Source organism: Apodemus sylvaticus, chromosome 17 (genome assembly GCF_947179515.1).
Source record: "Apodemus sylvaticus chromosome 17, mApoSyl1.1, whole genome shotgun sequence".
Classification (NCBI taxonomy): domain Eukaryota; kingdom Metazoa; phylum Chordata; class Mammalia; order Rodentia; family Muridae; genus Apodemus; species Apodemus sylvaticus.
Genome location: NC_067488.1, coordinates 68979803 through 69267108, shown reverse-complemented (window position 1 = coordinate 69267108; position 287306 = coordinate 68979803). Strand labels below are relative to the sequence as shown.

General features: G+C 48.8%; 4 protein-coding genes, 1 long non-coding RNA gene and 1 pseudogene across 9 annotated transcripts; 3 read left to right on the top strand and 3 right to left on the bottom strand.

Annotated features, from left to right (window-relative positions):
* The first annotated feature begins 96743 nt into the window (after positions 1–96743).
* On the top strand, positions 96744–197996 carry Scn8a (sodium voltage-gated channel alpha subunit 8). The gene is made up of 26 exons (XM_052161249.1): positions 96744–97066; positions 114927–115045; positions 116612–116701; positions 117146–117274; positions 119079–119170; positions 128569–128790; positions 129667–129730; positions 130712–130853; positions 131892–132098; positions 133340–133633; positions 141776–142132; positions 155999–156131; positions 161836–162074; positions 164836–165009; positions 166972–167328; positions 169549–170019; positions 170382–170499; positions 170990–171144; positions 174351–174524; positions 180099–180221; positions 185335–185619; positions 187583–187636; positions 188019–188156; positions 189039–189143; positions 189894–190164; positions 193927–197996. The coding sequence occupies exons 1-26, from the start codon at positions 96791–96793 to the stop codon at positions 195072–195074; spliced, it is 5937 nt and encodes a 1978-aa protein (XP_052017209.1). The 5' UTR covers positions 96744–96790; the 3' UTR covers positions 195075–197996.
* A 2830-nt stretch (positions 197997–200826) lies between these two features.
* Tmdd1 (transmembrane and death domain 1) lies at positions 200827–201894 on the bottom strand. Its single transcript, XM_052161248.1, has one exon. The coding sequence runs from the start codon at positions 201892–201894 to the stop codon at positions 200827–200829; it is 1068 nt and encodes a 355-aa protein (XP_052017208.1).
* A 2849-nt stretch (positions 201895–204743) lies between these two features.
* On the bottom strand, positions 204744–233663 carry Fignl2 (fidgetin like 2). 2 transcript variants are annotated; one of them, XM_052161239.1, is made up of 2 exons: positions 233466–233663; positions 204744–208962 (listed from the first exon to the last, which is right to left on the bottom strand). In XM_052161239.1, exon 2 carries the CDS (start codon positions 208949–208951, stop codon positions 207011–207013), a length of 1941 nt encoding a protein of 646 aa, XP_052017199.1. In that variant the 5' UTR covers positions 208952–208962; positions 233466–233663; the 3' UTR covers positions 204744–207010. The 2 variants fall into 2 exon arrangements, with proteins under 2 accessions (XP_052017199.1, XP_052017198.1); XM_052161238.1 differs by lacking the exon at positions 233466–233663 and adding an exon at positions 211375–211663.
* Positions 233027–237956, top strand: LOC127667869 (uncharacterized). Of its 4 annotated transcripts, none has more exons than XR_007973952.1 (3): positions 233027–233489; positions 234648–234861; positions 235216–237956. It is a non-coding gene; the product is annotated as an uncharacterized LOC127667869 (long non-coding RNA). The 4 variants fall into 4 exon arrangements; XR_007973954.1 differs by lacking the exon at positions 233027–233489 and having other exon boundaries at positions 234129–234861; positions 235216–236951; positions 237162–237956; XR_007973953.1 differs by lacking the exon at positions 233027–233489 and having other exon boundaries at positions 234129–234861; positions 235216–237203; positions 237412–237956.
* A 33895-nt stretch (positions 237957–271851) lies between these two features.
* Positions 271852–272413, bottom strand: LOC127667699 (60S ribosomal protein L17-like; annotated as a pseudogene).
* A 1560-nt stretch (positions 272414–273973) lies between these two features.
* On the top strand, positions 273974–278517 carry Ankrd33 (ankyrin repeat domain 33). Its single transcript, XM_052160376.1, is given in 5 exon segments — positions 273974–274138; positions 274318–274447; positions 274610–274750; positions 277605–278275; positions 278278–278517. Coding segments are annotated over 5 exon segments (1347 nt in total).
* The last annotated feature ends 8789 nt before the right edge of the window (positions 278518–287306 follow it).

Below are 287306 nucleotides of genomic sequence, written 5' to 3'. Positions count from 1 at the left end.
CAAGGAGTTAGGTTAGAGAGACAGCCCAAAGGGTCTGGGAAGACTGAAGTCTGGAACCCAGCAGCTGAGAGCATGCAGTAATGGAACAAGGCGCGCGCGCGCGTGTGTGTTTGTGTGTGTGTGTGTGTGTGTGTGTGTTAGAGGTGATGTTCTTCAGGTCCCGAGTCCTTCAGAACCTCTAAAAGAGGCCATTTAGTGCCTGTGTCTCTCCTAGCACTGACATACTGGTGTTGAGAAGAACAAAATAAAGGGTGTGTGACCTTTAACCTCTTGTCTGGAGAACACAGCTTCATATTATCACAGGACTATAGACTCAGGCTTTAAGCTAGTAGAAAACTATGACCAGAGGGAAACCTACATTATGGCACTGTGGAAAGAGACCCACCCCACAGTCACTGCACCGACCCTGCTGATGAAATACATCCCTGGAATAAGAGTCTATCCCACCAGCAAAGCCCTGGCCAAGAAGGGCGAGGATGAACACCATGAAGGAACTAAAAATTGGTCTCCCTGACTCCTGACCCACTGTGCGCACTGTGCCTGTCTCGGCAGCTGCCCTGACCCCTGACCCACTGTGCGCACCATGCTTCCCTCAGCAGCTGCTCTCTGGGTAAGGGAAGGTGGCGTCCACCTGCCCTCTGTCCTGCACACTCTTCGGCTGCCCCTGTAAGACAGCCCCTCCTTCCTTCAGCTCGGCTCCTAGTCTCACCCGCCTCTCCCCTTGCGCAGGACAAACACACCAGACACATCACATGTAGGGAGAAGTGTGGCCTCATTCTCTTTGAGCCCAGCTCCGGTCTCTCCTGGCTGCTGCTCAAGCCGACGCTACCGTCCCTGCCTGTAGGACCTCCAGTGCCTCCTCCTCTCCATACTCCTCCCAGGACTGACAAGGCACAGGGATGCTTTTGGCTAGATGTGGCTTCAAATAAAACCATTTGAGGAGTTCTGTGTAGGAGGCATAATTATTCCTATTTTATGGATGAAAGCATTGAGGGTCCAGATGCTGAGTAATTTCCCTGAAATTGCACATCTTCAGAGTGGGCTGATCTGTCTTCAAGGCCCTTCTATCCTGAACCAGAGAAGTGGTTCAACAGTTAGGAGCACTTGCTGCTCTTGCAGAGGACCTGGGGTTGGGTCCCAGCACCCACGTGGCTCCTGTCAGTCCAGTTCCCGGGATCCGCCTGTCTTCTGTCTCTCACAGATGCCAGGCTCACACACAGTGCAGAGACATACATACATGTAAAATAAATCTTTTAAATGAAGGTCCTTTGACCTCTGGAGCCTCCAGGGGCTTTCCTTGTTTCTAACCCTGTCTCCCCCACACAGGATTTCTTCTTGCTTTAATTCCCGCAGTACTAGGAAAACAGCTATTTTTTCATTATCCAAATATACAATTATTTCATGGTATTAAATATACTTTTCCTCACTCTGCATCCTGCTCCCTCCCTCCTGCCCCTGCCAAGGAGTCTGCCAGGCATTCCCAGAAGACTTTCTCACCACCTCCATCGCAGCTCAGCTCCAGAGGGCGGGGGCTGCATCAGCGCCTCGGGGCAGGAAGCACTGGAGCCTCTGAGCTGGAATCGACCTGCTCAGCCCCAGGAGTGGATGCAGGTCCCAGCTTCCCTGTCTTTGTTCCTCTCTGCCTTAGAGAGCACCCGCAGTCCCCGGAGAGAAGATCCCCGTTCATTCTGAGAAGGCAGCCTCCCATTTGGTCCCTTCTGGAGGGCAGCCGCGAGCTCTCTTCAGCAGCCCTTCTCTACGCAGAAGGCTCTGGAAACCAAGAGTTCTCTTTCCTTCTTAAAGATAAGAACACTTGGGGACAGTGGGCCAGTTGGTGCTGTTCCTCCTGTCCTTTGAAGCTTCTTGTCAGGTTTGTGGGTTCTCAGAACACAGACATTTAACCTGCCCAACTGTGAGGCCCCATCTGCTGCCTGCTAGTAGTACATAGCTCTACATGCTTACTACATAAGATTTTTAGCTCAAAGATACTGGGCTTAGCAGTTCATAAAGGGGGATTACAAGTCTGAGGCTAATCTGGGTGACATGATTTCAGGCTGATCAGAGTGAGACCCTTCAAAAGGGAAGAGAGAGGCTGGGGATGTAGTTGAGTTGCTAGAGCGCCTGCCTGGCCTGTACGGAACCCTAGGCTGAATGCCAGCACCACATAACCTGATGGTTAGTGCCATGGGAGACTCCACTTTCCACAAATTCCAAAAGGTGGTCCTGCACTATAGGGAAATTATTGTCAGATAAAAGCCAGCGTTCTTGAGGAACTTTCCAAGCCAACTCCCCTCTACACAAGGAGCCATTTCCGCTCACCACTGCGGGAAGGGACAAACCGTCACCTGTGGCACCTCTTAGCATACTGAAGCCCGTGGACCTCCAGGCCCCCTCAGTGTTGCACATGTCAGAGACCACAGCAGCCTCCCCGCCTTCTCTCCCTAAACTCCCTAGGGTTCAGGGCCTTCCAGCCCCTCAGCTAACTCATTCTTCCTCACAACCCTGCTGTTTTATTCTTCCTCCCTCTCCCTCTCCCCTCTCCCTCTCTCCTTCTCTCCCACCCTCTCTCCCCTGCTTCTCCCCACCCTCTGGCCAGGTCCAGTCTACTTCTTTTTTTAAGATTTATTTATTTTATGTATGTGAGTACACTATAGCTGTCTCCAGACACACCAGAAGAGGGCATCAGATCCCATTACAGATGGTTGTGAGCCACCATGTGGTGCTGGGAATCTAACTCAGGACCTCTGGAAGAGCAGTCAGTGCTCTTAACCGCTGAGCCATCTCTCCAGCCCCCTCCAGTCTACTACTTTATCGGTTCTTTCTTTCACATCTACAATAAAAACCTTCCACATCAGGTGTGGTGGCCCACACCTTCAATCTCAGCACTTGAGAGACAGAAGCAGGCAGATCTCTGTAAATTCAAGGCCAGCCTGGTCTACGTAGTGAGTTCCAGGCCATCCAAGGCTACACAGAGAAACCCTGTCTCCAAACAAACAAACAAACAAACAAAAAAAACCAACAACAAAAACCAAAAGACAAACAAACAAACAAAAACCAAAACCAAAAAGCCTTTCCCTGTGTTAAGTTTTGTGAAACAGGCTCTAATGCAGGGGGAGGGAGCACCTCAGTGGGAGCACCTCAGTGGGCCAGCCAAGGCATTCCCCCTGAGGAATCACCACCATGTGACAGACTTAGTACAAAAGGAAGTTTTTTTTGGGGGGGGGGGAGAAGGGACCTGAGAGGGAGGGATGGAGAGGGAGGGAGGGAGAGAGAGAGGAGGGGAGGGGGGGGGAGAGAGAGAGAGAGAGAGAGAGAGAGAGAGAGAGAGAGAGAAGCAGTCCTTCTTATACTGCCAGGTTGGTTCACCTGGCAGGCACTACCAGAGTTGTTGCTAGGTAGCTATTGGGCGGAGCCTAGAGGAACTACCAACACCCTGAACCATACCTTGAAACTGTCACATCATCTGTTTATATGTGTCCAAAGTAAGATCTCTCTCCCAAAGTAAGACAGAGCCACAGTCACCTGGGAAGACTGTACCACAGTAACATGCCAGTGTAGGAGAAGGTTCTACACATGGCCCTGCTGAAGGGAATCATTAGCCTTTGTTGTGTCTCCTCCAAGCTATTTCCAGACCATTTCTGCCCCCCCACGGCAGTCACGTTATTAAAATCACTCAATATGTGCTGTTTGAGGCTCCATTGTCTTTTTAAGCCTTATGATTTGTAACTGACAAAAGTCAAACATGTAAGATATACAACTGACTGTGTTTTCATTGTTTATTTAGAGACATTGTCTCCCTATGTAGCTCTGGCTGTCTGGGAACTCACTGTGCGGTCCCAGCTGGCCTTGAACTCATAGAGATCCACCTGCTTCTGCCTTCTGAGTTCTGGGATTAAAGGTGGGTGCCACCACCCCTGGCCCAACTTAATATCTTTATATTTATATGCATTGCAAGATAGCAACCATATCAGGCTAACTATCATATATGACACCTTGCATAATTATTATCTTTTATAGTTAGGAGGTTGCTGGAGACTTGGCTTAGTGGTTAACAGCACTGTATCGAGTGTTCTTTGAGAGGACCTGGGTTTGATTCCCAGAACCCATGTAGATTCCAGGGAATCTATGCCCATCTCTGGCCTTTGAGGGCACCAGGCATGCATGCAATCCACAGACATAAACATGCATGTGAAACAACTGTACATATGAAATTTTAAAAATGTGGTAACAGCTGGGGTTGCTTTTTAGTTGTTACGTCATTTAAAGTCATTACAGGTCTGGGAATGGAGATCTGTGGAAGATGCTGTGGTCAGCATGTGTGAGCCTTGGGGTTGACCCTCAGCACTGAAAAAAGAAAAGTTCTTACAAACCTCCTGATTAATGACTGCACAGTTAGGTCTCAGGCTGTCCGTATGTCTAGACATGAGCTCAGGCTGGACCGTAGGAGAATGTCTGCTGGTTAGATGAAAGCCAGCATTCCTCAGGGGCTTGTGAACCCCCAAAAGGAGCCCTCTCCCTGGCCACTGGCAGAAGGGACACGTGGCTCCACCCACATGCACCTGTGGCTGCAGTCAGTCTGTGCCTCTCCTCAGGCCCTGCTCACAAATACTGGTGCTGGTCCAAAGTCCCCGCAGGCCTCCTGGCCGCCCTCCCTCAGGTGCCTACTTGAAGCCTTGTAGGTTTTGGTTGGGTGGAGGTGGTCGGGTGACCCAGGAGCAGGATCTCCGGGACCCCACCAGACCCAGCTCTCACCCCACCCTGGCAGGGGTCCTAGGCTCCCATCATCCGCCAAAGGTGAACAGCTTCTTTACCCGTATCCCAGGCCAGGGAAAGCAGGCTGGGCTAGGACCTACTCTAGGCATCCCAACATTCGAGAAAATGTGGGGGTTCTCTGTCTCTAGGGGTACACATGCTGCCTGTGTAGCTGTCAGTGAAGTATACTTCAAGAAAACCAAGAACTTCAAGGAAGTTGTGTCTGGCGGGATTCTGGGGTGGACCCTCCCACATAGACCATCATTTTATCTGAGAGCAAAGTTCTCTCTCTCTCTCTCTCTCTCTCTCTCTCTCTCTCTCTCTCTCTCTCTCTCTCTCTCTCTCTCGGCAAAGACGCAAGACCCACAAGCATCACACAGCTAAAAGCAAACTGTGCTCACCCTGTTACTGTCCGTCCAGTCCTGTTTATACCCTGCAAACATCCCGGGTCCTCCACAGCCTCAGCAGTGAGTCTGTCTCAGCTGACATCATCCGCCAATCATCCGGAGTCTGCGAAAGCAGCTAGAAACTGCAGCACAGTTTTTGGTGTGTTTCTATGGAGTTCCGACAAATGCAGCTCGACTATGCAATGTAAAGCAGACTAATACATGCGTGTCGTTAGCGTTAATGGAGAAGAACCCTTCATCACATGTCCTTTCATGTGTTTACTTTAGCAGAACATCCTCCCTCCTGTGTCTGCTTCAGTGAAACCTTCCTTCACGAGTCTGCCTTAGTCTTTCACCTTTACTTCAGGAAAACACTCCTTCACGTGTCTGCCCCAGGAAAACACCACCCAACACAACCAACTTTGCAAAGAACCCTTATGTTTCCACTTCACCTGAGTGCTGGAATTAAAGGCGAGAGCTACCACTGCCCGGCCAAACCTCTACCCCTTTCGTGCTCTGGTTCTGCCTCTCTTTACGGTTTTCCTGAGGTTATTTCCCGAGTCACTCACTGCCTCATTTCTCCTGATTTTTTTTTTTTAAATGTAGGCAAGGATGGCCTTGAACTCTGGTTTAGTTGGTTTGCTTTAAGGTTTATCTTAAAATTTTTAATTATGTGCCTGTGTGTGAGTGCAGTTGCCCAGGGAGTCCAGTAAAGGGTATCAGATCCCCCTAGAGCTGGGGTTACAGGTGTTTGTGTGACATCGTCTAAAGTTGGGTCCTCAGCAAGAACGAAGCAGGCACTCTTAGCCATGAGCCTCCTCTCTAGCCACGACCTTGGTCTCCAGGTGCCCTTGCCTCCACATCCCTACTGCTGAGAGAGCAGACCTGTGCCCTCACACCTGGCCCACCAGGAAATAATTCAAACACCAAACAGACTAGACTCCTGCTCATGATTCCCTAAGAAGGAGGGCTGAACGCGTTCCCATGACAACCCACAGAGGCCTTCTACTCCCTTCTCCAGCCTAAACAGCTCAGACTTGCAGGATTGGCTTGTCTCGGAAGGGTATGTTAATACTGGGGGCGGGGTGGGTGGGGTAGAATCTGGACAGATGGTACCAGGCTGCCCTGAAAGTACTCGGAATTGATGGAAAATGCAAATTCATTGCCAGTGCCAGGCAAACACAAGGTGGAGCCCTGGAGTCCAAATTGGGAGCAAGCAGCTTTAGGTATCACTGAGCGACCGCTAGTCTGTCATAGTAAGCCTGGCGGTGTGCGGTCCACACAGAGCCATGCAGAGACCCACAGGAGACTTGACTAAAGAAGCCGGTCTTTGTGCGGACGCCCTCTGCTGGAGAAATTTATGAACAGCAGCTGGTCAGGAGGGAAGGAACCAGGAGGGCTCTGCAGCCCCTCCTGACCTTTAGGACCCCCACCCCCTTTAAAAGTCACCACCTCCAGGAAGCCTGCTCCATCTCTGCAGTTGCAAGAAGGCCTGGCTATGGGCACAGCCTTTCTTTTGCTTTCTTCTGGTAATGGTGCCTACCCTTGCTTCAGGGAGGCCCTGCCTACATCCCCTCCTCCACTAATTTATGAGTTCCCAGGGGGAAAGGATATTTTTAAAAAAATTTACTCCCAAGGGAATTTGCACCTGCCTAGAAATGTCTGATATAACTAAGCGCAGAATTCACATCGTTGAAGGGAGTCCTTTGAGTTCAAATGTCACATCTCCCAAGAGGCCCACTTAAAACACATCTATTACAAGAGGTAAACAAGTTGTCTGGACACTGAGTCATTAGCCACTCCAGGTTAGCCCAGAGCTCAGAACCATGATATTATGGAAAATGTTGTTAAGTAGCAAAGAAAGATTTTTACAAAAGGGGAGCAAAAAGAAGAAAGAATAGAGGAGGGGGGCGGTTGATGAATAGGAACTCCTGAAGCCAGCAGTGTCACTGGGGACCGCTGGAGGGGTGCTGAGGAGCCCCTCACCATGGAAACCATCAAGATAACTGGGTCCAAATGCAAAAAAGGCCTGGTAAATGTGATCAATAGTGCTTAATTAAACGTCAGTAAAACATAACATTATGCCAACTTTATTGAATGTTAATATTCATTCATTTTTAAAGAGTTTGTGGGCTAGATTTTCTCACTTCCAAAGAATTCCCAGGTAGAGATGGGGCCTCCTCTCATAGCCAATTGTAACAAAATATTACTCATTGCCACACAATTTCCGAACAAAAATCATAATCCCCCTCGCTCAAATTTCCAGAGCAAATTGGATTTAGGATATGAGAGCATTTCAGTGTAATTAATGTAAAACAAGCTGAGAGTCTCTGGGATTTACCAAGTCCAACAAATGACCCTGCAAATCAAAGGCCAATTCCCTTTGTTATTTTACAATTTCACCCCCAATGCTACCACAGTTCTGTACGTTCCCAAATGTCATGCACACCAAACACACAACACACACACACACACACACACACAGAGAGAGAGTAATAAACCTTGGGGGGATAATTTTGGATTTACAGAAAGGTTATAAAGATGATAGAGTCCTCCCACTTCCCCTAGTATTTTGCATAACAGTTCTGTTGAAACCGAGAAAGCATGGGTGGTACCAACGAGTACCTCTAGAATTTATTTGGATCCCAGCAGTTTTTGTAGTTTGTGGATCCAACCTAAATTAGCATTTAATTATTTAATTAGTGTAGGCAATGCAGCCCGGTGACTCCCAGGAGCAGTGGTTAGCACGGGAGGCACCAAAGGCCCCATCTCTGACTTCTTTCCCAGTGAAAGCAGATCAGGTGCAGGATTTTTGCAGAACGTCCTCCATATAGGCCTGCTGGATGTTTTTCGCATGCTTAGGCGAGGACTGCGGGTTCAAGGAAGAGCATGGAAGTTAGGTGCCCCGTTTATTGTATCCTACTGGGGAGATGGCACCGCACGGCACTGCTGGTGACGCTGACTTCTGTCCCATGCAGTTTGCCAAGTGTCCCCCTGGTACAGACATTACCTACTCCTTCCTTGATGTATTTGGATGTGAGTCAGTCCCACACGTAAATGGAGGGACACAAATTCTGCCGCCAAGAAGAGGTAGTATATTGTTTGCAATTTGGCTTTAAGAAAAGTTTCTTTTTTGCTCTTATCTATATGTTAAATCAATCATTTTTACCAGGTATGGATTCATCTATGCACTATGTTCTGGTCTCTTAAAAACTCACCCCACCATGTGTTGCCTGAGATATTTTAGCTTCAGTCACTGGGAGGTTTTCCAAGTCTGCCTCCCTGTCTCTTTGACATCATTAGTCCACTTTCGGTTGATAGAATGAAACGCTCGAGGGAGGCTCACCTTATAAAGGAAGGAGGTCTGCAAGCATGCGGAGGTGGAGGCTGACCGAGTTGCTTTTCCTATTGCTGTGATCAAATATCTTGACAGAAGCAATTTAGGAAGGAAGGGCTTACTTTGGCTCACAGTTCAAAGTTGTTGCATCTGGCTATGGTGGTGGGGAAGCCTCAGCAGCTGGAGCCAATCACAGTGAAGAATTACCGAGGCCCACGAGTGAAAGGTGAGCATAGTCCCGCCTCTCCTTTACAGAGTCTGAGATGCCGGCAGTAGAGCCGGTGCTGTCTCAGGGGACGTGTCTTGCCTCCTGGTTAAAGCAATCAAGACACTCTCCCACAAACAGGCCCAGAAGCCATGCCCCAGGGGATTCTAGGTCAGACCGACAATGACCATTGGGTTCCCTGGAGTAACAGAACTTATAGAGTTGATATACTAAAATATATTAAAAGAGAATATATTAGAATATATACTAATATATTAAAAGAGAATTATTAGATAGGCTAACATAGTGTGGTCTGGGCAGTCCAACAGCAACTGTCTCAACAGAGAGCCCATAGCTGGTCAGTCCCTGAGGCTGGGTACCTCGACAACCCCAATCTGGCTTAAAGGATTCCTGGAATGCTGCTGGCAGCTTAAAGAAGCTTGGGTTGTGACAGCGATGGACTCCAGCGATCGCCAGTGGTAACAAGGCATCAGCAGCAGCAGTAGCCGCAGGATGAGCTATCTCACCAGCAAAGACCAGGGAAAATTAGTAGGAGCCAAGCTTTCCGTGTCAGACCTCATTGGGTCTGGCTGTCAGCAGAATGTTGGTGTGGCTCCTCTCATGTTAAATAACCATGGCAGGAAAATCCCCACCGGCTTGCTTTGAGTTGACCTCAGATCCAGTTAAGCTGGCAACTAACATTCCATCAGAGGCTAGAAAGCCTAACAGCATGCCCCAGGCTCCAAAGAGGGCTCCCCGTTGGCTGTCACCAAATGACAGACAGACGATGGCGACGGGACATAGCTGGGACCATGTCACCAGGAAGTCGGGGATCCGTGCAGACCAGGTTCAGCCCTTTCATAACAACCTTCTTGTAGGCACCGCCAGCCACACTGGAAATGTGTTCATCCTTTCTGAGGTCTGCACCGTCAGCCAACCTAAGGTCTAATATTCCCACCTGCACATAGAAACCCTAATCCCTGACACACAAGTCCTCGTGGGACAACGACATCTAAGTCACGGCACTTTTTTTTTTCTTTTAGTGATAAGGATTGAACCCAGAGCTGCACACAAGCTGAGCATTTGTCCTCTTACTGCATCGTGTTCTCATCCCACCTTTGGGTCTCAGGAGCCCTCCTTACTCTCTGCTACAGATCGATGACCTTATTTATTTACCTGTGTGTGTTTGTGTGTGTGTATTTGTGTGTATTCGTATTTATGTGTATTTGTGTATGTGTATTTGTGTATGTGTATTTGTGTGTATGTGTATTTGTATATGTCTGTGTGTATATATATACATATATACGTATATATACATATATACGTATATATGTACATATATATATACATATATATATATGCGTGGTATTTGTGTGTGTGTGTGTTTAGTTGTTTTTTGGAGCAGGGTGTCTCATTGGCCCGAGGCTCACAACACAGATTATGCTGGCTGGCCAGAGAGCCCCTGGGATCCTGTTTTCCCCTCCCCAGCACTGTGGTGATGTCTCAGTCACTGTTCTATTGCTAATGAGGAGACACCATGACCAAGACAACTTTTATAAAAGAAGGCTTTTAATTGGAGGTTTGTTTGTAGTTTCAGACGGTTAGTCCGTTATCATGGTGGGGAGCGTGCTGGGATGCAGGTAGGCATGGAGCTGGAGAAATAGCTGAGAGCTACATCCTGATCGGCGGCAGCAGCAGGTGAGGGGGGGGGGGAGACAGAGAGACAGAGAGAAAGACACAGAGACAGACAGAGACAGACAGAGAGAGACAGAGACAGACACACAGAGAGAGGCTGGACCTGGTGTGGTCTCATGAAGTCTCCAAGTCTGCTCCCAGTATCATACCTCTTCCAACAAGGCCACATCTCTGATCCTTCCCAGTTTACCAACTGCTGACTGAGGGTTCAAGGCTATCAGCCCGTGGCGCCATTCTCATTCACAGCACCCGGTGGGAACCATCCAGCATGTCTGCGGGGTTTGGATCTCCCGCTTGTGTGGCGAGCACCTTGCTGAGGCACCTCCGGCTCTGGCAGGCTTTTTGAGTCTTTACTTCCCATCCTCCCGGAAGTACAGCGTGTAGCTGTGGGTGAGGTCATAGGTAACCGTCTTCTCCCAGCCAATCACCAGCAAGGGTTGCCTGCCAAGTTCTTGAGGACGCTTTGGGCTTCTGTTCTCATCTACTTTGGACTTTTGGGACATGCTACGTAGGCCCTAGGCTGACTTTGAACTCATGACCCTTCTGCTTCCCAGGTACTGGGATTACAGATCCCCACAGCCCCTACACACACAGATATGCACACAGTTCCATCTTGGCTTCGATCCTCCTCCCGGCCTGCGGACTGGTGTGGAAGCCATAGCAGTCATTTTCTATCGGCTGCAGCAGCGGAGACTGAAGACCCTGTTGAATGCAGGCTGCTGATAGCAGAGCCAGGACTGATTCTGGGGACAGGTCTCCATAGCATCCCGCGGGCAGTAGGATGGGCAAACAAGACCCTTGGAGAGGAGGAGACAGTTGGCGTCCTGACCGCGCACAGTGCGTGGGCGGCGGCCAGTCGCGGGTCCAGGCGGAGCAGACCTAGCGAGAGGCGCGGCTGAGCAGCAGCTGTGAGCTGACGTCAGCTCACCACAGGCTTTGACTCCACTTACCCAGAGGGTATTTTTCGTTCTTGCTGCCCTGACCTTCTGGCCCCAGCCTCAGACCCTGCCTGGGAAAAGAAAGCCCGGCTTGTGTATCTCGACACCCAGCAGCTCTGCCCCACCCCCGATGGACACCCCGGTCAGATTCATACACAGCTTGGGAATCAGCTGGGAAACTAGACCCCTGCCTGCTTTAGTGACAGTTGTCACGGAGAAACAGGATGCCTGAAACAACACCAAAGAATAGCGTGTTCTTCGGTGGCTGGCGTCTCCCGCCTGACACTGAGAGAGGAAGTGTGAGCTCGCCAAGGGAGCACAATGGCAGATGGGAGAGGCCAAGTGCCTGCTGCGGAATGGAGGCGCAGCGGCAGCGCAGGACGCCTTGTCTCCCAGGCTCACCCCCGACCCCCACCCAGTCTTTGAGTTCCCAGAGAGTGAATGTGGACAAAGTTAGTCTCAGTCCCTTCCAGCAGTGAGTCCTGAGCATCCGCCAAGATCTTACACAGCCTGTGCTGGCACCGCACACCCACAGCTCAGGGTCTGTCTTGACTCGCAGGTCACAGGAGGCAACAATACAGACGTGTTACAGTATCTGCTGCCGCAACCGTGGTGTGATATGGCGGGGATCGGTGGGACTTTGTGGGGGAGACTCGGGACTGCTAATTCTACAGGGTTTATTGGCTGCCTTCATAATTATACATAATGCCGACTTTGCATCAGTAACCAGGATTTGTTTCTTTCACGTTGAGGTTGATAGTTTCCCCCAGTTCTACCCACAGATGGTTGGTTCAGACCTCCATGTGTAGTTCAACAAAGAAGACAAAACACAACAGCTATCCCAGACAGATGCTTTCCAGCATAGCTCCACAGAGTGACTGAGGACACCAGGGGCTTTGGACACTCGGTGCATATCCAGATCATGATGTGTCCCATGGTAGGGACACACTAAGAGTCCTGTCCACCCCTGGCTTTCAGCTTGTGTTCACGATTGACTCTGCCCCCAGCTGACTATAATTCTTTACCTTTTGAATATTTTTTCACACTTTTTTTAAAGCACGTGTGTGTGTGTGTGTGTGTGTGTGTAGAGGTCAAAGGTCCCGCTGCAGAGGCTGGGTCTCTCCTTCTACCCCATGGGCTCACGTGTCACCCGGCGGTCATCAGGCTTGGGGAGAAGGGCCTTGAGTCTCTCTACTGTCTCAGTGGCCACCTTTTAAGGTTTTTGGAAAATTCTGAAATAGTTCCAAACTCACAGAGAAATTGCAAAATAGTTGAGAGAATTCAGCATGCATGTGACACAAATTTACCAAGTTTGAACATTTCTCTGCGTTTACCTGTCACTCTCTCTGGTCTCTTTTGTATGCTGATGTTCCTGTGTATACTTTGTAGAGACTACTAATATGCCAATGTAAATTTTTGTGGGTTTTTTTTTTGTTGTTGTTGTTGTTTTTGAGACAGGGTTTCTCTGTGTAGCCCTGGCTGTCCTGGAACTCACTCTGTAGACCAGGCTGGTCTCTGCTTCCCAAGTGCTGGGATTAAAGGCGTGCGCTACCACTGCCCGGCCAATGTAAATTTCTTAACTGGGGATATATCCTTCCTTCCACACCTTATGCTAATCAAATTCAGTGTGTGTGTGTGTGGTTTTTCCGACTGGCTCTACCTCTTAAGTGCAGGGATTAAGATGGAGGAAATTTAATAGCAACACATAACTGACTTTATGATTGCAAAACAGTTGCTTTAAAATACTCATTCCTAAAAAATATTAATTTCTTCCATATTTATTTTGCCAGTAATTACCTAATTATTTATCTGCTTGCTTTTATTATCACAGACTTTGGATTCTTGGTTTGGTCAATGGGCTACACAATTCTCCTTAGTCATTAATTTAAACTTAATAAATAATTAATTTAGATATTTAAGTTTCCCATGACCCCAATTAATTAATTAAGGCTAGGGGAAGGCCTAGTTCCTGAGTCTTGAGAACATCCCTTGTCATATTTTTGTTTGTTTTTCGAGACAGGGTTTCTCTGTGTAGCCCTGGATGTTCTGGAGCTCACTCTGTAGACCAGGCTGGCCTCGAACTCAGAAATCTGCCTGCCTCTGCCTCCCAAGTGCTGGCATTAAAGGCATGTGCCACCACTGCCCAGCCCCTTGTCTTATTTTAAAGCACTTCTTCACTCTCTGGCTTCAGCAATTTCTTCAAGAGCCTTGATTTGCTAAAGAAACCACTCTCTGGCTAGGTGTGGTGATGCACACCTTTCATCTGAGCACTCTTGAGGCAGTGGCAGGGGGATCTCTGAGTTTGAGGACAGCCTGGTCAGCCTGTATGTGCAGTGCCTAGAGAGGCCAGCAGATGTCGCTGGATCCCCTGGAATCGGGTTACTGGCAGTTGTGCCAGCCCTGTGGGTGCTGGGACCTGAACTGGGATTCTTTGCAGCATCCGGAAGCACTCGTACCTGCTGAGCCCTCTCTCCAGACCAACCGTCAGGCTTCTTTCCGTCACTTCCCCTTTCCTTTTTCTTTTCCCCGTAATTACCCTGGGACAAACAGACCATTTCTTCTCTCAGGGCCTGGCTGGCTGCGTGCCTGTGCGTGTATATTCCTATCTCTTGCATGTCATCAGTATTTGGCTTGGTTGAAGAAAGTGTCTCCTTTGGCAGCATCAGTGATTCCATCCCATGTATTCCTAGTTCTTTAGGAGATAATGCTAACATCCCTTCCTCATTAACTGGAATAGTTCCATAAACAAAACTTCTCATTAGCTGGTTGGTTAGCCGTGTTTATAGATCCCATAAGAAAAGGAGGATAAATCCTTGAATCTTTCTTCACTGTTAACATTTCTAAAAAAAGAGAAATTTGAAATAATGGTTGTGTACATCTGTGATCTCAGCACTCGGGGGAGGTGGGCAGGACAACCTCTGTGAGTTCAAGGCTAGCCTGATCTACGAGGTGTCTCAAAACAAAACAAAGCAGAACAAAATTACAATGAAAACAAAAAGTGAGAAACACATTAGAAGTCTCCATCTCGTAGGGGATAAAGGCATGGAGGGTGGGCATCCCCGTAGGGGACGGGAGAGGTGGAGCAGAGGGTGGAGCAGGCAGCAGGCATGGAGGGTGGGCACAGCCAGTAGGCAGAGCCAGTGGGCACAGCCAGTGGGCACAGCCAGTGGGTACAGCCAGTGGGGGGGCAGTCAAGGGCAGTGTGGCCTTGGTGGGTGTGGCTACTTTGGGGTGAGTTTCCCTGTCACGAGCTCCTGCTGTGATGTATTGTGCTGCCTTCCCCAAAGATCCTGGAGGTGATTTTCACCACAAACCTTTTTTCTGAGAACCACTTTAATATAGGATTATTGTACTTATTATTATAAGCATAATATTTAATTAGTATATATTAGTATATAGTATACATTTAATATAATATAATGATGTAATTATACTTAATATATTAAGTGTAATATATACTATATTATGCATACTAACAACATATTATTAGCATAGTATAAGTAATTATACTTATTATACTCACATTCACTGATATAAAGCATGTGAGAACCAGAAAGATGGCTCAGTCTAAGGCACCTGCTATCATGCTCCAGGACCTGAATTGCATTTCCAGAGTCTATACAGTGGAAGGAGAGAAGCAGCTCCCACAAGCTGTTGTCAGACTTCCACACACATGTAATGACAGGCAACACACACACACACACACACACACACACACGCACGCACAATCCATAAGTGTAAAAAAATGTAAAGATATGTGCATGGGGTGATGGAGCTGTCTTTGGATCATCTCTGCTCCTATAAGCAGCTCCTTGCTTATTAATCCATGTCTGGGGTGAGCAGATGTTCATGCATATCTTTTAAGGAAGAGCTATAGAACATCTGTGCTGCAGAAGATGTTCACAGAACATATGAGCAAGAGGATGTACACAGAACATATGTGTAGCAGACAATGTACACAGAACATATGTGTAGCAGACAATGTACACAGAACATATGTGTAGCAGACAATGTACACAGAACATATGAGCAACAGATGATGTACACAGAACATATGAGCAACAGATGATGTACACAGAACACATGTACAACAGATGATATACACAGAACATATGAAAAACAGATGATGTACACAGAACATATGAACAGATGATGTACACAGAACACATGTGCAACAGATTATGCATACAGAACATATGTGTAGCAGATGATGTACACAGAACATATGTGTAGCAGACGATGTACACAGAACACATGAGCAACAAATGATGCACACAGAATACATGTGCAACAGATGATGTACACAGAACATATGTGTAGCAGACAATGTACACAGAACATATGAGCAACAGATGATGTACACAGAACATATGTGTAGCAGATGATGTACACAGAACATATGTGTAGCAGATGATATACACAGAACACATGAGCAACAAATGATGCACACAGAACACATGTGCAACAGATGATGTACACAGAACATATGTGTAGCAGACAATGTACAGAGAACATATGAGCAAGAGATGATGTACACAGAACACATGTGCAACAGATGATGTACACAGAACATATGAACAACATGATGTACACAGAACACATGTGCAACAGATGATATACACAGAACATATGAAAAACAGATGATGTACACAGAACAGATGAACAGATAATGTACACAGAACATATGTGCAACAGACGATGTGCATAGAACACATGTACAACAGATGATGTACATAGAAAATACGAGCAATGGATTGATGTACACAGAACACATATGCAACAGAGGATGTACACATGCTCAACAGATGATGTACATAATATATGCGCAATAGAGGATGTACAGAGGACATGTGCAGCAGATGATTTACACAAACTGTGTAATAATCTGAGTTAAGTGAGTTGTTGGTTGATTCTTAACAACATTTTAAAGATTCTATCCTGAGCTTTATGCCCTGTGCCAATCCACGGTTGCAAATGACATGTCAGCACCCTTCTGACGTGAACAGGCTGATATTTTTCTACTTTCATGAGGAAGAGCAGCATGGACACAGAGATAGCGAGGATATTTCCATGGTGCTTCTGCGGTATGCAAATGTAACAGCCGCAGAGACGGGGCTCGGACACATCTGCATTATTAATATTTCCCATTGCCTTCTTCGTACTGTGAGACAGCTGACAGGGGGCAGGTAGAGCCTGTTTTGTAGCAAGTGTTGAAGGCCTGAGGGGCTTGCTCAATCTCAGTCTCTCGGTATGAACTTACTGAAGGTGGAAGTTGGGAGAGATGAACAGTAATGTCGCTGTACAGTATTCCTCACACACACAGACACACACGCACATGCCTGCACACAAACACACACATATGCTCACACAGACACAGACACACACACACAGACACACAACAGAGATACACACACACATACACACACACATGCACATGCCTGCACACACACATATGCTCACACAGACACAGACACACACACACAGACACACAACAGAGATACACACACACAGACACACACAAGCACATGCCTGCACACACACACATATGCTCACACAGACACAGACACACATACACAGACATACACACACACAGACACACAACAGAGATACACATACATAGACACACACACATGCCTGCACACACACATATGCTCACACACACACACAGACACACACACAGACACACAACAGAGATACACATACACAGACACACACACATGTCTGCACACACACACATATGCTCACACAGACACACAACAGAGATACAAACATTATGTAATATATATCTTAGACAGTCTCACTGTGTAACCCTGGCTGGCCTGGAACTTTCTGTGTACACCAGGCTGGCCTCACACCCATAGTCACCTTCTGCTCCTGCCTCCTGAGTGCCGGGGTCAAAGGCGTGTGCCACTCCACTATGCCCAGCTTAGGTTTATATTTAACTTTTCTAGTTCATTGCTTTCTAGCCGCGGACGACATACTTAACCTCTTCAAGCCTGTTATTTCTGCAGAAGGGCTCTTGACACCTATGCCGTAAAGAGTAAAGGCAAGACCAGACCAAGCTTATAAAGTATCCAAGTCAACATAAAAAGTCAGAACAGAGAGTTGTTTCTCTCTGCTCTTTTGTACAGGTCCATTTTAAACTGTCCTTGTTAAAATTATCTCCCTGGACTACTGTGCCATCTTCTTGACTGACACACTTCTGTGCTATCTCCCAGTACACAAACACTGCTATGCCATCTCCCCCACCCCCGACAGAGACACACTGCCAAGCCATCCCTGAGTCTGCAGTGGTATTAAGAGTTTGTTATCCGGCTGGAGAGATGGCTCAGTGGTTAAGAGCACTGACTGCTCTTCCAAAGGTCCTGAGTTCAATTCCTAGCAACCACATGGTGGCTCACAACCATCTGTAACAAGATCGGATGTTCTCTTCTGGTATGTCTGAAGCTACAGTGTACTCATATAAATAAAATAAATCTTTAAAAAAAAAAAAGAGTTTGTTATCACTGGAACCACCAAACAGGCAGCCTATGCCAGCTGATGTGAGGCCCCCAGCACATACACAGCAGAGGACTGCTGGGTTTGTTTTCAATCAGAAATGATACACCTAACCCTCAAGAGACTTGAGGCCTCAGGGAGTTTAGGGGTCAGGCGGGGTGGGGGCTGGGGAAGAGGTATGGGATGTGGAACAGTTGAGGGTAGATGGGGGGATAAAAATAAAATCTGGAGTGATTAATAATAATAATAATTAATAATAATAAAAAATAAAGGAATGTGTTATCAAAATCTGCATCTATCCCTGCAGAGGCCAAGGCAGGAAGATTTAAATTTGTGACCAGCCTGGGACCCACAGTAAGATCCTGCCTCAAAACCAAAAGTCATCTGAGTCCACTTCTCCGAGTCCACTGATACTGCTCTTCAGGAGACCGTGTACACTCAACCACACATGTGGTGGTGTCTGGAATCCAGGCCTATGGGTTTTGTCTCTGCACTTCTGCTCACGAAACTCCTTCCCTTTCAGATCCTGCTGCCATTGATGTCTCTTCCCCTTCAGTGCCTCAGTACCTATGCTGGATCCTGGGGATACACCAGGACCTGCCTTATATGAATTGCCTCAATTCCTTACTGCCACTTGATGATGACCCAAAGCCAAAATGTTCCCAGGGGGGTTTGAGTGCATCGCACCCTGCTGGTGGCGCTGTTTGGGGAAGCCGTGGGACCTCGGGTCCTGGGGTTGAGCCGGCAGACACAGGTCACTGTGCTATAGGCCTTCATGAGTTTCAGCCTTGATCTACTTCAGCTCTCAAACTCTGCTTCCGGATCTACCCAGATGTCAACAAGCAAATCACAAGCTCTTGTGGCCACTGTCAGACTACAGGCCTCCCGGTCAGCAGGGACCAGCAAGTCCTTCTTCCTTGAGTGACTCCTGGAAGGTGGTTTGTCCTAGACACAAGAAAAACAATGGTTCTATATTTGAAGACAGAGACTCAGAGGTGCAGGGGGACCGTCCACCTGAGGGCACCCTGCAGCCTGCCTGCTTCCAGATTTGGGCTCTTAGTCATGTGACTCACTCACTGCTTGGATAATCATCCTTTAAAACCTTACCTATGGGGCTGGAGAGATGGCTTAGCAGTTAAGAGCACAGGCTGCTCTTCCAGAGGTCCCGAGTTCAAGTCCCAGCAACCACATGGTGGCTCATCTGTAATGGGACTCGATGCCTTCTTCTGGGGTGTCTGAAGACAGCTACAGTGTACTCATATAAATAAATCTTTTTTTAAAAACACCTTAACTCTGGTTAGTGTTAATACATTACAGTTGGGGTTTCCCCATGCCTATGTTGAAAAATGCTTTGCCTCCCAAGGGCATTATAAAGTAATTTCTTATGTATCAAATACTACACTGAACAGAGGGGATTGTGGGATATTCCTTTGCTAGATACACTACAAAACACCTATGCAGTGGACTATCATACAGCTAAAACAAAGAGCAGGGAAGCTTGCTACGTGTGAACGCAAAAAGATTTCCCAGATAACGTCATTAAGACTAAGACACAAAGGCCTCTGTAGAAACCTTTTGGATAAAACATGAGAATTACATTTTTTTGCATATGTTTTTATTTGTTTAAAAGACCTAGTCCTTATCATTATGAAGTTTTTGATATGAGCACTGAACAATAAAAAATGCTAAGGCTGGGGATATGAAGTGCTTGTTTAGAATGTGTCAAACCTTGGATTTAGTCCTCAGTAACACACACACACACAAACATATACACACAGACTCATACATACACACATATATATATACATACATACACACATATATACATACATAAAACACATACATATACATATACAAGCATACACAGACACACAAATACACATATACACATGCACATATATATACATACACATATACACATAAACGCATACATACATAGAAGTATGCACATACATGCATGCTCATATAATGCACATATATACAAACAGAAGAATATACACATATACCCAAACATATACATAATATACATATGCACACATATACACACATACACTACGTACATATAAACATGCTCATATACATGCATACACATAGTCATATACACATATAAACAGAAAAAAACACCTATACAGTAATACATACATTGCATACACATATACACACACAGACACACATACATATAAGCATATACACACATACACACATGTACATATTCATACACACATATAGACAAGAATATACACAAATACCCATACATATACCCACAGATAGTGCTGTAATCAACATGCAGTGGAACCTTGGCTTTGAAAATCTTATGCATGGAACCACTGTGGTAGCTGATGAAGGAACCCTATGCCCTCCTCAGTCTGTCCTCACAGCTCTGGCAATGGAATGCAGGCATCAGTGATATCCTCCTTTGTGTTAAACCACTCTGAGGACTCTGGCACTGTTAACTCCCACCTGCTGGCTATGTGCTCATCAGTGTCCGCCCCACCCCTGAGTGGCTGTGTGGAGCAAAGCTATTTTGCACCCTTCCTCTGGGCACCATGGGTTTAAAATGGGGTCTTGGTTCGATTTCTGTTTCTGTGGTTAAACACTGACCAAAAGCAACTTGGGGAGGAAAGGATTTGTTTGGCCCACACATCCTAATTATAGTGAGGGGAAGTCAGAGCAGGAATTCAAGGCAGGACCCAAAGCAGAGGCCTGGAGGGCCTGGCTTGCTCCCCGTGGCTTGATCAGTTTGCTTTAGTACAACCTAGGACCAGGCTGGGCTCTTCACATCAACCATTAATCCAAAAAAACAAAACAAACCAAAACAACAACAACAAAACAACTCCAGACTTGCCTATAGGTCATATGATGGAGGCATTCTCTCAGTTGAGGCTTCTTCCTTTTCAGGGATGAGTCTGGTTTGTGTCAAGAAGCGTTTATGCGGATGAGAGTCTCCTGTGCTCAGCCACAGCCACAGGGTTACAGTGTTTCTCTCGCATTTCACTCGGCATTGTCTTTATCATTCACCGTTCTTGCCTATGCTTTTCCTCTTAGTGTAAAATTTCAGGTGACTCTTTTAGACTCTTAATAATTTATCTCACTCGATAAGTGTGTTTTTAAAACTGGCTAGACTTCTTGCCAAAACAGTTTTTACAAATTCCTTTTTCACATTTGTACCTAGCCGGTATTCTCATCCTACACACAGCTCTGCAGCAAGCAGCTGTAACATTCTCTCTCTCTCTCTCTCTCTCTCTCTCTCTCTCTCTCTCTCTGCCCAGACTTCCATTTTATCACAGGAATTGTATTTCCTTAGATGTTTTAGCTTCTCTCAGTAGTGTCAGCATCTGCTGTCTTTCCTCTTCTTTGTAAAATTTTGTTTTATCATGGTATGTACATCCGGGGCACAAGCAGACAATGCAGCTTGGCAGGGGAAGGCTTCACTGAAGAGAGGTGCTAATGTAAAACCTGACAAAGCTGTGGGAGCACCCTGTGGAAGATGCTCTGGGAAAAAGTATCCTGAGGTGCAAAAGGCTTTGTGAGGACCGCCAGTGGGCATGCGCAGTTAGAGGCTTGCTTGTATTGGCCATAAGAGGACCAGTGGGCATGCGCAGTGAGAAAATTATACTTAACCAATATATCTGTCAACCTCTCTCAGGACAACCTTTGACTTTTTATGCTTTTGTTTTAGTTTTTTTGTTGTTGTTTTGGCTTTTTGTTTTTAAAGTAGAATAGCTTGGTCTATTATTTTAGAGGATCCCTGTGCATGTGGAGTAGAAAGAAAAACTGAAGAAGACCCGGGCTAACACATCAACCAAGAAACCTTCAAGACAAATTAGGTGAAAAATGCCGGTCCTTTGTGGGGAGGGGACCTGGGGAGAAATTAAAGTCTGGGTTTGCTGGCAGATCCATTGACGGGTCTGAGAGAAATACATCAGTCAACAGGGCTCCAGGGTTTTTTCTTGGAGACATTTTCCACAAATGAGCAAAGCTTTTATTATTTGATGAGCTTCACTAGACCCAGACTGCTGGCAGAGTCGCTGGCATCCCTGGGAAGCAGGTGCTGGGCCAGGACGCTCGCATCCCTTCCACAGTACTAACCTGTGAAAGCCAGGTATCTTGAGGGAGCCTGAGTCTCAACTCATCCCTTTGAAGCACAAGCCTGAGTTTACCAGATGGTCCTGGGCACGCCAGGTGTGAACTTGTCCTGGGGAGAGATCTGGAAGGGCGACGAGCCATACAGCAGACCTTCCCGAACCTTCTCAGTTTCCTGAACCCTTAATGTCTTGGTGACTTTTGAATGGTATCTCTGGGGCTAATTAGGCCCTAACAAGTTAATAAGCAGCCACGACCGACAGCTAAGTTGCTTCCTTAACTTGACGCCAAGTGGCAACTTTACCCATAAATCACAGCGCGAGTTTGCTCAGAGCAGGGTGGACAATGCTGATCATCACGCAGGATCCCGTCCAGCAGGAGCTCCAGATCTGATCCCACTCGGCCACTTCCCTTCTCCATTGTCTTTTCTTTGTCGAAAATCCAGCTGATGTCATTTCAAAGAAAGTTTGTCACTTAAACGCTGAGACTGTCAACAACGTCAAGGTAAAGATGGCACGGTACACAACAGATGCTGAATGTTGGCATTTCCCTTGAAAGGCCAAGATGTCGTCCAAAGGCCCTGGCAGGTTCATGCCTTGATGCCCAGTAGGGGCCCAAAGACTTTGGAAATTTCAAAGAAATAATGGCGTTCAGGGGCTGGGAAATTACACTGAACAGTAACGAGAGGAAGAAAAGTTCAAATATCTGGCCGGGGGCAGAGGGGCCCTGGGGGGGTGGGGGGACCGGTGCATGATTGGTTAGTTACACTTTGTCTAGGTAGGTGGAATACCAGGAACACAGTCTTTGTTTCTGGGAATGCATGTGATAGCTAAGAAGAGATAGATGACAGACAGAAAGACAAACAGGCTCCAGTATTCATGCGCATACACAAATCGCTGCAACCCCTTGTGATGGCTAGATCCCCGGACCCTTCATGGTGGAAGGAGAGAAGTGTTTTCTGCTGATTTTCCTTTAACCACCACAGGCACACACAAAACAGATAAAGTGTTAAAAAAAAAAAAAGACAATATTATTGATTCTTTTGACTTGGGAGGAGGTCAGAGAAGGGTTAGCTTTAGAAAGCGTGGAGTAGAGGTTAGACTCTGAGGTGCAATGGACAGGCACTGATGCTGCATGTGTATAACCCTAGCAGCCAAGAGACCGAAGCATAATGATTGCAAGTTTGAGGCCAACAAAGCTACAGAGAAAAAACAAAATCAAGGGAAGGAAGGGTGAACTGTGTGAGCAAATGTGAAGACGTGACCCAGCACAGCACATCTGGAAAAACAGGATCGCACGACTGGGGCCCATGGATTGAAGCCGCAGGAGGTGAGGGGGGAAGGCTGTGGGTGGGGGGAAGACTGTGGAAGTGGCGGGGGGGGGGGGAAGGTTGTGGAGCTGAGGGGGGGGGAGGTTGTGGAAGTGGAGGGGAAGGTTGTGGAAGTGAGGGGAGAAGGTTGTGGAGGTGAGGGGGGAAGTTGTGGAGGTGAGGGGGGGAAGGTTGTGGAGGTGAGGGGGGGTTGTGGAGCTGAGGGGGGGGAGGTTGTGGAGGTGAGGGGAGAAGGTTGTGGAGGCAAGAGGGAGAAGGTCGTGGAGGTGAGGGGGGACGGCTGTGGAGGTGAGGAAGTTAGTCTCTGGCTGAGGAGATGCCTCAGTAGGTGTGTTACTTTCCTGTTGCAGTGATAATGTACCACAACCAAGGTCGTTTAAGAAGGAAGTATTTATTTCAGCTTACAGTTCCAGAGGGAGAGTCCATCATGGTGTGTGTGTGTGTGTGTGTGTGTGTGTGTGTGTGTGTGTGTAGGCATGGCGGCAGGTAGCCAGAGCGGGCTGCTGAGAGAGCAGAGAGCCTATCAGGAACTGCAAACAGAGCAGAGAAGGGGGGGGGGACCCTGAGAGTGGAGCAAGGCTGTAAACCCTCCAACCCTCGGCACCACACTACCTCCAGCAAGGCTCCATTTCCTGAATACTTCATAACCTCTCCAAACAGCGCCACCACTGAGGAACCAAGGATTCAAGTACATGAATTCACATACATGAGCCCATGGGGGACCCTTTATTCAAACTGCCAGTGCATAAAGCACTTGCCCTGCAAGCTGGGGACCAGAGGCTGGATCTCTAGAACCCACATTCAATGCCTGGTGGGTGTGGGAACCCACCTGTAATTCCAGCATGCGGGAGGCAGAGACAGGGAACCCCTGTAGCAGGCTTGGTAGCCAACAAGCCAGAATTGTATATGCTGGGTTCTTCAAGAGACCCTGGCTCAATATATAAGGTTCAGAATCATTTAGAAAGACACTCAACACACACACACACACACACACACACACACACACACGACATGCATGCCTACTTGCACTCACATATGCCCACACATGCAAGAGGGGGGGGTAGGTAACCAGGGCCTAACATGATTAAGATTTAAATGCTATACTGTGGAGTTTAATTTTCATTATGACAGCTATCAGGAGCTGTCAAAGATTTCTGTGGGTGACTGATTTGAATCACTTCAGACAAATATGGCAGTGTGGAAATGGGCAGGAACAGGGAGCAACAGGTGGTGGAGAGACCACCTGAAACGGTTGCTCCGTCAGTCAGCTACAGCTGTGTAACAGTGTGGCTTTCACTCCAGGTGTTTCCCCAGTCCTGAGCCTAGGTTGGCTGCAAGTTGGCTGAGGTTAGCCTCCTTGTGGGGCAGCTCGGAGGTGCTTCCATGATCTCCTCAGAGTTCTGTCAGGGACTAACCAGGGCACGATGTTCTCAGCATTGGCTTCTGTTCCAGAGACTAAGCCTGGCGTGTGAAGGCGCATATAAGGCTTCATACCACAGCTCAGTGAACTAAGTCACATGGCTAAACCCAGCCCTCTCTGGGAGCTTGCGGTGGAAGGAAGAAAGAATTAACAGTACTCTGTTAGAAATTCTCTTGTCACTATGGTAGTGGCAAGAGCTAATTAGGGAGCTGGCAGTGGAAAGTGGAGTGTTTAGGACTTAAGGACCTTTGATATTAAGGCTCTTGCAGGTCTTTTATAGATGAGCTCTCTCTGGCCATGGTGATAATATACTAACACCTGTTAGGTGCTTAGGAGGGATAAACAGCACACTAAGTGCTTATGTACGCAGACCAGCGTGGGATCCACCTATCAAGCCACCATGAGAACTAATGTTTTCAGAGACCAGGAAACCAGAGCTTGGTGGTTATACGACTGAGCAAGAAGAAAAGGCCACGGCAAGGTGTGGATTTTAATCCATCTTGCCTGTCTCTACAGCAAACACTGCCTCTCAACCGTGCCTACTGTAGACTAGCGCCTACAGAAAATGCTCCTCAGATCCATCAGTGGGCTTCCAGTGCTGGGCTTCAGAAATAGTCTCATAGATGCAAATTAGTTGGGAACTTAAAGAATTTTTAAAGTTATTTTTAATTTCTTAGGGTGTTTGTGAGTGCATGTGTGTATGCCTGTGTGGTTGTATGTGCATACATGTATGCACGTGTGTGTGCTTATGTTTGTGTGTGCATGTGTGCATGCATGTTTGCATGTGTGCATACATTCGTGTGTGTGTGTGTGTGTGTGTGTGTGCGCGCGCGCGCGCGCGCGCGCCATATCCACAGTGGGTAGAGGGCATCACAGGATAATTTGTGGGAGGTGATTCCTTCCTTCCACCATGTGATGCCGGAGGATTACCTCAAGTGGTCAGCCTTGGCAGCAGGCACCATTGCCTGGATGATCTGCCCTGACAGCCTGGGAAAGGTTTTCTGCAAAGCAACACCAAAAAGTAGGCTAAACCTTGAAAAGCCTTCCAGCTAACACAGGACCCACAGCAACATGGGGATTCATGGGGGTGGCAACGGAGAGAGTGCAGTATTTTCCCCTTGCCCTGCCTTTGCTGGAGGAGATTAGGAGTCATCTCAGAGATAACATCTTCAGACTGGAGCATCTGCTGGCCTCACAGAGAGCTGGGGTATTAAAACCTGTCTCCTTGGAAGAGAAAAGTAAATTTATAGGAAGCAATAATGTCTGGAAAGAGGATGGAAAGGTAACTAAATTATTATTGAGTAGACTGGGAAATAAGAGGAGTCCAAGAAGGAAAGAATCCTACTGCTGGATATTTAAGAAACCTTGGGGGACCTCTAAAGGAGGTTGTGAGGACAAGGACCGATCTGGAGACTCAGGGATGATCTGAGATGGAAGATGCCTAGCCCCACATCACACAGAAGGCATCTGGGTGCACCAGGAGTGGCTAACCTGGAGCACAAGGGTGTGGCCCACAAATCCATGCAAAATTGTATGTTTGTATGTATGCCCGTGCGCACACAGACAGCTATACATGCACAGACTAGGTCATTTTCTCTGGAAAGAGAAGTCTGTGCTTTTTATTAGATTTTTCAAAGGGATCTTCAAGTCTAAAAATTCTTCAGACAAGCTGTTCTTATGGCTTTTCCTTGGGGCAAACATTTGGGGTATCTTCCTGTGTGGGAGCTTTCTCTGAGCAGGCCAACCTCTGCCCCTGCTCACAGCCTCTGGAGTAGGGCTAGCTAAGTTTAACCCCGTCTTCATCCAGTTTTGCCCTCAGAGGAACTTAACTGTGAAGGAGATCCTTGACAGTACTGATGTTTTCAAGATTATCCACCGAGTCGGCAAATATTCCTGTATTTGAAAAGTCTGTATGCTTAGCCACCTGTTGCCTAAAGGTAACGCTTCTATTACCGGAACCCTTGTAGTCCCATAGGATGGATTTCTGTACATGCTAAAATATTGGATAAAGGATTTAGAGTGCTATCCTCACTCCCTGCCTGAGAGGAGCCTGCTTATCACTCCCAAGAGCTTTTTTTTTTTTTTTTTAAGAATGCAGATTTAATAAGGAGCAGATGTGTGTTTCAACTATTATAGTGCTTATTTAGCCAAAAGTTAAATGCAAAAATGGACATGGCTCAATTTCTAAGTCATAGTAGGAAAGCCCTTTTGAGGGGATAGTCGATGTCTCTATTCAATGCCATTACTTTAATTCAGTTCATCTTTTCTTACAGCACCACCTCTACAGTGTTGTGCTGCTGCCCACTGCTGCGTCTATAATGTGTCTGCCACCATTAACTTTTAATTTCAACTTGCTGTCCAAACTGTTACTTTGCAGTTTGGGATTGTGAGCTGTTCATGGTGTTTACTTGATGGGCTCACAACTGCTCTGAAATTGGATTATTTCTAAAGAGTTTATCATGGTATTTAAAGTTTGAAGCTGATTGCAATTCTTCCCCTAATTTTTGGACATCTTATAAATTATACCACATAAAAACTTTTGCAACTCTTTCACCATTCCTCCTCCTCTGCTTGTCCTGTTCAGTCACCATAATTTAGTTACTCTTTTGGAGTACCTTAAGCAGGTATCCAGTATTTGCTCATGCAAGAGAAGAAATCAACTGTCCATCCTTCTACCCATCCATGCATCCATGCATCCATGCATCCATGCATCCAGTGATTAAACACTAAATGCCAGCCGCACATGAAACACACCAAGTTCAAAGTCACTTTAATTTAGTGATGAAGTTACTGTAAACTGCTAAGTTTATAGCTAATAAGCCAACATAGGTGAAGAGAATGATGAAATCTATTCCAATGCAATGAAACAATGCAGATAAAGAGAAGAGAAAGGACATGTGGGGACAAATAGAAAATAGGTCAACTTTAGATTTAACCCCAATCATATTAATAATGAAATATAACTTGCTTCCCCAGCTACTTGAAAATGTTAGTAGCGAGATGCACTTGAAAACTAGAAATTGCTAGACTGTGGACTATGGAAGACTCCAGCAAATGTTGCCTACAAGAAACTTAATGTTCTTGGGAGCAGTGTTAAAAATTGGCAAAAATATACTTTATATTGCACATATTTTGTGTGTTTATGGTACATAATATTATATCTGAAATATGCATAGAAGGTGAAATTGTTAGATCTAGGTAATTAACCTGTATTCCTCATTTTCGTGGCAAGAATACTGAATATCTAACAGTCTCCAAGTGTGTAATGTGTTGTTATTAATTGCAGCTACCCTGACGTATTAGATCTCTTGAAGCATTCTGATACTTTGTGTCCTAAGACTAACAACCTCCCCTCCCCTTGCTCCTGTCTTTAATGCACACCATACTGCTCCCTGCTGCCTGAGCTCAGCTCTTCAGATGCCCCATGAACATGAAGTCCAGCAGTGTTTGTCTTTCTGGGTTTGGTTTACCTCACTTTATATTTCAGGTTCATCCCAGAACTGTAATAAAAAGATCTCCTTTGCAGCAGCATTCCTCCCTGTAGCTGCACATTTCCTTTATCCCGTCATCAGCTCTTGCACCTGGACTGCTTACTTAGCTTGGCAGCTGTGAACAATGATACTTGGAACAAGATTGCAGGTGGCTCTGTAAAATATCTGTTTTGTTTCCATCGGTTACATTTTATCCATCCATCCATTTATTCATTTATTGCAGGAGGGCAGCACACATGGACAAAGAGATGGGGGGGGGTGGCTTATAGGAGTCAGCCCTCTCCTTTCACTTGTGGATCCTAGAGATGGAGCTCTGATCACCAGGCTTGGCAACAAGCGCTTCCCTCCTCAGGAGTCTTACAGCTGCTTCACTGACCGCAGGCTCCCTGCTGCTGCCGCTGGGTCTTATGGTCGTTCTGTTTAGATTTTGTTTTTTTAAGAAACGTTCATGCCATTTTCCATCACCCCTGTGTAAATTTACATTTCTACCAACAGTATATCAGGGTCTGCTTTTCTCTGCATGCATGTCAAAACCTATTTTAAACTTTTCTTTTAAATAATAATCATCCTCACAGGTGTGAGATGACACGTCATCGTGGTTTAGTGTGTATTTCCCTGATCAGTGATGGTAAATATTTTTCTTGATCTCTTGTGGCCTTTATCTATATTTTTTTGTTAAAATGTTCATTAAGGACTGGGCCCACGTGGTGGCATGCGCCTTTGATCCCAGAACTCCAGAGGCAGTGGGAGGCAGAGGCAGGTGGATCTCTTACTCTGTTTTTTCTTTAAGCTTTTGATTAGTACAAAGTCATTTCAAATGCAGAGGCTTGAAAAGGCCAAGTTAAGAGAGTAATATAGAAATACCATGTCACAATCACTCAGCTATTTCAATATAAATTTCTCAGTAAAGAATAGAGCCAGGCACGAGAGTTGCTAAGGACATGCGTATTAGAGTGGACTCCCCATTGCTTCGACCTAATTCAGGTTTGTTGAACTGAAGACACGCCCTTCTCAAATACTTGTGGGACATTGGCTTAGATGGATTAACTTCTGAGCCATGGAATGAGTCTCGAGAAACATAAAGGCTTTGGAATCACTCCAATCACATTCACAGAGAACAGTGAAGTTAGGCACTGACAATGGACAGTTACCTGGGAATCCCAATCTGAAAACTAGATGACACACTTAAAATAGCACAGGATTGCAGTGGAATGATAAAGTCGCTAATGGAACTTAAATGAAAATCTAACACAGAGAGAAATCTATAACATTAGAAGCCCAGATTAGGCTTATAAGAAGGGGCTAAGACCAGTGACCTCAGAACTGAGGAACTGAGGGAAGTGTAGACTGAACAAACAAAATTCTAAATAAGCAGAAGAAAGGAAATAAAACCACAATGCAGATCAATGGCAGACTTTGAAAGTCTCTGAAGAAAAGTCAACAAGAGTGTTTACCAGAGAGAGAGAGAGAGAGAGAGAGAGAGAGAGAGAATGAGAATGACCAATAAATATCAGGACTGAGAGATGACACCACTAGAAATTTTAGTCAAATAGTCAGTCAAAGAACACTACAAAGTGGTGTGCATGATTTTACACTCACAAATCTAACAACATAGATGAAACGGGCAAACGCCTATGCCAGAGTTACTTTTCTGTATGGTGTAGAGACACCATAACCAAGGCAACTTACAGAAGGAAAGAGATTCCTGGGGCTCACCCCTTCATGGTTAGTTTAGTTCATAGCATCCGGGCAGCGAGCCTGACAGCAGACAGGAGGGCTGCTGGAGAAGGAGCGGAGACCTTCTGTGTTGAGTAAACAACCATGATGCTGAGAGAAAGGGGGAACTGATGGGAACGGGCGTGGAAAGAAATCTCTTAAAATGCCCAAGTCGACCCTAAGTCTAAGTGACACACTTCCTCCGACAGGGCCACACCTCATAATCCTTCCTGAAGAGTTCCATCAACTGGGGACCAAGCATTGAGACGTATAAGCATACAGGGTCCATTCTCATTTAGATCACCACACCTTGGAAAAAAATAACTACCTAACTTTACTCAAGAAAATAAAAATAAAAAATTAAACTATTAAATATACTAATTAAATCTCAAACATTTCTATATTTATTAACTAAATTGAATTCCTAATAATTTTTTTCTGTCAATGAAAACTCCAGAAAATTTTACTGAGTAATTCTACCATACATTTAGGGAAGAAATAATATAAATTCTATACAAAATTTCCCAGAAAAAAAGATGGCGGCATCCTTCCCACTCCAGTCTACCAGTGTGAAACCAGAAGTAGAGAATGTTACAAGGCCAAGGTACTTCACAAACACGACATTAAAAAGTAGAAGCCAATGAGACAGTCGGCAATGTTATGAGCAAAACCTGACATTAGGAATTAGTTTACATCGGAAAGTCTGTGTAATTCACTGTGTCAATTAAAACAAAAAAGCCCACGTTTGGGAGCCAACATTCATTTTTTAATGAAAACTCTTAGCACCACAGAAAATGGAAGACGCTGCCCTCAACATAACAAAGAGTGTTTAGGGGGAACCTATGGCTAGCACCGCTGCATGCAGATGTGCTTCCATTTTAAGATGGGGAACAAGCAACAACTTCTGCTCACATCATTTCTGCTTAACACGGCAGGAAAGGGGGCAGCTAGTGCAATAATAAACCGAGAAAAGGAACCGGGCCACACCCGGGTTAGAAAACACAAAACCTACTGGCTCACCAAATTGAGAAGAAACAGCTTTTTAAACCATTGTTACCCTCTCTGTCTAGGACGAATAATACTAGACTCCCCAGAAAAAGTCAAAACGTGTACGTTATTTACAAATAAACATAAGTCCCACCCCACCCCACACCTTTTATAGAGGAATGCTAATGGGTCCAGTCTTGTGCTGTTTCCTTTGGGTAATCTGATATTAAGTTAGCAACATTGCAAAACACAGAAAAATTACTTGTACTTTTATATAATTCCAGTGAATAACTGGAAATTGAAATGTACAAATTGTTAAGTGACCCATATCACACATAAAAACAAAATGTTTAGGAACACATCCCGGAAGGGAACTAAGACTTGTCTCATGAAAAACTGCAGCCACCGGACCCCTTGGGAGACCACAGAATGCTGAAACTGAGACCATGTAATGCTGAAACAGAGACCACATAATGCTGAAACAAATTTGTTGGGACTGTTATTGAGGAAGTTTCCCCAATGCTGAGTGTTTTAAGTCCATGCAGTTTTGATCAAAATCCCAGTGATTCCTTGTTGTTTCTGTTTGGTAGAACTTGACAGATTCTGAAGTTTGTTGGCAGATGTGGAAGACCTAGACTTGGAAAGCCAGCGTTGGAAAAGCCTCTGCTTCCAAGGGTGAGAAGTGAGAGGCTAGCCTCCGCTGTCATCCTGACCCTGTGTCCTGGCCTTCCCAGAGCCGGGATGGCAGGCCTGCGTCACGAAGCCCATGGCACTGTTTGTGCTTAAGAAATCCAGAGTCTCATCAAGCTATGTGTGTGCTCCCATGCTGCACACCACACACATGTGCTATGACACAGCCCTAAATCTTCAGCGTGTAAAAGGACTTCTACTGCTCTATTCCAAGGTTTATTTTAAAGCAAGAGTAAGCAAGTTCAGGTAAACATGTAAATGAAATAAGAGTCTTAAACATCTGGTCTACCAAAGAAGAAAAAGTAAATTGGACTTTGCAAAACTTAAGAGTGTTTACCTTTGGAATGACTTCATCAAGAGACAAAATAAATAAATAAATAAATAAATCCACACTAGGAAACCATATTTGTCAATCATGTGACTGATAGAAGATGTGTATCTGTAACATACAAATAGCCCTCAAGTTTCAATAAGCAAAGACCCTCTAAAGTATGAAAGACCCAAATAGACAACTTCAACCAGCAGGATTTACTGAGCCAAAACATTTAATACATTTAGTCATTAGTGAAACAGAAGCTAAAACTGCAGTGGAATAATTCATCACATTATTAGAACGGCTAAAATTAAAAAGCCTGGTCATGCCAGATGCTGACGAGGATGTGGGGCACTGATGCCCTACTGTGCTGCGGCCTGATGACCTACTGTGCTGTGGACTGGAATTGAAATGGCAGAAGTGCTTTGAACAGCAGCTCAGAACCTCCTCTCTTTTCTTCATTATTTCAGTTTTGAAACTTGGGGGCCTCATGTAGCCTCACACTTATGTTCCTGAGAATGACCTTCACTGGGTTATTTGGCTGGTGTTGGGGAGTCCGCCCAGGGCTTTGAGCATTTGGGCAAGCATCCTACCAATTGAGCACCCCAGCACCCCTTGAATTTTCTTAACATGTTAAGTGACCTAAGAGAATCCAGTCATTTCCTTCCTAGATATTTATACCCAGAGAAATGAGAGAATGCCTCCATACAGAAAAGATGCACACAGCGTTCATAGCAGCTTACTTTGTAATGAGCAAAACATAGCACTAGCTTAAGTGTCATTGGTAAGCGGTTTAAAATCTGGTATGTTCCTTCATTAGTGATTATTACCCGGTGGTAAGAAGAAATGAACACCTTGCAGGAAGCATCAAAAAAAAAAAAAAACCCTCAAAATAATCATGCTGAGTGAAGTGTCCTACAACCCCCCCCCCTCCAAAGTTCATACTGTATAATCCCATTAACTGTGGGAAATGCAAACCAATGTACAGTAATAGAAGATTAGTGGTTGTCTGGGGAAGACTGTGTGTGTATGGGCAATGCAGAGCTGGATTGCAAAGAGGCACCAGGAAACTTTGGGCATGCCTGCCACCTTAGTGGCAAGGAGCTCCAGCATGCACACACATGTCAAAATATATTCTAAACATGGAGCCTATAGTGAGCCAAGTATATCTCAATAAAACTACTGTAAAATGCATGTAATGGGCACATTATGCCTCATTCTGTGCTGGGCTGTGTTAGAAAACTGTAAATGCACTTTCCCTTTAGTCTCTACAATAAAGCTATCAGTTTGATGCTGTGATTGATTGCTCCCTTCTAGTGACAGAATACTGAGGTTTGGACAGGTTGTCACCAGCCACTGCTTAGTTAAAGACGGTGCTATTCAGTGTCAACTGAATTCGCGTTAGAGAGACAACACCAGGAGTCCTCCTCGCCTTCACCGTGAAGCTCCTTAGTCATGTGGAAGCAGTTCAAAGGCTCATTCCAACTTCACTGATCTACCCACTGAGTTTGGAGAAGGTAAGGTGACCTCTAAGCTTCCAAACCCGAGGAGGTCTTTGCCACTCACAGCAAGCCCCTAGCTTTCCTTTGCTGTGCGTTGGATCAGTTGAAGTCAGAAAACTCCGACTGCGGTCGCGGTCGCGGTCGCACGGTGACTGAGCGTGCCCGTGCCAGGGAGCAAGGAGACTCTTGTCATTGACCAGGGCCGCAGAGCATCTATCGGGTGTCGACGCTGGTGCTGGTGGGGCCGGCAGGGGCGTCGCGGAGGCGGGCCCGGGGACGCTCCCAGGCGCTCGGGCGCGGCGCCCCCTGCCGGTCGGGCTCCGGCGCGCATCCAGTCCGGAGCGCGGGGACGCAGGCCGGCGAGCTGGGAGCGAGAGGGCAGGCGAGCGGGCGAGCGAGCTGGCGGGCGCGCCCGGCAGGGTAGGTGCGGCGGGACGGGCGCGGGGCACGGGCGGACCGGAGGGAGGGATGGAGGGCGGGAGGGCGCGGGGCGCGGGCAGGGGGTGCGCGCGGAGGGTCGCGCGGGGGCCCGGCGGCGGGGGCGCGCGGCGGCGCGCGCGGCGCGAGTCATCAATTATGCAAGGGCTCGCGCAGCGCGGGGGGCGGGCGCGGGGAGCGCTCCAAGATGGCGCCCACCGCAGTCCCGCCCGCCGCAGCCTCGGCGCCTCTGCAGTCCGGCCGCGCCTCCCGGGCCCCGCGCTAGGGCCGCCGCCGCCTCGCCCGCCGCCACCGCCGCCGTAAGTCGCCCCGGAGCCCCTGGCCCGGTGTCGCCCCTCGGCCTGGGCTCCCCTCTCGCCCCGGGACCCTGGAGCGGGCTCGCCCCTCTCAGCCCGGGGCTTTGCCGCAGAGCGCGCGGCGCGGTTCGCGGGCCGCGGGGCTCACGGGGCTCGCGTGGCCGCTGTGGAGCGGGGTTTCTATCCTTAGTGCTTTGCACGGGTGTTTGGAAGTCTTGCTTCCTTCTACGGTGTTTGCCGGGGTTCCTGAGGAGGATGGGGGACCACCAGCTCCCACCCCTGGACACCCTGTCCTCCAGGTTGCCTGGTCGCCCTGGGACGCGGGCTTGCCCCGGCGTTCCCTCAGCGCTGCAGCCGGCACCCAGCCCCCAGTGCCAGCCGGCCGAGGCTCTCGGGCTGCTCTGCAGCCCCTCTTCTCTGCCCCCTCCCCCAGTCCTTACTGAATCCTCCCTCATCCGGCTCCACATTGCTAAGAACTGCAGAAGCCGGGGACTCCTGGGTTCGTGGGGCAGTCAGGACACCTCCTGTCCTTTACTTCTTTACTGGATCTATCAGTCCCCCTCTCGCCAGGGTGCTCAGGGGTTGTATTGGAGCCCCCGCGACCTTCCTTAGCAGGTTAGGATTCCTGCATCGGAGTACATCACTTTCAGAATATCCCCCTTCCCCCACCCCCACCCCTACGCCACCCTATGCAGAGCTTGTTCCTCTCCTCGCTCCCTTCCCTCCCCCACCTTACCACGGGTAGCAGCACCCTGGGCTGCTTCTTTCTTAACGTTGGGATGCAGAACTGTTTGCCCAGATCCACAGCCTGGACCCTTCCTCTCTGCTTCACCCTTGGTACCTTGGGGACCGCAAAACCTCTGCATTTCTCCGGGGAGCTCTGCCCCATCCTCTCCACGGCCCGCAGCAACCACCGGTGGAGACTTGGCAGCTAACTCTCCGGGCAGTAGTGGGGGCTGTCAGACCCCTTCAGCGTCCCTAGGTTCGAGTTAGGATGGAGTGGGAATCATTTTTCAGCCTAATAAATAGGAATTCTCCAAACTGTGCATTCCTTCCAACTACTCCACCCTGTGCCCTCTTCCCTCACTTACACTGCATTTTTTTGAAGCACAGGGGAATACATTTTATAGCTGGAGGTTCCAAGATTCTCATCAGTGTTCATAATCAATGTCATCTGTTGGGGCGGGGGTTGGGGGAAGCATAGAAGAAACTTTGCATTGCACCTGGCTAAACTCGGGCAGGGAGAACTAGCAGGCTGCAAGGTCTGCTGCACAGGGGGACCGGCGTTTAATGCATGGTGGGGTGGGCATCCGGGAAGGCAGGGATTGGAAGCAGGAAGTGTGGGTGAGGGCCTTTCGGGCAAAGGGGGGAATGCTTTTTATAACTGTTTTCTCGAGTTTAAACCTGGAGATCCTTTAGGGAGGTGTCTGTATGTTAGAATCCGGGGATGTCTTAGCTTTCCAAGGAGATTTCGGGTGTGGTAGGTTTTTAGACGTCTTACAGACTCTCTTCTCTTTTCTCCTTGTGCATTAGAAGATATGGGGGAGGGAGCCTTGTTCTTTCCTCAAAAATATGTTTTTGATGTGTAATGCAAATGGCTGGGGAACGTTAATACCCGGTGGCAGGATGGCAGGAACCAAGAGGTTCAAATGCTCAAAACGCTGAAAGCTTCTAGCATTTTGTCTGTAACCTGGCTCTTGAAATACTGCAGCATTTTCCTCTGGAACTCATGACCCATAAGGCCTCCAGTTCTCCCTGAAAGAGGATTTGATTGCCGTGTGTGGGGGTAGTGAGGGTTTGGTGTTCCGTGAGCATTCTGTCTGTCCTAGAAATTGAAGCTCTCCGGAGAGGGCTGCAAGCATGTTCTGTGTTCTCAGAACATCTGATGTGTGTGGATGTAATGTGTCTCTTACTGGGATGTGGTGGGTATTGTATAGCAATTCATGATGATTCAGGCTAGCTAGTCATTGCTTTCTTGGGGTCTGTTTGGGAGGCTGACTTTATATGCCTTCGGTTTTCGTTTGAGGTTTTGTCAATAAATATTCGGAACATTTTCTTTTAAATCGACTAAGGATAATGACTTTGGATATAATATATTTAAAAACAAATATCCATACGGTTGCTTGAAGGAGGACTCTAGTCAGTTCGCCCGGACGCTTGCTCTGGTCGGCCTGGCCTTGGCTTTCTGCTTGCTCGAGCGGTACCTGCTGCGGTGCTGAAGGACAGCTCCCTGGCTTGTGTGGCCGAAGTCACAGGCGGGAGGGACTGGGTTTGCTTTGCCGCGAATGAGCAGCAGGCTTTCCCCGTGATGTGGATCCGCATGTGCATGCGCAGCTGGGTCGTACTTGAGGTTGAAGGTCTGGTTATCACATTTTTCTTACTCCCACGTAACTCCTCATTTTGACTGTCCCTCACGGAGACTGTGCTTTTTCCACTTCAGCAGATCCGTATGTAAGGCATTCATTCAGCTGACCGCATGGTTTCAGGACTTTTTTTTTTTTTTTTTCATTTCAAATAGCAAGAAACGGTCAGTATTACGGTCATTTGGTCTTCGCCAGAAGTAATTAGATAGCTTACCAAGTTAAGCTGGATCTGAAGGGCATTTCTGCTAGGTTGACCTAAACAGTGAGCGGGGAATGAGACCCAGCAGGCCAGCTTGTGAACCATTATGTCACTGTGGTATGCTGGTCTAAAATAGTTTTAAAATTATAGATTAAGAAGGTGGAACCTAAAATTCAACTTGCTCAGCCTCCTGTCTCCCTTGGGAATCCTTCTCATAGGACACCTCTGCTTTGAATCCTTCATTGGTAGGGAACTCAGTGCTACCGGAAGTGGCTCACCCATGGTGGTTGAAATACTTTAACCTCTCTTAGAATGTAATATGTATAACATTGAAGAACATACTTCGGAACTACATAAGGGGCAAAAGTCTTTCACATGCTTGCTACTTGAAAGCTGAGACATTTTGTAGAGAACTGAAAGACACTTCACATTTGAAACAAATGCAAAGAAACATGGCTACCTAAAGAAAGAGAGGGTTCTATGAATGGAAAGAAAACTCTTTCATGTGCTGGGGTTATGTAACAAGTCTGGAAAGCACCTGCTTTACTTAATGAGTGTTTAACCCCTGTGAGTTATACTGAGGAGGGCCTTACACCCATACTGTAGAGAAAGTATTAAGCATAGCTTATCCAGAGTGAGGCCAGTTGCCACAGTTATAAAAAAATAACACACGCTGGTTGTAGCAACAGTATGGAGGAAAGTCCTGACTTTTGCTGCTCAGCAGAAGCCTTGGCCAAGTGTGAATGTGCGGTTTCAGTTTCAAGCCACGCTTGCAGAAGTTGTTCAAATGATACTTACTTTCAAGTTGTATCTTTCATGTTCTTAGACCCAAGGACTCAGACATATAAGTTGTTATATTTCCCTTTGCCTTTATCCTTAATCCTTTAAACAATTTTCAGAAAGCTATCTTTAATGTGAAAGAATTTTCTCACAGAATAATCCCTCCCCCCTTTTTAAGTCTCTTGGCTAAAATGTAGCACGTTAATTAGAGGGATAAAGACCCCCAATCAGGAACTTGATGGCCAGTGTCATCCAGTGCTTCCCAGATGTAAAACACTGTATCAGACATGGACATTTGCTAAATAGCACCAACTTAGAAACAACGACCTGCTCAGAACCATAGCTGTAAGAGCGCCTGAGGGAGAAACACAGTTTTGGTCCTGTGGGCGTATTGATTGGGGAGATGTTGTCTGACTGTCAGGTTGAGATCCAGCGATTTTTACCTAAAAATCATTTGCAAAAAGGTGGAAAATAAATGTAAGGAAAGAAAAAGAAGGCTGCTGAAGTTGTTTCTGTCCCTTTGTGAAGTTAGGACACACAGGTAGGACACACAGTCAAATACTGTGTCATGGATTAAGGAAAAGTAACCCAACCAATTGCCACTGTTGGAGGTCACTACGGGCCATGGAGTCAGACAAAGCTAGGTTCAAATCCAGACTTGGCTGCTTGCTTTTTAACCTTGGGCAAGTTATCTAATTTCTTTGGGTTTAAGTTGCTCTTGTGTGTAAATTTAGGAATAACAATGCCTTCATTGCTGTGTTTGTGAGGATTATATAAAATATGCTTCCCTTCTCTGGAGATTTAGCAGCTTAGTGGGTATTTTCATGTGTATCTATATAGTACATGTGTAAGTTTCAGTAGACTGGAGGCAGATAATTCCTGAATGCAAGTCTGCATAGGAGGTGGGGTCTGCAGGTCCCTTAACTTGAAGGGACATTGCTAGACTCAAATAAGAAAAATTATAGATGCTGCGCTGACCCCACAAGGCGCCACAGTTGCATTTGCCAAAGCAACTCTTCTCCCCCCACCCCCCAACGTTAGGGTGGTCCTTATCACAACGGAATCTTTAGCACTCACAGGCTGGAAGGCAACTGTTTTATCGACAGATCTAGAGCCTGAGCAGGCCCAAAAGGTGCAGGCCTACCGTTCTTCTCACACGAGCTGGGTTTTTATCAGTGCAGTAGTTTGGAGTGGCTTCTGTCCTCATTTTAATTTTCTTCTTGTGTGAACTTTGGATGGCTTTATCTGAATGGGCCTCATATTAGGATTCACAGGTGACCACCTGCCATGGGCTGTTATCACTCTGTTATGAAAGCTAGAAATATCCTCCTAGCTGGTGGATTTTAGAGCTAGGCAAGGCGAATGTTATTCTGTGTCTCAGCTTAGCGGATGGAATACCCAAAAGGTGGAGCTGTCCAGGGGTGAGGACGACTTGAGAGGTGGAACTGAGGCTGCCTGGTTGATTCACACTTAAAGATTTTTTCCCCCATGAAATGGTGTTACATTCTGATGTTCATATAACCAAGTAAAATGAACAGTTTTGGTTTATTTTAAGAAATTATCATTATCCTAGGTAGCTAAACATATCTTCGTGAGTGGGCATGGTGAAAGATTCTGAGATAGGCAGAAGCACCGCGTGAGAAGAGCTAGGAAGAGGGGGAGCGAGGGAAGATGACCTGAGATGTGTCAGGAAGGGCTTGAACTCGCATTCCTTCTCTGTGTGTCCTAACCCTCTGGCCCAATGGAAAATCAGAACATAGCTCTGTGTTTGTGAGTCTTTCTCCCCATGTCTTGCACATAAACACCCTTATGTGGCGACCTGTGAGTGCTCTCTTACTGCCGCCCTACATTAACGGGAACTGTAGGAAAGTTTGGCTGTTGACACCTGGATCAGCTTTGCTTATGCTTGAAGCTGGAGGAGCTGGAGGACAGAGCATGCTGGGAACGGTGCTGCTAGGTGAGATCTAGAGCCCCACGGTTGTGTTTCAGAAGGATGTAGGCTGGGAGAGCGCAGGGGAAAGGGGAAGTGGTCAAGGTTTTCCTCAGCCATAGACATGTGCCATAGCGAAGGGAACTGTCACAAAACTGGGAGCCTGAGGGCGTGTGTGCGCGCGCGCGCGCGCGCGTGTGTGTGTGTGTGTGTGTGTGTGTGTGTGTGTGTGTGTGTGTGTGTGTGTAGAGGTTTGCAGCATTTCTCTAGCCTTATAGTGTTAGGGAGAGGCTTTCAATGTCACTGGGACTTGTCCAGAGATCTGGAAATGGAGAACCCTGAATCCCTCAAAAGCTCTGTTAACTGACTCCTTCCCTGTTCTCTTGATTAGTGCAGCTTGTATGCTGTTAAAGGCTTTGTAGTCCCAGGCAGGTTAGGGATATGGAAAAGTTACTTCTTAGCATTCCCACCAGAGTGAACTTGGGGAGTCAGGGAAAGTCATTCAGGTTAGTTTTAATGTTTAGATAACTTAATAATGGAAGGGATCAAGACTACTTCCTCAGTGAAAAAGCAGTCCACTTTCCTGTGTTATTCCTTCCTGTCTTTATCCTAAAGACAGTTGAATACTGAGCCTCCGGAAGCCCAGGGCCTGTTGCAAACCATCTGAAGCAGCAGCAGCTTGTTTTGCAGAGCAGTGTCTGTGAGTGAGTGCGGTTGTTTGCTGTACGGTGAGCTCTGTATCCCGGGTCTTTAATTAAGGATGATGCCGTGAGCTTTGGTGCCATAGCCACTGCTGCCTTTTTGACTCAGCAATAAGCTGAATAAAACAGTTTCAAATGAAAACAAATTAGTGCATTATTATTAAACTGCAGAGGAATATTAAGCAGGTTGTAAATGAGCCCGGCAGAACTTTTTCAGAGGTCAGAATACCCAGAAACCTCGTTTGCTACAGAATTCTCAGTTGGCTTCCCTAGGATTTGGTGTAAAGAGATGTGATCCCTCATTTATAGGGAAAATGCCTTCAGTATAATAGGCGTGCTTTAAACATTAGCATTGTGCAGCTAGAGTCGGGGAATGTTCAGAGTATGAGGAGTTATCAGAGGGCGTGGGGGTGCAACAGACACAGGAGTTGGAGTGTGACTACGAGAAAGGCTCAAACCTTAAGACAGGTGTGCAGTCTTCTGAAGACTCCTGGGGGGTCCATGTCTGGCTCATTTCTGGATGACAGTGGTTCTGATCTCCCCAGCAGAGCTCAGACCCTTGGGAAGGTTGAGTCTCACCTGTTTGCTTCAGTCTTGTTTCATTCTCTTTGTCGCACTTCACAGCACGTTGTTTTCACCACCTGACTGCTGTGTAGGGAAAACTGGGGGGCGTTTTCTCACTGTATGGGAAAAGGGCTGACATGCTTAACCCTCACTGTTGGTCGCACTGTAAGAGCTCTCCACACCGGCAGTCTTAGGTGCTCCCTTCCATTCTGCCTTAGAGACACACTTTTGAATTTACCTGCTTAAGTGGTTGCTAGAGCCAGAGGGTTCAAAAGCAACGTGGTTGAATTGTCTCTTACTGTCTCCCAGCCTTCCAGAGTGCATTCCATACGCCCAGTTGTAAGCACTCGGACTTGGGCACATCACACGTGGTAGCCCCTCCTGCCTGGCTCACCTATTCCCATCCTTTAGAAAGACTTATCTTTAAAATGTTTATTTTATACACATGGGAGTTTTGTCTGCACCGCGTTTTTGTCTGGTGCCTGCACAGGACAGAAGGAGGCGCTGGATTCCTGTTCCTGGAATTACAGGTCACTGAGCAGCCATGTGGGTACTGGGAATGAACCTCTGGGTGAGCAGCCGTGCATTCAGTGGCTGGGCCTTCTCTCCAGCTCGCTCAGAAAGGTTAAATAATTTGGCGATTTGATCTCTCGTAGTAATCCTTCCTCTACATTGTCACATACATAATTCCTCTGTGTCATCTTCCTTTTATTGAAAGTTTTTACACTAATGTTTTGGGTTGTTTAATGTAAAAAGTTAGTTTGGGTAAAACATCCTTTCCTACCACTTGAATTGCTTTTTATGGTCTCCGAGTAGAGGACTCATGGCCTAAGTGATCCCCTGCTTTCTACGGGGAGCTGCGTTGTCCTTCCTGATCACAGCGGTCCACAGGTATTAAGTATACCTAAGAGTGGGGAGTGTAGCAGGTACTGAGAACTGTTTAAAAGATCTCTCTGTATTCTAGAAACTTACCTGGTCAAATAAGTGCCAAATATAAAATCCTGAGGAACAGGTTTTCATAATGGTTCAATGATCGAAAAGGCTTTGATTGCCAGCTGAGTGGGAGGGTTGGCAATTAGTTAATAAGTTGATTTCCCCGGAGACGCGTCTCATGCCGAAGCACACTGGACCACGACTCTCGTCTTCCAAGCTTACCTCAAACTCATGGCTACACTGCCTCAGCCTCACGAGGGCCGCCGTGCCTGGCTAGAAAGCTAACCTTTCAGAAAATCTTCAGACTAGTTTGATCAGAACCAGGTTGTTGGAAGATGTCTGCTCCCAGCTTGGCTTTATGTTGTAAGCCGGTAAGAACGTAGAGTGTTCTGGGGGAGTGGTGCGCAGTCTAGGTGGGCTGGGTACAGTTCCTCAGTCACAGATAAGCCTGCAAAAATAGCAATGGGTGGAGCAACATTAAAGGCTTTCAGCTGTGCTCTTGTCAGTTGAGAGCAGTACTAACCATGACGTCATGGTTTAGGAAAATTACGTAGCTGTGTTTAACAGAATGGTGTGGAGCAAGGCCTGTCGAGGGACAGGGCGTGGCCAGTCACGTAGCTGGCAGTTTGATTTGGCCTCTCTGAGTATGGGTGAAAGCTTGACTTGTGGTTGGAATGGATGGGAAAGAAGGCAAACAAAACTTTGAACATGTGTGCCACGTGGAGGTTTATGTGAGGGGGGACATTTTTCCCTAATTTTTAAATTATTTTTCTGCAGGGGTTTCTCTCCATGAGCTTCTGGGTTTTGTTACTGGTTTTTGTTTATTTGTTTCTTTCTTTTGGGAAAACCTGTTGTTTGAACTTGTTTAATTCTTTTTTTTTTTTAAAGATTTATTTATTTTTTATTTATACAAGTACACTGTAGCTGGCTTCAGACACACACCAGAAGAGGGCATTGGACCCATTACAGATGGTATTGAGCCACCATCTGGTTGCTGGGAATTGAACTCAGGACCTCCGAAAGAACAGTCAGTGCTTTCTCCAGCCGGAACTTGTTTCTTACACTCTCCCTGATAAAGGACTCTGCTTTTATGTTGGAGTCTCGCTCCATTTGTAAATCATTGCTTTAATTAAAAATGTTAAGTTACACTTTATTCAGTGAGTGTATATATGTATGCATGGGGGTGCACTTGTGGCTGCTCAAGGGCATCTTGAGAGAGGGTGTTCTTCCACCATGTGGGGTCTAGTTGGCAGACTTAGTGGGAAGCCTTTGTCGCTGAGCCATCCCAGCAGCTCATTTATACACCCTCCCCGTTCAGTCACTATCATTGCTTGTTGAGTCCCTCAGCGTTGCCCATATGTGTGTTGGGGGCTGACTGCTTGGTAGTCGATAACCAGTCTGGCTTGTCATTGGTGGTTATTGTCCTGGCAGTCATGAACTGCCTGGGGCTCTTCATCTAGGTGGGCTTTGTGAGAGTCCCCCATCCACACTGGCATGTCAACTGGTGTCACTGTTCAGATTTGTCTAGACAACTGTATTGTTGAGGTTTCGGCTTCCCAGTCTTATATACAAGTCACACTCTTGCAGCAGAAATCCTGGTCCTCTGGCCCAAATCATTTTTCTGCCCCTCTTCTGTTCCAGTAATTTTCACCTTAACCGCCCCCCCCCCCTTGATATTCTCAACTAACCTTCCATAAGGAGGATAAGGAGTAAGAGGCACCCGCACATATTTTTCTTAGGCTGTGACTGATGGAAGGCGTTCTCATTGCTGAAACAATGTAACTCTTTTCTTTTCCTTTGTATTGTTTCGGTGAACCAAGGCTCTGCGGGTAGTCACTAAAGGGTTTTAGGAGGTAAGAACAGAAGGAGGGAGGAGGGGAAGGTCTTATTCATGCTGTTACTTTCAGTTCAAGTGAGGAGTCTTGAGCTGTAGCTGTCAGGAGTGAGAGAGCTGGCTTGGGTGAGCCCTCTGTGGATCTAAAGTGCATGGCCTTGGTCACTGGCCCAGCAAAGGACTTGAGTGTAATTTGCAGCACAGGTACACCTTGGAAACATGGCCTTGTTCATCCTTCTTCTAGTTAGCAAAGATCTTCAAACAAGAAGAAAAAAAGTTTTTTCGACCATCAGAATTGATGTGCCAAAATATATTTAGAAAAAAAAAAAACACATCAGAAATTTCCTTCAATAAAAAATAATTTCATTTGTTAAAATTTCTTTTTTTTAAGCCACCAGAGTTGCTTGAATAAGTAGAGACCCTGTAAATTCCTTTTCACCTACCTGTTTGTGCTCAGACGGTGGCCCCGTGGCTTACTGTGGAGCCAGGAGAACAAGCTGGGATCACGAACATGATGTGAACAGTTTTAGCACTCCGTGTAGGGATGCACAGCATCCACGCAGCAATTCCACAAGGAGTGGAGTGTCGCTGTGCTCTGTGTGCTCACACCTGCCTCCCTCCTAGGTAGGATGCACAGGCTCAGGCATTTAAACAGCAGCGCCCTGTGGAATGCCCCGGAGCTTGCCTGGGTGAGGTGGGTCTACTTGGCCCCTGCAGGAAGGAGGGCAGTCTGCTGTGTTGATCTGTATGTTCTAGTGCAAGGAAGGAATAGAGCGCGTTTAAACCTTTTATTTGTGATGCTTCTCCTTTCCTGTCTCTAAAAGAGGGAGAAGAGGTAATTTAAGACCTAGTGAGACTTATAATGGTGTAAACAGGGGTCTTATAGCTTTCAAGTATGTCACCAGGAAACTTCCCCGTAAATGCTCAAAGAAGATGGATTAAAACATTTGGGGGGCATCTTAAGGTAGACCCTTGGCATTAGAAAGTCCTCAAAGCTTTACAGGGCAAAGAAGAGTCCTTTTCTGTTACGATGTGTTGAGTGACTACTGAAGATTCACTGCTGGTTATACCGAGTGGTCCCTGTACCCATTTAATTAGGGTATGCTTAGCCTGACTCCTGAGGAGTGGCCTTGTGCTTATTGGTAAGTCACAGGTTATCTTTGTCCTAGTAGCCTGTCCTTTGTGTGTGTGGTTTATCTTCTGTTGGTTGGCAGGCTGCCTCCTGGTGTCTGGTGTGTAGGGTGGAAAATCCCAGGGTCTTGCTGGGAGATCGCTGAGGGGCTCTGTAAGAGCAGCCAGTCCATCTATGTCCTGGTTATAATCTGTTGCAGAAACAGTCTCCTGAACAAAAGGAAACAAAGTATAGCTCCTGAGGAAGCAGGTGAGCGTGAGTCCAGTCCCAGGGGGACGCCAAGCCAGCAGCTCCTGTAGCAATGCTCTGCTGAGAAGTGTGGACTCACTAGCAGGGCCTTTCCTGATGTTTTTGTTCCAGTACTTCATCACAGAACACAGTAGGAACTCTTATTTGTGGTGGTAGACTTTGGGATGTATAATTATGAGAAACCAGTGATTGATCTGTGGAATCCAAGACATGGGTGGTAGTCCAAATTTTGGACAACCACATAAAAGTTATATTTTCATGACCAAAATGTAGAGACTAGAACCCTATTCTCTAGTTCTGTGTACAGGCCAACAGTGTGCCTGAAGCAACACGGAACTCATCCCTGTCCTGTTAGGGTTCTGTACCCAGGGATGAGTCAGCGTGACTAGTATTTGGAAGACTTCTGAATCCAGCTTAGAGATAGTGAATGTATATTTTTCACTTTAACATCTCAAATAACTTTGTTTTTTTATTATATTTAAACTTATAAATAGCAAAATTGAAAGAAAATTGTTTCTGAGTTACTAAACACATAGATTCATGTATGTATAACTGCCATCAGGACAAAGAGGAGTTAGTTATACTGTCCCTCAAATGTCCCTCTGGTTCTTTTGTACTGACTCTCGGCAAGCCCTGACTGGCTCCCCATCCAATGAGTCTGCCTTCCTCAAATGGCTTATAAATAAACAGAACCGCGTGTGAGCATGTGTGAACAGAACCGTGTGTGAGCATGTGTGAAGGCCAGGGGTGAACATCAAGTGTCCCCCACCACTCCTCACCATACCGTTGCGTCTAACTCCTTGATTGAGCCTGGCCTCTTGTGTTCAGTGTGATATTTTGGTGATTTATGTTGTACCGATTGGTCCTTTGTTATTTGTGAGTGGTATCCTACTGTATAGAATTGAATTGTTTGTTACATTGTGTCCAACACAGTGTTTAACAATTTGCTTATTCATCTGTGGAGGGACATTCGGAATGTGGGATGTTTCTGGCTATTGTGAATAACAGCTGCTGTACAGGTCTTTGTGTAAGCCTAAATTCATATTTCCCAGAGGTTGTTCCTAAGAGTGGGGCTGCTGAGTTGGGTGGTGGTGCACACCTTTAGTCCCAGGAGTTGGCGGGGGTGGGGGGGTGGGATGGGGAGGGGGCAGAGGCGAGCAGATCTATAGGAGTTCGAGGCCAGCCTTGTCTACAGAGTGAGTTCCAGGACAACTGGAGCTACACAGAGAAACCCTGTCTCGGAAAAAAAAGAACCAAAGAGTGTGACTTTGGCAAGTCTATGTGCATCTTTGGGGCTGTGTAGTGTGTGCATGTGTGTGCACACAACAGCTTGAGCATGTGTGAAGGCCAGGGGTGAACATCTAGTGTCCCCCACCACTCCTCACCTATGTTTCTGAGGCAGGTTCTCACTGACCCTGGAGCTCAGTTACTGACTAGACTCAGGTCAGTAAACCTTCTTGTCTTTACTGTGAGGGCTGGGATTATCGGTGCCTGCTGCTGGGCCTGATTTTTATGTGGAGACTCAGGTCTGACCTCAGGCTTGCATAGCAAGCACCTTAAGCCGCTGAAACGTTAAGCTTAAACTTGCCAGCAGTGGTGGCACACACCTTTAATCCCAGCACTTGGGAGGCAGAGGCAGGTGGATTTCTGAGTTTGAGGCCAGCCTGGTCTACAGAGTGAGTTCCAGGACAGCCAGGGCTACACAGAGAAACCCTGTCTTGGGAAAAAAGAAAAAAAAAAGGGTAAACTAGTAAACTAATTTCCATTGTGGCTACATCAGGGCATCGTCTCCAGGATCCAAGGGAGCCCAGGCTTGGGTGCTGTCTTCCCTCCATCTGAGTCACTGAGGGGTCCACGGATCCCACTGTGGTTTCCGTTTGTGGTCCTCTAGTGGCTAAAGATACTGAGTGTCTTTTCACATGCTTGTTTGCTGCCTGTACACTTGTGGTTTCGTGTGTGTGTGTGTGTGTGTGTGTGTGTGTGTGTGTGTGTGTGTAACTATGAACTCTGGATATGTCTTTCCTCAGATTAATCATTTGGACAGGCTTTCTCATGGAACTGGTATATCTTTTCCTTCTCATTTGTAAGACAAATTTAAAATTTTTGATTAACTATAATGGTCCCCTTTTTTCTCTTTTATGTATTGTCTTTTTAATGGCACACATATAAACCCTTTCTGTCTAACTCAGGATGGTCTCTGATGATGTCTTTAATAAAAGTTTCAGAGTGTTACACTTAGACTTATGATTCAAATGTGTTCCTTTTGTAGTGTGCCAGTTTTGTCCGGTGTATTGCTTTCACGGTCTCCCACCATTGTGGGGAGATTACCTTTCTCTATGCAGTTGGCTCTGCACCTTTTCCAAGGCAGCCGGCTCTGTCTGTGCGTTTTTCTGGACTCTGTTCTGTTCCAGTGCTTTGAATGTCGGTCCCTTCACTGTGCCTTGACAGCCGTAGCTCTACAGCAAGAGCTTAAGATGGTCAAAGGAATTTTCTTGCTTTGTTCTGGAAATCAGACAGAACTAGCTTGTATATATCTGCAAAAACTCCTACTGAAATTTTGGTCAGAACTCTGTTAAATCTATAGATCAGTTTAAGAATTTAGTAACTATATCCAGGCTTTTCATCAACGTGTGTGATCTATTTTCTTCATTTATTTGGGTACTACTTGACATATTTCATTAGCATTTTGTAGGTTTAAATGTTTTAGTTAATTTATGCGCGCGTGCGCGCGCGCGCGCACACACACACACACACACACATGCACAGTGGTGTACCTGTGAAAGTTAGAGGACAATTTGTGGGATTCAGTTCTCTCCCTGTATAATGTGAAGCTCAGGGATTGAACACTGGTCTTCCTGCTTGGCTGCAAGCACCTCGTTTGTTGAGCCATCTCACTGGCCCCATTTTGTAGTTTAAGCATATAGATTCTGCAGATTTTTAGAATTTTTTTTTAACTAAGTGCTTTTGTTTCAGGTTTCACTTTTAGTTCATTTCTTGAGTGTAGAAGCATAATGGATTTTTAAAATGAGAACTAGTGCCTTACAACTTACAGGCTTGCTTGTTGAGTCTACACGCTGTTTCCTGGGGCTTTCTGTAGATAATCGAATAGTCTATGAAAAGTGACAGTTTAATTTCTTCCATTTGGATTTATATGACTTTTCTTCTCCTCCTTTATTACAAACTTCTTGTAAGACATTGGATGTGGGCCTTCTTCCTGACGGTAGGAAAAGGTGCCAGTCTTTTATCATTAAGTTAACTTCTGCAGGCACTCTTACCAGTTTAAGGTCTGTCTCTTGATAGTTTGTCGCAAATGGATATTCAGTTCCGTCCGGTGTTTTCCTTTTTCTCCTCTATGAATTGATATGGCCATATATTTCTTTACTTTGCTAATACATGATTTGCGTTGCTTTTCAAATATTGAAGCCTTTGTATTCCTGGGGCGGGTGATACTTGGTTGCAGTGTATTGTTTTGATTTGTTGATACTTTGTAGAGCAGTGCGTGGTGACACATGCCTTTAATCCCAGCACTCCAGAGGCAGAGGCAGGCTGATCTCTGTGAGTTTGAGAGCACCCTGGTCTACATAGTGAGTTCCAGGATACCCTAGAGACTCCGTCTTAAAGAACAACACCAAAATATTGTTGTTGTTGTTGTTGTTGAGTTTTGTTTCGACTTAAGAAAACTAGTCTGTAGTTTTTATTTTTTTAAATAAAAAATATTGGATACCTTTGTCAGGTTTTGGTGTTGCTGATAGTAGCCATGGCAACCATTTCATCAAATTCCTTCATTAACTATTGGGTAGAGGGCTAGGATGATGGGTCAGTAGGTACAGTGCATTGCTGACTAAACATGAGGTTCCTCAGCGCTCACATAGAAGCCAGTACTGGGGCTGTGGCAGAGCAAGGCAGCTTGTCAGCTGGCCATCTTAGCTGAAATGGCGAGTTCTAGTTCCAGTCAGAAATAAGGTGGAAAGGCTGCAGAGGTGGCTCAGTAGGTACCAACGCTTGCTCTGTGAGTACTGAGTTTAAATCCCCAGTACCCACGTTCAATCTGGGCTATCAGATTGTGCTCAGCTGTAACTCCAGCCCTATGCTCAGCTGTAACTCCAGCCCTATGGAGGGTGTGGCCAGGTGGACAGCTGGGGCTTGCTCAACAATAGCCTAGCTCCAGATTCAGCAAGACACCCCACCTTTAGGGAACAGGGCAGCAAGTGATAAAGCAGGATTTCAGTTTTCCTCCTCAGGCTTCCATTGGACATGTCTGTGTACACATGTGTGGGTATGCCACACACACATTTATATACATGAAATGAAAAAAATTAAAAATACAAAACCTTGGCAGATTATTATAGAGGAAAGCAGCCAGTGTTGATTGCTGTCACAACCGAGGTGCATGTACCTGCACATACATGCATGCAGACATATATTATGTGTCCCTCACCTCACAGACTACAAATAAATTAGTGAAGAAAAACAGTCAGTAGACTTTTCCAGTGAAACCATCTGTCTTAGTCACTATTCTATTGCTATGAAGAGACACCGTGTCCATAGCAACTCTTATGAAAGAAATCAGGGCTTGTTTACAGTTTCAGAGGTTTATAGTCTATTATCATGGTGTCTTGGAGTATGGCAGTGTGCAGGCAGGGGCTAGAGCAGTAGCTGAGAGCTACATCCTGATCCTTAGGTGGCAGCGAGGGGGGGGGGGAGAAAGAGAGACAGAGACAGTCAGACACACAACACACACTGGCTCAGCACTGGCTTTTGAGACCTCAAAGCCCTCCTCCAGTGACACACCTCCTCTAACAAGGCCACACCTCCTAATCCTTCTAATCCTTTCAAATAGAGTCACTCTTGGTGACTAAGCATTCAGATATATGAGCCCTTGGGGGCCCATCTTTTTAGTCAAACCACCCTACTATCTGAACTCCCTTCAGGTTTTCTCTTACAGAGATTTTAAACCACAAATTAGATTTAAGCAACAAATTAGAATGCTTAAGTCTTTGGAGTGGATATTTTGTTGCTTTCAAGGAATTGGTCCCTTAATCCAAGTTGTCTAGTTTTCCTGTGTACATTAGTTTGCTGTTGATGGTTATGAGGTCTATAGTAATGTCTCCTGGTTCTAATATGTAATCTTGAGTAAATTTGTTCTTTTCTTTTTTCTTCTCAACTGGAAACTTATGTTGATTTGGGTATGTCTGTCCTCTCCTCGTTCCTCCTTCCTCCCTTCCTTCTTCTCCTCCCCCCCCTCTTTTTCTTCCCTCTTCTCCTTCTCCCTCTCCTTCTTCATTTTGGTTTTTTGAGGTAGAGTCTTACTATGCATCCCAGGCTGGCCTTGAATTCCCTGTCATTCCGCTTCAGTAGTGTAAGTTTTTAATAATAAGAATTGTTTTCCAAGTACAACTGTGGCTGAATTTGACAAATTTCAATACATTGAATTTTTATTTCCCTAGAATCTTCCTCTATGACCTTGAATTTGGGTGTGTGGTTTGGAATCTGGAATTTTTTTCCACTCTTCTTTGCTATCTAATTTTATTCCATCATGCATTTTATATGAGTTTCATGCTTTAAAATAAGTTCTGTCTTTTGACCCAAAATAAAGTCTATTTTATGGAATGTCCCATATGTACTTGAAGAGAATATGTGTTCTGTTGTTAGGGGGAATCATCTGTGGATATTACTTATATCCAACTGGTTGATGGTGTTTTTCAGTTTCTTTGTATCCTTGGTTATTTTTCTGTTTATTTTAATGATTGATAAGAAAGGAAAATCAAAGTATTTAACTGTAATCATGTAATCTGTATACTCCTTCCCTCAATTTTATCAGTTTTGAGTTCATGTATTTTAAGTCTCTTTTGATATATGCATGCATACATATTCATATAGACATACACATACATGCATACATACATACATTTTAGATTTCTTTGTCATTTTATGAGCTGATCCTTTGTTGTTATTTAATGTCTCTTTGTATCCCTAGTAATTTTCCTTGCTTTGAAGTTTATACTATCTGATTCTATTAATATAGCCATTCCAGATTTCTGATGATTCACAGTTTCGTGATATTTATTATACACTTTTTTATTTTTTTTAAGAAAATCATTTTACTTTGAAGTAATTTCAGACCCACAAAAAAGTTTCAAAAATAGTGCAGAGGGCTCCTTCATGCCGTCATTTATGTAACCGTGATACGGTTATAAAAACCAAGGTGTTTGCGTGGATGGAATGCTGCATTGCTAAAGTTGTAGACCAATGATCTTTTCTGTTCCAGGGTCCAATCACATAATAAGCATCCTTTTCAGTTTTAGCTTGCATGTCGTTGTGTTTATGTGGGTTTTCTCGTGGGCAGCACGTTGTATGTTCTTTACGTCCTTTTTTTCTCCTGTAATTCAGCCTGTCTGCCCATTTCTATTTCTCTCTTTTCAATATGGCGGGAGTGCTTCCTCCCATGTGCTGTGTCTTCCTCACAAAGTGTAGGTGCACGGTGCATGATGTGGCTGTTGGCCTCATGTTACACAGCACAGCTCTAGAACTTATTCATCTTATTTACCTGAAAGTGTGCACTCCGTGACTAATAAGCCCACATGATGATCTCTATTCTAGTCAGTGTGTTTTGATCATTTACATTTAAAGTAATTATGAACATTTAATTTTGGTATACTAGTCTGTTGTTTGTTTGGGTTTTTTTGTTTATTTTGTGTCTGATTCCCTTTTCTTCTTTTGGGACACACACATGCATACACACATGCACATGCATGCACACACAACCTACATACATGTACACACACAGATTTATATGCAATGTTTTAGATTTTAGTTTTTTGTTTGCTTGCTCTTTAGTTTTTTTGAGACAGTGTTTTTTGTCTTTTGCTGTGTGTGTGTGTGTGTGTGTGTGCAGCCTTCACTATCCTAGAACTTGCTCTGTAGATCAGGCTGACCTTGAACTCGTTCCATAGACCATGCTGGCTTTAAACTCACAACTCCGTCTGCCTTTGCCTCCCGAATTTTACTGTACCCTTTTTTATAATTTCCTTAGCTTTGCACTAGGAATTATCATACATACATTTAAATGTTTAGTCTGCCTAACATTAATATATGCTGCTCTGAAGGTAACATCAAAGTGCTAGTTCCCCAGACATGACTTTGCCGTCCCTCACATGGCTTACGCGTAGTTCTGTTGGAAAGCTCTGTTGGGCTTTGCACTTCCAGGCCTCATTCATATTTTTAAGAACTTAAGAGAAGTGGTTAGGCTCCTCTACTACCAGGATAGCTTTTCATTTCTAGTGTCCTTATTCTGAAGCTCTGCGTTTCCTTGTAATTTCACTTTTCTTCCATGTGAAGACAAATTTCTTTTTAAAGCAAAAAGATATCAGGTAGGAAAAACAAAACTGTGTGATTTGAAACTACTGATTAAAGCTCTTAGTTGTGTGATGCATGTGTAGGTCTTTTACAGATGTTTCAGTTTATGAGTGTAAGCCGGCCACCAGCACCCCTCCAGGGCCTCTCTGCCTCAGCTCCTGCCACCAGGTTCCTGCCTTGAGTTTTTGCACTTATTTTTAATGACTACAAGCTGTAAGATGAGATAAACTTTGTCTTCCCCAAGCTGCTTTTGATCGTGGTGTTTTATCACAGCAATGGAAACACTCACTAACATAGAAATTGGTAGCAGGTCATGGGGTTTTGCTGTAGCAGACCTGACCATGTGTTTTGGGGGAGGATTATGGTAGCATTTGAACTTTGGGCTGGAAAAGCCACTGAGTGTTCAGAGCGTGACAGGGTGTCCTGTCGGGGACGGAAGCTAGGAGTCCTGGGGACAGTGTAGACAGTGGGCTCCTGGCCGGGGGCTTTCAGACCGAAGCAGACACTAGCAAGCCCATGTAGATGATATTTTGAGGTAAAGATACTAAAATGAAAACTTTGGCTTCCTGGAACACTTGGTACTGGTCAGAAGAGCTGAAGAATCAGCTGTGACTAAGAAGGGACCAGCACCATCAAGGCAGTCTCCCTCAGAGTCGGTGCACAGAAGCTGCAATCCAGAGGGGCCTCCCAAGCCTGTACTTTGTGCTGGCAGCCATACTTGGTAATGTGTAAATGTCTCCCATGTGGGGTTTGAAGGCATGAAGGAGTCATGTCCTTGGCACTGCGAGAGGCCAGGCCAGGCCATTCGGTGAAGGTACAATTTCAATTGCAGTAGAGCCCCAGGGTTGACAGCATGGGGGAAAACAGGCTTGACATGGTATGGTGGGGTCAGGTTCCCTGAGGAGGGCCCTAGAGAGGCTACTGGGGCAGGTGCAGCCCAGTTGTGCTGCAGACCTGAACATCTTGGGGATCCAAGTACCATGGGACAGCCACCAAGGGCAGCAGCCAGCTTGGGCCTACGGGTCACTGTGGCAGGCCTGGCAGATCTCGAGTCCCGGAGTCTGACCCTTCACTGTATGGATGGAGTTTGGTTTTGCTTTGCTTTGAATGCAACCATATCCTGGTCCTTCCCTCTTGGAGTAAGAAAGTATGTACCTTGCTTGCTTATTTATTTATTTATTTATTTATTTATTTATTTATTTATTTATTTTATGGGAGCCCATACTTAAGAGAATTTGGAGTTTTTGAGAGAATTTTAACTTTGAAAGAGATGTGAATGTTTTAGAGAAACAGAAATTTCTTGTTTGTTTGTTTGTATTTATTTGTTAGATTTTGTTTTGTTTTGTTTTAAGACAGGGTTTCTCTATGTAGCCCTGGCTGTCCTTTAACTCACTATGTAGACCAGGCTGGCCTTGAACTCATAGATCTGTCTGCCTATTTCTGCCTCCAAGTGTACCACCACCCAGCTTAGCACCTGAATTTCTTTTAAAGTTGTGAACTTTGAAGATTGTGGGATTTTAAAAACTTGGAACATTTAGCGATATTAATATTAAATGGACTTGGGGATGAATAAGAGAGGAGGGGTTTAATAGCAATGTGTGTGTCAAGTTACAAGGGGTCGATTGTACCGGCTAGTTTTTTTTTTTTTTTAAGATTTTATTTTTATTTTATGTGTATGAGTGTCTTATTTGTATGTATGTCTGTGTACTGTGTTCAAGCAGTGCCTGCAGAGGCAAGAAGAAGGTGCCAGAGCTTCTGGAGTTGCTGTTACAGAGAGTTGTGAGCCACCTGTGGATAGTGGAATCAAACTCAGGTCCCTGGAAGAGCAGCCAATGCTCTTAACCACTGAGCCTTCTCTCCAGCCCCTTTGACAGACTGGAGTCATTCAGGAAAAGACATCCACAATTGAGAGACTGTCCCCAGCATACTGACCTGTAGGAAAGCCAGTGGTGCCTTCTTAGTGATTGGTGTGGAAGTCCAGCCCACTGTGGGCAGTGCCACGCCCAGGTCCTGGCGTTTATAAGGATTTAAGCTGAGCAAGCCAAGAAGAGCAAGCCCTTTAACGGCTCCTCCATGGCCTCTGCAGGAAGAGGGTCACACGGGGGAAGGTCCCACCTCCAGCCCTCTACCTTGAGCTTCAGCCCTGACTGCCCTGGACAACGGACTACAACATGTAAGCTGAAATGCACAACTTGCTTTTGGTCCTGGCGTTTTATCACAGCAATAGAGACCCTAACTAAGACAATCAGTGTGAGGCCTCTTGGCATCGTGCCCTTGCGGGACAGTGTGTGTGTGCTTCCATTAGGGGTTGAACCCAGGGCTTTGTGCTTACCAGACATGCACCCTGCTCTGTCCAGCCGTACCCGGTTCTCTCCTTTTCTTGGTTTGTTTTTTGAATCTCTCTCTGTAGTCCTGGATGGCCTCTAACTTGTGGTGATTCTCCTGTCTCTGTCTCCTAAGTCCTAGAATTACAGGCATGCAGCACCGGGCATGCCTCTGTTCCTCTTAAAACCCTTTCTCCCATTGTTCAGCCAGGATGATTTATTTTGTCTGTCTTCAAGCTCACTTACTCTTTCGTTGTCTCTGTTTTGCGTGCGCGTGCGCGTGCGCGTGCGTGTGCGTGTGCGTGTGTGTGTGTGTGTGTGTGTGTGTGTGTGTGTGTGTGTGATTTTAATTTTTCATGTTTATCTATGTACATGTGTGTGTTGGTGTGAGGGCCATGACTTACGTGTTGATCAGAAGACGTCTCGCAGGAGGAGTTGGTCCCTCCTTCCACCATGTGTGCTACAAGGATCTCTCAGAGCAGCAGGATTGGCAGCAAGTACCTTTAGCCATGAAGCCTTCTCACCCACTGCCCTTAGCCTTTTAAAGACGTTTTGAAAACTGCCCTTTATTCCTCTACAGTCTCACACGTGTATAGCATGTCTTTTGGTCATCCCCCACCCCCACCCCTGTTACCTCTCCGATTCCCCCTCGCTCCTCCTGAGGGTAATCGCTCCTCTTCAACAAGTCTCTGTCCTGTTTTGATGTCCCCTGCTGTTTTGTTTTATGTAACCCCATAGTTTAATTAGGGTTGCTTGTATGGGCGTGGGAAGGTTACCAGTGTCCTCACCATGGAGGAAAGTCACTGTCCCCTTCCTGGTGATCATCAGTTACCAGTGCATCCTCAGGGAGGGGACGTTGACGAGCCCACCCCTTTGTGCAGACGTCCATAGCTGCTGAGGCCATAACTGCAACGGCCTCGTGTTTCACAGCACACATCAAATACAGAATGGTTCTTCCTCTTCACGTCTCCGGGCAGCCAATCCAGTTACGCCTCAGCGTCCTTTGTTTCTATGGGCACTGCCCAGTTTCTGAAACCCTTACGTTATTGTTTCCGCCTGTCGGTGCCAGGTCTGGTAGCAGCGCACTCTGGGGTCAGCCTGTGCCAACCTCTGGCAGACTTGTTGGGGGCAGGTGCACCATATGGGGCTTGAGTTTGAGCACCAGAGTTTATGGCTTCGTTGGGTTCCCTCTTCCTGTCGTGTCTCAGCGTTCGGGGGTCCAGTGGTTTCCCTTGTAGCTACTTAGCCTGGACATCTTGTCCTCCCTTCCTGAGAGCAGCTGGGAACCTCAGGATGAGGAAGTGCTGGGGAGCCTCTTGTGTGCTGGGATGTAGAGCCCCTGTCAGAGCCTTCTCTCACCTGTGTCTGTGTTTGTGTTTGTGTTTGCCACTGCTGCCTGGCGAGGCACATAGTGGGACCTCCTTCTTCCACCGCCTTGTGAACCTGAACCAGAAGTGAAGGGCTGTGCATGGAATTTTTTCCTGTCTGTATCTGGTTTGCAGCTCTGTGTTTGGGTCGACGTTTGACTCCAGCCTGGGGAATACTAGGAATGAAAGACAAATGCACAGGAAACCGAAGAAGCAGAGAAGAGATCGCCTCCCTCAGAGAGCTTTGAGTTCTGCTCTCTCCTTCCAAGTCACTTGCTGTCGAGTGACTTTCCGGTCTCTGGTCATTCTCTGCCCTGGGTTAGTTGGATTCTCAGTGGCATCTGGAACCAGACAATGACTCTTTAGTAAGCATGCCCTCACAGAGGGACCAGGCCACCTGTGAGAAGTCAGAGGAGTGGTGCTTTGTAGTGGCGTATTAGTCCTGAGAGACTGAAGGGCTGGCCAGCTGGCCCTGCAGTCCTGGGGGAGGACCTCCCTATAATCCCTCCTTCCCCCTCTCCCTCACCCTCTCCTCTCCTCTCCTTCTCCCCCCACTCTGTGTGTGTGTTGCTTGTTTTTGAGACAGTGTCTCTGTGAAGTTCTGGCTTTTCCGGGTCTGGCTCGGTAGACCAGGCTGGCCTCTAACTTTCAGAGATCTTCCTGCCTCTGCCTCCCGAGTGTTGGGTGCAAAGGCGTGCGCCACCACACCTGTCTTTTTAACTTCTTGGTGTAGATTTAAAGTTCTTAGACTAGATTAACGTGTACTTGGTGCTGAACTAGAAGGACGGGAAGGGTGTCGGTGCTCCCCACCCAGTTTCTTTCCGGCATCCCTGGAGAGTCTACACATCACCTGAGGAGGTCGAGGGGCAAGTGTGAGGACAGCAAAGTGAGGGCTCTGACTCTGTGGTTGCTCTTCACCTCTAAGCCCTGGGAGTCTAGTGAATCATGGTGAAGACGCTTGCTCTCACTGTTGTAGCAGCTGGGCTCTGGCTTTCATTGTGTGGTGCATACATTCCACCAATATATATGCATTTGCTTCACAAATAAGCATTTATTCCAAATGTCACCTTGCATTATTATGGGACACTTTGTAGAATATCTTTGTATATACATACTGCATATGTGTACATACACGTTGCATATGTGTACACACATGTTGCATACATGATGCTCTATTTTCAGAATATGTAGGCATAAAATTACTGAACTAAAGATGTGTGTCCTTTTAAATTTGCTCTCCCTCTCTTCCCTTTCCCTCCCTCCCTCATATTTCATGTGATTTCAAAGAATCTATCATTTTTAAGTCTTGATAGGTAAGGACTTTTAGACTAGGTACTAGAAATCTTTTTATAATCTTCAGTCTTCCAACTCTGGTTGTGGCAAGTCTTTTACCAGAAGTATTTGGGAAAGAAACACGGGTTAATTATCTTCCCCCTCCCTTGTAGTAAGAGGCATGCCAGCAACTGTGGAGGACACGCAGCACAATCAAAGCCAGAGAGCAGCCAGGAAGGAGGGCTTTAGCGAGGAGGTTCAGGTGTCCAGCTGTTTGGACAGTTAGTTCCTGTTCCTCAAACCCTGGTTCCCATTCATCCACTTAAGGACTACCATCACAGACTCTCATTTCCATAGCAGTGTCTGTGTGAGGAGAGAGGCAGGTGAAAGCTACCATCTACATAAACTGATCACAGAAGTAGCTCCGAAAAACCAGAGACCACATTTCCTGATCCCTGGCTTACCTGATCTAACCGTTTTGTACAAGAAGCTGCCTCAAAGAAGTGTTTGCCTTCTAGTACATAGGGCTTATGGTGTGATTGGACCCTAGTCTTTGGGAAATCTGAAATACAGATTTCTCTGTGCATAAAGCATTTCCTGATAGAATCCTTTGACACTGTATGTGGGACACCCCCAGCCCCACCAAGCCAACGGTAAGTACTTAGCGCTTTCCGTGTTCAGAGTGAATGCCGTGTTCTGGCCAGGGGCCATCTTGGGTACACTTCTAAATAATAAAACTGGTTTATCACTTCTTAAGATTTTCATCTTGCTTCAATATTTTGTTTATACGTAACTTTATACTATTTGAAAATTTTGGATGACCATTTATTTTAAAAAACAAAAACAAAAACGCAGTCAAAGTACAAAAGAAAGAAAATCAGCTTCCTTGGAGGCCCGTGCACACAGTGATTGTACAAAATATACTTGGGCTTCCTTGCTTACATCTGGACCCCATTCCACGTCAGTCTGCAGGATCAGGCACCACTACAGGGCAGACGGAGAGGGGGAAACCTGGCGGTTCCTAAGCCATTGGTGCAGGCTTACTGGAGGGGTCTTCCCCGGGACAGTCAATGGCTGAGTAGAATAACCCTGTAGAGCAAACACTTAATGTTTTTACTGCTGAGTGCTATGTGAGCCCTTTGTCCATTTCTCTGTCTTTAATGAACTTAATGTAGGTGGTAATTTGTAAAAGGGTTTACTTTGCTTGCAATGCTGGTTTCCGCTTGGTCTGGTAAGGGCCGCACATGGCAAGCTCGTGGCAAGCTCGTGGCAAGCTGTGGCAAGCTCGTGGCAAGCTCGAGCTGCGGCAAGCTTGTGGCAAGCTGTGGCAAGCTGTGGCAAGCTCGTGGCAAGCACGTGGCAAGCTCGTGGCAAGCATGTGGCAAGCTCGAGCTGCGGCAAGCTGTGGCAAGCTCGTGGCAAGCTGTGGCAAGCTGTGGCAAGCACGTGTGGAAGAGCGCTTGGCACGGGAAGAAGCCAGGAGCCCGAGGGTCGGGCTTCCTCTCTTTATCTTGTTTTTTATTTTTATTTAGTCCTTTCTCACATAATAAGCCCCACTGCATCAATCCTCCCTTCAATCCTCCCACTTCCCTTCCCCCCCCCTCCCAGATGTACTCCTCTTCCACCTCAGTCTCCATCCAGAAAGGAGCAGGCCTCCCAGGGACACCAGTTAAACACAGCATAGCAAGATACAATAAGACAAGGCAATGAAGGCTGGGTGAGGCAATCCAGCAAGAGGGAAAAGGTCTCAGGAAAGGGTCTCAAGAGCAAGCAGAAGAGTCAGAGGCACCCCCACTCCCACTGTCAGGAGTTACCCCAAGGCACCAAGCAACAACCACAGTGTAACTGCAGAGGACCTAGTCAGGGTCTGCGATCGCCTCTCAAGTCTCCGAGTCCCATGAGCCCTGCTTATTTGATTTCGCCAGCCTCACTTTCCTGTGTCCTCCACCCCTTTTTTTGTGATAGTGTACTTTCCTAGGTACCCACTCACTCATGAGACCAGCAATAGATCCTCTCAGAGGAAGCACCCCTAATGATCTGACTGCCCTGCAGGAGCTAGCTCCACCTCTTAAAGGTGACACCGCAATCTCTCTCTCTCTCTCTCTCTCTCTCTCTCTCTCTCTCTCACACACACACACACACACACACACACACACATACACACACACATACACACACACACACGTGTGGAGCCACACTCAAACTGCACCTCAGCCATTACCCACACTCTTAGTTTCTACTGCTGAATCCCACAAAGCCTTCTCTTCCTGGCATAGAAAGAAGATGAGCGGTCAGTCTTTAAACGTATTCTCTTGTTTCAGTCTAGAAGTCTTCTTCTGAATGTTACTGCTTGAATTTGGGCTCAGCGGTCAGAAGTTTTGTGTCTAGTATACATCTTCTTCAGAGGATGGCCGGTGAATACCTACAGTTTTAAATCATCATTTGAACAAGTAATGTTGATTTTTATTTAGCGTACAAAGTGCCCTGTAGTGGTAACCGCTTTTAAATAATGCTACTATCAAATAACTTAATAGTAGGGGGCTTGGAGAGACGGCTCAGAGGTTAAGAGCACTCGCTGCTCCTGCAGAGGACCCAGGTTTATTTCCCAGCATCTACATGGCACCTCACAGTCTCCTGTAACTCCAGGGCATCTGATGCCCTCTATGGCATGTGCTCAGACAATCTCCCCTCCCCTCCTCTTTCCTGCTCTCTCCACTTCTCCTCTCCCCTCTTCTCCTCTCCTGTCTCCTCCCCTTTCCTCCCTTCCTATTCCCTGGCCTCTTTCTTCCCTTTAAAGCTTAATGACAGGGTTTAGTGCCCAATGCTACCCACTAGTTTATATGTCTCATAAGGCAGTTATTAGACTATAGACTGGAATGCTGCTGCTATATTATCTATATGTACAGTGGCGAGTTCAAGAAACATTTCATCTGGATGCCGGAGAAAGGCAAGAGGTCCAGGAGAAGCTAGAAGCTCTCTTATGCAGGTAGAATGGCCAGAGGACTCTGGAGGCCTCATGTGGAGATGTGGGAGGAAAGAAAGCCATCTCGTGAGAGTATATGGCTTGTTGGGGACTATGCATACATCTGGAAGAACAGCAGCTGACCTGGAGTATGCTCTGGAAATGAGTTTTCTTCTTTGGTAGAAGCACCATTACAATAGACCCAGAGAATGGACAGGAAGTCATCCATTCTTTTCCTCCATAGAAGAACGCTTTTGTAGATTCAGGTCACATGAGAGGAAGTCAGGTGCCAATTATATATTCTATAAAAGACTGATTTTGTAGATGCATGTCACATGGCAGGAAGTCAGGTGTCCCTTATGTGCTGTTTGTGAAAAGATGCGCCTGTTAAGATGCTTCTAAATTTTGTCACAAGGGAATGTTGAAAATAAAATTTAGCCAGGCGATGGTGGCACACGCCTGTAATCCCAGCACTCTGAGAGGCAGAGGCAGGCGGATTTCTGAGTTCAAGGCCAGCCTGGTCTACAGAGTGAGTTCCAGGACAGCAAGGGCTATACAGAGAAACCCTGTCTTGAAAAAACCAAAATCCAAAAAACAGAAAAAGAAAAAGAAAAAGAAAAGACAATTTAATTGAGTGACTTTCCCTTGCCAACTTTCCTCTTGATTAGCAGTAGCTTTTTCCAGTGTTGAGGATTAAACCCCAGGCTTTGTTCACGCTCAAGAGCTATGCCACTAGGATTCATACCATTGAATATTTAATGTCAACCTAAGAAATTATTTTATACTAGCTTTTTAATTTGGAGCAACCGTAGATTTACAGACAAGTTACAAAGATAATAAAGTTTGTTTTTAGTTTTTGTGAGACAAGGTTTTGCGTGTAGCCCTGGCTGTCCTCTGCCTCTGCCTCCCAGATGTTGGGATTAAAGGTGTGAGCCACCATCGCCAGGCTTGATAATAAAGATTTTTAAGAGAACAACATTCATATACCACCCCTATTGACCAAATTCTTATGTTTCTTGGATTTTACTGGTTTCATCCTGATATCCTGTCTCTCCAGGATTTCATCTAGCATAACACTTCATATGGTCCTCCACTGTTGTGGTCCTCCACTGTTGTGGTCCTCCACTATTGTGGTCCTCCACTGTTGTGGTCCTCTCTGTCCCATGGGTTCTCAGCAGGCCCTGGGATGTTCACTGGTCTAGTATGGTCTGTTTTTCTCATATTCAGACTGTGTTAGGGGCTTGGAGAACAGTGTACTACAGAGTGATGTACATATCAGGGTGCAATGCAGTGGTAACAATGCTTAGCTGGCGGTGCTAGCCCTGGTCATGGCTCACGGTGCTAACCCTGGTCATGGCTCATGGTGCTAACCCTGGTCATGGCTCACGGTGCTAACCCCGTGGCTCGGTTTCCAGTATCTCTACTGTAACATTACTGCTTTTCTTCCCAGGCTGTGTTCTATGGAAATGAGTCGCTAAATCAGCTTACATTTGGGATTGCTTTCTACCTTCAGGGGGAGGAGGTGGTATCCACTCATATTGAGTGGAATTGTTCTATAAAGAGAGACTTGTCTCTTATCCAGTCGCTGGCTTTGATGGGTGCAGAGTATGTATGTATATCACACTTTGGATCACAGCACTACACTGTTATTTTATTACCCACACTGCCCGGCTGGGGCCTCGTCAAGATATGTCCTGTTCTTTTGCTGCTTGAATACCTCCCTACTCTCTGGAGCTAGAGGACTTTCCAGACTCCCGTGTTTCCCTTGCCTCGCTCTAGATCAGTCCTTCCTAAAAGCCTGGTTCTTTTTTCTGGACAAGTCAAGGTCTGAATATTAGATTGAACATTGCTGGTGAGCGTCTCAGTGGGCAGAGCTAGGAAGACACAAGCCAGACTAATGTCCTTCATTAGTAGTGCCTGGGGCCAGAAGTGTTGTAGAGTTTGGATGTCTGGGCTTTGTCATATTTGCATATAATTAATGATACGTGTCTTAGTTACTTTTCTTTTTCTTTGTGGAGGCAGCATGGCCAAGGCAACTTAGAGAGGAAAGAGTCTATTGTAGTTTCAGAGGGTCAGGATCCATGGCCATCATGGCAGGCAGCAGGTGGGCACAGGCTTGAGAAGAGACACTAGGAATGAAACCTCAAAGCCCCTCCCCATGGCACACCTCCTCCAACAAGGCCACACCCCCTAATCCTTCTGTGGTGGATTGGATATGCTTGGTCCAGGGAGTGGCGCTATTAGTCAGTGTGGCCTTGTTGGAGGGAGTGTGTTGCTGTGTAGGTGGGCAATGAGACCCTCCTCTTAACTGTCTGGAAGCCAATCTTCTCCTATTGGCCTTCAGATGAAGATGTAGGACTCTCAGCTCCTCCTGCACCATGCCTGCCTACATGCTGCCATGCTCCTGCCTTGGTGATAATGGACTGAACCTCTGAACCTGTAAGCCAGTCCCAACTAAATGTTGTCCTTATAAGAGTTGCCTTGGTCATGGTGTCTCTTCACAGCAGTAAAACCCTAATATACTTCCCAAATGGTTTCAGCAACTGGGGACCAAGTATTCACATGTGAGCCTCTGGGGACCAGTCTCATTGAAACAGCCACTGTATGTCTTGAAGACGGGCCCTAAGTCTAAATGCAAATTACATGTGTTTTACATGCACATTTAGCATGTAGCCTGAAAGTTTTACAACAGGTTTTCAGTGCACTTTTAACTTGATTATGACAGGCCTTGTGTGGGATTTCCCACGTGTCGTATCATGTTTTAAAGTTTCAGATTTTGGAGACTTTAGGTTTTCAGATCAGAGACACTTAGCTTAATGTCAATCCTGGTATACATGATTTTTTAAGAATCATTTCTGCATCTTTTGCTTTCTCTTTATTGCTATGCATGGGTTTGTGCTATGAATCTACTCCACATTTTAACCTTTGCATTGTCCTTCCCTCTTTGCTTATTTGACTGTAAGAAACCTGCCCTTACCATCCACTATGGAAGATAGAGTTTTGCTTATATATTCGAATACATACACATACAAAACTGGTTCAAGATTGCTTTTAGACCCCTGTGAGCAACAAACTCACCAGCCGCAGTCCATCCTGTGTAAAGCCTCAGGCTGTCTAGTCGTTAGGCACAGCAGCATCCTCCAAGGTTGCTTAGGCATCTATCCCTAGTTCCTAAGGCATTCTATCCTCGTTACTAAGTTTATAATGCTACATTCTTTTTAAGACACAGCCTCACTATGTTACCCAGCTTGGTCTTGGGCTGCAGATATGTCCGTTGTACCTAGCTAATATGTTAGATTATTATTATTTTTTTTTACATTTTATTAAATCTTCTTCTTCCTCCTCCTCCTCCTCCTCCTTCTTCTTTTCCTCCTCCTCTTCCTCCTCCTTCTCCTTCTCCTTCTCCTCCTTTCTTCCTTCTTCCTTCTTCTTTCTCTTCCTCCTCTTCTTCTTGCTTTTCTTCTTTAAACACACACACACACACATACACACACACACACACACACACACACACACACACATCAAGTCTAATTTGTTCTGCCCATATCCACTGGGGTGTTTTGCTACTCCCTGGAACCTAATCCACCTACAAGGAGTCACATTCATAAAGAAAATTGACTGTCTCTCCCCCAGAGCCTATCAATTGTCAATAGCTCCCCAGCAAGGGGTAGGATTTCCTTGCCCGCCCCTCCTCCTCGGGATGCCGGCCTTACACATGCTGTCCCAGCCACCGAGTGTCTGTGTGCAGCTGCCCTGCTGTATTGGGAACCACTCTCTCCTTATACTCATCTCTCACTCCCAGCTCTTAAAATCTTTCCCCCTTCCTTTCACAATGCTCTCTGAGCCCCGAGAAGAGGTGGTGTGAAATAGATATTCCATTTAGAGCTAAGTGGTCCCTAATCTCTCCTTCTCTACTCCCAGACCAGTTGTGGATCTTGGTGTTAATCACCATGTACAGCAAGAGGAAGCTTCCCTGATGAAGGCGGAGAAAAGTAATGATCTGTGGGTAACATGAGTCATTAGCAATTGGTTTGATATTATGTCCATCTGACAGAGTGACAGTGGTACGTTCTCCTCTGTGGCCTATGGCCTATGTAGCCGTGGGTTCTTAAGAGAACTAGGTGTGGGTTTCATTTCATGGTCTGGGGCTTAAATCCCATCAGAGAGTGGATGGTTACTCCCAGAACAGTGGTGCCACAGTTGCACCAGAGGGCATGTCTTGCCTAAGTAGATCACTTTTATAGCTCATGAGGCACATAGTTGGGTTAGGCTGACCATGACTTTCCTCCCCTAGTTTCTTGCCTAGCGCCTTCCGCAACCGGCAAAAAAGGAAAGCCAACCGGTAGGGATGATGCTTTTTGGTCACCACATCTTAGTTTCTCTTGTTCCATAACTCATGTATGGGGTCTTCAGTAACAGGGTCTGACTGTCAACGTTCTAGAGAGCAACCAAGAGCATTGCCAATAGCCTAGAATGTTTGGGGGTCTATGGGTCCTTGCTGGTCAGGAACTCCAAGAGCAGTAACTTGTTCCTGGCACTGAAACTCTTCTTAGACTCTTGTCACTGTCTGCATTCTCTCTTTAGAGAATGACATCCTGGTGAACTTATATATGTAAGGTTCGCTCTTCATGAAGTACAACTTTATGGGTTTTGATATACTTCTCTAGTAACATATATTCTATCACCCCAAATTTTTTCTATGTATCCCTTTGTAGTCAACCACTCCCTACTGAGAACCTTGGTAACCACTTACCTGCTTCTGTTTATATCTTTTCCAGAATGTTACATGAATGGAATTACACAAGATGTGTATTTTTCCAGGTAGCAGAATATAGTTAATATTTATTTATGTAAGAAGGCCGCAGCAGCATGTAGCTGTAGTCACAGTGCTGGGGAGGTGGGGCTAGCCACTTTAGTCCAGTCGGTAAACACTGGGTTCAGTGGAAGACTCTGTTTTCAAAACACATGGTGATTGAGGAAGACACACAAATTGACTTCTTGCCTCCACACACACATTTACACTTACACACATGTGGATGCATGTTCCTGTATGTGCAGGTGTGTGTGCACTCACACAGACACACGATTCATTCATATTTTTGCATGAATCAATAGCTTCTCCTTTTACTTGTTAAATAATATTCATTTCTAGGAATAGATCAGAATTTGTTTATTCATTCACCCATTGAAAGACATTTTGCTTTCAGTTTTTGATGCTTACAAATTAAATCTGTTATAAGCATATGTGTACAGATTTCTGTGTGGACCTAATTTTCAGCTCGGTGGGGTTAATATATAGTGTAGTGTGTGACTGTTGGGTCGTTACAAGTTTTGATTTGATAAGAAACTGCCAAGCTGAGGAGCTGTAGAGTTTAATTGCCTTTGACGGTCTTGACAAGTTGAATCAATCTAGAATCACCTGGAAAGAATGTCTTAATGAAGCACCCATTATCTTGATTAGTGGGAAGACTTGCCCACCGGAAGGCCCGCCCATGGGGATAACCACCTACCGGAAGACCTGCCCACTGGGGTGGCACCATTTCTTAGGCAGGGATCCTGAGTTGTGTAAAAAGCCAGCTGAGCGCGGTCAGGTGTGCATTAGTCTGTTACTTTTGCTCTTGACTGTGGATGTCTTGTGACTTTTCTGCCAAGAGGGCCTGGAACCTGGAGCTATGACCCGAATAAGCTTTCTCCCTTAAGTTGCTTTGTCAGAGCCATAGCAACAGGAAAAGTTAATTGAAATGTCAATTTTCAAAAGTCAGTGGCTAATTAAATAGTTGATCAGAATATAAAATGTCAACCAGTTTTTTTCCTACCTATGTAAAATTTGGCTTTTGAAGTGATTGCTCTGTGCATGGCATTACGTTTCGCTAGTAGTGTGTACAAGAGAGAAAGAAGACCCTGGGTAAATCTTCAGAGGTGTTTGTGACCTCACAGCCAAGTTTCCCCAAGGGCGGCGAGAGGCATCACTTAGAGATAAGCTGGATCGTGTCCTGGTTCTTTGGTAGCAAACTGATCTGTTTTGGGGCCTAATTTATAAAGGCATCCGTCTGGCAATACAACCTGGTCAGACTGCATGGTTTCTCGGGGCCTCACAGGGTTACCCCACATTGGTCCGGAGGAAGGAGGCCTGGGAAACAGCATGGATTGGCTAGTTTGAATAATTTCAGTGGGCTCTGGGGCCCAGGGGTTGTCCTGACTGGCCCGGTTTGCTCAGTGCACACTGGATCTCAGTGAGACACACCATTAGCCATTACTTTAGCCTTGTGATCAGTGATGCCAAAAATCCAAGAAAGCAGAGAATGCCAGCATCGCCTCCCCCCTCGACCCACAGAGCTTTCCTCATCCACTAGCTGAGGAATTCAGTGGGTCATCGACGGCCTACTTGAAAACAAGGATTCAAACGTACGGAAGAGAGGACTGTGTCCTCGAGGGGCTCATGGTATTCAGGAAAAACAGATTCGTTCATCCATTGGGTGAACATTTATTAACCATCTACCATATTTTAGGCACTTGGCTAATTTCTGAAGGTACGTTTTAGTCACACAGATGAGATTGCTCATAACTGAACAGAGTTACTATATAAGCAAAACCGTGTTTTCTCTTTTTGCTCCAGTCTCCCCCCCCCTTCCCCTTCCTTGTGCAGCCCTCACTTTGGATTCAGGAGAGCCAGAGCCCAGGCTTTTTATACCATGAAGAAACCGAGCAGAGGAGTCTGTGCACAGAGCCTCTCTAAAGGCTCTCTGACAAATATTTTTTAAAACTCAGAAAGCCTTTCCTCAGTTGAGCTTTTCAAGGTTGCTTCTCACAGCATTGGCGGGCAGTGGCCAGGAAGTGGGGAGATTAGAGGCTCTTGGGCACACCGGAGGCTGTGAGGACAGCTCTATAGCTAGGTTTGCTCCTTTTTCTAAATCCTCAGTTTCCTCATTCAGAGAATTGAATTTGTGGTTGTGATTTGTTCTGTCTACCACTGTTGTTAAAAAGGAAGTAAGATACTAATCATACAACCTAGCGTGCATACAAATAAAAAATGCTTTTATATATAAAATGGGTGTATAACAAGGGGTGGAATAATTGTGTGTCTTTGTTTGTTTCTGACATTGACTCCAAGAAGTGATACCGGAGAAACCTCATCTTTGTTTCTGATGTATAGCTACAATGTAGCCAGTTGTTTCCCGATACTTGCTATTATTAATGAATTAAAGAATGAGTCTTGGAATTTCAAGGGCAGCAACTAAATATTTTTTAGTTTCCTTCAAGATCTAGGATGCCTAGTATATTCTAGGCACTTGTATACTATTTGTTAGTTTATTGATATTTGTTGAATGTATTCAAATAAGCTCTGAAAACTAATTCTAAAACAGGATGTATTCAAGTGAGTGAGAGGGCTGTGTATAAACTATGAGGAGTTGTGGAATGTGGTTAGTGAGGCTTGGTGGAAGCTGGGAGCAGGGTCCTGATGTGGGCATTGTGGGAAGCAGTGGGAAGCACTTTCCTGTGGGAAGCAGGATAACTAACCCGGGAGCTGCTGAGGTGATGAGCTGCAGAGGTGGGGCAGAAGTGAAGGTCTTATCTGAGGTTTAACGACTCATTTAAGGCTGAGTTTTCAAGTGATTTGTGCTATATAATGGGTCCTTTGCAGTTGAGGTTTCCTGTTTACAAAGCCCTTTCCCCCAAGCGAGACAATCTTTTAGGCCACTGATGTCTTCAATAGTATAATGTGCTCGGAGTGTTGCAGGTTTCTGTGTTGGTTTTTTTGGCGGTCCTGCAGTCCAGCTGAGCAGACACGGGAGAGATTGGCAGCCTTTTATGGAGTCCTGCTGAGATTTGGGTTATTTTTTCTTGAGAAAGGTAAAGAGGATTCTTATTGATGGGAGAGATGACTGTGATTCCATGATGGCCCCCTGTAGGTGAAGTAGAAGGTACCTCCCGGGGAAGGAGGAGTTGAGCATTGTAGTCAAAGGCCTGTCTGTGGTGAGTGATTTGGTGTTTCTCTCGTCTAAGAAATAGCAGCTTGGCAGGTCAGTCACGCCATTCAAATCCACAAAGCTGGGTAGCTTATGAAAAGAAGAGGTTTAATGTTGTATACCAGGAGGCAGAAGGTCCAGACATCACGGCACATGCCATGGTGAAGTCCCAACAGCTACTTCCCCAGTGGGAGTGCCGTGAAACTTGTCAGTCTGCAGCACAAGAAGCCAGACTGTGTTAATGCCCTCCAAGGGTTTATATAGCCCAGTGACTTGCTGGCTTACCTCTAGGCTCCATCTTACAAGAAGTCTCTTTACCTCTTAACAGCCTTTGGGGGACACACTCAGACATATCCAGGCTATAGCCGTGGACCTCCTTCCACCTCAGGTTAATTTAGTTGCACGCTAGTAACTGATACGCACACATTCAGTGTTGGTGAGTGGACAAGACAAGGTAGACATGTTTCTTCCTCTTGAATTTCAGGACTAAACCTAAGTGAACAGAGACAAGTGTGTAGTCACTTGTCTGAGGGAGCAGTTAGAACACAGAGCTACCATATCTGCCTTCTGTTGTTTAGCTCTGTGGCATGGAACAGGGATTTTGCAGGGGCAACTCTTTGACCTCAAGGTTATCATCAATAACGGTTGGTTCAAACTTACAGGGGCAAATTCTGAACGACACTGAGGAGCTTTGTCGAATTCACACTAGGGCCACTCAACTGTATACAGGTATCACGTGAGTGTCGGGCAGTGAGACGGTTTCATTCTTTGTACTGCTGACTTTCTGAACATGATGATTTGGTGATGGAGGGTAAGCTGTGCATTTTAAGATGTTTGATAGCATCTCTGGCCTCTGCCACTTGATACTAGTGATGCTCTCCTAAGCTGTGACACTCCAGTGTCTCTAGATGGCATTGGATAATGTTGAGAGACAAGACCCAGTGAATAGCCTTATAATTCTGGAAACGGGTGTTTGTTTTGGGGGCCCATTGTGTGGCATAGATTATTAGCATATGAGAAAAGATTACAAGACCTGTGCAACTGGGGTGATGGTTTTCTGTTACAGTCCAATTTAGGGAGGCTTTCAGGGTCGAGAATTTTCAGAATCTTCATGGTGTTGGTAAGCTTGAAAATGTTGGCAGTTCTTTGTGACCTTCTGGGAGAATCTCACCAGAGAGTGGGGAGCTTAGAGGAGGTCTGGGCAGAGGCATGCACCCTGCAGATGAGGAGTAGGTGACAGCCAGGCTGGGCTGCAGTCAGGGCAGACGCCGAAGTCCTGCTGCTCAGAGCTGCTCTGTCCTGCTCTAGCCCATGCAGCTGTGCTGGGGGAGATGACATGCTTGTGGGGGAATTTATTAATTCATCATGGCCTCAATTCTGGTTTCTTTGTTTCCAAGGTACAACTTGGCCAAGTTTCTTAACTTCACTATGCCTCATTTTATTGGTTTTAATTTTTAAAAGATTTCAGGCTGGAGATGGCTCAATTGGAAAAGTGTCCAAGGACCTGAGTCCACCCCCAGAATCCATTTTAAAAAACTGGGTGTAGGGGCATCTGCTTCTAATCCTGGTGCTGGGGAGGCAGATACAGGTGGACCCTGGAGCTTGTTGGTCAACAGGCCTGCTCCCTCCCCCTGTACACACCCCATACCCCCCAGATAAGGTTTCTCCGTGTATCCGTAGCTGTCAGAGAACTCACTCTGTAGACAAGCTGGTCTTGAACTCAGTGATCCACTTGCCTCTGCCTCCCAAGTGCTGGGATTAAGGGCCTGTGCCACCATGCCTAACCAGCCAGCCTACTTGAGGAGTTCCAGGCCAGTGAAAGATCCTGACTGAAAAATTAGAGTAGATGGCTCTGTGGAACAACGCCTGAGGTTATCCTCTGACCTCCACACTCAAACATATGTACCCCATACACTTGCACCTGCACACATACACAAAATTTTGTGGAATTGGCTGTTTTCATTTAAAGCATATTTGTTGTCACGTAGCCATCACCACAGTCCATCTCTTCTTCTTCTTTACCTTATGGCTCTGGCCACTCCCATTGTCTCCCCACTCCTCTCCACTGGCCACTCCCATTGTCTCCCCACCCCTCTCCACTGGCCACTCCCATTGTCTCCCCACCTTTCTCCATTGGCCACTCCCATTTTCTCCCCACTCCTTTCCACTGTCCACTCCCATTATCTCCCCACCTTTCTCCACTGTCCACTCCCATTATCTCCCCACCCTTCTTTACTGTCCACTCCCATTTTCTTTCCCCTTCTCTCCATTGGCCACTCCCATTTTCTCCCCACTCCTCTCCACTGGCCACTCCCATTTTCTCCCCACTCCTCTCCACTGGCCACTCCCATTTTCTCCCCTCCCCTCTCCACTGGCCACTCCCATTGTCTCCCCACCACTCTTCACCTATTTTGTGTCTTTACAAAATGGCTGTTCTAGGAAGCTCATAAAAGAGAAATCATAAGGCAGCATTCTTTAGAGTCCACCCATGTGATGTGAGGTGTCAGGCTGTTCTTTCTGTTGTAAACTGTTGCATGTTGTCTGTCCCTGAACGCTGGGACGCTTCCACTTTTATGTGACTATGTGTAATGTTGCTGTAGTGCTGGGCTTTGTTTAATGTTTTTTGGTTTTGAACAGTTGGGTTCTGTTTTCTGATGGTGATGGAAACTGAATCCAAATGCACTGAATTTGTGCACTTGTTTCATTTGTTGTGAAATGAAAAAAAAAAAAAACCCAAAAAAAAAAACCAAAAAACCCCAAAAATCTACAGTAGTGCTTTCAGCGTGCCGGGCACCGGCTTATGCTGAGTCCTGTTTGTTCTCTTTTGTTGGTGCTGGTTTGGTTTCTTTTACCTCTTTTACATCTCTCTGCCCTGATGGCAAATCAAAACCAAGCAATGACTAATGGATTTTTTCTTTTTTAATTTCTGCCACTTCACGTCCATCCCAGGACTGATATTTTTCCATTCAGTGTTCTCTGTGTGTCTCCAAGGCTGGACAATCTGGAAATTCCAGCTCATTCCCTCAGTAAAAGCTCTGACTTGTTCTAGTTCTCTGCAATGCCCTTCACTAAGGCTCACTGTCAACACTTCTTTGTAAGACTGTTTCTTCTAACTGTGTGCTTAAAGGCAGCTCGCTACACACAGACCTGCGAGGCCCACAGAGCAGGATTTTGACTCATCTGTCATTCAAAGACTACTGCTAGCCGGAGGGGGAGATTCAGATACACTTGGTGAATTTCGTTACTTTGTTCCCGACTCCTGCTTAAATACCCAATCTCCTTCGCTCTGTGGGAAGGCATATTTTTGGCTGGCCCTTTTCTCTTTGTGTGGTGCCTGCCATCTGTCACAAGGGTCATTGCTTAGAGCCTGGCTTCTTCCCTGCTGGAGCAGGTGGTCACAGCCAGTGGCTATTGTCAGGGTTGGCCCTTCAGAGCTTACCAGTGCGCCCCCTCCCCATGCTGTAAGTGTGGCTGCTATCCTTCAGAGGAAGAAGAGAAACCCTTCCTTGGGAAAAAAAAGAATGCAAAGCTTATCTTGAATTGTTGATTTATTCTGGTGTCCCAACTACTTGACCCTTCTTGTCTGTCTGTCTGTCTGTCAGCCTGTTCCGCCGGACCCTCAGAACACAAAGAAAGCGGTGTCTCTGGCAGTTGTGGCTAACATAATCGTTCAGAAGCCACTTGGCCTTTGCTGGAAGGACCCTGGTTTCAGAGTCTTATTTAAATCAAGAGTGTTTGCAGCTCCTCAAGGAGTCGGGCCGACTCCGCCCAGTGCTGAGTCACTGAGCGGCTTCATTCACTGGTCATGTGCTCCGCGCACAGCTTGGTGGCAGAGGGGAGAGAAGGACTATTTTCAAGTGTTCCTTCCTGAGGTAGCCTGGTCCAGAAGACAGCCGAGAGACAGGATGCGGGAGTTCTATTCTTGGCCCAGCTACGCACCTTCAGCAAGATACAGCCCCGCCTCTCGCCGTGTTAATACGAAAGGATGGGGGCCTAAGTTAAACCAGCAGGGCGGAGGAGAAGGGAAGAGGGTTTTTAAAGGTTTTCTCAGAGAGATCTTGAGGAACAGGGCTCCCAAATCCCAGTCTCCCCAGTTGGCGGTATGTTGTCGCCATATGATGCTCAGAAGACTTGGTGTGGGGAATAGTGCGACACTGTCCACGGACAGACTCGGCTTCCTCAGACTCTGTTCTTTTCACACCCTCATGGTATCCCATAGTGCCTGCACTGCGTGTGCACTGCGTGTGCACTGTGTGTGCATTTGTCTTCTAAAAAGCACGAATGGGAACTGAGCAACTAAGGATGCTTGCTGCCAAGCCCGATGACCTAAGCTGATCTCAGAATCCACGCGGTGGAAGGAGAGAACCAGTTCCCGTAAGTTGTTCTCTGACCTCCACATGTATACCATGGTTTGTGCCCGCGTGCGCACACGCACACAAATTCAAATACATTAATCTTTTTCAGCACAATGATTTGTAGGATAAATTAGTAGTGGGGATAGTAGCATTAGTATATTTATATATTGTATAATTTAGCCTCCTGAGGCCAGTCTGACCCAGACTCAAGTGTTACTGTTTCTTGGGCCCGCCTTAGCTCTGTGTGTTTGCACGCCCTGCCTTCCCTAGCTGAAAAGACTTGCAGGTCTGCACTCAGAGCTGGGTGCGGTCCTACCTCCCACCTCTCCAAACTCCCTGGAGACGTGAACTCTTTTCTACCTGGCTGTGTCGGCCTTCAGTTCAGGACACAACACTTCTTTTTTTTAGACTTGAACCTCAGTGCTGAGGTGTCTCTGAACTTTGCTTACAGAGTTCTCTCATTTTTATTATGAAATATTTTAAGCATGCAGATAAGCATAGAGAGTAATTTGTGTGCTTACTGTTTTGAGGAATAAATAATTATAGGTATAACCACCCTCCCAAGTCCCATGTCTAATGAAACTCCTGGCCACTTTGAACAAACTTTTTTTTTTTTTTGGCAAGGTCCCATTGCAGAAAATCTGATTCCCTGTAGTGAGTGCTGCACTGGCTGTCCATGTCTTACATATGCTGTCTGGTGACCTCGGGCAAATTGTTTCGCTTCCCTGAGTTTTATGTTTCTCATCTGTACAGTGAGATCAATAGCAGCACCTGCCTGTGTGGGTACTTTTGAAACCATGTGGCAATGTGGCAATGTATGCGCTCTGAAAAAAGCCTTGTCTTATGCATTGCATAGGTCATCTCTACAAACAGCTCACAGCGGGGACCCCAGGTTGTGGGGGAGGGTGCTGGAGACAGGCTGCTCAGGAAGTGATGGCTGAGTCTCGGGGCTTTCTTAGCCTGCTGCAAGTCCACCTGTACTGTGCACATGTGTGTATGTGTGTGTGGGTTTATGTGTGTGTGTGGTGTATATAGTATGTGTGTATGTGCATGGTGTGTGTGTATGTGTAGTATGTGTATGTGCATATATATATATATATATATATATATATGTATATCATGTGCATGGTGTGTGTATATATATATGCATGATATGTATGTGTATGTGTGTAGCGTGTATATGGTGTGGGGGTGTGTATGGTATGTGGGGTGTGTGTGTGTAGTGTGTACATGTGTGTATGTGTGTGGTGTGTGTATGTAGGAGTCCAGAGACATCTTACCACCACCCTGGGATGTTTTGTTTTGTTTTGAGACAGGGTCTCCTATTGGTCTGAAGCTTACTAAGGAGGTTAGGCTAGCAGGTAGTGAGAAGTGGAGATCTGCCCCTCTCTACTCCCCAGCCCAGGATCACCAGGCCACACCACCATCTTGTGCCTGGAGATTTGTCACTGCTGCTGCTATTGGTTTTGGGTCCAGAGGTTCTAGGGGCTCTCAGGCATGCATCTTCTGACACTGGCAAGGTGTCCTTTGTTAGCAGAGTTCCCAGCCCTTGCTGTTTCCTCCCTTGAGCTGAGGAAGACCACTGCAGCGGTGCCTTGTAGTTGGAGGAGGAGGTCGGGAGTCAACTATAAATACCATACGGGCAAATGGAGGTGTACAGGGAAGGAAGCGTGGCGACCAGCGGACAGAAAATTGTAAGGAGGTAGAGAGGAGCAGTGGAGAGTCTGGCTAAGCGGCCTGACAGGACCCTAGCTGAGAGCAGGGCACAGAGGCCTGGCAGATGGTGCAGGGGAGGAGCCTGGTCATATCGAGGGATGAGCAGAATGAGGACAGGGACCCCAGAGCTGGCCGAGCAGCTGCTTTTGCTGAAACTGGTTTTTAGGGAAGTGCAAAGATGAATTTTACAGGAAATTCAAAAGCCTAAAATTTGGTTGACCCAAGACTCTTTGTTAGCATGCTTGCACAGATCTAAGAGGAATGCTTTTCAAGTCAAAACCAGAGTTAAAGGTGATTGACAGCTGCTGTGATGACTCATACCTGTTATCCCTGCATTCAGAGACCCTAGCTAGGCTTGCAGAGGACAGGAGTTCAAGACCAGCCTGGGCCACATAAGGAGAAAACCAAAACCAAACCAAACAATAGCACATGACATGTACATAAAACCCCCAAAGATGCTAATTATACTTTAGGACCAAGAACACAAAAGAAACTTCCTGGAGCAGGCCCAGGACAATCTGGATGAGAGTATCTGCAGTCACATGGCTGGTGACAGTGCATAACTGAGGGAAACAGAAGTTTGCCAGGGGAGCGGATAAGTAACGGTAGAGTCAGCAAGTGAGCTGCCACCATGCCAGAGTGCACCGGTTTGATGGAGACATGTCATAAGAATTAAAGGTCAGTCAGGGTGGGGCAGAAAAGTGCAAACTTCAGGATACGATCGAATGAGCAGTACTGTGTATCCACACAGCTTCGGGGAGTGTGGTGAGCACTGCCTGTGCTTCCTGCTTCTCTGGAGGCTGAGGGGGGGACTAGCTGGGGACAGCACAGTAGGAGCCAAGACACACCGAACTGCCCTCATACTACAGTTGGCTTATGTTGCTATGGTGATAGCATGCAAGCAAGAGAAGAAGGGGGATTCAGGGTGGCTGTCTTAGGCAGGGTTTCTATTCCTGCACAAAACGTCAGGACCAAGAAGCAAGTTGGGGAGGAAAGGGTTTGTTCAACTTACACTTCCACACTGCTGCTCATCACCAAAGGAAGTCAGGACAGGAACTCAAGCAGGTCAGGAAGCAGGAGCTGATGCAGAGGCCATGGAGGGATGTTCCTTGCTGGCTTGCTTCCCCTGGCTTGCTCAGCTTGCTTTTTTATAGAACCCAAGAATACCAGCCCAGGGATGGCACCACCCACAAGGGGCCCTCCCCCCTTGATCACTAATTGAGAAAATGCCCCACAGCTGGATCTCATGGAGGCATTTCCTCAAGGGTGGCTGCTTTCTCTGTGATAACTCCAGCTGTGTCAAGGTGACACACAAACCAGCCAGCACAGAGGGGCTGCTGCTTAGGACTCAGAGGTGGGCTGCCCAGGAGAAGGCTCAAGATCTTCTGCCTCTGCCTGCTTTGTTGGTCCTCAAATGTTCCATAAAACAATTAACTAATAAAAATACTCAGAATAGGTGTGGAATGCAATTTAGGTTTTTACTGTGGTGTTTGTGGTACTGGGGAGAGATTTTAGGGCCTTGCAGTCTGTCAGGCATGGCCTTCAGTGAGTTATGCCTCCTAGGGTCATAGCTTTTAGAGCTGGTGACAAAGAGAGAGACTGAATAAATAGGGTAGCAGTTCTGTAAATGTTAGGCTCACAAATTATTTCTTTAATTTTTCTAATTTTCTGTAATGAAATACGTATTGTTCTTACTACCAGGAAACATGGCAGTGTCTCTGTACATGTTCAGAAAACGCCTAATTAAACAGCAAAGTAGCTCAGCTCCTCAGAGGTATCTCTCCAGCCTGGACCTAAGAAATAATTCCTCGACTAGCAATAATTTTCAAATTTTAACTTGGTGAGTGCTTTTTAGTCCTGTTGCATTAGTTTCCTTTAATTTATTTAAATTTAATTTTAAATGTGAGAAATTTTATTTTATTAAACAAATTTAAATTTAATAAAATAATTGTTAACTTAAATAAGAAAGGATGGGGGTTTTGGGGGAACTGGGAAAGGGGATATCATTTGAAATGTAAATAAAGAAAATAATCCAATTTTAAAAAAACCTGCCAGGCGGTGGTGGCACACGCCTGTAATCCCAGTACTCTGGGAGACAGAGGCAGGCAGATTTCTGGGTTCGAGGCCAGCCTGGTCTACAGAGTGAGTTCCAGGACAGCCAGGGCTATACAGAGAAACCCTGTCTCTAAAAAAACCAAATCCAAAAAATAAAAAATGAAAAATAAAAACAAAAGTTAAAACAAAACAAAACAAAACAAACAAAAAAAAACCCAAAAAAGTAATTAATAAAATTTTAATTTAAAAGTAGCTAGATCTAGAGGGAGAACTTCTAGGATTTTTAAACACAAAGAATACTATTTGGGATTCTGAAAAAAATGTGAAAACAAACAGTTTGGAAGACCAGCGCCAACTTCCCAGTTCGGGGACACATGGTGCTTAGAGGCACGCGGGCTCTCCTGTGCGCCTTCTTCCTCAGGCTTCGGGACCTCAGAACCTCGTGCTTGTGGAACAGACTTCCTCCTCTTCCTTCCTGTTCCCTTGTTATAAAACACCCCAGGCCCCGCCCCTAAATCTGGGCCGTGAGAACCTGCTGTCTAGTCCGGTGGTCGGTCCTCAACCCTCCTGAGCTGTGCCCTTTAACACAGTTCCTCATGCTATGCTGAGCCCCCGGCTATAAAGTTGTTTCGTTGCTGCTTCACGACTGATTTTGCCGTTATGAATCGTAATATAGATACCTGACATGCAGAACGTGTGATGTGTGACCCCTGTGGGGTCGTGACCCACAGGTTGACAACCGCCGTCCTTACCGCACTGTCTTGTGCTTGACTGGAAATTCACTGCCGCCCTGGAGTATGCCCCCCACGTGGGCAGGATGCAGACATTTTATACCATAGGAAGCAGCTCTGCTTAATTACCTATGTCTGTAGCATAGGTGGTGCTGGAAATGGCGGGTGGACGAAAATCCTGAATGAATGAAAAGTCACATCTGAAGGGGACGTTCAGGAAACTGAGTCATCTGATGGGAAATGTTAAAGCAGGTTTTCTACTCATTCACACAGTAATGGTGATTAGGGTCGGTGACAAGGTGTGAGTAATTCTCTTTGGAGTTCTTCTGGGAGGGACCAGGGCGCTGGGCTGCCTGTGCCTGGAGTTCGGCCATGAGGGACTGAGGTGCTAGGCTCTCACTGCTGTGCCTGCTGGAAATATAAAGGAGGAAATGAAGGATGCCCGCAGGTCTGAGGTGAAGAACGCTGTCTATACTATTTCTCTTTTCTTGGTCTTAAGTGTTATTTTAAAAATCTTACTTTAGGTGCTGGAGAGATGGCTCAGTGGTTAAGAGTACTAAATGCTCTTCCAGGAGTCCTGAGTTCAATTCCCAGCAACCACATGGTGGCTCACAACCATCTGTAATGGGATCCAATGCACTCTTCTGGTATATCTGAAGAGAGCAACAGTGTACTTATATAAATAAAATAAATAAATATTTTTTAAAAGTCTTACTTTAAATGGTGGGATCCATCTTTTCCTTTCCTTCCTTCCTTTCCTCCCTCCCTTCCCTTGTCCAATTTTTTCCCCTCTCCCTTCCTTCCTAATTCTGCCATCCCTTCCTCCCTTTCCCACTTCTATTCCTGTCTCCCCCATTGGGGGATTGAACCCAGAGCTTCTTGCTTGCTAAGCTTTGGCTGTGCCACAGAGCCACATTCCTAGCCTCAGGCAGTGTGTGTGAGTGTGCATGAATGTGTGTATAAGTGTGTGCGAGTATGTATGTGTGGGGGTATGAGGTACATCATGTGTGTGTCTGGGTGTGTAAGTGTGTGGGCATGTGAGTGTGCATACATGCATTGTGTAGTGTTTATGTGCATGTATATAGGAGTGTGAGTGTGTGTGTGTGTGTGTGTGTGTGTGTGTATGTATGCATGTGTGTGGGGGTATGCCCCAGTGTATGTGCATGTATGTGTGCTTGTGTGTATGCATGTGTATGTGTGTGTGTACATACACATATGTGTGGATACATGAATGTGTATGTAGGCCCAGGGTCAGTGTCAGGTGTCTCTACCTTATTTTTTGAAATAGAATCTCTCACTGAGCCTGAGCTTACGTTTGGACAGCAAGCCCACACTCCCTGCCATCCTCACCTCCCCACCTCTGGGACTACAAGTGCGTGGTATTGTTCTGGACTTTACATGGATGCTAGGGGTCAAAGTAGGTCACCTCCCTAGCACTGGCTTCAGTACTTTCTCACGGGTAAACGCCCTGGATACTGTTCTAACAATCCAGTTGTGTGGAATGGCTCACATCACACTCCTTCCTCTTCATGGTAGGGGTGAGTCAGCTTGCTGGATCAGCTGTCACCGTCTTCCGTCCAGCAGTCTCAGCGAAGGCGGCAGCTTCTGCCCAGGTGGGGCTGCTCCAGTTTGGTGTCAACAGATGGCACACTCCCAAATCACGGTTCGGTTCTGATCATAGAGCGCTGGCTCTCAGCCTTCCTAACACTGGTATCCTTTAATACAGTTCCTCATGCTGTGGGCACTCCCAACCATAAAGTTATTTTTGTCCTTACTTCATAATTAATTTGTAATTTGCTGTTGTTTTGAATCATAATATAGCTGTGTTTTTCAATGGTCTTAGGAAAGGGCTGAAGGACCCAAAGGGCTGGTGACCCACGGTTGAGAACAGCCGTGACGAAGACTAGGCTGTGGTGTGTGGAAAGGGGAAGGTCAGAGATGTGCGAGTCCTTTACTTACATCACAAACAGTTGGCTTCGACCCACTGGCATGTGTGTAAAAGTACTGTGCAAGGCAGGCATGGGTGCACAGACGGTTCCTCAGGGGCTGAGGTGGGATCTGCACATAAACAGAGAGTCACATTTTACAAGTCATGGGAAGTATTAAAGAGGGCTTGTTCTTAACTGGAGAGAATGGGAACAGCTACCTCAAGCAGTGATGGGCTGAGTATTATAGGGAAAAGGAGCACAGGGTGCAGGGGTGAGAGTATGCGGGGGTGAGAGTACACAGGGGTGAGAGTGTGTAGGGGAAGATTGCAGGTGAAAGAGTGTGCAGGGGTGAGAGAGGGCAGGAGTGAGTGTGCAGAGGTGGGAGAGTGCAGGGGTGAGTGCACAGGGGTTGGAAAGTGCAGGGGACAGTGTGCAGGGGTGAGAGAGTGCATGTGAAAGAGTGCAGGGGAGAGTGTGCATGTGAAAGAGTGCAGGGGAGAGTGCAGGGGTGAGAGGGCAGGGGTGAGTGCGCAGGGGTGGGAGAGTACAGGGGTGAGTGTGTAGGGGTGAGAGAGTACATGTGAAAGAGTGTGCAGGGGAGAGTGTGCAGGGGTGAGAGGGCAGGAGTGAGAGGGCAGGAGTGAGTGTGCAGGGGTGGGAGAGGGCAAGGGTGGGAGAGTGCAGGGCTGAGTGCGCAGGGGTGGGAGAGTGCATGTGAAAGAGTGTGCAGGGGAGAGTGTGCAGGGGTGAGAGGGCAGAGTGCGCGTGGGGGAGTGCAGGGGTGAGTGTGTAGGGGTGAGAGAGTACATGTGAAAGAGTGTGCATGGGAGAGAGAGTGCAGGGGTGAATGCGCAGGGTTGAGAGAGTGCATGTGAAAGAGTGCAGGGTTGAGAGAGTGCATGTGAAAGAGTGTGCAGGGGAGAGTGTGCAGGGGTGAGAGGGTACAGGGTAAGAGAGTGCAGGGGGATAGTGTAGGGGTGAGAGTCTACAGGAGTGAGTGTGCAGGGGTGAGAGGTGCAGGGGTGAAAATGTACAGGGTGAGAGTATAGCATTGAGAGAGTGAGGGGGTGGAGGGTGCAGGGGTGTGAGAGTAGAACAGAGAGTACAGGGGTGAGAGTGCAGGGGTGTGAAAATATAGTGGTGAGAGTGCAGGGGTGAAGGTGTGTAGGGGTGAGAGTGTGAAGGGGTGAGAGTGCAGGGGTGGAGGGTGCAGGGTGAGAGAGTACAGGAGTGAGTGTGCAGGGGTGAGAGTATGAAGGGGTGAGAGTAGGGGTGGAGGGTGCAGGAGTGTGAGAGTTCAGCAGTGGGAGAGTGCAGGGGTGGAGGGTGCAGGGGAGAAGCTTTGTGAAGCATAGGAACCAGTCAGAGAGTGCTGATCTGTAGGCCCTGAGTATTCATTCAGAACTGAGACTTCATTCAACAAGCGGTGCCAGTCTGGGGGCTTTGAGCAGAAGGGGCTGGCTGCCGTCAAGCCTGAGTTTGACCATTGTTTCCAGTTGATTAGTGTAGCCTGTGAAGGTTGCAGGCCGTGCCCACTCTGAGGGTTGGTCCCCCGTCAGGGTCAGGTGGCCAACAAGTTAAACTCCACGGCAATCACAGACTTTCCGCTTCCGTTTTCCCGTGATCACTGTCAGCCTCTCCTCGGGTTTCCAGTGTCAGCAGCACTGCACTCCACCTTCCTGGTCTCCACTGTCATCTAGTTTCTTCTCTTCCTGCCTGTCGGGACAGGGACAGGGGCAGAATTCTCTCTCCTTAGAAAAGAGGCGGATCCTGTGACTCTACCCCCCACTTTTGCCCACCATGTGACTCTCCCCCACTTTGTCACTGGCTGCTTGACACAAGGCAAGTCAGTTCACATCTGAAACCCCAGATGCCTTTCTGTGAAGTTTGGATCCAGCAGTATTTACTCCTTTAAACTTGCAAGTGAGGAAGAGACGGGATAACGGACGAGAAAGCACTTTGTAAATGTTAAAGCGCCGTGCAAATATGAGGTTGCATTAATTTGTAGCCCCAGCAGCTGTTTGCAGGGCTTGTCAGTCTGTCAGCTCAATTCTAAGATACTAAGGGGACCAGAATCTTATTTAGGAAAGACCTACCCTGGTTTTACTTTTAAATTTTATTGATGATGACGACGATGATGATGACGACGACGATGACGATGACGATGTGTACTCTATGGGGAGTTTAGGGACAACTCTGTGGATGGCGTCCATTCTCTTCTACCTTTATAGGAGTTGTGCGGATTGAACTCAGGCTTGTGCAGCAAGCGCCTTAACTTGCTGAGCCACCCTGACAGCCCTACCTTGATTTTAACTGTGACTGTCATATTGGCTTGTGTGCTGCTGTGGTTCCAGCAAGTATAGCCAGGCTCCTGTGCCACACACTTTGCTCCTGGCAAAAGCTCTGTCATCTGCTCGTCATGGCAACTGAGGGGGAGGAAGCTCCCCCCACCCTCGTCGACCCGTCCCTGGTCAAGGCCTCCTCATTTTTTAAATCTCTCATTGAGTCACCTTGTGTATCACAGCAACTACTTGGGTGGCCTGTGCCAGTGTCCCCTGTCCAACCTTAGAAGCATGGCCTGGCTTCAGAACCTGGGTGGAGGGGAATCTTTCAGTCCCCACCCATGGGTTCCCCTGAGAGCACATAGCTGGAGATGACAATCCTGGAGATTGGTGGAGCGAGAGCTAAACAAGCGACCTTTATGGGGTCTGACTCGGGGGCCCCTGGCCACACTGAAGGCTCGGTGGCCTGTAGACTTTGATGTGAAGTTAAGTGTTGCTGTAGTGCCCTGCGCTTTGGACCCAGGCTCATTTTATGGCAGTGAAACAATGTATGTGACTTGAGTAGCAAGGCCGCCTTTCTAGTCTCCTGTGGTTATTAAGTCTCAGTCAGTTTCTAGAGCCCCTTTCTGGTCTCCTGTGGTTATTAAGTCTCGGTCCTGTTTCTAGAGCCCCTTTCTGGTCTCCTGTGGTTATTAAGTCTCGGTCCTGTTTCTAGAGCCCCTTTCTAGTCTCCTGTGGTTATTAAGTCTCAGTCAGTTTCTAGAGCCCCTTTCTAGTCTCCTGTGGTTATTAAGTCTCGGTCAGTTTCTAGAGCCCCCCTGGAGTAGACAAGTTCTTGGTCTCAGTCTTTTCCAGATCCATCATGGTCTAGGAGTGGCTGTTTCTACTGGAACCATCGGGGAGGGGACCGTAGTGTTTCTTTTCTTTAAATACAGGGAAGCTGCCAGTGCCCACTGCATTATGTTGTTGTAAGGATTTCTGTAGTGTTTCTGAAGTGCCCGGTACATGCTTTGTCCGTACCAAACGGACTTTGCAGATAGTGCTGAAACTACCTGCCCTCGTGTGTGTGTATCCATCTCAAGAGAACCTTCACAGCCATCAGCCATGTAAGCAGTTCTCACTGGATTCTGGAGTGGAAAGGCCTAACTTTTGACCCATTTTGAGCATTAGCACATCCAGGTACTCTGTAAGAATGTCTTTGGAGCATTCCGAGAGACATGGCATAGATACCAGGCTCAGACCCTGGTTCAGCCAGAGAGAAATACCCTTGTCTTTTTGCTTTCAAGCAAAGAGGCCACTGAGAACCACAACTCAACTTTTTACCCAGAAGTCTCCACCGCATGAGTGACATGTAACAGGCCATGTGCCTGATGACTGACAGGTCATACAGTAGGAGCTGTGCCTGATGTCTGTTTCTGAATTCTCAAGTTACCAGTGTTGGCTATGATACACAGTAAGAACTGCTTGTGGAAGGGATGGATTCTTGGACCTGGCCATGGTAAGGGCCAGTTGAATAGTACTGGACCATTCCTGTGTCTTCCATGTGTGCCTGGCTGTGTCCTCCAGACATGCGTGCTTTGGCCTTTATTCAATTCATCATTCTTTTCCTGAGTCAAGTCATTGCTTTTTTTCCCTTAGCCTCTATGTTTTGGAATTGGAAATCCCTTCACAGAGGCCAGCTGTGTTAATATGCCAGAGATTAGACAGCTAGTTAGTTTAGTGTCCTAGACTCAGAGCTGGAATGGCAAGGAGTGCTAGGTCAGTAACGGGTTAACCAGATGGAAAGGTCTGAGTCTCATTGTGTGGTCTTGATGGCCCCTCCTTGGGATGACATTCTTTCTCATTGCCTATATGGGGTAATGGCACTAAGCACCTGAGAGGGTTGTTGGAGGATGAAAAGAGTTGTATATAATGGGACTAGTAACGGGCTCTCGGGTGTGCATGCTTGGGCCAGGGTTGGCATATGCCTTTAATTACAGCACGCAGAGGCAGAGGCAGAGGCAGAATCTCTCTGAGTTAGAGGCCAGCCTGATTTACATGGAGAGCTCTAGAATAGCCAGGGATATGTAGCGAGACCCTCCTCAGCAGAAACCAAAACAAGAGTGCTTGCTGCAAGGCTTGGATAGCCAAGTTCGGATCCCAGCATGTGCATAAAGAGCGAGGTGTGGTCGTGCCCAGCACCTGTAACCATCCCTTACTGTGTGGAGTGGTCAGACACAGGAGGTCCACTGGGGCTTCGCAGCCAACAGCCTAGCTCCAGGTCTCGTGAAAGACCCTGTCTCGGGGGTGGCGGTGGGGTAAAGCAGAAACAGAGCTAGCAATCTAAGTGGAAAGCCCTACTGTAGAAACAGCTGGCCTCTGGTTGGGGGGGAGGAAGAGCCGGCTTCGAGTCCTCCATCAGAGGCTGTTTCTTTCACCTTAGCATCACGGATTCCTTGCTTTGTAACACCAAGGCACTTCCCAATTAGGCCCTGCCCTCTCATTCTATTTAATGGCAGCGGAGGTGGTTTTTGTCTTGCACTAGGTTACTGACCAACTTTCCGTTGAACTATCTGTGGATTTCATAGCTGGGAAAGAACTGTCAGTTAACAGGTACCCATGCTCCTAAGTGGACCACCGTGTTTAGAAGTTGTAACTGTCCTGTCTAATGAGATGACTCTTGAGCCAGAATGAGTCCCGCTTGTGCCAAGTGTTCTGTGCTGGGCTGTGGTGCCAGGGAGGAAGTAGCTGTACACACTAACATGATAATCCTAGTTATAACAGAGGGGGAAGCCGTATACCTGGTAATTTCTATTCTGTTCCTCTGCAGTCAGCTTGAGTCCACGGAGTGTAATTGGATTAGGTTACTTTTCTGACTGAAATCCAAAGGTTCAAGTTTAGCTCCAGCTTAAAAGGATTTAAGTGATGAAGAGAACAGAGCTCAGCCTGTGTGTAGGATGCAGGAGTACGGAGCACAGATGTGCCACCAGCTTCAGGGCTGATATGTCATGTGCATGCGCACAGGAGTCCATGCCATGCACCAGTGCCCAAGTCTCACACATGCACATAGGTGTTTTGAGGCCAAAGTTCCGCATTGCTTTCTTCCCCAGTTTTTTCTACCTTTTTAATTTCAGTTTTTAAAAAAATTACCTGTTTTTTTCCGTGTGTATACATGTTCATGTGCTTCAGCATGTATGTGAAGGTCAGAGACATCTTGGAGGGAGTCCGTTCTAGCCTTCCATTGGGTCCCTGTTGTTGAACTGAGGTCATTAGGTTTGGTACCAAATGCCTTTGCTCACTGAGGCACGTATCTGGCCACACCTTACTTTTTGAGACAGGTTCTCTCACTAAAACTGTGCTCACCTGTTGGTTAGACTGGTTGGTGAATGAGTTCCAGTGATCCGCCTGTCTCTGCCTTCACAGTCCTGGGACCCTAGGCGTGGCTGCCGCACCCAGCTTTTATGAGGGTGCTGGGACCAAGCTAAAGTCCTTACACTTGTGTAGCAAGAGTTTTCATGATTGACACATATTCCCAGCCTTATAAATAGGATGACAAATTCCTACCAGGAATCTTAACATTTTTAGGTCAAAACATCCAAGTACTAAATGTACTTATATTGGATGCTTAAGTGCTTTCTAAGTGTCTCCTGACAGTTACAGGTCATGGGTGTGCATTTAGATCTGTATTAGGATTCTTTCAAAGAATTCCATAGACAGACGCTTCTTCAGGGAGGTGTGGATTTTTAGTTACCCTGGAGTAACTTGTCTTAAAAGAATCAGAACAAAAAGGGGGGAGCTTGAGGCTGAGGAAGAATGAGCTTTAGTAGGGGGCTCACTGGATGGGAAGGAAGCCAGGGCGTGCAGGGCCCCTGGTGAAGCTGGCTCTCCAGTGTGGTAAGAGAAGCCAGATTTTATGGAGAGGCTTAAGATTACATTTAAAAAAGAAAAAGTTTAAGATGATTAAAATTAATTCCTGACAAAATTGCTTCGTTTCAGTTCTAGAACTGTTAAATATCTCCAAAAATGAAATCTGTAAGACAGAAAGAAAATTGGCATGCTCACATCTAGTTGTCACTGGAAGGAGGAGGAGTCCGGGGAACGGGAACGGTGTAAACCGTCCATCTGGCCACATTTCTTTCTCCTACGCGAGGAGCCACCCACCTTCCTCCCATGCGGGACCGCTCCGCTGGCTGATTCCATGAGCTCACAGCAGATGCAGGAGCTGGCTCACACACAGGCCTGAGTACAGCTTTGTTCCGCAGCAACCATTTCTCTCCCTTTGGTTCTAGCTCTGCCTCATCTGAGCTTCAGAACCACGTGGTTGGCTGCCTGTCTGGCATCCCCATTAGGATGCACCAAGGTGCCTCAGACTAGGTCTGCTCAGAGTAAAGCCGTTTTTGCTCCAGAGCTGTGTATCACATCGTATTCCTGTGTCACCGAGTTTCTCTACCTTCTACCCATTTGCCCATGATAGAAAATGGGGTGTTTTTCCTAGTTTCCTGCCTTCTTCCCCTCAGTTGGCTGGCCTGCCCAACACATCATCCGACTGGTGCTACCTGGTCCAGGCTGTCACCATCTCTAGCTGACTTACACACAGGGTGGCCTGGCTCACCCTGGCCTTGTTCCTGCTCCCCTCATGTAGTCTGGGTATTACAGGGAACTCAGATGCTGTCTAAACAAAGCTCCTTAAACTGGGGGTTTAAGCCTCACTTGTGACTGAATGAGGAAGCTGTGAATTTGTCCTTACACCCACAGATAAGTACAGTCCTCACCCCTCATCAAAGAAACTTCTTTTTGCAACAGACGGAGACCATGACAGCAAACCATCCCAGTCATAAGGCAGAGTTGCAGAGCTGAGTCCTAACTGACATGTCTACAACACAGCTTCTGCACCGAAGGCTCAGGGAACACTGCAGGAGAGCGGGCAGAAAGATTGTCAGATCCAGAGGGTCCGGGAGTTGACTGAGAGATTGTGTCTCCTAGTAATGTCAGGAAGTACAAACATAACATCTCCCCAACACGGCTGCATAGGCACAAGCTGGACAAGGCCGGCATCAATCGGCGTGTAGAGGTGGCTGGGGAGAGACCATGAGGCCCCACCCCTGCACAAGCACCACAGGCAGCTAAGGAATGATGACAATGGGAGAGATAGTCTTTCCCTGGGAAAAGCATACCAATTGTCTGATACCAAAAGGTCAGACCTGAAAACACATGTAAATATAAATAAATAATCATACATAATATATAATATATATTTGCATATGTGCATGTAATGGCAGCTAATGAAAAAAGAGGCCATGATCTTGAAAGAGAGCAAGGAGGGATAAATGGGAGGGTTTGGACGGAAGAAAGGAAAGGGAAAACAAGGTAATTGTATTACAATATCAATTTTCAAAAATAGTCAACAGTGAAAAGTTTTCTGATCACACAAATCAAAATCTAGTTCAAAACAAACACCTAGTGAGTTCAAGCTGTCACTTGGCATGACGTCACTGCAGCCTTGGTTCTGAACAGAACACATGCACTGTGCGTGCTGTACCTGGGGGGCGCTAGTGGGGGACGCCTGCAGTGCTGTGGGTGAGGAGGGGTGTCCACAGTTTAGCACCAGCGGGGAGGGAGGGGGTGGTGCCTGCAGTGCAGCAGGGGGGCGGGAGCACCGGGTGGAGGTGGGGGGCCGGGGGTAGGGGCGGCACCTGCAGTGTGGGGGGGTTCTCTGCAGTGTAGCACCAGCTGGGGTGGGAAGTGGGGGCCCCTGCAGTGCCTAAGCTCATATTCAAGTAGTCTGTTTCTTGTTCTCTGCTCTCCTAGAACCAGAAGGCTTTTCACAGAAAGTAGCTTTAACAGTAGTTTTAACAGTTTCCTGTATTGTTCCTCAGCTTGTAGCAAAACAGGGCATCCTTAGTTTTTTGTACCGAGCAAGCACCTCCTTCTTAGTAATATTGGCCTTCATCACCAATAAACAGTAAATTATGTGCGTGTCAAAGAGTTGCTTCTTTACAATCTAATAATGAAAGCCTGACCTACCTACCTACACCTGGGATCCTATGAAAATTTCTTGAGAGGAAAAGAGAATTTCTTGAGTAGACCAGTTTGTGAAGCCTTGAAACTGCCCTCTTAAAGCCTTCAGTCTGCTTCTCACTTTCAGGATAAAATGAGATGGCCTCTCATGCCAGCCCGGCTCTGCCTTCCTGGGTTTCTGAGTCTACTCAGATTGTCACAGTACCTCTGAGGCTTGACCTCCCACCTCTGTCTCTGTTGAGTGCGAGAGTCCTCGCCCTGCAGAGCTCCGCCCATCCGCGGAGCTCCGCCCACCCTCCCCGCTGACTCCCAAACTAGCCTCTGTCCTTCAGCCTTAGTGGATGTTGCCTTTTCTAGGAAGCCCACCTTGATCCCGCTAAGCCAGCCTAGGTGTTCTGCTTCTGTGAGTGTGTAAAAGCGTGTTTTACTTTATTGGAGAGTTTAGCCTTCTGTGATTTGCCTATTTACCTATCCTTCAGCCCAGAAAACTGTCAGGTCCCATGTGGGCAGTGACAATCTTGTTCATCAGAACATAATGCTGGCATGTTAGAAGCTCCTATAACACATGTAACTATAACACATGTAAGTAACTCCTATAACACATGTGTAACTCCTATAGCATGTGTGTAACTCCTATAACACGTGGAAGTAACTCCTATAGCATGTGTGTAACTCCTATAACACGTGTGTAACTTCTATAGCACGTGGAAGTAACTCCTATAACATTTGTGTAACTCCTATAACACGTGGAAGTAGACTCCTATAACACATGTGTAACTCCTATAACACTTGTGTAACTCCTATAACACGTGGAAGTAGACTCCTATAACATGTGTGTAACTCCTATAACACGTGTGTAACTTCTATAACACGTGGAAGTAGACTCCTATAACATGTGTGTAACTCCTATAACACGTGTGTAACTCCTATAACACGTGGAAGTAGATTCCTATAACATGTGTGTAACTCCTATAACATGTGGAAGTAGACTCCTATAACACGTGTGTAACTCCTATAACACGTGGAAGTAACTCCTATAACACGTGTGTAACTCCTATAACATGTCTGTAACTCCTATAACACGTGGAAGTAGACTCCTATAACACATGTGTAACTCCTATAACACTTGTGTAACTCCTATAACACGTGGAAGTAGACTCCTATAACATGTGTGTAACTCCTATAACACGTGTGTAACTTCTATAACACGTGGAAGTAGACTCCTATAACATGTGTGTAACTCCTATAACACGTGTGTAACTCCTATAACACGTGGAAGTAGATTCCTATAACATGTGTGTAACTCCTATAACATGTGGAAGTAGACTCCTATAACACGTGTGTAACTCCTATAACACGTGGAAGTAACTCCTATAACACGTGTGTAACTCCTATAACATGTCTGTAACTCCTATAACACGTGGAAGTAGACTCCTAGACGCTTTCTGGTTTCTCCCACTTGCATGCTGTTGAGACTCATTCATGGTGCAGCACACCTTAACTTTTCTTTTACTTTTTTTTTTAAAGATTTATTTGTTTATTATATGTGAGTACACTGCAGCTGTCTTCAGACACTCTAGAAGAGGGCGTCAGTTCTCATTACGGATGGTTGTGAGCCACCGTGTGGTTGCTGGGATTTGAACTCAGGACCTGAGGAAGAACAGTCAATGCTCTTCACCACTGAGTCATCTCTCCAGCCCATCCTTTTACTTTTAAGGTTGCATAGTATTCATTTTATGTACATACACATCTTATATATCCAGTGCATGGTCATTTGGGCTGTTTGGTAACTGTAATAATGCTGCTGGGAATATCTTTTTGAGTTACTGCTTTCAGTTGGTAATATCTAATAATATATGGTAATAGAGGACTTCTGGTCCTGACTTGGGGAGACCTGCCATGCCCCTTTGTAAAGCCTCTGTTCCAATCAGGCTTGTGCAGGGTTCCAGTTAGTTAGTTAGTAGTTAGTCTGTTTGTTTTGTATGTGTTGAGGTAACAAATGTTGGAAGGATGGTATACATACATGTATATGTATGTAGCAAGCACACACATGTGCCAAGGCATGTATGTGGGTCTCAGATGACAGCTTTTGGAGCCAGTTAGCTTCTGCTAGCTCATGGGGTCAGGCGGTGCACAAGCCCCTCTACTCCCGAGCTGTCTCAGCAGCCCTTTTGGTTTCTTGACAGCCTCCGCAGGCTATCGGTCTCTAGCTCTCCGTTGCTGGCTGTGTTCCTGTGTTAGCCATCCGACTAGCAATCTCCTTCAAGCGTGTGCTTTGTAAACTTCTGGGACTTGCCTTCTCCATCTCTTGATACTTTCACATAAAGCACAAGATGGTTTGATTTAATTAGTTATGTTTTTTGCATGTGTCTCTGTGTGACACACATTTGTGTGTGTGTGTGTGTCCCCGTTCACATGTGTGTGGGCATATCTGTGTGCAGGTATACATACACATGTGTGCAGGCCCTAGACTGATGACAAGACTTTCTCCATTACTCCTCACCTCGTTCATGGTGACTGGGTCTCTTGCTGAGTCCAGAGTTCCTTTTGGCTAGTTCAGACACCCAGCTAATGCCAGGGATCCTGTGTCCTGACCCCCGCCCCCTAGGATTGGAATTGAAAGGCAGACTGTCATGCCCACCTGTTGTTTCTGTGAGTGTTGGGATCTGAACCTGGTCCTCTGGACCTCAAGGCTCACAAATAAGCCCCTGGCCATGTTTTCTGCTGAGTTTCATAGTTTTTATTCTTTTATTTCTTCACTGGTTCATTTTGAGTTCACGTTGCATGTACTGTAAAGCCAGTTTCCTTCTTTCACATGTGCATGTGTATGGCGGACATACATTCATGTGTCCTGCACTGTGTATAGGGCTGCCCTTGCTCTGTTGAGCGGTCTTGACTTCTGTCTTAGTTAGGGTTTTACTTCTGTGAACAGACACCATGACCAACGCAAGTCTTTATAAGGACAACATTTAATTGGGGCTGGCTTACAGGCTCAGAGGTTCAGTCCAGTTTCATCAAGGCAGGAACGGGGCAGGAGGAGATGAGAGTTCTACGTCTTCATCTGAGGGCTGCTAGCAGAATACTACTCCCAGGCAGCTAGGATGAGGGTCTTAAAGCACACACCCACAGTGACACACCTACTCCAGCAGGGCCACACCTTCTAACAGTGCCACTCCCTGGGCCAAGCATATATAAACCATCACAGAATCCTTGTTGAAAATCCCTTGACTACATATGGGAGGCTTTATGTCCAGACTCTGCCCCTTGGACTATATGGCTGTCTCTAAGTCAATACCAAAATTTTGATGACTCCACATTTGTAATTTTAATATTGGGTATATGAGTCATAAAACTTTGTGTTCCTCTTTCAAGTCTGAGACAAGTATGGTTTTATTTCTGTTTGTCAGGACCAGCGACTTAGCCAGGGGTCTCATATGTATGGGGGACAGTGTTGTGCTACAGAGCTACACCAAGGCAGATGTGTTTTGTGTTTCTCTACACAGAACAACCACCTCTGTTGCTATTTATTTGTCTGTTTATTTTGGAAACAGGATTTTGCTATGCAACCCAGATTAACCTCAAACTCACTGTATAGCTTACACTGGTCTCTCTCTCTCTCTCTCTCTCTCTCTCTCTCTCTCTCTCTCTCTCTCTCCTCTCTCTGTGTGTGTGTGTGTCTTTTTTGGTTTTTTGAGACAGGGTTACTCTGTATTGCCCTGGCTGTCTTGGAACTCACTCTGTAGACCAGGCTGGCCTCGAACTCAGAAATCCACCTGCCTCTGCCTCCCAAGTACTGGGATTAAAGGCCACCACTGCCCAGCTTCTTCTTTTTTTTTTCTAAAAAAATATTTTTATTAATTCTTCGAGGATTTCATGCATGTGTACAATGTATTTTGATCAGATTCATCCCCTCTCCACTCACACATCCCAGATTACCTCCGCCTCCCAATCCCTCCAACTTTGTGTTTAGGCTGCTCTTGAATCTTCCACCCTTCTGCCTCAGCTGTCTGAGCTTTCTGAGGTGGCTTTATGGCCCTGCAGCACTGCTCTGGCTCACTGGTAACTATTAGCTTAGCGCTGTTCTTCGTGCTCTTCTTACATGCCCTTGCCTAGAGTCCCTGCAATGGCTGCTCACTAGTCCGTCAGATTTCAGAGAGCACTAAGATCTTAATCCTCTTGGATGACCAAGAGAAGACAGCCCTAGCCATCTATTACCCCAAACTTTTTGAGTCTAGTTCAGTCTTTCTTGAAACTCTCAGGAAAACTCTGAGGACCAAGAGCCACTGTCACTGGTCCTTCATTATCCAGGGCAGGAATGAGCAGCTGAGACGGCAGCCCTGTGAACAGAGACATTGACACAATGTGCTCTGTGAACACAGCAGTCTGGCTCACCTCGGATCAGTGTGCCCGGACACAGTGAAGTCTGAGATAATGTTGACCCTTCCCAGGCTCTTTCTTTTTTATGGTACCAAGGATCAAAACCTGAGCCTCTGCATGCCAGGCAGGATGCCTGAACTCTCCCTCTGGCTCTGGCTCCCAGCAAACTCAATGACTGTCTTGCTGCAGACCAGGAGACTTGATGATAATAGCCGATACTTGTTTGTTACATTGTTGCATGTGATAGCAGTCTATGAACACTTAATTTGTTACATTGCTACATGTAATGTATGTGATGGTAAATGCACAGAGTGGAGAGATACACAATTTACTGTGGATAGAAAAAACCCTAACACAGAGGCAGATAGTAGTTCACCAGGGCATAACTAGCATGGCAATGGGAGTGACTGGCAAATTACAGTTGGGCAGAAAGTGCAACGGTTAATATGGTTAATTTTATACACTCATTTAATATGAGGCTGCAAGAGATAAACATGTATGCTCTGTGTTCACGGGCTTGACCCAAGTTCAATTCCCTGCACCCACCAGGCAGCTCATAACTGTCTGTAACTCCAGTTCCAGGGGACCTTACATGCTCACACAGACATACATGCAGGCAAAATGCAAATGCATCATCACACCCTCAAGTTCCTGTTCTAGGTCTGTTCTCCACTGAATTGAAAATGGAGCTGAACATGGTGGCTCACACCTGTAAGCCTAATGCTTGGGAGGGTGAGGCAGAAGGACTGTGAGGTTGAGGCCAGCCTGGGCTGGGTAGTGAGATCTTTTCCCATTACAAGAATTGGAAAGGTACAGAGCGTCATATGTGCATTGCTTATGGTGCTCACGACAGCTACAAGGTCACATGAGCGCAAATGTCCATCACTGGGTTAGTGAGCACGCGCTTGTGGTGCAGGTGTGTAGAGAGAAGACTGCCTTGCTGACCCATATTGCTGTGTGACTTTACCTCGAACTCTTACACTAAGTGAAAGGTCAGACACAAATGGTTGCACATTGTGTGCTAACCTTTTATGGGAAATACCTGGAAAAGATTCAGGGGTAGGAACGGAACACGCTCTTGGCGTCATGGAGCTGGACGGAGGGGTGGGGGTGTGCTGAGAGACTAGGCTGGGTGAGGGGTAGTGGGCACCCCTATACCCAGGGCACAGCAGGGAGGATGCAAATAACTGAGAGTGAGTTGTCTGCTTTAAAATGGTTCATTTCAAGTTACCTAGATTTTTGCCTCAATAAATGAATCTTAAAACCTCGAGGTGCCACTAATATGAGTGAAACTGAGAGCCTGTGTTCTGAGTGTTGGCAAGGGTGCGGGGCAGCTGGAGCCCCCACCCTGTGGCACTAACGCTTTATACATGGTATCCAATTCAGCAGTCCTCCCTGAGCCGAGTGCTACAAAGAATCTAGTGTATATTTGGCCACCAGAAGACAGGAGTAAGGCTGCTTAACTTCTTCTCATAGCAGCTTAAAGCAACCACAGTCTGTTAAAGTAAAGAGTGAACTGTGCTTCCGTCATACCCGGAATACTACACAGCAGTTAAAACGAACAACCGCAGTAAGGTGAGCTCTGCAGAATGATGGGTGGACTGAAGCCATAGCCCGTAGGTTGAATGTCTATCTGTACTCGGCTGAAATTTAAGAAGCAGCAAAACTAACCCATGGAAGTGATTGTTGGCCAGGGAATTCAAGAGAGCAGATTGGGGCTGCTACACAGGTGTGCACATCTGTAAAGGCTGAACCGGGCACCTTACCGTACTATGTTTACTTTTGAAAAGAAACTTTAACACACTAGGAAACAAACAGTAGTCACCAGCGCAGATGTCAACAAGGCAGGAGGGAGGATTGTATGAGAAACAGGAAGTGGCTGGAGGCCTGGAGCTGCAGTGAGATGCTACAAAATTGGGTCTGCTGTGTAACCACCGGGTTTGCGGGAGGGAAATGGCTATGAAAGTAGATTTTCACAGATCTTTGGAAATGTGCCTGAGTAAACTGAGGCTGATTGCTTTTGTGGGACCTGTGTGGTGGATGCTGCTGAGGAAGAACTAATGAAGCCTGAGGTGGCTAGGGACTGGAGCCCCGTGCTGGGTGACAGAGCCGGAGGAGCCGGAGGAAGAATCCTAAACACACTCTAACTAGGAGTCTGTCTCCTGATGCCCCTGATACAAGTGGGGGACTGTTCTGGGCCCAGAGAGTGTTGGGGTCAGCAGGCAGCAGTGGCAGCTCCAGAACGACCACACCAGGCCAAACAGTTCTACATGAGGTTTATTGAGAAGGGGAAGGGCAAAGGTGACGGTGGAAAGAGAAGAGGGGAAGGGGGGTGCTTCTCTTATATGTGATGGTGACATGGTCGCAAGTAAAGGTGAGCCCAATGGATTCTGGGAATATGGTGGCTGTTGCCTTGGCAACAGGTGTATAGGTCGCACTGTTGCCTATATGATGTCACAGGTTTCAGAGGTCCTGACACCCAACAGTGAGGACCAGTGATGGCAGCTGGAGTTGCTTGTGTCCAGATAGTTTGACATGATGAGCACCCCAAGGGAAAGAAGGTAGCCATAGAAGAGAGTTTATGGAATGGAGGTCACAGCTGTGGCTGTGACCAGGATGACGTAGTGTGTGTCACCAAGGCCTGGGGTAGGTAAAGCAAGTGAGGGATTCAGATACACAGGGGGATATTCAGATCCAGGAAGGTAAAGGGAAGGTTGAAAATGTGGTGGGAAACAGGGCTAATTTTGGGGGAGGGGAGGCTGGCCCTGGAGAAGGTGGGAAGACAGAATGAGGCAGCTCCCAGCCTGGATAGCCGAAGCTGTCTGAAGTCAGAGCACCGGAGGAGAATGACCTCAGATGGAGGTGATGTGGGAGGCAGAACCTGGAGTTCTGGTTCCTTGGCCTTGTGGGCTAAGGCTTTTACTTAGCATCTTGTAATTGTGTTTATATTGATACATAAATCTGATTGGTTAATTAAACCTTAAGAGTTTTGATTTACTTGGTTACTGGAATGTGGATCCGCCAGTGGAGGAGAGCTAGGGGCCCATGGGGTGTGTGGGATTTGAGTGGAAGTGAGAGGAACTTGGGGTCCCCCGCTGGAGAGATGGCTAACAGAGGGACGGCCAAGTGAAATGGCCCAGCGGAGGCCCTATTGGCCCCGCAGGGCCAGAGAGTTCATTGCCTAGAATCTAGCAGCTCTAGAGAGTCCGCGGCGGTCGGTCCGGAGCCGCCGTGGAGAATTGGTAGAGGTGTCTTTCTTATATCTTCTGCAACACAGGTGTAATCCTGTCTAGCTGTTGAGTGTCTGTCTACAGGTGCTTGGAGTCCTGACAGTCATACTCTGGCAATGTGGCTTTTCTCCAAGCCTCTCTTCCTATGTCTGCTAAATGTTGATAGCAATCGACCTCACACTCTGTCCTGGAGATGAAGCTAGAGCAAGCGAGGACTTGGAGCCCACCGAGGATGGAGCGCAGCCTCCAGCAGAGTCCACAGTGTGTGCAGTTGGAAGAGGTTTACTGGCTTTATCCAGGATATGGCAGGCATGAGGGAGAAGGAAGGCAAGGCTGGGGAGCTTTGTGAATGAAGCCTCGATCATGAAACCCTATCATTGCTGTGAGTTACTTAATGAGCCAGACTGTCTGCTGGAAACTAGTGGTGGAGGGAGAGGGGGAAGGGCAGGATGACCGACTATAAATAAATAAATAAAATAACAATTTAATAGTAAAGAAATAGGAGTTGGGATATGAGCATCTGGCCGAGGTCGTATGTTTTTGCATTTTATTCCTTTGCAACAGGCACCCCTACCTGATGAGCCATCTCAGCCTTTGGTTGTGGCCCTGTGACCCAGGCAAGTTTTCTATTCTCTTAGGGTCCTGGGGCAATTATGGTTTTTGCTCAGGAAGCCCCAGGCTGTAAGTGTCTGTTCCAAGACCCTCAGCTCCAAGCTGTGGTATCACGGTAGCCAGGAAAGCAGATCTGGGAAAGAAGCTCTGAGGGAAAGCACTCTCACAGCCTGGAGCATTGACAGTCCCTCTCTTGAGCAGGCTCACGTTACGTAGATTCAGGAAGTGGGCCCTGAGGACTAAGTAGGAGCAGAAACAGCAATCTCTAGTCTTCGAAAACTATGTACTGGGAGTGTGTGTGTGTGTGTGTATACACTAAGTCAGTCAATAAATACTCTTAAAGGATGTGTGGAGTGCGAGAGACAGAACATTCAGAAGTATATTTCCTGGGCCAACCTTAGGCTGCCCAGGCTGGAAGCAGGAAGCACCCCTGGTCTGTGTCCATTCAGACAAGATGGAGCGCTTCTGCCCATCCTGATCCCTCTGCTCCTTCTTGGATGGAAGTAGCCCAGGGTTCTGTCTACAGAAGGGCAAAAGCTCTTTATATGTGGGCTAAGCAATCCCTCATGTGTGGTTTCCGTGCTGTAGCTCGTTCTAGAGGGCATGGTTTCTGGTCCATCTTCCCTTCTGTCTGAGTCTCTATCAGGGAGCCAGTCTCCCAGGCCCGCAGTGTCACATGACTGGCACACGGGGTGGGGGTGGGGGGAATGGAGGGGTGGGGGGGTAGGGACCTGGAGGTTGCCTAGGTCTTTCTCATTGCTAAGCAGCAGTCTGTGGGAGTGATGGCAGCCCTTTCCACTGAAAAATGTCTCTGTGTTTACCCCTGGTGGGTGCTTGATCCTTAAAGATACCACTGGAATCTTACACTGGACAGATTTTTGACAGCTCGGTAAATTGAAACACCTTTGAAATGGAAGAATGAATTCAGACGGGAGCTATTTCACCAATATTTTGCTTTGGCAAAAGTTTTAAGGAGTTAGTTTTGTCTTCTGAAAGTGAAATTCTTGAAAGGAGGGACAATTTTCCCGTTCCTTGCCCTTAAAGGAGAACCCCTTTGGAGCGCAGATCCCGAGGGAGGAGGGTGAGCAGGCACAGGCAGGCCCTGGGGACCTCTAACCGCCTTGTTAGCGAGAACAGAGTGCCTGTGCCTGGTTCTGAACAGTGGGTTGGGTTTAGATAAATACAATACATGCCCACAGTGAGGGAGACCCCAGTCTTCCCCTCTCCCTGGCTGACCGCACCCCCCCCCCCCAGGACCATTACGGAGTTCACCCAAGCCGCCCAAGCGCTATCGCCATTGATTTTTTTAAGATGAAAAATAAGCATGCCACGGTGGAAGCCACGTGGGGGAGGCTGTGATCGGAGGTTGGGAACGAGCTGGCTTAATTCTGGCCTCCTTTAGAGCGGTGATTGATTACTGCTGCCTGTGTTGCTGTTCTTCCAGAGCCGACCTGTCCTGGACTCAGCTAACTAAGGAGGCTGCCACAGAATGAGAAGATGGCAGCGCGGCTGCTCGCACCGCCAGGCCCCGACAGTTTCAAGCCTTTCACCCCTGAGTCGCTGGCAAACATCGAGAGGCGCATCGCCGAGAGCAAGCTCAAGAAACCCCCCAAGGCGGACGGCAGCCACCGGGAGGACGATGAAGACAGCAAGCCCAAGCCAAACAGTGACCTGGAGGCCGGGAAGAGCTTGCCTTTCATCTACGGGGACATCCCGCAAGGCCTGGTCGCTGTGCCCCTGGAGGACTTTGACCCGTACTATTTGACGCAGAAAGTGAGTTGGAGGAGGCCCAGCCGCAGAGGCCCCTTCCCTTCAGGCTGGGGAGAGGGGAGAAGGAGCTGTGTCTGTCTGTCGGGGAAGACATAGCGAGCCCTCCCTTCCACCTGGGATCTTCTTTCCCCATTTTGTTGCTGCTGAGGGTCACTTTCTGGCCTTCCTACGGGCCAACCCCTGTTAGCAAGACTTCCAGTGTTGGCTCCAGGCAAGCTTTAAAACAAAACAAAACAACAACAAAACATGTGGGGGGACAGGGTGGTGAGGATGTAGCTCAGAGACATAACACATGAAGCCCCTGAGAATCTGAGGGGAAGACAGAAGGAGAGAGAGAGGAAGTGTGGGCATAGATGAAACACATCTACTTATTAGCATGCAGAAGGATACTACAGCTGTGTGGTAGTAGTTGGCCCACACTATTAAATCCCATCTTTGTATATAACGGTGATGTTGTCAGCGCAGCAGCAGGCTGGAGATGCAATGGAGACCACTGTGCACTATCTGTGCACTCCTCCGATATGACATGGGCACAAGGCCTTGTGGGGCAGACACAGTGGCGCACACCAGGCCAAGGGAAACTCATATCTTTGGTCTTGCCACCCATAGTTTGAATGGATCTTTGTAGCAAAGCCAGACCTGTCCCACTGCCTGACAGGGAACACAGGTAAAAGGCCAGGCTTCATTTGGCCAAGGGTTTAAACTTCCTGAACAGTATCTGTCCAAATCTTAGATTATTGTATGAAACACGACAGTAGAAGCCAAACCTCCAGGTTTGATTCTTTGGCCAAGTGATTAGCTGCTGGATCCTGAGGGCTGATGTCACCATGTAGGAGACTCACCTCATGCCACAGATGTCATTTAAATAACTGTCAGGGGTTTTCCAGATAATGAGGTGGCGTGATGGTTTTGTGTAATTGTGTATTTACAATAGAAAGCTCCAGGACTCTATCTTCATTAACACGCCTGCCCTTTTGACCTGATGTAGTGAGTACATTTTAAGAAAAGCTTTTAGCTTCTTTGTCTTGGAATAGAATTAAGAGACCTATCTAGGATCAGTGAGAAGGCTCAGCAGGTAAAAGTTCCAGGTCTAAAGGCCTGAGCGTGGTCTCTGATCCCATGTGATGGCGGGGAGAGAGTGGACCTGTAAGTTGTCTTCAGATTACCTGAGTGCCCTGGAATGCACACCCTCTCAACAGTGTGTGCATACACGCATACATGCATACATACGCACATGCGTACATACATACATACTTATGTACGTACACATTTATATACATACATATGTATCTACATACTTAATGCATAAATACATATATATGGCTAATAGCTACTATAAGGCAAACAAATTAAGTCAAGAAAGCATTGCCAGCAGTTCAGTCATGTTCATTGTACATTAATATTTACCTACAATCTGTCTACCTACCTATAATTTACCTATAAATCAATTTGTCTGTCTATTTACATGTAATCAATCTACTTGTCTACCTACCTACATATAATCTATCTATCTATAATCTATCTGCCTACCTATCTATAATCTATCCATCTACCTGTCTGTAATCGTCTGTCTGTCTATCTACTTGGGACAGGGTCTTAACCTAGTAGCCCACCTTGGCCCCAGACTCACTATGTAACCACATGAACCCCTAATCCTCCCGCCTCTACTGAGTTCTAGGGCTACAGACTGTCGCACCACACACCCTCCGAGGCGCTGAGGCTTGAAGGGAGGCTCCGAGCTTGGCAGGCATGCACCCCTCCTTCTAAATGAGTTTTCCATCTGATTAAAAAGAACACGCTTTCTCGACCTACCTCAGGTCCTCGCCGCATTCCTGTTACTGGTCCTTCTCACAAACCAAGGCCAGCACCGGCTAAATCAGCACGGCGTCTCCCACAGGGAGCACATCGGAATTAACCTGTCACAGATAGGAAGCTTGTAGGGAGGAAGTGACTTTAAGAGGACGTCCCCTTCTGTTTGTTGTTCAGGAGTTGTCTCACACGATTCCTGGGATATAAACTCTCACTGCCTGGTTAATGATTGTCTTTTCCTCAGTCTCGGTTTCTAACAGGCTGGCACTGAGGGGACCTCAGGGGACCTGTGTCTTGTTTCTCTTGTCTTTCTTTTATGGGCAACAGAAGACCTGTTGTCTTTTTAAAGTTCTGGCTTCATCCCGGTATGGATTTTCTGTCCCAGGAAAACTCAGGACCCTGAAAGCTGCGTTTCTCGCTGACCAGGCGCTGTTCCGAGGGCTGCGGGTTCGGCCATCCCAAGCTCTGATGGCGTCGTTGAGTTCCCGACTTTTCCAGCGGGTCCCTGCAAACACTGCAAGGTGCCAGCTGCACCTTTGTGTCCCTTGCTCTGGGCACAGGGTGCTAGCGCTTCCTTCCTTTGGCCTTCGATTTTTTTCAGTTATTGAGTACAAATAAGTACATTTAAGAAATAGATACATACTTGACTTATCTTGTTCTAAAACAAGGTCGTTGTATATTCACATGATAAAAATTTCAGAGGTATTTGGTAAAAAGCCTGCCTTTATTACCCCCCTTCCATCTCCCACTCCTGCCTCCCCGCAGAGGTAACCTAATGGCGGCATCCTCTGTGTTAGTGGCCATAGCAGATCCGCATCGGGAGCCTGACTACCTCAGACACCTTTTCTCAGCTTTCTTCCTGTTGTTTTTCTTAAACTAACCTTAGTTCTATTGTCTGTCTTCCATTATTGTTTATTCTCTTCGCTGCTTGCAGCATCTGTCCTCACTACAGAAAATGCCCTCTGCTGCTTCGAAGCATTTTGCTGACTTTTAAATGGCTGTGCGCATGCACGTGTCTCTAGTGGCCTCCCTGAGGAGTCAGGGGGCGGGGTCTGTGGGTTCCATCAAGTCCCATGCCTTTGCCTTTCCCGTTTCTCAGAATGAACGGCCTCTGTGTCCAACCGACTGCTGTATCAAAAGCCCTAGAAGTGAAGGTTCAAATCTCAGGACTGGCGTGTCTTAAATGACCTTGCTGTACTCCTGATTCACCGATCAGTCACATGCTTCTCAAAGTTCAGTTCACTCCACAATCTGTGGATTCGTTTTTCTACAAAGTGAGGTCCCCTGGGACTTACAGGAAGTTAAGATGTGGAGGCCTTTGACATCATTTAATTCAGCTTGCTTCCATTAATTATTTCGTGGTACTGATACTTTGTCAAAAGCCAGATCCAGGTTTGCAAGGTGGCTGAGTAAGATACTTACTAAATAACTGACTCCCATGGGTTGTTCTCTGCTCTCCACTCCTGACTATATGAAAGCACACACTTATGTGCACACACATGCATGTACACACCACACACAAACATACATGTGTACACACATATACCACACACAAGCACACATACACAAATGGGCACATATGCACACACCACACACAAACACACACACATGTATACACACACATGCACACACCACACACAAGCACATGTGCACACACATACATACACCACACACAAATACACTTACACATGCACACACCCACCACACACAAGCACACACACGTACTCACACATGCACACACACATACACACACACACACACCAAGTAATTTTTTTAGAACCAGAGCTACTGTTAGTGGTGGAACCTGCACTAGATATCACCCCTTTATTCATTACAGCATGTTTCCAGCCCTTGCCTTTGAAATGTCTATCTATCCTTAGCCTCAGTTGGCTCCGTTGTCCCAATGCTGGTAGACAGATGTGTGGAACGCCAAGCAAACTCCCCTCCAGTCCGTGGTTTACTCACCTGCGGGGGAGTAATGAAGAGCGCAGGGCTAAGAGCCATGTGGGCGTCTGACCCCCGACCCCTGGCCTCACTATCAGAGCCGCCATATTGCTCACCTGGACGTGGGCTCCTGAGCTGTTTAACCAGCCCCTCCACCTTCTCTTCCTTTTTGAAGGAAGAGAATCTCCCTCCCACCACAGCCCACGACTGCCTGCCAGAATGGCGTAGTGGAAAAAAGCAATGTCTGAGTTAAGGTTTCATGGCTGCAAAGAGACGCCATGACCACAGCAGCACTTACAAAGGACAACGTGTACTTGGCCGGCTTACCGTGTGAGAGGTTCAGTCCATCATCAGCATGGCAGGAAGCATGGCGGCAGCAGCCAGGCAGACATGGTGCTGGAGAAGGAGCTGAGAATTCTACATCTGAGATCTCAAAGCCTGTCCCTCGTGACACACTTCCTCCAACAAGGCCACACTTCCTAATAGTGCCACTCCATAGGAGCCTGTGGGGTCCATTTCCTTTCAGACCACCACAACTGGGAATCAAAACTCTGATTTTACTATTACATTTCATCTTTGATTTGCCCTTAGCCAAATAAAATGCCCTGGGCCTCGGTGTCCTCATCTGTACACAGGTGTGGCCGAGCGTGCGTGTCCATATCTCTGTGCTTGTGTATACACATCCTATTTCGGCTCCTCCCACCCATGTTTGGAGTGTGAAGAGCTGCTCCCGGTTCCCTCCACACTTCCCACTCTGGTCTGCCTCACTTCCTCTCGGAATGTTCTTCCTTTAACCTCAGCTTCTGGAATTCCTTCCCACTCACCCAGGCCCAGCCCAGAAGCTGTTCCATCCCATGACCTAAGTTGGTGCTTCCACACCAGAACAGAGTCCTCTCTATACTGAGTTCTGTAGGGGTTAGTCTAGCTACACCGCGTTGGTTCCCAGCTGGTCCCACATGTGTGCGTACCCAGGAGCTATCTGTATTCTTGAATGAAAGACATGTACGCATGCGCGCATACACACACACACACACACACACAGGCTGGACAGTTCCAGTCCTCCCCATAGCTCGCACACAGTCCCCTCCTGTAGCAACTCCCTAGTCTTTCTCCCCAAGACACCCCAGGCAGCCCTTTCAGGGGCCCACTTCCTTCTCACCTACATTTTGGATGATTTTCCTTCTGCAGCTCTAAATCTGTCCCCTCTGCCTCTGGATCATGGAGACTCTCCTTCCTCCCTTCCAGTTCCAAGTTCAAAAGTCCTTCCCAGCCATTGGCTGCTGGCTCTTTATCAATCGATCAAAACCCAAGTGAGGACAAGGACCTTCAGCCGTTGGACACACAGATTCCGGATTTTGGGGGCCATCTTAATTCAAAGCATTAGAATCCATCCCCAACAAGTTCCTATAATACAGTCTGTCTTCAGCCCACAGAGATGATGATTTCAGGTGCCTTTCAGTGTGGGTGTGATGGGTGCCTCTGTGCCCACAAGCTTCACAGTTTTCTCCTTACCAACATTATGATAGAGCCAGCAGCCCCTGAAAACCTACGTCTCTCTCTGTCCCCCTCTCTGTTCCTCTCCCCCTCACTCTTAAACACACACACGCACGCACGCACGCACGCACGCACGCACGCTCCCTGGGCTGCTGGCAGACATGCCTTTCCAAGTCTGTTTCGACTATATCAACAGGTGTGCAGAACCAGGCTGTTAGGGAAGGCTTGCATTGTGTCCATCAGGTGTGGATGCTATATTGCAGATGAGTTCCATGGCCGTCTTTACACAGCAAGCACAGACATTTAAAATTAAAACTAGGTATCTTATAACTTCAGCTTCTTATGTCATTAAAAGCCCCCCCCCCCCAGTAGTACAGGAAAGTAATGTTTCAGTTTTTTATTCACCAAATCAGCACAGGACGAATTCTGGTGAGGCAGCGAGAGGGGAGCCCTCGAGGCCCTGCCGAGTGGTGGGGTGGACACTGGCTTCATTTGATAACCAAGCGTACACTTAGGGAGAGCAGAAGGGATTTGAGTGTTTCTAAGCTAGATTTCTCTGGCCTTAGCAGTTGACTCGGAGCTGGGAAGTCTTGTTTCTGACCCCGTCTCCATCCAGCTCCGGGTAATCCTAGCTGTGTCAGCTAACCGTGCAGGGTCTGTGGTTTCTCCAGTCTAGAAAATGAAGGTGCACTGAGGACGGCCACGCCACCTGTGTTTGGTCACAGCTTGGCCTCCCCGCGTGCAGCAGTGCACGTCTCCATCCCTCTTAGCTCTGCCTCATTACAGAACTCCTGGCAAACAGGATGTTTATTGGCTCTCATTCATCTTCCGCCTTCATCGGCTAAAGCGGGGCCTGCTCTCTAGCGATTGTCTGTCAGTATTTGTTGAGTGAATGAGGATCCTAGGATATGGCGCACGTGAGAACGCCATGCGGTTTTTCTGATAGCAATGGGATCTTCAAATGAAGAATCTCTATACCTTCCAAACTCTTTGGGTAGGGAAATCTGGTTACCTTTCTATTTCATTCTGAGAGAGAAAGAGAGAGGGGGGGAGGGAGGGAGAAGAGGAGAGGAGAGGAGAGAAGAGGAGAGGAGAGAGAGAATTTTTTGTTTAGCAGCTCAGGAGTAGATCAAGAAATAGGTTTCTTGGTGGTTTAGAGATTTTGGTAGACGCTGGATCACTGTGGGGTGCCCACTGTGTTTTCCACGCTCCTCACAGAACCCTTCGATTAGGAAGGACTTTGTCTAAGGTCCTACTAATTTCCTCTATATAATACTTTAGTATTTGTCCATTTACTGGCAGGACAAACCTTTGGTCACGTCCACCGCACTAAGTACTTTTCTCTCCGTGTTATTAGCCTTCCTCTATTAAGTGACTCTGAGAAAAGAGACACACTGGTGTGGAAACATATGCCCGTGTGGACGGCCGCACATAAAACGTGATTGGTGTAACCCAGAAAATACTCTTCAGTAAGGCGCCCAGTTCTCTTGTGGGAAAGATGGAAGAAGGTCTGTTCTTTACCCTAAAGCAGTATTGTACAGTGCCCCTTTGGGCAAGGAGGAGGTGTCCCAAGGTAATTTTATAGCAAGAGAGTAGTACTTGAATTAAGCCTTGGACTTCAGAATCGAGGGATGGGTTAGAACTTTGAAAGGTGGAGAACACAGCGGGGACAAAGGCATGGGGACTAAAGCCACAGATGTAAGAAAATCCGATTTATCTGATGTAAGCAGGAAGCAGGGAGTGAGGGACAGAGGGAAAGAAGGCCGAACAGAGCTGGGGCCAGATTCGGAAGGCTGAGGCTATGGGGCCCACAAGTTTGGTCGTTGCTTGATAAGCCGTGGAGAGCTATCGAGGGTCTTGGATGGGGGTAGGGGTTTCTGTCGACCGCTGAGGTGAGGGAAGTGAGTGTGGTGAACCACACACAGGTTACACCAAGGGAAAGAGGCCGGTCAGGGCACCCTCCATGAAGTAAGGGGTCTGACTGACACGCTAGTGGAAAAGAAAGCCCAGGAGTGGATGGATTCAGGAGTTTATGCAGTTTGCAGTGGTCTGTTTCTACACACAGGACCCCACACATTTTAGCATCAGCCAGAGCTGTGATACCCCACAGCCTATCACTCCTCCAGAAAAGAGCCTCCGCTTCCCAATGCTTTTGCAAGCACTAAGCTGTATGCACTGGAGCCAGTGTCCATCTGAATTCTAGGATGGCCCACTTCACCTCAGCCATGATGTCCACTGGATCCTTCCCCAGGCTGAAAGCCGTAAAAAGTTTACTTTAATAGACGTTGGCCTGTTACTTTCTTTAATAATGATCATTTAGATGACAGGTGATGTCTTGGAGATCATAGAGATTGTTTTCTGAAATAGTCATCTTCCCTTTAACCCTTTCCTGGTCATGAGCACCGGGGCTGTCACCTCTGCAGGAGGCCTCACTTACTTACTATTTCTGAAGTCACATAGAGATTGTGAGCATACAGACATCTTCACATACAACCCAGCCGCTTCTGTTAACCGTGCTTCTACCAACAGGGTGTCTGATTCAGGCTCTGAAGATGGTCCATGTGCTCTGCTGGGGCTGCAAACTTTGGTCTGTGGAATCACATTGGAGCAAAAAGCTCTTCTGGTTCCATAGGATCAGGCTGTCCCTGTCCCTCTGCTGTTCACTACTACTGGGCTCTGTGCCTTTGCCCTGTTCCTTCTTGTCCCCTGTCCTCTGGACTGTCAAGCTCTTGGCCGCAATCTCATCTCCCTACTAATCCAATCATTTCCCATGCCATCAAGAACCACAGTGGAGCCCGGACTCCCTCCATCCCCACAGCCTCGCCTTGCTCATGCGAGCCTCGGGGTCTTCCACAGGTGTATGGTGTTTCTTAAGGTTCTATGTCACTGAACCCCTCAGCTGGGTTACCTCTCGTGATTACTTACAACTCTTTACTTCCTCCACGTGAGTTCTCTTACAGTTCAGACTCCTTTCCGTTTCCTTCTCTTTCCCTTCCTCACTTCCTTCCATCCATGCTGCCCTCTGGCCTTGGGCGGTGTTTTCTCTTGGCACTCACCCTGGGTGACTCTCCCAGTCTCAGCACCAGATCTCTGATTTTGTACCTTCTGCCTGGTTGCTTCTTTACAACTCAGCACATTCCCAGACACCCCTGTGGGTTCCCCACAGATGACCAGAGTGTTCAAAATGGGACTATTTCTCCCTCAGGCCTCTTACTTTTGTCTCTGATAGCACCACCAATATTCTAGATAGACAAGTTTCTGTGATATCTGAGGATTAGCAGTATTAAAGACATGTTGGTATTCTGGTGTATTTTTTTTCCTTTTTAATTGCTTATGTGAATGAGTAGTTTGCCTGCATATATGTCTGTGCACCATGTGTGTGCCTGGTGCCTGCAGAGGCCAGAAGAGGGCTTCAGATGTCTAAGAACCGGAGTTTCAGATAGTTGTGAGCTGCTATGTGGGAGCTGAGAACTGAACCCAGGCCCTCAGAACAGTGAGTACCAAGTACTCTGATCCATTGGCCATCTCTCTAGCTCCTGATGCATGGTTTGAAAAGTTAGAAAAGAAAATCCAGCTTAAAAAAAATCAACCTTCTTATCCCAAGTAAGTTATTTGTTCACTCAGATAGTATGTGGAAGAGCTGGGTTTGCATCACAGGATGGGAACTTGTCAGCTGGGTTTGCATCCTGTGGTCTGGGAACTTGTCAGTCATGGTAGAAAGTGCCCAGCTCTGCTCCCTGTCTGCTGTGTGCTGCACAAAGATGTGTTGTGTGGGGTTTCTGCGCTCGCTCTCTCTCTCTCTCTCTCTCTCTCTCTCTCTCTCTCTCTCTCTCCCTCTCTCCCTCTCTCTCTCTCTCCCTCCCCCGAGACATTTCCTCTTGTTTTGGTTTAGAAATTTAATGTATTGGCTCTCTTAGCCATTTTTTCAAGCCACATCTTTGCCATGGTATCTGAGGCTTTGAAAACATAAGACTTTTTTTTTTGAGACAGGGTTTCTCTGTGTAGCCCTGGCTGTCCTGGAACTCACTCTGTAGACCAGGCTGGCCTCGAACTCAGTAATCCACCTGCCTTTGCCTCCCAAGTGCTGGGATTACAGGCATGCACCACCACCGCCTGGCAAGAAGTCTTTTCAAAAGCTAAAATCAATGACTGTTTTAGAGGTGGGTGAGCCAAGGGTCAGAAAGCTGACTGTATCACTGAGCACCTGACAGAGGACTGCCCAGAGCTATGGGGTCTTTGGCTTTCACTGTACAATTTCTTCATGTCCGAAGAGACCCAGCCATACACGTAATAAGTGTGTATGACCTGTCTACTTTGCATTGCATGGGCCTTGTATCACATCCTCTGCTTGCTGAGCAAATCTTGGTAGGTAGAAGATAGGCCTGCCTATCTGGATTGGTCTTTACAGAATGTGCCTCAAGTTTGCTGTGTTCATGAACATCTATAATCCTCTAGCTTAAGAGGAAAAATTGCCATTGATGGGGGTTGGGAAGAGTGGCCCTGGGGGAGGGTTGGACCTGCTCTGCCCTGCCCTGCTCTGGGGAGCATCGATTTGCCAATTTAGCCTTGAAGCCGGCACTGGGTGCTGCTGTCAGGTGGTTCCTGTGACAAGACATAGATAGGTAAGATGGACAGTGTATAGCCACATCCTTGTGTCATTCACCTTGAGTTCCTCCAGGCCACTACCCGAGGAGACCTCCTGTGCTCTCAGGTACATGCAGCTTTTTTTGTTTTGTTTCTGAGTGTTAGAGGGATTAATTAGACATGATTCCCTCACTGATGAAAGGGTTAGACCTGGCGTGGCAGGAAGCGTCCTGCCCATGAGCCAGCAGATCTTGTCCTGAGAAACCTTCCCTTACTCTTACTGTGGCTCAGGTGAATACCTCTGGGATTGCTGTCCTCAGATTTGCTTTTGTTTTGTGAGACAGGGTCTCTCTATGAGCCCTGGCTGGTCTGGAGCTTCTTATATAGACCAAGCTGGCCTTGAATTTAAGAGATCCACCGGCCAGCCAGTGCTGGGATCAAAGGCGTGCACCACCCAAAGGTCTTATTGAGTTCTAAAGCTTTCTTTCACTGCAGTGCTGCTAGTAAGTTAGATCTAGGCCTTGGGGTTGGAGCATCCCCCTGCAGTCCTGTGTCTCCCGACCTACTGCTGCCATCTTGGGCAACTTCCTGTATCTACGCCATAGCCCATCTTCTGTCCACTGTGGCTGCCATGAGGTAACTACAGAGAACACAGTAGGATGCCTGCCTTGCAGTGAGTGATTAGTACACACCAGTGTGGTCGTTTCTCCAAGTAGACGACTCACAGGAAAAATTGTCAGGATTTTTTTTAAAGGTCATATTTACTTATTTAATGTGTATGGGTGTTTTGTCTACATATTTGTCTGTGCGCCACAGCGTGCAGTGCCTGTGGCGGGGCTGGAGGTACAGTTTGTGAGCACCACCTGGGTGCTGGAACAGTTAGTGGTCTTAAGAGCTCCATCATGTCTCCAGCCCCACTACTAGAATTTTTTAAGGTACAGGATTTAGAGGCCTCCCTCGCTCGGTCCCCAGGGCAATGGGATAGAGACTGAGCACACCAGAGCTCCGGCTGTTCACACAGAGCAAGCAAAAGAGTGTTGCCGAGTCCTTGTGTCTTGCTTTAGCTCAGTCTTTCTCAAGGTACCTGAGTTGTGTGAGTATCCAGGTATTTTGGAAATACGGCCTGGTTTGTTTTTGTTGGTGCCTCCCTTTCACTTCAGCCAACAACTCTGGTTCCTAGAAGTTTTCCCACCTAGCCAATGGGCATTGAGGTATCAGGTTAGTAATTCTGACTTGACAGGTATCTTGGTTAGGGTTTTACTGCTGTGAGCAGACACCATGACCAAGGCAAGTCTTATAAAGGACAACATTTCATTGGGGCTGGCTTACAGGTGCAGATGATCAGTCCATTGTCATCAAGGTGGGAACATGGCAGCATCCAGGCAGGCATGGTGCAGGAGGAGCTGAGAGTTCTACATCTTCATCTGAAGGCTGCTAGTGGAAGACTGGCCTCCAGGCAGCTAGGACTAGGGTGTTAAAGCCCACGCCCACAGGGACACACCTATTCCAACAAGGTCACAGCTCCTTTACAGTATTCTTCTTTTTTTAATTAATTTATTATTATATGTGAGTACACTGTAGCTGTCTTCAGACACACCAGAAGAGGGCATCAGATCTCATTACAGATGGTTGTGAACCACCATGTGGTTGCTGGGATTTGAACTCAGGACCTTTGGAAGAGCAGTCAGTGAGTGCTCTTAACCACTGAGCCATCTCTCCAGCCCAAGGTCACACTTCCTAATAGTACCACTCCCTAGCCCAATCATACAGAAACCATCACAACAGGTCACTTATTTCTTAATAGCTTCACAGCCTGTTTAGACTCTCTGACTTGTAGCCCCAGATATACTGGAAAATCAGGCTGGCCTTGGACTCAGAGACCTGCCTGCCTCTGCTTCCTGAGTGCCAGGACTATAGGCTTGCTCACTGCTGCCCGACAGCACAAACCCTTAGGACCCCTCACTTAACATCTCTCATGCCTAGAAACCCAGTAACACATGGACAGTGCCACCAAATCCTACTACAGCTCTATATATAGCCTTTTGGATTACCATTGCAGCAAACCTTTATACCTTCATGGCTGACTGTGGGGAAGTATTTTTCCGGGTAGCTGTTCTCAAACTGGGAAGCTCCTAGGTGACAGAGTCTTGGCTTCCAGCCTGTTCCTACCATTCTCGTTTAAGACAGGCCCCCTGCTTTTAGTTAAATCTTCCTGGAAAAGCCTCTATTGACGCACCCAGAGATGTGTTTTTATGGTGATTCTAACCCTGTCAAGTAGACAGCAAGGACTATCACAGCAAAGCTGAGGGAATGCAGAATGTATACCAGATTTAGGCAGGTAAGAGTGTTCGGCTGTAGAAATCAACCCAAAGCGAGAGGGGTGGGCAGTTCTAGAACACTTCCAATTTCAGGCTCTAGAGACTGTCAACGTTAGTGCCGTCACCCTTGTAGCCAGAGAGAGTAAAAGGATCTTTGTTCCACCACCCTCCTGTGGGTTAGGAGGGTCTGTAGAGCCAGGAGGTCACAAGCTGCTGGCTGCTCAGAAGGCGGAGAACTTACCAGTGAGGACACTCCCCTGAGCCATGTGTCATACCTCTGACCAGGGCAACTGGTCCCTTAAGATGCTTTCTGTTATGTATTGGTCTCTGGCCATGTGGTGAGGACGCATCTGCAGGGCATCTCTTCCTACTCAACTGTGCTTGTTTCTGTGTATACTTTTTAGATGGCCAGGAACCGTTCTAGTTTGGGGTGCGGGGCTGGGAACACGCTAATAAGCGGGCCACCCCACAGTACGGTAAAGCCGTACATCGTATTGCATCTGTTTGTCTGGTAGGCACTTGAATGCACTTGAACCTGGCCGCGCACAAAGACTCTTCCCCCAGCTGTGGGCCCCAAAGAAAACTGTATCCCACGTTAACCGAGGCCATACTCCAAAGTCTCGTGCTCCAGGCCCCACATAGCTAACTCCAGGCCAGAAGCCTATGTGGTGTAGGAGACTCACTTATGCCACCATGGCACAGTTATTAATACTCTGCCCCATAATTTGTTAAGAGCTGTCCCACTGCTCTTAATGGGCTTTGTGCTCAGAAACCTTCACTGCTGTTGTTATGAACGGATTTTTCCCCTTGGGCAGTAAACCACAGTCCAATTTCAATTTCCTTTTAACTCATTTACTTCACAGAGATCTAATTTAAAACATATTGGGTAAAACAGTCTTGGACTTTATGGGCACCAAGTGATTGTTGCTTAAGAAGTATTCTCATAAAAGTCTCAAGCTCCTTCCTTCCCTGGCCGTTGTTTGAAGGGCCTGTGGTTGGAGCCACATTGAACTAGGGATGAGTCTTCCTTTCTGGATGATAGAGGTCAAATCAAAGAGCCATGTAGACACTCTACATTTTAAATTATGTGCAGCGGCGAACACCTTTAATCCTAGCACTCAGAAACAGAGGCAGGTGGATCTGCAAATTCGAGGCCAGCCTGGTCTAGAGTGAGTCTGAAGACAGACAGGACTACATAATGACTCGAAAAACAGAAAATTCAATTGTATTTTTTATGTCAGTGGGTTTTAGTCATACCCGTTTATACTGTTCCATCACTGGGACAAATACTTGAGAACATCAACTTTAAGGAAGAAAGATGTATTTGGGCTCCTGATTTCAGTAGGTCCAGCCCCGTGGTCAGTGGGCTCTGCTTTTTTGGGCCTTTGGTGATACAGGGTCATGACAGAAAAGAGGACAGCTGCTTGCTTCTTGGCAGCCCCGGAACAGCAGCAGGAAGGAGCAAGAAAACATGCCTGTCCGTAGCATCCGTCCCTCGCCCGCTCACTCCGCCCTGCATCCCAGTCCCTCCCGAGCCTGCTCGCTCCAGTTCTGCCCTGCCTCCCAGTGTCCACCACCTTCCAATCATGCTGTCTGATTTTAACAGGGACAGTGGATTCACTCAGGCTCCACACGAGAACCTTATGACCCAGTGTAGGGGCGGGAAGGCAGCACAGCGCACGTGCACAGGGTGTGTCGTGCTCCCCACCAAGAAGCTGCCTCCTGCGGCTGGCTGCTGTGCTTCCCAGGCAGTATAACTCTGAGAGTTCTGCCAGATGTGAAGTGGAAGGATAACTAGTGGTAGGTCTCCTCCGACACGGCATGCTGCCTCTGGCGCTTCATCGTGCACGTCTTGTGAAATTTCTAAACCGTAAATAACAACGCTAGAAAGGACTTGCCATGCCCAACCAACAGGCTTCTCGCCCACTTTCTAAATGTGAAAAGTGAGAGCTAGGGAGAGGTAGTGGTTCATTTGACCACACAGCTGTGGAGGGGAGATGGAGATGGCCCACGTGTTTCAGGACATGAGCGGAGAGATGATCTGCTTGCTTCCTGGTGGGCCAGGTTCTCCCCAAGGCGGAGGAGAATCAATCTCTGTCTTAAAAACGTTCTCAGAGGGTTCCAGTGTAGCCAACCTGGTCTTCGTCGGAAACTGGTACTAGTGACGCCACAACCCAGATCAGTGCCATCTGTCCTGTTGTGGCCCATGGTGGCCCTCGAGCTAAGTGTGGGTTGTCTATTCCCACGAGACTGGATGTGTGAAAAGTTTGTGTGTCCACTGGGTTCTACGGAATTGCAGCCACTCCTGTCTGTTTACATGTTGTCAGTGGCTCCTGGGCACCTTGGTGGCAGAGTCAGCTATGGTGACAGAGACTGTGCCGCCCACAGTACTTACAGCCCACACACTCAACAGAGAGCCTGCTGTCACTGCCCGTCTCTAGCCTCTCAGGAGAGCTTCGAGGACCAGTGTTCTCTGGGAAATCCCCGAGCTGTGAGGACTGTGTTGGTCCAAACACCCTCTTGTTTTACAGAAGGCGTGTTTAAGAAACACTACATGCAAATTATCAGTAAATCTAGTTATTTTAATGATAAAGTAAATTATAGCTACTGATTATAGAGGTTGTTCATTTGTTTAAAGAGTCGGTTTACAAAAGATGTTTCTTATTTATAAGTAAAGGACTTTTCAAAAGTGGTGAAGATAAAGGAGTTTAGAAAGAGGTGATGTTAAATTGTCTTTATTTTGTATGCAACATTGTGTCTAAATTATGAAAGTAATACTTCATGCATGAATTGTAACTGATAAAACCTCTATTTGCAAACCAATCTTTTTTTAATTCTATAAAAGCACCGAATTTTCCTCAGGATCCTCAGTTTTCTGAATCATTACCAGAACCCTAGCTAGCTTTTTGACTAACATGTAGGGGGTCTCCTCTTCTCTTACCTCAGATAACAAACTATTCATTAACCAACAGACAATATCTATTGAGCACCTTCTGTGTGTGGGGAGTGATTTTGTAATAGGTAACAGCTCCCGTGTGACTAACCCAAAAGACAAGAAAATGAGGGGCAAAGAGAACAGGTTATTATTATTAATTTTAAAGTCTTGTTGCTTGTCAACACACAGGGGTATTTGTTCGTTTGTCCCCCCTCCCCCCCACACACACACTGTTCTTGGCTACTTTATATGATGTGCCCCAGGAACTCAAATTTCTCTTTTACCAGAGAATCCATCCCTTATGTCAATGCCATTCTGCCATGTAGTCCTGAATTACTACCCAGTCCAGCACAGTAAAAGGTGTAAAGAGACTCTGAGCTGGCGTAATCATGCCACTCTTTGCCATGTAATCTTCATGGGTGGCGCCCCGCCCCTCCCTCCCAGAGCTTTTGTAAGATGCACATGGGCTGGTAATTCCCTCTTTACCGGTACTTCATGAGAATACTATGCAGCTGAATGAGGAGGTTGTTTGAAAGGCCTGGCATTTCACAGAGAGAGTTGCTATAGAAACACAGAGGGGCACATGTACTTCAGAAAGAGGGAATGTTGTGGCCCATTTATTTCTTTGGAAAGCCAAGAAACAGACAAGCCAAATCTTTGCCCTTGACCTGTTTTAAGCTAACCCCAGATCTTCTAGTTCCATTTGCCTTTAGGGTTGGGCTTTTCCTGGAGATCACAACCGAATCTGTACACCCTAGTATCAGAAGACCAATTAGCACAGCACCATACCAAACATGGGAATGGCGGGGTAGGGGGCTCATTTCTAAATGAAGAGAGCTGAACAGAAAAGTTGCTCTTCTATTGGGAGAGACTGGTGACTCTGGCAGATGAAGAGAATATAAAATACTAGATAAGAGGGAAGGGACTTAAACAGAAACCTGCTAACCATTCTGGGGGGCTTGTGGACTGAGCACTATATTAGAAACTGAATAGGAAACATGAACTTGGCTCCTGCCTCCAAGAAATTCAGTTTCTGGGGGGGGGCGGGGGGGGGGGAGAGAGGGAGGGAGGGAGAGAGAGAGAGAGAGAGAGAGAGAGAGAGAGAGAGAGAGAGAGAGAGAGAGAGAAGTTAGTTATGGGTCCCAAGTAGGGCGTACTAGGTTAAACTCTTTTTCCTGCATCTCTGTGGTGAGATGTCAGATTTTGTTGGAGGCCCTTGATGCCTCTGTTGAGATCAGCATGGCGCCGGCTTTGTATCACCAGGCTGTGTCGCACTGCTCCATTTTCCTCGTTAAGTCTTTGCACTTCTGACTTGCACTCACGTGCTCGGTGCTTCCTGTGCTGTGAGATTTGGTTGCTAGTATTTTCGATGATGCCTTTTATGTCTGTATTAAGAAGATCTTATCAGTCAAGAGTTTTCCCTTCCCCTGATGTCATCGCCTGGTGCTGTATAAAGTCACCTTACAGAATGAGTTTGGGAATTGTCCCCTTCTATTCTAGTTTTTTTGGAAGAATTTGTGCTAATTCTTTAAACATTTGGTAGAATTCATTAGCGAAGCCATCTGGCCCCTGAGCGTTTCTTTGTGGGGGTTCGTTTTTTAATGCATGGTACAGCAGTGTATTTATAGTAGTCTCACTTGAGGGAAAGACTGTTTAAGGATGGATCTGTATGCTAAGATATATAAAGAAAAATTCTGGAAGGATATTTAAAAAAAAAAAGTCAGCAGCAAAAATTACCATTGGGTAATAGAATGGGACAATCTAGTGCTTTAAAATTCTAGGTGTACATCATTCTAAATAGAAACAGTTTTACTTAAAAGTGACTGGCACTTGGCTCTTTGCTTTCTGTGTTTGTGAGGGACTAACCTCCACTGGGACTCCCAGTTCATAGGCCCTGCGTGCATCTCTGGAGCCCACTGTCCTCTGTTCTCACAGAATTGATTGTCCTGGAGACAACTTCACCTGACTCCCTCTCCTTTTTCAGACAGCCTGGGGGGTGTGGTCCTCTGTCCTGCAACCTCTCAGATTTTTAGTATGTACTTACCCACTGTCGTGATTGCGAGTTTATTCACGTCTTACCATAAAGCATAGTTCTTTTCAATTGTGAATCCCACCACCTTCTCAACCCCATCTTAGCACAATGTTTGACACCAGGTAGGTGTGCAGTGTGAGCAGAGCCCCGAGCCAGGCATCTCTATAGCCCTGTCCAAGGACTTTTGACTTGATAGGAAGATTCATCCTGGGAAATACAATAGAACGGTTTTGGCTAGGTGGCTGTTGGAAGCTCTGAGAAAGCAGTGAGCACTCAGGGAGTGACTATTGAATGAATCCCCCCCCCCACACCTCCCCCCCTCCGCCCCTCCAGTCACCTTCTGGTCTTTGCTGGCTCTTTTCTCCCAGCAGGCTGACTCTGGTCACCTGACCAGGTCCTTCACAGTGCTCTCCTGTGCAGCGACCTGCCCTCTGCCCTAACATTCCTGTCTTCTATGTGTTGGGGTGAGCATAGTGACTAACCTGTTCTGGCATAGATGGTTCAGAAGTATCCAAATGTGAGCCTGCTAGTCCTGTGGCCACTATGCTGCAGCCTGAGCCTGGGCGCCGGCCCAGACGGAGGGAACAGAAGCTCTTTTGCTCACAGGTTTTGTTTGGTTTGTTGCCTCAAAAACCAGTCAGGAGCAAGGTTCTAAGTACCTTTAAGTGTGTTTATCTAACTTAAGAAAATGTTGTTTTGTGTGGTGACTAACACGTTTTAATGGTTTCTCTTTTTCTTTCTCCACAGACTTTTGTAGTATTAAACAGAGGGAAAACTCTCTTCAGATTTAGTGCCACTCCTGCCTTGTACATTTTAAGTCCTTTTAACCTGATAAGAAGAATAGCTATTAAAATTTTGATACATTCATATCCTTTTCTGCACTGGGAATGAGTGGTGCATGTTGGGGGTTTGATGACTGCACGGGGGTGTGTATGGCCCCACTGCGAGCAGGAGCAGAGCTGGCTGCTGCCCGCCTCAGCCTGAAGGTTAGGAATGAAGCCCCACTGGATAGCCAAGCTGAGCTTCTGCAGACGCAATTTTTGAAAGGACTGGAGTCAAGAGTTTTGTAGGTGTCTTTATGAGGGGCAAATTAAGACGTTTTAACCTGATACTGAGGCCTTGGCTTTTTGGTAATTTCATTCCGTGATAGTTCAGCTTGTTAACATATTACTATCTGATACAAGAATTTTTTTGAAAACCACATCTTGAATTACAAATAGTTGAATGAATGCTTTAGATTTTTTTTCTTTTTTTCTTGAGCAAAGAGCTTATGAGTTCCTGGTATTTCTCGGGATGAAATCAACTCCTTAGAGCAGAGGTTTGGATACAGACTGCAGATAAATAGGGATTTTTCTGGGATGTGCCTCCCCTCCCCACTTAGGTAGGAAAGTACCAACCTTTATATCCAGTTAATATAGATTATATGACACATGACAAATGATCTGATGTGTTTAACAACTTGAAACACTAGCTAAACTTGTTTGATGAGCACCTAAGATAACAGGGCTTAATCCCCTGACTGACTGTGGCGCCCTCCAGAGGGGGGCAAAGAAACTGCCAAGGTGCAGCTCAGTGGTTCAGTGGAGCGGCTGCCACGTAGAACTCATTGCTGGAGTCCGTGGTTCGCAAGTACTACAGTTGTGAAACTGGGAGGTTTACAAGGAGTAGATAACGTACAATAGACTTGTTTTCTAAACTCCACAGTGAGATAGATAGAGATGGGGAGTGAAGGAGGCGAACCCTGCGGCAGCTTCAGCGTGAGCGACCCTTGCTGACTTCAGAACTGTTCTATCTCTCTCAGTAGACAGGAACAGAAAGGGCCGGAAGAACCCCGAGCAGCAAGGGCACATCCGCAGTGATCAAACTGACATGCCCCATTACCTGCGTCTTGGGACTGTTGGGGTGCAGGCGCCGTGGACGCCAGGGCCTCACAGGTCTTCAGACGAGGCACATGCACATCGATGGATTATTGCTTGTGGAGCTATTCAGCCCCTTGGCATTTGCCGGAGGGACACGAACCACCACTTACATGTAGATGTTCAAATAACTAATTATGCAAGATAATTAACAGCACTCGTGACTGAAAAGAAAGGTAGATTCATTTTCCCGTCTGGTGGCCTTGGGGCCTTGGGGCCTTTGGTTGCTTCTGGCTGCTTTTCACGAAGATTTAAGTGTTTAGAGTCCCACCCTACTCTTGCCACACAAAGCGGCAAGTTTACTCAAAAGTAGTGGGGCGGTGGTGGCAGTTCTGTGGGCAGGGAAATGGCTGTCCAGCCCCACTACCAGTCAGATGGGATGCCCAGGGCTTTCCTTGTGGTGGGGCCAGTTCCCTCAGCCAGGCTGTGGATTTAGTCCCCTGAGACCTGGTGTGAGGCAGATTTGTTTTCTAAGCGTCCTGGTCAGACCTCATTCTCCCCTTAACCCCTCTCTACAGTTTTCAGCATGATCATCATGTGCACCATCCTGACCAACTGTGTATTCATGACTTTTAGTAACCCTCCCGAATGGTCCAAGAATGTGGAGTAAGTGACGACGCTTCCTTTGTTTCTTTCATGGATTCTGGTTCTGTTACTCTACAGTTTATCTGTGGGGGGGGGGAGGTATTATGTAGGGGTGGGGCACTGAGGGTAATGTGGGATCTAGGAAACAGCATTAGATGTGAGTTCTAGAAAGCCCATCTACTCTGGAAGGACGCCCTTCTCCTCAGTAGCAGAGGCTTTGCCATCCTGGGTCCCCATGGCTAAGTTAGCTCTGGGGCCTCCTGGCCTGTTCCAGAGTCATCCCATTATTTTCTTTAGAGCCCCGGGCAGGACTAGTGCAGCGTCCCCAGTTGCTGCGGGCATGTTACGCTCCCGTGCCCTTTCTGTCTTGTCTGTGGCTAAGGTGCAGGCCAGGCGAGGGTCACGTCAAAAGGCTCATCCAAAGTTTCCACCAGCAATAACCTCAGCTGTCCACATCCCTGACAGGTACACATTCACAGGGATTTACACATTTGAATCACTAGTGAAAATCATCGCAAGAGGTTTCTGCATAGACGGCTTCACCTTCTTACGAGACCCGTGGAACTGGTTAGACTTCAGTGTCATCATGATGGCGTGAGTTCCTCATTTATTTTATTGTTTTCTGGGTAGGTGTGTGTGTGTGTGTGTGTGTGTGTGTGTGTATGTGTGTCCTGAATAGGCTTGCAAGATGGTGCAAGTAAATGTGAGTTTGTGGGCTCAGCAGAATACAGAATTCTTTTTTGAGATAGGGTTTCATGTAGCCCAGGTTGCCCTGGAACTCACCATATAGCCCAGGCTGTCTTGAACTCTGATCTCTTTACCTCCACCTCCCTGTGCTGGGATTAGAAGCTTGTGCCTCAACACCTGGCTGCAGAATGGGGAATTCTTGGGTAATTTCTTATGACGCATGGGCATTTAACTATGGTTCTTGCTAGCAAGGCCTTCTCAGTTTTCAGACAGCAACAAGCTTATGTGGGGGGAAGGTAAAGAGATGATTTATAGCTGCCAGAAAAGTGGGCAGCAATTTTTCACCACCTTTCCCTTGTATTTTGCTGCTTCTTATGACACTGGCCAAGGTCCCTATTACTAGAGGGCCTTTACGAAGGCATGAAATATTTTGGGTGTAAACTTTTGGCTGAAAACACAGTGTTGGCTCAAAACATGAGCCAAGGTATCCAGACTGGCATGACCAGAAAATGTAGTAACCAGAGTTCCCACTGGAGTCTGTGTGGGTTCACACAGGTGTGCTGGCTGAGTCCGGCACTTCATTTAGTTCCAGTTATGAAAGGTGTCTATTTGAGAAATTTAGCTGATGGTGGCTGTAGTATTTTTATTTTTGTGTTAAGAAAGCACTTTATCAGACTGGAGAGATGGCTCAGTGGTTAAGAGCACCGACTCTCCTTCCTAAGGTCCTGAGTTCAATTCCCAGCAACCACATGGTAGCTCACAACCATCTGTAATGGGACCCGATGCCCTCTTCTGGTGTGTCTAAAGACAGCTACAGTATAGTCATTACTTTATCATTTAAGGGGAGACTCAGAGTGAGGTATGTATGTATAAAGATGTGTGAATAGAAGAAAACGTTTGGGTGTGCGTGGGCCTGAGTATCAAGAGGAAGACACTGTTCCACTGTGAGATGGAGAGAGCAGTGTGTGCTGTGTGTCTGCAAACAGAAGTGAAGTTCTGTCCTAGGAAGATGCTCTCTACTCTCTGGCGTTATAGAATCTACATTGATTGGTGTGCGTTGAAGAGCTGTGTCCTTGCTAGACACAGGGCTGCAGATACAATGGGCACCTAACTAGATTTTTGCTCTGATCTTATGATCTGGATTTGTTTTTCCCTCTGAGCCTTACTTTTATCTGTCACGGGATAAAACTTCACCTGCAGACATGACTGCAGAACATACACATACAGCTCCTGGAAAGTCACAGATACTGCCACAGGGGCATTCTGGCATTGTCAACCAGGATGTTACTTTAACATGTATTTGTTTTTTCATGAGGCTCTTGCTAAAAAAAAAAAAAAAAGCCTCTGTTTCTTAGGAAATTGTTCACAAAATTGGGAACATAAATCTTTGATACCCCTTGGCCTTCCCTCTTCCTAAAATAAGGTAAATGGGCTGACAGTCAAGTTACTCTGGTAAAATTAGCACACCACACACCAATTAAGAGAGTTAAACCCCAGAACGCCCTGGGCTATCAATTCTTTAGAATATACTCTGAATTCTTCTTGCCCATTTTTTTTAAATATGTGTTCCTTAAATGTTTATATTTGAAATTTTTCTTTTTCAGGGGAATAAAATGAAACCATAACTTATATATAAGACCCTTTCTTTCCCCTGTTCTCAAACCCTCACCCAGTGGCACCATTACAAGTTAACTTTGGTTTGATTCTGCAGGTATATAACAGAGTTTGTAAACCTAGGCAATGTTTCAGCTCTACGCACTTTCAGGGTACTGAGGGCTTTGAAAACTATTTCGGTAATCCCAGGTAAGACGGCCCCGGGCTTGGTGTCAGGTGTTGGGTTAGGGCCCTGATGTGACGTATTGTACTTTTTTGTTTTGTTGTGGTTTCGTGTGGTTTTTTTTTTTTCCTTTGGTGTTTGTGTCTGTACCTGTGTTTGTCATTTGTGTCTGTGTGTGACCTCCCTCACTACAGATATGTGACAGAGTTTGTGGACCTGGGCAATGTCTCAGCGCTGAGAACATTCAGGGTTCTCCGAGCTTTGAAAACTATCTCTGTAATTCCAGGTGAGCAAATGCGTGCACACGACTGGTCTTGCCGTGCTCCCGTCTGCCCCCATTCATTCTGTCTGCCACATTTGAATCTGGTACCGCACATCTGATGTGCCTTGTTGCACCCTGCATGCTTTCCCTAGGGCGTAGTCTCTGGAATGGCCCTGTGGTCCTCAGGCAGACATCTCTGACCATGCTTCGCAAGCATGCGGCGCTCATGCCACCCGTGCGTTTGAGAAAAGCACATGCTTACAACCCCTTAGGACCTACAGTGTCCATGCTTACAACCCCTGAGGACCTACAGCGTCCAAGGAGGGGTATTCTGGGACAAGCTGTGCCTTTGTCTGTGAACCATTTGAATCATGGCCTCGTGGAATTACAGTGACTTTACTATCCATCTCCATTCCCACTGCTTGTGATTTCAGACTTCCTGTAGCATGTTCTGCCAACAGCATGTTATTCAAAGACTTGTACTTTTACTGGTACATACTAATGTAATCATTTAGTCCAGAAACAGCTTACCCCAGTTAACTAGTCAGGTCAGACTGGTTAAAAGTGGGAAAGTCTTGGAGTCGGTTAGACAAATTTTAAGTTACCGTCTCCTATATTTTACAAGTGTCTGCTTGACACTTGAATGAGCCCTGGTAGGTATCTGCTGGGAGTGGACTCAGGGGTCACTCTTAATTGTAAACCCCAGTGAAAGCGTATACAGGTGCTGATTTAAAGTCAAAGGTAAGCTATAAACAAAAACCGGAGAAACTCAGAGGGACGGAAGGAAGACGAGTGGGCGGAAGACTAGGTCAGTAGCAATCTCTTTAAAATATTTGCCTTTTACTTTTACCTAGCCCAGCTAGCTCAGTGGTTCTAAACCTCTTGAAGGTTTTTGGTCCCCTTGAGACTCAGATGAAATATCTCAGACACCCCAACCTCCTGCCACCCATCCACAGTCAGGTTATGAATCTATAATTTAAGATCATTGCTCCTGGGAAATAACCTTTCTAAGAACCTGAAATCTAGAAGGAAAGGTATATTTAAGGTTAGCATTGACAGTGAGGAGGCAGAGACAAAGGCGTGTTAGTGCCGCTTGGGCTTTAGCTAGGGTTAGGGTTAGGGTTAAGGTTAGGGTCAGGGCTACTAAGAGAGACTCCCTAGAGTCCAGGGTTAGGGTTAGGGTTAGGGTTAGGGTCAGGGCTACTAAGGGAGACTCCCTAGAGTCCGGGCTTTCCCCTGTGTTCTACAGAAACAGGGTTATGAGCACCATCCCCTGACCTTGTGGTCTCTCCCCTCATGGCTGATTACAGAAACAGTTCTTTTATCCTCTGTTCAACATCATGCCAGTGTCCTAGGCGGGGCAAACACAAAGCTATGAGGTGTGAGGAGGGTGTGGTTTACCAGGAACCTCAAGGCTGGTGAACCCCAAGGCAGGCCTTGTTCTGCCACAGCTGGACCACCAGATCTCTCCTTTTTCCTTTTCCCCTTGGTCTCTTTCCTCCTCTGGCCCTTTTAACACGATTCCATGTTCCCGCTCATCTCCCTAGCACACACCCTGCGAGGCATCTGTCTCTTTATGTTCTTGTGATCTCAAAACTTCTCTTCCAGAATTAAATGGGAAAGCTGTGTTCTGTTCACTAACTGGGGCAGCAGATGCTCTCCCAAGCCTGGCTCATCGTGGCTGTTCTTGTCTCTGCTGTAGGGTTAACTTTCCAGCCGGGAATTTCTACAAAATAATTCTTGTCGGGTTACTTAATACTCTGTAATGTGCGAGCGTGCGTGCATGCGCATATGTAAATATGTAGTGTTCATAGCATAGTGCCTGGTCCACAGCAGCGCTGTATAAATAATTGTACTAGAAGCACTTACCATCAAAGAGCTCAGTAAAAGGTCTGTGGCAAGCTTCATGGTCTGACAGATTCACGGATTACTGTTCCCATAAGCGCCCTCTCCTCCCCTCCAGTCACGCCTTGGGGAGATAACTGTGACGGAAACTAGCTGTAGTGAAGCTCGCAGCCCTGTCAGTGACAAGGCTTTTTCTCACTGCTCAGCATTACTGAGAGAAACACAGTAGTTGACTTCCTATGTAGAGTTCTGAACTCGTCTGTCATTCCCTGGAGGACTGCTGTCCTGCTCCTGTAAGCTATCCATGTTTCCTTCCGAGGTGGGGTCACCACGTGTACATCATCGGATCAGCGCCTATCTCTTGCTTAAAAAAAAAAAACATCAAAGTTACTTTGGGTCCAGGTTACAGAGCTGGGGCACAGTAGCTCTCAGTAAACACTAAAGCCATGCACACAACCCCGTCGGAAGGGTTTCGCTCTCCCCCTTCTGTCCGCCGTTTGGCTGTTAGGCTCTTCCTGGAGCGGCTAGGGCAGCAGAAGGAAGCCTGGGTGTGTCAGTCACTTCAGTCACTCTTCAGGCTCCTGTGACAGAACGTCTGATGAAAGCCCCCGAAGGAGGGAGGGTTTGTGTTGCGTAGACAAGCACAGTCTTCATGAGGCAGACGCACAGGCCACTGGTCACAGCTGTCCATAGCCAGCACGATGCCCACCGCCTTTGTGTTCAGTGTGGGGCCCTACCCATGGAAGGGCGGCACCAAACCCGAGGCTAGGCCTCCCACACCTCATTGAAACCCGCAGGGACACCCTCACAGACATACCCAGAAGCTTGTCTCCTCTGTGATTCTAAAACCCTGTCAGGTTGGCAGTCCAGATTAGCTTTTCAGAGGGTAACCCCGGGGCTGACACGGAGCCTGTGAGATCTCACAGTGGTCTCTGCAGCTCAGCTTCCTTTGTGGGAAACACTTGCCGAGAGCCTTCACCCCATCTTGTCCAGGCCAGTGTTTTGGTTTTGTGTTTTTCTCTTTTACATTTTGGTAGCTGTTTTGAATGTGTCAGGTCAGCCAGGATTCTACTAGTTCATGCCAACCTCTTGTATTAGAAGTCTTTACCATAGAACCTCCAATGCACTTGCAAAGGACCAAACTCACATTCTGACCCTACTTATTTGATGGCTCAAGATCGGGATACAGGCCACTTGGGGCTTCCTCTTTGCTTCAAGGGCATCATCTTGGAGAACAGTGCACACACCTCTGAGCTGAAAGAGTCTTTGTCTTCGGGGCAGAATTGGGGAGGTTCAACCTGACATCAAGCTATTCTTCTGGGAAGTTCACGTCTTAGAGCTTTGTTCTCTCTTTTTATTCACTGGGGGCCTGGGCAGAAAGTGGCCATTTGTGCACTCCATTGGGAGTGTCACCTAACACCTGCCCTGATCACAGGAGTTCTTGCGTGTCTCCTGGAGAGGACCCTTTGTCTTGGACAGTGCTAGGGTGGGGCAGAGCTGCAGCTGTGGGTCCCACGGTGGGCTCCCAGGCGAACCTGCAGCACCCAGTGCTAAGGCATGCTGCTGTCTTCAGAACCGTGGGTCTGCTTTTCTCTTCTCTTCGATGTTTGCTTTCTCACATTCATCTGTTTCTTCCATTCCTCCCCAGTGAACTCAGGTAGGAAACAGACCGTATGAGTGGCTTTCCTTCCTGCAGCTCTCCCAGAGCCTTTCCTTCAGTCGGATACATTGCAAATGTGGCAGCTTTTCCTTAGTGACAGGGTAGAAAGATGCTTAAAGACTATAGTCATTAGTGGTTTATTTTTTATTTATTTATCTTTGTAGTTTTTGTACTTCGTGACAGGGTTTCTCTGTGTAGACCTGGCTATACTGGAACTCACTCTGTAGACCAGGCTGGCTTCACCTCAGAAATCCACCTGCCTCTGCCTCCCGAGTGCTGGATTATAGACTCGTTCCACCAACCCACCAGGAGCAGATTGTTTCTTTTTAAATATTCAAGTTTTAAATTTTGTTGCTTTTGTGCTTCTCTTCCTTCTTTGTGGGAAATATTAAGGAAAAATAAGCAAAAGTAAGAGTGGTTTTAAGTGGAAAGGGAGAAGGAGAGCCAGCACCCACAGGAGGAAAGTGAACAGGGCTGGCTTTACTCCTGGGACTAGCCAGCCTGGGGAGAGAACTGGGAGCTCTCCTTTCTTTCTGGCTGAGGGTGATTCCAACATTCTCTTGTGAGAAATTAGCTCACATGGCTTAAACATCTCAACCTGAGCAGCAAACAGGTGTTCAAACTCACTTTCTTTATAATCGGACCACCATAGCCACAGATTGTTGCCAGCATGTACGGCCGACTTCTCTGGACACAGTACATAGGTGGACACAGCACACAGGTGGCTTTGTTCATGTGTTCAGGGGATTTCTGGCTATGGCGTAACAGTGGCAGAAGGGATCAAAGGTGCCTTTGGACGTAGAGTGAGGTAGAAGCGCTGGCTTCCCCTGCTTTTCCAGCCCCCTAAAATACCCAGCCTTCTCTGTGGAAGCTGACCTTCACACCTTGAGTCCCACCCCCACTGCCCCCCAACCTCCCCCACCCCTGTCCTTTCAAGGTCTGTAGTAGATATGTGAACTTCTGTGCAGGCCCGTGCAGATGATGCTGGCTAACGCTTAGCCTCTCCTCTTGGGAGTTCTTGCCATCCAGTTTGCCCCCATGTGGCTTCTGTTGCATGCTCTGTTGTGTAGGAGTCGTTTGAAGGCGCATTCTGCTCCGATTTGGATAGCGGGCGTTTCAGTGTCTTGCTTGTTCTGCCTGGTGGTGTTGTGAGCCAATAGAAGAGGCAAGGCGGCTTCTCTGACAGCCAGGGCGTGGCAGTCTACACACTCTGCACAGGCTCACCAGGCACGGATTCCACCGGGAGTCTCGTGTCTCTGCTGACCGCTGCTTCTGGTGGTTAAGTGTTGTGCTCCATGAGCAACTACTCCAGGCAACCTGGCTACAATACTATTGACATCTCTGCGAATGCTGCAGCTCTGTTATCAGCCCCAGGGAGGAGGAATTGCCAGTAAGGCCAGTGTATAGCTCAGTGGACTGTCCAGTGCCAATAGCCTATCCAGCACCACTCCGTAAAGTGCCCTCCCCATTTACACCTGGGGCCCTCCCCCTGCATACCTGGAGCTCTCCCCCTGTACACCTGGTGCCCTCCCTCTGCACACATGGTGCCCTTCCCCTGCACACCTGGTGCCCTCCTCCTGCACACCTGGGGCCCTCCCCCTACACACCTGGGGCCCTTCCCCTGCACACCTGGGGCCCTCCCCCTGCACACCTGAGGCCCTCCCCCTGCACACCTGAGGCCCTCCCCCTGCACACCTGGGGCCCTCCCCCTGCACACCTGGTGCCCTCCCCCTGCACACCTGGTGCCCTCCTCCTGCACGCCTGGTGCCCTCCTCCTGCACGCCTGGTGCCCTCCTCCTGCATACCTGAGGCCCTCCCTCTGCACACCTGGAGCCCTCCCTCTGCATACCTGGTGCCCTCCCCCTGCACGCCTGGGGCCCTCCCCATGCACACCTGAGGCCCTCCTCCTGTACACCTGGAGCCCTCCCTCTGCACACCTGGTGCCTCCCCCTGCACTCCTGGGGCCCTCCCCCTGCACACCTGAGGTCCTCCTGTACACCCGGAGCCCTCCCTCTGCACACCTGGTGCCTCCCCCTGCACACCTGGGGCCCTCTCCCCCGAACACCTAGAGTCCTCCCCTCCACCCCCACACACATCTGAGGCCCTCCTCCTGCACACCTGGTGCCCTCCCCCAGTCCTCTCCTCTGCGTCATCCTCTCATTTTCTATGAGATCTGCACGAGAATCTTGGAGAGCACTTTGTAGATGATTGCGGCTGTTCGTGTGACTTAGAGATTACTCTCACCCTAATTAAGATTTATTTCTCTGAGCCTCTGTGCAGTACAAGCAGCCGAAAGGTCATCCCCAGCTAAGTTTCCACCTTAAACTTTAAGCTAAACAAACTCATCAGCAGGACGATCTAAGCCTTAGACGTTGGAGCACTTGAGGAAAGTGTCTTAGCTTTGTGGACTCCTGTTTGCAGATTTTCTCTTCGCGATGCCTGGCTGGTGAGGAAGGGATAGCAAGCCACCCACTTGTGAGGATTCAGGCCCACCTCTAGGAAGTGAGCACCAGGCCTAGAGCTGTACTGGAAAGCCTCAGGCTCCAGTACAGAGCACAGAGCCAGAAGACCCCAGAGACCCGAGAGTGCTTTGTCTCTGACACTCTCTCCATATGTCTGTTTCCTTCCTTCTGAATACAAATTCCTTTACTTTCTCAGTCACTTCTTAGAATGACCCAGTAGTGCTGCTGCAAACTCTCAGTTGTATATGTTAGTATCTCTGCCATGTGGCCAGATAACTGTTTCTTGTCCTGCTCCAGATCCTTATAGGAAAGGGCCTGGGTTTAGGTCAGATGACTACCCTGACATCTGCAGCTACCAAAAGAGAGTCACCGTGTACAAACAAAGCTGCTCAAAGCACATTGACAGGGGCAGGGGCTGCTTAGAGCGTGTGGCCTAGAACCTCTTGTTACATAGGCTTGGAACACCCAAGATTCCCATCCTGGCAAACTAGGTCAGGCTGGTGCTGACATCACAGCAATTGATTGAGTGAATTGTTTTATGTGTAACGAGCACTTTTATGTATTTTGTGGTTTTACACTCTTCTCGCTATTTAGCATTGTCAAGGGCATTAGATGATCATCACTGCTCAGATGGGTGCCTGTCTGAAGCCGTTAGAGGAGGGAGCTGTGCAAAATCTCCATCAAAAAGAATTCCAGGAAAAGAAACAAGGCAGCCAATCTTCACCACTGCCCAGGTGCCTAGTTCCAATCACTCTTCAATAGTGTAGCTGCCCAAACTTTAATTTTAGACCCCAGGTAGGCCTGTTCCAATCTAGTCAAAGTGTAATGAGGAATTTCCATTCTCCAGAAGTGGTGTGGAGACCAGTTTTGTAACTCTGGGCCAGTTCTGTACCTTCTCTGTGGCATGCCCAGCCGCATGACTACATGCCTTGGGTACAGACGATGGTTTGACATCTCATTTCCTGGCTCTCTGCCCTGTTTCTAAAGACTCTGAGAGACGGCTCATCAGCTTCTTCTCCTTCTCTGCCCACCACCACGCACTTCCCATGGAAGAGAGTCGAGGCTCTGAGAAGTGACCTTAGGTCCATTCTGAGCCATGGTGGGTTATAACGGTGCTGGAACATCCCAGCGCCCTTCTGCTTCTTCTGAGCCCCGCCAGATGCAAGGAGTCTGAGTAGAGAGCCCTGTCCCCTGGAATGTGGGCCAGCCAAGCTCACTTACCCTGGGTGCTCTGGGACCTGGGCAAGCCTGGGCGAGCTCGCTTCCTCAGGGAAGGCCACGGTGGAGGAAGGCTCAGGCCCTCCCCCCCTCCCCCACTTTTCCCTTAGGTGCTTAGCCCTGAGCAGTGGCTTTATCCCAACCAAGTCTTGAGAGGGGGCACTAGACGTGTAACAGTAACAGGTCACACGTGCTCTGGGTCATGTCCTGCATTAGACATTTCTCATATTTCTTATTTCACTTAAATGTCATGACAGTTTGATGAGATCTGAATTGCAGATCTCTGTAGATAAATAACCTGAGGCTCAGACAGTGATTGATCGTAATCACTGTGCACCAGGTGCTGTTAAGTTTGGCCTGTGAAACTTGCTCAGCCCTCACAACATCTGATAGCCAGCCATGATTGTCTCTATTTACTTTTTTATTTGTGGTGGTGCTAGGGGTGGTGCCTGGGCCTTGCTGGTGCTAGGCAAATGCTCTGGCATCTGGCACTGCTTCTTGTAATTATCCTTTTAAAGGTAGAAATGCCGAGAGCCCAGGGCATTAGTTGTAGAGTCCAGGTCATGCGAGTAAGTAGCACACCTTGTTAGGCTTAGCAACGACCCACCCAAATATTCACATTAGCCTTCCCTGGTGTGCCAGAAGTTGATCAAGAGTGAGCTCCTCCCTGAGGCCTGTGTGTGAAGACTCAGAGTCTCCTCTTGCTCATCTTGTACACCGCAGGAGTATTGCTGTTTTGTGGGCTGTGTCCCATGATAGCTTGCTGTTGGGCATGCTAAGGATTGCCATACATAGACTTTTAACTCAAGCAGCATTGACCTACAACTGTATTTTTATGTGCCGCCCATCACTGACTTCTCCCTAAGCGGTGTAGAAGTGACCATTTCGGGTTGAAGTTTGAACCCGCTGTCTCACATTTAAACCTCAGGTTGGGACTAGCACGATATCACTCCTTCAGAGAGCGTGCACTGTGACACACACACACACACACACACACAAAGCTTTGAATCCAGTTCCCAGCACCAACCACAAAATAGACTAAAACCTCACATGACAATGAGTTGTAAGTATTTTTGTTTCTTTCTTTTTTCTTCTTTATCTTTTTTTTTTTTTTTTTTTTTTTTCTGAGACAGGGTTTCTCTGTGTAGCCCTGGCTGTCCTGGAACTCACTCTGTAGACCAGACTGGCCTCGAACTCAAAAATCCACCTGCCTCTGCCTCCCAAGTGCTTTGATTAAAGGTGTGTGCCACTACTGCCTGGCTGTGTTTTTTGTTTCTAATCTAGGACACAAAGAAGATCAATGTAGCAAGCAGGGAATACAAACTGTAAAACCTGTATTGATAACAACCCTTTCAGTACATGGACATCTCCAGAGCCCTTCACAAGTTCTCGCTTCTTATTGGCTTATAAACTATCCAACGAGTCCCTTTCCAGCTTGTAGGCCTTCTTAATCCCTGATCATTATCCATTTACTCAACAAACATTTATCGTGGATTAGTTGTTATAGATATGAGTGTGGACAAGACTGACCAAAAAGGAAAAAAAAAGAATTATAGTCATGACAAACGCTATAGGGGAGATAGAAGGCTCTGCTAAAGCCACAGCAATGGCGGGAGAGGCAGGAGAGCTGAGAGGCAGGGAGGCTTCCCGGGGAAGGAGGAGTTACTTGGGGAGGCTGAGGGGAAGGGTGGAGCCTCTAGGAGGAGGGACCAGCTGATGTGAGGCCCAGGAACTGAAGGGAAATGGGGCTATGAGCTAGGAGGAGCAGGATTTTAAAATTCTTTTTTAAAGGATGATCGAGTTAGAAAGGATACTTCTGGAAAGTGATACTTCTGCCCACTCGATGCTACCCTGGGTGTAAAGATGCAGTGGCCATATCTCAAGTGGGGAGAGCAGAGCTAGGACCAAGAGAGGGAGGCCAAGGAAAGTAGGCATGACCTTGGGTTGACTCTGGTTCCGGGGGCTCTGTCTCTTCAGGCCTGAAGACCATTGTGGGCGCCCTCATCCAGTCCGTGAAGAAGCTGTCAGACGTGATGATCCTGACAGTGTTCTGCCTGAGTGTTTTTGCCCTGATTGGCCTGCAGCTCTTCATGGGGAACCTTCGAAACAAGTGTGTCGTGTGGCCCATAAACTTCAACGAGAGCTATCTCGAGAACGGCACCAGAGGCTTTGACTGGGAAGAGTATATCAACAATAAAAGTAGGTGTCCCCTCCTCCGCCAGAGGGACACTTCAGGACCCCCCCCCCCCAGAGCTACCAAAAGTGGCCCAGCCCAGAGAGGCGGAGCCAGAGGGAGCCTGCAAATCCATTCCTGTCTCCAAGACAGAACTGCACAGGAACGCTCAAGCTTGCTGTTGTTGTTTTTATCTTATTTTATTGTATTTTATTTTGAGACATACATGAAATAACTAGTCACTTGAGAGAAATAAAAAAAATCAATTAAGTAGCCACAAGGAAGTATTGCAAAGAGGATCTCAGGGACAGCGCCTTCTGATTAAAAGTAGGGCATGGTAACTAATGACTAGTGAGGAGTTTTGGAACACCTTGATAAAAATATTGCAAGGATAAAAGGGCAAACCATGTAAAGGGATGATGATCTCAGAAACTTACTTTAGATCAGCATTTTCAACCTGGGGGTCACGACCTCCTGGGGTCACATATCAGATATCCTGCACATCAGATATTTGCATCACAGTTCATAACAGTAGCAAAATCACAGTTATACAGTAGAAATGAAATAATTTTATGGTTGGTGGGGTCAGCACAACATGAGGTGTCGCATGCACTAGAGGGTCACAGCGCTAGGAAGGTTGAGAACCATCCCCTAAGACCTTCTGATTCAGCAGCTGGCATGCGGAGCTGAGGCAGGAGAGTCAGGTGCCTGTGGGTGCTTAGGTTCTAGCTGAGTACAGGAGAACATTAATGGGAGGCATTCTCCTCAGCTTCCTGCTGCTGGGAAAGATTTATCTGAGCTAAAATCGATGCGCTTCTGCGGACGCGCCACAGCGCATGTAACCACATTCTCTCATTCACCAGAATCTGCCTATTCATTTCCTGCCTCTTCCCACTTTTTAGCAAACTTTTACATGGTCCCTGGAATGCTAGAACCCTTGCTTTGCGGGAACAGTTCTGATGCCGGGTAAGTAGCTCACCAACTCCCATTGTTCTCACTGTGCCAATTACTAGCTGGTCCTAAACGGGCAAGAGTCTCCCTTTCTTCATGCTCACATACCGGGCCCTACACAGCCTGACCTATCAGCTGACGTTTGACCCTCTAAAGTTGAGATTTCACTAGAAAGTGAATGTGCCAGCAATCTAGAGCTAAAATCACAGGTGCAAAAAGATCAGGGGTTCTCTGAAGCACAAACTGTTTCTCCTGGCTCCTTTACACCCTCTTGTCCTGCGCTGACATGGTTAATACAAATGGAACAGGGGCTCTGTCTCAGTGACAGGTTAACTCCAAGGATGGCCCCCAGTGGGCTAGCTCTGACATGGTACAGGGATAGAGGCCAAGCTTATAGTCCTGTTCTTTCCGCTTCTGACCAACCCATTTAGGTCTTCCTCATTCACCACACAGATTAATTAACTATGCTCTCCTCACAGGGTTACTGTGAAGGGCCTGTGCTTCTAAATGGTTAAGTACTGTACATGAAAGCATTTTGTAAACATAGGTAAGGTGCTGATGTCTCACTAACTACATTGGTCTCTTAGTATCTGCTTTTTTAATATTATCCTGACAACTAAAAAGCAAGTTAAATTCTATATTGAAATAGATACTAGCGATTACATTAGAAAGAGACATCACAGGAGTCCAAAGGCAGGAGAAATTATATAACTGTTTCTCTCAAGGGCACGGAATAGATGGGTTTGTGTAATCAATTATCTCCAAGGTCATGACTGAGTGGGGTTATTTTGAAAAATGCTGAACTTCCTCCCTGTGTTTGTGTGTGTGCATTTATGCACACATGTATGCATTTGTGTGTGTGTGTGTGTGTGTGTGTGTGCATATACCCGTGTGGATGAAGGCATTCGTGTGTATGTTTGCTAGGAATAAAATCTAGGGCCTTGAAGTTAGAAGGTAAGTCCTCTTGCACTGAGCTGTGTTCCGGCCCTTCTTCAGGCAATGCCCAGAGGGATTCCAGTGCATGAAAGCAGGAAGAAATCCCAACTATGGTTACACCAGCTTTGACACCTTCAGCTGGGCCTTCCTGGCATTATTTCGCCTTATGACTCAGGACTATTGGGAGAACCTCTACCAGCTGGTAAGTATTGCCTCTTTTTCTTTAGTGATGTCATCCACAGGGGAGTATGAGGAGCTGGGGACTCTGTGTGGCACACCCATACTGAAGACATTAAGCATGGTCTGGGAACAGTGTTTCTCGATTCCTCAGGACGGATGAACTCAGCCAGCTCTCAGCCCAGTTCCTTAACTGTTTATAGTCACGGTCAGCCATGGAAGCTTATACCCTGGCTGCCCCAGGCCCGCTTCCCTCAGGTTCCTCTCCGCAGTGTGCATCTCCTTTTGGACTTCTGGTGTAAGCACACTTAAGAAACAGCAAACACTTGTTTGTGCAGGGCTCCTTCCTAGGTGCTAAAATGATGGGGTTCCTCTCCATAGGATCTTGAAGTATGACTTCTCAGTATTTTTAGAGCTATACTGTATTTGATCTTGTTTGGGTATGTGCTCCCCATCCTGTGATGACTTCATTGTCTTATAACTCACAAGCCATAATGAGGAAATTGGGGCCGCTGATTGCTAACCCTAGAAATCCTGACAAGCGATTGCTTTTTCTTTGGCTGATAATGCTGGTTAGTTAGAGGATAAAAAATAAATCCCCCCTTGCAAAAAAAAAAAAAAAGAGTCTTTTAAGAAAAACTACTATTTTCAATCCCCAAGTCAGTCTTTACTGGTGAGCATAACAGACATTAAATCCCACTATGTGCTTGCTGAAGGAAATAATCAAGATGAGCCAAGTCTGTGGTGCTCAGGAGATGGGGCAGGAGGATCACTGGGAGTTTTGAAACCAGTTTGATTTACGTAGCAAGTTTCATACCAGCCAGGGCTATACTGCAAGACCTTTTCTAAGACAGACAGACAGACAATTTTTCTATTAAAGCAAAATCCAGGAGACATTCTTCTCCCACAATGGAAGCGAGAGTTAAGCATTAGGAAGACATTTGACTCCCGGGCTATGGGGTGGGAGCAAAGTGCCACGCAGGGCAACTCTGACCTCGTCAGCGGGCATCAGTCCCTGCTGAGGAACCCGGCTCAAACTGAGAACTTGGCCTTTGTCTTTCAGACCTTACGAGCAGCTGGGAAAACGTACATGATCTTCTTTGTCTTGGTCATCTTTGTGGGCTCTTTCTATTTGGTGAACTTGATCTTGGCTGTGGTGGCCATGGCTTACGAAGAACAGAACCAGGCAACCCTGGAGGAGGCAGAGCAAAAAGAGGCAGAGTTCAAGGCCATGCTGGAGCAGCTCAAGAAGCAGCAGGAGGAGGCGCAGGTGAGTGGGCAGCCCGGCACGCACGCCCGGCCTTCTGCCCAGCCTTCTTCCGGGTCGCGGAGGCTCAGAGCAAGCGCTCTTTTATTGACTTTCTCAACTCAGCACTCAACTCCCGTGGTGACTGGAAGTGGGGTGAGCATTTCTGCTGCAGCACAGTCTGGTCTGTTTATTGACTCAGTGTTGGAGACTGGACACAGAGTTTTGTGCATCTGAGCACTGGTGATCTACAGCTGGGCAATACCCCACACCTACCCACGTTTTGATTAGAGAAACATTGGGATACCCTTGATGGGTTCACTGTGGCCAGAGAGTATTATTTCTAGCTTAAAACAAAATACAGGGTGCTTGCCACAGAAGCGCGAGGACCTGAGTTTATCCCAAGAACCCACCCAAAAAGCCAGATATGGTGGCTCCCTGAAGCCATGTCCGTAGGTGGAGATGGGTGGGTCCCAGGGGTCCCTGGCCAGCCATCCTAGTCTACTTAGTGAGTTCCAGGCTAGTGAGAGACCCCATCTCAAAAAACAAGGTTGGTGGAATCCTGGGTTGACCTCTAGCCTCAACCACACACACTTGTACATACACATATACATGCACATACAAACACACACACATACACACAAATACACAGAGACACACACATACACACAGACACATACACACACACACAAATATATACGCATACATACAAACATACATGTACATACGCACAAATACATATACACATACTCATGCACACACACATGCACACATAAATACACACACATACACACATGCATACACAAATACACATATACACATACTCATGTGCACACACACAAATATACACACATGCACATACAGAAATACACAAATACATATACACATACTCATGTGCGCACGCACACACATACATACACAAATACACACGAACATGTTGCAGTGTTTGCCCGATAATGTGTAATATAGTTTCTGAGCATACATCTCCATTGTTGCTCATTAAGAAATCCTGTCATATGAAGACAGCAGCCAGGTCCTTCTCTGGAATACTCAGACTAAATCCCCAGCATGCTCACACGAGACGGGCTGGTCATTTCAGCCTGAGTACCAGCATGCAAGCTCACAGAGAGTGGAAGCAGCCAGTGCTGAGTCACTCAACCTCCTCCAGCAGGATGGGCTCCCCAACATCCCTGTCTGTTAGTAGCTGATTGGGTGGCCCTAGATAATGCTTCTGACCAGGTCTGTTGCTATGGTCCCTTTCCTAGGCTGCTGCAATGGCCACTTCAGCAGGCACTGTCTCAGAAGATGCCATTGAAGAAGAAGGGGAAGATGGGGTAGGCTCTCCTCGGAGCTCATCTGAACTGTCTAAACTCAGTTCCAAGAGCGCGAAGGAGCGGCGGAACCGACGGAAGAAGAGGAAGCAGAAGGAGCTCTCTGAAGGGGAGGAGAAGGGGGACCCCGAGAAGGTGTTTAAGTCAGAGTCGGAGGACGGCATGAGGAGGAAGGCCTTCCGGCTGCCAGACAGCAGGATAGGGAGGAAGTTTTCCATCATGAACCAGGTAAAGTCTTTGCATTGTCTCAGAGAAACCAAAAGAATCTTGCTTTCTTCATCCTGCAACCTTGCAGCTCCCAGACTCCTGCCCACACCTGTCCTTCCTCCCACAGTGGGAACCTGGCCATCACTCAGCAAACATTCTTCTTCAATCCCGCCCTTCCTCTTGGTCAGACAGGCCCAGGGCCGGACTCTGGCATTTGGCAGCCTTGCTTCACACTAGTGACTGCTTCACACTAGCAAGCTGTAGGTCAAAACACCAGAAGGGACTTGTCCCCCTCCTAGTGGCCAAACTGCCCTATAAGAATTGCATGTGATTGTTGCTAATAATAGCTGTTGTGGAAGTCTTTAGGATATTTTATTTGAGCATGTGTGAAAGTTTGATACGATGGCACATGCTGGTAATCCCAACACTCTGGTGACTAAGGCAAAAGGATCCTGAGTTCAAGGCTAGCCTGCAAATCAAGCCCCTGTGTCAAGAAAACAACACATGCTCCCAGTGGGAGTGGGGCACCTTTAATCCCAGTACTCAGAAGGTGGAGGCAGGGGGATCTCTAATTTTGAGACCTGCCTGGTCTCCAGAGTGAGTTCCAGATCAGCCAGGGCTATAAAGAGATCCTGCCTCAAAGAAAAGAACACTGGCTGCTCTTGTAGAAAAGCCAGGTTTGATCCCCAGTTCCCACATGGTAGGCCACGGCCCAGTTACAGTTCCAAAGATCCAATGCCACCTTCTGCCCTCCATGGACACCAGGCATGCACATAGCACACAGACATACATACAGGCAAAACACACACACACACACACACACAAATAAATAATAAAATTTCAAAATAAATAGATAAATAATAAACACGAAGAGTCTGGATGAAATTAGCATTTTTATAATGCTTGTAGGCAAAAGACAGCAATGCCAGGTTCCAGAGTGGTGTGCAACAGGATAGCAGTGGCCACAGTCTTGGACAATGTGGAAATAGATATAGTCATGAGCAAGAAAGGGCACCTTATCCCTTATCCCTTGAAACCTCAGGAAAATAGGCAAAGGCAGGCAGGAAACTGCTCCCTGACCACCTTCATTTTTCCGTATCACAGGAAATATAAAATCTTGTCAAAGGAAATGAGTTTGAGTTGGGCATTAAAGAAATATCAACAGTTTAGAAGAGTTTAATTAAAAAGGAGAGAATTTTCCCTAATGAGGGTGATTCTGTCTGCTAATAAAGTCCTGGCTCTTTATCATCAAGTTTGCAGCATGGCCCACACCAGTGAGCACACAGTCCATCTTCAGTCTCTATCTTTGGTCCCCATCAGGCACCCGGTCCTTAATCCAGAATGAACCACCAGATACTTCACATATATGACTGCTGGTTTCTGTCGTGTTGGAACTGTCCCATCTGTAAATGGCCACATCACTGGTGATCTTCACATCTTGCTGTGAAGAACTATCTCTTGGACCTTCCTCCCAAAGCAAAAATCTCTGCTCCATCTTTCCATCACATTATGCATGCCTCCTTGTTGCTTTTTACTATGTGTGTCTTCTGTCTATGCATTTGTTTATGTGCCTTCTGTCTGTGCAGTTGTTTATGTGCCTTCTGTCTGTGCAGTTGTTTATATGCCTCTATGAGTGCATTTGTTTATATGCTTTCTGTCTGTGCCTTTGCTTATGTGCCTTCTATTTATTTATGTGCTTTCTCTCTATGATTTGTTTATGTGCCTTCTATCTGTGCTTTTGTTTATATGCTTTCTGTCTTTGTATTTGTTTATGTGCCTTCTATCTATGCATTTATTTATTTTCATATCCTTTCTTCTACTCAAGTCCTAACCTACAATTTCATACCCATGGCTGACATTCAGACACCATTAGCAAAATGAACACTGGACTTGTAGAAACCTGATTTCCTGGCTTCTTCTAGGATGCCATCATGGCCCTCAGCCACCCCTGTATCACCTTCACACACACCCTTTTTCCCAGTCCTGTTCTCTTGGGGACTGTGTCTGCAGCTTTGCTGTAGTTCTGTCCTTGTCTGGATAGCATCACTGTGCTCTGTAATGGAAACCTCCCTGCTCCTAGGCTTGGCTTTCGGATACTTTTTGATTGTCTATAGGCTTTAGCAGAGTCACACTGACTGCTCCCTCACTTAGACAATAAAATTGGGTTCTGAGATGCCCTGCTATACATGAAATTACAATTCTTCTGATTTCTCCATTTGAAAAAAATATATAGATTACTAGTAGCCATAACTGCCTGAGAGCCAAGACTGACTTGGACTACCTCACATGAGCAATGCTCTTTGCCCTGGGACACTCTCGCTGTTTCTCTGACTGCATTGTGTTCCCTACTGGTACACAGACATGGCTTAGGGATTTTCAGTCTTCCACAGCACAGTTCAGGTATATGTTCATTTCTTCTCTGATTTCATTATTTGTTTGCTTGCTTGCTTGTTTTTCAAAACAGGGTTTCTCTGTGTAGCCCTGGCTGTCCTGGAACTCACTCTATAGGCTGGCCTTAAACTCACAGAGCTCTGCCTGCTTCTGCCTCCTGAGTGCCAGGATTAAAGGTGCAGGGTTTCACTGTGTAACCCTGGCTGTCCTGGAACTCATTCTCTAGAGCAGGCTGGCCTCGAACTCAGAAATCTGCCTGCCTCTGCCTCCCAAGTGCTGGGATTACAGGTGTGCACCACCACCCGGCTTGTTGTCATCAGACATCTCTCACACCCTCCTTCTCCACTCATTTCTCTCAATTTTCAGGACTCACCACACTTTTGTAACTTATCCTGAAGCCGTGCTTTTGTTTTGTAAAGTGTATTCTGTTACAGAAGTTCTCAAATCTTTATGGTCTTGGAGCATCTTTATATTTTTAAAAATTATCAAAGGGTCAGTGAGAGGGCTCAGTAGGTAAAGGATCTTGCTGCCAAGCCTGACTGTGTGAGTTCAGTTCCTGGAACAGACACGAATGGATTCCCACAACTTGCATACATGTGCACAACAACAACACACACACACACACACACAAATATAAAAGTGATGGAGGGCCCCACATAGCCTTTTTCTTTAAAAGTATTTTAGTCTATCTTATTAGAAGCTATATTTAAGAAAATCTATACATACTTATATATTTTAAGCTTCTACATGCTGATATACTTAACTCCTTTGCTGTTTGGTACCAACAGCTCTTAAACCATGCGTGATGGTAGCGTGTATTATTCTTTGCCAAACTTTGGTTCCCTGGCCTATACAGAGCTTCCAAATGCTGGGGAAAATTCTAAAAGCCTTCAAATATAGCAAAGTTGTCAGCCCACAGCTTCCCTCAGATGCTTGTGAGAAAATAAGAATAATTTTAAAAGTTATTAACTTGGTATGATCACCAAACACTATTGACCTGGCTGGGAGGCAGGGTGGTTAGACAGACCTCTAGGAGTCCTCAGATCACATTTTAAGAATCACTGTTAGAAAACAGTGAGGGAAAAAGAAATAGACTGTTTAAAACCATATATATATCTCTATATATAGACCTCTATCCATCTATCATCTACCTATCATCTATCATCTATGATCTATCATCTATTATCTATCTATCTATTTATTTATCATCTTTCTGTCATCTATTATCTGTCAGGTATCTATCATCTCATCTGTCTATCATCTGTTATCTATTATCTATCTACCTATCAATCATCTATCATTTATTATCTATCATTCATCTATCATCTTTCATCTATCATCTATCAATCTATGTATCATCTATCATCTATTAACTATCTATCATCTATCTACCATCTGTTATCTATCATATCTATCTATTATCTATCATCTGTCCATCTGTGGATGTCTATAGATTTGTGTGTGGAGAATGTAAAGATCCATCTCTTAGGTCCAGAGCACCTAAGAGCTATTCTTCCAAGAAAAATCTATAGAAGATGATATTTCTTAAGTAGTTATGTTGTGACCATCTGAGAAGGGTCAGAAGCACTCCATTGGTTGACAAGAATGATTTTTAAAATAAGAAGCAAGACCTTCTCATTTCCTGAACCTGACCAGGTCTCAGGAGTGACTAGAGCCATGGCTCTAAAACACAATGGTTATTTTATTAAATAAAATTAAGGTTTATCAAGTAAATAGAGTGTCTTTCTTTAGAGGGAAATTAACACACAGGGCAATATCAGTGGAACATGATCCAGTCAAGGGGGAACGGGGACCTTACATATGAGCATGGCCAGTCTGCAGTGTATAATCAGAGTATAAGCCATTTAAGCTAGTTATATCTACTATATAGAAAGCAGCCTAAGAGATATAAGATAAAAATGGTATTAAGCCCTTAAGGGCCTTGTAGATGGTCCAAGGAGATTTAACAACTATAAAAAGGATGCCGTACCCAGAAAGAGGTGCTTGATGCTGTGCAAAGGTTGGGGGAGTTGACAGGGAAAAGCTGAACAATGAGAAGGAAGAGAATTTAAACAACAGAAGAGGAGGAGCGTGTAGTCACAGAGGAGAGGTCTGTGGCCAGGTGGCTGCCTGGTGCATACTTGAAGGGCAACAGTGAAGTTAACTAAAGCACCCACCAATCCTGGAACAGGCTTGACTACACCTCCTGGTGTACAAATTATTAAAGATGACTCTGGGAGTTACCAAAGGTGCTCCCATTTTGATTTGTCCATATGTCATTCTCGTGAGGCCCGGAGATATTTTGTGCCACTGAACAGTTTATTAAATTTCCCTTATATCTACCTCCATAGTTGCCTTTGAGTATTCCTTCATGTGTGACTTAACTAGTCCAAAGCTACCGTCCCTAACTACTTCCTTTCTGTGCAAGCTGGTATTTCGCTTCCCCAAACCACCCCAAAGATGAGTGCCCAGCAATTCAATACTACCTCTATAGCTTACATATAGTCCAAACTATTCGAATTCTCCAGTTTGGGGCTGCCTCAGACCTGCCTCCCCTGCTTTGACCATTCCTTCCTAGAGACACGCCCTCAGTGTGGTCCTGCACAACATGCAGCAGCTGTCTAGAGCAAAGGCATAAATTCCTCTCACTGTGTCCTTTTGTTGGTGGTTGTTATTGTTGAGACAGGGTCTTGATGTTATGGCTTAATCAGGTCACAAACTTGTGTGATCCTCCTGCCTCAGCCTCCTGAGTTCTGGGATGACAGCATGCCCAGCTTTTGTTTTTGTGTCTTAAGACACCATTTTCAGGCAGTTGTTCTTACCAGACTGTCTGTGGTGAAGGACTAGTTACTATTTTCTCCAATTGTTCATGAGCTGATACTGTTGTAAAATGTGTAATGTAACAACAATGAATTTCTAGAAATCATCATATCCTTTGGTGTTATGACAGTGTTAATTGCCATAAAATTTCCTGTGTGCATTTGTCTCACTGTAAGCCTCTGCTAGCACTGATCTGCAAAGGCTGCACTCACTGCTGATACTGCGTAGAACAAGCTCAGGAACCAATGAGGGTACTGAAGCACCCGTGTCAGACAAGGGCAGTAAAGTAGAGCGGCCCTGCTCCCCTACCAACCCACAACTTGGGAGAAGGAAGGCATGGCCATGTGTGTGTACCCTCATAATGCCAGCGCTCAGTCACAACCAGGATACAGTCAGCATTCTGCAATCTAGCCGGAGTGTCATCCACTCTCGCTGCCAGGATGTATCAGGATAGCAATGGGGGGAGGGGGTGCTGAGTCCCCCTTTAACAAGTATTGCTGAACAAGGCCTGTGTGCGGCATGCTGCATGCACTCCACAATGACTTTACCTTCACTTGGGTGGAAGTGGCCTACGGTTCGGGACTTTCTCTTCTTTTTCACTTTGTTTTCTTTTGTGGTACTGGGAGCAGAGCCCAGCCTGGGGTGGAACCCCAGTAAGTACTGTTAACAGGCTGTTCTCCCGGTCCTGGTTATGACTTTCTTGATGTGGCCCCCAGTGATAAAACTCAGATATGTCTCAGCAGTTTGTGGGTTTTAGAGCCAAGTTAAGAAAAGACCAAGCAACAAGTGAAAGGCACGGGTGACATGCCTTGAATTAGAATTCTTCAAAGAGAATATCTAGGGACAGAGGCTTCGTGCATGACAAAAAGAGAAGGGACCAGAAACACTTAGCCAAAATGTAGGCTTACACTCTGAGGCAAAAACTCCAGCAACAGCTTTGAATTGTAGAAGTTCCCTCAAAGACTAGTGCCTTCCTCTTACTGACATTAGCTCACACTGGGCTTTGTCTCCCTTTCAGCACCTGAAGACTTAAGAACCAGATCCCCTAACCTTTGACCTACACAGAGCTGTGGGTGAGATCAAGCCCTGGGGCCCAAAGCTCCCCTGCAGTACCCTCCCCACGCCCCACTTCCACCCCATCCCAGGCCATCTTATGTGGCTCCTTGCCTTAAGGATGTCAGATGAAAGGACAATTGAAAGCATTAGTAGCTACAAAGTTTTCTTTAAAACAGGAACTCATATGTGTCTATTAAGAGAAAATAGTAATAATCAAATATTCTGGAATGTAAATTCAGGACTAGAATTATTATGAGTGGGACATGTATATTAAAAATAAAAGATGGAGTCATAATTTTTCAAGTGAAAACAAGTCTAATTTGACCACTTCCTTTGATATAGAAAACTACCTTTGTGGAATAGATCATGTTTCAGACTCCCTTAAACTAATGACACTAAATCTGCAGTCTTAAGACTCTGATACAATGTACTTAGAGCATGTACTATGAGACTCTGATACAATGTATTTAGAACAGGTACTATCAGACTCTGATGCAATGTATTTAGAGCAGGTACTATGAGACTCTGATACAATGTATTTATCATAGTACTTAAAGCAAGTACTATGATAAAATCCTTTTGCTTTAAAGTATCCACACTGGTGATAATGCAACATGGTTTTGCTTGTCCCCTTTTCTGTTGTGTTAGCCAGAACTGCTTTAGAGTAAGAGTAGAACACAGTGCCCTGGGAATCGTTAATATCCCCCTTTCCAAGACCCTCAGCATTCAGGAAAGGGGCTGCTTCTAGCCAGGCAACGCATCTGCTAGCAAGTTCACCACGCTCCATGCTTAACAAAATGAAAAGGAGTGAGTTTGTCATCTGGAAAATCCTTAAAATACATCTGGCTGCTAGTCTGCCATGTGGTTTTTGCCATATAACTTGGAAGGAGTTCAAAGAATTGAATGACATTATAACACAATTCTTTCCAAGATAATATTTACATGAATAAGAGGTCCCAACACTTAAAATCGATTATTAGGAATAGGCATGGGTGAACCATGTCTTCCTCCCCTCATAAGTAACCCTGTCAACAAACAGGGAAGCATGAATTAAAAAAAAAAAAAAAACAGCCACCTCATTGAAAGGCATGCTTTAATAGCTACTTTTAATTGTTTGTCAAATATAACTATATATATGTAGTGTGATCAATTACATTCATAAAATCTATAATCTGAGTGAAAAATATCTCAGGGACTCATAGTCACAGAAGGAAGTTTTAAATTTTAGAGGTGCTTCTTTTGTTTATTGTGGTGATCAATAAAACATAAAAATGCACTTTCATAAAATTTTGGAGGGAATGTGCAAAGGAGATGTGCTGAAAGATAAAAATAAATGAAAATTTTGATAGAGTCTGGAAAGTGTCAGCGCTGGGAATTATGTAATTTACAACTAACTAAATTGGCAAATAAATTATTTACAACTACTTAAATTCTGATTTTAAAAGATGTTACCTTGAAAGTGAGGAGATATATATCTCACGTGTACGCTGACTAAACAGTGGGCCTTTTCTAGTTCTATCAGAACCCCAGACAGGTTCCCATGGAGAGAGGGCAAGTTCTGTTTTTGCTAGGTGGGCCATGGAGTCCAAGTTGGGTAGGGTTAAATGCACCTTCTGTGGGAGCTGGTAGTAGTAGGCACAGGAAACAGTGATTCGCCAGCAGGGTCCATTGGAGATCCTGGGCGTTTGGGCAGCGAGGTGTAATTAAAGAGCAAGATGTTTGGTAACTGACCAACCTCCCTCAGGACTTTCTGGCGTCCCAGGTGTGGCCAGAAGACAGCAGGAGCGCACTGGGCAGGGGCGCATCGGGCAGGGGAGGCCAGGTCGCTGGGAGCTGCTTGGTCTCACTCCTCTCTTTCTTTTTCTCTCTCCCCCTCCCTCGTCCCCCGACCCCCAGTCGCTGCTCAGCATTCCTGGCTCGCCCTTCCTCTCCCGACACAACAGCAAAAGCAGCATCTTCAGCTTCCGGGGCCCCGGGCGGTTCCGGGACCCCGGCTCGGAGAACGAGTTCGCAGACGACGAGCACAGCACAGTGGAGGAGAGCGAGGGCCGGCGCGACTCGCTCTTCATCCCGATCCGGGCCCGCGAGCGCCGCAGCAGCTACAGTGGCTACAGCGGCTACAGCCAGTGCAGCCGCTCGTCGCGTATCTTCCCCAGCCTGCGGCGCAGCGTGAAGCGCAACAGCACCGTGGACTGCAATGGCGTGGTGTCGCTCATCGGGCCTGGCTCGCACATCGGGCGGCTCCTGCCTGAGGTGAAAATAGATAAGGCAGCTACAGACAGCGTAAGGAAGGACACGGTGGGCCGGGCTAGGCATGGCAGCCTCCCCTCCTGCAGCCTCCTGCCCGCCTTCCTGGCCTCTTGGGCTGCCTTCCCTTCTCTCCACGGTCCCTCCTCAGTTTCCCTTTACTCGCCCTCAGTCTTCCCTCACTCATTAATGTAGTTTCTGCTTCATCTCCTCCTGCCTTTCTGGGCTCCTTATATTTTACCACTTTCCCTTTCCCTCCATCTAAGCAAATCAGACCGGCCTCAGGCCCCTCCCCATACACACACGCTTTGATTGACTGACTGCAGGACTGAATGAAACATTTGCCACTACCAGTGAGTGACCTAGTCCGAGCCAGTTTGAAATCACTGCTTCTCTTCCACCATCTTTCCCTACTAGGAAAACAGCTTGGAATTTAAAGACTTTATTTCTATTTAAATGTATATTATTTTTTAATTATTTTCTGCCCCTCTAAAAGGGTGGGACATGATTTTTTTTTTCCAAAGAGGAATGATCATGTGATGCCGGGTAGAATATATACCAGGCGAGCAAGCCAGGAGTGTTTAGAGAGAACTGGACCCAGAGTCTCAGGATGGATGGCAATGGGGAACTGGGGAGCCGGGGAAAGTGGGAGGTCGGGGCAGGAGCTCATGGTGTGTGGGGGAGGAAGGAGAGAGAAGAAAGGCAGAAGATAAATGTAAGCAGAGTCAGTTGTCAGGCTCTGGAGGAGTGGCACATAAGAGCTTCAGAGAATCAACTGTCTAAGGGCTCAGTAACAGCTCCCTCTTTGGGAAAAGCCATCTCCACATTTCTTTAAATTCTAAGCTCTTTTTAAAAGTTTTAAATTACTATACCTTGGTAGTCCTAACCCTGCCTACCTCCAGCTTTTTAACATCCGCGACTGGTGTGGGCCTCTTGAGGCAGCATGTTGTCTAACCGTCTAACACCTCCGTGCCTCTGACACAGCATGAAGACCACCAGCCCCTCAATTAGCATGGCGCATGTGTGAAAGGAAGTAGATAATCATGGGTGAGATGTCTCTGGGTGATCTGTGTTAGGAGTTGAGGGAAGCCATTGACTGGACACATAAAAATCCAAAAGGCAGAGAGGGCATCTGACATACCCATGGCCCTCCGTTTCCTCTCCAGCAGCACATGCTGGGTGGAAGGAAATGGGGGCAGGGGGAAGAATTCAGAAGTCTGTTTGAATTGCCTCATCTCTCTCTGCCCTTTTATTTAAAAGAAAAATGCCTCGTCCCTTAGCTACTTAGCGATCTACGAGCTACAGATCTCCCCTCCCTTACCATGGCTGTGGCAGAGCCACTGCGTTTGGTTCTGGGATCAGCCAGGGTCATCTACACACTAGGCCAAAGCTCCCCCACTGGGCTACGCCCCTAGACCAGCCTGTAAGTTATTTCCAGAACCATTACCGGCTGAAAACCAAGCCCTTTCCTTCCAGTTAGTTTTAATGTCATCTCTGTCCACTCCATTGGCCATGGCCCTTCTGGAGACCCGATTGTTTAAAGTTACAATGAAAAGTAATAACAGTGACTCTGTCCTGCAACCAGAGCGCTGGCTAAAATAAACAAAGATATCACCATCATGTTACATTTTCATTTGATTTTCACTGATTCTGTAGCTACGGTAAACTTTGGGCTTGATACCCAAAGTTATAGTCTCTAGGAAAAACCAACAAGAATGGACATCAGTGGAAAGTAAGAATTGGGTCACGTGGTGGGGCAGCTGAGGCTGCTCAAAAAGTCATATATTCAAAGGCAAATTGAATTGTGATGTACTGCAAGTTTACAGTTTATAAGCTAAATTATAAAGCTGCCTCTCCCCCCACCCCTAAAGAAAAGGTATGAGGGATATCCCGGAAGTATCTTAGCATTAGCTTAGGCATGATCAGGCTTGAGGGCTGGCCTGGGTTGTGTTGTGTTGGGTTGAGTTGAGTGGTTTCTGCAGTACTGTGTTGGAGAAATGTTCAGTTGAGCAGATGGCCGTGCAGTAAGGTTTCTGTCCCTCCCTGCACTGTGGAGTGCCATGTAGGCACTTAGGAGATTCTTTAAAAGTGCCCTAAGTGATGTTGGTGACAGGAATGAAGATCCCCAAGGCCAGGAGTCAGAACTCCAGCATGGCAGGAAGAGGCAGCAGGCAAAGGCGTTATTGTCATCCCCAAGGGCTTCATAGCCAAGGAAGCCAGAACGCTTCGGTTGTGGCTGATTCCTCACGGTGCGGGAAGAGGGGTCAGTTGTCCTAACAGGTTCTAAAGAACCAAACAGACCAAGTAGGATGCATCTGCTGTGTGGTTTGAGATTGAATGCACATGGAGACAGATGTGGAGCGGAAAGACGACTGGTTGAAGGCTAGAGACATTCCGTGTGAATGAGAAGCTGAGTTATTTCCCATAACTTGTGTTGATTATACATCGATCAACTATGTCCATATTCCGTGTGTAGGGGACGGGGGTCTAACCCAAGGCTGGGCAATCGCTCTATGACTGAGCTGCATTTCCTTCTATCCCCTTGGGTTTTGGTTGGTTGCTTGCTTGCTTGCTTGTTTTGAGACAAGATTTCACTGCGTAGTTCAGATTGCCCTAGAGCTCTGTGTGTAACCCAGTTTAGCATTGACTCAAGACCATCTGGCCCCAGCCTCTTGAGCACTGGGCCTGCAGACCTGAGCTACCACAGCTCGCTAGTGCTTACTTTTTGTGACCACACTATAAAGTGATTTTGTCCTCATAGAGAGGTTCAGTAACTTATGTAAGTGAATAAGTGAAACTTGAACCCAGGTCTCCTGAGACCCAAGAGATCTTGCTGACAATTAAAATATTAGCTTCTTTGCAAAGTTGGGGAAATAGTCATTTTTCCTAAAAGGACATAGCATATTAATTCTTTTATGTTAAACATTATCATTTTAATTATGAAATTTAAGGTATTAATTACTCATCTGGAAGCGTAAGCCAGATAAATAATCACTCTCTTTAGGCTAAGATATATTGATCCTTACTATCATACATATTAAGAACTAACATGTCTTCACACATACTCATGCTTTGTGGACTGGTATAGAAGCCATTGATACTTTATTCAGTATGTATGCCTAGGCTTGGGTCCAGGTAAGAAATAAAAATAAAATTAAAGAAAGAAAGAAAGAAAGAAAGAAAGAAAGAAAGAAAGAAAGAAAGAAAGAAAGAAAGAAAGAAAGAAAGAAAGAAAGAAAGAAAGAAAAGAAAGAAAAGAAAAGAAAAGAAAAGAAAAGAAAAGAAAAGAAAAGAAGGAAGGAAGATAGAAAGATAGATAGGAAGGAAGGAGAGAGAAGGAGAGAGAGAAGAAAGAAAGGAAGGAAGGAGAGAAAGAGAGGGAAGAAAGAAAGACTGACTGACTTCTGGGCATTATATCATTAGCATCTCACAAAAATCATTCACACCCTCATTGATTATGTGGTTGTGATTGACAGATGGATTTTTTTTTTTTTAGTTTAGAAATTCTTTTCTTTTTTGCTGATGCAGAGGAGGAGATTCCTCTGGGTAAGGAGACTCCTCCATGTCTTTCTCTCTGAACTGGAAAACTGAGAACCAACCGTTGGTCTTTGCTCATAAAGGAAGCAGGTGCCACCAACAGTCCAGAACCCACCTAACTGAGAAATCTGTTGAGGCAGATTACAAATGTCCAGGCTTGGTCCCCTGTGATGCTCACAGCCCGCCCCCTGAGAGGGAGGTGTTGCTATCGCCTTTGATGAATTAAGCAGCCCCTCTGCCCTCCCAGATCACACAGGAAGTAGAGTTAAGATGTGAGCATAAAGCTCTACCTTGAGACTGACCCTAAAGCACAAGCTCTCCTGTTCGTCTGCTCGTGGGACTCTGGGAAGATTTATTGCTTGGCCCTTCTCTTCTCTGTAAAAAGCAAAACCAAAAGTGATGGCAAAGCAGGAGGCCTTTGCCATAGGGGCTGCTGTGAAGGTGATGTGGTGGCTGAGGTGCTCATAGCCTGACTTTGCCATGCTCTAGCCATCTCTTTTAGCCCAAAGAAAGATGGAAAAGTTGTTTGCCTGACTTGGAAAGGGTGGGACCCTTCTAAGACCATACAGATCCTTTGAGAAAAGGAAGCCATTATAAACTTATTTCAAAGTAGAACTCCAAAGGAATTGAAGAAATGCTTGACTAGGTAGGTGACTGGTTAATGATTATAGTGGTTCTAAGGATGCTTTTAAAATACTATAAATTTCAGTTCTAAGAAAGTGCCTGGTGGCAGATAAAGTTCAGTTGTATATTCCTTGTGAAGGCAATTTGGTTTCAGTATGAAGTTGGACCTTCTTTGGGAAGATCTGGAGAAATGTGGGCAGGACTGGACACCTACAGATGTAGTCGCATCTTTATGAGAATGGCTCCAGTTTAAGAGGCTGGGCATCAGTAGCCGAGTATCCTGATAGATTTCGTGTTTGGGCTAAAAACGATGGTGATGGAACTAGCTTGTGCTGAGTTTAGGGTGTGTGTGTTTCTGGGGTTCCAGGATATGTGTGTATGTGTGTGTGCGCACGCGCGCGTGCGTTGTGATTCCAGGGTGTGTGTGTGTGTAGTATGTGTGTTTCCTGTGATCCCAGTGTGTGTGTGTGTGTGTGTATGTTTCCTGTGATCTCAGAGTGTGTGTGTGTATGTGTTTCCTGTGATCCCAGGGTCTCATGCATGCTAGACAAGCACTAAGTCTGCATCACTGAACTACAACCCCAGCCTCTTTACTTGATTAGATAGAGTCTCACTGTGTAACCTAGGCCTTGAACTTGTGATCTTCCTGCCTTACCTTCCAACTGTGGAATTGTAAGTAGATGTGTACCACAATGCCTGACCAACCTAGCCCAAAGGTCAATATCTACCCACACCACCTCAGTGACCCTCAGCTCCCCTCCCGTGTGGTAAGAGTTGGCAGCAGCTTCTAGAAGGGGTCACTTCCCAGAATTCCCAGGGGAATTATAGATGAAAGCTCACTATAAAGCTGCTTTTTCAGAGGGAGTCTAACTTCCGGCGGCCATGGCCTGGCTGAAGAAAGAGCAGCCAGCATTGCTCATGAAGGAGTAAAATGTGACAGCCACTTTGGCCAGTAGTTCCTGCTGTTCGTCAGAAGTCACATAGCATTGTCTGGTGTCCTAGCAAAGCTGCTCTTGCAAACACATCCGAGAGAATTGAGGCATGTTACCACAAACTAGATACGTGAATACTCACAGTCATCATTCATAGTGATCAGAAAGTGGGACAACCCAAGTCCGTCAGCTGATGATGAACAAACATGTCCCAGCTCCACAGAGTGGCGTTATTCATCTGTGAAGTGGAACAAGGTTTTATGTGCCGTGTATGAAGCTTCACACAGGCTGGGTGAAGCCGTACTGCAAAGGCCGTGCATCACGTGACTCTTTAATGAAAAGCGGCAAATCTGTCAAGACAGAAACCAGATTATTGATTGGCAGAGTCTGGCAGAGAGTGTAGTTAGGATACAGCCGTTAGGGAGTGGTTGTACAGAACTATCAATATTCTAAAGACCTAAAGTAAATCATTCATTTTTAAATGGCTCAAAATGATAACTTGTGTGTATTTTCATTTCATTTCGGGTTTTTTTTTTTTTTTTTTTTTTGAAAAGAAGCAAGAACTAAGAATCTAGCCTTTCAACTGCAGCTTTCTACACCTCAGAAAGAGAGGGCGTGTTGGGCCTGGTTGCCCAGCTTGGAGTTCTGTGCACTTTGGATCTAGACAGTTGGATATCCTAGTGACACGCATAGTTTTTCTCGGCATGACACTTGGTCCCGCCTGTGCTTGGTGATGCTTAGTGATGTCATTAGACAACATTATGTCATCATAGGCGCTTCCCATCCTCCTGTTAATCAGTCTGAGCTGACAAGTGCCAGTGACACCATCTGCAGGTAGGCAGTGACCAGGTTACACGTGAAAACCTAGAGCCAGGATTTGCCAAAGAACCCAAGCCCCTGGATTATTGCAAACAGCCCAGGGAACCAACTTAATTGGCCACTCCCTTAATTCTAGTTTTCATTTGCAACTAAGGTCCAAGTTTACCAGAGCAAATGGATCATGGACCCTAGTCAGTCACGTGGGACATTCACCTCTATCAACCAGTAGCTTCCTCATGTCCATGGCCATGGCCTGGAATCAGCCCACAAACAGTGCCTGCTCTTTTATCTGGTAAAGCATCCTGCTTCTTGGCATGTCCAGTGTGATGGTTTGTATATGCTTGGGCCAGAGAGTGGCACTATTAGGAGGTGTGGCCTTGTTGGAGGAAGTGTGTCACTGTGGGCATTGCTTTAATACCCTAGTCCTAGGTGCCTGGAGGCCAGTCTTCTCTTAGAGGCCTTCAGGTGAAGATGTAGACCTCAGCTCCTTCAGCACCATGCCTGCCTGGATGCTGCCATGCTCCTGCCTTGATGATACTGGACTGGACTTTTAAGTCAGCCCCATTTATATGTTATCCTTATAAAAGTTGCCTTGGTCTGGTGTCTGTTCATAGCAGTAAACCCCTAATTAAGACACCTGGAGTTGCAGACAAAATGACAGTAAGTGCTGCAGCACAGTCTGAATTTGCAGCATGTGTTCTGTTTCCATAACAGAGATAACAGAGGATACTTAGTCACATACTCTGTGACCCAGATTCCCTGTCAAACCATTCACTGTTAAGTTGTTTGGCCTTGTGTGACTCTCACCCAAGAGTCACCAGAATTGCTGGTGAACAGGGAAGGGATTCTCTGGCAGTTACAGATTACTTCCCTAATGTTAGCCTTACTGCACCAGGACTCTGCCCTGCTCTGACGTGACTTCCCCCTCGTCCTAGTCTGGTTCCCCTGTGCTGGGAGGCATTTCTAATCTGTCTTACCGTAGCTCAGTTCCTGTTCATAAGTGTCGACTTGTAAAGTATATGGTTTTCACCTTCCTTCATTAAACAAGATGTTTTCATTTAATTAACAAACAAGAAAAAGAGCCAAAGAAAAAGCCCAAGAAATGTATGTGGATGCAGACACACAAACGCACGCACACACACAATCACATACACACAGAATTCCATAAAAACACGAAACTAGAAACTATAATATAACTTGGGAAGCAGAGGTAGGCGGATTTCTGAGTTCGAGGCCAGCCTGGTCTACAGAGTGAGTTCCAGGACAGCCAGGGCTACACAGAGAAACCCTGTCTTAAAACAAACAAACAAACAAAAAAAAACAAAAAACAAAACAAAAAAAAAAGAAAGAAAGAAACTAAAATATATATATGCAAAGGACCTATAAGGTCAAAACAGAACAAAGCTCTCCTCTCTTCTCCTCTCTTCTCCTCTTGCCCCCTTAACCTTCTTTCCCTTCTGTCTCTCCACGTGCTCATGTCAGCCTCTACTCATTTACACTCTCTGTCTCTCTGTCTCTGTCTCTCTCTCTCTCTTCTCTCTTCTCTCTTCTCTCTTCTCTCTTCTTTCTTCTCTCTCTCTTTTCTCTCTCCCTCCCTTTCTCTGTCTCTATTACCCCCTCAACTTTCCTCCTCATGCCTTAAATAAACTCTATTCTATACGAGAGAGAGAGTGTGTGAGTGAGTGAGAGAGACAGAGAGAGAGAGAGAGAGAGAGAGAGAGAGAGCCCTCACAAAGCATTATGAGACAAAACCCCTCCAAAACTGCCATTGAATTCAAGCTCTGTCAGCCATCTACTGCTGGGCTTGCCTTGAGGAGTGGTTCTTATATTCAATGAGACTCTGTTGATTTTGCAAGCAGTTATCACTGGAGATAGCTCCAGGGTTAGGTTCACGTCCACTTGCTCTTTCAGCACTATGACCCCATCAGGCTCAGACCATCACAGGCCCCGTGTGTCCTGCCACAGTCTGTGTGAGCTCATGTGTGCATCTGTCCTGCCTGGTCCCCTTGCTGTCCTCCATCCCCATTGGCTCTTACGGTCTTCTCAGCTCCAGAGCCACAGGGTTCCCAGAGCCACAGGGCAGGGATTTGATGCAAACATCTCATTTAGGCCTTAGTGGTCCAAGGTCTTCTCTCTGCGCTGTCCAGCTGTGGGCTCTGTGCTCCCATCTGTGCAGAAGGAAGCCTCTCTCTGCGCTATCCAGCTGTGGGCTCTGTGCTCCCATCTGTGCAGGAGGAAGCCTCTCTCTGCACACTGTCCAGCTGTGGGCTCTGTGCTCCCATCTGTGCAGGAGGAAGCCTCTCTCTGTGTTGTCCAGCTGTGGGCTCTGTGCTCCCATCTGTGCAGGAGGAAGCCTCTCTCTGTGTTGTCCAGCTGTGGGCTCTGTGCTCCCATCTGTGCAGGAGGAAGCCTCTCTGAGTATGGCTGAACAGGCCACTCATCTATGAGTACAGCAGATGTTGTTAGGGTTCGTCTTGTTGCTACATTCCTTTAGAAGATCATTAGAATCTGCTTTCCCCCAGGTCCCTGACCTATCTAGTCTCAGGCTCTTGACCACCCAGTGTCAGGGATGGATTCCATCTCATGAAGTGAGCCTAAAATCCAGTCAGATATCCAATGGTCTGCAATAGTGGGTCTTGCAAGCAGTTTGCCACCGTAGATTAAAGGGTTTGTGGCTGAGTTGGTGTTCACCTTTCTCCAGGGGTAGCCTACAGAGCTCCTTCCAGTGCCGTGAACTGGTCCATAAAGATAAAGGCTCTAGGTCGGCAGCAGCTTGGCTTCTCCATGTTCAGTGAGTTACATGGGTGTTGTCTTTAGCAGTGGGGCCTTGCTATCAGTTGGTAGATAGCAACTAATAGCCTTGGAAATAGCCTGGGTTGTCCCATGGAGCCCTCTTGGCTAACAATTATATTAGATATAACCCATTTCCAGTACTGGAAGCTTTATTTGGTGATGGGAGAGGTCCAGTTGGGCCTCCGTCTCCTGTGTTCTTCGGTAGTTCCATTTAGATCACCTTTCTGTGTATGTATTTAGGAAGCTTGGACTGTAGTGGATTTCCACAGGAGCCCTCCAATGGCCTTAGTTACACTACCCTACTCTCAGTCCCTTCCCCCACGGCCCTTCTCCTCCCCTCCCCATCTGATCCTCCTATCCAGTCTACCCTTCAGTCTATCCACTACTATTCTACTTCCCCTTCCTGGGGTGATTCACTCCACTCTGCTGGTACCTTACTCTTAGTACGTATCTAACCACTGAGATTATACAGACTGTAGCCAGCTTGTCAAAAACTTAACAGCTAGTATCTACATATAAGCCAATACACATAGCATTTGTCTTTTTGGATCTTGGTGATCCCATTTAGAATGATTCTAATCTTTTGAATTTCATGATTTTATGTTTTTAACGGCTGAGTTCCGTGTTTCCTTTATCCATTTATCTGCTAACAGGCATCTAATCTGTTTCCACTTTCTGGCTATTGTGAACTGAGTAGCAATGAGCATGGTTGAGCAAGTGCGTCTGCGGCAGGATGTAGAGTCCCTTAGGTATGCATAGGCCCGAGTGGTATAGCTGGCTCTTGAGTAGATGCAGGCCCAGCTTCCTGAGGAACCACCACTCTGCTTTCCACAGTGGCTGAATGTTTGCAGCCTTATGAGCACTGGATGAGCGCTCCTCAAACTACACATCTTCCCACAATGGATGGGTGCTCCACTTACTCCACGTCCTCCCAGCATGAGCTGGCGCTTGTATTAATGATCTTGGTCATTCAAATTGGTGTAAGAGGGAATCTCAAAGCAGTTTTGATTTGCATCTTCCTGATGACTAAGGATGTTAAACATTTCAGTGTTTCTCAAACATTTGTGTTTCTTCTTTCAAGAATACTGTTTAGATCTGTGTACTCCATTTTAATTTTAATTGGGTTGTTTTCTTGATGTCCAATTTTTTTTAGTTCTTTAGTTGACTTAAAAAATTTTTTTCCCATTCTTTTGCCTGATCCTTAGTCAGAATGATGGTGTGAGTCCTTTGCAGTACAGAAGCTTTTCAGTTTCATAAGGTCCCATTTATTAATTGTTCTTAGTGCCTGTGCTATCAGTGTTCTGCTCATAAAACCTTTTCCTGGGCAATGAGTTCAACACTATTCCCCTTTCTCTTCTGTTAGAGTCAATGTACCTGGCCTTTGTTGAAGTCCCTGATCTCCTTTATATTATTGCTTTAGCTAAGATGTCAAGTGCTGTAGTTGTCTAGATATGGAGAGAGTGGACAGCCTTGTCTTGTTCTGGATTTGAGTGGAAATGCTTTGAATTTCTCTCCATTTAGATTGATATTGGCCTTGGGTTTGCTGTAAACTGCCTTTATTATGTCAAGATTTGTCCCTTATATCTCTAATATCTCCAGGATATTAGAAGGGGCGTTAGATTTTGTCAAAGGCCTTTTCTGCATCTGAAATAATCACATGTTTCTTATCATTCAGTCTGTTGATGTAGTGGGTTACATTTACAATTTATGTATGTTAAACCACCACTGCATCTCTGGGTTGAAGTCTACTTGATCGTGATGGATAATCTTTTTGATTTATTCTTGTATTTGGTTTGCGAGTATTTTATTCAGAATTTTTGCATCTACGTTCATAACAGAAATTGGTCTGTAATTCTCTTTCTTTGTTAGGCCTTTATGTGATCTGGGTATCAGGTTAACTGTGACCTTGTAAAAACAATTGTTCCTTTTGTTTTTATTTTGTGGTGTAATTTGAAGAGTATTGGTGTTCACTCTTTGAAAGTCTGGTAGAATTCTGAGCTAAAGCCATCTGGCCCTAGACTTATTTTGGTTGGGAGGTTTTTAATGACTGCTATTTCCTTAAGGGTTATAAGTATAATTAAATTGCTTGTCTGATCTTGATTTAACTTTAGAGATCATATATATCAAGAAAAGTATCCATTTCTTTCACATTTTTTTAATTTGGTGGAGTGTATAGGTTTGAAAGTATGTTTTTATAATCTCTGGAGTTCTGGTGTCTGTTGTCATGTTTCGCTTCGTCTCTAACTTCGTTAATTTTTATCTTCTCCCTCCGTATTTTAGTTAATTTGGCTAAGAGTTTACCCATCATTGAGTTTTCTCAAAGAAACAATTCTTTGTTGCATTGATTTCTGTTTGCTTTCTGGGTCCTGTTTTATTGATTCGTCCCCAAGTTTACTTCCTCACCTCTTCCCTTGGGGGCCTTAGCTTTCCCTTTTGTTCTAGAGTGCTTTTTTAATGAACTCTAATAGGAGATCTCTCCCACTTTTTGATGTAGGCAACTTAGTGCTAAGAACTTGCCTCTTAGAATCACCTGCATTGTGTCCCACAGGTTAGGTATGTTGTATGTCTCATTTACATTCAATTTTAAAAAGGTTTCTAACTCTTCCTTAATGTCTATCTTGACCCAGTTTTTCATTCAGTAGACAGTTGTTCAGTTTCCCTGAGTTTGTAAGCTTTCTCTTGTTCCTCTTGTTGATATCCAGCTTTAATCCATGGTAGCCAGGTACAAATCAGGGAGCTATTTAAATTTTCTTATATTTGTTGAGATTTGCTCTATGTCCAAGTATGTAGATATCAGTTTTGAAGAAGGTTCTGTGAGGTTTAGAGGAGATGCATTCTTTTGTGCTTAGGTGCTTTGTGCTTTGTGTCTGTGAACATATGCTAGGTCCATTTGTAGGGTCATTTAGCTCGAACACTACTGTTTAGTTTTTGCCTGGGTGACCTGCTTATTGGTGAGATTGGGGTATTGAAGTCGCCTACTATGGGGGGATCAATATGTGATTTAAGCTGTAGTGGTGTCTTTGCTTTTTTGGCTTTGGGGGTTGTTTTGTTTTTTAATGAATTTGGATGCCTGTGTTTTTATGCAAATGTTCAGAATTGTAGCCTCCTCTTGGCAGAATTTTCCTTTGAGTGCATAGGATCCTTCCCTATTTCTTTGGAGACAGAGGGAAGAGCGCTGGCTTCTGATTATCATTGACAGCCTGGTGACTACACCCCACCTTTTAGCCTCTGCTTTTACTAATCTTCTTGTTTTTTTTTAAAGGTCGCTAGTAATGCAGTCTGAAGAAACTATTTCTTGCTATATACAGATACAGAAAATAGGCACCAAAGCCATAATATATGGAGTTTTCCCTTCCATATTTGTCATTTGGTCTTTTCTGGGGTGAACATTTTGAAAATCATCTCTCATGTATTCTGTAGATTGATAGAAGGGTCAACTCAGTAAAAACGCAGATAAATCCAATGCCAGAAGTAAGTGTCTAATATAGAGAGCCTTCATACATTCATTTTTACGTGGTTATCCTTTTTACAGTCTCAAAGATTTAATATGATTTATTAAATATTCTATTGGAATGAAAATTATGGCAAAAATTGATTCTCAGAAACAGTACCTTATCTGAAATAATAGTTAATAAGTCATTCGTACATATACAGATGTTTTTATAGAACTACAAAAAGGAATTCCCAGGGAAATCGGTTATTTCTTATTTCCACTTCTTCTGTAGTCCCGCTACATAGACAAATGCCTAAGTCAGTAGAGCAATGTAAGTAAAAACTCTGATGAGATTAATTTTGTCATCTACTTGGAATTATCCCCTGTACAGTCTTTTAAATCTAAACAAGTGTAAGGACAGAGAGTTTTTGAATAGCTCCTCAGATGTGTTTTATTTCTAAAACAACCAAGATTATTTTGTTGCTGATCTGACATGCCTCTCTTGCCTCATACAAACATGTCCTTCCCTGTGCTGGTAACAGTGACTGTCTGCCCAAGCCACCATGGAAGGAGCAGAAAAGTCCACACAGGTGACATAATACAGGGACAAAATGGTTAGCCAACAGACGGCTTTTAAGACATCCATTTGAACAGGACAAAGATGGGTGGAGCTCTTCCAGACCAGACCAGCATCTGGGGAGGAAGTCAGCCTTCTAATTTTCAGGTAGAGGTGCATCTTGTTTTGGCAAGCAAGCCAATTCTAGCCAAATGTTGTGGCTATGAGACTAAGGCAGTGGAACACAGTGTCTGCTCCCATCTCCATGTCCCTGGGGCTGTAGCATTCCTGCTCAAGTTTTAACCAGAGGAGCTATTTGGGTTCCAGCCAGATTCGTGGGTTCATTGAAGATCTGGCTAAATTCAAATGACTTGGTCTCAGAACTAAAGAACATCCATGGCCGACTTATGAGTAGTGTTATAGGGTCAAGAGTTGTGTTTGTTTGTTTGTTTGTTTGTTTGAGCGTCTAATGGAACAGGACCTAAATCCAGTCAGAAAGTGACTGTCTACTCTCAAGATGTCAGTGCTGCTGCCACAGACAGCATCTTGCTGGGATATCTTGACAGGGCTAGTCATGATTAGAGCTTGCAGGGCTCATGGTTGGGTAAGACTTGTAGGAACTCAAGCTGGACCAAATTCAGGCTTGGAGAGGGGAGGTGGGCATAGAGGAGCCCACCCCTGGCTGAGGAGCCCTTGGCGATCGATAGCTACTTGGGAGAGGAAGGGGGACACAAAGTTGAGTGGTTAGGGAAGAAGGTGAGCGGGTCCAGGAGAAGTTGGGGGGTGTGGACACATAATCAATCACTTGTACTAAATTCTTAAAGAACTAGTAAAAAAAAAAATTTTTTTTTTTTTTTTGGAAAGTCATGCAGATAGGGCTGGAGAGATGGCTCAACAGTTAAGAGCACTGACTGCTCTTCCAAAGGTCATGAGTTCAACTCCCAGCAACCACATGGTAGCTCACAACCACCTATAATTGGACCCGATGCCCTCTTCTGCCGTGTCAAGGACAGCATGCTCATATACATTAAATCAATCAATCAATAAATAAATCTTAAAAAATAAACATGCAGATGATAAGGCTCTTGCTCACGCTTACCTGTCAACGCAGGGGGGCCCAATGCCCTGTTGACCAAATATCACTCACCCTATTTGCTTTATTTTATTTTATTTTTCAGGGAACAACTGAGGTGGAGATTAAGAAGAAAGGCCCTGGATCTCTCTTAGTTTCCATGGAACAACTCGCCTCCTACGGACGGAAGGACAGAATCAACAGTATAATGAGCGTTGTCACAAACACACTAGTGGAAGGTGTGTGCCCTGTCTTACCTATGGGGCAACTGAGCTGTGAGTGTGTAGTGTGTGTGGTAAATACAGCCCCACCCCTTGTACGGCCCGGCGAGCCTTTGGAATAGATCCCACCACATACAGAAATCAGGGTCACAAACTGTCTCCCCAAAGCTGCGTGTAGAGAATGGAATGAACACCTCAGACCTGCCAGCAGCATCACACACGGGTGTGGCGGGCAGAACAGTGGGGAATCCCTGGAGGATGTTGAGAAGCTCAGGGGACCCGCCCTTCCTCCGCTCCGCTCTGCCGACCTACAGCCCTTTGGGCTTTTCCTGAAGGAACTTGTACTGTGTGTTAGATTGTTCCTAGCTGCCACTTTCTGAGCACCTCCAAGAGCCACAAATATGTGAAGTGCATGACTCGAACCCTGAACCACAAGTCTCTCTTCAGGACTTGGTACACAGGGAGTGAGCAGCCACTTTGCATCCTGTCTGTGGGGTTGTCTGTGGGAGTTGACTTCTCTGGGCTGCATGGCTTCTCCCTGACACAGTTTGGAACAGCTGGGAGCTTCCTTTAGGCAGTGGTCCCCCAGCAGGTTCCAGCCTCTCTGCCCTTCTGGTATATATCCCAGGCTCCACTTGGATGCCAACTCAGGACCTAGCTTCCCTCACAAGCATTCCCGTTGGTTCTGTTTGTGTTTTATTCCTTTGGTACAGGCTTCTCTAGCTGAATCTGGATGTTTCTGAGGCTTCAGGTCTCATGGTTCACTCTGCCAGGCTGACTCAGCACTAAGCACAGTCCGCGAGATGATGGTGTGGAACAGTTCCTTGCTAGCCCAGGACACATTTTTCTGAGTTGCTTAAGCTCACTATGTGTGTGTGTGTATCTATCTGTCTATCTGTCTGTTGGGATAGGGGTGCCATGGAAAGAGAACCCCTAAAAAATCCCTGTAGTAGCACTGATATCCCCAGAGGTGCAAACAGTGAGAAATACCACGGGGCGTAAGAATATCAAGCTGAACAAACTCTCAGCTGCTTGCCCCAGCAGCCACTGTTCACGCTGGGTTTTCAGTTCCCGCAGAGGTCAGCATCTGATAGAGCATCTTCAAGCTTTGTGGCATTCGTTTTGAAGTTTCAGGCAAATTACTGCAGACTGTAAGAACTACGAGCTGAGAAACAGTAGCTTGAGAATTTTGACTAGTTTTATTATGCACTTAGAGCTCAAGACAGAACTTTTCCCAGTGTGAGTGGCACTCGAGATAGAAAGCCGAGCTCCCTCAGATGCGTTCATTACTGGCAGGGACACGGTCGCAACAGAATGATCCATTCAGCGCAGCCATTACTGATTGCTCACTGCTGTGGCCTGGCACAGGGTCTGGCCAATGTGGAGGCTCAAGCAACACTGTCACACTGGCTTTGCTGTGCTTGGAACAGGGGAGTATCGGTGTGGCGTCACCTCCAGAGGCTTGCGTTGAGTAAGAGCATGGGCACTTGCACTTTGAAACTGCCCCTGTCTTCTTCCCTCTGCTCTATACATTCTCTTCTTTCCACTAGACACACATACACACACTCACACACATACATACTAACACACTGACATTCATACACACATACATACACACTCTCACACACACATACATACTCACACACATACATACTAACACACTGACACTCATACACACTTACGTACATACACACTCACACACATACACTCTCACACACTCACACATATAAACACATACATACATACACATACTCACATACACACCCTCAACACATACAGTCTCACACACACTCATGCACACATCCACATATTTACATACACTCACATATTCACACACATACATGCTACACATATGCACACATACACATACACACTCAAACACATAAACACTCACATACACATACTCACACACGCACACACTAAAACACTCACACATACTCACACATGCACACACTCAAACACATACATACATAAACATACTTGCACACTTATACAAACTTACACACCACACACACACACACACGACAGAAGCGCTTGGGGTGGAGATGGCGTAGTTGTAATTGTTTCCTCAGGAAGAAAGCGGATCCAGCACTTGTCTGTCGGTAGGCTGGACTACACCCATAGCCAGCACCTGTCCCACCACACACCCTCCTGTCCTGTGCCTTGTCCTGACTCCTTTAATTGAAGCTGACGCACTGGGACTGCTATAAGCAAAGAGCAGTGAATGACTGCAACTGATTAGTGTGAGTGGATTAAAGACACTGACAAAGAGTCACTGGTTCTAACCACAGCCCTGGCTCTGCTTACTGCTTGGGCATCTGGAACATTAACGAGTAATTATCCTGCTTCCAAGACTTGTAACTGGGAAGGTCTGATGTCCTTTTAATCCAAAGACTTAAATAATTGCTTTTGAACCCAAGACACAGACTCTTGCCTACCTAAAGATTTAGATACTGTAATGGAGAATTCTAGACTCCTGTTTGGAATAAGAAAAAAACATCTGTGACTCCCCGCTGCACCCCGTAGAAAACGTTCTCAGCAGTGTCCGGTAGACTCTGACAAATCCCCAGCTAGCAGTGCCATGGGCTCTGGGATGTGTCAGCACTGGGTCGGATGGAGGTGGATGAGTGCGGCCTCACCTTCCTCAGCGCAGTAAAGCTGAGGAAGAGAGCATGGAGAAAGAGGCGGAGCTTTAGCGCTGCTGCCACAGTTCTGATTTCCTCGGGAGGAAAGGCCACTGCCTGCTGCCCCTCGAGCGAGCGAGCGAGCGAGCGTCCTTCCAGTCCCTGCTGCCCCTCGAGCGAGCAAGCGTCCTTCCAGTCCCTGCTGCTGGAAAGCGCCGAGGCGGTGGGCGCTCTTTCCTGCCCGGCTGGCCAATGCCTGGCGGAAAACTGCTGGAAGTTTTTGAGTCAAACTCTTGCCATAAACCCTTTGGTCCCTCAAAGTCACTGTCTTGGTGGGCTGAGGGCGCACAGTACTCCTGAGACTGACTCGTGCGGCAACCCCTCAAAACATACCCAGAAGCAAGGCAGGAGAAAGACCACAGACCCCCAAACACTCACCCCCTTATCTCAGCTCATTCCCCGCACCCAGCGCCTTGCCATGGAGGCCTGTGGGGCTGGCCCGTCACAGCAGAGAGCCCGTAAAAATATCAGGTACGATGTGTATCTGCCACTACGAAAACCAAGAGGAAGACCCAATGAACCCATGAGGCAGCATAATGAGACCCCATCTCCAAAAATTTAATAAATAAAAAGAAACTAGCAGGCCTCCAATTGAGCCAAGGATCCTGAAACCTCGTATCCACCGAGATGAGGCCCTTCGCCTCCCAGCTCATCGTGCTCTCTGTGGCACTGACCTCTCTGGGGCTCTCCCCAGCTCAAGGATAGGAAATAGCCTGCAGGGACCCTCCGGGTGGCCCAGTGGTAGAGACCACATTGCTGTCTGCCAAGGAGACTAGTGCAGCATAAGGTGTGGCAACCCTGTCACCTCTCAGATGTGAACAGTCAGGGCTTCATCTTCCCCAGCAGAACCGCTAAGCCGCAGACATTTGGAGAAGGGAGGAGGTAAAAAAAAGGAACGGAACCGAATTTCCAAATATGCGCTGTAAGAATTTATGGAAATAAGAGAACCTTTTCATTTTTCTTTTTCGGGGATGAAAACTAAATTTACCTTGAGAAAGGAGGGAGTTCTGCGGGAAAGAGGCTGAGGCGAATTCTCTTCACAGACTTACTTTCCCACGCAGACTCCCACGTGGCTCTCACTGGGGCCCTTCAGTCTGAAAACCAAGGCAACCATTTTCTTAGCAACCAGAAAGCCAGTCAGATACCCAACCCAAACCACCCCCTCCCTAAAATAAAGTCATCGCCATGGGCCACAGCCAGCTGGCAGGTGAAGGGGACGCGGGCTGGTTGACATCCCATTCTAGGGGAAGCATTAGAAATTTTTGTGTATTTTGTTTTTATATATTTATTTATTTGATTGATGATGAGTTTTGCTTTTATAAATCAGGACTTGTTATGCAGTCCAAGCTAGCCTCAAATTTATATACCAGTCTCCTGTGTGCTAAGTTTACAGGAGTGCCCAGCTTTGGGGAGGATTTTATTTTTATCGGTGTCACTGGGGTTGAAGTCCTGTGGACCCACTTCCTGCTCCTAAGGATGTTCTGAAAGATTTTTAAGTTTAGATGGAGGGGTGGGTAGATGGGTGGGTTTATGGCATGGGGAGGGGAGTTAAGAGGGTAGTAGAGGCAGAGAAGGACAGAGTAGAGAAGCAGCAGCGCAGAGGCTGGCCATGAGCACAAGGGGGGAGGGTGTGGGGAAGGGAGGGGACAGAGAGGGAGCAAGAAGGCAAGAGACCAAGAGGGCAAGAGGCAGAGGGTGCAGGTTCAGCTCCTTGAAGAGCCTCTTCACTTGCAGCTTTGGAGTCCCAGCTGTTTCATTTCCTGTAACTTGAGGCAAGCCTTGTACCAGGGTTGGTGTGGCCACAAGCTGGGCAGCTCTCTGCCTTAGCCATCTAATCATTCTCTTTCATTTTGGCTTCCTGCATAATCCGAGAAACTATTTAGTCAATGTGTGCTCAGTGCTGAGAGTCCACAGTTCTGAGGGCAGGCCTGAGGGAGGGCCTGGGAAGGAGGGCACGCGTGTCTTGGACCAGGCTGCAAGCTCCTCCCTCGCTGCACCTCAGAGCAGCTCCCAGCTGACCTTCATGTGTGGGCACCTGAGGTGACTGAGAAGCCTTCTCTTAAGAGAGATGGGAATAAGATGAAGTAAAGGAAGGGAAAAAGGAAGTATGGAGGGGTGGAGAGAGAAGCTACAAGAAGAGAAGGAGGGGCCGGGAGTAGGAATGGGAAGAGAGAGAGGAGAGGGCGCAACCTGGGCAGCAGCTACCTCAGTTACAGGTTGCAGCCTCACTGAAGGTGGGACACTGCTCTGCGCTCCGAGAGTGGTGTCTGTCAGTACCTGCTGATGGAGAAGGCATTTCTGCCAGATACACTCTCCAGAGCACCCACTCTCTGCTAAGTTCCGAGGCACTGGGTAGATATTTTAGCTTGTTTACTTGTGTGTGTGCGTGTGTTAGAGTGTGTGCAGGTACACATTTGTGCACATGAAGGCCAGAGGTAAGGAGGCTTGGCTGGCTACCAGCAAGCTCCAGGGATCTGCCCAGACCTGCACGGCTGTGCTCAGCTTTTACTTGGGTGGTGGGGATCTGAACTCAGGTAAAATGCCCTGAAAATTTTGTTTCATTCTTACCACCCCCCCCCAAAAAATGTGGCTTAACCTTTTTCATGGTTCCACAGTTAATAGCAAGTATCTGACCTGGTATTATAGGGAAGGGACTTTCCCTTTTATCTTAATATGAAGGGGACCTGAGGAGGGCCGGCAGACAAGCACCCTGTAAGTCACAGGTTTAATAAGGACAACCAACCACCTGTCCAGAGGAAGATACTCTGTATCCTCTTTTCTCTCTGTACCAGTGACTCTTACCCTTCCTTCCCTTTAACACAGCTCCTCATTTGTGGTAACCCTCAACCATAAAATTTTCATTGCTACTTCATAACTGTAATTTTGCTAGTTATGAATTGTAATGTGAATCTCTGTGTTTTCCACTGGTCTTAGGCGACCCCCATGAGAGGGTCGGTCACTCCCCCAGGGGTCACGGCCCACAGGTTGAGAACCACTGCACTATAGTGAAGGCTCTCTTTGTTCCTTGCTCACTCCAGAGCTGGAAGAGTCTCAGAGAAAGTGCCCACCGTGCTGGTATAAGTTCGCTAACACTTTCCTCATCTGGGAGTGTCATCCCTACTGGATAAAACTGAAGGAGATCGTGAACTTGATCGTCATGGACCCTTTCGTAGACTTAGCCATAACCATCTGCATTGTTCTGAATACACTATTTATGGCAATGGAGCACCACCCCATGACGCCACAATTCGAACATGTCTTGGCCGTGGGAAACCTGGTAAGACTGGGCAGGATCTTTGAGGGAATGCGGTTCCGTTGTGGGGCTTTTCCTGGCGGGGAAACTGGAATTTAGTTAACAAAGAAGTGATGGTTAATTGGAGACAAGGGCGTCCACGTGCCCTGGTGCCCGCGCTTCCGCTAGCGGCCGCGCACCTCAGCTGCGTCTTCTCTGCAGAGCTCTGAAGACACAGCTTAGAGCTGTTGGCAGGAAGCCAGCCACAGTGGCAGAGTGGGGGACAGGACAGCGGGCTGGTTTCAAAGAACCCCTCATCTGTTTCTCGTGCTCATCCCCGTGCCCTCTTTCCCTGCCACCCTTAGGTAACACCCCCTTAAAAGAAGGGGTTCCCGTGGTGCACAGAGCACCCTACACTGCCTGTCCTGTGGGATCGTACCTCCCATATGCTGCTATTTATGAGGAACGTTAATTCCAAACTGCTTTCCCCTCTGAGCCAGCTTCTGGGCCATCTTCCAGTTTCTGCTATTAGCTGATCCCTGCCAAGTTTCTTGTAATGTTAAGTCATATATCTAATTATATTATTTAGAAGATAAAAATATGAAGTTTTAAAACATCAAGAAGTCATGACTTTGGGTTATGTTTTCCTTTTTTAGTGGAAAGATGAGAAATTGTTGGGTTCTGATGGTTGGGACCCAGGCGTCAGCTCCAGTACCAGATGCTGGGTGCTTCGGCACATGCGTGGTACCTACCACCAGCCCGTTAGCATTCCGACCTCTACCCCCGCCCCCGTGGAAAGTCCTTCGTACTTCCAAGACTGACAGCCTGCACAGGCCTCCCTCCACACCTGCATGTGTGCCCCGATTGACTCTTGAGGAATCATTCGAGCCCACCTGGACACGTCTCACACGCTCCCGCACCCCATCGGCTTTCTCTAGCACGGAAGCTCTGTTCGCCCCACTTAGACCATGACTCCTCACACCGTGTCACCCATCTGTGTACCACTACCCAGACACTCACTTCCACCTGGCTCAAACCAGACCACATCCTCACCCTCTCATTCTCTCAGAATGGGCCACTTCTCTACGGGGGCACCTTCCCTACCTTACACGGGGCCTCCTGCTGCAGGGGCGCTCTTCCTTACGCACATCCTCCCTGATGACATGCTGTCTTTACCCTGCTTGAGCTCCCCTTCTCCGCCAGCCCCTCTTCACCCCTCAGAGTGGATATATTCCCACCCCGCTTGGCTCTTGGTGTCAGTGTAGGGTAGCTCTCCACGGCAAATCTTAGCCCACTTCTAGTAGCCCCTCCATAGTGGATAGAAGCCCCGCCTCCTGGCTCTGATAGCCATGCTGTTCATCTGCGTGGTAGTCTCACTTCTTCTTGAGAACTGGCTTCTGGTGATGGGAAGCACTTCCGCAGAGATGCCCTGCTTAGCCCCAAGAGCAGGAACCAGCCCCTCCTTGTGGATTATAATACTGTTGCGAAAAAGTTCTCTGTAAAAATGTAATAATCAACTAGGCAGCGGTGCACACTTTTAATCCTAGTACTTGGGAAGCAGAAGCAGGCAGATCTCCAAGTTCAAAGACAGTCTGGTCTACTGAAAGATGTCCAGGACAATCATGGCTAAAAAAGAGAAAAGTAATAGTAAGAGTCATATGTGGGTAACGCACACTGAGGGATTGTGGGTATCCTGCTCTGAGATACTGGCCTTCAAGCCTCTGTCCTGTAATTGGCATTTTTCCAGTGTGTTACTTTCCTAAGGCCTGTGGGATAGGGACAGACCCAGGAAATGCACAGTGCTCTGTGGGGCATAAGAAGCAGAGGAGAAGGGAGTAGTTCTTGCATACAACATGCTACAGATGAATTGGCTGTTATTCTGAGAGGTCAGAAGGAGACACCAAGTGTCCCATGGTGAGGGAGTTTCTTGAGAAAGTTTCATCCAATGGAACAGTAATGGGCCACAGAATGGATCAGGAAGCCCATGCAACAGCTGAGATAGACTTGCGACAGTTGGGAAATTGGGCCCAAGATACGCTGTATTGTGATATATATATGCATTTCAAAACTTAGAAAGAGATCATAGAAAATGGTAATTATATTCAAAGCAGGAGACTGAGTACTTTCTTACAGCTTTGTACACTTTGGCCAATACATGATTGCTTTTATCACTTAAACTGTATCATATGACTAGTTCTGGTTATATATATATATATACATGTATATATATCTAAAACTAGAGTATATTGTGAACAATTATTTTACAAGTGTTACTTCCTATTAATTGATGGATACTTGTGTGTGTTTATAGGGTGCGGCTATTATTTCAATACATGTACACACTGTACAGCGATTACTTCAGAGCAATTAACAAATCTGACACTTCCAACACTTACCTTTCTTTGCTATAACCATCAGAGTTAGCTACTCTAGCTAACTCTGAAATATGGATACACTGTTGCTGATTATAATCACTCCCGCATAAAATTAGACCACCAGATGCCTGCCAGCCTTTAAAAGGTGGTGGCCTTCTAGCCTGTTCACATTGCTTAGATTATTTCTTAATCGCGTGCCACCCAATATGAACTGAGTGGCGACAGAGGTTGAAGTACTGGGGATGAGAACTTCAAACAAAAAGGAGCCTGTCCTGTATCATATGGGGTACCCATGGGACGCCCAGGTGCTGATGGCCTGCCGCACAGAGGCCAAAGCTGGCTCTTGATTCGTGGGTGTGTTGTATTAAAAGAGATGACAAGGTGTGTTCCTTCCGGTGTCCCCTCCTTACCTCCTGCCTCCACTTCTTCAGGTGTTCACTGGGATCTTCACGGCGGAAATGTTCCTGAAGCTCATAGCCATGGATCCCTACTATTATTTCCAAGAAGGCTGGAACATTTTTGACGGATTTATTGTCTCCCTCAGTTTAATGGAGCTGGGCCTCGCAGACGTGGAGGGGCTCTCAGTGCTGCGGTCTTTCCGACTGGTATTCCAGATTCCTCCAATTTCTCTGCGCGTTTCTGTCTTACAACTGCTAGACAGCACTTCATATAAAATAACTTAGGGCGTCTCCTGCAGTGCACCTGCCTCGCTGCGGTTAGCCAATTAGTTGACCTCTCCACTAAAATCTCGAAACCTTTTCTGCCCAATGTAAGAAGGTGTAAAAAGTTAGGGTTTGAGAAGTCAATAAGTCAAAGAAGCTAGTTCTTGAGAGGTTCCTTAGAAAATAATGATGACTTCAGAAGGTGAAGGCTTCCCAGGGCCTTCTGGGGTCATTTGATTGGCTCCTCGGGTTGTTTCTCCGAGTACCTCCCCTAAGGTCTTTTGATTGGCTCCTCGGGTTGTTTCTCCCCTGAGGTCATTTGATTGGCTCCTCCGGTTGTTTCTCTGAGTACCTCCCCAAAGTAAAGAGAGTGCTTAAAGATGGCTTTCTTCATTTCTTCGGTATAGTACCCCCTTCCAATAATTGCAAGGAAGATGTTTTATTAAATTATATTTAAACTAGTCATTGAACATTGACTTCTTTTTCTGTGTTATTAGTGATTAACGTCATTGCATTAACTTCTTTGTATAAGGAAATGCTTAAATTGGTCAATAATTCTGGAGAAGCCACAGTAAGCACAGATGTGACTGGCACCTGGAGCCACCGAATGATCTTGCTCAGCTAGTTCTTCTCTGAGTCAGGGCAACAGCTGCGGGTTTCTCATGGAGACGGTCAGCTTCCTGAGGAAAGAACTGGCTGGCGCTCATAAGACACTGCACGCGAGGCACCTCGCTGAAGTGGCTGGCTATGATCCAGTCTGCGGTTGATTTTTTTTTTTTTTTGAGATTTATATTTTTTGCTTTATGTGTGTGGGTGTTTTTTTGCCTGGATGTCTGCGCACTGCATGCAGTCCTTGAGACCAGAAGAAGGCACTGGGTCCTTTGGAACTAGAACAACAGGTGGTTGTGAGTTGCCACGTGGATTCTGGGAATTGAACTGGAGTTCTGGTTCTCTTAATCCCTGAGCCATCTCTCCAGCCACCCCCAATAGTTGACTTTTTAAAACCTAGTTTTATCTCAACTGTAAGAGAAAGGGTTAAGCGAGAGAAAAATCCTGAAAACTAATATTTTGAATAGCTTAAGCCAGGCAGGGATAACTGTGAGTGATCCAAAATGGCGCCCCGTGACGCAAGTTTTCAGATCATGCCTACAACTCCAGTCAGCACAAATTACTACTGTTGACATCTACCAAAATGTCTATATAACATGTGGCACCTGACTCTGATACTTCATGGCAGAAGTGTTATTCTTACATTGGCCAACACACCCTGGCTTTGTGCATCACGATTCTCAACCTGTTTGCCAGGACCTTGCGATTATTATAGAATATAAACACTTATGACTGACAGACACCAAAATCTACGTTTTCTGAATTATTAACATTGGTTGCCCCTTCCACAGATGTTTCCCGCATGTGGAACTGCCTCTCCTTGCCCCAAATTATTCTGAACACCTCACATTTTCATATCAGCCATTGGTTAGTTGTTGGCAAGCAAAAGGAAATCCTTAGCATTTTCTAATGCATGCTTTTTGAGGTAACAGATGTGTTATTCCACAGTCCTTAGAGTCTCCTATAGATTGCACGCCCCTTGCCAGTTCATCTCTTTGGGAACGCAAGAGTCTAATCAGAAATGGCTGTGTTCTGACTCAGTGATGTAAAGATCCAAGGGTGGGTCCTTGGGTCCTGGACTTAAACTTTTCATTCAGTTTCTGAAATTCATCAGTTTTCTCTTATCCATAACTCAGTTCAATCGCTTATAGTCTGAGACATGATCAGGAAGTTCTGAGAATTTCCTAAGGGTGATAAATAAGTTTAAGCCAAACTTTCTAATTCTGCATGTTTTCTTTTTCAGCAATGTGGTGAGGTAGTGGATTATCATTTCATTTTTATTGTTTGTCTCCTTAGCTCCGAGTCTTCAAATTGGCCAAGTCCTGGCCCACCCTGAACATGCTGATCAAGATCATTGGGAACTCTGTGGGTGCCCTGGGCAACCTGACCCTAGTACTGGCCATCATTGTTTTCATCTTTGCTGTGGTGGGGATGCAGCTCTTTGGGAAGAGCTACAAGGAGTGTGTCTGTAAGATCAACCAGGAGTGCAAGCTGCCGCGCTGGCACATGCACGACTTCTTCCACTCCTTCCTCATCGTCTTCCGAGTGCTGTGTGGGGAGTGGATCGAGACCATGTGGGACTGCATGGAGGTGGCCGGCCAGGCCATGTGCCTCATTGTCTTCATGATGGTCATGGTCATTGGCAACCTGGTGGTTAGTACCAACTTCTTCGCCTCAGTCTGTCTGGCTTCTCCACCTCCTTCTCTGGTGACCTCTTTCTCAGCCAAGATCTGCTTTAAGACATGAACGAAGGAATGACTGTTTATTACCAAAGTATCTACTGAGTCATGACACTCTATAACCTAGTGACCCTTGGTCATGACTGAAAGAACGAGCCAGAGTAAGGTTAAGGGATTCCCCTGCCAACTCAGGCCACGCACAGATGATAGACTTCAGGGGGTTTGTCTGTCTGTCCTTCCAGTTACAACAAGGGTCCTTTTTCTAGAAAAATCAGCATCTGTTCACCTTGGCACCATTGAAATTTCAGGCCATAAATTTGTTGTCCTCCATGTGCATGGTTGAACTTTTAGAACCATCCTGGCCTCTACCCACCAGCTACCGGTAGCATCTCCCAAATTTCAATGACCAGAAATGTCCACAGACTTTGCCACGTGTTCAGTGGGTAACTTGTGCTCCTGACAACAGGGAAAGCAGCTCACACCGTCCCTATAAAGCAGTTCACACAGTCCCTGTAGAGCGGCTCACACAGTCCCTGTAGACCCATATCTGTTCTCCCAATTCTTCTTCTGTAAGATGCCTCCTTGCACTGGACACATTCCTTGAAGCCAGCCATGACTCCCTCACAATAAAAACAGTCACCATGATGCATCTGCAATCCCTGGCATTCTCCACACACCTCCCCCAAGTCCAGGTCCTTCTCCCACCCCTTTTGTGCAGGCAGCTCCTGCCCTCCTGCCTTTATATTTCTTTCTTCACATATTCCTGTACCCCCAGCATCTCTTGGCTGAATCTTTGCATTTCTATAGTATGATCAGAGAATTACCTGCATCATAGTGACACAAAGTTCATTCAGTTAAAAAAAAAATATATATATATATATGGTTGGGCCAGGCCCCGCACCAGACCAAAGTCTCTTCAGAGGAAGCCAAGGAGATGTGTGTGTTACCAGATATCCAGCTGCCTCCAGCTGGCCAAACTGTATCAGCCCATCTCTGTCTCTGCCCCAACCTTCTGATGTAGCTAACAGGAATGACTCCTTGAGATCTCGGTCATCATTTATACCCCTTCATTCCACAGCAGTCAGCCACCTGGGTGGTTCACTCCTGTAATGCCAGTGCTCAGGAGGCTTAGGCATCAGGATCGAGTTTAAGGCCAGTTTGGGCTACATAATAAGACCAGAACAGTAGTGTGTACTGTCCAACACGGTAAAATGGGGGATTTAAACAAAGCTTGCATCTCACTTCCTGCCGTCTAGCTCTGCAGGAGACACTGAGGTCAGAGTACTGTCCTGGCCAGGCTTTGAACTCCTGACTCCTGTGGTCCTGCCTTAGCTTTACATGTAGCCAGTTTACAGGCTCTGCCCCTGCTCCTAGCAAAGGGATTTTTGTAAACATTAAGAAAGCAGAGATAACTCATTCTTTTTTGCTGAGTTTTAATGTTACAGGGCCTTGCACATACTGTGCACACGTTCTGCCATTAAAGTGTCCCCAATGCTCCAGAACACATCCTTGAGGGAAAGTGCATACATATTTCAGTTTTGCCTTCTTGGTTTGCTTATGAAAGTATGGCTCTGGAAACCTAATTTTGTTTTTCTAACACCGAGTCCTTGGAGACATCTGCTGCCAGAAACGAGCCTTTGTGCGCTCACCTGCCCTCCTCAGCCATCCATACAGGCAGTTCTCCTCAGCCGTCCATACAGGCAGTTCTCCTCAGCCGTCCACACAGGCAGTTCTCCTCAGCCGTCCACACAGGCAGTTCTCCTCAGCCGTCCATACAGGCAGTTCTCCTCAGCCGTCCATACAGGCAGTTCTGCTTCTGTCTCTGGATAATTTTCTTTCAAGGTGAATATAGCCTTTGCTTCTTGTCATAAGAAAATTAACATATTTTGGGCATTGTCATACAAACATAAAAGTAGAGAAAAGCCAGGAAAAATGCAAAACTACTTACAGTAAAGTCAAAAGAAATTTCCATCTGGCATGCACAAGGTCAGACGTTTCATCTTTTGCGCGCACGCAAACACACACACACACACACACTCAAAGGACAGATAAAATGAATATGACAGGGGCCAGCACAGCACAGAACCCTTTGCAGTCTATGTGACTCTGTTGGCTTCCGGTTTGTAACCCAGAGGAGAGAGGATAACTTCCTAAGACAATTCCACATTTGTTCCTTTTTCCGCTGCTGCTCTAGGTGCTGAACCTATTTCTGGCCTTGCTTCTGAGCTCCTTCAGCGCAGACAATCTGGCGGCCACAGACGACGACGGGGAAATGAACAACCTGCAGATCTCCGTGATCCGGATCAAGAAGGGTGTGGCCTGGACCAAAGTGAAGGTGCATGCCTTCATGCAGGCGCACTTTAAGCAACGAGAGGCGGATGAAGTGAAACCCCTAGACGAGCTGTATGAGAAGAAGGCCAACTGCATCGCCAACCACACGGGTGTGGACATTCACAGGAACGGTGACTTCCAGAAAAACGGGAACGGAACCACCAGCGGCATCGGCAGCAGCGTGGAGAAGTACATCATCGATGAGGACCACATGTCCTTCATTAATAACCCAAACCTGACCGTCCGGGTGCCCATCGCCGTGGGCGAGTCTGATTTTGAGAACCTCAACACAGAGGATGTTAGCAGCGAGTCGGACCCCGAAGGCAGCAAAGATGTAAGGTCCCAACCGAGAAAACCACGCACGTTGTGTGTGAGGACCAAAGACTGGCTCAGCCGTGGGCTTAAGGGAGAGATCTACAACAGCCACTTTGAGAGCCAGCCCCGTGCTTGCCCCAGGGTCGTGCTAGGTCTTCCCTTGGGAACGGAGCTCCCTGGGCTAGCCCAGAGTTAGTCGCATCCATTCTGGAGTACCCGGGTCTGAGGCTGCAGGCAACCCTTTAGTTTGTCCCCGTTCTTAATCCACCTGACCCTGTGGTTAGTGTCTGTCTGTGCGTGACCCCCAGCAGAGGTCATGTACGAGTGATGGGGGTCGTGGTCCTGCACAGCTCCCTGACCGTCCTCTCCCTTTGTATCTAGAAACTGGACGATACCAGCTCCTCAGAAGGAAGTACCATCGACATCAAGCCCGAGGTGGAAGAAGTCCCAGTGGAACAGCCCGAGGAATACTTGGATCCAGACGCCTGCTTCACAGAGGGTGAAAGGGGCCAGGACGGGTTGGGCATGACCTTCGTGCTGTGCAGTCATGGCTACGGGGGCTGGAGGTGCTGTGGCTGGGCGCCATTTTTGGAGGCGTCGTGGCTGGGTGCCATCTTGGAGGCGCTGTGGCTGGGTGCCATTTTGGTGCAGGTTGATTTTTTGTTTGTTTTTATCATTTCCCTTCCTAGTTCTAACATACCAGTTTCTAGTCTCTAGTTTTTCTTGCTCATCTTCTCTTGGCACCAGGCCCCAGACTGCCATTAGAAAGGCCTCTGCAGGGCGCTGTGGCTCCCGCCCCTCTTACAGCTTCCTTGTAGGAATCTTCCTGATTCTAGAGGTCTTACCTTATTATTACCCTTGCAGCATAGCCTCAGCGGTTCTTACCACGTTCATGCTGCTACCCTCCCTACTGTGGAGTAGGAGCCTGGAAAGGGACCAGTCAGGCCGCACAAGCGTCCAGTCTGACCTGAGTCTCCCATTGGTGCCAGGTTGTGTCCAGCGGTTCAAGTGCTGCCAGGTCAACATCGAGGAAGGACTAGGCAAGTCGTGGTGGATCCTGCGGAAAACCTGCTTCCTTATTGTGGAGCACAATTGGTTTGAGACCTTCATCATCTTCATGATTCTGCTCAGCAGTGGTGCCCTGGTGAGAGTCGGGGGGAGAATGACCAGCGGCTGGTGGGGGAAGGGTACAAAGAAACAGTAAGCAGAGGCTGGGTGAGGTTCCCGCCCAGCATCTTTAAAGGGACAGATAGGCCAAGGTTCCAAGAACTGGAATTTGTTCAAGTGCTTTGAGCTGCTAGCATATATGGTGCTGAGTCTGGAATCCACCCTTCTTCACATCTGACCTTAAGATGACCCCCTCCAACCTGCAATGCTCTTTGCATGGGCATGAAGACAAACCTGTCACTGCCAGTTTTGCCCTATCCCAGGCAGCTTCCTGAGGTGAGTCTCCCTCTTCTCATCCAGACTGCTTGCTCTTCATTTCTGTTTCCTGAGGTAGGCGGGATGGAGTCCTCCCGCCATGCCCTGGAAAACCCACCTCATAGCAAGTGTTCAGAGATACAGGTCTGCTGTGGCCTCAGTGCTCAGCAGCAGATAGCCATGCAGAACTGAACACAGAATCTTCCTCTCATTGGCTTATTATCTTGGCATTTGCCCCATATTCAGCCGGATTGTCACAGAGAACCCTTTAGAGAGGCTGAGAAGGGACAGTGTGTGGAAGTGATGGCCCAAGGAGGAGAAGCTAGTGAGGGCCTAGAAAAAGGTTTGTGAAAGAAAGCCTCAGGATTAAAGCAAGGGGCCCAAAAGATGGCAGGGTAGACACTGATTACCAGATGGGGAACCAGGCTGTACCCCCTGTCCTGGGTCACCTGTTGCACACAAGGACTCACACCGTGCTTCTGAAGCTACTGTGGAGGCTCCAGGGTAAGAGTAACATGGTCCCTAGCAGACTCCAGTGGAAAATGGGGTGGTGTTCATCACTGTTGTTCTCCAAGGCACAGACTGCCCACAGCCTCCACTTCCTTTCCCTGTCTCCACACAGAATAAAGTAGTGAGGACCCAAAGGTTTTATGCTTTCTGTAGCAATTTTCATTCATCATTGAAGACTGAAATAGTGAATACTGGCTCAGTACAAGAAGACCCTGTACACTTAATAGATATGTACCCAGTAGTGCCTGCCTTTAATCCAGCACTCAGGAGGCAGAAGCATGTGGGTCTCTGTGAGTTTGAGAACAGTTTGGTCTATAAAATAAGTTCTAGAACAGCCAGGGCTACACAGTGAGACCCTGTTTCAAAGAAAAGAAAAGGAAGGAGAGGAATGAGAGAAGCCATAACTACAGCATCCAAGCAAGGCCTAGAGGAAGGCGCAGTGAGCCTGGGGTGGAGGCCAGCGATGGGAGACCATCCTTGGCATCTCAGATTTACTTACAGAATAGATTTCTAACCAGAGCTCTGCCTTAAGGTGAAGCTGTTGCTGGTTTTCATTAAATAAACACCTGTGCCAAGTTTGTGAGAAGGGTCTCAGGTCCCAAGACTTATGTCTGCCCTGTTCACTCATGAACTGAGATGGCACAGCTGATGGCTGTACACCTTTTCTTCTTCTTTTGATGTGCTGGGATCCACACCAGGGCCCTGCACATGCTGGTTAAGCCTGCTACCCATGAGCTCCATCCCCAGCCGTCCATTTTGGGAGATGGGGTTGTAAAGGACCTATTGTCCCTTTGGGACTTCAAAGTCTGTGCTTCTTGACGCCTCGCTGCTCGCCACCTCTGTGGCACTTCCCTCATGCAGGCATCTCCTGCACAGGGACCTTTCGTGTCTCTGTGACAAAATGTCTAACAGAGAAGCTTCCTTTGGCTTCTCCTCCCAGAAGCCTTAGTGCTTGGCTCCTCCTCATTTCTGAGGCTGTGGAAGAAGAAGGCCTCAACAGCAAGGGCATGTGGAGGGGACACAGTTTACCTCACGGTGGACAAGAAGCAAGGACAAGGAGTCAGGCCAAAGTAGCACCCCCAAGCTCCCAGGGGCTGCTTCATCCAACTGAATGTGATGTTCTGCCATCACCCAGTAAGCCATTCCGATTGTGAACCCATCAACCATCCTTTTGGTCTCCCCTGGAACTGCTCTCACTGACACACCCACAGGTGTGCCTTACTCTCCCAGTCACAGGTAACCATCACGCTTCCTTCGGGCACCACAGCTACATAGTCCACCATCGTGCAGTAGGAGGGCCCACCTCCTTTGTGAGTTCCATAGAGAGAACTGTACTATGGATTTCTACCCCGAAGACCCCACCCCACCCCTGGCGCCCCCTCTCATATCTGTGGCATGGAGGAGCTAACAGAAGGGTCTTGTCAAGTCTGACAAACAATGGGCAGAGTGTGAGCAACTGGAGCTCACACCCTCCTGATGAGTGTAAAGTCCTGCAGCCACACTGGGAAACAGTCCCCAGTTCCTCCAAATGCTAAGGACTTTGCAGCAAGTGCCTAATCACATGCCCTGAAGGAACAGGCATTACCAGTAAAACACAAATACTCGTAGCAGAATTATTTATACTGCATTAAAAGTAGAAACACCCCAGTTTTCATCAGGTAATGATAGGTAAACAAAATGCCATATGTCCATACCTTAGAGTCGTGTACCTACTTAAAGAGTGAATTACCCACACACACCGCAGTGTGCAGAGATTGAGAACGTTGAGATGCCAGGCTTCAGGGATGGATGTGGCTCAGCTGTTAAGAGTACATGCTGCTCTTCAGAGGACCTGAGTTTAGTTCCTAGCACCCATATCAGGTGGTCCACAACTACCTCTAATTCCAGGTACAGGCAACTCAACATACCATCCATGGGCACCTGTACTTCCTGCACACATAACCCTTACCCAAACACACACAGAGACACACAGACATGTGATTGAAAAGAAAATACTTTTTATATAAAAATAAGCGGCCAGGACAAAGAAAACATCTATTGGATCATCTTACTTGTATGAAATGCCCCAAAAAGGCAGATTAGTATACTGAGGACCAACAGGATGAGGAGTCCAGAAGATATGTAAGTTCTTTTGGTGGATAATGAAAATGTTATAAATTTATGTGATGGATATCCTAAAAGCCATTGAATTAGACATTTAATATGGGATGTAAATTATTTCTTAGTAAAACACTCTCCTGGACCCGGTGGTTACTCTCCATACTTCCAGCCCTGGGTTCAATCCCCAGCATCACTAAAGAGCAAGGAGGGGAAGCCAGGGGCAGAGTGGAGGAGCAGGAAGCTGATGGCGGGCACCTGTAGGAGCAGCTGCGATGCTGGCGCACTCCCACGAGTCAGCAGCCCTTGCATCTCTTTCAGGCCTTTGAGGACATCTACATTGAGCAGAGGAAGACCATCCGTACCATCCTGGAGTATGCGGACAAGGTCTTCACCTACATCTTCATCCTGGAGATGTTGCTCAAATGGACAGCCTATGGCTTCGTCAAGTTCTTCACCAATGCCTGGTGCTGGTTGGACTTCCTCATTGTGGCTGTAGGTATCCAGTTATCCATTCCTTGTCCTTTGTAGCAGGAGCTGGGGCTAGCTTAGCAATAGGTGTATACCTGCAGGCTTGGGTGAAGGTCCTCTTATGATAGTTCTTCTTTGGAGAACAGGACCTTTGAAGACCCTGCATTGCCCCAGAGCCTGTCCTGGCCTGTCCACTGGGCCTGGCTTATTTAGATTCAGAAAGTCCCCTGTCTTTAGCCTGGACAGAGGAAGGTTCTTGCTCTGTGACAGGAGGACATCCCCTTTCTGCTACAATGAGATGGGATTCTGAGATGAGGTGGGTGTGGGCATGAGGTGGGGTATATGGATAAAGTGGGTTCCAGGAATGAGATGTGGGGTCTGGGGATGCGGTGGGGTGGAGGGATTGGGGGTGGGGTCTGTTGCTCCTGTCCATGCCATGAATACATTCTAGGTGTGCCAGTCAAGTCACTTCTTCTGGGAAGAAGAGTCTGAGATTTTTCTGCTGTGATCACCAAATGACAACTTTTGTCCTCCAGGCTGTATGACCCTGTCCACAGCTCCGTGACCTCAAACTCCAGCATTATATTTTCAGGTTGGAAGCAGCAGCAGCAGCTGATTCTCAGCCCACTGGCACTAACCATGACTGTCTTCTGCTTCCTATAGTAAAACTTTTCTCTTGCTTCATCTAAAGAAAGGGTGTGTGAGACTCACAGGACCAAGGCTTCAGAGAATCATCTGGGGACCGTCATGAAGGACATAGAGGCTGGAGACTGGGTGGGTGTGTTTTGAAGAGGCTTCGTGGGCTGTGTGGTGATTTGCCTTTAGAATACCTATGGACTCTAGGACAGATCAGTTGGAAGATCTTTCAGGATTGTACCAGCAATGACTTCTTCCGAGCTCTCTTCAGCCTCTATGGTTAGTGACCGCTTCCAGGGGCTGGCATTGCCTCGTCCTCTCCTATTACAGGAAGCTAGGAGTATTCGTCAGGGTTGTCTAGACCGACAGAACTTACAGAGTGAATATAGACAGACAGACAGATGATAGATAGATAGATGATAGAAAGAATTTATTTTAATGACTTACAGGCTGTGGTACACCTAGTCCAGCAATAGCTGCCTATGAACAGAAAGCCCAAGAATCCAGTCACTGTCCAGTCCACAAGGCTGGACATCTCAGCTGGTCTTCAGTGTCCCCCAGAATCCCGAAGAACCAGGCTCTGATGCCAGGGAAGGAATGGACTTGCTAGTGAGGTGAACACAAGCAGGCCAAAAGCAAATCTTCCCTCCTCCATGTCCTTATCTAGGCTCCCAGCACAAGGCGTGGCCCAGGATAGAGGACATTCTTCCTACCTCAAAAGCTCTGGATTGAAGGTGTGCCTTTCCACCTTAAAGATCCATATTAGAAGTGAATCTTTCCTTCAAATTAAGCAGAAACCCCTCACAGGTGTACCCTCTGTGTTTGGGGTTTTTAACTCCAGGTATAGTCAGGCTAACAAACTCCAAGGAAAGGGGGTGGTCCTTGCAGTTAACAAACCTAGACACTTAAGCAGCTATGGATTCCAGCTGTGGGGAAGAATATGGGATGACACCTAAAACTAGCTGTCTCTCTTCCTAGAGGAGACGACATGCACAGTAGCTCTCGGGGCACCTGGACTCAGGAAGAGGCCCACACAAGCCCCTCCTCTCTCAGACTTAATGAGGACACAGCCAGATAGGTCCTGTACCACAGTCTAGCTTTCCAAGAACAACTGTCGTCTGGAACAACACTTCCCTTTCTTCCATGGTCAACCCCAACCTGAACCACTTCATCTCTGGGCTGAGATTCAAGGATACAGTCAGGCATGTCACATGTACCTGAACCCAGTCCACCACTTATTTAGCAGTAAGATGGCCACCACTTACTCAGCAGTAAGATTGCTAATTGACTATAACCCATCAGTTCCTCCAGCTTTCAGAAGGTACTGGATTATTATTACAGCTCCAGGTCCCACATTAGCTCTGAAGACGGCTCTATACCAGTCGTTGGTAATGAACATGAATTGAATACTGGACTCTGTATTGAACTGCCTTAGTTCATAAGGACTCCCAGGAAGACAAGGCAGCTGGCCCCAGCTCTGGGGAGCTTGTACCAGCTTCTACAGCAGTTCTAACCTAGCTCTATGCCAAGGTAACACAGTGTATGAGAAAGAACCACACTGTTTGACCTCTCGCCTCCATCTAGTTATTCATGTGTCTGATATTTATTGAATATCCATGATATCAAACATGACTGCTTCTCTCTTAGCCTGAGAGCTGAGACCCATATACAGAGTCACAGCCTCCTGTATAGGGGTACCCTACTCTGTAATGATGGGTCCTAGATTGACACTTTTAAATTGTGGGTGGAAAATAGTCATTGACTGGTACCCACACAGCTAGACCTGCCAAGAATGTGTGCGTCCATCAGAGGAATGCATCTAGTTTGTTCTGTGGGCAGTGTAAAGCTTTTAGGTGTAACTAGCTTAGCACATCATCTGCATCCTCTCCTCTCCCATCTCATCCACGGGTGACTCCCTATCACAATGAGTTTGTCACCACGCCTGTTGCCCTGAGACAGATTCATTTTTCCTTGCTTTTTTTTTTTCCTCCTCAGGTCTTTGCACCTTGTGAAATACTTTCACAGTCTTTCTCCAAGGAACATTTCCCACTGCTTGCAGGGGCTGGCTCGGTAGTTGTGTTCAGGAATGGGACCGTGCAGGTGCCGGCACCTCAGGCTGACCCCAAGCTGCTAATACATTCCCTCTGTGGAGAAGTGCACCCAGCCTTCTGTGTCTGTGTGGTTGAATTTTGTCTCTTTAACTCTTTTTTTTTCTTTTAGGTTTGATTCCGTGACCAGGTGTTTTCATTATGTCCAGTAAGGGTTTAGCCTGGAGAGTCTATAACAGAGCAGTCAGCTACTGAGGGGACAGTCCAGAGCCTTGCTGGTCCTCCCTTTGTAGATCTTGGCTCAGTTGAACAGCCAGGCAGGCCATCTCTTGGTGGTTTTAGGGCCAGCCTCTTAATTGGCTTCTGTACCCCATCTACCCTTCCTCCCACTACACTGTTATTAGTAAAGTTGCCACCCCTCAGAGCCAGGGTCCTCCTCTTTTGTGTGGGGTCTCAGGACACTCAAAGTTTCAAGTTTTGCAGTCTATACCTGCCAAGGCTTCACAGCATTTAGGGTTAGGACTTTGAGCTGGGCATCCTGATTCAAACGGGATAATTGAGTGTAAGATGTTCCCATTAAGACCTCACTAACTGGGTAGTTCCAAACTACTTGGTGTTAAGAGTTGGCTTGCAGGTGGGAGAGATAGCTCAGCAATTAAAAGTGTGTACTGCTGTCTCTGAGGACACATGTTCAGTTTCCATCACCCGTGTGACTGCTGCTCCAGAGGGATGTTAAGACATCTCCAGCCTTGCATGCATGTACCCACACACATATGAACATATACCTCAAAGATAATTTTTAATTAAATTGTTGGCTTGCTCTACCAAGAGTATCTAAGAAATAGCTTCATATAACTTGTTATTAATCATTAAAAATAAATGGAAAGTGGCAGTTGGCTGCTTTGTTTTAGATACAGGTTTGGAGACCCTTGACTTAAGTAAAGATTTACAGGGCACTGAGAACCTGGGGTCTGTGATCTTTCCTGGTTAGCTTGGAGCACTGCCCAGGACTCAGCTCCATGGACGACGCTGAAGCTGATAGGTTATGAGTATGAGTTGTTTCGCACCCTGTTTTAAAATTGAATCCTGTGAGCCTAAGTCTTCCTGCGTCGCTGACTGTCTACTTCCACCCCATACTAATCCTGGTTCCAAATTATAAATATCTTCTTTTTTAAAATTATTTTTTAGCCAAGTGTGGTGGCCTATAATCCCAGCACTGGGAAGGCAGGGGCAGGCGATCTCTGAATTCAAAGCCAGCTTGATCTACAAGACAAGTTCAAGGATAACCAGTGTTTGTTCATCTGTTTATTTGTATTTTTTATGTCTATGTATATTATATGTCTATGGATGTAGCTCAGTAGTGAAACACTTGCCCAGCGTGCACAATGCCTTGGTTTAATCTCTAATTACAAAACACAGGAAAGAGTCATCTGTGTGTGCTGAACACATGCAGAGCAGACATAGAATTGAGACCTAGTCTAAGAGAGAGATCAAAGAACAGCAGATGAAACCGAGATGACACGAAAGACATCTTTTCTCTCTAGCTTTGGCTTTGAGACATCAGTGAAAGTAGACTTACAAGCTCTCATAAGAAAGAAGATCTTAGCCCATCCCACAATTGGGTATGAATAGAATAGACTGTCATGCAAAAGAAAGGCATTTGCAAGGAGTCCCAAGTAGACATTCCCAGATATGTCTGGGTAAAGGTATGCTCAGGCCAAGTGGCCCTGAGGAGCCCCATATCCTGCTCAGGTCAAGCCCAATCAGGCTTGTGTTGTCAAGGGTCATCCTGATAGTAGGAGCAAGGTAAGTTTGCTCTTGCGGAACAGGAACGTCTTGGCCCAAGTCTAGGCTTGCAGACGTCAATGGCCTATCTGTTGGGATGCTGCCTGTCATCTTTGTGCTACAGACAGGTCTCCAGTGCTTCAGACTGGCTCAGGTCAGCAGTGTGGGTCTCATCCTAGCCCCAGAGCTAACACTGGCACTGGCCATTCCCTGTCTACAAATGGAAATGACCCTCCCTGCAGGAGTTCTTCTAGTCATAAATTATGTTACTGGAAAGAACAGTGGAAGACTGTCCTACCCAGCAGAGGCCAGTACATTTGGAGCTATTCTGGAGGAAAGAAAGGGAATTGCAAGAAGTATGGAATTGGTTCCAAACACCACAAAGGGTTCTGTGGCCCTGGAGGGTGATGGTTGGCTTACAAGGTGAAAGGTATCAGAGAGTGAGAGGGGATTATGGGGCCAGAATCATGTCGAGGAGGTTCTTGGGAGAGACAGTCACTGGTGGCTCTTATTAACTATGTTTCTTTTGTTAATGTAGTGACTCATTAAATTTTCAAATGGTTTCTTGTCAACCAGGATAAGAGAGCTTGTCCCTGTCGGAAATCCCGTGGTGTCTGAGCTGAGGAAGGGTAGCTGGTGTGGAATGTGTGCATTTATCTGTATTCTTTTCCATAGGTACCATTAAGTTTGTCTGGCTTAATTTAATGGGAGCTTCTGGGAGCTGCAGGCTGTAAAGGGCGAGGGTAAGGCTCTTGTCACCCTTCAGGCTCCTCTCCCTCCAACGGGACCTCCTCCTCTCCCCTCCCCTCAGCCTCTTCCCTCTCTACCTGCGTGTGTGTTTTGCTGCCTTCCCTTCCTCCTTCTCTCTTCCCTTTGTGTTTTTCTTCCGCCTCTCTCAACCACCTTTCCTTCCAGGTCGTTTGAGTCAAGTTGACGTAGGCTGAAGTGGGCAGCCGGTGGTACCCACTCTGGCTGCTGGGCCCCCACCCCCACCCCCCGTGTGTTAAAACAGCGCTAGGAGTTTTATTCTAACACTCTGGAACCTCTGTTTTCTTTTTCTTTTCTTTTTTTTTTTTCTTGTTTTTTTGTTTGTTTGTTTGTTTGTTTTTTCTCTTCTGTTTTTGTGTAGGTCTCTTTAGTCAGCCTTATAGCTAATGCCCTGGGCTACTCGGAACTAGGTGCCATAAAGTCCCTTAGGACCCTAAGAGCTTTGAGACCCTTAAGAGCCTTATCACGATTTGAAGGGATGAGGGTAAGACACTAAGAGTAGCTGATCCTTCTGCATGCCAATGGAAACTGTTAAAGCATGCTAGAACTGATCACATGGTGGAAAGATCATTCAGACACGAGCTCTGTGATGTAGCCGCTGATTTGATCCTCCACGCTCTCCCCTGCACCTGCCCTGTGTGCAGGGGAGCCGCACTAAGCTGCCTCATCACATTAATATCAGCCCGACCCCAACAACGTGCCGCTGTAGAACATGTTAACACTGGCTCCCTCATCTGGCCTGGCTTACCTGTAGCACTTGGGGTGGCTTTCTGGGCTGTTGGATTTATAGGGAGAATCACCAGGTGCAAAGAAGGGGAATTATAACCCAGAGACCCACTGAAAAGCCTAGGCCGCGAGCAGGCAGAGTGCTGGGTAGAGGCAGCAGCCAGATGAGGCCTGTGGCCTTGGTGAGTCACTGAGGAGACAACCAAGGAGGGACCTGAAGACAAGATGGCAGGCTTGGGACTGGGGGTGGAGCAGAATTTGGCTGTGACCCTGGGAGAAGAGATGCTTTTCTTTGTACTCTGATTCCTCTCATTGCACCTTGTTGTTCTCAGCCCAGTCCCAGGAGGACTGGCAGCCTCTGTCTGATAGCAAAGCTTTCCCCTCACCCCAACCCCTGTGCCCATGCTCTGTGGCCCCTGGCCTCACACCATCAGAACAGCGGACAGCACTAGGGGACTGTATCAGCTAGTCCTGACATCTCCTTGAGACCCCCATTCCTTCCTGCTTGGGCGATTTACTGCCCAAGTCCAGACGACACAAGGGGATACCCCCCGTGAGGGGATGCCCCCCGTGTCATGTTAGAAAGGCTTCCTCTTTTGATGCCTTTTCTCTCTTGGTTTTAATGATTGTTAGTGTGCACAGATATATGCACACAAACTAAAATGTTGTCTTCCAGAAAATCACATGGACAGCTGGTTTGGTGGTGATAGTTGCCCTGTGCTAATCAGAGAGGTCTGTTATTACTTAAGGGGCCCAAGAAAGCTCACTTTACTTTAGACGTTGAATACATGCAGGAGAGCAAACCAGAGGATGATTTTCAATGTGCAAATATCAGAACATAGGCACAAGAATGGAGCGGTTGCAATGGTCATAGGGAGTAAGACTGATGGGCGGAACTGGAGACCAGGACAGTGCGGCTGTGCCCACTCCTCATCCATGAGCCTGGCCACTGTGACCCCATTCACAGCTCTACAGAAAGGTGGAACTTATGGGGACTTAGAAATGTTATTATCTCCGTTTATTTAAACAAACGATGTTTCGATGAGCTCGAGTTTCCTCTAGCACGGTCACAGTTTGGCTTTGTAAACCCAAGCCTCCGACAGCCCTTTGCAAGAAGGGTGGTTCCAGGGCAGTGAGCTCATTCTAATTAAAAATGAATTCTAAGTCCACAAGTAAGAGAGGTTGGAGCATTTTGCATGAAGGATGCTATTCTAACCAGGCTAAATTCAGAGAGAGTATACAATACTCCAATGTCAACAGTTGAAATGGCCACAGTGTGAGTAGAAGCAGGGTTAAAATGTCCGTCTCTGCTCCCCCTGCTGCCCACATATTGCTTAAGGGACAATAAGCTTTGGTAGTTTTAGAGCTAATAGTCCATCTTGGTGCCAAACAACAACTCTGAACAGGATAGAGCTATGGGCATTCCATCAAAGGCATTGATTGCCCATTGGTCCTGAACCCAGTCTCTAACGAGCGACCTGGACCTCCTAAAGAGCTCACCGCTACCTCTAGACAGCCCCCCGTCTGCCCAGCTGGCACTATGACTCTATCTGGCTGCTCACTACTGGCACCATCACTGCGTCAACGCAGTAGCCATGGAGCAGCTGGAGGCATTTGCTCAAAGGAAGTGACGAATTGTCCAGATGCAGGCGTCCTTTTGGTACCCCTCCGTTTCCACTTAACCCCTTTCCTCACCTTCCCTCACCTCTCATTTGCTATGTCCCCCAAAACTTGGACTTGCCAACTCTCAAAAAGATTAGAAACCCAAAGTCTAGAATAGATAAAAGGGGAGTTTCATTTTTAAAGTACCTACCTGTTTTTGGTTAAGATAATATTGGCAAAGAACAGGTGTGAGCCCAAAGCTGCAAGCTAAGTGAGCAGTGCTCAGGGTAGACGGGGTAGACGGGGTAGACATGGTAGACGTGCCACTTCAGGTTGGTGCCAGTCAACCAGCAGGACTAACTAGCTGCTTGGGCAAGTGGAAACCCATTCCCGCCCTGAAGCTCTCCACCCCTTCTGTGGAAGAGACGCTACTAGGCTGAGCAAAGGTTACAGCGAGTTACCCACTAGTGCCTGTGTTTATTCAAGCCTGATTTTCCATGGGGTGTGTGTTGTCATTCAGTAGCTTGGCTTCTCTATGCCAGCATTTGCCAGATCCCACCTCAACCTCTCAGCTAGGAGACCTCAGTAAGCCAAATAGCCTCTGTGCAGACGGGCTCAACTGTCATTGTGCTGCTCTGGTTCGAGGCTCAGCCCTTCAGGTGAAAGGGGGTGTCACCCTAGCCTGTCCTGGGTACTCACTTCAGTCTTCTCTCCTTCCTCAAACCAAAGACCAGAAATTGCAACAGTCCTGCCTGCCATTGGCAGAGGAACACTATGTCGCTCTTTGCTTTTCTCTCCTCCATAGTCACCCTTAAGATCTTGCTGTGCCGTTAACTCTTGAGGGTATTTACTGCTATGAAACATGCATGCATTTCTGTTGTCAGTACATGGTTGTCACTAAAGCCATGTTCCCTCTGCCAGATGTTAAAAGCTATCTCAGACTTTATAGAGTGTGCTGAGCGGGAGTAGTCAGTGTGGGGATGGTAAATGTGAGAATCGACATCCAGTGCCCTTCTGACCAACGAAGTGATAGTTGTATCAACCACTGCGTATAAACTGCCTTTGAAAAATGTAAACCCCTCCCAGGTTTCTGGAACCCACCCTTGAGTTCTGTGTCTAAGCCGTAGAAATCTAGCTTTTACCAGTAATAGGCTCCGTCATAATTAGGGCAACATAAAACACCCAGAGAGCACAGAAAGAGAGCTAGGGTAGCAAGTGAGCACTGGTGAGGACATTGATTGACATTAGGTCTGTCCTGCCCCTGGGTGCTGAGATGGACGCGGTGACAGTCACTCCGGGGTTCAACTAACTCTGCTTCTGTGCTTGTGGCCTGGCGACCAGCATCCACAGCAGAGAAGTGAGGGGGAAATTCTACCAACTCTGTCCACTGTTTGGTTTGTAAAACTAAGGTAAGGAGTTCTCCAGTAGTTGTGATTAGTAAATAAAAAGACACTGCAGAGGCTGAGAATATAGCTTGAAGGAAAAATCCTTTTCATCCCCTGCACAGAGAGCAAAAAAGTATATTTTACAGATATATTTTATTTTACAGGATTTTCTTATATTCTATGAGCGATGAGGCTCACTTTGGCATCAGACTTATAAAACACTCAAAGTTCAAGGAGATTGCCTAGGGTTAGCTATTTCTCCCTGGCAGTAAGTATTTTGCATTCATCTGTTACTTTAATATGTGGACACCTTGTAGGGTGGGTTAAACTGAACTTTACAAGAGCTCATCAGCATCCTTGAAGGGAGAGGAGTCTGCAGAGCAGGTGACAGGATGACTTGCCAGGAATTCACAGATCCAGGCTTCCACACCAGGCTCTGCTGTCTCCCACACACTTGAGCTTTGCTGTGACATGTGCCACACCCATGTACCCAGGAACATGCTACACACATGCAGGCAAACACCACATGTGCTACACATATGCACTCACCACACACACATGCACTCACATGCCATGTGCATACATGCATCTGCATGTTCATGTCCACATGCGTGCATGCGCGTGCACACACACACACACACACAAACACAGGCTTGAGAATCTGTCACCTGCTCTTCCTGTTTGAGAGGTGACTGTTCCTTTATGGACCATCCTCTTTTGCCTGTTTTTGCCTCCCACCAAAGACAGACAACTGTAGAATGAGGTAGATTGAGTCTGAGTATTTAGCACCCTTGATAAATATACAAAATAACATGGAGAATCTCCAGGCTGCAGAGATTCTGGGTGTCCTTGCTTGAAGGACTAGACATTTATAGTAGTGACTATGTCTTGGTCTAAGAGTTAAGAAAGAGCTGCCTCTGAGTCTAAAGGCCTTCATGTATGGATTGCACAATCAGAAAATGAGCAGTCTAAAGGAAGTCTGACTAGATCTTTCCAGTATAGGACAGTGTCTTCTCAGCCAGGTTATCCAGTGAGGACAGTCTGAAGTAAAAACAGTGCTCTCAGGCCGGCCTTTCCAGGGCCATGGGGGCTCTGCTCAAGACATTGTTTGACCCAGTGACCTCCGGTGTTGCTTTATGAGCACTGAGCTCTAGTGAACACTGCTGAGACAGGAGGTGCTGCCTGGCCGCCTCTAGTATAATGCAGAACCCAAGAAGCATCTGCTCCTGAAGGCTACTTGTTTTTAACTTTGTGAACTGGGGCCATCAGCATCTTGAAGGCAGAACAGCAATGAGCCTTCAGGGAGATTCCTGTCTGCTCACATTTTAATCGTAAACTGTTTGGTAGAGGGAATATAGCTTTTTCTTTCTTCCTTGAGCCTGCAAAACTCTGCATGCTCAGCTATTGCCTGAGAAGAGATGACTGCCTTGCATAACTGTGAGACGTTCTGTAGCGTGCTAACCCAGAGGGCAGCGCTCTGATTTTGAACAATTGTGCCTTGTTTTCCAGAAGGGGAATGCCTGCTAAAAGGCTGCTAGTGAGCTTGTGGTTGCTCTCTGAACGGAGCATATTTTGTGAGTTGGAAAAGGAAAGTCTGGACTAAGAAATTGTTTTTTGTGGTCCCAGGTTGGTGACTGGGGGGGTGGGGTGGGGAAGAGTCAACTTGGGCAGAGAAGTCCAACCAGTCCACCCAGATATAGTAGTGCAGAAACATGGACACTTAGGGTCCTGCTTGTGGGCCTGTCCAGGTACTCTAGTCACAAAGACAATACAGTGTATCTGTGGCAGAACATGCCACAGAAATGTCATTCCCCTCCCGGAAACAAGCAGAGTGTGCCTGTGGTGGGTTCCCTCGAGCACTCAGCTGCTTCCCTCCCAATGCAGGTGGTGGTGAACGCCTTGGTGGGCGCTATCCCCTCCATCATGAACGTCCTGCTGGTGTGTCTCATCTTCTGGCTGATTTTCAGCATCATGGGAGTTAACCTGTTTGCGGGGAAGTACCACTACTGCTTTAATGAGACCTCTGAAATCCGGTTCGAAATCGAAGATGTCAACAATAAAACCGACTGCGAGAAGCTTATGGAGGGCAACAACACGGAGATCCGATGGAAGAACGTCAAGATCAACTTCGACAACGTCGGAGCAGGGTACCTGGCCCTGCTTCAAGTGGTGAGTGTTGCTGCTTCATTCAGGCCGGGGCAGGCAGGCTGCCAGCACAGACTTCATCCTCCTGAAAACATTGTGCTCCCCCAAATCAGCCTCAGGGCAATGCCTTTCCCCTGGCTTTCTTGATGACTCCTGGAAGAATCTGGTGAGAGGCTCAGTTCTGTAGAGCAGCAGATAGAAGCATTACAGCAGACCAGCAGACCACAAGGTGTCAGAGCGGTGGTTTTCAACGTGTGGGTCATGACCCCCAAGTCACAGGTCAAATATTTACATCATGATTCATAACAGTAGCAAGGTTACAGTTACAAAGTAGCAATGAAATAATTTTATGGTTAGGGGTCACCACAACACCAGGAAGTGTAATGAAGGGTCTCAGCAGTAGGAAGGTCGGGAACTCCTAGGCTAGAGGGGTCATCCTCTTTCCCTGGGGCAGAGTGTGCAGTTAACTGGATAGAAGGGGAGAAGATGACAGGGAAGGCCAGGGTGATAGAGGACAAAGCAGGACAACTGTGCTGTCGTGTAGGAAGAACAGGCCCCTGCTACCATGCTGCCACCCCTGCAGCGAGCTCGCCGGGCGTGGGGCCCAGTGTGTCGGTCACTAAGCTACTTCTGCCAAAGCTTGTCCACCATCCCTAGCTTTCTAGTGTCCTCACTGGTGCTGGGAACACTTGCTGGGCACACACTGTGCCGCATGGGAGCTGGCAGGACCTTGCCTTAGGCCATCATGGAGCTGAGCCACACCCAAGTGCTTCCTGATGCGCCACTTGGGGCGAATCACTCGGCTCCTCTGATGACCCTTTGATTCTGCAGATAATAATACCTTGCCTAGTTGTTAAAAGAATTTGTGATTTAAAAAAAAAAATCTCAGCACAATGCCTAACACGAAGTTAATTAAGATAATTGTTATTCTGTGTTTTCCCTCCTGTTATTACTATGCCTACATTATTCAGTCTTTGTAAGAATTAAACATAATGGTGCCAGGAGAGCTCGCAGCCTAAGCCAGCGGTGAGCTCTCCCTGCTGATGTAGCAGCAGGAAAGTTAATGGGGCGGCTGTGCTCCATCCCATGATGGTCCCTTTGCTTTTCTGTCAGTTTAAGATGTTGGGGGCTCCTTGGACTTAAAGCTTGCCTGATATGGACGACATCCTGGGTTCAATTCCCAGCACCACAAAGTAGCTAACTCATTAAAAGAAAAAATAGGTTGGGCTCATGACTTAAACCCGAGCAGCTCAAGATAACAAGTGTACATCCACTCGCCAGTGGACACCTATCCACTCTCCACGTATGCACAAGACAGCCCCACGAGTGCCCACTGCCCAAGTGTGCACAGGACTGTTTGCCAGCAGACCATCTGATGAATAAAGCAGCCCCCATAAATCCCCTATAATCTGAGAATGCTATGCTGACTGTTTGGTCTGCTCTGCCATGCCAGCTCTGCCAGGCTGAAGGAGAGCTGAGAAGGCACACTGTTTGTTTCCAGGAGGGGAATGACATTTCTGTGGCATGCCCTGCCACAAATGCACTGTATTGTCTTTGTGACTAGAGTAACTGGACAGGCCCACAAGCAGGACCCCAAGTGTTCATGTCTCTGCACTATATCTGGGTGGGTGCTGCATGGGCGTGTTAGTGCGGGCGGAGTTTGTCTGTGTAGTGCAGCACTTGGTGTTTAGGTAACTCCTTTCCATACAGTGGCTCCTCGGTGGAGGGCCCAGCACCTGCCTCGCTGTGGGCTCTGCTCTCAGACCTTGTCAGCGAGCACCAGTCCAGTCACCACCGTCCGTTTCTTTGCCAAACTTCAGTTATATTTTCATGGACTTTAGTTAAAGCCTCTTTGGACTTTCTTGATAAAAATGACTTCCATCTATGTCAGCTGCCCCGCCTACCCCTCCCCATTGGCCCTTAGGACCCTGCCTGACGCCAACCACTCCCTAACAGGCACCGCCTAATGACTGACTCTGTTTCCCAGGCAACCTTCAAAGGCTGGATGGACATCATGTATGCAGCTGTAGATTCCCGAAAGGTAAGGACATGCATGGTGAAATGTGGCCAGCATAATGACAGAAAGCAATCCCATGTAGAGCCATCAGGAACCATGCAGGGTGGAAGAATTGAGAGCTGGAAGTGTCTCCTTGGACACCAACTGCTTGTCCTGTTGATTATAGATTTCCTCCTCCTGGTAAATCCTCCCTCTGTCACTGCTTGGTCAGACCCAGCTGGTAGCTTGGCCCTGGTGGCACTGACTGCCCTCATGCCTGCTCCTTGTATGTCAGGCGACAGTGCCTTTGGAGGACAGGTAGACCATGTGAGGGTAGAGAGAGCTGTCAGCCACACACAGGGAGGTTAGGAGCCGGCCACCTGACGTCCCAGGAACTGACCTGAGTCCCTTTCCCTGTCCCCGGCAGCCGGACGAGCAGCCCGACTATGAGGGCAACATCTACATGTACATCTACTTCGTCATCTTCATCATCTTCGGCTCCTTCTTCACCCTCAACCTGTTCATCGGCGTCATCATTGACAACTTCAACCAACAGAAGAAAAAGATAGGTGTCCTCCCCACGCCGCCAGCGTCAGAGGCCAGCCCAGATGAGAGACACTCTGGCCTTGTCTCTAGAGAGAGAATGCCTCCCCAACCCCTCTCTCTAAACCTCGGATAGTCACTATCCAGACACCAGCCCCACACAACCCCTTTTGTTTGTGGCTGAACGTCGCAGTGTGTGGTTTACAACACTTCCCTGAAGTTTTGCATTCCTGAGGCCACTCCTGTTGGGACTTCCTGCCAGAAGGAGGGACAGAGAGTACCAGGGGAGACGCAGGCTGGCACCTGTAGCATGCTGGGAGTGGAGAGGTCACCCTCACGGCTCACTTCCTCGTGGGTAGTGGTTCCTCTAAAGCACACTGGAACACAGGCTTAGACTTCATTCTAAGCTGCCTTTTTATACCACAAGTTCCAAATTCAAATTTCATAAAATGTGAATTTGCTGTTTGCTGCACTGAAAGATCCTTTTTTTTGTAATGTTTGGGAGGGCCACCGGGCAGCGTGCACACAGGGCACACCTTTGATACCAGCACTCAGGAGGCAGACGCAGGCATTCTTACTCTATAGTTGGAGGCCATCCAGGATTACACAGGGAGACCCTGTCTGGTGTGACTGCCCTCTCATCCCTTGCTCTCTCTCCACTTCCTGCCCTGAAAGCCTGTAGTCAGGCAGTCCTGTCTCATGACTTCGCCTGGGAGATTCCAGACGCCCCTGCTGAAACTGGCAGCTGTCTCTAACTGGGGCAACTGCTCCAGGAGTGCTCTCTGTGGGAGTCCTCACCCCCAAGCTGGTCTCTGGAGGGAAAGTAAAGTCACTGGCCTCAGTGGTGCTCAGCCGCATCTCCAGAGCCGGTTGTAATTGTTCTCTCTCTGCCTTCTCTCTCTACTTTGGAGGTCAGGACATCTTCATGACAGAGGAGCAGAAGAAGTACTACAATGCCATGAAGAAGCTGGGCTCCAAGAAGCCCCAGAAGCCTATCCCCCGACCCTTGGTAGGTACACTGGGCAGGCTAACATGGCACACTATACATCTGTTTGGAAAGAACACACTGGGGCTGCTACAGAGGAAGGAGTGACTGGCTGCCTGGTGCTGCCCACTGGTCCTCTCCTAGGTGCCCAGTGCAAAAGCTAAGAATCCAGCAGCCAGGACTAGGAGTCAGGCGGGTTTGCGTTAGTGCTTGGCCTGTGCCGGGAGCCCTCCTGGGGGACAGCATGGCAGGATTCGGGAGCCAGGCATGGTGGCACCAAGGCAGGACTGTCACAAGGAACTTACAACCACATCCAGGCCAGTGTGGGCCACACAGTTGACCTGCAGGCCAGCCTGACCACAGAGGGAGACCCTCCCCCAAACTGACAGACTATGTTTGGAGGCTGGGAGAGAGGCAAGGATGCCCATCCACCTTCTGACTTGAGAACAGTGGAAAGGAAGGAGCTGGGTGAGGGTGTCAGGAGGTGCCTGTCGAATCCCGCACGAGTGCCGAGCCACAGACCAGTTCCAGAGTCTCTGGAGTAAAGCTGGGGCTGGGACAGCATAGGGACAGGGAGAAAGCCCCAGGCGTGGTGGTGTCAGCTCAGGTCAGCACAACACTGAGGACACTGGGGCCAGCTATCCTGAAGCGGGCTCTGGGACGCCGGCCGGACAGATACTGTAGCTGAGAAGGCAACGAGGAGCGCCCCAGGAACAGGGCAGCCGCCCGAGGGTCTGAAGGCTTCCGTGAACGTGTTTCTGTCTTCCTCTGCAGAACAAAATCCAAGGCATTGTCTTTGATTTCGTCACGCAACAAGCCTTTGATATTGTGATCATGATGCTCATCTGCCTTAACATGGTGACAATGATGGTGGAGACGGATACTCAGAGCAAGCAGATGGAGAACATTCTTTACTGGATTAATCTGGTCTTCGTCATCTTCTTCACCTGCGAGTGTGTGCTCAAAATGTTTGCCTTGAGACACTACTATTTCACCATTGGCTGGAACATCTTTGACTTTGTGGTGGTCATCCTCTCCATTGTGGGTGAGTGGGAGGGGCCACAGGAAGAGGATGAGTGGGCGGGGCCACAGAAGGGGGGATGAGTGGGCAGGGCCACAGAAGGGGGATGAGTGGGCGGGGCCAGAAGAAGGGGGTAAGTGGGTGGGGCCAGAGGAAGGACAAGGACCCCAGCTGTGAGGACCAGATTTCTGAGAGCCATGACTAGCTCAGGGTGGGCTGGTGTCTCCCTAACCCTCCTCCGTGTACACCTCAGCCTCCCAGGCAGGTCGCATGGCTAGTATATCCCTACATGGGTGCAAATGCTGCAGCTCCAAGGCAGGAGGTAAAATCTGATTTGCTTTCAAGGGATTTAAAGTCTACAGGAAAAGTAAAAGAACCCTGTTTTCTCAATGTGGCAGTAGCCTGGGAGATGGCCCAGCTGGTGAAATGCTTTGCTGAGTGTCTTAGTCAGGGTTACTACTGCTGTGATGCAACCCCATGACCAGAAGCAACCTGGGGAGGAAAGGGTTTTTTCCCTCATGGTTCATCAAAGGCAGTGAGGACAGGAGCTCAAGCAGGCAGGGACTAGAGGCAGAGCTGATGCAGAGACCCTGGACTGCTTTCTGGCCCACAAAGGTTTGGGCCTACCTCCACTCACTAATTAAGAAAATGCCCTGCAGGCTTGTTTACAGCCGGTTCCTATGGAGACATACTCTCAGTTGAGGCTCCCTCTTTTCCAGCTCGTGTCAAGTTGACATAAGCTAGCCTGTCACTGTGCAAGCATGAGGACCTGAGTCTGATCCCCAGAGCCCACGTTCTGGACATGGTACACACACTTAAAATCCCTTCACTGGGGAGGCAGACAGTGAAGAGCCCTTGGGCTCACTGGCTAACCAGTGTAGCCTAATTGATGGACTCCAGGCCAGTGAGAGACCCTATCTCAAAAAACAAGATGGATAATACCTAAGAGATGACACCCAAGGTTGACCTCTGACCTTGACATGTAAATACATACCCGCATGCACATGCACACACACACGTGATGAGAAGAGAGTGGGTGGAGATTGTTAAGGTGGGCAGTAATTGGGGCAGTGGCCACTGCTACTGAGGCAGCACTGTGGGAAAGTGTAACTGGAAAGTTCTCCCCAAGTTTTCTCATTGGGGCCTTACAGTGGCAACAGAACCGAGTTGTCTTATTATCTTCACTGCATGGGTTGTTTATCTGGGACAAAAAGCAGAACTCAGATTAGCCCCAAGCAGAGCTCAGGTTAGCCCCAAACAGAGCTCAGGTTAGCCCCCAAGTTCCTGTTTTCTTCAATCTAAAAACACAGCAGGTTGGGGTTCTGGCAGGTGAAGAGAGAAGTATGAGCCTAATGGCTGTCCTTGGGGGATGTCGTCACCTCCTGGAATGGTGTCCCAAGTGCTGTCTGGCACATGCCTTGGCTCCAGGTAGGTATGATTGGCTTCTGATGCCACCACAGAGTGAAAACAAAAACAAAAATCCAAAAACTCCGGCAGCTAGTCCAGAGCACACTGGCTGCACCCCGCTTTCTGAGGTTGGTGAGTATAAAGACAAGGCAGACGACCCCCCCACCCTTTACCTATAGCACACTGAGTCTTGGGGCATTTTCCCGAGAATCCCTAAGCTAGAGTATCTGAGGTGAGTCTGCACAAGGCCTTGGCTTTTGAGCAGCACTACCTATACTCACCTTCTGAAGTGTGCCTCGTGTCACTCTGGTTCCCATCCCGTCCACCTCTCCCCTCCCCTCACAACTTATGTCAGGGCATGGTGCTGCACTCCCTTTAATCCCAGTACTCTGGACAAGAAGCAGGCAGATCTCTGTGAATTCAAGGCCAGCCTAGTCTACATAGCAAGTTCCAAAACATCCAGGGCTACATAAGACCCTGTCGCAAACAAACAAAAGAGACTTATTTATGTGTGACTATTTGCCTGCATATGAATATGCAAGGAGAGGTGCTGTCCTGGCTTCTGTTTAGTGTATGTGCCACATGCCTGATTGGTATCCACAGAGGGTCCAAAGAGGGTGTTGAATTCTCTACAATTGAAATTGCAGACAGTTGTGAGCCATCATGTGGTTGCTGGGAATTGAACCCAGGTTCTCTAGAAGAGTAGTAGTCAGTGCTCTTAACCACTGAGCCACCTCTTTAACCCCAATTTTTTAAAAAGATTTATTTATTGTTATATGTAAGTACACTATAGCTGTCTTCAGACATACCAGAAGAGGGCATCAGGTCTCATTACGGATGGTTGTGAGCCATCATGTGGTTGCTGGGATTTGAACTCAGGACCTTTGGAAGAGCAGTCAGTGCTCTTAACCTCTGAGCCATCTCTCCAGCCCATCCAACCCCAATTTTTAGTTTATTATTTTGTGTGCATGTATAGTTGCATATGCAATGCCCTGGAGAAGTTGGAGCCCCTGTAACTGGAGTTATGGGTGGCTGTGCACTACCATGTGGGTGCAGGGATTGGTACCTGGGTCTTCTGCCTGAACAACAAGGGCTTTTAACCATTGCGCCGTCTCTCCAGCCCTTCTCTTCTGGCTTAAAACCTTCAGGGGAGAGATTTTTTTTTTTTTTTTTTTTTTTTTTTTTTTGGTTTTTCGAGACAGGGTTTCTCTGTATAGCCCTGGCTGTCCTAAAACTCACTCTGTAGACCAGGCTGGCCTCAAGCTCAGAAATCCGCCTGCCTCTGCTTCCCAAGTGCTGGGATTACAGGCGTGCACCACCACTGCCTGGCCAGGGGAGAGATTCTTGAGTTCTGAAGCTGAAGTCTCAATACACTTTCCCAATTATAGGCTTCATGTGAGTGGGTATTCACCTTGTCCCCATGACCCTTAGAAGGCAGAGAGTAGCACTGACGTAGAGCGAGAACAGCTCTAGCTCTCACTTCCGGCCTTTCCTTCTCCTCTTCCTTCCGTGGCCTCCCTTGGACTCCACCCCTTCCTTCCACCTCCCAGTCACTCCTTTGTTTTAAGACAAGTGATCTGTGTAAACTGAGTCATAGGAGCAGAAAGAGAAAGGGGAGCCAGATGTTCACTTCACCTCTACTTTTGCCTCCAAATTTGGGGCGCCAAGGCCACCCTGGGCAGCCAGCTCTGGTCTCCAAGGCGAGCTGTTCTCTGGTCTCTCATGAGGGTGTTCTGAGGACTCCAAGCATCCACAGAGTGATTAGGATGTGAAGTCACAGGGCAGTGTGTCACAGGGGAGCACCTCACTCTGTTTGTAGATTTAGAAGTCCGGTGGTATTGTGGAGAACATTTGAGAATATATGAACACAATGAAAACGTGGATCCTTGAATAGGAAAACAAAGGTCTGTTTTGTGCTAGCCAAAGGAAGAGATCATGTAAAAGCCATTTTTCATCTGAGGAACCAGTCTTTCAGACAAAACCAATTAACATCTTAAATATAGAGATACAGAAAGATAGCCCTGTACCATTTCCTAAAAATAGAGGGATACCTTGTTGTTAATGAATACACACATAGTAAAACTAGAAGAACGCTAGAACCACTGAGGCCTGTGGATGGATGCCTGTGGTCGTGTGCTGGCCACACAAGCCTGCTAACTGAGCACTGGTTCTGCATTACCACGTGCTCTACGTTTCTCCGTTTGGAACATGCCATTGTTTCATTATAAGGGTTCAGTGCATTCTGCACACCCATTGAACTTCTGCACTTCACAGTGCCCGGTAAGAGGAGGGAAGGGTGTGCCTGGCCTCAGTACTCATAGTAAGAGGAGGGAAGGGCGTGCCTGACCTCAGTAATCACATCCTCTGGTCCTCTCTCAGGAATGTTCCTGGCTGACATCATTGAAAAGTACTTCGTCTCCCCCACCCTATTCCGCGTCATCCGACTGGCCCGCATTGGGCGCATCTTGCGTCTGATCAAGGGCGCCAAAGGGATCCGCACCCTGCTCTTTGCCTTAATGATGTCTCTGCCCGCCCTGTTCAACATTGGCCTCCTGCTCTTCCTCGTCATGTTCATCTTCTCCATCTTTGGGATGTCCAACTTCGCATACGTGAAGCACGAGGCCGGCATTGATGACATGTTCAACTTCGAGACATTTGGCAACAGCATGATCTGCCTGTTCCAGATCACCACCTCTGCTGGCTGGGACGGCCTCCTGCTGCCCATCCTGAACCGGCCCCCTGACTGCAGCCTGGACAAGGAGCACCCAGGAAGCGGCTTCAAAGGGGACTGCGGGAACCCCTCAGTGGGCATCTTCTTCTTCGTCAGCTACATCATCATCTCCTTCCTCATCGTGGTGAACATGTACATCGCCATCATCCTTGAGAACTTCAGTGTAGCCACAGAGGAGAGCGCCGATCCTCTGAGTGAGGACGACTTCGAGACTTTCTATGAGATCTGGGAGAAGTTCGACCCCGACGCCACCCAGTTCATCGAGTACTGTAAGCTGGCGGACTTTGCCGATGCCCTGGAGCATCCGCTCCGAGTACCCAAGCCCAACACCATTGAGCTCATTGCTATGGACCTGCCCATGGTGAGCGGGGATCGCATCCACTGTCTGGACATCCTCTTCGCCTTCACCAAGCGAGTCCTGGGGGACAGTGGGGAGCTGGACATCCTGCGGCAGCAGATGGAGGAGCGGTTCGTGGCATCCAATCCTTCCAAAGTGTCTTATGAGCCTATCACGACCACGCTGCGGCGTAAGCAGGAGGAGGTGTCTGCAGTGGTCCTGCAGCGTGCCTACCGGGGACACTTGGCTCGGCGGGGCTTCATCTGCAGAAAGATCACGTCCAACAAGCTGGAGAACGGAGGCACACACCGGGAGAAGAAGGAGAGCACCCCGTCCACAGCCTCCCTCCCTTCTTATGACAGCGTGACAAAGCCTGACAAGGAGAGGCAGCAGCGTGCGGAGGAAGGCAGAAGGGAAAGAGCCAAGAGGCCAAAAGAGGTCAGGGAGTCCAAGTGCTAGAGGAGGGGGAAGGGAAGCTAACGCTGACTGAACACAGGCAAGTGAAAGCTTGTTTACAAACTCCCGAATCTCACGGACACAGAGCAGCTGCGGAGATGCCGAGCTGGAAGACATACACCAAACCGTCTGCTTACATGGGACGTGGTTGCATCCTGAGCGGTGACCTGCTGGGGACAAAGGACCCTGCTCCCTGGACTCACAGATTTTTCTATCGCTTGGGCAGACGTTACTGCATGTTCCACACTCAGTCAATGCAACTTAGGACTAAACTAACAGGATACAAACAGAGGCGGCTGCCAGGACCAGCAGATCGCCGCTGCGGCCAAATGGATTTTATTTTTTCATTTCATTGATTCTCTCAGAAGCAGGAAGCATCACTTTAAAAGTCTGTTCATGCAAACAATATTTGCATTCTTACATTAGTTAAGCTAAGCAGCAAAAAGAAACACACACACACATACAGACACACAAAGACACACACACACACATACACACATTCAGCCTATGTCACTAATCATCTGTTTCTTTAACATAACAGCATCTTCTCCACATGGGTGGCACATGGTTTGGAGATGGTGGGGGAAACAGTCAGGGTTTCAGGCTGAGGAGGACTTGCTCAGGCCAATTCCAAATACTGTGCTCGTTCAATGCATAGACTTGACTTGCATGATGGCATGCTGTGTCCGGAGGTCATGCATGAGATCCACACCCCACAGACACTAGTAAGCCTGTCCCCCGCCCTGGCTCAGCTTCGGACAGGACCCAGCCCTGCACCATTCACCGTATTTGGAGAAATGGTAAGAGTTCTATACCGGCTGCAATCCTCTCAAGAGTAGAAGTCTTTCTTACACCTCTGGGTAGGGAGACATAATTAACCAATTGACCACTACCAACAAAAACAACCCAACCAAACAAGCAGACGGATCCGCTGCGTGTACATGTTTGACAGACATCTCTAACATACAGCCATTGTTGCACATTTTGCTGCTCTGTCCAATACATGGGGAGACTCTGGCCCCCGAATGGCTTGTACTATTAATGTCACTGTAAAACCAAATCCTAGGGCTAAAAAAAAAATAATAATAATAGAAAAAGAGTTCATTTGTATCTTGCAATATCCTGATGATTGTTTAGCCTTCACACTGGAGAACTGACACTTGGGGTAGAGATAAAAGTGCTATTTATCGTAGCATGTTACCTCTAGGGGGCCTTTCTGGGACTTACAGAAACCTTGTTGGGGGTTTGGGGTGCTTACTGCATTCAGTGTTGTGCCTGTCTGCTTTTCTCCAGGCTCAGGTAGATCTGGAAAGGGGTTCAGATATTCTGAACAGCCCTATTCCACAGAGGGGTTGTCACAGCTCCTGGCTGCGTGGTTCTTCCTGCTTCCGCCATATCCCTCCAGCCAGCAGGGCTCCCCTTCCCAGCTGCTCAGGGCTGGTGAGGACAGCAGTGTTGGCTGGGATGTGGCTGTGGGCTCTTCCACTGAGATTAGAACAACAGTCTCTAACAGGGCCCGAGGGAGAGATGGAGCTGCCTCCGGACGGGGCCCACTTGGTCTTGTTTCTATGATGGTTCTTGTGAGAAAGGGACTCGGTAGTAATTCTTTAGGGTGTCGCAGCTTCCCCCCTCCCCAGCTTTTCCTTTCAGCCATCTTGCTTTCTGCTTAGTGGCCTGCCCACTGTTGTTGGGGGATGGCTTCCAGAAGGGCGACATACCTTCCCTTCCGTCCCCTGCTTTTCAAAAGACAGTTCTTAGTGCAGGGTGCCTCACCTGACCTCGAGGTCTCAAAGCCAAGATGCTGCACTTGAGTGTCAGAAAGTCTCTCTGAACCAAACCAACAAACCCTTCCTGAGTACAGTACAGAGGGCAGCTGGCAGCCCATCAGTAGACACAGCAGATGCACCAGTCCGCCTTGCAGTAGACACAGCAGATGCACCAGTCCGCCTTGCAGTAGAAGCACTTTGGATGCAATCTCGCAGTCCACCTGACTAGTTTTGCATAGAACAAACCACAGCCAGTCAGTGAGCAGAGCTTTCTATCTTCTTGGACCGGAGACACTGTCCAACTCCCCCAACTCGGGAGTGTCTGTGTCACTGAGTCACTGCAGCTAGGACAAGTCTACAGCACCACCTGCAGGCAACATTGCGAACAGCACAAAACAGGAGCTGACCTGTGGTTATTCTTTTTAAGAGAATTATAAATACTGTAATATATGATTTTATTTTATTGGCATGCCTTTTGTAAATACAAATTACTAACTTATTAGATAGGAAATGGCTTCTGGCTTACGCCATTGTCACGGTTATTTTTATTTTTATACTTTCCTTTCTTCTTAGAATTTAGAAGCTGTCAGCCAATGTATACCCCTAACCAGACAGACAGACAAAAAAATTTTTTATTGCTAATGGTCTTTTCCAAAACAACAAAAAATATATATATTTTTGTTCCAATGTGCAATAAATTCTAACCACTTCTATGCAAGATTTGGCTAAACTTAATCATTGTTCTTAGATCTCGAGATGGGCAACAGCTATTTGATCCTGCTAGGAACACCAAGCACCATGCTAGTGATGTTAAGCTGTTAGATCTGATCCTCCTCCCCCAGCTCCTGACCCAGCCCAGCAGGCTGTGCCTCGGTTTCTCACAGCCTCCCACAGCCTCGCAGGGAAGAAGCCACCTCCAACTCCAATCGCTCTAACTTTCACTAGCCCTCTCCCAGCAACGTCCCTCCCCTCCATCCCTCCACCCAGCTACTCCCTGCCCTCCTTGCGCTCTCTCTCCATCCTGCTCCTGCTCCACACTCCTTTCTTGTGAACCACACCATCACCAGCAGTTCACACCCATAGTTAACAAGCATCGAACCTTAAAGAATCAGCTCTGGCAGGTTTTTTTGTTTTTTTTTTTTTTTTGGTTGGTTTGTTTTTTTTTGTTTTGTTTTTTTTTTTTTTTTTTTTTGGTTTTGCGTCCTCATTGCGTGAGCAAGCGGCAGTGCTTTGCCAAATATTCCTGAAGCCTGTCAAAGAGCAGCAAGCAGCCAGTACCACTGCACATATATATATAGATATATAAATATAATATAAATATTTATTTTTTGTAGCCGGGTCCTTGGTGCAGTATTTATATTCCACGATCCTCCTTTAAAAACAATAATAAAAAAGGACAAAAAAGCAAAAACTCATGTGATGCTGTTCATTTAAAATCGCAGAGCCAAAGCCCCTGAGCAGTAGTTACCATGACTACTGCTGTGTGAAAACACTCCCCTCTTCCTTAACTTCCCTGTGGCTTAGGGTGAGAGGCTGGGAGTCACAGGGCCGGGGGTGGGAGCAGGAGAACCTTCCTAAGTCCAAGTGGTCTGCTCTCACCATCTGGAAGCGAGCCACTTGGGCGTCTGAAGCTGCAGGCAGAGAGGTGAGCTCCCTGTCAGGGCCCCTGGAGCTACGTAGAGCGCCCAAAGGGCTTCTCTCATCTTATCACCACACCCAATGTAAACTGTAAAAGACCAACAGTGTGTTAGTGAGCGCATGGAGGCCGACGCTGCCCTAAACGACACATGACCATGAGAAAAGTGAATCACTATTAGCCAAGAGGAAACAGAATAAAATCGGCCCTTTTTACCACAACAAGGGGAAGCCTTTCTTTGCTGTGTGTCTGTATTTGACTTTCCAGTTCTTGAGTTCTGGAAGGGGTCTGGGAACTGGGACCCTGGAGCTTTTGGGAAGGAGAAGGGGAACCAGTACAATTCTAAGTAGGTACTGCAGAGAAAAGCCAGGTCCTGACCCCCCAGGTCCCTGCTCGCCGATTGCATGTGGCACCACCCCCAGGCTGTGCCCCTCCCTCTCCGGTCCTACCCAGCAGAGCCCCCAGAGATGGACTTCAACCCAGCTGGTCTGGCCTTACTTCTGCCTTCTTCATGGATATGATTTAAGAAACAACACCCCCACCCCCACGGCGTGCGAGCACGCAGGCCGGCAGCTCCCCTCCACTAACTGTGCTGGGCCTGCCTTCCACCCACTCCCATTATCACACTGGCAGACTGGGGCTGTCCCCTTCGCATTTGTGCAGGAGAGGGGACACCCTTGGGGACACCCCTCTCCAGGCCATGTCTCCTGGTCTAGGAACACTCAGGAGGATCTTGAAGTGCCCACTCGAGTCCACTCTAGTAGCTGAACTGTAGAGAGTCGGCTGGTAGGTCAGTCCCTGTCCTTGTCCCTCACCTCCAGGCCTTCTGTGGAGGTGAGATCGCCGTGGGTCAGGACCTGGTGACCTGAGTCATGGGCGTCTTCTGGAGCGATGCCTCTTTCTTTTCTCAGATGTTGCCCAAAGTTTTGCAAAAAGCTTCGTTCATTTTCAGGTACTCCCCCGCCCCCTAAAGAATTAGTCAGCCAGGGGGTCAGGAGAAGAGGAAGTCTGGGTTCAGAGGTCAAGACTTGCACCCCGGCCTGTGCTGCTTGCCTCTTCTAGAGACTGCCAAGATTTCCTCCATTAAACACTCCTGAAGCACCCTGCCCCCGCCCCCACTGCTGTTTGCTCTACATAGAGGCTAAGTGGGGTGAAGTGGGCAGGTGTGCACGTGTGTGTGTGTGTGTGTGTGTGTGTGTGTGTGTGTGTGAAGAGTGTGCATAGGTAAAGGGGAGCGTGCTCCAGTGGTTCCAGAAGAGGGACAGAACTGTGTTCCATCCCTGGCTTGACCACTGGCTCGCTGTGTGGCCTTGGGCAAGTCACTTAACCTCTCTGTGCCTCAGTTTCCCCATCTGTAAAATGGGGGTAATAATACTGACCTACCTCACAGGGGTGTTGTGAGGCTTTAACTAGATGTTTTGTAAAGCGTTCTGAGATGCAGAGACAAAGGCGCCAGGGAAGGGCAAAGTATTCTTTTGGACTTGAGGAACTAGTACCATAAACGCTGCTATTCTGAGAGCCATTTTAAACTGCACTGCTCCACCCCCCGCTTCTCATCACCAGGACAGCAGGTCGAGAAATGTCTTTCCTTGCACTTGCTTCTGGGGTTTGTGATTCTTCTGATCTTTCCCCTTGCTGTATTTCCTTCCTTACCCCTCACTCGTTCCCTGTTCTGTTTAAGCGGAAATGGCAGAAATGCTTGAGAAATGAGAATGTATAAGTGGATTGGAAGTTTATAGTCTGGATTTTCAATTTTACTTTGTACTGTACATCTTTTTACTTTAGAATTTGCAATAAAGGGTTACGTCAATCTTGTTTCCAACTCTCCTCTTGGAATGGCCTGTCATTCTGTCTTGTCGCCCCAGACCCCTAACTCTAGGATTCCCTGGCAACAGGCTCTCCAGGGCTTGGTTTCCGGGTGGGGCTGACTCATCCCTCAGAGGTGGGCGGGAAAGTGGCTAGTAAGCCTTGCTTGAATGACTGACACTGTGTCTGGGCTCCACGTCTGGACTGCACAAGCGCGCACCCGCGCACACACGTGGACACACACATACACACACACACACACACACACACACACACACACACACACACACACACACGGTTCCCCGGGGCGTGGTCTTGCAAGTCACACAGCTCGGGTTCAAGAGGCCGACTGCGTCTCTAAGAAGTAGCGAGCAGTTTCCTGGCACTCAGCGGACAGATGAGAGTATCCTGAAGCGGGGCACGCGGGCGCAGGGCAACGCTGGGGACCCCGGCCGGCTCCCGGGTCTCCACTTCCGTCCAAACAGCCACAGACTGCGCCCTTGGCCGCTTTAGGAAACTTTATAGCGGTGCGCCGCCATCGAGCGTTTCACAGTGACTGGCAGAGGGGCGAGGGTGGCTGCGGCGTCCAGGACGGAGGCAGGAGCGGCTCCGTTTCCCAGGTGCAGGGTTTCCGAGCTAGCCTGAGCCGGGAGGCGGCGGCCGGGCGGCGGGCACGAGGCCACGCCGGGTCGCCGTCGCGGTTGTCACCAGTGATCCACAGCGTGAGCACGGTGATCAGCGCCCCGGTGCACAACGCTCCCAGGAAGCCGGCGAGGAGGCCGAGCGCCAGCGGCCCGGCCCAGGCTGAGGGACTGCGCGTGTACGGGGGCTGCGGCAGGCGCTCCACGATCAGCTCCAGCTGGTCCCAGACGGACGCGAGGGCGACGGCGCGGCGGGCGCGCGGAGCCGGGGCAGGGACCGTGGCGGGGCCGGTGGCGGGGTCCGGGCCCGGATGGAGGGCGGGGCCAGAGGTGGGGGCGGGGCCAGAGCCCGGGGCTGGAGCTAGGTGGGGCTGCAGGTAACTCGCACCTGACCTCCGTAGCTGCAACGTCGCCTGCTGATGGAGGTTCTTGGCCAGCTCCCGCGCCACATCGGGACGGCCACTGCGTCGTAGGGCTCGAGCCACGCGGTCCCACGACAGGGCCGGGGCCTGGGCAGCCAACCAGGTTGCCAGCGCCTCGCGGCAGCCGTCGGAAACTTCCCTAGACTCGGACGCACCCTGCGTCCTTTCCGAAGGCTGCGGGGCTGCGGCCCGCCGTCTTCGTCCCACCGAGTCCTGCGCCCTGGGCGAGGATGCGGGTGGCTCGGGAGTCGCCAGCGGGTCCGCAGATAGCCGGGCCAGCTCCGCGGCGGCCCGTAGCCGTTGTCTCACCAAGTCCTGAGCCCCAAGCGAGGGTGCGGGTGGCTCGGGAGTCGCCAGCTTGTCCTCAGATAACCGCGCCAGCTCCTTTTCCAGGTCGGGCTCGGGCACCTCGAGGAGTGATCGAAAGTGGTCGCACTCCTCGGGGGTCAGCAGTTCAGACAGGCGGACTGCTGCGTGAGGGCCCATGGCGTCCAGCGCGATCGTGGGGGCCAGTACCGCGTTGCAGAGGGCCAGGATCAGCGCCCACGCCATGGCTCGGCCTGAGGGAGGGGCTCCGAATGCCGAGGCTCAGTTGCAAGGCTGGGGATTGTGGCGCAGAGTCGAGGAACTTTCGTGGAAAGCTGAACGCTCTGGGCAGAAAGAACTCAGCCACGGGGTGGGGGCGGGGCACACAACTGACCGCTCAGGGCCAGAGGAAAGAGGTTCCCAGCAGCCCTCCTTCCCCCTGTTCCCCACCCCCACCCCACCTCATGGAGGGCGGGAACTGATGACCCAACCTACACAGCAATGGCTGTGGAACTGGGTAGGAGTCTGGGCCTTATATTGAAGTGCCTACGCTAACCCTACGGATACCCCAACCTCTACACCCTTCAACCTCTAACAGAAGCCCTGGACCCTCTGCTCACTATCAGCTTCCATATCCAGTCACGGTCTCAGCAGCCTGGTTGTTAGCATGTTCTCACGGCTGCTAGTCTAAGCCCTCATCTCAGATCTGAGCAAATTCCCAGTTCCCCCATCCACACACGGGGCCCACGCTACTGACCCCCCAGGAGTGCGACCACTTTCGATGACTTCTTGAGGTGCCCGGGCCCGACCTGAACAAGGAGCTGGCGCGGTTATCTGAGGGCCAGCCGGCGACGCCCGAGCCACCCGCACCCTCTCTCAGGGAGCAGAACTCGATGGAATGGCAGCGGCGGCGGACCGCAGCCGCGCAGCCTTCAGAGGGGACAAGGGGCGCGTGTGGATTCCCTCACAGTCCAGCCGTTTGGCCTCCATGGTGAACCCTGCTCTCTCATCCCTTCTGGGAGCCACACACAAGCACAGTCATCACACACATATCCCCAGCACCTTCCACACCCAGCACTGCTCTTAGATCTTTTTACTGCCCTGCCCCGAGGACGGCTCCACTTTGCCGGAACAGTGACCAGTGCCTAAGTGTTCAGGAAAGGCCTGTTGACTCCGTGTGTGCATTTTTGTGAACCAGTCCCCTGTCCACAGCCACCTACACACCTGTAAGATGAGGCTTCACTGTGACGACGTGACGGCCCTTAAGGGTATCTTACAGTCTCACCTGACTCCTCCAACCTCAGATATCCATACTCCTGCCTCCATTTTATGCTCTTGTGACAAATATGAACAGTGCCAAGAACACCCTCTCCAGCCTCCACGTTTTGCTGGCCTCTAGCCCTCCGACCTGGGAAGGTTCTTACCCACCATCCGCCATTTGTTGTTGTTGGGTTTGTTTTTGTTTCTGTGTAGCCCTGGCTGTCCAGTCCTGGAACTCACTCTGTAGATGAGGCTGGCCTTGACCTCAGAAATCTGCCTGTCTCTGCCTCCCAAATGCTGGATTAAAGGTGTGCACCACCACTGCCGGCCCTACCTGCCCGCCCTACCTGCCATTTGTAACTACTCCCTGCCCCTGCCCCACTCTGTGTGGTGTGGAGCCCAGGTGTGTGCAGGCCATCTCCCTACTAAGCGTCAGACTCTCTCAGTGGAACCCAGAGTCACCAATAGGACTAGTCCAGCTAGCCATTTTACCCTAAGGGAGCACCGATTTCTGCCTTCCAAAGGGCTACAACTGCATGAGAGCTGCCACACCAACATAGTTTTACAAGGGTGCTGGGTGAGTGGGATTACAGGCGTGCACCACCACTGCCCAGAGTTTTTTGTTTTTTTAAGATTTATTTATTATATGTGAGTACACTGAGCTGTCTTCAGACACTCCAGAAGAGGGCATCAGATCTTGTTATGGATGATAGTAAGCCACCATGTGGTTGCTGGGCTTTGAACTCAGGACCTTCAGAACAGTTGGTGCTCTTAACCGCTGAGCCATCTCTCCAGCCTGGGCATTCTTACGAGAAGCCATGTGTTCTTCAGTGTGTCCTCCAATGAGTGCAGAAATTCTAGAGTCTACTCACCAAGTTCCCGGTGACTGTGTCACCATCAAACAGCTGTGCCAGCTGTGAGAAGACTCCTAGGACCCTCCCCCCAGCACCCCTACCTCGTTTTTATAGTTACCTATGATCCATTTGGGAGACCTCCCCACTGTCAATTCTCAGGGGTATCCTTGGCAATTTAGGTGGTGCTTTGATTCGGCATTCCCAAGATGTCTTCAAACACTAGGCACATGGCAAACTGTGGGAGGGCTTATCTGGACCTCCAAAGACCAAAAGGTATCGCTCTTTGAATCCTGGAAATACATTTGTCTCTCCCTCCAGAGGAGGCTGGTTCTGGCTTTGCCTCCTGTGAGCCTGCAGTGAGCCCTAAGAGGGAGCCCAGCGCACTGCTACATTCTAACGGTCCACATGGTAGTGGGTCCCAGCCTCTCCATGGAACTTTTAAACGGTGCACCTAATTTTCCACCTCCCAGCTTCCCATGAGCTGTGAATGATAAGTGGGACTTAAAGGCAGGGAGGAAATGGGCAGAGGATCTCATGTCTGTAGCACTGGGCCTCAGACATCTCCAAACCTTGCCCTCCACCCTGTGAAAGACAAGTATGACCCTCACCGTGCTCACCCAGGGCACCGCCCTGCTCTTGGGGCTCCTCTTCCTCTTCAGGTCCCACAACTTTCTGCTGGAGGAGCAGAAGTAGACAGAGCCACAGCTAGGACACTGACGGACTGAAGTAGCCAGTACTCCCCATATCCCACTCCCCGCAAGAAATCCTCTGGAAACTCTGGGCAACGGTGGCGCACGCCTTTAATCCCAGCACTTAGGAGGCAGAGGCAGGTGGATTTCTGAGTTGGAGGCCAGCCTGGTCTACAGAGTGAGTTCCAGGACAGCCAGGGCTACACAGAGAAACCCTGTCTCGAAAAAAGGCAAAAAAAAAAAAAAAAAAAAAAAAAAGAAGAAGAAGAAGAAGAAGAAGAAATTCTCTGGATACCACACATCATAACTTTAATACTGTGTAATATTTTCTTTTAAAATACAGTGTCTTCTGAGGTAGACAGGCCACAACTGCAGAGCATCATCAGACAGGAGATAAATATGACCGTGTACAACACACAGCAAAATGAGGTAGAAATGGGTTACAACTGAGAGAGGATCCCAACCCAATGTTAGCAGAGGGAGTGGAGGGCCAGTGTGCCCTCCCCTATGCCCCATCCCTGGATTCTTTGGTATGCCCCCAACATTGCTAGGGCTAGACTCGCCCTGCCATCCTGCCCCATGCTCATGAGGTAGGCGCTGCAGCCAGGGGCTGTCTTCTTGTGCAAAGCTTCCAAACCTGGGAACAGAAGGAGCCCAGCAAAGGAAGTGTGGGAACCCTAGCGGTGGGTCCATGAACTCCTACCCAGCCCCCAGTGGTACTGCTGCTTGAAGGGACAGCGGTTACCCCACCCCCACCCCGACCTGAGAGAACTCCCTTACTCTATGCCCCACCCAGGGCCATCTGCAGCGACATCAGCCACTTGCTGTACTTGGTTGGCCGGCTCCAGGGAGCAGCTTGGAGAGAACAAGGCTGAAGCAACGCGCCAGCGCTCCTGTTCATGCTCCTCAGCTCACACCTGCCCTCAGCACCCGCCGCGTCTCCCATGGCGCCCTCAGCATCCAGAATGTGAGGGGATCTAGGAGCTGCAGGGGCAAGCAGGGGGGCTAAGGTGGGGCAAAGATGGGGGATGTCCCTTCTTTGCACCAAAGAGTGTGAAATGGCCTGAGGGGCCAAAGAGCTGAAGCCTTATCAAGAGAAGGAGCAGGAGGCATGTGGTGTGCAGAGAAGTCTGGACTAGCGTCACAGGAAAACACCCGGTTCCCTCCAGGCCCTCCAGGTCTCCATGGTGACCCAGTGCTTCCTGGGGACAAGCAGACACCCACACACAGGGACACAGAGCCCTTTCCAGGGCAGTGCTCTGCCTTGTCACAGGTGGCCTGGCTCCTAGTAGTCAATATTATACGCAGCCAGACTTGTGGCTAGACCACGCTCATGCCTGAGGAAATCCTCTGTAGCCTGTTATTGAGCACCTCTGACAGAACCTGCTTCCAGTCAGATGGCCTGAGAACCTTCTGCCCAGGTCACCTCTTAGGCAGGAACTGGACAGGAATACCCCAGTCCTCTGTAAGGTTCCCAGACCACCGGAAGCCAATGACTGGGGCCTACGGCGGGGGACTGGCAAGAAGGCAGCAAGCCGGGCCCGCTGGAGCCTCTGCCCCATCCTCTTGCTTGCAAGCTGGGCCTGAGGAGGAAGCCCTTAGATACATTCTGCTTCTATCCCAGGAGCAGCAGTTTGGGGCTCATGTCTGGTCTTCCTCATTAGCCCCAAGTCTCTCTGGTCTGGGAGAATCTGCTCCCCAGGGACCTGGTTGGGGGTAACAGGAGAGCAGCCAAACTCTAACATTCTTTCTGAGGTCAGTTTCTTCCTGAGTTGTCAAAATAAAACGAAAAACAGCAAAAATCCTACACATCTTACAAAAATAAGAGGCCTAAAATATTAAGCAACCTACATTTCTGGGACTTCCCCTCAAAAATGAACAAACCAAAAAGCAAAACAAAAGCCTTCTTTGGGGTGGTTGTTACCCTTGTCCCACCCCTAGGACCCCAAGATTTCAGGTGGGTAAGATACAGAGGGATCTTGGGGCTCCCTGCTCCCCCCCCCCTTCTCAGCCTCTGGGCCAAAAGAACTTCCGCCAAGAGTCGCTGCGGTGTGGATCAGAACAATGAGAGAGGGTGGGTTAAAACACAGGGGCCGGGAGACAAGGCGATCACAGAGACGGGAGCACGCAAGGTGATAGATGGGGACGAAGGAGGAGCTGAAAAGGAACAGGGACGGTATGGGGAGGGATCTGTGACAAACCCTGAGGAGAAAAACTAAGCCGATACTGAGAAAGAATGGGAAAGGAGGATGTCGCTCAGAGGACAAGAGACAAAGGTAGAGGAGAGAGAGCAGAAGTCCCTTAGGCCCTGGTGCCAACTCATGTCGCGTGTGCCCGGTCTGCCGAGCGGAGATGGCGAACTTCCCATCCACAATAAATAGGGAAAACCTGAGTACACCGGTGCATATGGCATTGATCTGCCTGGCAGAAGCATTTTCCTTCCCATTTAAAAAAAAAAAAATCCACCGGGAGAGCCCTCCCTCTCCCACCCCACATTCATCACTCCTTTGGCCAAAGACATCCCCCAACCCCCAGGCAGAGTTGGCCTCCCTGCCACTCTCAGTGTCCGGAGCCATACATTTTGTCCCACTCAACTAACGAGTCCAGCTCCTTGGGGGGAACCCGAGGGCCCACCTTGGATAGAGCGGCCTCCACGTCTTTGTAGGAGAGGGGCCTCTGCAGTCCGGAGAGGCCCGCCTCGGCCGCTGCCTGCTGGCACAACTGCCCCAGCTCACCCCCAGAGAAGCCCTGGGTGCCCTGCACCAGGGCGGCCAGCTCCCTCTCGCTCAGCGCACAGCCCTGCTGAGCCAGCGCCCTCTGCAGGATCTGCCCGCGCGCCGCGCCGTCGGGCAGCGCCACGTAGAAGCGCAGCGCGAACCGCCGGCGGGTGGCCTCGTCCAGGGCGGCCGGCCGCGAGGTGGTCCCCACCACCAGCACGCCGTCGGCGCGCGCGCCGCAGCTGCCGTCCAGGCAGGCGAGCAGAGGCGCCCGCAGGGACGCGCCGTCGTCCCGCGCCGGCAGCAGCGCGTCCAGCTCGCTGATGAGCAGCACGGCCGGCGGGCGGCAGCGCGCAGCCCCAAAGGCCGCCTGCAGGAGGCGCGCGCCCTCGACGGCGCCCGAGGCCGCCAGGCCGGCTCCGCGCAGGCGCAGCAGCGTGGCACCCAGGCGGGTGGCGAGGCAGCGCCCCAGCAGCGCCTTGCCGCAGCCGCGGGGCCCGAAGAGCAGCACGGTCCGCGGCGGGCGCGCGCTGCCGGGACAGGCGGGCGGCCTCAGCAAAGGCCACAGCAGCTCCTCCTCCAGCGCCGCCTTGAGCGCTCCCTGGCCGGCCACGTCCGCCCACTGCACCGGGGGCCCGCAGTCCACCATCTTGCTGCTCAACAGCTCCAGCGCCCCCGGGTCCACGGCCTTGGCGGGCTCCCCCGACGGCTCTGCAAAGCCTCCGTGGGCGGCGGAGACCCGCTCCGGGAACTTGTCAAAGGGCTCGAGCTGCGGGGCGTAGGCGGGGGAGCCCAGGACCTTGAGAGGGGCGCCGCCGCCGTACTTGCCTGTCCCATCCTCCGTCGGCCCGGGTGGCTTCGCGCGGAACCCGTTGCCCCGACACTCGGCGTCTTCCGCGGCGGGGTAGGCGGCGCCGTCGGCCGCGGGGGCCTTGGCCGGCTCGTACGTGTACTTACGGTAGCGGGCCTCGGCGCCCTCGTCCACCGCCTTGCGCTTGAGCGACACGCCCTCGGCGGCCGCGGGGAAGCCGTAGGGCGCGGGCCGGGGCGGCGCGGGCGCGGGCAGGGGCGTGGGTGCCGCCAGCCCAGAGGGCAAGTAGGGCGCGGGCGGCGCGGCGGGCGGCGGGAGCGCCCCGTAGCCGGGCTGCGCCGCGTAGCCGGCCGCGGAGTAGTTGTAGAGCGGCGCCGAGGGCCCGTAGCCGGGCGGCGGCGCTGGCTGCAGGAGCGCGGCCGGGGGCGGCGGGGCGAGCGCGGCGCTCGTCTGCGCGCAGTAGCCGGATGCCAGGTACCCGCCTCCGTAGCCCGCCGCGTACTCCGTGGCCGCCGCCGGGCCCCCGCACGCGTTGCCCGTGTAGAGCGGCTCGGTCAGGTTCCCGGCTACCGCCGGTGAGCCCCCGAGGCCCGCGGAGCCACCCGCACCGGCCGCCTTGGCTCCCGGGAGGCCTTCGTGGAGCGAGGCTAGAGGGTAAGGTGGCTCCGGCCCGGGCCAGGGCTCCGGGTCTCCTTTGGCACCATTGAGAAAAGCGGCGTCACCGTAGCTGCCCAGGCCCGGGCGCTCATAGGGCGAGTCCAGGACTCCGGAGTACTTCTCGGCGTAGCGCTTGAGGAGGTTGGAGGCTGTGAGGGCGGAAATGTCGTCGTGTGCCCAAGCGTAGTGGCAGCGCTGGCGACCCCCTGGAGGCAGCTCTAACTTGTGCGCAGGCGACGGCGTGGTGGAGGAGACGTCCAGGTGCTGCTCTGGCCACTGGTTGAGGGGCTGGGCGTGTTCCGGTGTCCAGTGCATCTTCAACAGAACTGCAGGCAAGAAGAGCAGCGGCTGGTCAGCTCCTGCAGTGGCTCTAGGGACCCACTGACAGGCTGATTAGCCGATGACAGGCTGCCCTCCCACCCTTTGGACCTAGAATTAGTTTTTAAAAAGTTTGCTTCACACCAAGAGGAACACAGAAATGCCATGGCCAACCTTCACTCCCGGCAAGCTATCCTGACTATACCAGCTATGCCCCTCCGTGGACCCGATAGAGGGGCGGGCCGGAGCCAAACCGTGTGAGGCTCACCCATGGCAGATACTTGCTGTCTGCTCACTACGGTCCGGCCACTGCAGGGTGTCAACGTTTGTAAAGCTTAGTGCGGCCTGTTCCAGAGCTGCTCCAACAGGTTAACATTCCTACTCTGTCCACCTTGGCCTTCCCTGAGATCCAAAGGCCACTATGAGCCCTGGAGTCTGATCGTGCCCATCGACCCTAGAAACCGCAGTGACTATAGCTCAGCAACACGTATTTCCTTGCCGTTTGATTTCTTCCAGTCTTTGGCTAAAGCAGTAGTTCTCACGATCCCCCTCCCGCCTCCCCCACCCGCCCCAAATCTACATTATGATTCGTAACAGTAGCAAAATTAGAGTTATGGAGAAGCAATAAAAATAATTTTATGGTTGAGAATCGACACAACATGAGCAACTATATTTAGGGTTGCAGCATTAGGAATGCTGAGAACCACTGGCCTTAAAGAAACTAGAATCTATCTGAATGCTGTCTGTAAAAACTGTGGTGTCTGGGCAGGTATTGCTACTACCTGCTCCATCCAAAATGAATGTCATCACCTCACAAATATCCTTTGGGATGAACGGGTGGCGTGCTGGGGTGCGTGAGACAGTACGGGGCATGCGGAGCATGTCAAGAGCATCACAGGGCTGGTAAAGTACCTGCTTCGCCTCATGCTCGGGAACCGGGGTTCCCTCACCGGAGAGGTTAAAGATAAACCCTAATGTGTTTTGAGCTCCCCAGCCACCAAATGAAGGGGAGATATAATCAGACTCTCTTCACAAAGCACTCAAACTTTCTCTACACAAAGTAACTCAAGGGGGCAAAACTGTTCATGGTGTCCTAGAGCCAATCTGAGATACACCTTGTCTCTGTACCATGAAGAGGGTAAATGTCCCCAGGCTGGTCCCTAGACCCTCCTCTATCACCAGTCCTGAACCAATAAGAGATCCAGGGCCCGAGAAATAGCGCAGTATAAGGCACTTGCCTCCAGGAAGCCGACCAGACCCAAGGGCAAAATTCCAAAGACAGTGACTACCTCTCGAGCCCAAGCTTCCAAACGCTATTGGTATGCGCATATTTTGCTGCACTGGGGACTGAACCCTGGTCTCCTGTGTGCTGGGTAAACACTGCCAAGCTTCTCTGGCTTCTTGGCAAAATAGTATCAAGCAAATCCTATGTTCCACTAGGCACTGGGTTAGGTCAAAAGGTATCTCAAATGATTCAGTCAGCCGAGAAGTCCAGAAAGCAACATCCTTGGTGAAGTAAGAAAATAGAGGTACAGGTCTCGGACCCTGGGGCTGGCTCCTGAGAGCATGACCCTCCTGGTAAGGACTCACCAAAGGACTGGTGTCTTTACAGCACCATGAAGGGTTACAGGGGCAGTGCATCCCTGATAACAGGACCTGCACACCCAGATCAGCAGGGCTAGTCAGATGCAGCCGTGTCTGCCTGCATTCCTTACACTCAGGAGCCCGAGCCCCGGGATTTACCGCCAGCCTCAATTGCACCTAGCAAAGCAAACCACAGTCAGCTCCCTTAGGATACTCTACTGCCACCTGCTGGAGACATCACAACCTACAGAGCTAGCCGGGCTCTTGTACAGTGCACACCTACAAAAATAACTGTAGTGAGCAGCCTATAGAGAGGACCGAGAGATGGGGTTTCTACAGTCTTGTGTGCAGGTTTGAAGTGTTTCCACGGGTTCTGCACACCCAGCCACACTGGCAATGGTCATATCCACGGATGGGATTGTGCCATGGCTAGTGGCAAAAGACAGGCTTGGAAAGAAAACCCTCCACATTTTCATCTATATCAACCACGTAGCCAAACACCTGATGGTCCACAGAGAAGGCATTGGCAAAGGCACTGGCACCTAGAAGCCAAACACCTGATGGTCCACAGAGAAGGCATTGGCAAAGGCACTGGCACCTAGAAGGAAGGTAAGTTCTGGAGGGCACCAGCATACACACACACACACACACACACACACACACGAGGGTTGTGTTTTCAGAGTCTCAGCTCTTTTCAAAGATGAGGGCCATCCCCTGGTGTCGAAGGAGCAGTTTCCTGGGACATCCAGTGACAGGGTCACAGGAAGTAGCATCAGTTACATCAATGCAAGTGTGTCACTACATCAAACCCAGGCTCCGCCCCCAGTTACTGTTACCTGTGTTCTGGCTCAGAGCAAAGACATGTGACCTTGAAGACCATGTCTCTCTTGAGTACACAAACCCTGTAGGGGAAGAAGGGCACAATAAAGCCCAGGCCTGGGCGCGCCCCTCCACTCCCTTGTCAGGCAGCGTCATTTCTCTGTCAGGCCTTGGCTTCAGCAGTCTTCACTGAAATCGTCCACTCGGTGGCACTAGCACTCACTCGTCGGACTGGATCCCAGGGGCTGTCTCCACTTTGTCTTGTTCTCCCAGCCAGAGTCTCAATTTCCTTTGCAGGGATCGGCCCTCTTCAGAGGAGACCCCGTGCTTGACACTACACTATCCTACTCACTCACCGGCTGGTCTCCTCAGACACTTCAGGTCATGTTCTCTCTGCTTTAGCCAGGAAAAAAGAAAGACGAAGCCATGGCTCCTGCTTTCACTTTTATCTGCATCTGTATACACCTGGACCAAAGCCTGATGGTCTGCCCCCCTCAGGAGGTCCCATCTTGAGCAAGCTCAGGATCTGGCCCAACCCCCGTCAGTCCAGCCTAACTGCTGTGTACCAGCTCCTTCTCCCCTTCTGAGTGAACTCTCTTCATTTCTCCAAAGTGATTTCCCCTGACCCTAGGTCCCCACTAACTGCCAGCCTGGCTCTGAACCCCTTCTTTTGAGGATCACTGTCTACGTGTGGTGACCATGATCTGCTACATGACCTTTAGACTAGCAGGTAGGCAAGAGCTGTTCTTCCAGCAACTTCTGCTAAGCCGGGTTCTGGGGTGTTACATTCCCCTCAAGACCTTCAAGGGACAGGGCAAAGATCTGGTCTGAATCTTAGTGCCTAAGGACAGGGCCAAACAAAAAAGGGAGGGAGGCCAGGCTCCAGCACCTGGGGTCAAGTTGAAAGCTGTAGCAAAAGGAGCCTGGGGACACACCAGGAAGCAAGAGTATGCAGCCTTAGGTCCCTGTGCACTTGGAAACGCCAGTATCCAGCAAGATCACCTGCAAATGCATACAACAAACTGAGGAGTGGCCCGAGGTCTGTCCTCACACACCAAGTCACACAGGCCTGGCCTTCAGTATGGGTGGAGCTCTGTAACCCCTGCCCCCTCCCAGCCCTTAACACTTCCACACAGCCACCAGCCCTCCTGAATCCCTCCCAACTCATACTCTATCCTATAACCCCTAGGTCAGCTGATCCAGGGCTGAGGACTTGGGCGAGGTAGGAGCTTTGGGTGAGAAGCACGAATCAGATCCAGATTCAGACACTTACAAGGGAAGCTGAGCAGACCACCCCGCCTTACAGAACCTGTGTCTCCAGGCTAAAGGGCATAATACCCAGCAGGCAGAGGGACTGAGGATCCACGATGACGTGTGAAGAGCAGTCCGAACTACAGATCCCAGGTAGTGCCTTTTGGCTTGGTGCTGAACAGGTTCCTTAACTTGGGGGTGGAGCAAGGGGCTAGAAGCCTTCCTGCTCTGACAGGACAGGGTGGTCCTGATGCCACTTCATAGACCCCTGCCTGTGCTTCACCCGTGTGAGACAGAGGTGCAGGAAGAGATCACAAGCTGGTCCACAACAGACAGGAGGCAGAACTATTACATCTCCCTGTCATGTGTCTCCAAGCCGGAGAGAGTCGAAGCACTAGGGTACCAGCACCCCTGTCCCTGGCCTAGGGAAACGCCTTCGATATTTTCCTGTAGACATAGCTGCCTCCCAGTGCTGTGGGTTTGCTTTTAAAACCTCATAGGGAAAATTGTATCCTCCTGGCCAAAACAGCCCTGAAAGGGCTGTCCCTTTCCCTGTGGATATGCTGTCACACAACAGCATGTGGCCCAGGGCTGGAAAACAAATAGCTCCTTGTTTAGTGTTTGTGGTCTGCCCTAGTGGTTAGTAGCTGGGACTCTGGAGAAAGCACCCTCTTGCCACACAGGGGTGGTGTGTGTGTGTGTGTGAGTGTGTCCATCAGTCTGTCTGCATCTTTCAGTGTGTGTGTATGTGTGTACCTATGTGTGTCTCTATGTCTGTTGGTGGGTGTCTTTCTCTGTGTATGTCTGTACATGTCTGTGTCTCTTTCTCTGTCTCTCTGTGTGTCTATACATGTGTATGTGCATCTATGTGTGCCTTTCTATCTTTGTGTGTCTTTCTATGTGTGTGTATGTATATGTGTATCTATGTGTGTCTTTCTATGTGTGTGTCTTTGTGTATCTGTGTGTTTTCTATGTGTGTGTCTATGTGTGTGCATGTGTGTGTGTTTCTATGTGTGTTTGTCTGTTTTTCTATGTGTGTGCATGTGTATTTGTGTCTATCTGTCTCTGTGTCTGTGTTTTTCTGTATGTGTCTGTGTGTTTAAATGTGTGTGTGTTTGTGTGTATGCATGTGTGTTTGTGTGTCTATCTGTCTTTGTGTCTGTGTTTTTCTGTGTGTGTCTGTGTCTATATGTGTGTGTGTGAGTGTGTGTGTGTGCATGTGTGTCTATCAATCTGTGTCTGTGTTTTTCTATGTATGTGTCTGTGTGTGTTTGTGTGTCTGTATGTCTATCTGTCTCTGGGTATGTGTTTTTCTATGTGTGTCTGTGTGTCTATCTGTGTGTGTCTGTGTGCTTTTCTATGTGTGTGTCTCTGTGCTTCACCCTTGTGAGTCTCTGTGTGTACATGTCTGCATGTGGGTCTGTGTGTCTATCTGTGTCTGTGTTTTTCTATGTGTGTGTCTGTATGTCTGTGTCTGTGTTTTTCTATGTGTGTGTCTGTGTGTCTGTCTGTGTTTGTGTTTTTCTATGTGTGTGTGTGTGGGTGTCTGTGTGTGTCTGTGTGTCTATCTCTGTGTGTGTGTGTGTGTGTGTGTTAGTCCCTGCCTGACTTTGCCCACAGCACAACAGAGAGCAATCAGTAGTTACAGAATTACTGATTAGAAGAAAAAGTCTCTCCTACAGCCCTCTTTCTCCTTGAAAGGAAGGCCCAGATTGCAAAACAGCAGTCCCACCTTCTGTGGGTGGTCCCCGGTGTGCCAGCATCCACAACCTGCCACAGTGCCACACAGCCTTCCTGAGGTCTTGCTCCCTCAGGTGCCCCACACATCTCTGTCAGGGCTTGAGGTTTGATACTCTACTTCTAATCCCAGCAACCTATGTGGTTACTGTGGCTGCCAGGCAGACCTAACCCTCACCTCACCTTTACACTCTGCGTCAAGGACCTCTGGCTCCACGGGAAGAGCCAAACATTTCACTAAAACCCTACAGGGCTTCTTAAAAAACGAAGCCCCACAGTCCAGTGGGGTGGGGTGGGAACAAAGGACAGCGACCGTGTCAGCACCCCCTGCATCCCCACGAGCCCTCAGAAACTCTAGGATTCAAGATGCCATTACCCTCTGCCGGGGGCAGGTGGGGCAGGAGGTGCGTGGTAGAGAAGGGGCATCTGGACACCACTCAACCGTGGTGTGGTGGAGGAGGGCTGATGCCCCCTTCTGGGCAAGCCTCTTCCAGCTCCATTATCTTAGCCTGAGACAAAAGGGCTGAGTGGAGAATCCCATTGTGGGGCCTCCGCATGGAGATCTCGTTAATCTATTCATCGAGGCTCCCACAGGGCTTTTGTCATGGGCTTTTGTCTACAGCTTACAACCCTTGGGGTGCGGTGGGGGGCGTTCCACAGTCCCTGGCAGAGCTTGAACAGGCCTCACTCCTCTGGACCCTGCCCCACATGCCAACCCCCAGCTATTGAAAAAGAAGAGACCTGGAGGACTGGGTACTTACCCTAGTCCTTACAATCACCACACAGTAACCTCTTTCCCCAGTTCCAGGCCAGAGAACAGGCCCTAGCACAGCGAGATCCTCCTGCTTGGGGGAAATACTGGGAGCCTGGCGCAGGACCTGGTATGTATGGGACTCAACAAATGTCTAGGAATTAGAAGTTGTTACCAGAAAAGTGACTGGGGCCCATATTTGCTAAATACACTGTCTTCTCCTTTTCAACACTTTGGTGTGCTTTCAGGGTATCAGTCCTCACGCAGCACCCAATCAATGACAGGCAGGATGGGGTCAGAGTGTGGCCCAAGTTCACAGCCTTCATCCGCTGAGTGTGGCCAGGAAGAAAGGGGGGAGGAGGACTGGGGCAGTATCAGCCAAAAATGCTTCAGTGTGAGGTGGAGCAGGGAAAGGGCTGTGTTGCACACGCTGCTGACGGTGGTCAGCAGAGCATTTGAAAACTAGCATTCTCCACAAACAACCCTGTGAGGTGATGTGTGGAGCAGGCTTGACTTAAGCCTTAAGACAGTATACTAAGCCGGGCGGTGGTGGCGCACGCCTGTAATCCCAGCACTCTGGGAGGCAGAGGCAGGTGGATTTCTGAGTTCGAGGCCAGCCTGGTCTACAGAGTGAGTTCCAGGGCAGCCAGGGCTATACAGAGAAACCCTGTCTTGAGAAAACGAAAAACCAAAAAACCCAAAACCAAAAAAAAAAAAAAAAAAAAAAGACAGTATACTAATCAAAACATTCAACTTAAGTGAAGCTTCAAGGCCGGTTGGCAGTGCATACCTTCAATCCCAGTACTCAGGAGGCAGAGGCAGGCCAGTTTGGTCTAAAGAGGGAGTTCCAGACCAGCCTGGACTACACAAAGAAACAAACAAAAACAAAGGTTTTTTTTTTTCTTTTTTCATTTTAAATCACTACTATTCTTAAAGCTCTGACAACTGTTGGTAGTTTTGGTGTCAGTGGGACTCACTGTTGCTTTGGTTTAGTGTATATGGGTGTTTTGCCTACATGTAGGCCTGTGTACCAACTACATGCCTGGTGTTTAAAAGGCTAGAAGAAGGCATTGGGTCCCTTGGGTCTAGAGTTACAAAAGGTTGTGAGCTGCCATGTGGGTGCTAGGGATCAGACCCAGGCTGTATGCAAGAGTAACACTCTGACCTTTCTCTCCAGCCCCTTAATAAAGTGTATGTGTGTGTGTGTGTGTGTGTGGTATCTGTGTCTTTGTAGGGCTATATGCACATTCGTGCAAGTACCAGCAGTTGACAAAAGAGGGTGTGATATCCCCTGGAACTAGAATTACAGGCCACACAATGTATATGCTAGGACCCAAGCGTAGGTCCTCTGTCAGAGTAGTATAAGTTCTCACTGAGACCTGCCTGTTTGGGTTTGTTGTTTGTTTGAAAGCAAACTAAGGGAGGGGAAGGGAGGGAGGCACAAAAGATTTATTCTGGAAGTTCACACACAGCCAAGGCTACCCGAGGCTGTGCACATCACCCAAGATGGGTCTGCAAAAAGACCGGAGCCTTGACCCAGGATCCTGGCCCAAGATGAGAAAGGAAGGAACACGTTTGCCAAGCCGCGAACAGAACAGCGCCCGCGCCAGTCTCCTGCCTACTCCCATTCCACAAACAAGCAGATATTTTCAGGGCCCAGAACAATGTCACGGAGGCGTGGCCAGCCCCAGAGAGGGGACCTCATCCCTCAGTACCAGCATGTTCTATGCACACCCACCACTGCAAGGTTCGTGTGCCCACCGAGACCCGGTGCTCTGAGGGGGCGGGAGATGGGATGCCCTCCCCAGCTGTCCCTATCTTCACTTCCAGCTCAGGGCCAGAGTAAAGAGCACGGGGCTACAGAGAGAATGAGGCAGAGGGTACGAGAATCAAGCACAGGTCTGCTGTGGGGATGGTCGGACCCAAAAGCCCCTCTTTGGACGACTGATCCTCCACTTGCCTCTATCCAAATGCTTCTGTTAAGTGTCTGAGAACACGGGTCTCTCTGCTGAGGGGTGCCAGCCTAACACAAGAATGCAGGCCACTATTGCTCCCAGAAGAGATCCAGAGAAATCAGCCCTGCTCGCTCAGAACCACAGACAGGCTTTAGACTCATGAAGTATCTCACAGCTGCCATGTGCTCTCTGCTCACTAAATCCGTCAGTCCATCGGGATCCATGGAGAGCCCAGTTTCTCGCATGCATCCTTTCCAGCCCTCTGCCGCTAACCCTCACCTCCTTGAAGAGGCTGGATAAAGTCTTCTTGGCAGCAAGAACAGAGGTGGATGAACTGATGAGCTGTGAGTGGTCTCCCTCTTGGGCCCTGAGCCCAAGCTCCCCCCACTCCCCAACCTGCTCTCCTGCAGGGCCAATCTCCCCCTCTCCACTCAACATTGTGTCCTCAGCAGCCCATAATATGCCATGATTTTTCCCATGTAGGGGCGAAGCCTAGAATAACCTCTTGTTCAGGGGGCCCCTCACCTGCCTCGGCACATCTCACCCCACTGACTGTGGTGACCCAACACCAGACAAGCAGGCTTTCTCGGCCCTTACCTCTTCTCTGCCTCTCTAGCTGCGCTCCACACCCCTAGCCAGCTCACAGACCCTGGCTCTGACTTCTCTCTCCATTCAGGTATTTGGGTGATCACAATCTCACAATCAGTCTCAACAATTTGAGCATCACTTGTGTACGGATGCTACCTAGGCAGAGTTCTGCAGCCTTAGCTTTTTTTTTTTTTTTTTTTTTTTGTGTGAAATCTCAGGGTTGTTTTGATTTGCATTTCCCTAATGACTAATGAAGTTGAGCATTTTTTCTTTTTTTTTTGACTTTTTTTTATTCGATATAATTTATTTACATTTCAAATGATTTCCTCTTTTCTAGCCCCCCCACTCCCCGAAAGTCCCGTAAGCCCCCTTCTCTTCCCCTGTCCTCCCACCCACCCCTTCCCACTTCCCCGTTCTGGTTTTGCCGAATATGGGTTTTGCTTGGAAGGGGGAGAGAGGGGAGTCAGGAGCACAAAGTCACCCTCAGCTAAGTAACGAGTTTGAAGGCAGCCTTCATGAAACCTTGTCTCAAAACACCAAGACAATACCAAAAGCTTGGCCCCAGATCAAACTTCTGGTTACCACTCCACCCCACACACACCCTCAGCCTTCTCCATTGCAGGAGAGAGAAAGCAGCTTCCTCCTTCTGAGGGTTCAGGCAGACACCACCACCTCTCACCGTCCATTCCTTCATGCATTAGCTGTTATCTGTCCTGACTTCAAACTGTGTACAGAGCAGAAGTTCTTCTCAGCACCTCAGGGGTGCCTCTCCCTCACCCCAATCACCATATTGTCCTCTCTGCCTCCTACTAGTCATGGGATTGGGGGGGGGTGCTCTGAAATGTCTCATGTGTCGCCACTCACCCATCAAAAACTTTTTTCTTCATCTGTGTGTGTTTGTGACCATGTGTGCGTGAACATGTGAGTGTGCAAGTGAGCATGTGTATGTGCATGTGAGCATGTGTGAACATGTGTATATGTGTGTGAACATGTGAGCATGTGTGTATGTGAGTGTGCAAGTGAGCATGTGTGTGCATGTGAGCATGTGTGTACATGTGTGTATGTGTATGAACATGTGAGCATGTGTGTATGTGAGTGTGCAAGTGAGCATGTGTGTGTGCATGTGAGCATGTGTGAACATGTGTATATGTGTGTGAACATGTGAGCATGTGTGTATGTGAGTGTGCAAGTGAGCATGTGTGTGCATGTGAGCATGTGTGTACATGTGTGTATGTGTATGAACATGTGAGCATGTGTGTGAGTGTGCAAGTGAGCATGTGAGTGTGCATGTGAGCATGTGGGGGGGCAGAGATTGATGTGGAAGGTTTTCCTCAGTTGCCCTCCACCTTACTTTTTGGGTCAACATCTCTTGCCCAGCCTGCAGCTCACTGATTCGGCGACCAGCCGGGCTCCGGGAATCCATCCATTTCTGCCTCCCAGGGCTGGATTACTCACTATACTACTGTGCCTGGGTTTCTCTCCCTGTGGCAAATAGAACTTGGGTCCTCACTATAGCATGACTGAGCCATCTCACAAGTCCTTTACCCACTCCTCTCAGATTAGAAGCTGAAATTCTTCTGAGCGGTCTGAGCGGGTCCTGACAGATCTGTCTCTGTAAGGATGGGTGGACGGATCTGAGTCCTCTGCCTCAGTCGTCATCCCTGCCACATGGGTGCTCCCACCCTGGGTTGTTCATCCTCACAGCTCAGCTTCACTTCCCACACTGGCCCTCATCCTGATGTTCCTGCCATCTTCTCCCCCGCCCCCAACCTTCCCTGGAACCCCCTAGAAGCTCCACGAGAGCCGGAGCTTTCTGTGCTTCCCTGTTTGTCCCAAGACAAACGCTGAGACAGGGCCTGGCGCACAGTGACTCGTAATAGGATTTAGGATGGGCAGGTGGATGGGCGGGTGGATGAGTGGGTGGGTGGATGGGCGGGTGGATGAGTGGGTGGATGGGCAGGTAGGGTGAGTGGGTGGGTGGATGGGTGGGTGGATAGGCAGGTGGATGGGTGAGTGGATGGGTGGAGTAGGTAGGTGGATGGTGGGTGGGTAGATGGGTAGATGGAAGGTAGGGTGAGTGGGTGGGTGGATGGGTGGAATAGGTAGGGTAGGTGGATGGGTGGGTGGGTGGATGGATGGGTGGGTGGGTGGGTAGGTACATGGGCACCCAAAGAGGTTCTAAATTGCTTCTTCTGTCTCCATATAAGGAAATGAGGGTCTCACTAAAATGGTAGGATGGCAAGAGAAGCCAGCAATAGATGAAGAGGGGAATTCCTCTCTGAGAACACCAGAAGAAAGAACTCAGCACCAACTGGACTGGAGCCCAAAGGCACCCATTCCAGTTCCCCAGGGCCCACCCCACCTCCCTCCTCTCTTGCCTCCCTTCAGCTCCCCTCCCACAGGCCTCTGACAGAAGACAAAGGGGGCAACGGAATTCCCATCAAAGGCCACGGACACATGGTAAAGAGATCAGGGCCCTTGGGACCCTGCTTCCTGGAGGTAGTGAGGCCTCCCCGCCAGCCTGGCTCCTTTCCAGGGTGAGGGTATGGGGGGTACTGCCCCCCCCCCCGCCTCCTCATATGTCAAATGCCAAACAGCAGGAGGTCAGCTCGAGCAAAACTGGCCAAGTGGCCCCCATCTGGGCCCTGTGTGCGCATACACGAACGAGGATGGGGTGGGGGGAGGGGGCAGCCAAGAAACCCTGTCTGTGTCCTCAGTCAGGGTCACAGCCAAGCTGTGACCATCTGTTGTCCTCTTGAGAGGCCCGGCCAGGGGGCCAGCACCCTTGGGGAGCAAGCCGTCCACTTTTCCTGGGCTTTAGGGTTTGCAAAGCCTTCAGTTAGCCCCGCCTTTCTTCTCAGGGAGCACCAGCAAAGAGCACTCCTCTCCCATCTTACAGCAGAGGAGATGGAGGCCGGGAAGGAGGCAGGGCTTCTCTCAAGCTATAATAGCCATTAAGGGTGGCGTGGGACTCAATCCATGCATCCAGCCCTACTCTCTGCTCCCCCTTTAGTCCAGATGCCCATGTGCTCAGGACCAAAGTCAGCGAGTCACCATGCCTGGGCTCCTCCTCCCCCCCCTCCTCCTCCTCCTCCTCCTCCTTCTCCAGAGAGCCTTCTCAGACTGGCAGCCCCACTGAAGTCCCTACAGTCTCTTATATCCAGAGATCCCTTTCCTACTGTGGCTGTCCAACCCCTGCCGGGGTCACAAGAGGACAGCTCAGCACCCCCCACACCCAGGCAGACTATAGCCACAGGAACATATACAACATTTCCAGGTGGGGCGACTCGACAGACGGCCAAAGGAGCATGATGTGACAGGAAAGGTCATGCTTGGCTACAGCCACAGTGGAGCAGAGATGCAATCAGCTACCAAGCACTTCACTTAAAGCCCCACAGCTTCTAACCCCACACTACTATCCAAAACGCAGCCACCAGCCACCAGCCACCAGCCACCAGCCACCAGCCACCAGCCACCAGCCACGGGGGGAACTATTTACATTTAAACCCATTCAAACTTAGTAAAACTAAAATGTAATCCCAGAATAGCATTGGCTACATGCCAAGCACTGAACAGTCACGTGCGCTGGCTCCATATAGGACGGGACTGTGGAAAGTTCTAGATGGGGCTGCTCCTGCTCTCATGGCCACCAGGGCTCTGCTCTGCAGCCTGCTTGGTGGCAGCCCCAGGTGGCAGGCCTCAGGATACAGGCTGTTCCTTCAGCCTCCCTGGTGGCTTTACATCCGGTCCCTCTGGACTCCGGCTTCTCTGAGAGGGCCTCAGCCTCGCTGGGGCGACCCCCTCCCCCAGCCCAGCCTGTCTGGTCTGCCCGGAGAGAGGAGAGGAGGGGCAGGCCGGCCGGAGAGCAGGACACTAGGCAGGACAGGGCAGTTTGTCATCTGGGCCTCCCTCCCCCATCAGCTCCTAAGTGCCCCTCCCCCACCACACCCACCATCCTCATCCTCAGCCAATCCCAAGGACAGATGGGGGTTGGCAGAGGGGGGAGAAATGTAACTGCGGTGAAAGCTCTGTCAAATGACAACACAGTCCGGGGGTCACAGCTGTGTCCCCTGAGGCCTGGACAGTCCATGCCCAGCCTTGATGTCTGGCCAGGCCTGGGCTGAAGTGGATCTCTGCAAGGGGAGTGAGGGGGTGGGGAGAGACAATGCGAATCCTAGGTGGAGATAATCTCAGCTGGATTAGTCCAACAGATGCAACTCTGGCCCACCACTTAACATGCTTGCACACCCACACACCCGTTCACCAGCCCTGGCCAGGTAGAGATGCAAAGATAAGACAGGTGGGCCCCCTCATCAGCCGGACCAGGTAAGGGAACGGCTTGTTCTCAGCTCAATCCTTGTTCCAAGCTAGCTGAAGATCCTTTGTCTCTGTCCAGCGGTCTGAGCAGGGTGGACATCCCCCCAACCCCCTCCCTCAAACAGGGACACACACACACACACAGCTGCTTTCACACACACCCTCTCACGGTCTCTGGCCAATCACAGCACTGACGGAATAAGTCCCACTGTCCAGCAGGCCCCAGGGAGTGTATTAGCACATTTGAACAGCTCAACCCTCCACTGACAAAGCCTGGGGCCTGGGGAAGAGCCGCAGCGGGAGGGTGGGGCCTTTGGGGAGCTAGCCTCTCCCTCCCCTCCCCCTCCCAGGAAGAAGCTTCACATTCTGGGACTCAGAGAAATTTGGGGGCCTCAGCTCCAGCAGTGAATAAGCAATCCATAAAATCCCAATTTACACACTCACTGATCAAACAGCCTGATCACAACGGGGGGGGGGGGGCAGGGTGACTCCCAGGGCCCCTCCCCACAACTCTCAGCAGTGAGGAGGAGCCTGAGGCTGGACACAAGGCGGCCAACACAGCTCAGCCCTACCACAAGGGCTCAGGGACCTACCAGTGCCTCCTGTGACCTGGTTGCCTTTGGGGGTACCTCAGCTTCAGCAACCTTTGTCCACTCCAAGTGTTTTCTCTGGTGCCACAGGCCTGACTTCCAGACCAGAAGCCCTCTTCCCCCCCCCCCCCCCCACTGTTCCACCTTGCTCTTCCAGGACCCTCTCCAGGTGCTGTCCCTACTGAGGAAGCCCCAGGCCTGTCCTTCCACTACCCCATCTTGCCCCCAGGACAGGGCAATATTCAGAAACACTGGGCTGTCAGGGTTGTATCGTCCATAAACTCTCTCACTGTGGAAGCTAAGGAGAGCATACCAAACTAGTCCGTATCCCTGTGTCTTCCTCAAAGAAAGCACAAATTATTCTACCTCATGCCTATGTCTGAGAGAAAAATCATCTGGTAAAAGAGAATTAAATCTCTTTGAAACAGCAACACCGTTTCAGACGCCAGGTGATTAGCGAGGGACCTCAGAGGGGGCTCACCAGAGCTGACCTGTGTGTACCTATTGCCTGCTGGAGATGGGATAAAGGAATGGCAGAATGTGTTTCCTGGATTAAAAAAAAAAATGATTCCAAGCTAGGAGCATCTTGGAGGGCAGCCCAGGCTAGCCCACACTGTCCTGGAGCAACAATTGCAGTCAGTCAGGGACAGAGTTACCCCTGGGCCCCAGGAAGCTGCAGGAAGGAGTGAGGACAGCCCAGTGTGCTTCCTAAATGCTGAAAGGACACACACACACACACACACATACACACACCATCCGGAAATCAATCACTCTCTCTCTCTCTCTCTTTCTCTCTCTCTCTCTCTCAGCCACTGTAGGAAGAGGGCTGTGGGTGGCATAAGCCCACTCTACAGCACACACGTTCCTCTTTCCCCTCCTTGCTGACTCTCAGAGTCCTGACCTAGGACAATAGACCCACCATGGACCCGAGGGAGGTAGGTCGGTATTAAACAGCCAAACAGAAGAGTGACCATGGCTTGGGCTCTCTTGGGCCATTCTAGCCAGGCCCAAGAACAGCTGCAGTCTGTGGGAGAGGGATCACAGACCTCCTTCCTGCCATGGCTTCTCTGTGGCAGAGTGAGCACACGCGTGGCATTGGCCTATGAGATGAATGACAAGTCTGGATCTCCGATCTCTCCTCCAGTGTGAACTGGTAGGGAGGGCAGAGTGTCTGGGGGTCCTGGGCCTTTTCAAAGTGTGCGGGTGGGAGCTGGGGCTGAGCAGGCAGCAGGCAGGAGCAGTGGCGGGGCTGGGTTTGAACCAGCTACTTCATAGTCCATTCCATGCTCCAGCCTCAGAGACCCCTAAAAAACAAAGTGCTTACCCAGCCAGAAAAACAAAACAAAAACTAGAAATCTAAAACCCAGCACATCTGAAGAGCCACTCTGGAGAAGGGGCCAACTTAAGAGTTGTGCTGGCCCTGGGAGAGCAGAGCCTCACCGATCTGTGGACCTGACAGTCCCTGAGAGCACAGGGTTTCCCAGGCTAGCTCAGCCAGCCCTGGCCCCTTCAGTCTATATCCTGGGACATCTTTTGCCAGCTTCTCCTCTGTCCATATAGAACCCCAGGGCCCTCATAATGCCTCCTCTGTCACATCGAACCTGCCCAAGCAAGCTCCTCCGCATGTGTCTCCCTGCTGAGAGTCCCCTGACCAGATCTAACCCATCCCAACTGTCACTTTTCCACTGTCCCTGGGACCTGAAGAGTCAAGAACCCAAGTGAGAATCTATAGGGCCCATCGGGGTGTCCAAAGAACTTTGATCCACACGACCCAGGAAACGTTCCCCCCTCTCCCTCCAGAGTCACCTAAGACTTGTCACTACTGCATCCCATATCACGAGGCACCTAGTTCCCTGACGTCCTCTGAAACTGTCCCTACAGCTGGTGCCACACTGACACCTCCACCTCTGCACTCCGACCCTTCTGTCTGGCTGCCAGAGAGGTTCCCCCAGCACAGAGCACAAAGCCAGTCCAGTCAACAGATAGAATCCTTTAAAGTTAGGGATCCAGTTAGGAGATCAATCCCTTCTTCTGACGGGGCACAGGCTTGTCTACTCCCGCCTGCAGCCACAGCAGTCTGCCCTCTGAGCTGTCAGTGCGCACTGCGCCCTGAGCGCCTGCCTTCCTGCGGCCTGCACTGAGGAAGTCCCAAGCTGTTACTCCACTTTGACTCCAGGCCAACTCCAGCCCCACTCCACTGTCCCACCATGCAGATGCTTATTGACGGCTGCTGTCAATCATTAAATCAAGCTCCCCTCCCTGTTCAACACCCTTGTGCATGAATCTCGGATCTCGATAGACCAAGCTGTCTAAGCACCCCTTGCAGCTTTCCCCCATGCCCGGTTCCTTATCCTTCCCCTCCCCCGTCAACTCCCCAGGTACAGATGGCATGTGTGAGGGGAACCAAGGCCTCAGGGCTAGAGGCTGGTCTGTACTGCTTTTCAATAATAATTTAAGGACAGCGACCTTCTGGAGCTACAGGCTCTACATCTCAGGTGCAAACAGTTATCCAGCAAGAGCATTCCAGAAAAAAGGCTCCCAGCCTGCACTGAGCCTATCTCTGTAATTACTTTTTGGAGAGATAGTTTTGGGTTTTCCTCTGAATACTCAAGAACCTGTAGTTGAACCCTGCGCTGGCCCACCCCAAATCAACTGACCCAGAGATAGGCCCAGCTTGGCTTCACCTCTGCAGAGAGAGCAGTTCAGGCCTGCGCGGAGGGCTGTTAGGGACCTGTGGGGAAGACACAGGCACTAAGGAAGGAAGCCATCAGCTGCTGTGCCGCTGAGCTGGGGTCACTCCTTTCTAGCAGGCCGTCTTTTTGTGGGTCTGCACGGAAGGTTCTCTGCCCTCTGGGACTAGGTGCTGGATAGGCGGGAGAGAAGGAACCGTTAGGGAGCTTGGCCAGATTTAAGCTACAGGCCCTTTCCACAGGCTGGGGAGTCTGTGATCTTTTCTGAAAAATACTTTCCATTTTATAAATAAGACTGTGTTTGTCTACAAAGGGAAGGAGTAGCGTTTGGAAACTGTCCTAATCTACGAACTTCTCAGAGGTCCTGGGACACAAGACTCAGGCCAGGAGCCCAGGGTCTCCTTCAGATCTCCGTGCCCCCTCCACTCAGCCAGACCTAGGATCTAGCTGCCTTGAGTTAGTGTGGTAGGAGAGATGAGAGGCGCACGCACCCTCACAGTGCCTGTCTGACCAAAGGCGAGAAAACAGACCCAGGCAGCACTCCTCACTTCTCCAGACAGGCAGCCCTCCCAGCCTCTCCTCAGCCCTGGGGTGCTGGGCTGAGTCACTCAGCCATGCAGCCGGGCCGGTCCACCTGGGTGTTGAGTGGGAAGGGCTGTCCCCAAGGATGACTCCCATAGCTGCAGGGCCACCTGGACAGAGAGAACAAGACAAACAGGAGTCGGGGAGGGGACTGGGTTGGGGAGTGCTAAGCAAAGACTGAGCAGCCACGGACACCCCTCTGCTTGCTCTGGTAAGTTCTCAGCACATGACTACCCACTTCTATATGCCTGGTTTTCACAAGAATCCGAGAGTGGCATTCCCTTGTAACAGATAAGGAAATCGAGGTGCAGTTCCCTTGTCTAAGTCAACAGGCTGGCATAGGCGGGCCAAAGGGATATCCTTCGATTTAACAGGTAGAAAGATGGGGATATCACTTAGCTCCTCCATCCGAATTGACCACCCTCACCTTTTGTAAGGCTCCCTAAAACCTCCTCCCATCCAGTCAAGCCTAGAGCTCAGCATCTTCCCAGGCTGTTCCTGTGGCCTGGCTGAGGACCTCTGTCCTCAATGTTAATCGAGGCAGTGGTTTGAGTCACTCTCACACTCAGAGAAAGTGACCGCCACTTATCACCCCTTGGCAAATAGCAAAAGTTCCATGACAGGTTTCTGGCTTCATGGAAGAGCAGCCCACGGGAAGGTTCTAGAAACCTGGAGATGTTGTGCCACAGGGACACTGGACATCCAACACGGTCTTGACACTGGAGCTGTCCTGTCCTCTGGGAAGCTCTCCTGCAGTTCCCACATGGGCGGGCACCTGCTGGATACCTACTGGGTCCCAAGCTGAACCCCCAAACTCCCTTACCCCCACTAACCCAGCTCCATGTTTTTCAATGAGGGGCTGGGGATCTAAATCTCAGGCTTGAAGAGGGTGGGACAGTAGGAAAACAAGAGACAGAAGAGGCCATCCCCACAGGACACCTGGTCTGCCCGCAAAGGAAGCTCTTCTAGGGCAAGGGCCCGGAGCTTTACATCTGAGGCTCCTTACTAAAACTCATGCTGAAGCTGGGTGTGGCGGCCGGTATTTCACTTGGGAAAGAAACTAAAGTAGGAGAATGTCTGGAAGCCTGAGACCAGTCAGTGCTAGGGTGAACTCTAGGCCAGCCTAGGCTACACAGGAAGACCCTGACTTTAAAAAATAAATAAATAAAATTAATTTTAAAAGGGGGAGGATGGAGAGATGACTCAGTTAAAAAAAAAAAAGGAAGGGAGGAGGCTGGAGAGATGACTCAGCAGTTAAGAGCACTGATTGCTCTTCTGAAGGTCCTGAGTTCAAATCCCAGCAACTACAGGTAGGTCACAACCATCTGTAATGGGATCTGACGCCCTCTTCTGGTGTGTCTAAAGACATCTACAATGTACTCACATATAATAAATACATCTAAAACAAAAAACAGAACAAACAAAACAACTAGAAATCGAGAAACAGAGACAAAGAAAGAAACAGATAGACACTCCATCCCTTAAAGGAGTGGTTGGGCCATGAAGGCTCTGCCCTCACAAATGGATTCCTGTCTGGCCAAGATATGAATCAGCCCATCTGGCAAGTATTAGGTCTCAGGTTCAAGGCCCAGGACTACTTCCCACAGGAGGAGTGGTGTCTAAGCTGGTGGCTCACACCTTTAATCCCAACATTTATAAGGCAGAGGTAGGCAGATCTCGGTGACTTCAAGGCAGCCAGGGCTACACAGTAAGATGCTGTCTCCCAGTTGTCCCTATCCAGTTCCCTCTGCCTTAGCCTAACGGCCATGTGCCCTTCCACCGTGCTGTGACCAATACTATGACCAGTGCAAATCCCCTTGCCAGAGGCCCTGTGCGCTTGAACTTCTCAGACATAAGATGTTCCAATAAACTTCCACTCATGGAAAACCCCCAGCTTCTTGTAATTCTGAGAAGCAAAGCCATCTATGAACTGCTATATCTCTGTGGAAGAAGGCAAAAGAGGCAATCTCTCCTGGTGGTCAGGGTCCCTAGAGAGCTCGTCTGTCCCCAACAGACATCTACCTTGTGGGGATGGAGTTGCAGCATGCGGGGGCTGGGGGCAGTTGGGAAGTGTACACCAACCACTAGTATTTTCCCCCTTTGACCTCAGGGAACAAACACCTCCCCAGACTCTTGAGTATCCAAGGGTCAAACAGGACTCTGAGTTTCAGGAAGGCCGGCGCTAAGTGACCCTTGTCCCAGTTGCCTGTGATTCCCATGACACAAGACTCCCAAGGACAAGCCCCTTCCCAGGATTCCCTCCTCCCAGCCTCTCCCCAAACCACCCTGGACAGTGTTGAGTGGCCATAGCCTCAGAGGTTCCCTTCTACTCAGGAAATCTTGGGACCAAAGCCTGTCTGTCTTTACCTCTTTGCTGGTGCCTAGCATCTTGTAAGTTCCTTGAAGGTGATACTACATAAAAACAATGGATGGGCATTGGGTGAGCCACCTTGAGCATGACCTCCAACCACATAGCAACCACTGTTCACGTTAGACACCTGTGGCAGGCAACACTGGAGTTGGCACCCCCTACCCCCACACCTAGTGTGAGGCTGAGACTTAAGAGAGACTCTAGGGGCCAGTGAGGCAGTTCAGTGGGTAAGGGGCTTGCTGCCAAACCTGGCAATCTGGATTCCATCCTAGGACCACCTGGTGGGAAGAGAACCAATTCCTCCAAGTTGTCTCCTGACTTCTGCACGAGCGCACTCGCGCGCGCGCGCGCGCGCGCACACACACACACACACACACAATCAATCAATCAATCAATAAATAAATAAATAAATAAATATGAGAAGGGGTTTTGAGAGAGATTAACTCTGGCTCCAAGTATGAAAACTTTGTTGATGTGGGAGAAATCTCAGGGAGCACAGCTGATGCTCTCGGGAGCACGACTAAGGTCCGTACATACAGGAGGTAGGGATCCACCCAGGGGTCAAACAGTGAACCGTGGTCTCTTCCTCATGTCAGTGACTAATCTTGTCACTGGTCTAGGTGTCCCAGAGACTGAATGGGACAGAAGAAGGCAGGCCTCTGTCTCCCAACTCTTGCAGGGAGCCATGTTGGCTCTCCTGCCTCTGAGTCCTGAGACCTGTTCTTTATCCTGATGCTGCCTGGGTGTCCGGGACTAGACAATGGAAACTAGGCTTGGGGGTGTGGAGATAGAACCCGGTGATGGAATGGCCACCTCGCGTGTACAAGGCCCGACTCCAAGTTACAGCACTGCAATAAGTAACGAAAGGAAACCGTGTGGGCTCAGCTATTCACTGTGCACTCCTGCCCACCCCTAGCTGACAGGAGACTTCTAAAGCTGTCCACGGTTCGGAACTGAAGGCAGCAAGGTGCCTGAGTGCACCGATGCAGTGTTTTCTTGGTGTGGCAAGCTGGGGGATGTCCCCTTCACAACAAGAGCAGCCCTATGGCCTGGGTCAGTCAAGGACGCCAGCCCCTTCTTGATCCCTGCTCATTTTCCTTCTCACTGAGGCGCTCAACAAACACATTCTGAAGCTCACTTCCCAAGGCGAGCGCAGCACTTCCAAGCCACACGTCTGAAGGGGGAGCAGTCCAACCCTGACCCCTCCCCTGCACTGAGACCCCTCCCAGCTGAAAGTCATGCCAGCAGCTGCCCACACCTGGCAGGGCTCATGAAGTCCCTCCCCCCTTCTTCCCCTCCCCCTCACCCCCCTCTCCCCCCACCATGGGTTGAACACCAGTGAGGTCAGAAAGCCTTGGCTGGCCTCAGAACCTCAGAGGGACTGGACCAGGGGAGGCCTTCAGGGGTTCCAGAGCCGCTAAAGGAGAATACAGAGAGTATCATGGTGTCAGCCCCTGATACTGCACTTTTCCTGGGGACACTTTCATTTCTGTGGGCTCTGTAAGTCAGAAGATAGAGACCCACAGTTTGTTATTTTACCCTAGTGGCTCAGAATCCAGCCCAGAGCCCAGCAATGGTGGCACACGCCTTTAACACTCAGGAGGCAGAGGCAGGCAGATCTCTGAGTTCAAGGCCAACCTGATGTACAAAGTGAGTTCCAAGAGAGCCAGAACTACACAGAGAAACCCTGTCTTGAAGAGGAAAAAAAAAGAATCGAACCCAGGACCTTGTACATTCTAGCCAAATACACTACTACTGAGCTAACTTCTAGCCCTCACGCTAGACTCCAGTATGTGTACTTAAACATAAGCCCAACTCACCCGGTTGACAACTCAAGCTAACTCCCGTGGCTCCGGGAAACACTAGGTTTCTTGTTTTACTCCTGAATGTGGTTTGGGTCACCATACGTATACTGTAGCACTGAGCTACCCCGGGCCCTTTTTAATTATTGGTGATAGTGGCTGGTTTTGAGACAAGGATCTCATTCTGTGGCCCAAGCTGATATGTAACTCACTGTGTGGCCCAGGCTAGCTTTGAACTCGAGGTAATTCCGTCTTAGACCGTTTAGTGCTGGGATTATAGGGTTGAGTGCTCACATCCAGTTTTACAGTTGTCCCCTTTCTTCCTTGCAGGGAAAGCCTTGGAATTCAGTGTCACACAGTTTGGAGAACCTCTCTACCTTACTAGCCCTCTAGTTCCCAGGAGACAACAGGGTCAGCCAGGACTTTGACTGCAGGAGACTGTGCCTCACCCCTTCCTCTGGCTTCTGCCCACTGGTGGCAGGAGCTATCGAGGCAACAGACTAAAGGTGTGCCAGGCCTTGGTCCCCTTCCAGTATGTAGCCCTGGGACCTTCCTGAGCCAGCCTCCTGCGGAGCCTGGTTTTCATTATATAAGGTGACGAAGTCATTAAGTGCCAAGGCAAGAAGAGGCAAAATTCTGCTAGAGGGGTCAGAGAAGGAGAGGGCAGCCAACCAACCTGTCCCCTGACCTCCTTCATGGCCAGTGGTGGGGGAGGGGAGGCAAGGCTCCTCAGGATCCAGAGCTGCAACAGTAGGAACTAGAGGTGGGGAGTTGGGGGTGTCTTGGCCAGATAATAAGCAATTGTTAATGTGATCCATATGAATCCTGACTGGCCTCTCTGTTTAACAGGATGATAATGGTGGTGGGGGTGGGGGGAGAATGCAGGTCTGTGGAGAAGGAAAGGAGCAAAGTCCTACCCGGACTTGGGGGGTTAGAGAGGGTCGCCAAGGAGAAGGGAAGAAAGAAAGGAGGAACTGAGCCGCTGGGGGCAGGGGTGGGGGGGAGGGGCCTCCACCACCCAGGAGGGCAGAGCTTCTTGCCCAGAGTGACTGGATTCCAGGTTTTGCGGACCACCCGGTCAAAGTCTTCACAAAGCTCCTTTTCCTCACCCAACCAGCATTTATGGGTACCCAGACGGTACAAAGTACACTGTGAGGCAGGCGCGTTGGAGGCAGAGCCTGGTTTGGACACAGCCACAGTGAAAACGATACAGGTGCAGTGCTACGAGGCCGTGCTGGAGGGAGGGGCGAGTGACAAAATGGGGGCTCTGGGGAGGCTACACAGGGGGGTATGTGGCATCCTAGCTGGGCCTTGAAGAATGAGGACGTTGTGGCAAGACCGGGACAATGGAGAAGGCATTTGGCTGAAGGAACAGCAGGAGCAAAGGCAGAGAGGCGTGAAATTGCGTGGAGAGCCTGAGATTCAGCAATAAAGCGGCGGCCAGGCAGGGGAGGGGGGGAGGGACTCTTGGTCCATAAAAAGCTGCGGCCATGGATGACCAGGAGGCAGGCAGGAATGGACTCTGGAATACCACACGGGGGCCTGGGTTCCTCTCTCTTGCCCTCCTTTTCCCTGCCTTGATCTGGCTGTGAACCGGAATTGTCTGAGGGCCAAAGAATGGAGACCCACCGCATCCCTGGTCATCCAGCCCCTCTCCTACTCCTAGAGACAGTGAGAAGGAGCAACTCCAATCCTGCCTTTCAACTAAACTCCCGTTGGCCCAAAAGGGTTTCCCTCAGAAGACCGTACAGTAAGGGCATGAGGGTCGCCTCTGGCTGCTGCGGGCACCAGTGGAATCAAGTAGAAATAAATGAAATGGTGCTAAATGTGGGTAAGGGCGATTTACGAGGCCTGTCCTGTCACACCGCCCTCCCGGGCCATCCAAGCAAGACCCTCCCCTTTCTTCGGGCGACTGAGAAAGTCCTGCCCCGCCCCCCTGCCCATAGCTCAGGGTGGTCGAAAACCCGCGGATCCTGGAGCACCGCAGATCGCCACCCTCTTGCACCCCGTTACGGCTGTCCCTAGGGGCGGGACTAAAACCCAGAGAAGGACGTTCGCACCCTGCCTAGGGGTGCTGGGGGCGGGGGAGGGGGGGTGGAACGGGAGGTTCCGGAAGGATGCTCAGGGGTTTCGGATGGGATTCGGGCAGGGTCCAAAACTACCCAGTACAGTCAGAGGTCTTTGGACTGCAGCATCTCCAGGCCCACTCCAAATACTAGGTGGCTCCAGGGGAGGTGTCAAACCCCGGGAACCGAGAAGCTCCCAGACTGTAAACCTAAAGTGGGAAGGGGAGCAGATCCCCACTCCTAGCTAGCTACTGGGTTGAAAGCAAGGAGCCCGCTCAGCCTCTACTGCCGGTGCGGACAACACAAACATTCTTCCGTCCTCTATTCTCCTCCAAATTAGGTATCCATGGAGACAGGGCCGGCAGCCTGACAGCCCCACGGCCTAATCCTGATTTAGTGACCGTCCCTTTAACAGCCCACCCACCCGCCCACCCACCCCTGCACTCCGGGCCTCAGCGGGGCGCAGGCTCCAGGCTGCTCTCGCTCTCTCCGGAGCTGACCGCTCACAGGCCCTCCGCCAGCCGGAACCACTGGACCAGAGAGGTCCCGGAGGAAGCCAACATCTATTAAGCTCTTACTGTGTGCCCAACAATCTACAGGGGGCCCTCTACCAAGGGTCTGGAAGTGGGAATTTCTGCATAGACCATAAGGCTCTAGGAGTGGGGAAGTTTAAGAGAGCTCTGAGCTCTGGCTCTCGCAAGAGCTGGGAACTCCGAGGGGCTCCGGGTAACCAATGGCCCACTAGTGAAAGTAAGCTCAGCTTCGTGCAACATCCCAACTCTGAGCTGGGACTGCTGTCCCGGCCTGAGGAGAAATGAAGGGCGGGTGCGTTAAGGGCCGAAATGGCCTCAGTCTCCTGTCACTGCCCCGTCACGATGCTGGGGAATCTCCAGGCCAGTAACCCAGCCCCCACCCCCTCCCGCACACACAGGGGCCGCTGGACAAAGACCTGACGGAGTGGGAGGGGCCTGCGGGCCGGCCCTCGGGCTCAGGCCGCCCGATCCTTCTGGGACCCGAACCCGCAAATCCTGGCTCCCTCTCCCCAAGCCCGCAGACTCCCCAGAGCCCGCCGCGCACTAACACCATCTCCTCCGCTCCAGACCGGGCGGTGAAGCGGGTGCCCGTCGGCGGCCGAGGGGCGATCTCATCGCTGGTCGTCCCCCCGCCCCCGTCCTCCAGGGAAATGACCCTGGGCTCCCACGCACCCTCTCGGGTCTCTCCCGGCCTTGCCCTCCGACCTCCGCCTAGTAGGACCCTCTGCCCTTCAGCCCCCGCCCTCTCCGGGCCTCTCGCGGCCCCGCGCCCGCGGACAAAGCTCTGGACATCGGACCGCACAGTCGCCACCCCCCTGACCCCCGCCGGCCCGCGCGCTCCCGCGCCTGCCCCCTCCCTGGCCTGCGACGCGTACCTCGGCATCCCGGCCGGGTCCTAGGTGAGTGTGCGCGGCCTGGGGGGGCGTCCGGCCCAGGGACCGGGGCGGGAGCGCGGGCCGGGGGCGACGGGCCAGGGCTGGGGGTCAGCGGCGCTCACCATCCTGGGGCCGCTGCTGCTGCGGCTGCTGCGGCCGCCGCGGCCGGGAGCGGGACTGGGCAGTGGGGGTGGCCGGACAAGGGGCGGCCCAGGCTCCCCCCGCAGGCAGGACCCCCACCCCGCCTCCCCTTGCCCGCCCCCAGCGCCCTCCCTCCGGGCCCGCGTCCCGCCCCTCCCAGCGCCCCGCCCCCGCCCCGCTCGCCCGGCCCCTCGCGGCCGCCTCGCTGCCCCGCCTCTCCCTCCCCGGGCTCGAAAATAAATTAGCCACCCGGGGGAAAAAGAGCAAATGACCCTCGGTGCGAGCGTGTCCTTGCGCCACTCTCAGGCCGCTCGCCCGCTCCCGCCTCCCCTGCCGTCGGAGCGGGAAGTTGCGCTGGGGGTGGAGGCCGGCCTGGAGGCGGGGAGACCCGAGAGGCCGGACGGGCGCGGAGGCCAGGACTGAGCTCCTGGCTGCCCTGAGTGGCCGCTGGCTGTGAGCCGCTTCCTGGGTCGAAGGGCAAAGGGGAAGGCGGCTGGCCAGACCCGCCCCTCCGCTGCCTGGCCGGGACCACCTCTACTAGGACGCCTGTGGACTCTGGCCGGGCCTGGGCGCGCAGAGCAACCACAGCGTGCAGGATGCCCCTGGCAGGGCTCATAGCCGGGCGAGGGCACTGTCTCTGCACAGGTGCCACAGAACAGTGTGTGTGTGTGTGTGTGTGTGTGTGTGTGTGTGCGCGCTTGCGCGCCCGCGCGCACCATCGAAGCAGCGGACTCGGTGGTGGAATGATCACACTGGAGAGCTTGCCCAAAGAGACCACAGTCACCCTGGGCCCACCCGCACCTACTGATAAGGAGCCCCAGTCACTAGTGGGCTTACAGGTGACCAGAGGAATTTGCATTGAGGCACTCTCAGTCTAGAGTTGGCACCGTTTTGAACAGGCGTCTCAGAGCTTCGGTGGTAATAAAGGCCAAGACTCCCTCGACCTTAGGAGGCCATGGCACAGGCGCGATGCTTGTGGTGGAGGTTCTGGAGAAGCCCAGAGAGTCAAGTGGTTCCGTGACCAGCATTTCCCACCCATAGGTCGTGCTTCGGGGCTCTGCCGCCACCCTTTCTGGAACTTCCTTTCCTTCCGGGTGGCAGTTCAGCAGGAACGTGCATAGGACACGACACACGCTGGAGGGGCTTCCTCTAACCGGCACAACAGGCCTCTGACCTCCAAGTCTGGTAGAATTCTAAAGACTATCTCTTCATATGTGATCACGTTTCCGGAGTCTCAAGGATCCCACAGACCCAGGTAGCTCTGCAGATGCCAGGGAAGGGCACAGACCGCCAATCATCCTTTTTCTCTTTTCTTTTAAATAGTCTAAATATGGGGGAAAGACAAGTATCCAATAAAGTTCTGAAATTCATCAAGACCAGGGGCTTTTCCGGCCCCAGAACTTTCCTGTTTGTAAACCACCTTCCCGTTCTTACCCACCCACACCCCTGACACAGATCAGGGATGCGCCAAGACTCAGGAGTGCTGAGTCAGGCCCCCAGCATCGTAATCAAAAAGAAGGGGTGCAAACAGCTACAGTCGCCATCTTAGCAGGGCAGAGGCTGTGACAAAACAAGAAACTGATTAAATGTGGTCTTTCTTCACTGTTAGGACATCTCCGAGGCCAGAGAGAAGAGATTTTTTTGGGAGCACTGAGAAAAACCTGATCTGGAGTCCCTGCACCCCTGATCTCTGTACCCCCAGCCCTTGCAGGCGCCCATGAGGGCCAATGTCTACCGGAGCCGAGCAGAGATACCTCGGTCATCCGGAATTGCGCCAGGATGCTAAGACTGGCTGGCCTAGCTGATGGGTGGCCCTGGTTCTAAGAAGAGGTGGTGCCTTTTGAGGCACCAGCTTAAAGGAATGTTAATGTCTGCCTAGAGACAAAGCCTTCCAGTGTCAGGATCTCAGGAGAGCGTCCTCACGCCTCATCGGGTGCACGCTGCAGAAGCCTTCGCGAGGCCCCACAGGCCAGCCCAGCAACTTGGCCTATCAGGTACCTCTGATTCTTAGGTGGTTATGGGTCATAATAAGGGCTTTAGTTAGCAGGTGAGCGGAGCCTAGTCACGCCCCCTTCACTTACACCCTGTCCAGTGCCCAGGCAATGAAGTATCACTTTCCTTCCCCGAGCTCATTAAGGTCCTGTTAATACATCACCTCAAAGCTGACACACACTCAGTCTTTGCAAATGGCCTTTCATCATATCTCCATTCTTGGACTTTCTGGGGGGCTAATCTCTGAGGGCTCCTGTTTGACCCCTCTCCTATCTGCCCTCAGGCAAGGAGATCTGTGCCCTGCAAGGCCCCTGCTGAGGTCACTGGGAGCCTCCCAGGGCAGGTCAATTGCCCACAGTGGATTGGATAATAATAGTGGTAACGACAGCTAAAGCTCCGCTCTTTCAGACCCTCCACCCTTTGCAGCCATTTGGTTTCCATCACTTCCAGCACAGAGTACCTACCCACTGCCACCCACCCCAGGAACAGGGGCTACGCTTGGTGTGTGGCTAGGTACTAACAACTGCGTGTGAGTCTGTGTGCATGGCTGAAAGAGCTCGTGTATACAGGAGTGGGTGGGTACATCTTGGCCCAGAGATGTGTGTCAGTGCTTTCCAACACCATGCAGAATGCCTCCCACCCACTGGAAGGCCTTCAGAGAGAAGCAGGAGGGCCAGGCCCAGGGAACCCAGGAGCAGGTGGGGCAAGGAAAGAAAGCAGAGGCCCCAGGGAAGGATGGGTGGAAGCAGGAAGAAATGGAAAGGAGGAAGCGGAAAGGGCGGGAGCTCTCTTTCTCCTAGGGCTTCTGCTGGCCCCTCAGGAGTCACTGTGGGCAGGACAGGAAGGAAGCCTGTCCTGGCCGGGAGGACAGGGAGTGTGCCCAGAGGACACCACACCCCACCAGCTGCTGCCCGGACTTGCCGCCGGTTGGGCTCAGGCTGCTCTGGCTACAAATGTTAAGTGCCAGTCTTTTGGGATTTGGGGTTCAGCCTTGAAGGCCCAGCTGACAAAGTCACCTCCATCGCCAAAGCCCTGCTGCCCATGCCCCACCCTCAAGACCCTCCCAGCCATGCCTTACCCCACTGCTGTTTTTAAACTTAAACCAGTGCCCCTCCTACCAGCCCCCCTTCAAACTGGGGCTAAGCCGGCATCCCCTGGGAATTAGAAAATGCACTCTTTACTTTCTGATAACTCTGTCGGGCCGTTGGAGAGGAGTTCCTATTTCACCTCCACATGCCTAACTCAGGGGAACCCTAGAACCCCACACTCAGAATGCTCAACTTGAGTACAGCTGTTGCTGTGTAGACGGAGGTCCCCCCATCCTACAGCACAGCTGTTGCTGTGTAGACGGAGGTCCCCCATCCTAGAGCACAGCTGTTGCTGTGTAGACGGAGGTTCCCCCCATCCTACAGCACAGCTGTTGCTGTGTAGACGGAGGTCCCCCCCATCCTAGAGCACAGCTGTTGCTGTGTAGACGGAGGTCCCCCATCCTACAGCACAGCTGTTGCTGTGTAGATGAAGGTCCCCCCATCCTAGAGCACAGCTGTTGCTGTGTAGACGGAGGTCCCCCCATCCTACAGCACAGCTGTTGCTGTGTAGACGGAGGTCCCCCCATCCTACAGCACAGCTGTTGCTGTGTAGACGGAGGTCCCCCATCCTACAGCACAGCTGTTGCTGTGTAGACGGAGGTCCCCCCATCCTACAGCACAGCTGTTGCTGTGTAGACGGAGGTCCCCCATCCTACAGCACAGCTGTTGCTGTGTAGACGGAGGTCCCCCCATCCTAGAGCACAGCTGTTGCTGTGTAGACGGAGGTCCCCCATCCTACAGCACAGCTGTTGCTGTGTAGACGGAGGTCCCCCCGTCCTACAGCACAGCTGTTGCTGTGTAGACGGAGGTCCCCCCGTCCTACAGCACAGCTGTTGCTGTGTAGACGGAGGTCCCCCCGTCCTAGAGCACAGCTGTTGCTGTGTAGACGGAGGTCCCCCCATCCTAGAGCACAGCTGTTGCTGTGTAGACGGAGGTCCCCCATCCTACAGCACAGCTGTTGCTGTGTAGACAGAGGTCCCCCATCCTACAGCACAGCTGTTGCACCAGCAGCTTGAATTGACCCCACTTTGTGTCTCTAGTCCCACAGAACTCAGCAACATCCACGTTATTTGAACACTTCCAGATCTGAGCATAGAATCTTATTTTCCTACTCCTATTCAACCTTCAGAACCCAACATAGATGAGCATGTGAAACCCTGTGGTTAGTAACTCCAAACCAGCCCTCCTCTAAGGTCTTTTCCTGGAAAGTTGTACACACTGAGTCAGATCTCTGCTTTCACGAGCGTCCCTCTCACTCCCCCATCCCTACTCCCCCCCACCCTCTCCCACCCCACCCCACCCCCATCTCCATCTCCATTTACCCCCACCCCTGTCCATTCTAAGGCAGAACCCACCCCTGCAGGACCACACCCTCTTAACACGCCAGTCCCTGGAGACCCACAGGAAGTCTCTCCTCTCTTACAAAGTTTACAAACCCAGGACAGGGTGGAGAATTAGAAAACCAGTTTGCATAGAAAGTCCCTTGCCCCTGCTTTGCCCTCTGGGGCTGGGCCTGATCGGAAAGTCTCAGTACATCTGGTTGTACTTAAAAGCCAACTAGTAATGTAGTGGACTGCACCTCCTGCTCAGCCTCCTCCCTTCTAACCCGGCCCTCTGCTCCCGCCTCCAGCCTCAGAGGAGCGGGGCTTAGCAAAGCCCAGGAGGTTGAACCCAACTCTACCAGAGCTGTGGTGCCTTGGCGCTGTGGTTCTGAGGTGCCGTGGGGCCGTGATGCCATGCTGTTGTGGTACTGTGCTCCCTGGGCCACCACGGAGCTACCTCAGGCCCTGAATACCTTGTCCACATGGGCCAGCTCTAGACCTGTTCTCATCCCGGACAATACAACGCCAAGAAAACACCTGGTCCTGAAGCAACTTCAGCCGTCAGCCATTTTCCACAAGCCTTTGCAAAATATTGAAGGGTGACAGAGAAGAGCCTAAATAAGTAGTATGTGTCTGTAATCCCAGCTACTCCAGGAACAGAGGCAGGAGGATTGCTTAAGTCCTAGAACTTGAGACCAGCCTGAGCAGCATAGTGAGACCCTGTCCCAAAAAATAAGAGAGAGGATCTTGGGAAAAGAAAGAAAGAACAGAGTGGACCCACCAAGATGGGCCTCAAAAGACTCCAGATTCTAGTAGACAGCACCTACCGGTGCGTCCAGAGCAGTGGGTGCAGCATGGGGTTGGGGGCAGGCAGTACAAGAAGGCAGATAGACCTGCACATGACTATAACCTCAACATGAGGCAGAGGCAGAGGCAGAGGCAGAGGCAGAGGCAGAGGCAGAGGCAGAGGCAGAGGCAGAGGCAGAGGCAGGAGGATCACTGCATGTTCGGGCCAGTCTTATGTACACAGATAATCAGTCTACAAAGAGAGATACTGTCTCAAGAAAACAGTAGAAGTGCAGCTACGGTGTAAAGACCAGGACTTGGGGTGCAGTAAAGGTTGCAGCCCCCTCGTCTGGGTGTAGAAGCTCTTTGGAAAGTGCTGAGTGGCCATTATCAGCCTCAAAGTTACTATCTGCTGCTCCGCTTAGCCCAGGCTAGCTTTCAACTCACAGCAATCTGCTGTCTCGGCCTCCTGAGTGCTGGAATTACAGTTGAATGTTACCATAGCTGGCTCTATGTTGTAAAGTCCAGGGTTTGTGTTCCTGTACATGTATGTGTGTGCAGGTACCTGTGTGTGTGTGTGTGTGTGTGTGTGCAGGTATCTGTATGTGTGTGCAGGTACCTGTGTATGTGTGTATATCTACACATGTGTGTGCAGATATCCGTGTATGTGTGTGCACATGGAGATTGGAGGTTGATGTCCAGTGTCTTTCTCAATCTTTGTCCACCGTTTGGTTGTTGTTGTTTTTGTTTTTGTTGTTGTTGTTGTGGGTGTCTCATTATGTAGCCCTAGCCAGCCTAGAGCTCACTATGTAGACCAGGCTGGCCTAGAACCCACAGAATCCTCCTACTGCGCCTCCTCTGTGCTGTCATTGAAAGTGTGTGTCTTCAGAGCTGGAGAGATGGCTCAGCGACTACAAGCACTGACTGCTCTTCCAGAGGTCCTGAGTTCAAATCTCAGCAACCACACGGTGGCTCACAACCATCTGTATTAGAATCTGATACCCTCTTCTGGTGTGTCGGAAGACAGCTACAGTGTACTCATAAAAAAACAAAAACAACCCCAAAGCAATAAACTAAAAGAAGGGTGTGTCTTCACACCTACACTTGGCTTCTATCTTGTCTTTTGAGAAAGAGTCCCTCACTGAACTTGGAGATCAGTGGTTGGCTACTAAGCTCTAGAGAGTTCTATCAGCACTGGGATTACACGCATGTGCCACCAGGTCTGGCTTTTTATGTGGGAGCTGGGCATCTAAATTCATACCCTTGTATTTGCACAGCCACCACTTTACTGAATGAGCCTTCTCCCCAGCCCCTGAAGTGACCTCTTCACGCCCTGAGGAACAGGAGCCATTATGGAGAAATGCCTATGAGGGACATTGGTAGAACAAACTATATCCAGGGTCCACACTCACACACTCACACACTCACACACACATCTACACACACTCAGACACACATGCACACACACAAATTCACATACACATACAAACACACATATACTTACACACTCGCATCCACACACATGCACACACACATCCACATACACTCACACACACACACATACACATCCACAAACACACCCACACACACACACAAATCAACACACACACTCACACACACATCAACACACATGCTCACACACACACACATACACACATACACTCACACACACACACACACACATCTACACACACACATCCACAAATACACCCACACATACACAAAAATCAACACACACACTCACACACACATCAACACACATGCTCACACACACACATACACACATACACTCACACACAAAAATCAACACACACACACTCACACACACAGTTTGGTTGCACAAGTAATTTTAAAAATCTCATAAGCCGGGCAGTGGTGGCACACGCCTGTAATCCCAGCACTCTGGGAGGCAGAGGCAGGCGGATTTCTGAGTTCGAGGCCAGCCTGGTCTACAGAGTGAGTTCCAGGACAGCCAGGGCTATACAGAGAAACCCTGTCTCGAAAAAACCAAATCCAAAAAAAAAAAAAAAAATCTCATAAAAATCAGATGTTAATAAACACGAAAGTAAAAAAAAATTAAAATTCAAACACCTTTAATCCCATTACCAAAAAGTAAACAATGGTAATTTTTGTAGCTGCCAAACATGTGGGTGTGTATGTGTGTGTCCATGCTTGTGAACATACAAATGTGTAGAGAGATTGGCTATACACTTCTGCAATCTGCTTTTCTGATCAACAAATATTTTGAACACCTTTTCTTGTCTAATGCTGTTGATGACAGTGTAATGGGGCAGATGTCACACATTCACAAGAGTTAACTTTCCTTTGCTGTTGAAAACTTTTTCTCAGAAACAAAATGTTTTTAACGGAATTCTTTTTTAAAGCTTTAAAAACATGAAGCCAGACAGTGGTGGCGCACGCCTTTAATCCCAGCACTTGGGAGGCAGAGACAGGCAGATTTCTGGTTTTGAGGCCAGCCTGGTGTAAAGAGTGAGTTCCAGGACAGCCAGGGCTATACAGAGAAACCCTTGAAAAACATACTAATAAATAAAAATATGTATCATGTGTGTGTGCACCTGAGTGCCACGGTGCACGAGTCAGAGGGCCGACCCTTCCAGGAAGGGTCGACTCCGTCAGGCTTGGCACCAAATGTGATTACCTACTAAACAATGTGGTTACCTGTCTCAGAAACAAAATCTAGATGAGGAAAAAAATTGTAGTCCACCTATGAGGGAGGGAGACTGGGAATACCTCTTAGCTGAGGAGTCACCCAGCCCAGGCCTCTGCCCACTGCCCTGCCAGGTGCTCCAGGCAGCCTCCCAGACTGGCCTTGGAATGTGGCATGCCCCCCAAGGCCTACGCCTCTGAGAGGCTGGGAGAACTGCCCAAGAGGACCAACGGTGGTGGCCCTGGCCTAGGCACCAGGGATTCTGAGTGTGAAGGTGGTTTCAGGAACACACCTTCACTGAGCCCTGGGTCAAGTTGCACCAGGTCTCAAAGCGGGAAGTGGAGTGCTCAGCACTGGGAGTGGGGTGGCAGCTGAGTGATCCCCACTAACACGCAACACCGGCAGCCCTGCCCCCTCAGAAGGCCACTGCTAACTGACTGTACAAGCGAGACTCAGATTGCCACCTCGACCGGCTTTGGAATCAGACCAATCAACCAAATACTGGCCTGCTGGACCTGTGAACTTAATACCCTGTGCCTCGACAGACCTATCTCCCTCTGCCTTCTCATTGGCCGACTAAAGCCTTCTTGACGGACACCCTCTCCCTCTATCTTCTCATTGGCCGACTAAAGGCTGTGCCTCCTGATCTACCCCTACTCCTCCTGCTCAGAGCAGCACGCACCTCCCCTGCCTCAGAGTGGAGCGGGTTGCTAGTAGGCACCTGGTAGGCATGGGAAAGTTCCCCTCTGCAGGTTTCTAGCTACCCTTCTGTTTGCAGAAAAGCCGCCGCCGTTGTTACTCTGCAACCCCAAAAAAGATTTGAGAGCAAATAAAAGTTGAAACAGAAAAATTGTCAGGTCTCATCTTATTTTTGTTTGAGAAATGCAGGCGTTTCCAAGGTAGCCAGGGCTGGAAATTCCTGGAGCCTAGGAATAAGGCCTCTTGCCTTGCACGGGAAGAATCCCCAAGCTCAATCCCTAGGACCTGATCCCCTCCCTTCACTCACACACACACACACACACACACACACACACACACACACACACACAGAGAGAGAGAGAGAGAGAGAGAGAGAGAGAGAGAGAGAATAATAAACACTCTATTGGAAAATTCGGACAGTGGTCAGTGTGGATGTTTAAATACTTTTGAGCTGTTTTCCACCAATCCTATGTGCCCCTCACACTCCACTCGTCTATCCTCCTGTCTCTGTTCTCCCTCGACCACCCATTTCCTATAGGGTCCTGGCTTAAAACACTCTACACCAAGTTCCAGCAACACCCCCTCAGTGGCTTAGCCCATAAAACAAACACTTAACCAGAATTCAACCCACCAGGCACCACTAATGTTAAAAAAGCTATAGGGGAGATGGCTCAGTGGTTAAGAGCACTGACTACTCTTCCAGAGATCCTGAGTTTGATTCCTGCCAACCACATGGTGGCTCACAACCATCTTTAAAGGGATCCAATACCCTCTTCTGGGGTGGGGGGGGGGGGGCCTGAAGACAACTACAATGTCACTCACATACATTAAAATAAATAAATAATTTCAAAAAAAAAGCACGACTACTTTATTTTTTTGACAAATACATTTTAAGATTGTTTATTTATTTTGTGTATATAAGTACACTGTCGCTGTCTTCAGACACACCAGAAGAGGACATCAGATCCCATTGCAGATGGTTGTAAGCCACATGGTATGGTTGCTGGGATTTGAACTCAGGACCTCTGGAAGAGCAGTCGGTACTCTTCACTGCTGAGCCATCTCCCCAGCCCCACATGACTACTTTATATTTGTTGGAAAGGAAAGCCAATTAAACTGACTAGGATTCCATATCACTTATTAAAAAGACTTTTCAAAGTAAATGCGACTCTCCATTGCTGGACCCTGTGAGCTGCCTCGATAGACGTGAATTCTGTCTCCAGCCCAGCCCCTTCCACTCCGTCCTTAAGTGCATCTGAAAACGGGCTCCTCACTTTTCAAAATATCTATTTATATAATTATTTATTTGAGTTGGTACATGTTTGTGGCATAGCTCAGAGGGTAAATTTTGAGTCTGTTCTTCCCTCAGACTAAGCCCTGGGAGTCCAACTCAAGTTACCAGACTCAGCAGCAATCACCTTTGCCCACTGAGCCAGTTCAGCTGCCCGAGTGTGTGGGCATGCTCGCTCTCACTCACCTGTAATCCCAGCACTTGGGAGGCAGAGGCAGGAGGATTTCTAAATTCAAGGCCAGCTTGGTCTACAGAGTGAGTTCCAGGACAGCCAGGGCTACACAAAGAAACCCTGTCTAGAAAAAACAAAAGACAAAAACAAAAAACAAAACCCTTATCCTAGTCAGGACAGGAGCTGTTGTCATGCTTAGTGAGTGCGCCTCAAAGTTAACCAAACCAAAAAGGATTAAGTAAGACAAGAAAGGTTTCACAGGGGCAGCGGTGGCACACGCCTATAATCGCAGCACTCTGGGAGGCAGAGGCATGTGGATTTCTGAGTTCAAGGCCAGCCTGGTCTACAGTGGGAGTTCCAGGACAGCCAGGGCTACACAGAGAAACCCTGTCTCGGAAAAAAAAAACAAAAAAAAAAAACAAATCCAAAAAAACCAAAAGAAAGAAAGAAAGAAAGAAAGAAAGAAAGAAAGAAAGAAAGAAAGAAAAAAGAAAAAAGAAAAACAGCTTTCTCGTGTTCAGTCTGGTCCCTGGAATCACCTTAAAGCCCTGCGCCGCAGGCACCCCCCTTTTATGCAGATCCCTGAACCCTCGGGAAGACTGATTGATGAACTTTGTGATCGGACATTCCTGAAGTGCACTGTACAATATAACTGTCCATTGCTGGATAAAAAGTTTCCCCAAAGGGGCTGGTGAGATGGCTCAGCGGGTTAAGAGCACTGACTACTCTTCCAAAGGTCCTGAGTTCAAATCCCAGCAACCACATGGTGGCTCACAACCATCCTAACAAGATCTGATGCCCTCTTCTGGAGTGTCTGAAGACAGCTACAGTGTACTTACATATAATAATAAATAAATCTTTAAAAAAAAAAGTTTCCCCAAACTTAACAGTTTTAGACAGCAAACATTTTATTCTCGAAGGGGCAGCGGCACGGGAGTCTGAGTTGCCTGGCTCTGGCTCACCGTGGCCTCTTGTAAAACCGTACACAAGCCGTGTCCTGCCAGGATCTGGAGAGTCTATTTCCAAGGACATTCCTGTGGCTGGTGGCAGACCTCGGTTCCCAGTTGGCATTGGCTGGGTGCCCGAGGTTTCTTGCAGTTTCTATGGACCTGTTTCCTCACGATGGAGATGCTGGCCCCGTTCAAATGGTTGATGCTGAGTCAGGACTAAGGTATCACAGTTAGTAACTGTCATTTGAGACACCAGGAACGCTAGCAAAGTCTTAGGGTTTCTATTGCTGCGATGAACCACCATACCCAAAGAGCAAGCTAGGAAGATCGGGTGTCTTTGACTTACACTTCCACAGCTCTGTTCATCATCAAAGGAGGTCAAGGCAGGAACACAAACAGGGCAGGAACATGGGGGCAGGAGCTGATGCAGAGGCCATGGAGGGGTGCTGCTTACTGGGTTGCTCACGATGGCTTGTTCAGCCTGGTTTTATTTTATTATTTATCTATTTATTTATTTATTTGTTTGTAGGACCCAGAACCCAGGGATGGCACTACCCACAAAGGCTAGACCCTCCCCTCTAAATCACTAATTAAGAAGATGCCCTACAGTTGGATCCCATGGAGACGGATTCTCAATTGACATTCCCTCCTCTCTGATAATTCTAGCTTGTGTGAAGTTGGCGTAAAACTACCCAACACAGCCACCAACGTCACGCATGCAGGAAAGGGGCTGACTCACTGGGGCATCCAGCTGGATAGTAAGATGCCACTGAATGTGAGATGTATACCAAATTTTACAGTGCTAAAAGGAAACCAGGTGTGGTCGCCCACACACCACAGTACCATCACACCATCAGCAGAGGGCTGATGCAGGAGGATTGCTACAAATTTGTTGACAGGCTAGGCTACAAAGGAGCTCCAAGCTAACTTTGGCTGTAGAATAAGACCCTGCCTTAGAACAAATAAATAGTAATAATACTAATAAAATGTGCTGGAATGTACAGTTGAGAGTTGGTGAGGCGGCGTGTCCCAGACATCCGGAGCATCAGGGGCTCCCAAATTGCTCTGTCTTTGCATTTGACACTGGGTGGTTCCCCTGAGGGTCGCTGTGTTAGCCAATTTTTATCACCGTGACAAAATCTCAGAGACAAATGATTTAGAGGGGAAAAAAAAGATTTATTTGGGTTCCTAATTTCAGAGTCTCTGCAGTAACTCAGCTGGGTTGTTTCCAGGTAAGTTACAGCGAGGAAAAACATAACTGTGTGTGCTAGAGCTCACTTCACAGGAACTGAGAGAGTCAGGAGGCCAGCGACAGGGGCACACCCCAGTGACCTGTTTCCTCTACGTTGTAAAACCTCTTCAGCTATGGTCAGGGTTCCGTGATTCAGTGGCCTCTCAGAGCTGCCACCAGCTAGGACCAGGCCTTCACCACATGAGCCTTTGGGGTATACTTCTCATTCAAACGGTAACCGTCACAACGTGCTGGTGTGATCATGGCGCATGTATTTACAATTCTTTCCAACAAAACCCCAGCGTCTCCTTGAGTTAGGGTTAGGGATGTGTTAGCTGAACTTGGGGTGATGCTTTAAAAGAAATCTGGAGGTAGAAGTGCTGGTGTGGGAACCCCACCCGAACCCAGGAGCCTATCACGTGATTTAATTCTCAAATTACATTCCAAAGTGCCTGGTGAAGCTCCAGACCCATGTTTTAACCCAAAGAGAGCAAAATGGAAGAACCAAAGCTGGCCCTCCCCAGGGGCCACTCTCCTAACAGCTCTGTCTCCCTGTGGCAAGGCACATCCACTCTTTTCTTTCTACAGTTAGTGTGTCTGCCTGGGGGTGGTACTCATGTCTGTGGAAGTGTGCATGTCTCTAGAGGGTGTGTGTGTGTGTGTGTGTGTGCTCGTGCCTGTGGAAGTGTGCATGCCTCTCTCTCTCTCTCTCTCTCTCTCTCTCTCTGTGTGTGTGTGTGTGTGTGTGTGTGTGCCCGTGCCTGTAGAAGTGGGCATGCTTCTGTATGTGAGGTGCTTGTGTCTGTGGAGTAAGAGGACATCATTTGGAGTCAGCTTTCCCCTCCCACCACATGGATTCTGGAGTCAGAACTCAGGTCACCAGGCTTGACCAAAAGTGCTGAGCCACCTTACACACCGAGCTATCTCAACAGCACACATTCCATCCTTAAGGCACAAGAGAGGAGAATGTATGCTGGGGCCACAGTGTCCTCCGTCGTCCTCTCTGGAGGGCTAGGATGACCAACAGTAATAGCGACTTGTGGCCATCGCTCCTGGAAAGAAAACGCAGACTGTATTCTCAAGGTGAACCGTCCATGATGAGGGGAAGCCACTGAGCTTACCCTGGGTCAGTCTCCTCTCTCCTGGTCTCCTTCAACCCTGGCCACCATGTTCTTTAGTGGAAGCCATGTCCCTACCCCACCGCAATGAATATTAACCTCTCTGAGGCTCCTCCATGAAATCCAGTTTCTGCCGCTTTCTGGCCCACAGGGGACCCAAGGCCTGCTTTGGGGCTGAGAGGCACAGGGGAGGGTCTTTGGAAAACTTTTAGAGGGCTTCTCAGTCCGAAAGGCACTTCCCTTTTTCCTGTTCTCTGATTTCCCCTGCTATCTACCTGACATATCTGAAACTGCGGCATCTACCCTGTGACTTTCAGAGATGTCAGTCATCAACACAAGCAAAAACCAACACAGAAGGGGTGGTAGAAAATAGGATGGAATATTCCTGGAATGGAATCTGTCTCGGATCAAAAGCAGAGGAACTACAAACCAGTGTCTGGACCCAGAGAGACAGGCACAAAGGATGGTACTTATTACTGTCCTGTAACAGAAAGAACATGCAAAGACCCCCTAGGGGAATGGAGAAGAGGCCAGCAGTTAACTGTGATGAGAACAAGGGAGAGACTGAATACTTGTGGACACAGTGTCAGCTCAACTCCTTGATGGGTACAGTTGGCTTGCCAGGCACAAATTAGTCAAAATCCATTGTTTTCTCAGTCTGTGTTTTGTACCATGTAAATTATTTTTTATAAAGTTCGTGATGGAGGCAGAGAGAGAGAGAGAGAGAGAGAGAGAGAGAGAGAGAGAGTCAGGAAGGCCTTGCCTTGTAAGTGTAAGAACCTGCATTAACCATCAGAACACACCTAAACACCAGAACGGCTGCACACTTGTAATCTCAGTGCTGTGGAGGAGGGATCCAGAGCATCCTTGGGGGGCTCAGTGGCTAGCAGCAGTGCTGACTTCTAGACCAATGAGGTACTGTCTCAAAACGGGGGCTGGAGAGATTGCTCAGTGGCCAAAAACACTCACTGTTCTTCTGAAGGTCCTGAGTTCAGTTCCCAGCACCTACACAGCGGCTCACACCGGTCAGATGCAGTCTTCTGGTGTGCAGACATACATGCAGATAAAATACCCATAAACATAAAAAACATATCTTATAAAACCTAAATAAAAAAGGTGGATGTCAGCTGAGGAACAACTCAAGGTTGTAGCCTGTACACACACATACACACACACACTCATATACACACATATACTCACACACTCATACACACACATATATGCATGCACACTCTCACACACATATACACTCACACTCATACACATACTCTCACACATATGCATGCACACACACACACTCACAACACATATTTATATACACAACAAAAATTTTTTAAAAAAAATGAAGGGGTAAAGAGGGCAGGGAAAGTGCTCCTGTGAATCCTCCTGTCTCAGTTGTCCTAAGTCTGCTCTGCAGCACCCTCTTTTGACTGGCTTCCTCTGAAAGTCCGGAGTAGCTGGGACTACAGGTGTGCACCACCTCCCACAAGAACACAAGAAACAGACAAGGATTCTAGGCAGGTTCATGGTGACATTGTTTTTTGTTTGTTTGTTTGTTTGTTTGTTTGTTTGGTTGGTTGGTTTTTTGGATTTTTTTTCCAAGACAGGGTTCCTGGCTGTCCTGGAACTCACTCTGTAAACCAGGCTGGCCTCGAACTCAGAAATCTGCCTGCCTCTGCCTCCCAGAGTGCTGGGATTACAGGTGTGCGCCACCACCGCCTGGCTCCATGGAGACATTGTTAAGCCCCTGAATTAGGCAGTAGCCTCTACCCAGGACATTGTTTGGTGACAAATTCACTGAATAAACCATTTTTTAAGAAGTTGTGCCGGGGGTGGGGGTGGGCTGCCGAGATGGCTCAGCGGTTAAGAGCACTGACTGCTCTTCTGAGGTCCTGAGTTCAATTCCCAGCAACCACATGGTGGTTCACAACCATCCATAACAAAACCGGATGCTCTCTTCTGGAGTGTCTGAATACAGTTACAGTGTACTTACATATAATAAATAAATAAATAAATCTTAAAATAAAAAGTAGTTAGGTCTTCTTTAATGCTAGCTCTTGAGGTGTCCTGTGAGACAAAGGCAGGTGAATCTCTGTGGGTTCCAAGCCGTGGGAGATGCTGCAGGTTAGGCAAGGATTCCATGCAGGGGCCTAGGCTCTAAAGATTCATTGTGGGCTTTCAGAGGAAGCCAGTCAAAAGAGGGTGCTGCACAGCAGACTTAGGACAACTCTCGTACCTGGGTGTGTGACCAGTTCATCTGGAAGCATCTCTGAGAGCCAGAGAAACATCTCAGCTCTCCTAACCAGAGGCTTGCCATGTCCTGGCCACCAGACCCAACCTGAAGGAGGGCAAATTAGGATGCGAAGCCTCCACAGGGGAGGACAGGAACAGAATCAGCTCTGCTGCCCACAGGCCAACTTGACTCAACTGCATCCTCCTGAAGCCCTCTTCCACAGTCACCAGAGGGAGTGAGGGTGGACAGGCAGGCACTTGTCCTCAGCCCTCGGGAGTTTCAGAGTCACAGATACTATGGGCCAGAGGATGGAGCCAGGCAAGGCCTCCCCACCCGTGGTCGCCCTTATCTTCCTAGGCCCCTTCGAGGTTGCATTCGTAGCTGTCAGGACTCAGGCAGTCGGGGGACACAGGCAGCCAGGGGACACAGGCTGGACGGGTTTGCATGAAACAATGCATTCAAGTGTCTGGCGTCATGCCTGGCGCACAGCAGGTGCTCATCAAACGGGGTGACACCCTCCTCGGCCTTTGCGGCAGCCTCGTGCTGCTCTGCAGCGGCCGGAGTACCAACTACGCTTGGCACGTTAGGTTTTCTGAGCTTCCCTTTGCTGTATCCTGTTTGTGGCCGTATAGTGACTGCAGAGGATTTCCTCTCCTTGTCCCTCCCTTCCTTCCAGTTTCTACTCTGCCCTACTTCTTCCAGGAAGCTGTCCCTGACTGCCAAGCTCTCTCGATGACCTCTCAATTCGGTTGAGGGAGTCTACATTCCCTTCACAGTTGGATTCCAGGCTCTCCCAGCCCAGTTCAGAGGAGACCTGCACCATAAGGCACTGGCCTCAGAAAGGAAAGGCCTCTCTCGCCACATGCCCACTCATTGCAGAAGGCCTTGATGGGGGCTGGGGGTGAGGAGGAGGCCACTGCCAGACTGGCAGCAGACAGGCCAGCTAAATCCTTGACCTACGCTTTAAGAGGTCGGGCATAGTTCAATAGAGCACTCCAGGCTGAATCTCGGCTCGTTCACCCAGGTCAGGGGGATGAGGGATAGGGGAGGAGGGTATGTAAAGGGAGGAGGGCCTTCTCTTCCAAGAGTCCGGTGCCTTCATCCTTGGCTTTCCGAGCACAGAGGAGCACCCTGAAACCCATACTCCCATCCCCCAGCAGTGCAGAAGCGGAGGGTGGGCGGGGCAGAAAGGAGGGAAGCCGGGCCTGGAGCGGAATGAGGGTTCAACGCAGAGCCTTTTACGAGCAGAGTCCTTTCCTTTGTTGAGACCAGGGTTTCAGCTCTCAGGTCCCGGTTGGCCCTAGACCAGCATCATTTTTGTAATTCTCTCCTACTTAGGTCCAACTAGGGTAGAAAGGAGGTCCCCGGAACCGCGGGATGGTCGGATGGGGTCCCATGTGTAATAGTGTTTTGTGTTTGTTTCATTTTTGTTTTTCCACAATCGTCAGATCAGGGAATGGCCCAGATTGGGTCTAGCCCCAGCCATCCGCCGCCTCCCCCACCGGACAACAGTGAGGTCTACCCTCTGGAGATGCTATGCAGATGACATGCAAAGCAGGCCTAGATGTCTGTGGGGATTGGCTGGTACCGAAGATCTCGTGGCCCAATCCTGGGCTGCTGGAGGCCTGAGCTTCCCCCCCCCCCCCCGCCCCTCCCCACCCAAGCCCGGCCTTGTCTGGCCGATAAATCAGCTCAGTCATCGTTAATGGCTCCTGACTAATTGCCTGGACTTGGGCTCCAGGGCTCGGGTCGCCCACATTAAAATTCAATCAGGCCCAGCACTAGCTATTAAATATTCATTGGGAGAGCTTCCCGAAACCAGGCTGAGGGGGATGGGCGGGATTAAGAGGGACTACCTGGAGCTGCAGCCTACTTCTCGGGTTGCTGCTCCCACACTGGTTTACTTTCCTGCAAGTGCAGCCTGGTTTCTCGTCTGCTCCAGAGAGCAGATTTCTCTCCGGAAGCCTCGGAGCCATTTCTAAAGAACTTTGAGAAAAAGACGCCTTATGGGAGTTTAGAGATAAGTCAGCCCCCCAGTACCTGCTCTGTGGTCTGTGAGTGCTTGGTCACCTTGCCTCAGGGGACCCCTCTGCAAACGATGATGAGTGCTGGGACCTTGGATCCCTTCAGTTCCACCCAGGAATGAACGAGCTCTGGGTGCAGAGGCTTGTCCGGGGGCGGGAGAGACTGCCGGGAGAGATGGCCGGGTGGTGAAGAGCAAGTCCTGACCGCTCTTGCAGAAGACCCAAGTTTAATTTTGGTTCCCAACACCCTAGTGGGTCTGGTCACACAGCTACCTGTAACTCCAGTTCCAGGGGATAGATGATCTCCTGTGACCAACACGTGTGCACGTACACACATGTACACACACACACACACACACACACACACGAGAGAGAGAGAGAGAGAGAGAGAGAGAGAGAGAGAGAGAGAGAAGACAGAGGGAGAGAGAGAGAGAGAAATTAAAAGTAAAATAAATCCTTAAAAAGAAACAAACAAAACCCCAGAGGCTTGTCCAGCCTGGAGCCGTAATGAACAATATCTGGACCCCAGGACTCCAGGCCAGCTTAGACTTGAAACTCTGTCTCAAAAGCCAACAGGCAAAGCCCAGAGCTTTCCTCCCGAGCAGAGCCTCTAGGTCCCACGCACTCTCCAGGCACGGCTTGACGTCAGGATCAGAGGCAGAGAGCATCTGTACTGCAGGGTGAGTGAGTGTGTGCAGAAAGGAAGGAGGGCTAGGCAGTCCTCCTCCTCCCCTTGGCCCAGGAATGCAGTCCTCCAGCCTCTGATACTGAGCAGGATGCCTAGACGTTCTAAAGCAGGAGTGCCAGGGGTGAGGTGGGGTGGGGAGCTGGAGGGGGAGGGGGAGATGCTGGAGAGGAAGGTATGTCTCGATCAGCCACAATAGAGCCCGGTCAAAGGGCCATGCAGAGGACCCCGCAGCAGCAATGTGAGCAGAGACCCGCAGCCTGTGGACCTGCTCAGGAGCAGGAGCGTCCTGGGCCTCTGTGCTTTACTAACACTCTCACCGCTACCACCACAGGGTGTTAGGAGAGAAAACCTACCAGGATATCTGCTAGACGGGACCCATGCCCTCTTGTTTCCTCAAGATTCTTCGGAAGCAAAGCACCTGCTCACAGACCTCTTCCCCTTTGTTTCACAGAGCTCTCCCTGTTCCTGGTGCTTGAGGTGAGACACAGCGAAAGGCTAAGCCTGCCGGAATAGCGGAGAGCCCCTCAGGTGCTGCAGAGAAACCTCTGCAGAGCTCCAGGGCGGGTGCGAGGGTCACGGACCACGGTCCTTGAAGAACACAGGAAGACACTTTCTTCCTGTGTTCATAGAATCTCACTGTGTAACTCTACCTGGACTGGAACCTGCCGTGTAGACTCATAGAGAGCTGCCTGCCTCTGCCTTTATGTTCCGCCATGTCCAAGCCCATTCAATACTGGCCCAGCAGGAAACCTAACATTTTCAGCTGAAAAGTTCTACTCCTCGGGGCTTCAATGTCCCACAACAGGAAATAGTACCCAGGAACCATCCCCTGTCCCGGAAGCAGGCAGACCCCAGGGCTGGGTGCAGAACACAGGGTCTGGCAGCCATTAGGAAGGGAGCTGGGGCTGGGAGGCCTCAGACCTCCGCAGGTCAGGAGTGACCTCAACCAAGTGTCCGATTCCAAAGCCAAACGTCACAGGCGATCCAGGATTCCAAGCTCGCTCGTCCCACGTGTGGTTCCCATTACGGCTGGTTGGGGTCTTCCTGAAGGCCAGGCCGGATTTCTGAGCACCTCCCCCAGCACTACCACAGTCCTTCTTCAGGCCCTTTGGAATGTCTTACCCAGCTCCAAGATGTGGCCTGCCTGAACACAATCTTTGGATTTTCAGAGGGACACCCCTCCCCCGGAAATAGGCCTCCACTCACTAGATGGTTATGAGGGGGTACGGTGTATATTTGTGTGTGTGTGTGTATGTGTGTGTGTGTGTTCAAACTCTTTAAGAGGTCAAAGGGATAGCCTGTAGCCTTCCAAAGAGAGCTAATTTCCAAAGACCCCTACCCTGAGCCCAGGGGGTCTTCTCTCCTCTCCAGGTCAGCTGCTTTCATTCTCACTGCAACTCCACAGCCTGGATAATTGCAACTGGCCCCATGACCTTTGACCCCCAGGCCGTTGCTCCTCACTGCTCAGAACGCATGCACCCTGAAGCCCAGCCTTGCTCCTCAGGTCTCCCCGCTCCAGTGCTTGCTTCCCCAGGGCTCTGCGGCTGTGGGTACATCCTGGTCTCTGCACAGGTTTGTGCCATGGTATTTTTTTAGACTTATGATGAGGCTGTAAAAAAAAAATGTTAAGTATTGCCAACAGTTAAAAAAAACGTGAGCCAAACCAGAGACAAGCATACTTCCTTGTGAATAGTGAGCAACATTATGGTGCACACCCACAGTCCCTACCTCAGGAACTCGGGCAAAAGGATCAGAAAGTTCAAGGTCATCCCTTACATAGTAAGTTCAAGACTATGGGCTACATAAAACCTTGTTAAGACGGGAGGGGAGGGAGAGAAGGAGGAAGAGGAGGAAGAAGAAGGGGAGGAGGAGAAAAATGAACCTGGCAGTCCTGTTTGCTCATGCCAACAATTGTCTGAGGCTTCCTAACAGCAGTGCACATGCACCATAGGCCCCACTGGGCCCTACTGTCTCCCAAGTCTAAAGCTCAAGACTAGGCCGGGCAGTCGGCGTGACCGCATGGGAAGCAGAGGCAGAGGCAGGCAGATTTCTGTGAGCTGGAGGCCAGCCTGGTGTACAGAGAGTTTCTGGACAGGCAGGGCTGCCTGTTCTGCACAGATAGACTCTGTCTCAAAAAAACAAAACAAACCAAAACAAAAAAACCAAAAACAAACAAACAAACAAAAAAACGAGACAGAGACAGAGACAAAGAGATGTAGAGAGACACAGAGAGAAACTAAATAGTGAAAAAATTATATTTAAAAAGAGGTTTTTTTTGTTTATTTGTTTGTTTGGTTTTTGTTTTGTTTTCTCGAGACAGGGTTTTCTCTGTGTAGCCCTGGCTGTCCTGGAACTCTGTAGACCAGGCTGGCCTCAAACTCAGAAATCTGCCTGCCTCTGCCTCCCAAGTGCTGGGATTAAAGGCGTGCACCACCTCTGCCCGGCTAAAAAGAGTTTTAAAGGGAGATCAGGCATAGACATTCTGGGCAAGGGCTCCACCTCTGAACCACACCCCAGGCCTTCCAGCCAGTGGCCTTTTGCTCTCACTTCCTGGCCTTGCAAGTTCCTACCTGTCTCTTCCTGAAAGGATACTTCGAGGTGCTGTAGCAAATTCAGGTCTACTTGGCTTGGCCTGAGAGGCCTGTTCACCCAGCCTCTCTATTACTCTACCTGATTCCTCTCCTCCAACAACAGGCCCCAGGCCTGCCAGGGGACTTCCTGATCCGGTCTTGGGGAGCACTCTTTCTTCTGCCTAGAGTACTTCTCTTCTGCCCTGGGGAAGTTACCTTCAGATTGACCAGTGGGCCCTCTGATCCAGAAAACTTCCCAAAGCATGCTACCCCTGTAGAAAGACCACCTCTAGGACCAAGAGGCCTGCCAGGTATCCCAGGCCACCGGCCTGGTTCTAGGGACTTATTGCGGAAACTCTGGGAGTAGGAAGAGAGGCAGAGGACATTCTCTGCATCTTAGGTTGGAAGCACATTTGCATCTCCGTGTGACCCCTGTGACCAGCGAGCAGGATTTCTGAAGGAAGCAAGGAGCACCAGCTGGGGGCTATAGCTCAGTGCTGGCTCAGCACCTGCCAGGTCACAGGCGCAAGGCCTTAAAAATACACAGGCCCTTGGTATATAACCCAGGCTAACCTCTAACCTGCCTTCCTGCCAACCAGCACCCTGCTAGTTCTGGGGTCACACGCATGAGCATAGGACACCCCAATGGGGGGGGGGAACCTTTCAGTGGGAAAAGGGACCAGAATAGGAGAAAGCCTGTTGTCTCCAGGGGAGATTCTCAAATATCTATGACCTTCTCTGTCCAGATCCCATCTTCACTTCCGCAACTGTTGATGAAGAATGGGCGTGGTCTTGGCCTAACCTGATCCCTAACTCAGGCTTTTCTTTCTCAAGGTTCCCAGATGTCACAGTCCCTTACCTCAATGGTGTATTTTGTTTGTTTGTTTGCGTTTTGAGACGGGACCATGCCCAGGAGCCTGAATTTGCACAGTGCCTTCTCCACTTTATAAATCCTGGGATTATAAGCGAGCACCTTATGTCTGGCGCTCAGCTGACTCAAGAGCACTACCCCGGCCCTTCCCAAGGCTATTACAGACAGGATTCCCCCAGATCAGTGGAACTAACTACTCTCCCCTGCATGTTTTCTGTCTCATCTCTGACTAGAATCAGTCTTCAGGACACACCCAAGAAGCAGGTCCTAGGGAACACTGACTCTGGTCCCCAGGTGCGGGAAAGCCAGCCTCCTGGTGTCAAGTTCTGTGCCTCCTCCTAGCGCCTCAAGTCTGAGCCTTGGCCTCTCTACTCCAATCCTTCCCACGCTAACGCGTCTGTGCGTTCCAGATCGCAGACAGTCACATCTCAAGGCCAGTTGGTGAGGGAACCTGGGAGAGATAACCCCATCCCCTCCAGATTTGACTCTATGAGGCAGAGCCTGAGAGACGGGTGCGCGCGAGGGTGGGGGAGAAGACTGGTCTCCCACCAAGCAGCGGAAGAAGGCAGTGGCTCGCCCAGGCCGGCCCGGCCGTGGGGGAAGGGAGGCGCTGAGAGCAGATGGCAGCAATTACTGTTCGGACCCTCCCCCGCCTGCAGCCCCAGGCCAGAAGATCGGCTTCGCTGGCTCTGCAAGCTCTGAGGACCTGAGGGGCGGGAAGCACAAGGGGCACCAGCGGTCCAGCTTAGTGGCAAGGGTATAAGTGTCAGGTTGGGACAACTCTTTCTCCAGGGAGATCCCCTCGACCTGGGAGGACCGGTCCTTGCAGAGCTAGCTCCCAGCACCCGCAGTGGCTCAAAGGCCCGGAGATTTATTTGCAGGCGGGAGAGAAGGAAACTATAAGACTGTGCGGGTGGTGAGCTAATCAAGGACCCAGAGGGTGAATGGTGTCCGACATTTAAGCCTTAGGACTTGGCAGGCATCTCGTCCTGGAGAAAGGCAAAGGGCACCTTCCTCACAAAAGCAAGGCAGGGAGCAAGGCCGCCCGGACACCCCCTCCACCACCCCATCCCCCATACCCTCACCCTTCCCACCCCCCACCCTCCCCACCCTCCCCACCCCCCCACCCCCACCCTCCCCACCCCCACCCCCCCCACCCTGATTAACCTGCTGATTAAAAGAGAAAGTAATTGGCTCGGGTTAGACCCCATGTTAGGACCAGGCTTAAAGAGAGCAGGACTCCAGAACAGAAAACGCTGAACCATTTGGCTCCCTGGTCCTTACTGAACTCTTTTCCCTTCTTGGCCTGATTCTTGTCCCTGTATCTTGAAGATGTAGATCAGTGCCTGACCCTCAGGGTTGTTGTACAACTGAAAAAGCTCTCTCGGTTCTTCAGGATCAGTTTGCACAGCAACAGATAGACACTAATCCAGGAAACTGAGGCCACATGATTGTCATTGACATGCTCCCCTCAAAAGAGAGCCCAGCACTCTACATTGTATCCCCCCAATCCCCCCTAGCCCCATCCCCCCTCCCCATTCACTGCTGGGTGCTCCTTGAATTTGACAGACTTGACCTGACTGGTCCCTTTCTCTGGTCCCCTCTGCTGTGTTCCATGCTGCAGAGGCAACCCCGTCCACCACTGCATCCTCCCGTTAGAACTGTTGCTTAACCTCGCGTATCTCTTCCACAGGATGCACACGTTCTGTAACTTGCTTGGCAGTCACAGCCTTAGCTCCGTGAGCTCATGGCCTTGTCTGGCTCATTATCTGTTAGGGCAATGGAGTAAACCGCCACACGCCACACATAGTCTGAACATTTAACAAATGGAGACATCCCTGACTACCAAGCCGGATGCTGTTCCATTTGGTCACCTCTGCCTGAAAGGGCTTCTCCCTGAGAGGAAGCAGCTGCACGCACCTGTGTACACCAGGTCCTTGTATGGAGTGGGCTACGGAAGACCGAGTCTAGGACAGTTCCTAACTGTTGCAGGGCGAGGAAACAGAACAGGACATCAGGGAAGAGCCTGGACAGTGATGTGGGACACAGGACAATCTGGTCGGGAGTAAATAAAAGCACGGTCATGGTGGGGCACACCTTTATCTCAGCACTCTGTATAAGTCAGGGTGCTCTAGAGGAATGGTTCTCAGCCTCCCTAATGCTGCCACCCTTTAATACAGCTCCTCATGTTGTACTGACACCCAACCATAACATTTTTTCATTCCTACTTCATAACTATAATTTTGCTACTGTTATGAATCAATGTAAATATCTGTGTTTTCTGATGGGTTTTGGTGACTCCTGTGAAAGGGTCATTTAGTTCATCTAGTCCAGCAATGATTGTCTACCATCAGGAGGTCCAAGAATCCTGTAATTAAAGCCACGAGGCTGGATGTCTCAGCCGGTCTTTAATATAACCCAGAATCCCAAAGATGTACTCACTGATTCCAGTGAAGGGATGGACTTGCTAGCAAGAGCGAGCAGACAAAGATAAAGCGAGCTTTCTTCTTCCTCATCCTTTATGGGAGGCAGAGGCAGGCAGATCTCTGAGTTTGAGGTCTGCCTGGTCTACGGAGTAAGTTCCAGGGCAGCCAGGGCTACACAGAGAAACTGCATTAGGGGGAAAAGATGAGAGAGAGAGAGAGAGAGAGAGAGAGAGAGAGAGAGAGAGAGAGTAATCAGGGAAGGGTACAGTAACTCCAAAGAAACAATAACAGCACACAAACTTGGGAGTAACCAATAGTTCTCTAATTTGACCCAAGGCCTAATTGGCAAGAGGGAAATCAAATGTGGCATGTGAAAACTGGTTAACTAACCACCTAGGACTAGTTAACTAACCACATAGGACTAGTGAACTCACAGATCTTGGAGGAGAATCTATGGTTACCACATTCATTCATTCATTCATTCATTCATTCATTCATTCATTCATTCATTCATTTCTGGCTTTCTTGAGACAAGGAAGTACTTCACCTGCCAGTGGTGGTGAGCATGTGAACTAGAGCAAGGGTACCTACCCATCACCCTTTGTTCCTCTTCATCTGGGCCACTCCTGGGAGCCTTTCTAGGTTGTAGGCCTGGGCTCCCAATCATGGCTTCCTCTGCACTTGGCCTTATGTGCAGCTAGAACTCCAGGGAAGTGCAGTGAGGAAATGCCCAGGTGAAGGAGTGACTGGAGAGCGGCAGGGGAGAGGTGAAGGAAGAGCTGGGCAGGGGTTGGGGGGCATGGGGGTGCTAGCATCAGCCTCCAAGCCAGCCTTCTTTCCTTGTTACCCAGTCTGACCTCAGACTTAGAACCCCGTCTCAGCCAGGCTGGTCAGCACACTCAATCTCTTGTCACCTTAAGTTTTGTTTCTTTTACATAGTATCTCTCACTGAACCCAGAGCTCTCCACGTCCACCCCACACACCCCCTCCACACACCCTGTGCTAGGATTACAATGTTGCAGAAACACACAGACTTCATTTGTTTCTTTGTTTCTTTGTTGTGGGTGCCTCGCGTAAGTGGGAGGCTGGTGGTTTTCTCCTTCCATCTGCACAGGTCCCCAGGCTTGAGCACGCACCTTCACCCACGGAACCACCGTTGCAGGCACCACTCTAGCTTTGGGGAAGATAGACTCAGGCCTTCACAGCTTTAAGGCAGACACTTTGCTGACTGAGACATTTTCTCATCTGTAAAAGATGATGAGAGATCTGGCCTACATTTCTGAGCGGGTTCCTGTGTAGGCTATGAAGGGCAAGTCCATGAAAGGCCTGCCTGCCCCTTTCTGTCTTTGCAGGGACCTGAGCGGATAGGAGGCACTAAAGTGACTTGGTCCCTTCCCCCACTGCCCTGTCCCCCAGAATTTATAGATTCCTTATTGTCTTGCACAATGGCCTTCCTGGGGAGGGGGTGTAGCGGGAGAGGGGCCTGGGGAATGGAGAAGTCAAAGGCTAATTAAAAGCCAGCCACACCCATAGCCCCTGTAGGACTGACTGAGTGACTGGCCGTGCTTCTCAGCAGCTCTAATGGCCTCTGTGGCTCTCTTAGCTGGGAGCAGCACCCAGGTGAACCCGATCTGATCTTCCCAGATGCCTTTCGGCTCCCCCCTCCCCGCCCCACCCCGGGGTCCCTGTAATTTTAGCTCACCTTCATTAGTCCTGCACTTGTTGTGGGTGTTCTGAGGCCTTTGAGTGGAAGGGTCCCCAAGACTCTGGGAGATGGCCTCCTCCCCCACTCTGGCGTCAGCGGGAGGGTGGGAGGCTGGGGGTAGTCGACCTGACAGATGGTGCGTCATGTTAACAGATGACATGGAAAGCAGAATTACTCGGCTGCCTGTCCATGCTCTTTCCCCACCAGAAGGAGTGGCCTTCACAATGAACTCAAAGTGGAGGGATGCTGAGGAGAGGGAGGGAGAGAGAAGTCATGGGCCACAGGGAACCGGGGTGGGGGTGGGTGGGGGGGGAGAGCTGTGGCTCAGATGACCCTCACTCATCTACCTCGTGAGGTCGGCCAGACCCATCAGCCTCTGGGGCTGGTTTCCTCGTCCATCAGACAGGTCCGTGAGAACATCTACCTGGTCTTTCTCCCTGGCTTTGCTGAAGACAAGTTAATGTCTGTGTCTGTCAATTGAACATTAAACAGGGTATGGTGGTGCATGCCTAAATTCCCAAGGCTGGGGAGGCCTGTGCCGTCCACACCAGCTACATAGTAAGGCCCCATCTTACCAGACAAAATAAGGTGTCTGAGGAGTCGAGCCAACACTAAGTAGATATGAGAACTCCGTAAGAAGGGCTTTTACTTTGTGAACTAGTTAAAAAAAAAAAAAAAAGAATAGAATTTTCGCAGCAACTTGCTTTTCAGTTGTGGACTGAAGAAACGGCTCAGGGGTTAAGAGCAAATATTGTTTTTCCTGAGAACCTGATACTTCTGATACTTCTCTGATGCTCCAGGGAATCCAGCTCCCTATTCTGGTCTCCAAGAGTACAAACCTACACATGCAATTAAAATAAACCTTAAATAAGAAATTTTTTACAGTTAGTGTGTGTGTGTGTGTGTGTGTGTGTGTATGTGAGTGTGTGTGTGTGTGCATGTGTGTATGTGTGGGTGTGGGCATGTGACACAGATCACCTGTGGAAGTCTGAGAACAACTTGTAAGAGCTGGTTCTCTCCTCCCACCATGTAGATCCCAGGAATTGAACTCAGGTTATCAGACTTGGTGGCAGACACCCTTAACCACAGAGTCATCTCACTGACCTTTGGAATTTGCTTTTGGTGTCATGTGTCCTGAGTCCATCTGAAATGAAGAGGAGGATGAGACTGTGCTGAGACACCCAGAGCAGAGGACATTCTTCACCGACATCTGTGGAGAACATTGGCTGGATACAAAGTATCACGTGAGATGTGCTAAAGGGGAAGGGCCGGGAAATGTGCTAATGGGGAAGGGCCGGGAAATGTGCTAAAGGGGAAGGGTTATAGCCTCTGACGTGCAGGCTGGGAACCAAACAGCTCAGCCTAAGTGAATCTGGTAGCCCTGAGAAGGGGCTGTCACATAGTCTGTTGACTGTCCTCTTGGTGGGCGATGAGGCTTTTTGTTTCCTAAGATTCCTGGTATCTGAATCTTGAAGACACTGCCCCTGAATGCCTACCAGCCTGGTCCTGAGCTAAGCAGAGAGAGGGTCATGAGAGCCTGGAAAGTGTCCAAGAGACTCCTTCCTTTCCCCATGGGGGTGCTGAAGGGTTTGTCACAGGTGCACTGCAATGATGCTGAGGCCCTTCCTGCCTGAACTTCACCCATGACCCTTGCTCCTGCCCACACCCCAGGGCCATCGTCCATAGAGGGTGGGCTGATCAGAGCCAACCAACCCTAAATCAATCCCAGACTTCCCTGGCCAGCCCTGAGTTATGAGCTGTCGGCATTGTGATGTAGATCATGGCTGGGGAGTAGGGGACGTGACCTATGGCGGATCACACTGGACCCCCAGAAGGGGACAGAGTTGGGGTCAGAGGTCATCTCCTCCATGCTCTGTCCCACCCTGCCAGGTCCCATCCACAGCCTAATATTTAAACTGGGCGAGGCCATTTTCATACTGACCCGTGGTCCCAGCAGAATCTGCCATCAAGTCTACCTAGAACCGGCTTCTGAAAAGCCTTCAGAAGAGAGAAAATGGATGTGATAAATACGAATTTGGTTGCTTGATGGTGCCTGTGTTCCAAACCACACTCAGCTCCTTCCTTGGTGCCTTATCCATAGAATTCCTTCTCCAGCCCCAAGTGTGCACTTTCCCATCTGAATGAACCCCATAAGCAGACACATGAGCGCATCCCAGGCCAGGCAGAGGAAGGGTGCAGACAGATGAGCACCAAGCCTCGTCCAGACGGACATCTCAGGCTTTGTAGAGGGTGCTTAGATGGCTCCAGAGGCAGAAAGAGCCAGCCAGTGAGAGGCATTAGAGAATAAACTGCAAGAGAAGACATTGTACTCTCTCTGCCTCTCTCTCTCTCTCTCTCTCTCTCTCTCTCTCTCTCTCTCTCTCTCTCTCCTTCAGGTTGTTCCATCTATTGAGAAAGTATTGTACCATGAAGCCACCCTCCCAGCCTGGCTTTGGAAAGCCTGAAAGGTGACACAGTGCTAGCCGCTGGAGAGATGGCTTAGCAGTTAAGAGCACTCGCTGCCGTCTCGGAGAACCCAAGTTCTGATCAGCACCCACATTGGCCTCTGTGGGTATCTAAACATACATGTGGAATGTACACACACACACACACACACACACACACACACTTTAAGAGGTAGGGTCTTGGGGTCCTGGGACTGGAGATGATGACTCAGTGCTTAGAGGCACTTGGTGCTTTTTCAGAGGATCAGTGTTTGGTTCCCAGAACCCACATAGTGGCTCACAGACATCCAGTCCCACCGGATCCAATGCTCTCTCTTCTGATTTCTGCAGAAATCAGACACACAAAGAATAGTTTGTAACACTTTTGAACCTCCAGGCCACCATACAGAAACTCTATAACCGCTGGTAGAAATGAACACGTATCACCTGGGGTTCCTCATTACCCACTGACCCCACTGTCCCCCCACCGTCTCTGTCAGTGGAAGCATTCGCAGGCAAGGCCAAGACCCATCCTGGGAACCAAGAAAGGCGTGGAGCTGAGAAGAGCACGGAGCCCGACAGCTGTTTTCCTCAGGGAGGAAACCAGGACGCAGACACCGGCTGACAGAGGGAACAGAATCCTCTCCAAGCCCCGGATATACAGCCACGTTGTCTAAATCTGATTGATCCAGGGAATCTGCGAACCTCGGAAGCCTCTGATGCTCAGGGGCGCTGACTGTTCCTGCTCGTGGCTTCCGCCTAGTGGCTGAACGTGATCCGACAGAAACAGGATGCTTACTGGAGGCAGGAGGTGGCCTGCTCTGGACCACGGACGAGAATTACAAAACTATGTCCTTTCACTAGCTTAGTGTCCTCGAAGCTTTTCCACACAGGCTGCAGTTTCCTTGTCCTTCAGCGGCCACTTGCATGCGTTCATTTCTCTTCGGACCTAGGAGGAATGGGCAGGGGCGGGCTTCCTGTCTGCTGAGGGGTCAACCCAGCTGAATGTAGGCGGCAGTCCAAGGCGAAGAAAAGGAGCCAAGGATTACTGAAGAGAGAAGAGCAATGTATTGTGGGTTTTCTGTTTTGTCTTGTTTGTTGTTGTTGTTTTTTGTTTGTGTTTGAGACCGTTTTCTTTGTGTAGCCCTGGCTATTCTGGAACTTGGTCTTCAGACAAGGCTGCCCCGGAACTGCCTCTATCTCCGGAGTGCTAGAATTAAAAGCATGTACCACCACTGCCCAGCTTAATATTTTCTCTTTTTACCATGATCTAAGTAACATCACTCAAGTTCAAAAGGCAGCCCACAGCATCTGCCTCTGGGTTCAGCCCTGTTTAATGAGCGTTGTTCTGGGCAGAGGCTCTCAGCCTCGGCCTGCATTAGAACCACTCCAGGAGAGCGTTGAAGGTCTCTTATTTGGGCTGTGATTCCTCAGAATTCCTGAACTGGGTTCTGCGAGTCACTGTTTCCGGACAGTGATGAGAACCGCTATAGTGTCTTTCTATTCATTCCCAAAAGAAGTAACCTGCTACACACACACACACACACACACACACGCACACGCACACGCACACGCACACGCACACGCACTCACATGTGCTCCAGGTAGATTGTGTTTGCAGGTGTATGTCCTCACATTTACTTTTTCCAATAAAGCAACAACATAGCTTAGATCACAGACACTTTCAGGACAAGACATTCCTTAGGGATCTCAATTTCTTTTTGCATGTGTACATTTTTGGAAATGGAACTCGGGGCTAGTGCACGCTAGACTTGGGCACTGAGCCACACTCACAGTCCTTATTCTAAAAAATATAAAAATAAATACGAACTTTAAAAAAAATATGATTTACGGGCTGGAAAGATGGCTCAGTGGTTAAGAGCACTGGCCACTCTTCCAGAGGCCCTGAATTCAATTCCCAGCAACCACATAGTAGCTCACAACCATCTGTAATGGGATCCTATGCCCTCTTCTGATGTGTCAGAAAACAGCAACCGTGTTCTCACATAAAATAAACAATTAAATAAACGTTTTTGTTTTTAAATAAGTGCTTTACATGTATGTTTTGCCTGCGTGTATGTATGTGCACTACCTGTGGACCTGATGCCCACAGAGTTTGGAGGCAGCCGCTGGATGCCCTGAAGCTGGAGTTATGGAGGGTTGTGAGTCACCACAGGGCACTAGGAGCCAAACCCAGAGTCTCTGCAAGGGCAACCAGAACTCTTAGCCTCTCTCTGAGCCATCTCTCTAGCTCCTGCCCCAGCCCTTAGTGTGTGTGTGTGTGTGTGTGTGAGAGAGAGAGAGAGAGAGAGAGAGAGAGAGAGAGAGAGACAGAGACAGAGAGACAGAGAGAGAGAGACAGAGAAGCACATAAAGAGGCCAAGGGACAACTTAGATGTCATTCCTCAGATTGTTTGAGACAGGGTTTCTCTTTGACCTGAAGTTTGACAAGCAATCTAGGCTGGCTTACTAGGGAGCCCCAGGAATCCATGGATTTCCACTTGCTTGATGCTGGGATCGCAAACAGACCATCTCACATGGCTTTTTTGTGTGAGGAATTCTGGGTATCAAACCCAAGTCCTTGTGCCTTGCATCAACCCAGCCTCCTCTATTCTTTTGTGGTGGAGCCCTAGTCCTTATACTGCCCCCAATCCTTCTATTAATAGTTTCTCCCCCTTCCCCAGTGGAGTCAACTGAGCCCTTCACACCTGCTGGGCCACACACTACCGCCGAGTCTCTCTGGCCCCCAAACAGTGCTGTGAGCTCTGGGCCATACACTTCTGCTCACATATGCAAGTGCTGTTGTGGAAAAGGTTCCTAGAGGCAGAATTTCTAGGTAAATGTGTAGGTACTTTGTTGGTGTGTGTTTCGGGGGCTATTTTTATTGGGTTCTTATTTTGGGGGGGTTCTTATTTTTTAAGATTTATTTATTATTATATGTAAGTACACTAGTTGTCTTCAGCCACACAAGAAGAGGGAATCAGATTTTATTATGGATGGTTGTGAGCACCATGTGGGATTTGAACTCAGGACCTTCGGAAGAGCAGTCAGTGCTCTTAACCGCTGAGCCATCACTCCAGCCCTATTGGATTCTTATTATCTACCACTCTTCCAACCCATATTCCACCGTAATCCCTACAACCTCTCAACACTAGGTAAGAGAAAAAGACGTTTAGAGGGAAAAGGGGGTGTAGACCTCTTTAGTCTACTTCCTACTGATTAGAGGCATCGGGTTCCTTGGGAGCAAGTGCAATCTCCATCATCAGGATATCATCAGGATATCTCCAACCAGCAAGCCAGCAAGCAAGCAAGCCAGCAAGCCAGCAATAACAAACACAACGGCAGGGGATCAACAGCCACCAGAGGTCCTCTCAGGGATCTGGAATTTATATCCCCTCCAGAGTCCCCAGAATTAAACTATCTGCAGCTGACAAAAATCACATTCCCCTAGAATATAGTTAATGACTGTGGGCAAACTGAAGCAGCCCATATCCCACAGCCCATATCCCACAGCCCATATCCCACAGCTGGCATTAAAACAAAAGCATAGTCACATAACATAACTGGTTTTTTTTTTTCAAGAAACCAAAACTCTCAGGGCTGGAAAGATGGCTGGGAGGTTAAAAGCACTGGCTTCTTTTCCCAGAGGTTCTGAGTTCAATTCCCAGAAACCCATGGTGGCTCACAACCATCTACAATGAGATCTGGTGCCCTCTTCTGGCCTGCAGACTGGCCTTGGCTCTGTGATCCTCCTGTCTTAACTTCCCAGCAAGCCCAGCCACAGTTGTTATTTTGGTAGACACTGTCAACTACTATCCAAAACTTCCTCACTGAATTCCTCTACAGGGTGGATACTTAATGTCACATTTAATTGTTGCTAAGATGATGGCCCCAAACGAATGTATCATTACTGTTCTATGTTATGTTTATGAGACAAGGTATCCTTGTGTAGCCCCAGCTGGCCTTGCATTCTCCACCATCCTGCCTCTGCCTCCCAACTGCCTGCATTACAGGCCTGTACCACTGTGCCTTTATTCTTGTTTCTTTTTGTTTATTTGTTTTGAGGCAGGGTCTCTTTATGCAGTCCTGACTGTCCTGGAACTTACTGTGTAGACCAGACTAGCCTTGAATTCATATAGATCCTTTTCTTTGCCTTTTGAATTCTGGGATTAAAAGCATGTGCCACTATGCCTAAATTTCTTTCTTTCTTTCTTTCTTTCTTTGGCTATTTATTTAATTTAAAAAATATTTATTTATGTTATGTATATGAATACTGACACACCAGAAGAAGGCATCAGATCCCATTACAGATGGCTGCGAGCCACCATGTAGTTGCTGGGAATTGAACTCAAAATCTCTAGAAAAGTAGCCAGTACTCAACCTCTGAGCCATCTCTCCATCTTCCCTCACCCCCATTTTCTTTTCTAAGACAGGGTTGCCCTGTGTGGCCCCGGATGTAGAACTCAGAGATCAGCACGTTTCCTCTCTCTCGAGTGTTGGGATGATAGGCATGCACCTGACATGCCTGGCTTTTTTTTAAAATGAGATCCATTTGTGACTATACTTAGGTAGATATAAGCCAAGCCCAGAAAACAGAAGACAACTGGGAGGAAAGGCGGGCCTTTCAGGCATCGCCACTCCGTGAACACCAACAGAAACGGAGTTACAGCCCCAAGATCAAACACCCACCTGCGTGTGTCCAATTAATAAAAACACACTTTCAGAGTAAAGGGCACACCATGGGTTTTTTGTTTTTTGTTTTTGTTTTTGTTTTTCAAGACAGGGTTTCTCTCTGTAGCCCTGGCTGTCCTGGAACTCACTCTGTAGACCAGGCTGGCCTCGAACTCAGAAGTCTGCCTGCCTCTGCCTCCCAAGTGCTGGGATTAAAAGTATGAGCCACCACTGCCCAGCACCATGTCTCTCTCTCTCTCTGTCTCTCTTTTTTAAGATTTTATTTATTATTATGTGTAAGTACATTGTAGCTGTCTTCAGGCACTCCAGAAGAGAGTGTCAGATCTCATTATGCATAGTTGTGAGCCACCATGTGGTTGCTGGGATTTGAACTCAGGACCTTCAGAAGAGCTGTCAGTGCTCTTAACCACTGAGCCATCTCTCCAGTCCCCCCACCCCACCCCCAGCCCCCGTTTCTCTTAAAACTATTATGTAGAAAGAAAGATAGGGAGCATGAACGGTGATGTATTCAGTTTTTATAAAGCCATCAATGTAGCTCAAGCTGGCTTCAAACTCGTGGTAATCCTCCCATATCTGCCTCCCAAATGCTGGGGTAATGGGTGTGAGCCTTTAGCATTTTCTCTTAAATCACCGGCTCTGACCCGAGGTTACCAGATGCAGGCAATTAGGAGTTGGAGTATGTTTTTGTGAAGATTCAGGGTCAGTGTTCAGATTCATTCATTCCTGGTGCTCTTGGGGCTGGGTCATGTGGTCACGGCTGTGCTGCGATTCCTACTTCATAAGTGATGGTGAAAAGCTCCTCTGCTGTGCCACAGAGCAGGGTACAGTAGGAGGCAGCCCCTCATTTTTTTGTTTGTAATTTGCCTTGTAGTACTTGTAGGGCTAAAGATCTTTTCATATATTTATTGATCATTTGTATTTCTTCTATGAATTAATTGCCTCACGCTTGACCTCCTTGTTTATTTTTATCTTTTCTTCATTTGCTTTTTGTAGCCCACTGAGTCAAGTCACTACTGTCCTTTGGGGTGCTGATGCTCTGGTTGGCTTCATCCTGGGCAGGTAATCATAGCAGTGCCGAGTTCTTTCGGGTTCCTCTTCCAAAAGGTTCCCTGAGCCTTGTGGGATAAATGATCCACTTAGGGCTGAGTGCTCCTTGGTCACAAGTCCTAGCATTCCGGCCAGCCCTGAGTCTCATTCACTGTGCCCACTGAAGAGAGACGCTTCTCTGGCCAAGGTCGAGGGCAGTGCGGATCTATGTATAAACAGAAATACTTAGGAGCAAGCTTGGCGACATGTTCATTCACCAAGACAACAGTTGTAGGTTCCCCACTCCCCGCTCGCGTGCGCATGCGCGCAGGGTCTATCATCCCCCTCGCTGTGGGCTTTTGATCATGTTTAGAGTAGCAAGCATGAGTTCCTGACTGTGGAGCAGGCCTCGACTCTAACCCCACAGCAGATGAGACTATGTCAGAGACTAAGGATTATAATAAGCTAACTCAGCATATACGTGGTGTAAGGAAAAAGTGAGCAAAGGCATGCGATGCTCTTGCAGCAACAATGTTCTTTAAGGCACTTGGATCACAATACTGATAAAAAGCTGGCAATCAGGGCTGGAGAGATGGCTCAGAGGTTAAGAGCACTGCCTGTTCTTCCAGAGGTCCTGCGTTCAATTCCCAGCAACCACATGGAGGTTCACAACCATCGGTAATGGGATCTGATGCCTGGCAGTCAACGGTGGGTATGTAAGACCATTCAGGATGAAAAAGCCAATGAAGGCCTTGGCCATGGAAAGAGCCAACCAGGATGCCCTGTGCTCCAGGCTGGTGAGGGGCTGGGAGACGGCCCAGTAAGTAAAGGCTTGCTGGGCGGCCGGGCAGTGGTGGCGCACGCCTTTAGTCCCAGCACTTGGGAGGCAGAGGCAGGCAGATTTCTGAGTTCAGAGCTGTCTCAGCAGTTGAGAGTGCTCTTCTGAAGGTCGTGAGTTCAAATCCCAGCAATCACGTGATGGTTTACAAACATCCATAATGAGATCTGATGCCCTCTTCTGGGGTGTCTGAAAACAGCTACAGCAAGTGAGCGGGGGCCAGAGCAAGAAGAAAAAGTGTCAGAAGACTATAGTGTACTTACATATTATATATATGTAATGACCACTATATATATATATATATATATATATATATATATATATATACACACACACACACACACACACATACATACATATATTTAAAAAAGAACCCTCCAGGACCAGCATTACAATATCTACTAAGGATCCATTTCCTGGTTCACAGACACCTGCTGTGTCTCACATAAAAGAAAAATAAGACATTCTCTGGCATCTCGCACTGGTCCCTCCCCCAAAACTTCACCTCCAGTACCATGGGGGACAGGGACATCCTAGACGAAAGAGATAGCAGATATGTGTGGTTTTGAAGTGTATACCAGGTTCATGGTGAGCACACAGTAGGAGGTAGTCTCTGTTCTCTAGTTAACCTATAAAAATCAATGCAATTCCTATCAAAAGTTTATTTAAAATTTTAAAGTTTTCAACAATTGGGTTGGGGAGACACCTCCGGGTTGGGGAGACACCTCCAGGTTGGGGGGCTTGCTGCAAAGCCGACAGCCTGAGCTTGATCCCGGGCCCCGCCTGGAAGGAGAGATGACTCCTGAAGTCCTTCCACGTGTGCCCTGTGGCATGCATGACCACTCAAGGATAGGCATACAAAACTAACTAACTAAATACATAATTTTTTTTTTTGAGACAGAGTTTCTCTGTGTAGCCCTGGCTGTCCTGGAACTCACTCTGTAGACCAGGCTGGCCTTGAACTCAGAAATCCGTCTGCCTCTGCCTCTCAAGTGCTGGGATTACAGGCGTGCACCACCACTGCTGGGCTAAATATGTAATTTTTAAAGTGTTAAGAGAATTGACCAATCTTACTTGCAACTTCATGCAAGAGAATAGGGGTTCATTTGGTAAACACCCTAAAATGTAGAGGGTTCACTTTCTTTCTCTTTCCTTTTGGTTTTGTGAGAAACGGTTTCTCTGTGTTGCCCTGGCTGTCCCAGAACTCTCTCTAGACCAGGCTGCCCCACCCTCTTGCTTCTATGACTTCTGTGTTGTGGTGGATTGCACCGTAGAGCTGTGAGACAAAATAAACTGTTCTTTAAGGTGCATCCACCTCTGGGAAAATGGGAAAGCTAAATGTAGTGGAAGCACACACTTGTGTACACACACCTGTGTGCAGCCTGTGATCATCCACTCGGGACTCCATACAGAAGGAGGAATCAGGAGAAAGTGAGAGCAGGATAGAGATGCTCCAATGCCTTATATCAGGACAGCAAAGAATGAGCTGAGCACGGTGGTGACGCTCGCCTGTAATCCCAGCACCTGGGAGGCAGAGGCAGGCGGATTTCCGAGTTCGAGGCCAGCCTGGTCTACAGAGTGAGTTCCAGGACAGCCAGGGCTACACAGAGAAACCCTGTCTCAAAAAAACCAAATCCAAAACAAACAAACAAACAAAACCCAAAAAAGACAGCCACGAGTCCCCACCCATCCCACTTCCGCTACGGCTCACTGGCTGCACTTCGTCACACAATCGGACCTAGCTCAAAGGTGACTAGAGGAAAGGGAAGCTGTAGATAGGGCATCTATAAGTGGTCAGAGATGTCTGGCCTACAGCGTCATAGTACTTAGTATTTTCTAAGTACTGCACAGAATTCCGAAGTGTACATGCACCACCACATCTGACTCTGATGGCTTGGGGTAGAGCGGCCATCTTGCGACTAAGAGGAACAATAAGAGATTTACAGACAAGTCCCTGGGGCCATCAGGTCAGACCCTTAACCAAGACATCAGCTTGCTGTCCCTGAAATCATTGGCATCTGCAAAGTAACCCCTCTCTGCTAAGCTGTGTGTATCCGTTAGGTTGCAGTGACAGACAGCAGAAATATCTCTGACTAGTTCAGACAGAACGGGCTGGAAAAGCAGGCTCTAGTCCCAAACTCCTGCCAGCTTTGGCAGTCACATGACCTCTGCCTGTGTTTGAAAAGTCACAGTCAGTACCACTGGCAGCTGGTAAATCAGGAAGCTGTTCTCAGAGCCCGCCTATGCTGCCACAGTCTGTCCCAGACAAGTGGGTGTCCCACAATCCAAAACTCCGCTCCAAATTTACACACACAACATAAAGCCCAGACCCACAGCGCCAGGGTGGCTGGGAAATGCTCACTTAGCTTTCCAGCTTTGGCAGCTCTGGAGAAAGCTCACCAGCAGCTTCGGATGAAGGTTGAGCCAGTGCGGACAGAACCCCCTACTCTCCAGGTCAGCCCTACCCCATCAAGATACTAACCCCCAACTGCAAGTGACATCATTAGAACAGGTCCTTAAAACACAGGGTGAGGTGAAAAAACAAATAAACAAAAGTTCTGTAGCATAATTAGAAACTTATTAAAGTTTACAGGCAGTGGTAGCACACGCCTTTAATTCCAGCACTCAGGAGGCAGAGGCAGGCAGATCTCTCCAAGTTCAAGATATGTCTGGTCCACATAGTGAGACCCTGTCTCAAAAAAAAAAGAAAAGAAAAGAAAAAGAAAGAAAGAAACAAAGAAAGAAAGAAAAGGAGCTGGAGAGATGGCTCAGAGGTGAAGAGTACTGGCTGCTCTTCCAGAGGTCCTGAGCTCAATTCCTAGGAACCACATGATCTATAAAGGGATCTGACGCCCTCTTGTGGCATGCAAAGGTATATGCAGAAGAGCACTCAGACATGAGAGAGAGAGAGAGAGAGAGAGAGAGAGAGAGAGAACAAACACACACACACACACACACACACACACACACACACGCCAGGTTGCATGTGATCCCAGCACTTGGGAGGTTGGAGCATGAGAATCGTAAGTTCAAGGGCATCCTGTGCTACATAGTGAGTTCCAGGACATCTTGGGCTACCTAAGAGACTTTCTCAAAACAAAAGACTAATAAAGCAAACAATACACAAACACAAATCAACATTTAACTTTTAATGAAATGTACATGTTCAATGATTATCATATTATCACCAATGGGTAAAGAGCAGAGTGGCTGTGCAGGAACCAAACTGTGAAAGAAAAACAAAATGTTGCTGAAAATCAGAGCCCAGCAGTGTGGAACATACTACATTCTGAGCACCTAGTCACTCCACTTCTTTATCTTAAAAGGACAGTACAAAAGTATTATTACTTTAATACATCGTTGGGTTTTTTTTTTTTTTTTTACTTTATCTGCATTTATTTTATGCTGAACTTATTCCCGTGCCATGAGTTTTTGTTTCTTCTGGGATATCTTTTTCTTCTGTGCAACCCCCTCTTCTGGCTCTGGAGCGATCTGTTCCTTCTCAGTGAGGATCATCTCAGTGTGGCAGGGGGAGCTCATGTGTGGGTTAATCCGGCCGTGAGCTCTGTAGGTTCGTCGGCAAGTCTCAGGTGCCTTGTTCACCTAGATGGGTTCGGTGACTAGAGAATCTACGTCTAAACCCTTAAGTTCAGCATTACTCTCTGCATTTTTAAGCATGTGCAGCAAAAATTCAGCACTCTTTTTTGGCCACCATCCCTGTGTCCAGCCCCACTGTTTGGCCTGGGTGCACCGACCGACTCCACCATTACACCGCAGGAACGGCACACACTGCGTCTTTAAAGTGACATCCTTCAGATACTTGGTGGCTTTGTGGATATGCATACCCTTGATGGCCTGGGCAATTTCCTGAGTGTTCTTAAAATGAACATGAAGGTTTGAACCTCTTGATTTGCATGATTTTGTGGGGTTCTCTGGGTCAAAAGAGTAACGAACCATCTTCACAGGTCACCCCTGGCCGTTTACAGGAAGAGCAATACATCATTTAGATATGCCATATTTTACTTAGCAATTCAGATCTGATCCATTAAAATTAATACATCATAATTTTATTTTTTATTTTTTATTTTAATAATTTAATAATTTATGTTTATGGGCATTTTGCCAGTGCCTGTGTTTGTGCACCATGGGAGTGCAGTAGCAGCAGAGAGCAGAGGAGGGCATCAGATCTTCTGGCACTGGAGTTACAGACAGTTGTGAGCTGCCCAGTGGGTGCTGGGATAAACCACAGTCCTTTGGAAGAGCAAGCCAGCAGCTCTTAAGTTCTGGGCCGTCTCTCCAGCCTCCTGGACTCTTCGTGTTTTGATTTCTTTGGGTAAACTCTGGAGCCCACCTACTCATTCACTGTTATTTAATGCTCACACCTCCCCCACACCACAGCCATAGCCCCTTCCCCAAATCTATTCCTTTGAAATGGAAGGGATCTCAGTGTACTGGCTGGTTTTGTGTGTCAACTTGACACAAGCTGGAGTTATCACAGAGAAAGGAGCCTCCCTTGAGAAAATGCCTCCCTGAGATCCAGCTGTGGGGCATTTTCTCAATTAGTGATCAAGGGGGGAGGGCCCCTTGTGAGTGGCGCCATCCCTGGGCTGGTGGTCCTGGGTTCTATAAGAAAGCAAGCTGAGCAAGCCAGGGGAAGCAAGCCAGTAAGAAACGTCCTTCCATGGCCTCTGCATCAGCTCCTGCCTCCAAGTTCCTGCCCTGTATGAGTTTCTGTCCTGACTTCCTTTGGTGATGAACAGCAATGTGGAAGTGTAAGCTGAATAAACCCTTTTCCTCCTCAAACTGCTTCTTGGTCCTGATGTCTGTGCAGGAATAGAAACCCTGGCTAAGACACTCAGGCTCCGAAGCTGGGTGCCAAGACCCCCATAATGCTTCTCTTGCAAGGCCACATCTAAGTGCAACTGATTTACCATGATGAAGGGGAGAAAGATCAGCCTGGACGGACCCACTCAGCTCCGGGCCTGTAGAAGCTGCCACCAGCCAAGTCTAGCAGGATCTTGGGGCAGGGGTTGGACAATGGCAGATAGCACAGCCACCCCTCCAGGCCCCAATCTCTTCCTAACCCGCTTGACCTGGCTTAGCCGAGGCGTTTATGGCAGGTTTCTGCAGGCACAGCCATCTGCCACCTGCCTTGTTTCTCACAGCTACCTCACAGAAGGACTAATGTGCTTCTGAGGTGTGGGCCTACGCGGAGACACAGACTGAGCCCCTGCCAGGAGGGATGGTCTTTCTGGGAGACCCTAGGGCCTCAGGTAAGGTTGGGGGAGGGGAAATGATAACCCCGTTGTGAGCTTCCTTGGGGACGTGACCTACATACAGTAAGGTGCCTTGGCTGCCTGTCTTGCATCTAGGCAGAGGTGAGACATCCCAGGGTAAAGGTTTGCAGCTGCAGGGACCTAACCACTCAGGGTTGCGGAGGAACTGATCCTTGGCGTTCTGTCACAGCTGCCTGCTGAATCAAGAGGGACTCAGGCTGGTGGCAGAGGAGCTGCCATCACCCCGGAGAGCGGACATGTCTGAGGCGCCGCCCTGCCCCAGCGACAAGGCGCCAAGCCCTGGATGCAGGTTGAAGACACTGTACTGGGCATGTGCCCACAATGACCTCGCCGAGCTCCAAGCCAGGCTGGACGCTGGCGTGTCCCCAGAGGAGGCCTCCCACGTGGACAGCAACGGGAGGGTGAGATGGCCCAGAGCTGGCCAGCCAGAGCAGCTGCAGAGCTCGGGCTTCCTGGTCTGGTTCCCCAGAGTGTCAGAGTGTCGCACTCTTCACAGGCCCGGGGAGTACAGATTTAGGGGGCTGGGGGGACCCTAAGGAGAACGTAGTGGAAAGTGGGGTCCAAGCTGCTCTGTCCCCAGACAGGCCTCATGGTCGCGTGCTACCATGGCTTTGGCTCCATCGTGGCTCTGCTCAGCTGCTGTCCTTTCCTGGATGTGAACCAGCAGGACAAAGACGGGAACACGGCCCTCATGCTGGCTGCTCAAGCAGGTGTGAGACGCAGCGCTGCTCCCACCCCGGCCCACACCAACCCCACCCCACCTCCAACCCGCCATTGGGACAGCAGCCCCAAACCATGCACAAGAGTGTTCTGGGTCAGGCGTCAGCACTCCCTTACCTTGAGAAACTAGCTTTGTGGTCCTGTCTCTGCAGGTCACATGTCTCTGGTGACTCTCCTGCTCAACTATTTTGCTGGCCTGGACCTGGAACGCAGGGACCAGCGGGGACTCACAGCTCTGATGAAAGCTGCCATTCGGGACCGCTCTGAGTGTGTGGTTGCCCTCCTAATGGCAGGTGTGCAATGGCAGGTGTGTTATAGCAGGTGTGTAATGGCAGGTGTGATATGGCAGGTGTGCTCTGTCAGGTGTGCAATGGCAGGTGTGCTCTGTCAGGTGTGCAATGGCAGGTGTGCTATGACAGGTGTGCTATGGCAGGTGTGCTCTGTCAGGTGTGCAATGGCAGGTGTGCTATGGCAGGTGTGCAATGGCAGGTGTGCTATGGCAGGTGTGCTATAGCAGGCATGCAATGGCCAGTGTGCAATGGCAGGTATGTAATGGCAAGTGTGCTATGGCAGGTGTGTAAGGGCAGGTGTGTAATGGCTGGTGTGCTATGGCAGGTGTGCAATGGCAGGTGTGCTATGGCAGGTGTGCTATGGCAGGTGTGCTATGGCAGGTGTGTAATGGCAGGTGTGCTATGGCAGGTGTGCCATGGCAGGTGTGCCATGGCAGGTGTGCAATGGCAGGTGTGCTATGGCAGGTGTGCTATAGCAGGTGTGCTATGGCAGGTGTGCAATGGCAGGTGTGCCATGGCAGGTGTGCAATGGCAGGTGTGCTATGGCAGGTGTGCTATGGCAGGTGTGCTATGGCAGGTATGCAATGGCAGGTATGTAATGGCAAGTGTGCTATGGCAGGTGTGCTATGGCAGGTGTATAATGGCAGGTGTGTTATGGCAGGTGTGTAATGGCAGGTGTGCTATGGCAGGTGTGCTATGGCAGGTGTGTAATGGCAGGTGTGTAATGGCAGGTGTGCTGTGGCAGGTGTGTAATGGCAGGTGTGCTATGGCAGGTGTGCTATGGCAGGTGTGTTATGGCAGGTGTGTAATGGCAGGTGTGTAATGGCAGGTGTGTTATGGCAGGTGTGCTATTGCAGGTGTGTATGGCAGGTGTGCTATGGCAGGTGTGTAATGGCAGGTGTGTAATGGCAGGTGTGCTATGGCAGGTGTGTAATGGCAGGTGTGTTATAGCAGGTGTGTTATGGCAGGTGTGCTTTGGCAGGTGTGCTATGGCAGGTGTGCAATGGCAGGTGTGCTATGGCAGGTGTGCTATGGCAGGTGTGTTATGGCAGGTGTGTTATGGCAGGTGTGCTATGGCAGGTGTGTAATGGCAGGTGTGCTATGGCAGGTGTGTTATGGCAGGTGTGTTATGGCAGGTGTGCTATGGCAGGTGTGCTATTGCAGGTGTGCTATGGCAGGTGTGTAATGGCAGGTGTGCTATGGCAGGTGTGTAATGGCAGGTGTGCTATGGCAGGTGTGCTATGGCAGGTGTGCAATGGCAGGTGTGCTCTGGCAGGTGTGTTATGGCAGGTGTGCTATGGCAGGTGTGTTATGGCAGGTGTGTAATGGCAGGTGTGCTGTGGCAGGTGTGCTATGGCAGGTGTGCTATGGCAGGTATGTAATGGCAGGTGTGCTATGGCAGGTGTGAAGCTGCACTTTCTCCACCTCCAGTCCACCAGGCACCATTTAGCTATAATAAGGGAGGTGGGAATGGAAATGGACTGAGGCCAACCTGTAGGAGGAGGGCCCTGCCACCTCCCTCTTACAGTCCATCAGTGCAGTCAGCACAGCTGTTTGTGGAGGTCCCAGCAGAGAGGGCAGACGTAAGATGGGGGAAGGTGTGGGGTGAGTTGGTCCCTCAAACCAGACTCGAGTTCTCGTCCCAGCCTTGCCTCTGCCTGAGACCCAGGTGGAGAAAGACGTGACAGCACTGGGAAGACTGATGAGTGGGGCATCTGTAGAGACTCCAACTCTTAGGCAGTGTTCAGCTGCAGCTGGAGCCTTGCATGTGGAGGAGGACCACGCTGTGTGTGGAGGACCACTCTGTGTGTGGAGGACCACTCTATGTGTGGAGGACCACTCTGTGTGTGTGTGGAGGACCACTCTATGTGTGGAGGACCACTCTGTGTGTGGAGGACCACTGTATATGTGGAGGACCACTCTGTATGTGGAGGACCACTCTGTGTGGAGGACCACTCTGTGTGTGGAGGACCACTCTGTGTGTGGAGGACCACTCTGTGTGTGTGGAGGACCACTCTATGTGTGGAGGACCACTCTGTGTGTGTGGAGGACCACTCTGTGTGTGGAGGACCACTGTGTATGTGGAGGACCACTGTGTATGTGGAGGACCACTCTGTGTGGAAGACCACTCTGTGTGTGTGGAGGACCATTCTATTTGTGGAGGACCACTCTGAATGTGGAGGACCACTCTGTGTGGAGGACCACTCTGTGTCTGGAGGACCATGCTGTGTGTGTGGAGGACCACTCTATGTGTGGAGGATTACTCTGTGTGTGGAGGAGCACTCTGTGTGGAAGACCACTCTGTGTGTGGAGGACCACTCTGTGTGGAGGACCACTCTGTGTGTGGAGGACCACACTGTGTGTGGTCTCGTGGAGCCCTTCTTACTCCCTGAGGTGGCTGATGGTGCCCTCTGCTGGTCTCTCTGAGGGATGGCTGCCTCCAGCTTTTCCCTTCCCAACCCCAGTGGGTACAGCAGCAAAGTAAGGACATCCATGCCTTTCTCCTTTCAGAGTGACCACGTCTCTCTGGCCTCGGAGACAAGGGCTTAAGAATGAAGAAACAAAATGGAGGGTGGGGCAGCAATAAGACACCGGCCCCCAAACAGCCGTGGCTTGAGTCTCCTATGCTCTGCTGGGCTCAGGTGGCTCTATGAGCCTGTTGGAGACCCCGTGGGCTCACTGCAGTTCCCCAGTCCTGGCTTTCATCGCTTCCTGTTTCTTATACAGAAGCCTTCAGCCCTGGGCTTCAGTCTGGGAGGTGTTACGAATCTGGCTTAAATCAGCCCTGCTGCTGTAGAATGTGTCTTTGTACAATCCATGGCTCGCTAACCAATCTGTCACACTGCGCCACTTGCAGGCGCTGACCTGGGCTCCGTGGATCCTGTCCGGGGCAAGACAGCCTTGGAATGGGCCGTTCTGACTGACAGCTTTGACACTGTGCGGAAGATCCGGCAGCTGCAGAGGCGGCCCCAGGCAGAGCAGCTCAGCCTGCACTACCAGCCAGAGTGGCCAGCCTTGGCCCAACTTGTGGCCCAGGCCCAGGCTCAGACTCCCCCATCCCTCCTAGAAAGGCTGCAGGCTACTCTGAGCCTCTCTTTTGCTCAGTCTCCACAGGAAGGGGGTGTCCTGGACCACTTGGTGACTGTCACCACCAGCTTGGCCAGTCCCTTCCTGACCACTGCCTGCCACACACTATGCCCCGACCGCCCACCCATGCTGGGCACTCGAGGCAAGTCAGTACCAGAGCTGTTGGGTACTGCCCCTCCACCTCCCCCAGCACCCCATCCTCCTCAGGAAGTCCCTGTCCCCCAGGTCTTTGCCCCGTACCAGAGCCCTCAGAGTATGCTCTCCCAGTGGTTACAGGCTAGGGACAGTACCAGCACCAGGTCCCGAGTCCCTAAGATCCTCCTCTCTAAAGTACCTTCCCCCTCTACGCAGTATGAGTTGATACTCAGGCCTCCAGGGCAGCAAAGCCTGGCTCTGCCAGTCTGGAGATTCCAAGAGAAGAAGAAGGAGGAGGAAAAGGGAACACGGAACCATCAGGAGCAGGCCTAGGCCAAGCCAGAGTCAAGGGAGCCGCATTCCTGTCTGGGGCCTCTTTCTGCTTCCCAGCTATCTCTGCCAGTGGGAACCTGCTTCTACCAAGTACACACAAGGTTGTCCACAGCAGTGTCTGCAGCAGAGACGGGACCAAGCCAGTGTCTGCCGGCAGGGGACTGACTGGCTACAGTGGTTATGCTGTTAATACCCTCACACTGTATTCTGTGTAGGACGTCATAAAACAAGAGAAAGCCAACTGCTCTCACGTGAAACCCACAAGTTGAACCCAAGTAAATTGCTGCGGGTAGAGAGGTGTGCATGGTGTGCTGTTCGTCAAAGTAGAAAATTTCCCTCGCGTGATCATGCTTGTCAACTCGACTTCTTGTGAATCAGAACCACACGAGAGGCATGCCTCTGGGGTCCATAGAGGCTTAACTGAGAAAGGGAGATCCGCCTGGATGTGAGGAGCAGCATCCAGCTAACCTGGGCCCTGAACACTGGAGAGAAGGAGGTGGCCCTGGCATCTCCTGTCAGCCAGCGGTGGCTGCCAGGCCTGCTGCGTCAAGCTCCTAACAGCGAGCCCCCCTTGACATCCTGGAAGGAGCGAGATAAGGAACTGGTGAGGAGATCTCTGCAGGCACATCGTGGGTACCAAAAGTTACCTGACTGCTTAATAAGTGGCCCAGCAGGATAGATCAAAGACAGAAGCGAGAGACTTCTGACAGAGAACGAGGAATTTGAGGAGAAGCCTGCAAACTTAGAAGAAAATAAATTCCAAACTGGCAGTAAAAACCTAAATTGCTTTTACTTTTTTGCCAAACAAGAATGATTTGGGGGCTGGAGAGATGGCTCAGAGGTTAAGGACACTGGCTGCCCTTCCACCCAGGTTTGGTTCCCAGCGTCCATGCGGAGTCCATGCGGAGGCTCAGAACCATTAACTCCAGGCGAAGGGGATCAGATGCCCTGTTTTGATCTTCTTGGGTACCAGGCACTAACTTGGTGCTTAGAGCAGACAAACCACCTATACACATAAAGCAAAATTAAAGGGCTGGAGAGATAGCTCAGTGGTTAAGAGCACTGACTGCTCTTCCAGAGGTCCTGAGTTCAAGTCCCAGCAACCACATGGTGGCTCACAACCACCATAACGAGATCTGACGCCCTCTTCTGGTGTGTCTGACAGCTACAGTGTACTCAAATGCTACAGTGTACTCATATACATATATAAATTAAAAACAATAACATAATAATAATAACATGTTTGTTAATTATCTACAGCTTGACGTTGTAAAGTAAGCTTTATAAAGTCTGGCCTTTAACAAGTAGAAAATAGCATGTATGCTGGACAGAGGACATAGCTCTATAGCCTGGCTACTCAAGAGGCTGAGACAGGAGAATCACTTGAGCCTGTACATTTGAGACCAGCCTGGGTAACACAGATGTCCTGTCTGAAGAAGAAGGGAGGAAGGGAGGGAGAGAGAAAAATTTTAAAACCCATCGACAGTAAATGGGATGTCAGGAGAAGTTGCCCCCCCCCCAGGTGACCAGAGGTGAGGTTAGTAGCCAGAGAGCTGAAATATATTTGAAGGGGCGTTTGGTAACTTTGAATGGCTTTATTTTGAAAGTTTGGTGGGTCTTTTTTTTTCAATATTTTTACTGCAGAAATGTGCTCATGTGCTCCTAATAAGTACAGCGACTGCACTATGGTACCTACTGTATACATGCATACATTTGATCCTCTCAATGATCTTGCAAACTCTGGCTTTTAAGGAGGCTTGGCACAGAAGGTATAGGAATGCCCAGGTTCCATAGTTAGAAACTGACAGAGACCAAGAATGGGCCCTGGCCACTGGCCATGGCCGCCTCAGCACGGCGCTAGCCCATGCTGTCCTCTCTGGAGCATCCTGGCAAGGAAGCAGATGTCTTCTCCAGAAGAGGGCTGACGTTTTGGCCAGGAGTGACAAGGGAGACCTTTCACTATTTAAAAATATATTTATTTGGCTTAAAAAACAAAACAGAACAAGGAAAGCTCTACAATATACCTGGGGACGGAGGTATACGCCTAACCCCAGCAGAGGCCAGCAGAACTCTGAGTCTGGAGCCTGCCTGGTCTACAGTGAGTTCTGGGCCAGCTAGAGCTACAGAGAGAGACCCTGCCTCATCGAAAACAAAGCAACAACGTGCTTTTAGTACGGTTCCGGGTTGACAGTTACAGAGGTGCACAGACAGCTCGCCTCTGCCTTTGTGGCTGTGTCTACCACAGCGGATGAGCTGCTTGTTACTGTGACTCAGGATCACAGCTGGCTCACACTTCCAGAGCCTTCCTGTCTCCGCTCTCAGTCACAGCCAGGATCCCACACCACATTCCTTGCTGCTGCTGAACCAGACAGCTTAGAGTATTTCAGTCCCGTCCTCCTCCTTTTCTCCTCCTCCTCTTCCTCCTCTTCTCCTCCTCCTCTTCCTCATTTTCTTCCTCTTCCTCCTTCTCCTCTTCTTCCTCTTCCTCCTCTTCTCCTCCTCCTCTTTGTCTTCCTCCTTTTCTTCTCCTCCTCTTCTTCTTCCCCCTCCTCCTCTTCTCTCACTCCTCCTTTTCTTTCCTCTTCTTCCTCCTCCCCTTCTCCTCCCTCTTTTCCTCCTTCTCATCCTCATCCTCCTTCTCCTCTTCCTCTTCCTCCTCCTCCTCATTTTCTCCCCTATCCTCAGCTAGATCCTGTTCTGTAGCCCAAGGCTGATAGACCCTGCTCTATAGCTCAAGGCTGATGTTTTTCTTATGTTTAGCCTGAGCTCTGGGCTTGGGGTGTTCAGGGGTAAGGTGTTGACCTAGAGAGGTCAAGTTTCCCATCAGGTGGTGCTGGGGTGCTTCCCAGGAAGTGATCTGTCATTTGCTGGTGTTGGCAGTTGGCTGAGGTATTGCCCAGTTCCTTGTGAATTTACCTCTTTCCTCACTTCCTATGCTCTCTGAAGAGAGGCTATTGTAGGAAGCCCACACCCAGCAGGCAGGAGTCATACCCCAGCTCCCAAGAGGCCCAGTGTCAACCTCAACACCAATTTTTTTGGGTTTCTGCACAGAGAATTTTGTCATTTTAATCACTAATACGTTTTTATTACAAAAATTATTCTGCTTTTTGAATAAGGACATAAACACACACACATGCATACACGCACATGCGCGCGCGCACACACACACACACACACACACACACAGAGAGAGAGAGAGAGAGAGAGAGAGAGAGAGTCTCTCCCACGGTGCTCTGCAGGCAGCTGCCGTGGGCCGCAGGGAATCTTGCTGTTCCCACTTGTGTGATCCTGCAGTGCGGGCTCCTCTTGCTTCAGGACTCACACCCGTGGAATGGAGACACACTGGATGATGCAGAGAAAGGACCGCAAACTGCACAGTGCGGTCAGGAGGGCAGGTATTAAGGAAGCATATTAAAAAGTGAACTTGACTGAGAGGCCTGGGCCTCCAGGGTGGATGAAGAGTCTTTTCCTCCTCATCCAGTACTGAAATCACAGCATGCAGCAGCAGTGTTGGCAGTGGCCAGGAAAGAAACTATGTCGACAGCCTAGCGAGGCAATGGCTTGTGACCTGAGAATTGACTTGAGACCCTGAGAGAAGTTGTTTAACCCTCCTAAACCACACAGCTCTCATATGTAGACAGAAATAACAACAAGCTTGGGGACTTGACACATGGCTCAGTGGTTAAGAGCACTGGATGCTTTTCCAGAAGACCCAGGTTCAAGTCCCAGCATGCACACACATATGACAGCTCCCAACTGTTCCAGTCCCAGGGGATCTGACTCCTGGCCATTTTTGACCTTTACCCTATGCCTCAAGAGACTGAGGCTGTGACAGCTAAGTGACTGTCCAGCGTCAGCAGCCGATAAGTACAAAAGAGAGCCAATGCTCACCTCTCTGAGACAACAAAACCTGCTCCCCTGCACGTGGCCTCTGCACACAACCAGGGTTCATCTTCTTCTTGAGCCTGCCCCTTTCACCTGCCCAGGGGTCACCCTGCATTGTGGGGTCCTGCCTGTCCTGTCTGAGCTGGGTCTGAACACTGGTTCCTCTGGAGGGAGTTCCCACCTTCAGGTGAAGGGCAGCCCTGCAGTCCTGACCATCTCCAGGGTAACCGGGCCCTCAGCCTTCCACCAGAACGGTCTCCTCAGCTCCAGCCTGCCTGTGTCCCTTCATGCTGAGTGGAGCGAGGGCAGCCTTGCCCTGCCTGTGCTCCCTGGCCTTACTCTCCCCTCTAACACCCATGTGGTCAGCCTCATCCCAGCCTCTGAGGCTTCCGTACTTGGTCCATGTCTGCAAAGACTAAGAAACCCAGCTTCTCATCAAGCCAACTATTAGCTACAGTGACCTTGGAGATCGGCAGACCTAAGTTCCATCCTGGTCCTGCCTTTCCCAGTCTGTCTCTGTTGTTCTCTGTCTCTCTGCCTCTCTCTGCCTCTCTCTGTCTCTCTGTCTCTGTCTCTGTCTCTCTCTCCCTCTCTCTCATTTGTAGCTCTAAAGAAGGACCATCTATAAAAACTACCTCTCAGAATCTGAGGAACAGATTTGACATGGTAGGTTTTTTTCCTGCCTCTAACACAGTATTTTGATGACCCCTTGTGGTGGTTTGAATATGCTTGGCCCAGGGAGTGGCACTATAAGGAGGTGTGGCCTTGTTGGAGGGAGTGTGTCACCATGGGAGTGGGCTTTGAGAGAGATTCCTCCTAACTGCCTGGAAGCCAGTTTTTTCCTGTTTGCCTGATCTTTTAGGGTCTGCCACCCTTAAGACTCACCTACCACTACAGATGCCCACCTGGCCCAACATGCAGTGGTTGGAATCCCCTGGTCTCTGCCCTTGTCCTTTGAGACCATGACTTTCATTGTGGAGAAAGACTCTGGGTCTGAAAGGGGGCCTCGGGAACAAGGCTTGGCCCTCTCTCTGGAGCCCTCGGCTCTACCAGCACCTGCTTCTGGAAATGTTGGCCGTATTCACACGGTATGGTCCCGCGTAGACATGCCATCTTCCAGAACCCACAGAGACCTGCAGACATCACCGGACATCAACACACAGGCTTCCAGATGAACACAGACAAGCCACACACACAAGCACAAAGCACACATACACACCCTCAGCCACATGGGTGCACAAACACAGGTGCAGAAAGCAGTGTCCCCTGCTCTTGGAGTTCCAGGCCCACCACCCCTTCACCTGCATCTCTAGTACCACACACTGCTCTCTTCATTTTCTGTGTGGCTGGGGCTGGAGTTCAAGGTCATGTATGACCTTGTGAAGCCAGAGTTGGGGCACTCAGAGGAAGCCCAGGGCTTGTCCTCAAATCTTCCCACAGACCTCGGGGGCTTCCTTGACTGTTCAGAGCTCCGGCTCTGCTAAGGAGGGGAGAGTGGTGAGCAGGCCTGGGTTCAACTCTTTCTAGTCTGTTTACTCCAGGCCTGTGCAGGGGGCAGGAAGGGGGCACGTGACGGGACAGAGGCCTGTGGCTAGGGGTCCTGGAGACGCGGGCTTTCCTGAGAGCTCTCCGTTCCTGGGAAGGGCAGAGGCTGGGCAAGGATGCTGGGGGGGCAGGAGAAGGGAAGGGTTTATGGCATTTCCCCTCCAGCTGGAAACAAAGGCAGATTCCTGTGTCCTGCCTGAGCAATCCGGCCCCACCCTCCCTGAGGGACTGGAGCTGAAGGAAATGCCGCTGGCCTCTGGCCTCACCCAACCACTTGGCCCCTCTTTCAAACAATCTCTCCCCTAGCCTGAGCCATTCCCAGTCTCAGATCTCAGAGACCCTCTTCTTCCCACTAGCGATGGCTTTCTTGAATCCCAGAGACTCTCCTCCTTCCCACTGGTGATGGCTACCTTAAGCCTCCAGTCTCTTCCACGAAGCAAGATTCCTTCCACACCACCTCCCACCTTACTAGTTAGCCTGGCCCTCCCTCAACTAAGCTCAGGCCCGGTTTCTCAAGGAGGGAGGAAAAGTCTAGATGCTCCTGGAAGGCTGGCTCCGTGCCATCCAAAATGCTCACGTGCACCATAAGGATGGGAATTAGGAAGAAGATAAGACGGCCACCCCAGTGACTTGACACATCTTCTCTAGCTAATAGCAAGTTACAGTTCGGGGGGCGGGGGGGCACTATCATCAATAAGTGTAGTGTCAAAAACTCCTATCTAATACTAATAAGAACTGCAGATTTGGCTATCTTATATAAATGTACAAAACAGTAGTATCATCAGGAGGCTGGGGAGAGGGCTGCATGGGTGAAGTGCTAACTTCGACAGCATGAGGACCTGGGTTCAGATCCCCAGAATTCATGTGAAAAGCCAGGCACGGTGCTTTGTGCCTGTAGTCTCACAGCGCCAGACATATACAGATCTAGTTGGCCTAGCTACTTTGTGAACTCCAGGTCCAGTAAGAGACCTTGCCTCAAAATAAAAGAACAAACAAACAAAATAATAATGATATAAAGAAGTGATTGGGGGCGGGGGAGATGGCTCAGCAGTTTAGAGCACTGACTGCTCTTCCGAAGGTCCTGAGTTCAAATCCCAGCAACCACATGGTGGCTCACAACCATCTGTAACAAGATCTCCCTCTTCTGGAGTGTCTGAAGACAGCTACAGTGTACTTACATATAATAAATAAATCTTAAAAAAAAAAAAGAAGTGATGACGAATACACCTGATGGCAGCCTCTGACTTCTACATGTATAGGCCCACACGCGTGCGTACACATGAGCAATCATCAGTCAATAACTAGATATAAACAAGGGCCTCGTGCATGCTTGCAAACTAGGCTTTAGCAAGTCCTCCACCACTGAGCTATATCCTTGGGTCTTTAAAAAGACTCTTTGTTTGTTTATCTTTCAATTTCTATTATATTCTATTTATTTTGCATGCCTGTGTATGCATGGGCGCATTGTATTCACGTGGCAGTCAGGGGACAATCTGTGGGAGGTGGTTCTCTCCTTCCACCATGTGGATCCCACCACAGGACCACGGTGAGTCCTAGGGATCAGACTCAGCTTTCAGGCTTGGTAGTGGGACCATCTTCTGGACTCCATATGCACGCTTTTTGGAAACAGGATCTTAAGTAGCCCAGGCTGGTCTCGAACTTGCTACATAAGCAAGAATGACTTTGAACTTGTTATGCTCCTGACTCCATCTCCCAAGTGCTGGGATTATAAGTGTGTGCCGCCATACCTGGCTGGGCTTTTGTTTTTAAGATTTAGTTATTTATTTTATATATGTGAATACACTGTCACTGTGTTCAGACACACCAGAAGACGGCAACAGACCCCATTACAGGCAGTTGTGAGCCACCATGTGCTTGCCAGGATTTGAACTCAGGACCTCTAGAAGAGCATCTAGTGCTCTTAACCGCTGAGCCATCTCTCCAGCCCTGCTTTTAAGTTTGGAGACGGAGTCTTGGGTTGGAGAGACGGCTCATCGAGGAAAGATGCCTGGCTGTAGACCTGATGACCTGAGTTTCATCCCCAGGACCCAGGAAGGAGACAGCCAACTCCCACAAGCTGTCCTCTGACCTCCACGTGCATACCATGATATGCTCTCCTCTCAGGCACACACACACACACATACACACACACACACACACACACACACGTGTGCGCTCACACACACACACCCAATAAATACAATAAAAATAATATCTGAAGCAGGGTCTTACTAACTCGCACAGGCTAGTCTTCAACTCACTCTGCAATCCAGGCAAGCCTTGGGGTGTATGACCTTCCAACCTCATCGTCTTCCAAGTAGCGGGGATCGCCTATGCCACCATTTTCAGCCTTTTGTTTACTATAAATTCTTTTTTTTTTTTTGGATTTGTTTTTTTTGTTTTTGTTTTTTTGTTTTTTCCGAGACAGGGTTTCTCTGTGTAGCCCTGGCTGTCCTGGAACTCACTCTGTAGACCAGGCTGGCCTTGAACTCAGAAATCCGCCTGCCTCTGCCTCTCAGAGTGCTGGGATTACAGGCGTGCACCACCACCACCCGGCATATTATAAATTCTTAAGGGCCGGAGAGATGGCTTAGTGGTTAAGAGCACTGACTGCAGACAGTTACAGTGTACTTAAATAGAATAAATAAATAAATCATTAAACAATATAAATACATTGTAATGGTGGTGTGAGTGAGAATGGTCCCCGCAGGCTCATGTGTTTGAGTATCTGGTCCCCGGATGGTGGAACTGTTTGGGAAGGATCGAGAAGTTTGCAGGTCGATACATAAGCTCTCAGTAACTGCTCCAGTGCTGTGCCTGCTTGCGCTCTGCCAGGCCCCTCAGCACAAGGGTCGTGGCCGACTGTACGGTATCCCTTCACAGCAATAGAAAAGTAACTAGGACGATTCCTACGCAGAAAAACTGCATTTTATTCTGTATTCACTTGGCTCACTCTGCTAGCACACAGTCACGCCTGGAGTCTGAGCACAGTTGCCCCCTCCTGGTACTGCCTCTCCCGAAAACAAACAGAACACAATACGCAGATTACTCCTGTTGGAGGACTTTCCCACGTGCTCTTCTGTCGGTATGTGGTGTGTTTGAGAAGGCATTACCAACCCATTCTACAGGGGAGGAAACTGAGGATTGCATTCAGCTGTCCCAGCTCCCAGCCTGATAAGAAAGTGGTCATGGCTCTGGTAACATATGGGGAAATATAACTTGGAGTTCAATGCCCTGCCTAGGAGTAGACAAGGTTAGACCAGTTTCCCAAGAGACACCATGTCCATGCACCCCTATGACATCACGTGGGCACCTTCTAACCGCCATGCTCTTTGTCCTGATGTGCCATTCCTTGCTCAAGGGTCCCTTGACATGAGTGGCCTTGTCATTTCAGGGCGGGTGTGGAATAGACAGCCCTTTCAAGGGGGTCATGAGGAGGAAGACGCCATGGTGGTCCCAATTCTAGGGGTGTGGAGGGTCCGCCAGCCTCTTCTTGAGGAGCAGGACTGCTCGCTGACTTCCGGAACCTCCCAAAGCTAGCTGTGGCCAAGCTGTGTTTTGATGTAGGCTAGAG

What these genes read in the sequence shown, in the direction of transcription:
- Scn8a (XM_052161249.1), top strand. Translation starts at nt 96,791, where the DNA reads ATGGCAGCGCGGCTGCTCGCACCGCCAGGCCCCGACAGTTTCAAGCCT. An exon ending in TTCAGTGTCATCATGATGGC is followed by an intron (nt 117,275 to 119,078) that starts GTGAGTTCCTCA and finishes TTGATTCTGCAG; the next exon opens with GTATATAACAGAGTTTGTAA. An exon ending in TGCTCAGCAGTGGTGCCCTG is followed by an intron (nt 171,145 to 174,350) that starts GTGAGAGTCGGG and finishes CATCTCTTTCAG; the next exon opens with GCCTTTGAGGACATCTACAT.
- Tmdd1 (XM_052161248.1), bottom strand. Translation starts at nt 201,894, where the DNA reads ATGGCGTGGGCGCTGATCCTGGCCCTCTGCAACGCGGTACTGGCCCCC.
- Fignl2 (XM_052161238.1), bottom strand. Translation starts at nt 211,513, where the DNA reads ATGACGCTGCCTGACAAGGGAGTGGAGGGGCGCGCCCAGGCCTGGGCT. An exon ending in TGCTCTGAGCCAGAACACAG is followed by an intron (nt 208,963 to 211,374) that starts GTAACAGTAACT and finishes TCTTGCCTGCAG; the next exon opens with TTCTGTTGAAGATGCACTGG.